A 288,358-nucleotide genomic window follows, 5' to 3' on the forward strand; every position below is an offset into this window, starting at 1 on the left:
AATTTATTTATTTTATTTATTTGTTACATTTGTATCCCACATTTTCCCACCTATTTGCAGGCTCAGTATTGGATTCCAGGAGGAAGACAGGAAAGACAATAGTTGCTGAACTCCCAGAGAGTGGGGGGGGAGGGAGGGAAGAGAGAAGAAGACATGCTGGTCCCAGGGTTGGGATTGGGAAGACAGGGGAGACCTAGAGAGGTGGTGAGAGAAAGAGGGGACATGGAAAAGAGCAGGTGAGAGCCAGAGAGAAGATGCTGGATGGAAGAGGGGTACAGAGAGAGAGAGAGAGAGAGAGAGATGAGTTTAAAGATGGGGAGAGAAAGAGGGGACATGGGCAGGAGAGAGAGAGAAGCTGCTGGGGAGAAACTGGGGAAGACCCTAGCACTCAAACTGAGAAATGCTGGATGAAAGGAGGGAGAAAGGAAAAATGCTGGAAGGAGGGGGCAGAATGAGGGAAAACTGCTGAATTAAGAGCTGGATCGGGACACTGAAGGATAGGGACAGGGCTACAGATGGTAGACAGTACGCATAAGGATACAGGAGGATGATGGACATGGTGAGAGAAAAAAATATCAAATGGAAAGAAGACACTGCAATAAAACAGAAGACACTGGGACCAAAGCAAATAGAAAAACTAAATGATCAGACAACAAAGGTAGAAAAAAGTATTTTATTCAGAATTTATTGGAATATGTCAGTTTTGGAAATGTGCATCTGTGATATTTTGCATGTAAGTTTCAATTTTTCTAGTATTGCTGCATGCTGAGCCTGACTTCTTGGGTAACTTTCCAGTTCAGTATTTTTGCCTTCATATTTTTGATTTCTAGTCCATTGTGTCATGACTGTTGTATCATGTGTTTTTCATGTGTGATCAAGGTGCAGTATTCTGCTAGCGTGTAGTATTTTCAGCCCTTTATGGTGTTTTTTTTTGTTTCACTAGGTAGTGTACTGGTGTTTCAGAGCCCGGTGTAATTACAGTGCTGCCTTTCCACGCATCAGGTTGTAGCTCATCCTGTCCTTGGAATTAGTGCTGTTATGGTTTGGTGAGGTTATGAGTGTGTTTTTCCACAGGTTTGTGTATAGTGTTTTGCAGTTGAGCAACTGTGGTTAGTATATGCTTTGAGCAACCACTTATTCTTTGACATCCACGCACCTTGGAGCCTCGCTAGCGGATGCAGAGCACATTGCCAGGCAGGTCCGGGGGGGGGGGGGGGCACCAACTGATAGTCTACAGGGGGCGCCAACTGATAGTCTGCAGGGGGGCGCCAGAGACCCTAGGCACGGCCCTGCCCCTACCTAAGGCCATCCCTGCATAGTAGAACAGAAATGGTATTTTCGGCTGTTGTTTTCAGAACTTTAAACACTGCTTTGCAATTGTGTGTCTGACCTCTCAGTTTGAACTGACTTACAGGATCAGTGGATCAGGACAGCTGCTGTCAGCTTATTTGGTGGCATACAAAGCACTCTGACAACTACATTCGAAACAGAACAGCAACGTTAGGAGTTTATTTTAATGGCATGCACAGAATATGTAATGCTTATCCTTAAGAGGTATTATGTACCTGTAGATTTTGCACCAGTTTAGTACATGTGTTACTTCCATTTTGCAACTTGCCTGAGGAAAATACTGGAACACACTTGCACCTCCTTTTTTGCGGGTTATGTTTCCAACCAAAACAGCACATTTCATTTTTGAATGTATGTTCTTGCTATCCCCTCTCCAACCCATCCCCCAGAAACTTGTCCACTCACTGCTGGTAAAAGTGCACCTGTTGTAAAATGATGTCCTGCTTTTCATTGCATATAGGAGGTGCAATTTTCACTCAAAGAAATGGCTTTGAAAATTGCTGTCTAAAATACAGCATGAAGGTGCAGGGTATTTACTCTGATTGAAGAGCAACATAGTAGATGATGGCAGATAAAGACTTGTACGGTCCATCTGCCCAAAAAGATAAACTCATAGCATAAGGTATGATTCGATACTACATAGGAATACTTGATCTTGATTGTCCTTGCCATTTCAGAGCACAGACTATAGAAACCTGCCTGGCACTAGCCTTATTCTCTAACTACTGAAGCTGCCATCGAACCCACTCAAGCCCATCGAAATCTAACATGTTTCTTTGTGTTTCAGGCCACATACACAGATTTGTATATGAACATATCCACCTAGGGAAGCAATGTCTGATAAAAGATATATCTTTCTTGAACTTGAAGGAAGGGCAATATTGTCTCTGCTAGTTAAAATTACCTCAGAAAGGAGCAGTAATTTCTTCCATATGATAAAAGTAGCAGTCTATACTTGGGTTATGAAAATATATGGAAAAAATGACTAGAAAGGAAGGTGTGATGAGCATATTCGAGGACTGCGTCTGCCTGTCAAACAATTACCTCATGTAGGAAACATTTTATCTGAGAGGAATAATAAAATCTATTCTCAGACATGTGACAAAGACATTACCAATCAGTTTTCATATTCCAAAAGTGCTCATAAATATTTATAGGTATATATGGGGGAAAGTGCATGTATCAGAGAGAATATTGCATTATTTATCGATGAGTTATTAATGGCCCACCAATGCAGGAACAGGAAGGTAAAGTTAAGCTGTGGGTGAATTATGGAAGATTATCAATAACGAGTGCATGTAGATAAGTTTTCTTCACTCGAGCAGTGACATTATTTTGTTGTTTTTCATGATACTGAAATTCAGCAGTTATTGTCTGGGTTGTTTTCTCACAGCAGGTTTTTTTTTTTTTTTTTAAATCAGAGCTTTATTCATTTATTATTCTAAAGATGAACACAAGCCAAAACATGCACTAAACTCCTCATTATTTAATGTGAGTACCAAAATATATGCACCAATTACACACTCGGATTATGGAATACGAGCACTTACACATGTGAATCTTAAAGGTTTGCACATAAGTGTTAGTTGGGCACAGTTGGGCACTTTAGTGGTATGCTATAATCTTAGAGCACAACTTTTACGGTGCACAAATGCAAGGGAGCAGTCACACGGGGAGGGCATGGGCGTCTCCCACAATTACATGCACTCGTCTGGACTACTACAATATCTCATATTTAGATTGTTCACGTTCAAATCTGAAAAAAACTCCACTTGGTTTAGAGCACAGCTATTAAACTGTTATAAAAAGAATGCGTGACCTAACAATCTTCCGAAAAACTACTGAAAACCAACCTGTTCAAAAAAGCATACCAAAATGATCCATCCTAAATACTAGAAAACGAAACTCCACCAAAACTAGACAAAACGGACTCTCTAAACCTGACCACTTCATTGAACGCTACGCATTACTCGCTGCCACTCTACTTCTCATGCAGTATATGAACTTTCTATATTTGATCGTCTAACTTACTCTATAACCTACTTTATCATTTATGATCTTTAATGCAAAACTACTTTGTAATTTACCTTATCATTTATGAACTCTAATGCAATATCACTTTGTATTTCTCAACCTGGAAACGGCGATCGCCACTCCGGCACAATATAAGCCACATTGAGCCTGCAAATAGGTGGGAAAACGTGGGATACAAATGCAACAAATAAATAAATAAACTCATTTGCCATGCACACAAGTCTGATCCTGTTTCTCTTTTACTACAAAATTTTCACTGGCTTCCAATTAGAGACCTGCATGGGAATGGGGTTCGCAGGAAGCAGTTCTGCGGAGTTCCCATGGGGATGGAAGCAGTTTCTGCGGGATTCCCATGGGGATGGAAACAATTCATGTGAGGTTCCCATGGAAGTGTAAGCTACACCTGCGTCAGCCTCTCATCTACCAAGTACCAAGTTCTTTGAATGCTGTCTCCTCCTCCTTCTCCTCCTTGCTTTAACAGCACAAATGTGGAAAATCTTCCATTAAGGAGGTGGTAGAGACACAAATGATGAAAGAATTCAAAAAAGCACGTGGTAACACAGAGGATCTCTAATTAGAAAATGGAAGTTATAAAAAACCTAAACTTAAATGGCTGCATGTTTGTGGATGCGTTGAGTGACGCTTAGATGGTGACTCTGGCTGTGATGAACTAGAGCCAATACCGACTTATATGGTCTGTGTCTCATATATGGCAATCTGGTTTAGGATGGGCTGGAAAGGGCTTAGATAGCAACTTCAGTGTCTGGAACATGAGGACAGTGCTGGACAGACTTTAACGGTCTATGTCCCACAAATAAGACGAATAGACTGGAGTGGGCTTCGATGGCAACTCAGCAGTTGGAATATAAAGGATAGGGCCAGATAGACTTCTATGGTCTATGTCCCAGAAACTCCAAAGAAAGAACATAATCAAGTATATAATATCACACTCATTGATTTAATCATGAATAGATAATGAGTGTGACTATTGGGCAGACCACTCAGGTCTTTATTTGCCATCACTTACTATGTTACTATTAATCCTCTTTGCTCCCAGGCTGATGCGAAGACCTCAGCTCTGACACAGGCATGAGCATCAGATGTCATCTGACCTACTGGCGCGTGCATGTGGTGACCTCTCAGCACACAGTGCCAGTGAATCAGAGACAAATCTTACATGTGAGAACCAGGGTGTTCCAAGTTCCTACTTGGAACACTCTGGTGCTCACATGTAATATTTGTTCCTACTTCCGTTTCTTCCTTGCCTGCAGTGCTGTGGCTCAAATCCAGAGAGAGACAGAGAAAGCTGACCAGAATGGGTCTTGCAGGGATGGGTGAGGATGCGGGGACCAGAATGGGTCTTGCGGGGACGGGTGAGGATGGGTTAAATTCTTGCGGGGATGGGTGGGGATGGATTGTGCCAGGTTAAATTCTTGCGGGGATGGGTAAGATTCCAGTGGGGATGGGTGGGGACAGGTAAGATTCCAGCAGGGACGGGCGGGGATGTGTAAGATTTCTGTCCCAGTGCAACTCTCTGCTTCCAATAGAACAGTGTATTATCTTTAAATTGCTCGCTCTCACTTTTAAAGCATATAGAGTAGGTCTTCTGGATTACCTCACCACACTGACTATTCTTTATTCTCCTACCTATCTGCTTTGCTCAATTAATGATAATAGATTAGTTATTCTTAATCCTAAATCAGCCCAGTTAGAATTTACCTGTCATCATGCTTTGTTTTTTACTGCCCCTTTCTTTTGGAACTCCCTCCCTCTCTCCCTTCAGGCTGAGTCATCTTTTAAGAATTTCAAGTCAGCACTAAACTCATGGCTTTTTAAACAGGCTTTTTCGTTAGTACCTTAATTTCCTAGGAATCTGTGTACATTGTCACTATTACCTGTGTATTCTCCTCCTTTTCTTGTTCCCTACTTCCTTTTTCCCCCATTCCCATTCCTCTCTAGTCCTTTGCTTTCCCTTTTGCCTACCCCTGTCTAGTTACGAGTGACCTGGTTTGATTGCCTCCCCTCTTTCCCATTGAATAGTGCAGTTCCTTTTCATTCAGTTATTTTATGTTTTTATCTCAATTGCAAACAGCCCAGTTCTGCGAGTCAGCTTGGCATAGCAATTTTTAGTAAACTATAAACTATACTACTACTACTACTACTATTTAACATTTCTATAGCGCTACAAGGCGTACGCAGCGCTGCACAAACATAGAAGAAAGACCGTCCCTGCTCAAAGAGCTTACAATCTAATAGAAAAAATAAAGTAAGCAAATCAAATCAATTAATGTGTATAGGAAGGAGGAGAGGAGGGTAGGTGGAGGCGAGTGGTTACAAGTGGTTACAAGTCAAAAGCAATGTTAAAGAGGTGGGCTTTCAGTCTAGATTTAAAGGTGGCCAAGGATGGGGCAAGACGTAGGGGCTCAGGAAATTTATTCCAGGCGTAGGGTGCAGCGAGACAGAAGGCGCGAAGTCTAGAGTTGGCAGTAGTGGAGAAGGGAACAGATAAGAAGGATTTATCCATGGAGCGGAGTGCACGGAATAGGGTGTAGGGAAGACGAGTGTGGAGAGATACTGGGGAGCAGCAGAGTGAGTACATTTATAGATTAGTAGAAGAAGCCCTTGACTACTTACGTGCTTTAAATCCCCTTTTCTAGCAATAAAAGCCACGAGTATTGGTGTCTACCAACTTTGCACAGTGAAATGGGGCAGTTGTTGACCATTTTGCTTGGCAGAATAGCTCAACCTCTTTTAGGTTGACTGTGGATTATCTGTGTATAATAGTGTCATATACACACCAAAGCACTCCACACTCTGGAATGCACTGCCTGAAAGGCTCCGCTTAACACAAGACAATCTCTACTTCAGAAAGCAGGTGAAAGTTTGGCTCTTCAACCAGGCATTTAATGGAAGAACTAAATAACTTGTTAGTCTCACTCACACACACAAGGAGTGGCATGGGCTGCACATACTGCTGCAGGACATGTTTATCCACTCCTACTCTAGCTCAGATAATATTTAACCATCTCTCTGATCTCATGTGCAACTTTCTTTAAATTAGTTGCCTTACTCTCTAACTCTTCTTACTCTCTTACCTATCTATATGTTCCATCTTTGCTTATACCTTCACTGTCAATTAAAACGTTCTATTACGTATTGTCTTGACATTGTAAGTAGTATACTATGCCATACTTTGTATTGCTATTTGAATATTTTTACTGCTGTAATTGCCTATTGCTCGTGTTTGATTTATTCTTACTGCACACCGCCTTGAGCGAATTCCTTCAAAAAGGCAGTAAATAAATCCTAATAAATACATAAATAAATAAATACATTTTTACACCTGCCATAGACATAGTAGAAGTGGGCATACCTAACCGTTGACCTGTCAGTGTCAACAGATCCCATTGTAGAACACATGCTCACCCCGGGATTCTATAATTGTCACTCAAAATTGTGCATGCGTCTAATCTGCATGCACAATTGAATTGAGTAGCGAGCCAATTAACACCAATAATTGGGTGCTAACAATCAATCATTGGCATTAATTGGAAACAAACTGGATTTATGCGCACATCTTGCTAATTGCTATTCTATAAAGATGAGCATGTAAATCTTTTAGCATGCAGCTGAACAGGAGATGTGGCCATGGAAGGAGCATGGGTGGGTCAGGGGCGTTCACTAAAGATATGCGCACTATTAGAGAATTTGGGGGATCCATGTGAGGATTTACACCATTTTTCAGTTGGTATAAATGCTTGTACCCAAAGATGGGTGCAGATCCCAGCACCATGTGCTATTCTATAAATGGTGCCCTGAGTGCTCATTTTTTCAGCGGCCAAATTTGGGCGCCATTTACAGAATCTAGGGGTCCTTTTACTAAGCAGCAGTAGGGATAACGCACAGGTAGTGCGCACCAATTCGGCACTACCGCAGGGGTAGCATGGGTGCCCTGTGGTAGTTTTGAAGTTGGCGCAAACTGTTTCCAGTGGTAGAAAATATTCTTCTATTTTCTACTGGGGGGGGGGGGGCATTCCTGGCAGTAATCTTCAGCGTGGCCACATTGGCGTGCACTGCATGATTTCCACGTGAGTAGCGTGTGAGCCCTTACTGCTAGGTCAATGCATGGTGGTAAAAGCTCAGGCAGTAAATAGCTGCATGCTACTTTTAGTTTTAGTGCAGATCAATTTACTGCCCAATTGAAAAATGCCTTTTTTTTCCCCAGCCAAGGTAAAAAATGGTCCAGTGTGCGTCAAAAAGAAATGCCCACACTACCACAGGCCATTTTTTTACCGTGGTTAGTCAAAGGACCCCCAGTCCTTAGTGTCCAGCATTTTGGTGCCTAAGGGGTCCTTTTACTAAGGTGCACTGAAAAATGGCCTGCGGCAGTGTAGGTGTGGGTTTTGGGCGTGCACAGAATCATTTTTCAGCGCATCTGTAAAAAAATGCCTTTTTTTTAAATTTTTGCCCAAAATGGATGTGTGGCAGAATGAAAATTGCCACGCATCCACTTTGGGTCTGAGACCTTACCGCCAGCCATTGACCTAGTCCTAGCGGTAAAGACTCGCGCAATAACCAGGTGGTAATGATCTACGAGCGCCAAATGACACTTGGCATGCTTCCATTATGTGCGTCCGAAAATAAAAGAATATTTTTCAGACGCGCGTATCGGATGCACGTCAAAAATGAAATTACTGCAAGAGCCCTGCGGTAGTCAGGCAGTAACTCCATTTTGGCACACATTGGGCGCATGTACACGCTTGCGCGGCTTAGTAAAAGGGCCCCTAAGTTTAGAATTACCCCTGTATTTCTTAATATCTCTCACTATATTTCATTTGCTCTTGGAAAACCAATGAGCAACGAATCATATGTTTTCTATTTGTGAAACCATTGTAATTAACTTTTTTGCCATCTGAATGGCTACACCAGAGCTTCCCAGACCTGATCAGAGGGCCCCCTACAGCCAATTGGATATTCAAGATATCCACAATAAATATGCATGAAGTTAATTTGAATACCCTAGCCTTTCAATATATGAAATTTTATCTCACATATATGTGTTGATTTACTTCACTGTAATCACTATAATTTTGTTCCAAATTTTATTAATATCACAATATCATTACAATTTAATTTTAATTGCTTGGTACAATATATTTTTTCCTTACTCCTAATCATATCCACACTCATTCACAAGCTATGTGCATTGATCGTACATTTTCTTGAACCTCTTTTCAAATATTAATACTATACAGTTTCTAAATCTCTACAATTTTTGAAATCCTGTTTCTGCTATTAATAAAAGCGGATGGAGAGTTAATAGCAGAAACAGGATTTCAAAAATTGTAGAGATTTAGGAACTGTATAGTATTAATATTTGAAAAGAGGTTCAAGAAAATGTACGGTCAATTCACATAGTTTGTGAATGAGTGTGGGTATGATTGGGAGTAAGGAAAAAATATATTGTACCAAGCAATTAAAATTAAATTGTAATGATGTTGTGATATTAATAAAATTTGGAACAAAAGTATAGTGATTACAGTGAAGTAAATTAATGTATAGTTGTAATCAGAGTGAAATTTAGATAACTCAGGGTAACATATATGTGTTGTGGATAATATAAAATCCTGCCCAGCTCTGGTGTCCCCAGGACAGGGATGAGAAGCCTTGGGCTATGCCATACGAAACAAGGAGATAGTTGTTCCAAAGACACTTGCTTTTTAAAACGAATTTCTGTATTGCATGCTTTCAGTTATTTCCTGCCTATGCTTGCACACAAATTATTAATTGAAATTCAATACTCATTGCACAAATGAATTTCTGGGGATTTGTTTTTGGTGAGGGGGATGGGAAGGATTAATTGGGTAGAGCTCAGCTCACCAAGGTGTGTCAGCAGGCAGAGCAGGTATATATGAGCTCTGGCTGATACTGTGCACTTTTCTTCACCCCAATTAAAGCAGCAATGAATGGATGAACAGTCTGGCATGCAGTCTGTGTCTTTCCCAGTAGTGCAATTGAAATATATTGCAATAGGACAATTTATATTTTGGCAAACCTGTTCCTTAATGTGTATGTATAGTTTGTCCATTTGCAATAACTTTATTATTATTATTATTATTATTTGAGTTATACTAGTTAGAACCTTTTGTGATTCAGATGGCTTCATTTTATCTTTACTAGGCCATGGCATTGCCTTCATAATAAAGGAGCCCTGTACAGTAGCTGCAAATTTAAACAGCACCTACTGGGGGCATTCCCAGTATTTTTCATTGTAGATCATGCATTAACCATCATGTTAGCACGTGGTACCTGCTCATGGTTAACACAGAAGCGCTTCCTATTAAGGAAATGCTAAGTGGTCCCATGTTACCTCCACATTAGTCAGTTAACATGCATTAAGGGGTCCTTTTATGAAGCTGTGAAAAAAGGGGTCCTGCGCTGGAATCGGCGAATGCTTTTGATGTGCGACGAGGCCCCTTTTTACCACAGCAGATAAAAGGCAGGTTCCCTGATTCTTAAAGAAATGGCTGTGTGGCAAGTGAACCACTTGCCATGTGGCCATTTCAGGGGGAGGGGGACCACTTACTGCCACCCATTGAGGTGGTAGTAAGGGCTCCTGCGCTAACCTGGTGGTAACTGGGCAGCTCGCAGCACTGCCTGATTGCCGCCGGGCACAAACCGACACTACAAAAATTGAAATATTTTTGCTGCACCAGAAATGGAAATCTTGCTTCACCAATCTATTACATTTCTTTGAAGGGGTGAACAAACATGTGGATAAAGGTGAGCTGGTTGATATAGTGTATCTGGATTTTCAGAAGGCGTTCGACAAAGTGCCTCATGAAAGACTCCAGAGGAAATTGGAGAGTCATGGGATAGAAGGTAGTGTTCTATTGTGGATTAAAAACTGGTTAAAAGATAGAAAACAGAGAGTAGGGTTAAATGGTCAGTATTCACAATGGAGAAGGGTAGTTAGTGGGGTTCCTCAGGGTTCTGTGCTGGGACCGCTGCTTTTTAACATATTTATAAATGACCTAGAGATGGGAGTAACTAGTGAGGCAATTAAATTTGCTGACGACACAAAGTTATTCAAAGTCGTTAAATCGCAGGAGGATTGTGAAAACTTACAAGAGGACCTTACAAGACTGGGAGACTGGGTATCTAAATGGCAGATAATGTTTAATATGAGAAAGTGCAAAGTGATGCATGTGGGAAAGAGGAACCCGAATTATAGCTACATCAAGCAAGGTTCCACGTTAGGAGTCATAGACCAAGAAAGGGATCTAGGTGTCATCGATGATACGTTGAAACCTTCTGCTCGGTGTGCTGCTGCAGCTAAGAAAGCAAATAGAATGTTAGGTATTATTAGGAAAGGAATGGAAAACAACAATGAGGATGTTATAATGCCTTTGTATCGCTCCATGGTGCGACCGCACCTTGAATATTGTGTTCAATTCTGGTCGCTGCATCTCAAAAAAGATATAGTGGAATTAGAAAAGGTACAGATAAGGGCGACGAAAATGATAAAGGGGATAGGACAACTTCCCTATGAGGAAAGGCTAAAGTGGCTAGGGCTCTTCAGCTTGGAGAAAAGGCGGTTGAGGGGAGATACGATAGAGGTCTATAAAATAATGAGTGGAGTTGAACAGGTAGATGTGAAGCATCTGTTTATGCTTTCCAAAAATACTAGGACTAAGGGACATAGAATAAATCTACAAAGTAGTAAATTTAAAATGAATTGGAGAAACTTTTCTTCACTCAACGTGTAATTAAACTCTGAAATTCATTGCCAGAGAATGTGGTAAAGGCGGTTAGCTTAGCAGAGTTTAAAAAAGGGTTGGACAGCTTCCTAAAGGAAAAGTCCATAGACCATTATTAAATTGGACTTGAGGGAAATCCACTATTTCTGGGATAAGCAGTATAAAATGTTTTATAGTTTTTTGGGATCTTGTCAGGTATTTGTGACCTGGATTGACCACTGTTGGAAACAGGATGCTGGGCTTGATGGACCTTTGGTCTGTCCCAGTATGGCAATACTTATGTACTTATGTAGGTGATGGTGCACTTGTATAAGTCTCTGATGAGGCCCCATTTAGAGTACTGTGTGCAATTTTGGAAACCGCATCTACAGAAAGATATACAGGAAAGATATACAGGATGGAGTCAATCCAGAGGGCAGCTACAAAATTGGTAAGCGGTCTTGGACATACGGTCTGTGCCAGAGCCGGTGGTGGGAAGCGGGACTGGTGGTTGGAAGGCGGGGATAGTGCTAGGCAGACTTATACGGTCTGTGCCAGAGCCGGTGGTTGGGAGGCGGGGCTGGTGGTTGGGAGGCGGGAATAGTGCTGGGCAGACTTATACGGTCTGTGCCAGAGCCGGTGGTTGGGAGGCGGGGCTGGTGGTTGGGAGGCGGGGATAGTGCTGGGCAGAATTATATGGTCTGTGCCCTGAAGAGCACAGGTACAAATCAAAGTAGGGTATACACAAAAAGTAGCAAATATGAGTTATCTTGTTGGGCAGACTGGATGGACTGTGCAGGTCTTTTTCTGCCGTCATCTACTATGTAAAAACAGGCTTATGAACCTCAACATGTATACAATGGAAGAGAGGAGGGAAAGAGAAGATTGTATAGAAATATTTAAATATCTCAAGGGCATTAATGTACAGGAAGAGAGCCTTTTTCAAATGAAGGAAAACTCTGGAATGAGGGGGCACGCAATGAAGTTAAGAGGAACCAGGCTTAGGAGGAATCTAAGAAAGTATTCATTTATGGAAAGGGTGGTGGAAGCATGGAATGGCCTCCTGGTGGAAGTTGTGGAGGATTGTGTCAGAATTTAAGAAAGCATGGGACAAGCATGTGGGATCCCTTAAGAATAGGAGGAGTAAAGGGTTACAGAGGATGGGCAAACTGGATGGGCCATTTGACCTTTATCTACTATCAAATTTCTATGTTTCTTCTATGTTACTATTTGAGAGGATACAACTATTCCCTGTTTACCTGTTCCACCCCAATCATGATTTTGTTGACCTCTGCCATATCTTCTCTGTCATTTCCTCTCCAAGTTGAAGAGCCGTAACAAGTTTAGCCTGCCTTCGTAGGGGAGCCAGTCCATCCCTTTTCTTAATTTGTGTGATCTTGCTGTACTTCTATCTTTTTTTTTTTTTTTTAGACTGGGTAACGAGAGCTGCATAAATATTCAAGGTGTGCTCACACCATGGTTTGATACTGAGTTACTATGATAATCTTCATTTTATTTGACTGCCACCACACACTGTTGAGGATTTCAACATCTTCACCAAAGTAACTCCAAGATCATTTTATAGGATGGTGACTCCTAACATGGAAGCCATCATTGTGTATCTATAATTTTTCCCTATATGAAACACTTCGCAGTTGTTCACATTAAATTTCATTGACCATATCTAGGAGGGGGGGAACGAGGGGTAGAAAGGGGGAAACAAGAGAAAACAACTCTAATGACAGAAAGGAGCAATAGAGGGAAAAGGAAAATGGAGAACTTCAGATTACAGAAAGCTTAGGGGTAGAGATTCAGCCTGAGGAGCAAGGTAGAGAGGAGGTGCTGAGAGTCTGATAAAAAAAACAGCTGGGATAAGAAGAGTCTCTTTCAGTCCACAGGGGTCTCAAGCAGTGGCGTTCCTAGGGGAGGGCGGTGGGGGCGGTCCGCCCCGGGTGCACGCCGCCGGGGGAGTGCCGTGCGCGCCTGCCCTCCGTTGTTCCATGCTTCTTCTCTGCCCCGGAACAGGTTACTTCCTGTTCCGGGGCAAAGAAGAAGCATGGAACAACGGAGGACAGGCGCGCGCGGCACCCCCCTGGCGGCGTGCACCCGACGGGGGGGGTTCCTTCGCGGGGGGGGTCCGCGCTGCATCAGGGGGGGCGCTGCACCTGGGGGGCAGGGCAAATCGGCGATCTGCCCCGGGTGCCAGCCCCCCTAGGAACGCCACTGGTCTCAAGAGAAGCTAAATTGAGGAGTTAGTGCCTTTATACATAAGACAATAAGGTAACAGGACTGCTGAAGAAACTGTGACCTCATTAAACTGGCTGCTTGTGAAGCACTGCTACAAAACCATTCAGATTGATATCCAAAATGATTTTAATTGAGCAGGAGAGGCTCCTGTCCTATTAAAATCGCTATGTGAGCTATCCGCTGATATTCAGCATCACTTAAGACGATAGTATAGCTTAATATCAGCGCTAACCACTAAACCCATAACCAGCAATTTTGTGGGCGGTTCAAGGGTGGAGTTGGCACTTACGCTGTTAAATGTTGATATGCAGCACTTAACTGGATAAATTAACTGGACAAAGGATCACATAAAACACAGCCCTATCTTGCGTTTAACTTATGCGGTTAAATGCTGAATATCATACTTAACTGGATAAGTGATAGCCAGCTGCACAGAGTCGTATATTCACTTCCGGTGCCTGAACATCCAGGCATAACACCATCAGTGGCCAAAAAATCTTGATCACGGCCAGCTGAATAGTTGCTCCTCTGACTTTAAAAGCCTGACTGTCAGTTAATTGATAAAGCCTAAGAGAAACAGGACTGTTAAGGAGACTGAGTGCATGAGACAGCTAGAGAATAGAAGTAACAGACCTGTGAGGTGGTACCTCAAGGGGTGGAAGACAACTGTCTGCAAATATATGTCCAGCCCCCCCCAGTCTCAAAAGGTTCTTCTGCAACTCCTCAAAGTCCATTTGTGATTTAACAGCTTGAAATATTTTTGTGTCATTTGAAAATGTGATCCTCTCACTCATTGATTCATTTAAGAACTGGTCCTAGGACTGATCTCTGGAACACTCTTCTGTTTACTTTACTCGTTTAGGAAAACTGACATTTAGTCCTGCTCTCTGCTTTTAACCAGTTACCAATCCACAATGCCTTTATGGTAGCTTGTTTTCAAATTCTCTTGGCCTGTGTTGTAATATTTTTATCTAATCTTTCTTTATTATGTAGTAACATAGTAAGTGGCGGCTCCCTTTTTATGTTTTGATTTAAATACTGTTTAGGAGCCATTCTCTGCAAAATATTTGTTTCTATATTAATACCTTTCAAGTATCTGTATCATATCTCCCCTGTCCCTCCTCTCCTCTAGGGTATACATATTCAGGTCTTCCAGTCTGTTCTCATACATCTTTTGGCACAATCTGTATATCATTTTTGTCACCTTCCTCTGGACCACTTCAAGTCTTCTTACATCTTTAGCAAGATACGGCCTCTAAAACTGGACACAATACTCCAGGTGGGGCCTCACCAACGACTTGTACAGGGGCATCAACACCTCCTTTCTTCTGCTGGTCACACCTCTCTTTATACAGCCTAGCATCCTTTTGGCTACTGCCACCGCCTTTTCACACTGATTTGTCACCTTCAGTTCCTCAGATGCTATCACCCCAAGGTCCCTTTCCCTGTCAGTTCATATCAGCCTCTCACCGCCTTACACATACATCTCCCTTGGATTTCTACTCCCTAAGTGCATCACTCTGCACTTCTTTGCATTGAATTTTAATTGACAAACATTAGACCATTCTTCTAACTTTTACAGATTTTTTTTTCATGTTTTCCACTCTGTTACAAATCTTGGTATCATCCGCAAAGAGGCAAACCTTACCTTCTAACCCTTTGGCAATGTTGCCCACAAATATATTGACCAGAATTGGCCCCAGCACCGATCCTGGCTTAAGGCATTCCTTTCCTTCCTTCCTTTCAGTTCCATTAACCACCACCCTCTGGTGTCTGTCTGTCAACCAGTTCCTAATCCAGTTCACAACTTTGGATCCTAAATTCATCCTGTCAAGTTTGTTCAAGAGCCTCCTATGAGGAACCGTGTCAAAAGCTTTGCTGAAATCTAAGTAGATTACTCTAGCGCACGTTCTTCATCCAGTTCTCTGGTCATCCAGTCAAAAAATTCAATCAGATTCATTTGGCATGATTTACCTTTTGTAAAACCATGTTGTCTCGGATCCTGTGGAGGTGTATTTTCAAAGCACTTAGACTTACAAAGTTCCATAGTAACCTATGGAACTTTGTAAGTCTAAATGCTTTGAAAATGAGCCCCATAGTCTATTGGATTCCAGGAAATTCACTATCCTTTCAGCAACGTTTCCATTACTTTTCCAATAACCGAAGTGAGGCTTACCGGCCTGTAGTTTCCAGCTTCTTCTCTGTCATCACTTTGGTAAAGATGGACCACATCCGCTCTTCTCTGATCCCACGGAACCTCCCCCATTGCCAAGGATTTATTAAACAAATCTTTAAGAGGACCCACCAGAATCTCCTGTAGCTCCCTCAGTATCCTAGGATGGAAACCGTACGGTCCTATTGCTTTGTCCACCTTTAAATTTCCAAGTTGTTCACAAACACTTTCTTCCATGAACGGTGCCATATCCACTCCATTCTCATATGTACCTTTGCCAGCCAATCGTGGTCCTTCTTCAGGATTTCCATCCGTGAACACAGGTCAAAAGTATTTGTTTAGCACATTTGCTTTTTCCTCATCATTTTCCACATAGCGAGTCTCACAATTCCATTTTAGTCTTCCTCCTTTCACTAATGAAACATTTTTTGTCGCCCCCCCCTCCCCCAGTGGGGTACCTAGGGTAGTTGACACCCGGGGCCGGTCATTTTTTAACACCCCCCCCCCCCCCAAATCCAGTACTAGGCATGCCGAGAATAACAAAACACTCAGGACCTATAGAGCAATTCTACCATACCATAAGCAGTCATTTCTACGAGTCAGACAAGGAAAAGGAAAGCATCTTAATCACTACAGTGAGCACTAGAACATCAATTCACCTATTGTAAAACGAAACCAGACAGAATAGTACAGATCGTAGATCCTGCACAGTCAATGCCAACTGAAAGCCATGTCTTTTTCACAAACACAGATACACCCTAATCCACTATAGGATAAGTAATCATAAACTTTCTATTTAGACAAAAATTAAACTGAACCCCCAATGCCAGACTCTGCATACAATGCAACACGACAGAAACAGAAACTGTCCCCTAGTACTGTGCAAAATATAAAGACAGCAGATGTAAATTTGAAAAAAAAACTAACAAGTACCAATCACCACTTTACAAATTAACAAATAGAAATAAAACAAATATAGAAAGTAAAATAATACCATTTTATTGGACTAATACATTTAGCTTTCAGAGGCCAAAACCTCCGTCCTCGGGTCAGTACAGTATAGTGCTGTTACAGTATCCTATCCTGACCTGAGGAAGGGGGTTTTGTTCTCCGAAAGTTAGTCAAAATGTATTAAAATTAGTCCAATAAAAAGATTACCTTATTTACATGTTCTATTATAAACATTTAACACATCTACAATACTTTATCCTAAAGCAAAAAAAAAATAAAAAAAATATATTTTATTTACAGTTTGTTGTCTCTGGTTTCTGCTTTCCTCATCTTCTTTTCACCGTCTTCCTTCCATCCAGCATCTGTCTTCACTCTCTCTCTCTCTCTGCCATCCAGTGTCTGCCCTCTCTGCCGTCCCTTCCATCCACTGCCTGCCCTTTCTCTCTGCCCCTTCAATCCACCATTTGCCCTCCCTCTCCCATCCATCCAGGGTCTGCCCTCCCTCTCGCTCCCCCTTCCATCTAGGATCTGTCCCCTCTCTCTCTCTCTCTCTGCCCCTTTTTTCAGCCCCCAGTTCCAGCCCCCTTCTCCCCTCTGAACACCCCCACCCCAGTCCCATTCTCCTCTCCCCTTCTCCTGTCTGAGATCCCCACCACAGTCCCCTTCTCCCCTCCCCTGTCTGAGACCCCCACCCCAGTCCCCTTCTCTCCTCTGAACACCCCCATCCCAGTCCCCTTCTTCCCTCCCCTTCCCTTCTCCCCTCTGAGATCCCCACCCCAGTCCTTCTCCCCTCCCCCTCCCCTGTCTGAGATTCCCACCCCAGTCCCCTTCTCCCCTCCCCTTTTCCCCTCTGAGACCCCCAACCCAGTCCCCTTCTCCCCTCCCCTTCCCTTCTCCCCTCTGAGATCCCCACCCCAGTCCCCTTCTCCCCTCCCCTTTTCCCCTCTGAGACCCCCACCCCAGTCCCCTTCTCCCCTCTGAACACCCCCACCCCAGTCCCCTTCTTCCCTCCCCTTCTCCCCTCTGAGATCCCCACCCCAGTCCCCTTCTCCCCTCCCCCTCCCCTGTCTGAGATCCCCACCCCAGTCCCCTTCTCCCCTCCCCTTTTCCCCTCTGAGACCCACACCCCAGTCCCCTTCTCCCCTCTGAACACCCCCACCCCAGTCCTGTTCTCCCCTCCCCTTCTCCCCTCTGAGATCCCCACCCCAGTCCTCTTCTCCCCTCCCCTTCTCCCCTCTGAAAACCCCCACCCCAGTCCCCTTCTCCCCTCTGAGATCCACACCCCAGTCCCCCCTCCCCTGTCTGAGATCCCCACCCCAGTCCCCTTCTCCCCTCCCCTTTCCCCTCTGAGACCCCCACCCCAGTCCCCTTCTCCCCTCTGAACACCCCCACCCCAGTCCCCTTCTCCCCTCCCCTTCTCCCCTCTGAGATCCCCACCCCAGTCCCCTTCTCCCCTCCCCTTTTCCCCTCTGAGACCCCACCCCAGTCCCCTTCTCCCCTCTGAACACCCCCACCCCAGTCCCCTTCTCCCCTCCCCTTCCCTTCTCCCCTCTGAGATCCCCACCCCAGTCCCCTTCTCCCCTCTGAGATCCCCTGTCTGAGACCCCCACCCCAGTCCCCTTCTCCCTTCTGAACACCCCCACCCGAGTCCCTTTCGCCCCTCTCCTTCTCCACCTCAGTCCCGTTAAAACCGGCGAAGCAGCGTCACAGGCAGCGCCTCGTGCCCTGCTTGTAAAAAAAAAATCAAATCTCCTTCCTTCTCCTCGTCTTGACGTCTTGACGTCTTGACGTCGACTCGGGCCTTCCAATCAAATTGATTGGAAGGCCCGAGTCGACATCAAGATGAGGAGGAGAAGGAAGGAGATTTGATTTTTTTTTACAAGCAGGGCACGAGGCGCTGCCTGCGACGCTGCTTCGCCGGTTTTTTAAATGTGCGGCGCCGCGGGTACGGCCACGGGAGGTGGCGGGAGCGGAGCACCCCCCACCCACTGGCACCCGGGGCGGACCGCCCCCACCGCCCCCCCCCCTTGGTACGCCACTGCCCCCCCCCCCCTGCATTTCTAGCCATTTGTTCTTCTGCTTACACTTTCGCCAGATGTATCTCTCTCTTGGCTTCTTTCAGTGTCATCCAGTATTCCTCTCTGCGTTCCTCTTCTTGAGTTTTTCTGTATTCCATGAACGCCAACTTTTTAGCCTTTATTTCCTCAGCCACTTGCTTGGAGAACCATATCGGTTTCCTTTTTCTCTTGCTTTTATTTACTCTCCTTACATAAAGGTAAATAGCCACATTTATAGCTCCTTTCAGCCTGGACCACTGCCTTTCCACTTCTCGTATATCCTTCCATTTTACTAAAGTCAGCATGTTTGAAATCCAGGACTTTGAGTTTTAGCTGTTATATCAAACCAAACTGTTTGATGATCTCTGCTGCCCAGGTGGGCACCCACTCAGACACACTTTCCCCATTTGTGAGCACTAGATCCAGCACTGCTCCCTCCCTTGTGGGTTCTGTCTCCATTTGTCTGAGCAGAGCATTTTGAAAGGTATCCACGATCTCTCTACTTCTTTTCGATTCTGCAGGTAAAACTTTCCAATCTGCATCCGACAGGTTGAAATCTCCCAGCAACAGCACCTCTCTTTTTTTTCCCCAATTTTTGGATATCAGTAACTAGATCTTTATCTAGTTCCTCATTGTGTCAGAGGTCTGTAGACAACACCCATGTGGACAGAGGTTCCATCATCTTTTTTCCTTGTTTTATTTTCCTTCATTTGAATCTGCTCTCATTTCTTGAAAGATGTCCACTTAGGTTTAATAGCCTGTTTTACCTCACAATGTAACCATGCTAGCATTTTTCACCTTTTTTAATGCTGGAATATATTCAGTCTAGGCTATTTTTAAACAGTGTCCATGCCCCATGCAAACTTTAGGAAAGGAACAGAGAATAAAGATCATAATGCCTCGCTATTGTTCCATGGTAAGACCATATCTAGAGTACTGTGTGCAATTCTGATCACTGCATCTCAAAAAGATGTAGTGGAACTGGAAAAGCTACAAAGAAGGGCAACCAAAATGATTAAAAGGATAGAAAGACAAAAAGGCTAATGAGGTTAGGGATCTTCAGCTTGGAGAAGTGATGGCTGAGGGGAGATATGATAGAGGTCTATAAAATCCTGAATGAAGTGAAATGGGTAGACATGAATCGATTATTTAAAGCCATTATTAAGTTAGACCTGGGGAAAGCCACTGCTTATCTCTGAGGTTAAGTAGAATGGAATCTTGCTACATTTGGGACCCTGTCAGGTACTTGTCACTATTAAAAACAGGATACTAGGCTTTTTATTTTTTAAGTTCTGAACTTTAGGGGTCCATTTATTAAGCTGTGGAAAAAGGGTATTTTTTTAATGGGCCGGGAAATGGGCGTGCACTAAAATTAAAACTAGTGTGTGCCCATTTATGGCCTGAGCCCTTACCGCCACCCATTGATCTAGCAGTAAGGGCTCATCTGCCACACGTGCAGTAACTGTTCAGCACACGCCAACTGCCGATTACCACCTGAAACGCCAAATGCGGTACAAAATAAAAAAATATATTTTCTACCACTGGAATGAGCACATGCCAAATCCAAAATTACCACCAGGGGGCATGCTAGCCTGGCAGTAGCCTCTTTTTGGTACTCGCTTCACGTGCATAGGTCCTACCCATGCTTACATAGTAACATAGTAGATGACGGCAGAAAAAGACCTGCACGGTCCATCCAGTCTGCCCAACAAGATAAACTCATATGTACTACTTTTTGTGTATACCTTACCTTGATTTGTATCTGTTATTTTCAGGGCACAGACCGTATAAGTCTGCCCAGCACTATCCCCGCCTTCCAACCACCAGCCCCGCTTCCCACCACCAGCTCTGGTACAGACTGTATAAGTCTGCCCAGCACTATCCCCGCCTCTCAACCACCAGCCCCGCCTCCCACCACCAGCTCTGCTTAGTAAAAGGGCCCCTTAGTATTTTAATCCATTTACATCCAACAATCATACAATGTTGAAGAACAATGCCAGACAGTGTGATCCCCACCCCAACACTTCGCTCCCCCCCCCCCCCCCCCCCCCACAAACACCTAAACAATGAACAAATGTAATCCCAGATAACGGGCTTGATATACCCTTGGTCTGACCTTGTATGACAGTTTATATATTCTTATGTTCTTATGTTCCTCAATTTGTTCATAATTTTTTTTCTGACTGCAGAGTGGCCCATACTACATTTTCTAGGAATAGCTAAATAGGCAAATCTTGCCACATATTCATGGCCAGTCAGTATCATACCAACTTAGATTAATGATGCCTATGTTTGGCAAAGGCCCTCGCACAGCGGCCAATGTAAAGTTATGAAAACAACATGGGTTGGTGCCAAATGATTTTTGCTATAGTAAGAAGAACTTGGTTAAATCACCAAACAGGTTGTTGATTTGTTACGGATCCAAATAATACCTTAAATACCATGAAATTAAATTCATTATTTTCACAGTTCTAACTGGGTGGATTTGTTTTTTTTTACTACAGTATACTCGGTGACATTAGCAATGCCTGCCTGCATTGATGTGAATTGTTCAGCTGCACACCCTCACGGCATGCCTCACCCATTCTCTTTACTTATTGCGTGATATGGCTGCATACCTGGAAACAAATAGCAGTGTTTGTCAGCAGAGAGGATGGATTCAATTACACAGGAGAAAAAAAAGAGATGATGGAGAACTCTTTGGAAGAAGGTTGAAATCCTTTTTAGAAAGAAGAAATGCTTCAGATCTGTAATCTGACACTCTGAGACTGTTCTTGTGTTCACAGAGCAAGAAACTTTAGTTTCTCTGCCTCCATAACAAATGTAAAGCCTCAGTAAACAGGAGTTTAAAGGGGCCAAACAAGTTAAGGGGATTGTGTATAAACAGGCATTAGAATGCATCCATGTCCTCAGGGTATCATGGGTATCATAGGAGCCGGCTCTGTGGGTGCTTGAGCACCCCCAATATTGAGAAAATTCTTTGTATATATCCAGGGAGAGGTTGTTTCCATTGGACTTAGCACCCCCAATAATTTTGAAAAAAGTTGACTCCTATGATGAGTATCGATTCCCTTAAAGTAGAAGCATCAGAAGTGTAGCCAGGTTGAGGGTGTGGGGGAAGCGGAGAGTGGACTGGCACCCGCACGTATTTTAAACGTGTTATTGAAGTTATTGAAGGCGCACCTGTTCAAAAAGACTTACAAAAAGAATCCTCCTTAATGACTTGATTCCTAATCTATACCAGAACCAACTAATACTGATCCCTTCTAATTTGATTATTTCAATCATATTATCATTTTTGAACATTATATCCTATCCTGCTCTCGCTTATACGTTATGTATTATCATTTTATTTACCCTATTTACCTGATATTCTTGCACATTAATTGTAACAATATGTTGAACCTCCAACTCTGTTAATGGTGATACCATTGCAACATAACGTAAGCCACATTGAGCCTGCAAATAGGTGGGAAAATGTGGGATACAAATGCAGCAAAATAAATAATAAATAAATAAACGCAACAGATTGCTTTAAAAATAGGCATCAGCGCCGTCGGAAGTCCATTTGGGAGAGCATCTGCTCCCATGGCGACCCACCTAGCTATGCCTCTCAGAAGCAAGTCTTCTTCTGCTGTAGAAAGAAGAGGACCTTGGCTGGCGGGGGTTGGGGTCCCCCACCAGCAAAGGACGGCGATGGCGGGTTGTGGTGGGAGGGGGGTCGAGGGGGTTGTTAGCAGGGGGTCCAGGGCCAAATCTATGGGGGCCCAGGCCCCCATGGCCCCATGTAGCTATGCCACTGACACTAGCCATAGAGCTGCCTAAATGGCAATTTGACTGCCCCTATCGGACTGACTGTTCACTTGTCCTTTAGATTGTAAGCTCTTTGAGCAGAGACTGTCCTTCTATGTTAAATTGTACAGCGCTGCGTAACCCTAGTAGCGCTTTAGAAATGTTAAGTAGTAGTAGTAGTAGTAAATACAGGCACCTATATGCAACAGGGATGGGTGTAACCTACTTATTCTGTAAGCTACCTATGTAAGTAGAAGCCCCGCCTATGTCCTGTGTAACTCATCCATGCAAATACACATCATAGGCCAGATTCTATAGATTGCTGTCAAAAATGAGCACTATAAAAGATCCGTGCTAAGTGCAGTTTTATAAAGGGTGCACTCCCTTTTTAGAATAGTGCTTAGTGCCAAATCCAGCAGTAACAGAAGACAAGTGGGAAAACGACCGTGGACTCCAGAAACAAAAGGGACAACCTTTATACTTTAAGGACAATTTAGTGATAAAAAGACTCAACACGGCACCGTGTTTCGGCCTATGGCCTGTCTCTGGAGTCTGTTGATAAAATCTCCAATTTAGTATCTTATTGGCAAAAAAATGTTAAAGAGGGATCTTAAAAAAGACCATGTGATAAGAAGCGACATCGGTGCTACCTCTGGTAGCTTTACCAAAAGTGCCAACTCTTGCACCCTACCCTTGGGCAGCAGACTTATGCTGCTGAAACCTGGTGTAAATGCTGATGCCCAAGTTAGGCGCATTGACCCACTTTTCTATAATACTGCAACCAACTATGAGGATTGCCCCTGATCCATCCATACCCCTCCCAAAGCCATGCCCCCTTTTGATTTACATGCTATGAGAGTTGGGTGCCCAGCGATATAGAATAACGTGCAGCCAGATGTGCATATACATTTTAATTGGTGCCAATTAACATTGATAATTGGTTGTTAGTGTCTAAGTATTGATGTTGATTGGCTTGTTATCCAGTTAAGTTGCATGTGAAATTTGGGATCACACCCTATGTTCGGTGCTAAAATCTGGGCACCATATATTGAATTCATAGGTATTTTCAGGATAGCGCTTAGCGCTCAACTAGCACTTATGCTGGTTTGTGCACACATATTCACATAAATGTTAGGATTCCAAACTTTTATGTCCATAATGTATGCATGAATGTGAGCACCTAGGTTATAAAGTTACTTTTTATCTGTATAGTACCAAAGTGGCACCAAAAAGGAAAAGGAACCTCTACATGTAAAACATTCAAACCAAGACGTTTGACTTTTGGTGATCTTGATGACGTTCATACACAGATTGTCCATACAAGTAGTTCCTGCATTGTAAAGTTTTATTTTTGCACCTGTGCATGTAAGACATTCTTTTTTGAGTGAGTGACCCCTGAGGCAGATGGGTGTTTCCCATCGAAACACAGTCCCATGTTGGGTCTGATGCATGAATAGTGCCTAATAAAGATCTGTATTCTACCCATTTGGCTACGAGTGCCTCCTTGTTTCACCTCTATTGCCAAAGTGGAACATACGTTCTCCCAGGAATTATCTGGAAAGAGGCGATATTCAGTCTACTATTTGGATAACTTATCCAGATAACTTAGGACAGCCTAAAGAGTGTACTAGGGGGTCCTTTTACTAAGGTGCACCGAAAAATGGGTTGCACTAGTGTAGGTGCATGTTTTGGATGCGCGCAGATCCATTTTTCAGCTGAAAATGGACGTGGTGCAAAATAAAAATTGGCGTGCATCCATTTTGGGTCTGAGACCTTACCGCCACCCATTGACATAGCGGTAAGGTCTCATGTGGCAACCGTGCGATAATCGTCTACACTCGTAGAATGACGATTACTGCCTGGTTTCCGCCGCGCACAGGAAAATAATAAATATTTTCCTGCACTCGTAGCAGACACACATAAAAAATGAAATTATCACCCAGGCCAAACGGCCAGGCTGTAACTCCAAATTGACATGAGTAGGACATGCATACACACCTACGTGGCTTAGTAAAAGGGCCCCTAAATTATCCAGATAAGTTTCCAGATAGCAGACTGAATACTGCCACTATTTGGATAACATGGTGATCAGTGATCCATCTGGATATTCAGTGCCAGTCACTCTCTGAATAGTAGTCCTGAATATCCAGATTTATAGCAGCTACAGCCAGTATTTTTAAAAAAGTCACTAACCATAGTGACTGAATATTGACCCATTTCTATACATTTGCACAACCTGAGCTACTGAAAGCTGCCTCTTAAAAGGTTAAGCAGTCAAATGTCTCATTTTGGCAGCCAGCATCAGGAAAGACTACCTAATATATACATTCCGTTCCTGATTTTGTTGTGTTTGGGAGTTGCATGCAATGTGTAGTTTCTTTTTTTAATCAGAAAACAATGTTGATATTAACAAAGTGATCCCTCCCCACCACAATACCATATTTTTGTTCTTCCTCCTCCACAGCAAATGCTTTTCCTATTCAGAAAAATCTGGTGCCACCCACAGTGGCAAATGGTAGAAGAAGCTAAACACAGTCAAAGAATTGTAATGTAGCAAAAGTAAACAGCAAGCAGGAACCAGGCAAATTATTTCAATAGATTATAAGTTTTAAAATGGGCATTTGTCTTTATGTTTTTTAACATTTCCTTCCTGCAAACTGGAATGACCTTTTTTGTTTACACCAAATAATTCTTAATCTAAAGATAGCTGGATTGTATTTTTTGTCTTGGCAGTAGTCAGTAATTTGACCAATCAGGCCAAATGTTGCTTGTAAGTAGGCAAGTTAGGAATGAGAGAATTGAAGCCCTGCTTGATAAAGAATTCCAGTAGGCTTGAATGGAATGTGTGGTGCAGACTGCAGACACATTCCACCAGCATAACAATAAAGAGGAAATTATGTGGATGATATTCTGAGGCTGAAGGAGTTGAAGCTCCCTACAGGCTTTATGCTGATAGGTGGTATACCTGTGTGGCAGGAAGTGATGTTGTGCATGTAAATTTGACAATATATTTCATCATAACTGTATTCGAGCTGAAAAAGCATTAGAAGCCAAGATACCTTACCCCATATATACAAACTCAAGCCTTAAGATCATCAGAAATCAGGAGCATTTTTACTAAGCCGTGTAGGCACCTACGCACGCTGAATGCGCACCAAATTGCAGTTACCGCCCGGTTACCGCGTGGCCCTTGCGGTAATTTCAATTTTGGCATGCGTCCCCTACGTGCGTCTGAAAAATATTTTTTATTTTCTGGCGCACATAATGGACACGCGCCAAGTGGCATTTGACATGCGTAGGTCATTACCACCCACATTCTTTACCACTAGGTCAATAGCTGGCGGTAAGGTCTCAGACCCAAAATGGATGCATAGCAATTTTGATTTTGCTACATGTTCATTTTCAACAAAAAAGGGCCTTTTTTACCAGCGTGCTAAAAAATGGATTGGTGCACACCTAAAACCCGCTCCTACACTACCGCAAGCCATTTTTCAGCGTGCCTTTGGAAAAGGACCCCTCAATCTTCTCTCCATTCCTTCTCACCAGTGGTGTTCCTAGGTCAGTAGCCACCCAGGGCGGATTGCCGCTGTGCACCCCCATCCCCGGCGCATCACCTCTACCCCCCCAGTACATAACCTCTAGGTGGCTGCATCCCCTGGCACATCACCTTCACCCCCCGGTGCATCACATCCTGGGGGTGCAGGGAGCAGCCATGCGGCTGTTGGCTCCACCAGTTCCCTGCACTGGAACAGGAGGTGATGTCAGAGGGAGCAGGGAACCGGCAGAGCCGAAAGCCACACGACTGCTCCCTGCACCCCTTTGCAGCATGCACCCGGGGAGGATCAGCCCCCACCGTCCCACCCTTGGTACGCCACTGCTTCTCACAGAGAAATTTTCCTTGAACTCAGCAGACATACAAGGTTTGCCTTCCAAGGACCAAAGCTATGGAACTCTCTGCCATCTCATTTTCATCAAATCACTTCATTAGCCTTCTTTAAAACTGAACTTAAAACTTTTTTATTTCATGACGCATACACCTAATTCTATTTCACATAAGGTCATGTTACCTGAACAACAGTCTCTTCCCCTCCTTATTGTTTTTTCCTCCCTCCCCTTCTCTTCTATTAATATTGTAGTTCTACCCAGCTTCCTTTTGTTTCATGTAAGTTATGTATGTCGTTTCTTTTTATTTTCTTCTCTCCTATTTTTTTAGACTGCACGCCTCCTAGATATTTTGATCTGTTAGGCGGGATAGAAAGTTTTTAATAAACTTGAAACTTGATATTTTGGGGCTATTTTCCAAAGCTATTTAGGGCTCCTTTTACCAAGCTGCGGCAAAAGGGGGCCTACGCTGGCGTTGGTGCGTGTTTTTGTTGCTCGCCGAGGCCCCCTTTTACTGCAGCCTGTAATAGAGTAGTTGTCTTTTCTGCAGGAATTGGCCGTGCGCGGCACTGCCTGATTACCGCAGGTTCACCCCGGTGCTACAAAAATAAATATATGACTGCATGCTGGGGGTGGGAAGTACTGCCGGGCTGCTGTGATAACCCAGCGGTACTTCCTGTTTAGCAATTGGTAAGCCCACGCTGAACTTACTGCCACTTTATAAAAGTGGCCCTTAGTGAGTTTCAATATACCTGTGTGAAATTGATTGGTCAGAAATGGCTGCTTTGTGCCCAGCTAAAAAAATTAGGGGTTTACATATTGCGTGCAGTTTGAGTCAAGTTAAATAGAGATGTTTCTGAGGGAATGTTTAGATTTGGGGAGGAAATAGTTCATGTACATGGCATTCACATAAGTATGGGATGCTATTCCCATCCCCCATCAGCAGCCCACACAAATAGGAAGTTCAATGTACATAGCCAGTTTTAGCTTTTTAAAGGGATAATCATGTGCTTGGATTTGCTTTGAAAAATTGTTGCAATGTCTGTAAGCTAAAAATGCTCTGCAAAGGACATTGCATTGTAATGAAATTTGCTGACTATGAATCATTTACATAAATAAATTGAAAACTATGCAGGCTTTCCAAAATTATCCCTTGTGCATTGAGTATTTAGATTTGGAAGCTATTGAAGATCATTGCAGTAATCAATGAAAACCCAAGTGGGATTTCAGTTGTAATACCATTGCCTTCTCCAATGGTTGCCTTTACTTGATGTATGGCTTGGAAGGCCAATAATCAATCAGGGTTTGTTTGTTTTTTAATGAAATTCCTCATTCCTTTTTCCCTCATTGTAATGTCATATTTTGATATCACTGACACAGTTTAGCTCTCACACTGAGGGTTATTTCAAGGATATAGAATATTTAGGTACTTATTTCAGAAGTTCTATTCCTGTTTTGGGTGTCTGAAAATGATATTTAGATGTCCATTTTGCATGGATGTCCAAATACTGATTTTATAAAGCCAGAATATGGATGTCTAACAGTGCAGTACATCCATATGACAAGAGGGAGTGGTTTGGGTGTGTTTTGGGTGGCAGTAGGGAAGGGCCAAAAGATGGGCGTTCAGCTCGGATTGCAGAAGGGGAAAGGATGTCCATGTTCAAAAAGATGGTTGTTTATATTTAGACCCAGTACTTGGCATGTCCAATTGCAGAAAGATGCTCTGATTTAGCAGTTCTCCACTAAATGGAGATAAAAGAAGCAGCACTAGGTATTTTTCTCTCCCTGAAGTTTTCACAATTAAAAAAAGAAAAGAAAAAGAAAGAATTGTTGAGAAATATCATTATTCCAAGAAACAAAACACCATATCTCTCTATATAAAATGCACCTCCAACGTTCTATTGAAGCCTCAAGTTTCCCAATGTTCTAAAAATGAATAGATCGATGCTCCTCCATGAGTGTATGCCCCGCCCTCACGTCACAACGTGATGACGTGGAGGGCGGAGCACTTACACTCAATGAATCACATCGCCAACCCAATCCGTGACGTCAAACACATCGCGAACGACCTGCAACAAAGGGAGGACTACCATCGCCCCACCCTCGCATCACAACGGAGCACTGACACTTGGGAGGAAGCGAGGGAGCGAGCCAGCCAGCCAGAACGTCGGAGGGAGGGAGGGAGCCAGCCAGCCAGCCAGCCTGCCTGCTTGAACTTGGGAGGGAGGGAGGGAGCCAGCTTGAATGTGACAGTGGGAGGGAGGGCCATGACTCTGAAAGGCAGAGGGAGGGGGGCCCACGACCCTGAAGCTGGGAGGGGGGGAGATGTGGGGGGCCCTGCCGCACACTCTCATTCTTTCTCACACACACACTCTCATTCTCACACACACACACACACTCTCACACAGACAGCCTCACTCTATGCCACACACACACTCGCACATTCACTCTGTCTCTCTCTCTCACACAGTCACTCTCACACACACTCTCTGAAACATACACACTACGATGAAAACCTTGCTAGCGCCCGTTTATTGGTCTCAGAAACGGGCCTTTTTTACTAGTATATTTATAATAATTAGAAAAGCACTGAAATTAATGTTGGATAATGAGTGTGGCAGACTTCAGTGAAAGAGTAAAGGGCATGATATCTAGGGGGGAAACTCTACCATGTAAAGGAATTGATAGCATCCAAACACCAACACATTTCAGGCTAGGAAGTGTTCCTCACCAAAAGGGAGGGAATTATGAACCTATAAATTGTCCAATTAAAATGCAGATTTCTTTCTTTGGCTGCCTAACCATTGTATCACAGAGCTTGTCTGTCTTTTGCCATTGAACTAATAAGTTACAGAGAAATGTGTTGGAGGCTAAAGGGAGCCTCTAGAGGAGAAGAAAAAGGGGTTCTGCTGGATCTAAGAGGACCAGGGTCCTTAAGAAAGAGATGCTTGAGTTTGAATCCCCAGTATCTCTCAAAGAAACGGAGATTTCTCGTATACAGGTTCAAAATGGCGGAACACCATCCCTAGTGAGATAAAAAGGATTACCAACTATCTAATATTTTGCAAATTTCTCAAGGCATTCCTTTTTAACCAAGTTTTGCATTGTTAGACATAAGTACATAAGTGTTGTTATACTGGGACAGACCGAAGGTCCATCAAGCCCAGCATCCTGTTTCCAACAGTGGCCAATCCAGGTCACAAGTACCTGGCAAGATCTCGAAACAGTACAATACATTTTATGCTGCTTATCCTAGAAATAAGCAGTCGATTTTTCTAAGTCCATTTTAATAATGGCTTATGGACTTTTCTTTTAGGAAGCTATCCAAACCTTTTTTAAAAGCTAACTGCTTTTACCACATTCTCTGGCAACGAATTCCAGAGTTTAATTACACATTGAGTGAAGAAATATTTTCTCCAATTTGTTTTAAATTTACTATTTTGTAGCTTCATTGCATGCCCCCTAGTCCTAGTATTTTTGGAAAGAGTAAACAAACGATTCACATCTACCCATTCCACTCCACTCATTATTTTATATACCTCTATCTTATCTCCCCTCAGCCGTCTTTTCTCCAATCTGAAGTGAGACCATGAACTAAACAGCAAATGTTATATCTTTATTTGTTTGCTCTTTTCAAAATCTCACTGTTTGTTTTCTTCATTCTTGTAAAAATATATTGTATGTATTTCTGGTCTTAATTATTATAAGCCACATAGAACTGAATAATTAACATTCAGATTATGTGGGATATAAGCACCAATAAATAAATAAACAAGGAGGCAGATGTGGGATAAATGAACTGAGATTTTACCATTGTATTACATAGAAACACAGAAACTGATGGCAGATAAAGACCACATGGCCTATTCAGTCTGCCCATCTATGCCATCTCCTATCCCTTCCTCTCCCTTGAACTCCCACTGCCCTCTTAACATTTACCTGATCTATTATTTAAAGAATCTTTGAACATGTCCTGTAGTTTGAGAACAAAAGCAGTAGAGGACTGCACATTTTTGTGAGTAGAAAGTGTGAGAAGCAAGCGAGCCCTGTGCTAAAGGCCTGCCAGTCCTAGCTGGTCCCATCCCAGGACCCTATATCTCAAGAGTTGTGGATCTAGTGGAGAGAGAGATCTATCTCACCTGAAGCAGAGGCAGCAGAGCATCGTTGTGGCGGAACAGACCAATCAAACCAATTTTTGTCCCATTCCCCCCAAGTTCCATAGTTGCTGGTGCTATGTTAGGAAAAATATTGGTTGGGCCACGACACCAATTGCCAACTCTATTCTTCTGCTTTTGCCCTGAAGTATGAGTGGGCTACCGGCTGAGGGGTGATAGACTGAGAGACTACACTAGATTTTCTCTTCAGAACTGCTTTAGATGACTTTAGTGCCGCAAAGGCAGTTTATAAATTTTATAAAGAAACTTCCAGTCATCTGTCTATATACCTGTCATAACAGTCATTTTGTGTTATATTGCCATTCTGTGTGCTCTTAGACTTTGTTTACACTGTGTAATATATCCCGCCATCTGCTGATTGTTTCAGAACACTGCATCAACATCTGAACATGTACAATATTTACTCAGGGGCTAAGACAATCATGGGAATGTTCTCCTATGAGTCTGATTCTCCATTTTGTGGGCTGTAATTGTGTTTCTCAAACTGGTCCTGGAGTGCACCTAGTCAGTCCGCTGTTCAGAATAACAACATAAGTACATAAGCACTGCCACGCTGGGAAAAGACCAAAGGTCCATCAAGCCTAGCACTCTGTCTCCGACAGTGGCCAGTCCAGGCCCCAAGAACCTGGCAAAAACCCAAAATTTAATAACGATCAATGGACTTTTCCTTCAGGAATCTGTCCAGACCCTCTTTAAACTCGGCAAGGCCAGCTGCCATCACTACCTTCTCCGGCAATGAGTTCCAGAGTCTAACCACACGCTGACTATGCAATTTGTATGCATTTGTTCCATTGTATGCAGATCAATCTCAGGTATATTCATGGTGTTTATCCTGAAATCCTGACTTTCCAGGGGGTACTGTAGGGCCAACTAGGGGAACACTGAGAGCCACATTCACTAAATGGCACCCAGAGTTAGGTGCTGTTAAGATCCACACTAAACACTAATTCTATAAAGGTCGCTTAGTGCTAAACCTTTATAGAATAGCACTTCAAGCAGATTCCCATGAACAACTTTGGACGTGAGGACTTACACCTTCTGAAACCTGATGCTTCCACCCTGCTGGTGGCGGTTGAGCATGTAAATTCAAGCATTCTATAAAATAGCGCCTATTTTCTGAGAACTCCCCTGACCTGCCCATGCCCCTCCCATGGTCACGCCCCTTTTTAAAGTTGCATGCTATAAAATTTAGGTGTCCATGTTATAAAATAGGGTGTAGGGCAGATGCATGCGTAACTCATAATTACTGCCCATTAACTCCAGTAATTGATTGTTGGCTCTTAATTGACTAGTTTTCTGTGCACATCTGGAATCCACTCCCAAATTTGGGTGACATTTATAGAATCAGGGAGTAAAGGCCATACAGTTTAGCCTCATCTGTCTACCTCACCTGAGCTTTAAAAAAGGCATTTTTTACAAAAAAAAAAAATTCAGCAGATGTGCTCTGAGGATTCATTGCAACTCCTGATGATTGAAAGACTCTAAGGCCATTATTCTTGATCCCATTTTATCACCCAGTAAGCTGGATATTTTTACAGTTTCTATTAAGTGTTCAAGAAAGTCTTGGAAGTTACAAAGTGAATGCATCTTATATACCAAAGGCTTAACTCTGTTTACATGCGTAGAGCACTGCTATATGCCATAAAAATGGGATATTTTTTAACCCAAAATGAAAGATAACCCCCCCCCCCCTTTTTCCCTATGCTATCAATAGTGTGTTAGAAAAATAAGGTCCTTAGTACCTAAAGATTGGAGGGTGGCTAATGTAACACTGATTTTTAAAAAGGGATCTGGGGTGATCCAGGAAATTACAGACCACTAAGTCTGAAGTCAGTGCTGGACAGTGGCATTCCTAGCCTGGATGACACCCGGGATGGATCGCCGATGCGCCCCCCCCCCCCCCGGCAAAATGACACCTCCTCCCCCCGGCGAAATGACACCCCCCCCCCGGGTGCATGCCGCTGGGGGGGTGCCGCGGCGCGCGCCTGTCAACTCCGAGTTCGCTAACTTTGCTCGTTCGCTGCAGCTCCCTCTGCCCCGGAACAGGAAGTAACCTGTTCCAGGGCAGAGGGAGCTGCAATGAGCGAAGTTAGCAAACTCGGAGCTGACAGGCGTGCGCCGCGGCACCCCCCCAGTGGCGTGTACCCAGGGCGGACTGCCCCCCCTTGGTACGCCACTGGTGCTGAACAAAATAGAGTCAGCATGGATTCAGCAAAGGGAAGTCTTGCCTCACCAATTTGCTTCATCTTTCTAAAGATATGAATATATGTGGATAAAGGTGAACTGATTGATGTAGTGTATCTAGATTTTCAGAAGGCTATTGATAATGTTCCTCATAGAGACTTCTGAGAAAATTAAAGAGTCATGGGAGAGGAGACAATGTTCAGTTGTGGATCAGGAATTGGTTATTGGGCAGAAAACAGAGGGTAGAGTTAAATGGCCATTAGAAAAGGTGGAATTAGAAAAGGTGCAGAGAAGAACATATTCTTATGTCTACTATTGTGCAAAAGTATACACTATTCACGATATTGCCCTCGGACAAGAAAAAAAATAGTTAAAAAACTTGAATAAAATTTAAAGTTCCATAAATGACATGGGAAAATAAATACTGAAAATTTTGGCCTGCACACCCCTACAATACAGGTATAGATCAATGGTACTCAACCCAAGGTATCCACAATAAATTTGCATGCACTATTTTATCATATATATTCATTGTGGATATCGTAAAAACCTGACTGGCTGAGTGTATCCTGAGGACTAACCCCTGCTATAGATTGTTAGATACATATACACTGTATAGATTATTACTAGCTATGAAATACAGAAAACGTACCACATTGATATTAACAGCTTTCTTCTTGCAATCTTGCATCTCTCTGGTGTTTTATTACAAGTTCATTCATATACCAAAATATGCTTCCTCTGGGATAACAGCATTTTTCACAGGTCTGTCCTTGTACCATCTCATATTACATTGTTGCACACAACTAATAATTCACAGAAATTAAATAAACAGGTTTCCAGACATGTACTTTCAACAAGTGTTTTCCATGGGTACAGCAATGCTTTACGCTGTTACAAAAACTGCCTGCCTATGCACAGAATTGTGACTCCTTTTTGAAGGGGTGTTGTTAAAGGTGGAGTTTGTGCAGATTTTAACTCAGCAACATTGTGCACCGCTTTAAAAATTGTCCTCAGGATAACTGTAAGCAGAAATTTATATCTACCATTTTGCACATACAAATTTTCAGGGCTAATATGTGTGTGTACTTTCAAATTTTCAAAAGTATATGTGTAAATACAAAGCCTCATTCCTTGGAACATCTCTGCTTAGTCAGGGTACTGGCAAAATACACATAAATTTACCTGCATATTAGACAGGAAGGTTTTTTCAAACCTATTTCCATGGAAAAAACACTGTTCTTACCCACAGAAACACCTTTGATAATTAGCCTCCCTGCGGATAATTTTATGAGTACCTAATAAGGAAGTCAACTGACCTAATTCTATAACTTGTGCATGCTAAGTGTAAAGTTAACTGTGCAAATTTACAGAATTAGGGTAATGATGCCTCTAAATATCATAGTCAGTAGCAGGTACTGCTCTCCGGATAAGTGCTTTTGAATTTTGATGCAAACATTTTGTTTTAATCTGCCTTTTTTTAACCAAAAACCCTCAGAGATATAACAAAGCTTTCTTTTACGCAATAAACCTTAAAAAGAAAATTCTGTGTTACAAAGATGAATCGTAATTAAGCAATTTCTTTTACCGTCTCATTTAAAGTACAGTTGATTGTAGCATATTTGCAAAAGCAACTCCCCACTTGTAATTTTGTTATTGAATAATAATAACTGCTGTTTCTTCAAACCTCTTTTCTTCCAAAGGTACCATGCAGTGTTTAAGCAATAGAATCACTTGGAGAAAGCTGAAGTGCTCTGAGTGTAAAGCATACTCGAGTACAGTTCTGGGTAATAAAGTTCTAGAAACCTCTTAACATTGTACAGCCCAATATTCAAAACAATTTCGCCAATTAAATTGCTCTGAGCAGGTCAGGAGGGGATATTCATTGGCACTTAACTGGGCAGTGATACTGAATATCACCTCTGACTGGCACAGTACTCTCTGGGCAGTGACAAGGTGGTCTAGTGAAGGAGTCTGGCTGGAACCAGGAGTTATGCGGGTATAAATGCCTCATTTGACCACAATACAACCTGTATTTGTTATCAACCGACTGGTGAACGCCTTTACGGTATTATGTAAGCCACATTGAGCCTGCAAATAGGTGGGAAAATGTGGGGTACAAATGTAACAAATAAATAAATAGTGGTCTGTTCTTTGCCTGGTTAGCTATGTGGATATGGCACTGAATATCAACCATACCCACATAAATTCTAGGTACTCCTTTACCCAGATATGGTCAAGCACTGAGGGGGTCTTCTACTAAGCCCTGGTAGTGTTTTTAGCTCATGGTAGAAATCAGCTGGTGGTAAACACTGAGACACCCATAGGAATATAATGGGTATCTTGGTGTTTGCCGCCAGCTGATTCCTACTGTGAGCTAAAAATGCTACCAGAGCATAGTAAAAGACCCCCTGAATGTCCAGGTCTAAGTTAATTGACCGTGGTCAGCATTTATAAAAAGGCTGACCATCAGTTGCTAATGCTAGGACTTGATGAGGAGTGGCCTAGTGATTAGGGTGGTGGACTTTGGTCCTGAGGAACTGAGCTCAATTCCCACTTCAGGCACAAGCAGCTCCTTGTGACTCTGGGCAAGTCACTTAACCCTCCATTGCCCCATGTAAGCTGCATTGAGCCTGCCAAGAGTGGGAAAGCACAGGGTACAAATGTAACAAAAAAAAAAAGACTAAATCCTTTTTTGGGCAAAGAAATGAGGTGTGAAGTTTTAAAATGCCCCTCTTCTGGGTTTTCTTTTTACTAGAATCCTGGTCCACAAAATCATCTATGGCCAAGTCCCAGGATATATGACAGGCCTTATAGACCTCCCATCCAGAAACACAACTAGATCATCTCGAACATACCTAAACCTCCACTATCCAAACTGCAAAGGACTTAAATACAAAGCAACCTATGCATTCAGCCTCTCCTATATAAGCACACGACTGTGGAACGCAGTGTCACAAGCTGTGAAAACAATCTACAATCACCTAAAATCATCTATTCGGAAAGGCATACCCGATTGACCCAACTTAAATGCCTCAACTCTGCAACACTTCACTACCAAAGATCGTATTGGACATTATCAAACCCTCCTTACCTTTAACCCTATGTGCCTGAATCTTATCTTCCCTATTCCACCATAACATCTTTTGTACTTGTCCCCTACTGGTCTTGGCGAACGCCTTCACGGTACTATGTAAGCCACATTGAGCCTGCAAATAGGTGGGAAAATGTGGGGTACAAATGTAACAAATAAATAAATAGTGGTCTGTTCTTTGCCTGGTTAGCTATGTGGATATGGCACTGAATATCAACCATACCCACATAAATTCTAGGTACTCCTTTACCCAGATATGGTCAAGCACTGAGGGGGTCTTCTACTAAGCCCTGGTAGTGTTTTTAGCTCATGGTAGAAATCAGCTGGTGGTAAACACTGAGACACCCATAGGAATATAATGGGTATCTTGGTGTTTGCCGCCAGCTGATTCCTACTGTGAGCTAAAAATGCTACCAGAGCATAGTAAAAGACCCCCTGAATGTCCAGGTCTAAGTTAATTGACCGTGGTCAGCATTTATAAAAAGGCTGACCATCAGTTGCTAATGCTAGGACTTGATGAGGAGTGGCCTAGTGATTAGGGTGGTGGACTTTGGTCCTGAGGAACTGAGCTCAATTCCCACTTCAGGCACAAGCAGCTCCTTGTGACTCTGGGCAAGTCACTTAACCCTCCATTGCCCCATGTAAGCTGCATTGAGCCTGCCAAGAGTGGGAAAGCACAGGGTACAAATGTAACAAAAAAAAAAAGACTAAATCCTTTTTTGGGCAAAGAAATGAGGTGTGAAGTTTTAAAATGCCCCTCTTCTGGGTTTTCTTTTTACTAGAATCCTGGTCCACAAAATCATCTATGGCCAAGCCCCCGGAATATATGACAGGCCTTATAGACCTCCCATCCAGAAACACAACTAGATCATCTCGAACATACCTAAACCTCCACTATCCAAACTGCAAAGGACTTAAATACAAAGCAACCTATGCATTCAGCCTCTCCTATATAAGCACACGACTGTGGAACGCAGTGTCACAAGCTGTGAAAACAATCTACAATCACCTAAAATCATCTATTCGGAAAGGCATACCCGATTGACCCAACTTAAATGCCTCAACTCTGCAACACTTCACTACCAAAGATCGTATTGGACATTATCAAACCCTCCTTACCTTTAACCCTATGTGCCTGAATCTTATCTTCCCTATTCCACCATAACATCTTTTGTACTTGTCCCCTACTGGTCTTGGCGAACGCCTTCACGGTACTATGTAAGCCACATTGAGCCTGCAAATAGGTGGAAAAATGTGGGATACAAATGTATCAAACAAATAAATAAATACATGCGCTACCCCCACGCTAAAAATAACATTTCTATTTTAGCGCTAGGGGTGGGTCTGGGGGTGGAGAGTGTATGTGTTCTGTGCTAATTGGTTAAATCAGCTGCATTGCCGTGTGCTAACCGATTAGCATCTATTTAACGCACGAGCCCTTACCTCCTACATAATGGGTGGCGGTAGGGGTTCAGGCACTGATGGCCACACTCTAATGGCAAAATTAGCGTGTGGCCATTAATAAGGAAAATAGAAAAATCAGCCCTTACCGCCACCCAGTGAGGTGGCATTAAGGGCTCCTGTACTAATCCGGTGGTAACTGGCCAGCACGCAACTCTGCACGATTACCGCCGATTTACCCCCCAGTAGAAATGTTTTTCAAATATTTCCGCTAGTGCCAGAAATGCTGGGCACTGGGGGTGGAACTATCACCAGCGCCTGCGTTGGGCCTGCAGTAGTTCTGGATTGCTGCACGGTAAACCTACGGTGGGATTACCGTTGCTTTGTAAAAGGACTTCTTTGGCACTTACCATGCAGTAAATACAAAACGTTGCCACGCTTTAATAAAAGGTCCCCTTAGTATACAGCATAGCTTGACACTGAAAGGGAACTGATATACCACCTTTCCATGGTTTTTTTTTGCAATCACATTCAAGGCGGTTTACGTGGCATAACAGGTATTTATTTGTACCTGGGGCAATGGAGGGTTAAGTGACTTTCCCAGAGTCACAAGAAGCTGCAGTGTGAATCGAGCCCAGTTCCAAAGGATCGAAGTCCGCTGCACTAACCACTAGGCTACTCCTCGACTCTAGGAGCCTGAATTGAAGAGCCGCAAGGGTCAATATACTAAGCAGTAACATATTTTGTAGATTAACAGCAATTTTTGCAGTATTTAGCTATGGGATACAAATACGCTTCTGGTTCATCTGTATTCAGAAGCTAAGTATCACAAAATATTCTATTTGTGTTTCCACATCTGAGAACTTTGTACTGTCCAGGCTGTGAAAACACACATACAATTTTAAAAAGTGTTCCTCTTTGTTCAGTGATAGTTTATATTTTAAAGGATCATTAGTTCCATGAAAGAAACCTGCTGTGATAGACCTCAAAACCAGGGGGGGAGAGGAAGGGGGCACTTGGGCATGAGAAAATGGGGATCACTTCTACCCCCTTCTGGATTTGCTTATGTGGGGTAACACTGGGCTTGGAAGGGGAGGGCAAGGAAGGGGTCCCATAACAGTACATGTTTTGAGGGGCAGGGCTTCTGTCAAAGAGCAAGAACCCCTAATTTTTTTAGAACTGCAGGATGGTGTCCCTCAAGGGAATAAAAACCTCCCAGAGGGCAGAGACCAGTGACATCAATAACATAAACCAGGGTATTTTGAACTAACAAAGAGGTTATGGGTAGACAGATTAATGCAAATAAAATCAATATGAAAAAAAAATGTTTTTGTGAAAAGGAAAAATTCTAAGAGTAAGAACTCACCCAGGTGGATAAGGTGGACCAATTTCTCTATCATTGAAAATCTTCCAAGTGCCAATGTACACAAATGTGAGCAAACTTAAGTGCTCCCAACCCGATCCAAAACAGTGACAAACAAATCAAAATCTGTTCAACTTATTATTTATAACTAACTTACTAAATCTGTCTATCCATATCCTCATATATGAAAAATACTTACACATGCCCATACACATATTCACACATTCTCAACTACACTTTGTTGACTCTATCTTTCATATATGTGGAGGAGTGGCCTAGTGGTTAGGGTGGTGGACTTTGGTTCTGAGGAACTGAGTTCAATTCCTGGCACAGGCAGCTCCTTGTGCCTCTGGGCAAGTCACTTAACCCTCCATTGCCCACCATGAGTGGGAAAGTGCAGGGTACAAATGTAACAATAAATATAGCAAATTTTTATCTTAGAGATTTGATGGCTAAATGCTGAAGTGGAAATATCTCCCCATAGTGTGAGCAAACATACATATGAAAAGACTTCACATAATTTTGCTCAAGTATAAAGCACTGCTTTAACCTTGAAATGACTTTTAAAATTGCCATCTCCAAGACTGAAGACTTTTACTTGCTGCTCTTATATTGTTAGTATGTTTATATCTACGTCACATTCCAAAAGATGCAAATAAGTCAAATACAACAATAATGTCAGATAGAACAGGCAATGAAGAAGTGTTGCATTATAAAAGTGAATGGATTTAAAATGACTCATCAATGAGTGAGCATTAAATTTCAATCCATCAGTAAGACAGAGTAATGGCATGACCTCATTGTAAGCTGAAAACCACAGTGTGTACCAAAGTTGGCATCATTATCGATGGCGGTGGCCTGATCCAAATTGGAGAATTCAGTTTAAGTTAATTTAATTTCAACATTTGTATTCTGTGCCTTCAATCCAAATGAAAGGACAAAGGGGAGGACATAGTAATGAGACATAACAACAAAATAATACTAATTAAAAAATAATAATACAAATAAAATAAATAAGAATAACCATACTGGGTCAGACCAATGGTCCATCTAGCCCAATATCCTGTTTCCAACAGTGGCCAATTCAGATCACAAGGACCTGACAGAATCCTAGGGACAAGCAGTGGCTATCTCAATGGAGGACTATGGACTTTTTGTCCAGGAACATATCCAAACCATTTTTAAACCCAGATACAGTAATCGTTGATATCATATCCTCTGGCAATGAGTTCCAGAGCCTAACTATTCATTGAGTGAAGATAAGATTTCCTCGTGTTCATTTTAAAAGTAGAACCATATATCTTCCTTGAGTGTCACCTAGTCTTTGTACTTTTTGAAAGAGTAAAAAATCGATTTACATTTTCTCATTCTACACCACTCAGTATTTTGTAGACCTCTATCATAACCCCCCACACCCAGCTATTTATTTTCCAAGCTGAAGAGCCCTAATCTCTTAAGCCTTTCCTCAGTTGTGAGGAGTTTCATCCCTTTAATCATTTTTGTCATCCTTCTCTGAACGTTTTCTAATTCTGCTATATCTTTTTTAAGATACGGTGATCATTACTGCACACAATACTCAAGGTGTACATCAGAAGCAGAAAACCTGCAAGGGAATCATTGGGACCTTTATATCACGAAGGAGCAAAAGGGACACTCAGGGAGGACAAGGCCATAGCGGAGAAACTGAATGAGTTCTATGCTTCAGTCTTTACGGAAGAAGATGTAAGAGATCTGCCTGTACCGGAAATAGTTTTCAAGGGTGATGATGTGGAGGGAGTGAAAGAAATCTCTGTGAACCTGGAAAATATACTGAGCCAAATTGACAAAATTAAAGTCACCTGGAATGGATGGCATACATCCAAGCATACTTTAAAGAACTCAAGCATGAAATTGCTGATCTGCTGTTAGTAATATGTAACCTGTCGTTAAAATCGTCCATATTACGCCAATTTAAAAAAAAAGGGTTATGGAATGATCCGGGAAGTTACAGACTGGTAAGCCTGATGTCAGTGCCAGGCAAAATAGTGGAAACTATTGTAAAGAATAAAATTATGGAACACCTAAACAAACATGGTTTAATGGGACAGAGTCATCATGGGTTCAGCCAATTTTGCCTCATCGATTTGCTTCATTTTTTTGAAGGTGTCAGTAAACATGTGGATAAAGGTTAGCTGGTTGATGTTGTGTATCTAGATTTTCAGAAAGCTTTTGATAAACTTCCTCAAGAAAGACTCCTGAGAAAATTAAAGAGTCATGGGATAGGAGGCAGTGTTCTGGTGTGGATTAGGAATTGGTTATTGGACAGAAAACAGAGGGCAGGGTTAAATAGTCATTTCTCTCAATAGAGGAGGGTGAACAGTGGAATGCCACAGGGATCAGTTTCCACTATTTTGCCTGGCACTGACATCAGGCTTACCCTAAAATCATAACTTCAAAATAAAAATCCCAACCTCCTTTTCCCACGTTCCCCAATACATTCATACACTTTCTCACCAAAACCCATTATGGGGCCCTTTTACTAAGCCGCGTAAGCATCTACGTGCTCTCAATGCACGCCAAAATGGAGTTACTGCATGGCTGTTGCGGTAATTTCATTTTTGGTGTGTGACCGATATGTGTGTCTGAAAAAACGTTTTATTTTCAGGCCCGCGTAACGGACGTGCGCCAAGTGGCATTTTGCATGCATAGGTTATTACTGCACAGTTACTGTGTGAGTCTTTACCGATAAGGTAAGGTCTCAGATCCAAAATGGATGCACAGGAAGTTTGATTTTGCCGCACATCCATTTTCAGTTTTTAAAAAAGGCCTTTTTTACAGGCACGCTGTAAAATGGATCGGCACGCGCCCAAAACCCACGCCTAGCTCATATAGAAAAGCCACTTAAGGACACGCTGAGGTCAACTTTTCCCGAAGCTTGGTAAAAGAATCCCATAGTAATTAGACTTCTTTGAAAAACTGCCCTTCTCAGTTCTCTAAATGTTGTGCTCATCGGTCTGCTGTGGAACAGGAAAAGTAGCCTTGAATCTCCATGGGGAAAATTTACTCTTTAAGATCTCTTCTATATTTTCCAGCAGCTTCTGGAACTGAAGTGAACCCAATGAAGCTAGTTCAGTAATTCTCAGAAGAGGATTGACAGCATCCTGTTTAATCCCATGCTCACACTAGGCTTCAAACAGTAGAAATGATGCGCCTAACGACAAAATGATGTTTCTAGCTACTAATGCAATTTCAAGACCAAGAGAGCTCTATGTAGCCCAATTTTTATAAACAGTAGAAATGAGTTCAGCAAGCTAACAAAATATAGAATAAATATTAACTTACCATATGTATTTTTTTTTTTAACAAATCATAAGGCTTTCTGTTACCATAAGGCCATATCATCTGCACATATTCCTGCTGCTCTGATGCACAGATAATTTTCCTGCCTCTGATTTGAAGAAATCACACATTTATGATGCATTTGGATTTCTGTTAACTTCGGCTGCCCTCTGATAAACAGACATCGCATAGCTGAGACACAGATACAGAAGGAAAAGAAAGGTGATTTAAGCAGTGATTTTAAAATAATGGATGTGCATTAGTACATGAATGATTAATTCAGCTTTATGAGCGTGGGCACCAAGGCTATGGCTGAGTAAAATATTGATAGTACAAAGGAAATGAGCTGTTCCTTAATTTAGTTTTGTTCTGATAATGTGTAACTAACCTTGTTTTCTTCTAGCAGTATGCATTTAGTAACCCTTTTGAAATTTTAATACCTGGTGATAGCAGAAGTAAGAGCAATGAAGGAATATATAAGGTGAATTGAAGATATTTTCCTCTTGGCTTAACCATTCTTTATGTATAAGATCATGCATTCAAATTGCATAGACAAAAAAAAACCCCAGGATAAACAAATAACTGCTGAATATTACACAACTTAGAATTCATTGGCCATGTTCTTTGAGTATAGATTTTCTGTCACACGCTCTCGTATATACAAACAATTTTACTCTCTCGCTCATTCTCTGCATCTAATGTAGAGGCCTCTCTACAAGTTAAATCATTAGCTGCTGTACATTGTCGCTTCACCGTGATTTTTTATCTTAGAATTTTAATTACAAAAAACAAAAACAACACTCCGAAAAACAAAATATCCTGATAGCTGTAACATATGGACCAGGTAACTCGAAGAAATAAACAGTAGCTGCATCACTTACTGTCAGTTGTACTGTACTTGTTTCCAATGCACAGAGGATACTGTACATATTATTTTCTAGAGCTGGGGCAGGACTGTGGGCAGAGAGTTTACGTGTTCTGTGCTAATCATTTAGCATGTGATCATTGCCATATGCGCTAACTGATTAGCACAGGCTTAGCATGTGAGTCCCTACCGCCTACAAAATAGGTGGCAGTAGGAGCTCATGCGCTAGTGACCGCTCACTAATGGGAAAATCCAATACGTGAACAAAAAAGCAACACTGGGCCTTCAAGACTGAGACAACAGGAGTGTTTTATTAGTGAATGACCTGACACGGGCCGTGTTTCGGCGTAAGCCTCAGGGGTTAGGGTTTGGGCATAAATTATGTGAAGTATATTTTATTTTTATTTATTGCATTTGTATCCCACATTATCCCACCATTTTGCAGGCTCAATGTGGCTTACATAGTTTTGTTAACATTGTCATTGCAAGGTGACAGTTACATTTAATATTGTGCAGAGGTTAAATAAGGGTAGAAAGAGGAAGGAAAGGATTGCTTAAGGTAGTTATATTAGGTGAGCTATCTTGACTGAGTGGGTTGTCAGGTGACTTGGTGTGGCTATTAGTTCTCATTGTATGCCTTGCTGAAGAGATATGTCTTCAGAGATTTGCGAAAGATCATTGTTTCGTCGATAGTTCTCAGGTCTGTAGGCAGTGCATTCCACAATTGCATGCCCAGGTACGAGAATGTGGTAGCATGCATCTGTTTGTACTTTAGTCCTTTACAGCTGGGGAAGTGCAGGTCGAGAAATTTGCGGGATAATCTTGTGGCGTTTCTTGGAGGTAGGTCTACGAGGTTTAGCATGTAGGTTGGGGCGTCTGCGTGAATGATTTTGTGAACAATCGTGCAGATCTTGAACGTAATGCGTTCCCTAAGTGGGAGCCAGTGGAGCCTCTCTCTTAAGGGTTTTGCACTTTCATATTTAGTTTTTCCAAATATGAGTCTGGCGGCAGTATTCTGGGCAGTTTGTAGTTTTTTGATATATGTATCCAATGCCTCCAAGATTAAACGGAGAGAATCTTTAAAGCCAAGAGAGTCTGTCACAATGGACAGCAGCAATTTAAAAGAAACCACCTGTTTTAGTCTCCTGTTTTGCAGGTGGTTTCTTTTAAATCGTTGCTGTCCGTTGTGACAGACTCTCTTGGCTTTAAAGATTCTCTCCGTTTAATCTCGGAGGCATTGGATACATATATACTTCACATAATTTATGCCCAAACCCTAACCCCTGAGGCAGGTGTTGCTTTACGCCGAAACACGGCCCGTGTCAGGTCATTCACTAATAAAACACTCCTGTTGTCTCAGTCTTGAAGGCCCAGTGTTGCTTTTTTGTTTGTGTACTTTTTATGTATGCTGGTTACCCTCTCTGTTTGGCTTGCTCTTAAAATCCAATACGTGGCTATTAATATAGAAAACTGGAAAGTTGACCATTTTATCCTAGAAGTAAAAATAGCCTTAGCATATGGGAATGACCCATTTAAGGGTCCACGAAGGCTAGTTTGTACTGCTGTTTGGTAAAAGGGCCCCATAGTGCTTATTTGACAGATAGGCGTACATGTAAGGCAGAATCTGGGTGGGACATTGGCGGGACTCACGTATATGTAACTTATAAGAACTAAGAGACGGGGGAAGGCGGTAGAACTAAAGGACATGAATTGAGGTTGAAGGGGGACAGACTTGGGAATAATGTCAGGAAGTATTTTTTTACGACAAGGGTGGTAGATACGTGGAATGCCCTCCCAAGGGAGGTGGTGGAGATGAAAACGGTAATGGAATTCAAACATGCGTGGGATAAACACAAAGGAATCCCGTTTAGAAGGAATGGATCCACAGAATCTTAGCAGAGATTGGGTGGCAATGCCGGTAACTGGGAAGCAAAACCAGTACTGGGCAGACTTCCACGATCTATGCCCTGATTGTGACTGAATAGATATGGATGGGCTGGAGTGTAAATTTTAAGGGGCTTCAACATTACCTTCAGAACTTTTAGTACAAGAACAGTGCTGGGCAGATTTCTACGGTCTGTGCCTTGAGAATGGCAAGGACAAATCAAACTTGGTATACATATAAAGTATTACATACCGTGTAAAATGAGTTTATCATGTTGGGCAGACTGGATGGACTGTACAGGTTGTTATCTGCCATCATTTACTATGTTGCTATGTAAGCGATCAATATTCAGTACGATTTAACTGACCAGAAACAGCTCTTAACTTCTTAAATCACCTGTTCAGGGCTAACCAGTCATTTTTAGCGGCTCTTAACCAGTAGGTGTGTCACGCTTTCTAAGCAGGAAACTGGGTTTGTGAGCCCTTGGACCATTGCCGAGCGGCAGTGGCAGGCAAAACCACCCCACACCGGAGGCAAGGCAGAACTCTGATAACAGTTAGGCTTCACCTGCACATGGCCACCATTCACCAGGAGTTGAGCCCCTGGCTGCAGGCAGCCGGCAGGACTTATAGGGCAGGGCAGGAACAGGATCCCAACAAGGCAGCACAGGGACTGGGGGTCAGAGGGGAAAGGAAAATACAGGGACAGCAAGGCAGGGAAAGGATAAGCTATAGGACAGGGCAGAAAGCTGCAAGCAGCCACTAAAACAGGAAGCAAAACACTGAATGACAAGACCCAGAACTGAAAGCTGCAGAGCAGCCACAAAGACACAAACAGATAAAGACTAAACACAAAACTATAACCCAGAGACAGGACTAGCAAACAAACAACAACCTAACCTAACTACCCACTGACTAACTAAAACAGACAAGAATCAAGGCACGGAACCAGACTGAGCAGAAGTGCAAACAGCACCCCAACAAACCTCAGGGCCTTAGGCGATGCAAAGGCAGAGGATTACCAACTGACTAATAAGCCCAGCAGCAGCTGAGCTTCAGCTGCAGCAATCACCAGGCAACTACGGGTACTGTGTAGGTTCAACCAAAGCAAGCAAGTCTGGCAGCCCGGAAGATCCGGACCGGACTAGGCTGAAATCTGGAACAGGTGACAATAACCAGACAGTCCATTGCAGCCACCAGGTCTGGCCACCAGGTGGCAAGAGGAAGGCAAGCACAAAACATGGGCACAACCGTGACAAGGTGCCACTGAAAATAGCTAGTTAGCACCAAACTCAAAACTATCTATATAGGGGGCATTCCAGGGGTGGAGTCAGCATGTGGCCAGTAGAGGTGGTAGAGAGAAAAACTGTCTGAATTCAAGAAAGTTTAGCACAAGTACATAGGATCTCTAGTGACAGGGAGAGTAGATGACATGTATGGGCAGGTTGGATGGGCTATGTGGTCTTTATCTGCCTTCATTTTTCTATGTTTTCTGTGGGTTTTTTCTTTTTTTTTTTAATTTATAGTTTTCAAAAAGTAATTCACAAGCCGAACACTTGAGATAGTAACACATATACATAAGAAGAAAAAAAACAAAACATTAATTAGATAACAAATCCTTGAAATATATAAACATCTTCCTTAGATCACAACTTGTTGGAGTAGTGGAGAAAGTAAGGACAAACAAAAAAAATAGGAAAATATAACTTAAAGTAGTAATACAGCTTCGCATGAACCATCCCCCTGCTACTTCAAATATCTCAATTCTTAATTAGGTTGTGTAGAACCTTTCACAATCATCTTCAAGTCTATGAAAGAACGCAGTTGCTCAGGCTCAAAATACTACTAATCTACTACTACTAATCATTTCTATAGCACTACTAGACATACGCAACACTGTACACATTATATGCAAGTACTTTTTCTGTTCGTAGAGAGCTCACAGTCTAAGGGATTTTTTTTTTTTTTTGTTATTTTGTACTGGGACAATGGAGGATTAAGGGCCTCTTTTACAGAGCCATGCCACTGATTCTCGGTGCAGCAAATGAGAGGAAGCCCATTCAATTCCTATGGGCTACCTCTCATTTGCCACACGAGAATCGCTAGCGCATCTTTGTAAAAGAAGCACTAAGTGACCTGCCCAAGGTCACAAGGAGCTGCAGTAGGAATTGAATGCAGGTTGCCAGGCTCGAAGCCTGCTGCACTAACCATTAGGCCACTCCTCCACGTACTTGATTCCTAAATACTTAATAATACATTTACAAGCATAGCCAGAAGAAACAAAGCACCTAATGACAATGTCTCTTTTCTTAAAGCCTGAAATTTCTTAAAGCCAAATTTAGGCTCTTACGTAGAAAGCTCAAATCCAGAACTTCTAGGGTAGCATTTTTCTAAGTGCTCCCCATTCCACACGCAAGGCCCAAGAGACAGGCAGAGGCTCGGGAGTCTCAATGCATGGATGAGGCGATGTTGCAGGGAAGAGGGTTTTAAATTTGTAAGGAACCAGGCAATATTCTAGGGAAGGAGGAGCCTATTCCGGAATGATGGGCTCCACTTTAATCAGAGTGGGACCAGGCTGCTGGTATGGACATTTAAAAAGGAGATAGAGCAGCTTTTAAACTAGAACCTGGGGGAAGGCTGATAGTCATTCAAAAGAGCATTGGTTCGGAATAAGGTATCTTTCAAGGATATCACCAAAACAGGGAAGATAGGGTATCCCTATAGCAAGGTTGCAATACGGACCATAGTAGACCAGGTGCCTTTAAATAAAAAGCAAACAAAAGATTGCAAATTAAACACTGTCAACAGCTGAGCAAGATGTAAATAGGAACAACAAACACAGTTTGAAATGTTGATATGCGAATGCCAGAAGTCTAAAAAGTAAGATGGGAGAGTTAGAATATATTGCATTAAATGAAAAATTAGATTTAATAGGCATCTCTGAGACCTGGTGGAAAGAGGATAACCAGTGGGACAATGTCATACCAGGATACAAATTATATTGTAGTGATAGCTAGATCGAATTGGTGGAGGGGAAGCATTGTATTTTAAGGAGGTCCTTGAATCAAATTGATTGAAAATTCTACAGGAAACAAACCATATCTTTGAATCCCTATGAATTGTAATTCTAAGTGCAAAGGGAAAAAGGATAGTGATAGGAGTGTGCTATCGGCCACCTGGCCAGGCTGAACAGACAGATGTAGAAATGTTATCAGAAATTAGGGAGGCTAACAAACCGGGGAACACAATAATAATGGGTGATTTCGATTACTCTGATATTGACTGGGTAAATATAACATCAGGGCATGCTAGAGAGGTAAAATTCCTTGACAAAATCAAGGAATGCTTTATGGAACAGCTGATACATGGGCCCTCTTCCATCTGCAAATAACACAAGGCAACAATGATTTTGCTACAGGTGATCTGAATTAGAGCAGTTTACATCTGTTTACTTGTGCATATGCAAATGAACAGATCTACGTGGATGGACAGACAGACAAATGGACAGACAAGCCACCCCAATAGGCACAATTGCCTAAACTAAAGTTGCCTAAAAAGAATGAGAATGCACAGGTTGGCCAATCGCTCATGTATTTATTTTGCTCACATTTGAAAACGAGCCCTCATTGCTCCACCAAGATTGATGTAGAACATAACCCAATAAGGATCTTTCTGTTCTCTTGGGCACATACGATTGTTGTAATACTTGATTAGAGTCAGAACAAATGTATAAGCCAGAGTCTTAGCTCAGTGTGGGTATTGATTAGAAGACAACAATAATCCAACATGACACAGATATATTTATCATCTAAAACATGCGGTCCATATCTTAGGAGTACCAGTGATTAACAGCAGGTTTGTTTTTATTCCTTATGTATGAATGCAACAATCAACTAGAAGAGCTGAGAACAGTAAGAAGAGAACCCTAGGAAGCAATAATTTTCTTTCTTCAACTCTATACAGTATTACTTAAATCCTCCTCATTCTTACCCTTTGATTTTATTATTATTATTATTATTTTTTTGTAACCTGCTTTGCTTTGCTATGGCTTTAAAAGAAGTATTTCAAATATGTGTAAATAAAGAAATCTATGGAAACAGAGCAAGCAAAGAACAGTGAAGTGTTATTTTACAGGGAAAAATACGTCAGCACGAATCGGCAGAATACACTCTACAATTGCTAATATGAGCTAGCCAGAATGCAGTGGCCATCTGTAACATAGTAACATAGTAAATGACGGTAGAAAAAGACCTGCACGGTCCATCCAGTCTGCCCAACAAGATAAACTCATATGTGCTACTTTTTGTGTATACCTTACCTTGATTTGTACCTGTCCTTTTCAGGGCACAGACCGTGTAAGTCTGCCCAGCACTATCCCCGCCTCCCAACCACCAGTCCCGCTTCCCACCACCGGCTCTGGCACAGACTGTATAAGCCTGCCCAGCACTATCCCCGCACATGAATGAAGAGAACTAGTGTTTAACATAAAAATGCATTAGTGGCCTAGTGGTTAGTGTGGTGGACTTTGATCCTGGGGAACTGGGTTTGATTCCCACTGCAGGCACAGGCAGCTCCTTGTGACACTGGGCAAGTCAATTAACCCTCCATTGCCCCAAGTACCTGTATATAATATGTAAGCCGCATTGAACCTGCTATGAGTGGGAAAGTGCGGGATACAAATGTAACAAAATAAAATTTCCACAAGCAGACTGCCTCCTTAGGAGCACATATTTAGTTCTTGATCCACCACTGATGGCAGCGTTGCACATGACCATCAAGAATGAAAGAAAATGCCCCAGTCATTGTTCTACATTGAAAACTTCTGACCAGTTTAAGGGCAAGCTTGTGTCAAGCTTCAAAGAGCCATAGTCCATCGCTCAGTGGTGTAGACACCACAGCAACAGCTGCACTGTTGAAGCTTGAGCCTCAATAAACAGAAAAAGCTTACCAAAACCCAAAATACCTTAGTAGAGTACTATTTATCATGGCTCTAGATTACCCTTGAGTGGTGATCCTTGCTGTGCATTATCTAGAAGAGAAAGGCTGCAATCATTTCAGCACAGTAAAATGCCTTCTTAAGGAACAAGATAAATTATATTGTATGTGCATGTGACAATCATGGAAAGGCACAAAGTATACCTAGACTTGTTAAAATTCTATCTTGTCTCCATCTGTGAGTTCTGGACTAATGAAGACAGAACATTCTGCCAAGAAGCAAAGCCTAAGGCCAAGTCTAAACAATGCAAGCCTAGATATATGTTCAACAAAATGTAACTACAGAAACTGTAGCTACAGACATACAAAAGGATTCACTATTTTTACTCTGCACGGTCTTTCATCAGAACCTATACTAGGAGCAACTCTTTCCTGCCACTGTTGTCAATTTGTGTTAATAAATAATCATTAAGATCTTGCAAGGAGGTGGGGGGTTGTGGAGGGGAAAAGCTCCAAGCTAACATGTTTTCCTTTTGAAGACATTTAAAAATTGACTTCAAAACTAGTTATTACCATCAAGCTGTTATTTTTTTAATCTGTCAATATTCACATGATTTTCCTATGCTCATTAATGGTGTCAGATTGGCAATGTAAGAAACTAGGTCCTCAGTTTAAGATCTGCTGCAAGTAATATACAGGCTGCAGAAGCACAAGCTTTGCACAACATATAAATTCAGATTCTGAAGGACAAAATTGGATGTAATTATATGTCTCATTGCTGTCAATGAACCTATGCATAGAAAGACACTTGAAGGTATCAGGGCTCATCCACTGAGAACTATGTAAAACTATCATACCCAGCAATAATAATAAAAAAAAAACAATCAAAATAAGAGAACTGGCATTGTAGTAAATGATAAAAATACAAGAATGACTTTAGAAGTAGAAATGTTGCATCAAGTGACTATTCTGTAGAACATACGGAAAAAGAGATAATCCTCAAGTACCACAAAAATGCAGAGACCAAGAAAATGTAGCAGAAAGATACAGAAATTGTTCCACTTGTATTAGATGCCTTTGGTTTGATTACAAGTGCACCTTGATACGTTGCCTGTATATATTACACCACGGTGCTCATTTTCAGAGCAGATAGACTTACAAAGTTACATAGGGGCTCATTTTTGAAAGAGAAAAATGTCCAAAAAGTGTCATAAAGCAGGATTTGGATGAATTTCTTCTCAAAACGTCCACATTGGTATTTTTGAAATCTATTTTGCAGACGTTTACGTATGCAATTTGTCTACACTGCATCCAGATCACAAAGGGATGTTTCGAAGGTGGGATTAGGGTGTGCATAACACTTGGATGTTTAACAGCCATAATGGAACAAAATCAAAATGTCTAGGGCGAAAATATCAACATTTTGGTCTAGACCTGTTTTCTTAATGAATAAGGCACAAAAAGGTGCCTTAAATGACCATATAACCACTAGAGGGAATCAGGGATGACCCCTCTAACTCCCCCAGTGGTTACTGACCCCCCCCCCCCCCCCCCCCAAACAATGTCAATAAAAATAGTACTCACCAACCTCTATGACAGCCTTAGATGTTATAACCAGGTCCATTAGAGCAGCATGCAGTGCACTGCAGACAGGTGAACCCAGGCCCATACCTCCCTGTACTTGTCACACTTGTGGTGGAAATTGTGAGCCTTCGAAAACTCACTAAAAACCCACTGTACCCACATATTGGTGCTCCCTTCACCTGTAAGGGCTATTGTAGTGGTGAACAGTTAGGAGTAGTGGGTTTTGGAGTGCTCAGCAGACAAGATAAGGGAGCCATGGTGAGATGTGTACCTGGGAGTATTTATATAAAGTCCACAGCAGTGCCCCCTAGGGTGCCGCATTGCTCTCCTGGGATGTCTGAGGGACCAGTCTGCTAAAAATGCTGCCTCTCCTAAATCCCAATGACTTAGTCTTGTGCATTTTTAACTTGTATGGGTTTTCTTTTTTAAAACATTTTTGAAAACGGTCTAAAAAGATAAATGCACAAAACACAAAACCTTGTTCGAAATGGTATTTTTGAAAAAAAAAAAAGATAGATGTTTTTCTTTTTTTGAAAACGGTGACATTTGCTATTTGGATTTGGAATGTTTAGCGCAAAACGTCCAAAGTCTGATTTAGACGTCATATCGAAAATGTCCCTCATAAGCTCACATAACTTTGTAAGTCTATCCAGCTTATAATCGAAAGAGAAAAATGCCTTTATTGCGACCCAAATCGGGAGATGGGCGTCTTTCTCTCGTGGGCGCCCAAATCGGTATAATCGAAAGCCGATTTTGGGCGTTTCCAACTGCAATCCGTCGCGGAAATGGGTAAAGTTGATGGGGGCATGTTGGAGGCGTGGTGAAGGCAGAACTGGTGCGTGGTTATCGACCGAGGAGAGATGGGCGACTTTAGCTGATAATCGAAAAAAAGGCGTTTTTACCGCGATTTTGGGTCACTTTTTTTGGACCTTTTTTTTCACAAACAGGTCCCAAAAAAGTGCCCCAACTGACCAGATGACCACTCGAAGGAATCGGGGATGACCTCCCCGGACTCCCCCAGTGGTCACTAACCCCTTCCCACCAAAAAAAAAAAAACACTTTAAAAACTTTTTTTCCAGCCTCTATGCCAGCCTCAAATGCCATACCCACCTCCATGACAGCAGAATGTGTTCTATCCTGTGACAGCCTTTCCCTGGTTCTGATGTGGCTCTCGGGTGAGTGTGACACCTTTTCTGTTAAGGGCACTGCAGAGTCACATCAGCAATGCATTGTGGTGGGTGTAGGGTATTGGGCTCCGTGATTCCACTAGCTTGTGTTAAATGCTCACGATGTTGGTAGTTGGTAGGCTCTGCACCCATGGTGCTTTTCCCCCTGCTTACTGGGTCAGAGTGTGCCCTGTTTTTTTTCCGGTAGTCCATGAGGTAGTGGCCATTTTTGTAAGCCAGTTTTAGATCCCTTTCACATGTTAGCCATGCTACAGAACTTAGTTCTTACCTTGAATGTGGCTGAAAGAGGGCATTGTACAGCATTCTGCCAGCTCTGACCTACTGCTCATCTCAGTACCAGGGAGACTCGTTGCCAGTGGGGCACAACCTCTGATCTGCGGTTAACTGTGAGTAAGCGTGCTTATTCCAATAAAGGAAGTTTTCGGAGAGATTAGTTTTCAGGTGTCAACTGGTGTGCCAATGTTATATAGCAGCAACAAGTCCTAGAGGCCTGCATGTATGCAGGTCCCTGGAGCACTTTTACTGGGTACTGCAGTGCACTTCAGCCAGGCGGACCCAGGCCCATCCCCCCCTACCTGTAACACTTGTGCTGGTAAATGGGAGGTCTACAAAACCCACTGTACCCACATGTAGGTGCCCCCTTCACCCCTAAGAGCTATGGTAGTGTTGTACATTTGTGGGTAGTGGGTTTTGGGGGAGGGGGTTGGGGGCTCAGCACCTGTGGTAAGGAAGCTATGCATGTGGGAGCGTTGTCTGAAGTCCACCACACTGACCTCTAGGGTGCCCAGTTGGTGTCCTGGCATGTCAGGGGGGCGAGTGTACTACGAATCGTGGCCCCTCCCACGACCAAATGGCTTGGATTAGGACGTTTTTGAGCTGGGCGTTTTTAGTTTCCATTATCGCTAAAAAAAAACAAACGCCCAGCTGAAAAACGTCCATTTTTTCGAAAATACGGTCTGTCCCGCCTCTTCACAAACCCGTTTTTGGACATAGACGCCCATGGAGATAGGCGTTCACATTCGATTATGCCCCTCCAAGTGCTTTGAAAATGAGCCTCCATATAAACTCCAGAAGACGCTTCTCTTTGGCACTGTGCATCAGGAGCTTCTGCACAAGCTGCCCCTGCAGTGAGGGGAGAGGGCCCCATACAAGAAGTTCCCATGCTGCTTCCCAATATCTTTCATGAATTAAGTTACCTGAGCCCTATTCCTGGCAACCAGAGACATGCTTAAGTGCGTCGTCTCCTGCTACTGGAGTCCCATAATAACTGTAGCAAAATCTCTTGGTTGTTACAATGAGACTTTGGCCTAGAACCAAAACAATAGCTTATCTGGCAGCCATGTGGTCTCGAGTATTTTAATTGAAGAAAGTGGGTAGGAGGCAGTGTGGCAACTTTGCTAAAAGTAAGTACTGTGTTTGCCACATTCTGCCTCTTAAAAATCTAAGGATGGGGGAGGGGGAGTCTTTCCCATCCTGTCCTCAACAAAATTTTGGTTGAGAGCCCATCATTTGAACTTACGCCAGTGACAAGTGATGAAAGATTGAGTTCACATCCAAGATATGAATTATGACTGAGGTTCTTTCCTGTAACATCATGCACAAACCTAATAAACTTAGACAACAGATCTGGCAGAACAATCATATATATTAGTCCAACCACTTCTGCCTCTTCTATGAATCACGTCACTGCCAGAAAGTGCACTTTATCACTAGCTGTATTAATATATATGCTCAAAAATAACCCAATTGGAGACATTACTCCCTCATCCCCAATCAGTGTCACCCAAGCCCTCTTTCGACAGCACTGGAAATGCTAAGTTTGCTTCTATAATAAATTATTCCTTTTCTTGTCAGTTGAAACCAGCAACTAGATCTCAACTAAAACTAGTTGTAATGATTGTTAACATCATCATAAATCATGGAAGAACTGGGCTAAGGCTAACAACAAAGAGAGGCGGTTACTAAGCTAACCTTCCCTACACCCCTTCCCGTGCACTCCGCTCCATGGATAAATCCTTCTTATCTGTTCCCTTCTCCACTACTGCCAACTCTAGACTTCGTGCCTTCTGTCTCGCTGCACCCTACGTCTGGAATAAACTTCCTGAGCCCCTACGTCTTGCCCCATCTTTGGCCACCTTTAAAACAAGACTGAAAGCCCACCTCTTTAACATAGCTTTTGACTCGTAACCACTTGTAACCACTCGCCTCCACCTACCCTCCTCTCCTCCTTCCTGTACACATTAATTGATTTGATTTGCTTACTTTATTTCTTGTGTATTAGATTGTAAGCTCTTTGAGCAGGGACTGTCTTTCTTCTATGTTTGTGCAGCGCTGCGTACGCCTTGTAGCGCTATAGAAATGCTAAATAGTAGTAGTAGTAGTAGTAGTAAAATCACAATTTGACTACAGCTAAAGGTACTACATGAGTCACAAACCTGCACTACCTGACTTGTGTGGTAAATTGAATTTTGTGTTGCTGCAGCTGGGAACATTGCACATTCCCAGCCAAAACAACACAAAGATAATGGGGTAGATTCTAAGTGCCAATTTTGTAATGGCAATTGCACGCAAAACTGCCATTATAGAATAGGGGAAGAACCAGAAAAGTGGAGAGACAGTAGTCCCTATGACCGTAGTAGATGAATCAAAAGAGTAGGGTGAAGGGATGGGCACTTCCAAAAAACCACTGGAAAGACGTGAAAGATCTTGTACATAAAATGTATTAAGAATACACTAAAAAGATGACACAGTGGCTGTATTCCAGTGTATGGTAATATGAGAATTCTCTGCACAGCACAAGTCGTGCCAGGCGGTTAAAACAGTGTATTGGGAACAGTGTTCCATCCAATGCAATGAATTTTGTGGTTCTAAACAATGTCCCCAACAGCTTGACCCCCTAATGGTAGTACCATGCGATTACCACTAGGAATCCAGGGTGTGGCAATGAAGAGGAGCAACTCCTGCTCCCACTAGAGTACCAGAGACCTTGGTAAGAGCTGAGTCTGGGATCGGAGGGAGGGAAGGGAGGGAAGGGAGATGCTAACACCTGATGAGGTGGGGGAAGTGGGTGAGGATGACATTTGGAGGGGGGGGGGGGGTCAGTGATGGGTTCAGGTTTGAGTGGTTTGCCAGCCCCATAGTGTTCACCTTTTATGAAACTGGAACAAAAATAGGACTTTTTTTCCAGTTTTAAGGTGAATGCACAACCTACAACCAATCCCTTAGGAGTGGATATTCAGCATAGGTTAACCAGCTAAGCATGGCTACTATCCAGCTCACACTGACCTGGTCTGGAGCAGAGATGCACATAAGAACATAAGAGTAGCCATACTGGGTCAGACCAATGGTCCATCTAGCCCAGTATCCTGTTTTCCAAACAGTGGCCAAAACACATCACAAGTACCTGGCAGAAACCCAAATCGTGGCAGTACTCCATACTACAAATCCCAGGGCAAGCAGTTGCTTTCCATATCTGTCTCAATAGCACACTATGGACTTTTCCTTCAGGAATTTGTCCAAACCTTTTTTAAACCCATATACACTAACCGCTGTTACCACATCCTCCGACAAAGAGTTCCAGAGCTTAACTATTCATCGAGTGAAAAAAATATTTTCTCCTATTTGTTTTAAAAGTATTTCCATGTAAGTTCTTCGAGTGTCCCCTAGCCTTTGTACTTTTGGAACGAGTAAAAAAATAGATTCAATTCTACTCGTTCTACACCACTCACGATTTTGTAGACCTCAATCATATCTCCTCTCATCCGTCTCTTAGGAGTCTTTTTACAAATGTGCGCTAGCGTTTTTAGTGCGTGCTAATGATTAGCATGTGCTAAATGCTGGAGACACTCATAGAAATATATGGGCGTCTCTAATGTTTAGCGTGTGCTTATTTTTAGTTCACACTAAAAATGCTAGTGCGCCGTTGTAAAAGGACCCCTTAATCTGAGAATGCCACTGAACTTCCACAGGCACGTACTGCTGTGGTACTATTCTGGGACTGCTGGGGTGGTCCAGGGATGGCATAAAGGTTGTGTCAGAAGTTATCTTAAGCTGGCACCACCAATATTCTGCACTGGTACTTGGATACCTATTCAGGCAAGCTGGACAATATAAATAGTGATAAACAGAGAGGTTCTGGTGGTTACATTGATCCAGGTATTCAGTGTTGGTAGCCAGATATGTACTGGCAGTAAACATCTGGGTTTAAATTAACCTGTGGCATCCAGCATTTAAAAAAATTGCTGACCATCAAGGACTGAATATTGACCCCTTAAGTTACAAAAATTAGAAAAGAGTTTGGATGAATTGCTACTAATACTGACCATACTTTTCCTAACAGCTTCTTCATCAGGGTTTTAAAATAACATTTTACGAGTAGGCAAGACTAATTTGACTAGAAATGGTCCATGTTTCATTTCATGGAGTATGCTGAGCTTTGGAAGGTCACAGACCAGGTATTTCCACATGGCTGCATTAAATAATACCAAGCTCATCCCAGATGATAAGGTGAAAATAATCATAATGGCATAGTATAAATTTGGCTTTATGTAGTACCTATCATTCAAACCGGACTGCAGAACACTTTCCAGCCATCGCTCCTCTGAAGCATACATAACTTCCCTAAGGCAGATGGCCATGCACTTTCTTTCCAGTACATGTTAATTATACAGATAGTTCTGAAGTGGAAATTGAAAGAGATAAATATTATGCATAATTATAATTATGATGCAATTATATTGCGGCACAGATTAGAAAGGGCTTATGTATCACAAAGAAACTAAATGGACAAGCTGGGAGATGAAGGCCTGTCCAACCAGTAAATCTTGTCCAAGCTGCAGATAGTCAGGAGGAGAGGAGAACAGTGCTATTCAGACTATAAAAAGCTGTGAGACCCATATACTAGAGAGAGACAGAGAGAGAGAGTGGAATGTCCACATTTATAAATCATTAGCAGCTATTAATGCAGGCAATACCTAACATTTATGTAAAACATGCTATTAGCATGTTCATTTAAGTCACCTTGAGATAACACAGTTCAAATGCAAATGATCCAGTTACAAACTAAATTTATGCTAATGGTCTCATTAGGTATTATTGGTGGATAGCATATCCAGGGAAATCTCCCTCCTGCTGGTTAAGATGGACACTTTCATGAAAATAAGTTGGGGGAGGGGGCTTAGTAGGGATTTTAGGGCCGTAGAGACCTTTGTGAATTCCAAAACAATGGTACAAAGGTTTCTGGAAGGCTGATGCCTTCTCTGTTCCTGAAGGCACAAGTTGGCCCAAGACTCTTCCTGGGGACCCCTGATTACTTCAACTTCTTCCATACAGTTGGAGAGTAGTGGGCTGATAGGGAATCAGAAAGCCCAATGACTCAAGGCTCTTCTGGGGTGGGGACAGTCCCTGTTTTAATAAGCCTCTTCATTTTCAACTGGTTGAGATGGTGGTATCGTGGATGCTAAAGTTTGATACACAACCAGCATTAGAACTAGCAACTAAATCATAGTACCACATTAGTTTAAGCAGAACTTCATATAATTTTAAGGAAAAAATAAAATAGTTGGTCAGAACTAATTCTCAATATCTGATTAAACAATCTTTCATCACCAAAAGCTTTTTAGTGCCCTTCTAGCTTTGATTGAGGGCAAAGTCCTTTGAGACTGCAGAAGTTTTGGCAGTCTATTAGAAGAGCTCCTGCCTCCATAACAATAATAGAGTTCTTCCAAAAGTACCTTGACATTGTAACTGTTGACTAGATGCTTTATTTGGCACCTGCGTAAGTCATGAGTGTGGAGGTGGAGATGGGCTGAAATGTTACAAAAAGATTAATTGAATAAGGAATACAGGGATGAAGAGGAAGACCAATGTAAAAGACAAAATGTATTTCAACCAAAATGTAAATCTAAACAGCAAAATCATAGAAAACTATGGAATATCTACAACAATATTTGTCACCCGAATCCTTGTTGCCTTAGCATGGTGAAGGCCTATTTTCAGGATACGAGAAGTGTTCCATTGTTCAGTATCTAGGGTGAGCAATTCCAGTCCTCAAAAGCCCCAAACCAATCAGATTTTTAGGATATCCTCAATGAATATGCATTTACCATTTAACTCCCACTGTTTAAAAATACAATCTTTATTTCACAATATAATCCCAGTCAAATATTTTAAAACTACACCCGCTCCCCACAGCAGTTATACCCAAACAGATTGTCCATATGTTGATGTGATTCTTCTTCACAATATTCTCCTCCATTACCAGAAAATTCTCAAAGATTATTCCAAGATTCAAATTTTCCAAACTTCCCAAACTTCAGTGAGCCATCAATACAGAACAGCCATTATTATTATTATTTATTGCACTTGTATCCCACATTTTCCCACCTCTTTGCAGGCGCAATGTGGCTTACAAAACATCATGGATAATGGAAATGAAAAGAGAATAGGCATTTGGTGTTACAGAAGGATGTTGGATTGCATGGTAATGGAATACATGATAGTAATATAATAGAAGGCATTCAAAAATTGAAAATTGCCATCCGGTATGCAGTATTGAAGAAACTCATACTGCGTAGAAGTCATCGAATGCCACACAAAATTTTCATCCACACCATAATTGACACAAAAACCTTTAAATCACTTTCAGGGGCATTTTCGAAAGAGAAGGGCACCCATCTTCTGACATAAATGGGGAGATGGGCCTCCTTCTCTCAGGGTCGCCCAAATCGGCATAATCGAAAGCCGATTTTGGGCGTCTTCAACTGCTTCCTGTCACGGGGACGACCAAAGTTCACAGGGGTGTGTTGGCACCGTAGCGAAAGCGGGACTGGGGTGTGATTAAGAGATGGGCGTCCTTGGCCGATAATCGAAAAAAGAAGGGCGTCCCTGACGAGCATTTGGTTGACTTTACTTGGTCCATTTTTTTTCACGATCAAGCCTCAAAAAGGTGCCCAAACTGACCAGATGACCACCGGAGGAAATTGGGGATGATTTCCCCTTACTCCCCCAGTGATCACCAACCCCCTCCCACCCTAAAACAATTTTTTAATAAAATTTCTTGCCAGCCTCTATGCCAGCCTCAAATGTCATACCCAACTCCATGACAGCAGTATGCAGGTCCCTGGAGCAGTTTTAGTGGGTGCAGTGCACTTCAGGCAGGCAGAGCCAGGCCCATCCCCCCCCCCACCTGTTACACTTGTGCTGGTAAATGTGAGCCCTTCAAAACCCACCCGAAACCCACTGCACCCACATGTAGGTGCCCTCCTTCACCCCTTAGGGCTATGGTAGTAGTGTACAGTTGTGGGGAGTGGGTTTTTTGGGGGGGTTGGGGGGCTCAGCACCGAAGGTAATGGAGCTATGCACCTGGGAGCAATTTGTGAAGTCCACTGCAGTGCCCCCTAGGGTGCCCGGTTGGTGTCCTGGCATGTGAGGGGGACCAGTGCACTACGAATGCTGGTTCCTCCCAAGACCAAATGAGTTGGATTTGGTCATTTTTGAGATGGGCGTCCTCGGTTTCCATTATCGCCGAAAACCAGTGATGACCATCTCAAAGGTAGACCATCTCAACAATTAGGTCGACCATCTCTAAGGTCGACCTAAATGTTGAGATTTGGGTGTCCCCAACCGTATTATCAAAACGAAAGATGGACGCCCATCTTGTTTCGATAATACGGGTTTTCCCACCCCTTCGCCGGGATGTCCTTAGAGATGGGCGTCCTTAAAGATGGTTGTCCCCATTCGATTATGCTCCTCTTTAGGTCTATTAGGGGTCCTTTACTATGGTGCACTGAAAAATGGCCTGCGGTAGTGTAGACCCATGTTTTGGGCATGCACAGAATTATTTTTCAGCGCACCTACAAAAAATGCCTTTTTCTGCCAAAAATGGATGTGCAGTAAAATGAAAATTGTCGTGCATCCATTTTGGGTCCGAGACCTTTCTGCCAGCCATTGGCCTAATGGTAAAGAATCTGGGCAGTAATGAACTTTGCACGCCAAATGCCACTTGGCATGCTTCCATTACGCGCGCTCAAAAATAAATATTTTTCAGTTGCGCATATCAGTTGTGCGCCAAAAATGAAATTACCATAAGAGCCACGTGGTAGTCAGGTGGTAACTCCATTTTGGCGCACATTGGGCGTGCGTAGACGCTTATGTGGCTTAGTAAAAGGGCCCCTTAGATCTCTTTAGGTCTCAACCCTGGCCGTGTTTCACTGGTACTTCTTCAGGAGACCGTACTTACTTAGGGGTGCTTTTACTAAGGTGCACTAAAAATGGCCTGCGGTAGTGTAGACGCGCAGTGGCGTACCAAGGGGGGGCGATGGGGCGGTCCGCCCCGGGTGCACGCCACTGGGGGGTGCCACGGCACGCGCCTGCTCCTCCGAGTTCTCTAAACTTCGTTCGTTCGCTGCAGCTCCCTATGCCCCGGAACAGGTTACTTCCTGTTCCGAGGCAGAGGGACCTGCAGCGAACAAACGAAGTTTAGCGAACTCAGAGGAGCAGGCGCGCGCCGCGGCACCCCCCCAGCGGCGTGTACACGGGGGGGGGATGTCATTTCGCCAGGGTGGGGAGGTGTCATCTAGTGGGGGTGTGTGCTGCACCCAGGGGGGGGCGCATCGGCGCTCTGCCCCGGGTGCCATCCAGGCCAGGAACGCCACTGTAGACGCGTGTTTTGAGTGCACAAATTATTTTTCAGCGCACCTACAAAAAATTCTGCTTTTTTTGCAGAAAATGGACGTGCGGCAAAATGAAAATTGCCACACATCCATTTTGAGTCTGTGACTTTACCACCAGCCATTAACCTAGCAGTAAAGAATCCGGACGGTAATGGCATTACCACAAGAGCCACGCGGTAGTCGGGTAGTAACTCCATTTTGGCACACGTTGGGCACGCATAAACGCTTACGCGGCTTACTTTGGTTAGACATATCCAATGGTGTTCTTCATCAGTGTTCATACCTGCGACGCTCTCATATATTGTTAGATAAATGAATTAGTCATAAGAATTATTATATTCAATGAATATACATGAGATAAATTTATCTGCATATTGTCTCAATAATATGCAAATCAATGTCATGCACATTCATTGATATCCCTAAGGACTAGAATTGCCCAGTTTTGTTCAATATTCTTTAGAATTATGTATCTCTTTATAAACAGTGAATAAAATAAAAGATAGAAATGTGTACTGATGTTATTTCATAATGATATCAGCAATGTATGTTAAAGATTGAATCACACTCTATAGTAAAATTAAACAGAATTGGTTAGACTTGTGATATGAAAGTGAATTCCCAGTGCTTTCCTTCTGTACCAGTAAACATCTGCCCAGCTGAACACTGGATCCAGTAAATGACTCAGGCCAAAGGGAAATGGAGCCATGGAGGGGCATTTTCAACATGATGTCCAAGTCCAGTTGTAGATGTTTTGCTGAAAAATGTCTAAAATTCTAATCCTGAACACAGAAATTTTCGAACCAGAAAAACATCGCTATTTTTGTTTTGAAAATCACTATTTTCCAGACGTGTTTGTGCTCAGTACATATTTCTTTAGGTACCATTTAAAAAAATGTCCTAGAGAAAAGCACACAAAAACAAGCCATAGGGATGGCTGTATGACACCATTCCTAGTAAACTGGCCACACAGACATCCCAGCAGAGCAGAGGGGTGGCCTAGTGGTCAATGCAGTGGATGTCACATAAAGGGACCCAGGTACAAATCCCACCATAACACCCTTAGTTTGTATTGTGAGTCCTCCAGGAACACCTAAAAACCTACTGTATCTAACTGTAAACCACTATAAAAGCCCTTAGGTCTGCAGGTGTCTCCTATCTATAGGTACAGTTGGTATTTTGTGGGTTTTGGAAGGCTCACAATTTCTACCATAAGTGTACTAGTTAGAGTGGAATATTGACCTGGGTCTCTTACTCTGCAGTCCACTGCACTGACCACTAGCCTACTCCTGGGATCAGCTTGCTACTCTAATAGAAATGGCAAAATAAATCAGGAGAAAAACCTCTGCAGTAGTGCACAAGCAGCACAGACAGCACAGGTGATCCAAGGAACGAAGAACAGACAAGAGTTTGTCAAACCCAATTTATTGAAGAGGGACCCAACTTGGCCAAGTTATGGTTTTTGCCTTCAACAGGGGTTACCAAATTCATCCATGCAAACCAAAAACGTTCAGTAGAAAATCTCATTATTAATCAATGTTGTAAACAATTTGCAAATACACAAAGTTCACAGCAAGCTACCGTCTTTGCTCATTATATCAATGAGATACTTAAACGACTCTTAAAAGTAGAGAGTAGTGAACATGCAGGACAATATGGGGTAATAAGGAGGACAGATAAGTGAGAACAGAGGTGATGAGAATGTGTAGGTCAGAATCAGAATCTATCTGGATCCTGAACTGAATAGGAAGCCAGTAATGTTGGATTAGGAGTGGGGTTACTCTGTCAGATTTCTTTGCCTGAGAAAAGACATGGATGGCGGTATTCTGAATAGACTGAAGACATTTAAGCATATTGCAGTAGTCTAGATGAAACAGAACTGAGGCATAAAGAATGGCTACAGAGGCAGAAGTGTCAAAATATTTCCGTATAGAGCAAAAACGGCATCAAGCCAGGAAACAGGACTTAAAGACAGCAGAAATCTGATGGTCAAAGTGAAGCTGTTGGCCCAGGTAAACACTCCATTGTCCCAGGCACCAAAACAAAACATATTTAGGGGTCTATTTACTAAGCCACACTAGCGGCTTCCATGTGACATTGCCGACACACCCCATTCAAAGTGATTGGGCTTTGTCGGCACTAGCGAACAGCCAGCCACACTAGCAGCTTAGTAAACCCCAGCATTAGATTGTGAGCCTACTAGGGACAGAAAAACTAAAGGTGGTATATCAAATCCCTTTTCCCTTTTATACATGTATGTGAACTATGTTTGTAAATGCTGGTATTTACATGTGAAAATTGTAAAATTCTCAATCCACCTTATAATTGAAAGAGAAAAACGCCTAGATTTCGACCCAAATCGGGAGATAGACGTTTATCTCACAAAAACGAATAAATCGGTATAATGGAAAGCCGATTTTGGACATTTTCAACTGCACTCCATCGCGGAAGCGTACAAAGTTGACGGGGGCGAGTCGGAGGCGTGGCGAAGGTGGAACTGGGGCGTGGTTATTGGCCGAGGAGAGATGGGTGCCTTTCGCCAATAATGGAAAAAAAGTATGCGTTTGTAGCTAGAATTTAGGGCACTTTTCCTGGACCCTGTTTTTTCACGAATAAATCCCCAAAAAGTGCCCTAAATGACCAGATTACCACCAGAGGGAATCGGGGATGACCTCCCCTGACTCCCCCAGTGGTCACTAACCCCCTCCCACCACAAAAAATGATGTTTCACAAATTTTTATTTTCACCCTCAAATGTCATACCCACCTCCCTGGCAGCAGTATGCAGGTCCCTGGAGCAGTTGTTAGGGGATGCAGTGGACTTCAGGCAGGTGGACCCAGGCCTATCCCCCCCTACCTGTTACAATTGTGCTGCTTAATGCTTAGTCGTCCAACCCCCCCAAACCCACTGTACCCACATGTAGGTGCCCCCCTTCACCCCTTAGGGCTATAGTAATGGTGTAGACTTGTGGGCAGTGGGTTTTGAGGGGGATTTGGGGGGCTCAACACACAAGGGAAGGGTGCTATGCACCTGGGAGCTCTTTTACCTTTTTTTTTGTTTTTGTAAAAGTGCCCCCTAGGGTGCCCGGTTGGTGTCCTGGCATGTGAGGGGGACCAGTGCACTACGAATCCTGGCCCCTCCCACGAACAAATGCCTTGGATTGATTCATTTTTGAGCTGGGCGCTTTCATTTTCCATTATCACTGAAAAACAAAAACACCCAGCTCACAAATTGTCGAATAAAACATGGACGTTTATTTTTTTCGAAAATACGGTTCGGTCCGTCCCTTCACGGACCCGTTCTCGGAGATAAACGCCCATGGAGATAGACGTTTTCGTTCAATTATGCCCCTCAATGTGTGCATACCATGGGGTAGTTTCACAAAGGCTATTTTCTGTTTAAAAAGCAACTTTTATACTCAGGAAGACTTTTATAAAATTATCTATATATGTCGTATTTGTTAGCCATGTTTATATTCATCAAGATAGTGGGTTTCATATTTTTAATAATGTACGACATTTTTTATGAATTACCTTTTAATTCTGTATATACAAATGAAAAATCACGGTACATCTAGTAGCACTATAGAAATAAATAGTAGGTAGTAGTAGTTAGGTAATAACATTCAGTATGGTATTCATAAAATTAAAAACAGTTATTTCTGGATTTCTTGTTTTTATTAGTGCTAATCAAATGGGTATTTCTCTGTCACAAAAATCAGTAATTTCTATATTTTCAGAGGTAATGCCAGAAAAAAGGTACATTTATTATACAGGTGTCAAAATGTGTGTTAGAATTTTTAAATCTCTCTGTATAATATGACCTAATACCTACTTTGAATTGAATTGGTCTTGAATAAAGAATGAAGCCCTTCGTTCATCACATGTGTATTTGTACAGCCCAACCTATTTCAGATTTATAAGCTTTGCCTCACAAAGTCTGTGATTAACCAAACTTAGGGGGCCTTTTACTAAAGTTTAGCTCCAGTTATCTGTAGCATTTTAATCCTATGGACCCTACTGCAGATAACTCAAGCTAAGCTTTAGTAAAAGACCCCCTTATTAAATTAAATTGAGAGATAAGTGAGGGTAGTGAGTAATGAGGCCTGTTTAGGAAAAATGAGAAATGAGATATTGTCACAGGAAAAGAATAGAAGGCTATTTGAATAACCATTTTCTGTACAACTGAGTTAGAGTGTATTATTGAGAGTTCATGTCCAAAAGGTATCTGAGTCACAATGAGCATGAATAAACTTGAGTCTATTTGTTTACACAGGTGAAATTCTGAAGTTCATTGTGAGGTTAGTTTGCTCTATAACTGCTGATTTAATATTTAGTAATGATTTCATATTAAAAGGTAATTTTGTTGTTTTGCCAGAAAATGGCTATTGTAAAATTCATTGGGGGTATATATCCCCATAAACATGTGCGCCAAAATACCTTGGGTGCAGTTGGAGTGGAGCTGGGACGTATATGTGCATTTTGGACTAGATTCTATATATATGGCACCGAAAAAATTGGCATGGAAAAAACGCACAGCACTATTCCATAATCCACACCTAACATTAGACGCGGTTTATAGACTATACGTAGCGCCCAGACCCATGGCTAAATTTAGGGGTCACCATTTACACCATCTATAACATGATATAAAATGCCTGCGCCTAATGTAGGTGCAGATCTGGCATATTCTATAACAGTGTGTATAGTTTCTAGCCCATGACCTGCCCATGCTCCTTTAATGGCCACATGTACCACTTTATAGAATACATTTAGCAACTTACGTGTGTAAATTCTAATTAGTGCCGATAATTGCTCATCATTGGCCATTAATCGGCATCGATTGGCTTGGTAAACAATTAAGTTATCTGCATGCAACTTTAGTTGCCAGGTATAGAATCTGGGGGTTTATGCACAGGTCTGCACATTTTCTGAAGCAGGTGTAATTTTGTGCAAGAGAATTTATTTGCCAATAGAAACAGTTCTCAGATCCTGTTTTATAAAAGCATAAATTAGGCACCTTTTGGACATTTCACATAGGCAACTTACTATAAAATTATCCCCAACACATTGAATAAAATGTTAACCTTGGTCTATAAAAATAAAAATATAGCTAGAATGGATTTCTAGCATTACAGATCAATACAAAAAATATATATACGAACTTATGAACAGCTTATTACACACCCAAAACCTACTAACATCAAATGAAAGCCCATCAACGGTGATTGAGCTCGCACAATATTTTGAGAAAAAAATAGCAAAAATAAGATCAACTCTCGATGAACTGCAAATGTCCCTCACAGAATTCTTATACGAACACGAAGTAGACAATGACCATATCAAAGCAGACAGAATATGGTCCTCCTTTAAAATAAGCACAGCCAAATCAGTCAAAACAATGCTAACAAAGTACACACATGCTGTCTACTAGATGATGAGAAATACACCAGACTTGTTCATCAAACAATATACGGAACATATAGAATATATGTTCTCGAAAGACCAAGTTCTCTCGGATAAGGACAACATTATACTCACCACAATCCCGAAAAATGCCACGATCAAGATCAATGACATAACAATCTACAGACCTGTGACTTCCATACCACTATTGACCAAAACAACGGAGGGTCTAGTAACACAACAACTCACGGAATACATGTCACAATTCTCAATTCTCCACAACTCCCAATCAGGCTTTGGACCACTATACAGCATAGAGACAGTTATAACCATGCTCATAACAAAATTCAGAAGACTGATAAACCAAGGTCAGAATATACTACTGCTACAATTCGATATATCGAGCACTTTCAATGTAGTAGACCACTCAACACTAATGACCCTGTTAGACAGCATGGGAATCAGTGGTACAGTGTTAGCCTAGATAAATGGCTTCTTAAGGACCAGATCTCATATACAGTAAAAATGTTCAACCAGTTTTCTACCCCATGGAACCCAGGATGTGGAGTACCACAAGGATCCTCCATATCACCAATAATATTTAACGTTATGATGACACCACTTGGAAAAAAAACTGGAGAAAATGGGATTCAACTCATATATATATATATATACTGATGACATCACAATCTATATCCCATTCAGTAAAAATATCATAGAGATATGGGATAAGGCAAAAAAAAAAAAAAAGGAATTGACCTCGTGGAAGAATGGGCCAAAGCTTTCAAACTTAAACTAAATAGAGATAAAACCAAATTACTGGTTCTATCTAGCTCGTGCAATACCAACCTCTAACAATTGACCAAACAAAATACCCTATTGAACCACAACTAAAAATATTAGGAATCATTCTTGACAAACACTTTTCTCTTGAAAATCAGGTCTCAGCAGTGACAGCAAAAAGCTTCAAAACCTTAAGGAAACTGAGAAGGATTAGAGACTATTTCCCCAAAAAAACATTCCGTCTCATACAATCGCTCATACTACCACAACTAGACTACTGCAACAAGCATATGTAGGATGCAAAGAAAACATGCTAAAATCACTGCAGATTGTCCAAAACGTGGCACGGCTCCTGACTACGTGCTAGACCTGATCAAACTATCTGCAAGAAATGTAAACTCAAGTACCAGGAACTATTTATTACTCTACCTACACAACTGCAGCAACACAATCTACAAATCCATCTACATAGCTGGATTCAGCTACCTAGGCTCTAAATGGTGGAACTCAATCCCCAAGGACATAAGAAGTATCAACAACTATCTCCAGTTTAGAAAAGGACTAAAAACGTATTTATGCAAGGAAGTTTATAGCTAACCTCATATGTCAAAAAGTTCCATAATTGCATGTAATAAAATACTAACACGGTAATCCCTCCTGATAATTGAAAGCCACATTGAACCGGAACTTGTTTTTGGATAATTGTGGGATATAAGAATGGATAAATAAATAAATAAAATAAAATAACCTTCAAGAAAATAATACATGAGAAAGACCTTACCAAACACCATGTCCATGCTGGTAAATTGACAAACCATTTGACAAACACTCCCCTGTGGGATGTGCCACAATGGCTCATTCCAGTAGTTTAATACAGTGACTCCCAAGAGTTTTTCAGAACCAGGACACAGAAGAGCTAAACAGAGGGTGTCATTTTCCCCTCTCCCTCTACAGCACTACTAGAAGTACATAAACATGTAAGAGAGCGCCACTATCTGACAGAATTTTGTGCAACAAATTAAAATCTGCATTGAAATTTTTGTTGTGTCTAGAATTCCCTCCTCTTAAAGCCTGGGTCCTCCTTGTCCCAGCTTTCCTCCTGCTCATGATGGAGCCACCAAGTGAGGTAGTCTCACTCTCCAACTTTGCTTGAAACTTGCCCCTAGACTTGAAAACTCTCCCCCACAGGTTCTACCCCTAGTTTTCTCTACCCCCTCTCCAGGGTGGAACCCGGCTTTCTTTCTTGCTCTACTCATTTCCCAGCAAGACCCTCAGTAATTTCTCGATCCCTCTCTTTCTCAGGCACTCCCTTAGCACACACATCTCCATAGCTCTTGCATCTCTCTCTCTCTCTCTCTCTCTCCATCATACAGATTAGGTTCGAAAGAGAGAGAGATTTTGCACAAATTCTCTAATGCACATTGGTGCAGAATTCCCCCAGCAGTAAGATGTTGTACAGAAAAGCTCAATTATCAAAAGACCATGTTCATATCATTTGATTTCCCCTCTAACTCCTCTAATCCTTTATCAATAAAGTCTAGCTGAAAGTTCTCCATAGCAGATATCAAAACCTCCTCAGGCTTGTAGGTGGTGCATTACAGAATTTGTGCAAAATCTCTCTCTCTCTCCTATACCACACAATTCTGGTGGTGATGGTAAGGGCTCAGGCTGTAAATAGGTGAGTGCTAGTTTTAATTTTTGTGCATACCCATTTCTCAGCCCATTAAAAAATGGCCTTTTTACCCTGCCGCAGTGTGGCCAAAAAAATGTGCCCACACAACCGCAGGCCACTTTTTACTGTGGCTTTGTAAAAGGACCCCTGCTTTTGTTATCTACTCTGGTGTGGATCCAGAAATCCTCTCTGTTGTGGGGTCCGGAAGTTATCCAGGCTGATTAAACAGGCGTAGCACTCTATTACATAGTGTGCTACGCCTGTTTAATTTACATCCCTGGTTAGCTATTGGGCACTGCCATTGAGTATCTGCAATGATTGGATAATTTCTGGATCCACTCTGTCCCAGACCACCCTGGAACTAACAAGATGGTGCTGCAGGGGGGGGGGGGGGCGGCAAAATTCCACAGGCTCGGTCTCAAACGAGGGGCCCGGGCCCAGCAAGCTTCTTCCTGCCTGCATGCCGCCCAGGACCCGGATGATTTCATTAGCATGATACTGCATTAATGCAATCATCCAGCTCCTGACTCCCGGCATGGACAGGAGCAACAGAGGACAGACCGTGGGAGCACACAGGCAGGAAGAGGCTTGCCGGTACTGAGCCCGCCCCACCCCCCTTTGGAGGCAGAGAGAGAAAGGTAAGGGGCAGGCAGAAGCAGTGGCGTGAGTGGGGGGGGGGGGGGCGAGCAGTGGTCCGGTTCTGCCCTCGGCCCAGCTGTTTGTCTTGGCGGTCTTGTGCAGCGGTCAGTGCTAATATTCAGTGGCACTATCAGGTTAAGCACCACTAAATATGAGAAGTTGGGCTGGCCAATGTGATGTAGCCTGGCCTACCTGGTTGAATTGTTTTGAGGCGATTAGGCAGTGACTTTAGTTACCACAGAATGTTCAGGAGACAATGTGTGTGCCAAAGATTATTGCAAATAGCATGCAAATGTGGTTAAACGGAAGTTAATGAGGTCATTTTCTATTCCTTCTCAGTGCTCAGAGAACAGCATTATACTGTTTTGGGATACTGCTGGGTACTTCTGACCTGGATTGGCCACTGTTGGAAACAAGATGCTGGGCTTGATGCAGGGGCATATCTGCGTGGGCCCTCAGGGGCCTGGGCCCCCGCAGATTTCGCCCTGGACCCCCCTACCGCTGCCAACCCTCCCCCTCCGTTGCTGTCGCCTACCTTCGCTGGCGGGGGACCCCAACCCCCGCCAGCCGAGGTCCGCGTCCTCCTGCCGCTGCCGGCTGCCTTTAAAAGAATTCCGTCAGCTGGCGGGGGACCCCCAACCCCCGCCAGCCAAGCCGAGGTCCTTTCATTTCTTCCACTAAAGCTGGCGCCGAAAGTTTCTTCTGAGTCTGACGTCGCTGCACGTTGTACGTGCAGGACGTCAGACTCAGAAACAGAATGAGCTTCATTCTGTTTCTGAGTCTGACGTCCTGCACGTACAACGTGCAGCGATGTCAGACTCAGAAGAAACTTTCGGCGCCAGCTTTAGTGGAAGAAGACATGAAAGGACCTCGGCTTGGCTGGCGGGGGTTGGGGGTCCCCCGCCAGCTGACGGAATTCTTTTAAAGGCAGCCGGCAGCGGCAGGAGGACGCGGACCTCGGCTGGCGGGGGTTGGGGTCCCCCGCCAGCGAAGGTAGGCGACAGCAACGGCGGGGGGGGAGATTGGCAATGGCAGCGGCTGGGGGGAGGGGGATCAGCAATGGCGGCGGCGGCGGGGGGGGGCTATAATGTGCCCTCTCACTCTGGCCCTGGCCCCCCCTACCGCCGCAGTTCAGATACGCCCCTGGCTTGATGGACCTTCGGTCTGTCCCAGTATGGCAATACTTATGTACTTATGTATTTATGTACTTATATATGAATATCGACCCAGTTATTTCTATAACTATACTACTACTACTACTACTTATCTTTTCTATAGCGCTACTAGATGTACGCAGTGCTGTACACTTGAACATGAAGAGACAGTCCCTGATTAGATTGTAACTATAACTTCAACAAAACTTGTCCCTTCCTTTTCTGAATACAAAACTGTGGTCACAAAAATATTAAAGGAAACCCTGCACAACGGTAACCACATTAAACAAAGGTTCCTTAAAACGATATTTTAAATAATTTTGTGGACCATCAGAAAGCAGGTGATTCAAACTTTCCAAGTGTAAAACAAAACATTTGCACACCAAACTCAAATTCCTCATAGGTCCATGTTTTTTTTATATAGAAATAAACTTCATTGTGAATCTAATTTGCCAGTCAATATAGGATTTCAAAGTCTCTTATATACATTTAAAACACACTTATATTAAATTAATGAATACATGGTGGTGCCTCTCATAGTTAGAGCTTAAAATAGATTATACTTCTGCCCGACATATTGGTATGTTTCGCTATCATAGCTGCATCAAGGTAATCTTCCTGCAGAAAAAAAAACAAAGAGGTCAGGTCAGTATCAATATATTCAGCCTTAAATCTTGTCCACAAAACTTACCAATGCTCAAATCAATGTGGCACACTTCATATCATGAACATCCATTAAAATGGCAGAGGTGTTCTCAGCCGTTTATACAAAAGTGGCGGGTCATTCACCAATCAGATCAAACTAAAATTCCTGGAGGAAAAGTCCATAGTCTGCTATTGAGATAGACATGGGAGATGTTACTGCTTGCCCCAGGATTTGTAACATGGAATGTTGCTACTATTTGGGTTTCTGCCAGGTACTTGTGACCTGGATTTGCCACTGTTCGGCTAGATGGACCATTGGTCTGACCCAGTATAACTATTCTTATGTTATCATCTGCCTACGCTGTTTGCCCAGAATAGACTTCTTGAGTCAGTATGTCATACTCCATCTCTACAACTTTTACAATCAATCTAAACCTTTTTGAGGCTGCTTTTAAATCCTAACCCCTCATTCACCTGCTTAATACTCATGTTTAATCATTATGGGTTTAACCATTCCCATAATAAATGAACTCCCTCATCTCTTATTTATCCTGTACAGGAACCATCCTCTGAGTGAAAAGCATGGGACTGAGGCACTTGCTGGCTACAGCAAAAGCACTGAAAGTTTGAGCTGGAGCATATGGAGTTGGGGGGGGAGGGGATGTAGAAAAAGACAGGACATCAGAGGATCACAGCTAGATGAGGGACTCCACTGCAGTAACAAAAGCAAAAACAGAAAGCAAAGTGAGAGAGAAAGATAGAAGAACAGCTGCCAAATGCCTCAAATTCACCCCTCACCCGACCTCCTATGTAAAATACAAGAGATCTTCATGCCCCATTATTCTCCCCAAATGAAAGACATGGGGCTTCAGTTCTCTGATGGATCCCAACCATTAACCTTTGTCTTCCTTCTTTCTTCTCGCCCCTCTCCTCCTCCCCCACCTCACCAAGGTAAAAGATAAGGAGCCAGTTTTAATGCTGTTAAGTACAACTCCTTAATGTTGTAATCATATGAAAAGAAGGGAATATGAATAGTTTTGTACATTCTGCATGGGGCAATAATAACTCCAAAAGGCTTTTCTTCAAGACGCTCCTCTGCTCCTTCTAAGATGATTTTTCATTTCTCTTTATCATTTTGCAAGCCATGCACGGTATACACGTAGGCATTTTTTCCTGTATCTGTCACACTTATACACAGAGTCATGCTCTGTTCAGGCAATTTTTTAAAGAGTGATTCCAAGATATTGGGTTCAATCTGAACTTTGCACAGCTGTGCCATCCTTCTAAATGAACAAATCTAGTACATGTTTTATATATTGGGATAGGCTGCACTTACTGATATTGACTCTTGATGCAAATTCCCTGAATTATCTTCATGGTGCAGAGCCAAACTGAAAGTAGCCAAGTCTCCAGGAAGTATTCAGCTGTAGGATACAGGAATTCTAGTCCTGCCCGTATCCTTTGGTAATTGGTTTTGGCAGTTTGTGTTTATTTTTGTTATATCTTCCTAATTTAAATCAGTTCTTCATCAATCTACTATTGGTTATTCTCAGATCTCTGCTCATGAACTACTAAGCCACTGTTTCGTCTCTGTACCATAGGAGCCGACTCTGTGGATGCTGTGGGTGCTTGAGCACCCCCAATATTGAGAAAATTCCTTGAATGTGTCCAAGGAGGGGTTATTTCCATCGGGCTTAGCACCCCCAATAATTTTGAAAAGTTGGCTCCTATGCTCTGTACTATCCCTTGTCTTTCCATATACATAGAGTTCAATCTGTTCAAAATTCTGCTGCATGACTTATAGTCCGCCAGTGTCGCTATGCTCATATTAGCCCTCTCCTCAAGTCACTTCACTGGCTCCCTATCCGTTTCCGCATATAGTTCAAACTCCTCTTATTGACTTATAAGTGCATTCACTCTGCAGTTCTTCAGTACCTCTCCACTCTCATATCTCCCTACACTCTCCCTCCCCCCCTACTACTACTACTTATCATTTCTATAGCGCTACCGGACATACGCAGCGCTCCCCCCAGGATCTCCGTTCACTGGGTAAATCTGTCTTATCTGCACCCTTCTCCTCCACTGCGAAATCCAGACTCCGTTCCTTTTATCTTGCTGCACCATATGCCTGGAATAGACTTCCTGATCTGGTACATCAAGCTCCATCTCTGGCTGTCTTCAAATCTAGGCTAAAATCCCACCTTTTTGATGCTGCTTTTAACTCCTAACCATTACTCACTTGTTCAGTTCTCTTATTTTATCATCCCCACCTTAGTACTTTCCTTATCTCTTATTTGTCCTATTTGTCTGTCCTAATTAGATTGTAAAGCTCTGTGGAGCAGGGACTGTCTCTTCATGTTCAAGTGTACAGCGCTGCGTACGTCTAGTAACGCTATAGGAATGATAAATAGTAGTGGTGGTAGTAGTAGGTTATCACCAGTCATAGTTTTTTTTTTTCTTAGATCTCTAACATTTAAAAATAAAAACTATGAGGGGACAGTGTAGCATCCAGATTTGATCCCTGCAATGCTGTTTACTCAGGCTTAAAAGTCTCTCTTATCAAAAGACTTCAAACAACTCAGAATACTGCGGCTCGGCTCGTGTGTACTACTACTACTACTACTACTTAACATTTCTAGAGCGCTACTAGGGTTACGCAGCGCTGTACAGTTTAACAAAGAAGAACAGTCCCTGCTCGAAGGAGCTTACAATCTAAAGGACGAAATGTCAAGTTGGGGCAGTCAAGATTTCCTGAGGTGTAGTGGTTAGGTTAGCTCCTCGATTCACCATGTCAGCTGCTCTTGTAATCAAACTGCATTGGCTTCCAATAAATGCAAGAGTTAGCTTTAAACTATGAGGAGGGGAGGACAGAATCGCAGGACATCAAGAGAAGGGGAGGGCAGGGCAGAGGAGAATCGATGGAAATGGATGGGATGAGAGGAGAGAATTGCGGGACATGGATGGGAGGGCAGGGCACAGGAGAATTGATGGACATGGAGGGGATGGGAGGCAAGGGGAGAATCGCGGGACATGGAGGGGAGGGCAGAATTGCGGGACACGGAGGGGAGGGCAGGGCAGAGGAGAATCATTGGACATGGAGGGGAGGCCAGAATCGTGGGACATGGAGGGGACGGCAGGGCAAAGGAGAATCGCTGGACATGGAGGGGAGGGCAGAATTGCAGGACACGGAGGGGAGGGCAGGGCAGAGGAGAATCATTGGACATGGAGGGGAGGCCAGAATCGTGGGACATGGAGGGGACAGCAGGGCAAAGGAGAATCGCTGCACATGGAGGGGAGGTCAGAATCGCGGGACATGGAGGGAATGGGAGGGGAGGGAAGAATCGCTGGACATGGAGGGGAGGGCAGGGGAGAGGAGAAATCACTTCGCCGAAAACATAATCACCATTACAAGATAGCCTTGCTAGCAGCACGTTTCATTTTTTTGAGAAATGGGCCTTTTTTACTAGTTTCAAAATAAGTCATCTTACTGCTTAGATTTTTTACCTATTATTGTTTTTTTATGTTTGTTATAGTTCTCTTATTGCAATTTGTATTAAAAGTTGGAATGTAGCCACATTGAACCCAAACTTGTTTGGGAAAATGCAGGGTACAAATGCCATAAATAAATGACAATACAATGTATACCCTAGAGTAAAGAAGGGACAGGGGAGATATGATACAGATGTTTAAATACTTGAAAGGTATTAATGCAGCAAAAAGTAGATACGGGCTGAGAATGACATTAATTCAGAAGATGGAAGTGGAAGCAGAATGGAGAATGTGCTAGGCTGGACAGTTCCGCTCACTCAGTTCTAGGCCAGACAATCACAATTCTTCTTCCATTGTAGAAAATACTAAGTTCCATGTCTGGACTCGCCCCTCAGGAAAAAAAAAATCTTGTATTGTTAACAATGCTTTGAAATCCTCAGCTCGGTATGCAGCAGTGGCCAAAACACAAAGAGGCATATTTTCAAAGCACTTAGCCTCCCAAAGTTCCATAGAAACCTATGGAACTTAGCCTCCCAAAGTGCTTTGAAAATAAGCCTGATAGAGTACAAAACGATTTATTCCGAAAGGAACAAAGAACATCATAAAGCATCACCTTTACGTACTCAGATCTATTCAATGACTAGTTAATACTGTGTGAAAACCCTGTAGCTGGTTTAGGTCTAGAAGCAACCGGAAGATCCCGAGTGACAGTGCGCTAAGCACAACCGCTAATAATGGCTTTAGCTGGTAGAGACCTGTCATCAAAACTCAGAAGACAGACTGTCTTCACAGCACAGCTGTTGTTTTCTCACTGCTTCTTAGTGTTCTAGATTCAGGCCTACGAGTGAGGAGCAGTAAGACCAGGAATGTTATGTCACCCAGACATCCTTTGAGTAGCTGAGAACGAAATGGCGAGTATTGCCGGATGAGTTTGGGAGGCAAATCCCATACAATAGTCTGAGGAAGGGAAAGCGGGGAATGAGCTGCAATTAAGCACCACACCTCTGGCATCCATCCTTTACACCTGGTGGAATATTTCACCGAGAATGATCAGTGACAGCCTGTGTTGTGTTCTAGATCCCCACCCCCCTTAAACAATACTAAGAGGTTTGCTAAACGTAAACATTGATTTTGTGGATCCCTGTAATTTTAACATTCCCAGTGCTTGGAAACAGCAATCCTCACCGTTCCCTAAGGTGAAAAGTGGCGCAACCCAGTCCAGGAGACACACTTAAGCCGGTCAGGTTGTCTGGATAATCACGATGACTGTGCATGAGAGACTTGTGCAGACACTGCATCTCAAAAGTCAACAGATATATCTCGTACATATTTCAATGCATAGTTTGAAACGCAGCTCAATTAGAAAACATTGCAATGCACATCAACACTCGTATTCATGAGCAGCGAACACGAAAGCCATACGTACACATTCATTTCATTCTAAGTAACTGTCAGCTCTGCCTGTGCTTTTTAACTCCATCACAGGGGTCATTTAATAACTGTGGAGCACTTTTACTTAAGGGTATCAAGCCCTAATGTACACTTAGCTCGTGAAAATCAGGTTACTGCGAAATGGGTCTTAAATATTTTGCAGTATTTTGCCTGTTAAGTTCACACTAACTCACTCATTAGCTATTTTCTAAAAATATTTTTTGGAGGGGGTGTGTCATGCGGATAGAAGCATTAACTAGCTGGCGCGTTGCGCATGCTAACTGGCTAATGATGGCTTAGCGTCCCCCTAAATCGGCACCTAACCACTACACCTCTATTCAGGAAATCTTGACTGCCCCAACTTGACATTTCGTCCTTTAGATTGTAAGCTCCTTCGAGCAGGGACTGTCCTTCTTTGTTAAACTGTACAGCGCTGCGTAACCCTAGTAGCGCTCTAGAAATGTTAAGTAGTAGTAGTAGAATGGGTGCAAGACAGAAAGGAATAAAATGATGGGGAAGGATTGAAACAGGAGGAATAGGAGGGCTAGGGAGAAGAAATGACTGTGAATATAGGCTGGGAAGCAGGGGCGTATCTGCGTGGGGCCACAGGGGCCTGGGCCCCCGCAAATTTCGCCCTGGACCCCCCTACTGCCGCCGTGGGTACCTTTGCTGGCGGGGGACCCCAACCCCCACCAGCCGAGGTCCGCTTCCTCCTGCCGCTGCAAGGTTTTTTAAGTTCATCGGGATTCGTCCTCCGTCACTCTGTGCTGCTGTTCAAAGAAGCTGCTAGCTGAATGCAGTTTCAGACTGAGTCTGACGTCGCTGCTGCACGTTGTACATGAGTCTGACGTCCTGCACGTACAACGTGCAGCAGCGACGTCAGACTCAGTCCGAAACTGCATTCAGCTAGCAGTTTCTTTGAACAGCAGCACAGAGTGACGGAGGACGAATCCCGATGAAGAACTTAAAAAACCTCGCAGCGGCAGGAGGAAGCGGACCTCGGCTGGTGGGGGTTGGGGTCCCCCACCAGCAAAGGTACCCACGGCGGCAGGGGGGGGGGTCAGAAATAGCGGCGGCTGGGGGGGCTATAATGTGCCCCCTCACTCTGGCTTCGGCCCCCGCTACCGCCGACTTTCAGATACACCCCTGCTGGGAAGATTTATTTATTTAAAACATTTATAACCCACACAATCTGTAGAGCTCTTGACGATTTACAATAAGTACATTCATAGTGATGAAATGACAAATCATAACAAAAACATAACCATCACATACATACTACACCAAGGACTCTGCACACAGTAAGAAAACTAACATCAACTACACATTACCCCTTAGTTTACCACAGCAGATATGACTCACACCTAAACAGATGCTCCCTCCTAAGACCACAACTCATTCCACAATTTTGGCCCCTCAACTTTAAAGAAGACCTGCAAAGTTCATCTTGCTTGATAACCTGAAAAGATGGCACTTCCAAAAGGTTAGCATTAGAAGATCTCAAAGCTCTTACAGGTTGGTACACTCATAAGGAAGAGGATAGAACAGGAGAAACCAGATTATTTCACACTTTGAAAGCTAATAATAGAAAGTGAAAATAGAAGTGAAAATGCGTATACTGGGAATAAGCATAAATGAACTCTGGCTGCAGCATTTTGAGAAACTTGCAAGGCTTTGAAAATATTCCTACACAAGACCAGAAGTAGACCATTACAGTAATCGAAGCATGGAACAATAATATTCTGAATAATTAATCAGAAGTTCGAGAAGGTAAGAAGATCCCGCAGATGCCTAGTCTACCTTAGCATGTAAATTACTTGCTTAATTACTTTCTGAATATGTATCTTCATTGTTAGATTAGAATCTAGCATGGCACCTAGATTTCTAATAGAATTAACAATTGGGATAGCCATATTGCCAATGACAACATCAGGAGGAATACTATCGAACAAAGAACCAGACAGAAGTATGATCTGTGTTTCTGCCTTATTCAGTTGAAGATTATTTAATTGATTTATTTATTTTTTAGGATATATTTATTGACTTTTTGAAGGAATTCACTCAAGGCGGTGTACAGCACGACTAATTACACCACAACCACTGATTAACAGCATTCAAATAAAGAGCAAGTAACTAAAAGTATCATCAATAGAGCTGCGGAGCTCCACCAAAAATTGAATGTCATTTGCATATAATTTATACGTAAGCTGAAAATAACTCACGAGCCTACAAAGATGTAAAAGAAAGATTTTAAACAGCATTGCAGAAAGTGCTGAACCTTGCTGTATACCTGAAAAACAATCTAGCTCATTTGAGCATTCAAAATTGACAGAAACAAGATATTTCCTGCCTACTAAAAAAGATTTAAACCAATTAAGGACTAAGCCATTCATTCAGCCCAATAAATCGAAACCAATTAAGTGTATTGAAGGCTGCAGATATGTCCAGGTTTTCCAGAAGATAACGCTTACCTTTATCAAAACTCTCTCTGACAATATCCAAAATAGAAATTAGCAATGTTTTAGTAACGTGCAAAGACCTGAAACCAAATTGATTCATATCCAAAACATTGAGTAAATGAGTTGGCCATAAACCAGCTTTTCAATATCTTCCCCAAGAAAGGGAGCAAAGAGAAAGGCTTATAACTAAGGATTACATCAGGATAAGTGATGGGCTCTTTAACAATAGTCTAATAACAGATCTCTTCAATGAATCAGGCAAAAATCATAAAAAAAAAACCAAATTAATAATATTTCTGATTACCTTGCTAATTTTGATGTTTCAAATGCAAGTATCGAAAGATGACATATGTCTAATGGGCAGTGAGACAACTTCATTCTCAAGAAAGCCTGTAACACTTGATCAGCGCTAATAGCAGGGGTGGACTGATAGTGATCTGGGCCCCCAGGCAACAAGGATTATTGCCCCCCCCCCCCCCGCTCAGATGGTTCTGCAGCATCTGTTCTTTTTGCTACTATGTGCTTACTCTATGAATGCGAATGCGTATGTACCACATAAGTAACTGAACATGTTAAACCAGCCAGGGGGGATGTGCAATTTCAGGGAAAGAGCAATGTGGGGTAGTGTAACAATGTTATGATTGATGGGTTGATGCTATTGGGGGGAGGAAGTAGGGAGAGATAAAGAGGTGCCATCCTAGGCACAGGGTCTCTCTGGTTGCCCAAACCCCCACCAAAACCTGTGAGGAGAGGGGGGTATCCTGTCTTGCATTACAACCAGGGGCTGAGATGGAAAGGGAGTCCCTGCCGAAAGAGCAGAGACTGAGAGGAGAGCTCTGGGAGTGGCACTCTCTGAACTCTGTATGCCTTGGTCCAGGTACCTGACCCAGGGAGCTTAGCCGGTGCCCGTGTACTGAGTGAACAGGACCTGGGCTACATCTGCGTATTTCCTAGTTAATTTATGGTCTGTGTTCTGTATTTGGTGAAGGCATGTATGTGTTTTGCATGTGTGACTGAGGTGTGGTATTCTAGTTGTACTTTACAGGAATCTGTAGCAGTCATGTTTGTTCTGTTTTCCCAATAGGAATATAATATTTGTAGTGCTGCCTTTTCATAGGTCAGGTTGGTGCTGTGTCAGTCATGGTATGATAGGTTTGCCATAGGCTCTGAATGAGCTTTTTTTTTAAGGATTTTGTGGTATTCATAATGTACCTGGCAGTAACCAATGGAAGGAAGTCGTGTATTAATCTAGTAACCTTTCTCTAACCAGATTGCATGTGCAAATGGTGTTCAGACACTCACAAAGTTATTGGAAAACTTAAATGTTGGGGGGTCTCCGGGGGTCTGAGGGACAGGAGAGGGGAGTCTTTGAAGAGTCTAGTGTGTTGCAAAATTGAATGTACTTAAATGATTTATGTAACTAATATTTATACTTATCTGAAAATGCTCTCAATGTTTCTAGAGACTAAACTAATTTGTGTTGCAAACCTGTAATTGAAATACATATGTTAAATTTGCAAGTTGGTAAGATTTCATTAGCATTTAAATATAATTCAACTAATAAAAAAATATTTTCTTTTTATTGTTAAACTCCCTGGTTGGTGCTCAGTCATTTTGGGGAAACACTATGACATATTGTTAGGACAAAAGAGAAGCTTGTGACTGGAACCCACTATGGGGTATAGGGCAACCAAAAAAGGTAACATTAGAAAGCAACATGGAACCTCAGTCACTGTTAGTTAGGGATGTGCATGGGAAGAAAAATTTGGTTCATTCTCAGGTCATTTTTGAAACTTTTTCCCTGATCTATATTTTTGGTTCTTTTCAGCAGATTCATTTTAATTAACAAAACAAAATTGTGTTTAAATATTTTAAAATACACGAGGTATGTTAATCTGTAAGGTAAAATGCATTGGGTTCAACAATCTCCTGAAGTAACGTGGGGAAACCTTAATATACATCTAAATACTCCCAACATACAAAATAATCATAAATCGTATTGGTTCTTATGCTGCCGTCTATGTTAATTTTTTGCACATTTTTAACAAACTTTAAAAAGACATTTTAAGGTCTTTTTAAAGGACCATCAGAGGTGATATATTTTGTGTGAGTGCATTAATTTAAGCACTCACTGCTCACCTTAATTCATTATCGGTCCCAATAGGTTTTTTTCATAAAACATGTAATCCAATCTCAAATTTCCATCTTCAAAAGTTGTGCAGACTGTAAAATCAAACTTCTGAATCATTTAGAGTAAATAACAATTGCCTATAGTCTTTTTTTATATTCTTGAGAAGAAAGATGTGTGATTAAATATATTTCATTTCAGTGGACCAACCCCCTTGATAAAGCTGGTGTAACATGGACCATGTCAGAAGCTGGTCCTGTTTCCTAAGCTAAGTGTTTTGCACAATTGTTATTTACTCTAAAGGGTCCTTTTACCAAAGAGTGGTAAAAAAAAGTGGCCTTAATAAGCCCTTACATAAATACATAAGTATTGCCATACTGGGAAAGACCAAAGGTCCATCAAGCCCAGCATCCTGTTTCCAACAGTGGCCAATCCATGTCACAAATACCTGGCAGGATCCCAAAAAAGTACAAAACATTTTATACTGCTTTTCCCAGAAATACTGGATTTTCCCCAAGTCCATTTAATAACGGTCTATGGACTTTTCCTTTAGGAAGCCATCCAAACATTTTTTAAACTCCGCTAAGCTAACCGCCTTTACCACATTCTCTGGCAACAAATTCCAGAGTTTAATTACATGTTGAGTGAAGAAAGATTTTCTCCAATTCGTTTTAAATTTACTACTTTGTAGCTTCATCGCATGCCCCCTAGTCGTAGTATTTTTGGAAAGCATAAGCAGACGCTTCACATCTACCCATTCTACTCCACTCATTATTTTATAGACCTCTAACATATCTCCCCTCAGCCGCTTTTTCTCCAAGCTGAAAAGCCCTAGCCTTAGCCTGGGGTCTTTCCCATTTCTGTCTCAATAGCAGACTATGGACTTTTCCTCCAGGAACTTGATCAAAGCATAAGGGGACCACCTTTGTTCCTAACGCATTCAGTGATTATGTGCATGCTGCACAATTAATCCATTACATGTTATAACACATTTGACCCCGTGTCGGGTCATTAATGGGAGACTGATTTTCAAGACATATAATTAAAGGAACCGTGTCCTGATTTTGAAAGCTCTTGGTGCTTCTTTTTGGTTTTTGGACTTTGTTCTGTACTTTGGACCAGGGGCGTAGCCAGCCTTCCGTGGGAGAGGGGTCCGAGCCCGGGGGGAGGGGGCACATTTTAGCCCTCCCCCCGGCGCCGCCCCCCCACCGCCGACATTGCCGCCCCCCCCTCCCGCCACGAACCCGCCGCCGCTGCTGCAGCCTACCTTTACTTTTGCTGGCGGGGGATCCCACTCCCCGCCAGCCGACGTCTTCTTCTTAGTCGCTTCCCGCTCTTCAATTTGTTTGCTGACGTCCTGCACGTTGTACGTGCAGGACGTCAGACTCAGAGAACAGGACGTCAGCAAACAAATTGAAGTGCAGGAAGGACTGAGAAGACGTCGGCTGGCGGGGAGTGGGATCCCCCGCCAGCAAAAGTAAAGGTAGGCGGGGGCGGGTTCGCCGGGAGGGGGGTCCTGGGGTGAATCTGCGGGGGCCCCGGCCCCCTCAGGCCCCACGTAGCTACGCCACTGCTTTGGACCCTCTCTGTGCTGCTCTGCAAACCTTTTCTAAATCCAGATACGCTAACCACTGTTACCACATCCTCAGGCAAAGAGTTCCAGAGCTCAACTATTCATTGAATGAAAATATATTTCCTCCTATTTGTTTTAAAAGTATGTCCATGTAACTTCCTTGAGTGCACTTTTGGAACGAGTAAAAAATCGATTTAATTTTACTCATTCTACATCACTCAGAATTTTGTAGGCCTCATCATATCTCTCCTCATCCATCTCTTTTCCAAGCTGAAGAGCCCTAACCTCTTTACCCTTTCTTCATACGAGAGGAGTTCCATCTCCTTTATTATTTTGGCTTTTCTTCTTTGAACCTTTTTTAATCCCGCTATATCTTTTTTGAGATACTGTGAAGAGAACTGAACACTACTCAAGGTGCAGTCGCACCATGGAGCGATACAGAGGCTTTATAGTGTTTTCGGTCTTATTCACAGTCCCTTGTCTAATAATTCCTAGCTTAGTAAAAGAGATCCTAAATGATTCTAAAGTTTGCCCAAGTTTTGAAGGTGGAAATTTGAGACTGCATGACATTTTTCATGAAAAATATATTGGGACTGATGATGAATTAAGGTGAGCAGTGAGTGCCTAAGTTAATGCACACAAAAATATATCAACTCTGACGGTCCTGTTAAAAAGTCTGCACATAGGTGGGATAATGTGGGGTACAAATGCAATAAATAAATAAACAAATAAATAAATAAATTCTTTAAAAAGTTTGTTAAAAATTTGCAAACGATTAGCATAAAGGCTGCATAAGCACTGATACGTTTTGTAATTATTTTGTATGCTGGGAGTAGTTAGATGTTAAATTGATTTTGCACACATTAATTAAATAAAAACACTAAACAACCAACTGCACTAGTGAATACACATCCCTGTTGTCAGTTAGTCATTCATTCAGTGGCACAGGCCTGTCTCACAATGCTGGTCCATTTGTTCCTGTTTTCTATGACTCTGAGCAGGTAAACTGCATTGCCAGGTCAAACAAGAGAGGGTCGTACCGTCATTTTAAAATGAGAGGGAAATATTGACATTTTGTTATTCCATGTTCTGTCATTTCTCATCCAAAATGGCACAATAAAAACAACTAAATGCCATTTAATTCTGTTTCTGTCATTCTAGAGAACAAAAAATATTGGAAGAAATAGAAAACGAAACAAAGTTGTATGAAACAAAAGCTGCAACTAAGGGAATGATCCTGTGAACTTCTGCTCATCAGCTACTGGTAAGCCCAGCACAGCTGTCATTTTTCTAGAAGGCTGCTGTTTTTGGTCTCACTTAGATCGTATCTGATCATGTTGTCTTAGTAAATTAACCTGAATTTACTGCTCAGGATTGTGCCCATGCATTATTAGATTGAACTGCAAGAGTTACACAAGTTGTATCCGAAGCAACTTGTAATTGTTGCATCTCTGCTGGGTGGCCCTGAGCAGAGGTCATCATCATTTCGTGTGTATCTTACCAGCCTATATTGATGATGACCATTTGTGAACATGGGCCCTCCAATGGTCGATAATGGAGTTATATCATCAGCTTTGTACATTCCTCTAACAAGCAGCGTGGGATCAAATCCTCATCAGTTCTTTGCCAAAAATGCTGTTTGTGCTTTGAGTTTGGACCCCACTACAAGAGATTCACCCTGCAGCAGCCGACACTTGTACATAGGCAGGTTAGACACCATCAGACCCCTTGGGGTGATTCTTGGTCTGATGGAAGAGTATCTGCTATTTGTAGTGTCACCTTATCTGCTGCTGATGTTGTTTGCAGTGGTGTCCAGATTTCGGCAGCAGGGGGGTCCAGAGCCCGAATTTCTAATAACTCTTGTTGAGCAGAGTTTAGATGTTTTGATGATACAGATGTTTTTAAATTTTCCTGCAAATAAAAAATCCCATCCAATCTAAGTGACACAAATACTAAACACAGCATCTTAAACTTCATTCATTTCCTCAACTGGAAGCCAATGTAGCTCTTTCAAGATAGGTGAAATATGATACTGAACCCTCTTATCCATCAATAATCGAGCTGCCTTGTTCTGGACTAATTGTAAGCACTTTAAGTGATATTTAGGCAAACCACAATATAATTTATTGCAATAATCTAATCTCAACATCAAAAAGGCATGGATCAAATTTGGCCAAGTCCTTCTTCTCTAACAAGTGTCGAAAACATCATATAAATCACACATTTGCAAAATTCATCTGCATGACCATTGGATTTTGGAGAACAAATTTCTATTATCTAACCATACACCCAATATTTAACTATCCTCTTCTTACTCAATGTAACATCATTGATGGTAGGGCTAAAAGAGAGCAGATTTCCCTGTCTTGAAATCACATGTTGGTGGTTATCTACCCTAACAGAACTTCATCTCTGCTCAAACATCAACCCACCCTTTCATTTCTCAATTTTCTTCAGAAAAAAGGCACACAGAATTATCAGTCCCCTGCTTCTTAATCACAATCGAATGTGTTACCTTACCTATTCCCAATAAGTCCTTCCCTACTCTAATCATCTCTCTTGGGGCTCTGTTTACTAAGCTGTGCTAAGGATGCACTAGCGTTTTTAGCACACGCTAATGATTAGCACGCCCTAACTGCTAATGGGCTCCTTTTCAAAAGAGAAAAACATCCAAAATGTGGCATAAGTCTCCATTTGGATGTTTTTCTCACAAAAACATCCAAATCACTATTATTGAAATCTACTTTTAGACGCTTTTCTCTGAGGTACGCCAGAAGTGCATCCAAATCTCAAGAGGGAGTGCCAGGGGCATGTTCAGAGTGGAACTTGAGCGTTCCTAAAACTTAGACATTTTTCAGCCATAATGAAACAAAACAAAACCATCCAGGACTAAAACTTAAGACGTTTTGAGCTAGACCTGTTATTATTATGAATAAGGCACAAAAAGGTGCCCTAAATAACCAGATGACCACTGGAGGGAATCAGGAATGACCTCCCCTTATTCCCCCAGTGGTCACTAACCCCCCTCCCACCCCCCAAAATGTGATGGAAAAACATTACTTACCAACCTCTATGCCAGCCTCAGATGTTATACTCAGGTCCATTAGAACAGCAAGATGGAAACAAACAAAGCAGATCAGTGGAGGAAAGTGTGACCGCTCCAAAACTCACCAGAAACTCACTGTACCCACATATAGGCGCCCCCTTCACCTGTAAGGGCTATGGTAGTGGTGTACAGTTGGGGGTAGTGGGTTTTGGGTGGGTTTTGTGGGGCTCAGCGCACAACGTAAGGGAGCAACAGTGAGATGTGTACCTGGGAGCATTCTATTAAGTCCACTGCAGTGCCCCCTAGGGTGCCCTATTGCTGTCCTGGGATATCAAGGGGACCAGTCTACTAAAAATGCTGGCTCCTCCTACATCCCAATGGCTTGATTTTGTGCGTTTTGCACTTGGACTTTTTTTTTTTTTCAAAAAAGGACCCAAAAAACAAAACGTCCAAATCTCAAAACATTGTTCAAAACAGTATTTTCAAAAACAAAAGATAGACGTTTTTCTTTTTTGAAAATGACCTTATTTTCTGTTCGGACTTAGACGTCATATTGAAAGTGCCCATCCACGTCACCCATAAGAGCATACGGGCAACTCTAGTGTTTAGGGCACGCTAAAAATGCTAGCACACCTTAGTAAGCAGGACCCATGGTTTATTACTGGCCTTTTCGATATCAATGGAATAGTTATTCCTTACTTTGAATATTAGCTAAATACAGTGGCGTTCCTAGGGGGGCTAACACCCGGGGCGGATCACTGATGCGCCCCGCCCCCCGGGTGCAGCGCCCCCCCCCCCCCCCGGTGAAAGAACATAGAGGGATAAAATAAGATGGAAGCTAATGATTATTTAGCCAGTGGTGTACCAAGGGGGGGGGGGGGTGCCGCGCGCCTGCCGGCTCTTCGTTTTCATGCTCCCTCTGCCCCGGAACAGGAAGTAACCTGTTCCGGGGCAAAGGGAGCATGAAAACGAAGAGCCGACAGGCGCGTGGCACCCCCCCAGTGGCGTGCACCCGGGGCGGACCGCCCCCCCTTGGTACGCCACTGGCTAAATAATCATTAGCTTCCATCTTATTTTATCCTCTATGTTTTGAGATTCTGCCCATCTTCTTACCAGTTTATGTAATTTTCTCTCTTGTATGTTTAATGCCTCAGTATAAACCAGCAAAAGTAGAGGCTGACAAATGTGCAACCCAATAGGGAGATGATATCAAAGAGCAGTTTATTCAGAATATTCGTATCAGTATACCATCTCTGACAAGATTTTTTCTCTCAGTGGTACTAAGTAATGCTAAACTTCCTCTGTTAATTTATACCATTCTTTTCCACTTCTAACTCTACTAATGTGAATTCCTCCTTTCTAGCATCATTACCTTCCATCTGTTCAAATCCACTCCCCCTCTTACCATTTTCACTTCTTTATGCAATCTCTTTCCTCTATTCTTAAACACAAATTCTCTGCCTAAAAGCGATTGGCTGCACCTTCTCAATCCATATCCGATCTTTCTGATATAACTCCTCTGATACATAAATTAAATCTAAAATATGCCCCTGCTGAGTAGGTATTAATCCTCCCGTCTTTAATAATGATATTACCAGGAGAGATTTACTATCCCCTTCATCATTCTACCATCACAAACTTAATTAAGTTTGACATAATCATGAATACATATTCAAATATTTACTCCTAATTTTCCAAAGGCATTTGTTTTCCGGGGAGATAATAAGATAATATTCTCAAGTGACTGCTATCATGGTATCTTAAAAGTAACCCCCCTGAATTCTTAGGCAAGTCAACAACCTTCCTCTTCTCCTTCCCCTCCTAGGGGTATGGAAATATTCAAAACCCAATGGACATTAACAAAAAAAAAGGTTAAGACCACCTGCCTCTATTAGCCATGTTTCCATTACAACAAACAGTCCAGCTGTTCATCCCTAAGCAGATCATGCACTAAATGCCACTTACTACTAACTGAATGTACATTAAGCAGGGCAAAGTTCCAAGTTTTAATATGTTTTTTTATCTCCTCCTGATCAGTTAACTGACTTTCAGCCTTGCATAACATTCTAACGAAAGCTGTTACTTGACAATATGCTCCTCTCTCCTTGTTTTCAGAACATTGTTACTCCACCTTCCATTCTCCCTACCCAACACAACCTGAATTGTCCTTATATTCCCCTCTCTTCCTTCATTAACCCAGCCAACCCAAGCCACCACCCCCCAAAACATTTCCTCCCCAACCACAATACCTTGAGAATGCCTAATTTCCCCACCCTCCAATCTCCACCACAGAAATACAAAATTACACTTATCGTACTAATATCCCATGTCCTACACAATCTCACTTCAGTCTCATGAAAGAACTCACAAAGGGGCAGGACTGCAATCTGATTGTATAGGCAAGAAGGGCTTGGCGGCATCTTATGACATCACACTAGGGGACAGAGTCACACTCCCACACGCAAAGCCCTTTCTGGTTTCAGCAGCAGTTCAGAGGCAGATGGTCTCAGTTTTCTCTCAAGTAAAGCCTTTCCTATTCGTTAGGGCATGCTACAATGCTCATTTTCAAAGCACATAGACTTACATAGTAACCTCTATAACCCTATGAGCTTTGAAAATAAATCTCCACATTATCATGCTCTAAACAAAATAGAGGGGATAAAAACAGAATGAAACCGCAGAAAATGGAAATGTACAATTTTGGTGATTAAGCAGATGCCTTGGGTCTGATAGCGATTTGCATTTCATTTTGCTCACAATTTTTCCCAATTTGGGATGTTCTTTTGAATAGCCTCATTCATTTTAATGGGCTAAATTGAATGTGTACACTAAACAACAACTAAGGCACACTACATTGAAAAGTGTGCATTAAAGATGGATTTTAGAAAAAAAACATAGGTATTGAAATTGAGACGTCCAGGTCGGGACATCTCAATTTTACTAGCATTTTATAAAAGGATTTGCTGTCCCAGGTACAAATAAGTACCTGTATATAATATGTAAACCGCTTTGAATGTAGTTGGAAAAAACCACGGAAAGGCGGTATATAAGTCCCATTCCCTTTCCCTGTTCTAAAATGCATGCAGGGATGGGCAAGTATGTGTCAGTTGCATGTGGCAGCAGAGTCCATTTTTCAAATGCTAATGTCTACAATATGAACAAAGACAACACAACAAGATACACATCTATGCACTGGCATAAACACACATAAGTCTGCCCTTTTAGAAAGCTACACTTCCTATGTTTCCCTAAGCTGTCACTGAACCCTATATCATTTGCCAGTTTTGCTTACAGGGGAGGAGGGACAAAAAAAACACTAGGGGATTAAGGGGGTAACTTCCCCTAATCCCTCCCAAAGAATGTTTTACAAAACAAGCACCTTTAAATAAATTAGACATCCATAGGAACAGCCACATAGTAAAGGGGTCGTGGTGCTGTCCCCCTATCCCTCCAAATAATATCCATAACCCCCAATCCCTACCACCACCACCAATGATCACCTCTATGATGTGATCCCAGTTAAAATTCCCCCCAGTACTCACCATCTTATGAATTCCCCCCCCCCATGATGATCTGCATCCCCAAATTTGCCCCCCCCCCCCAACACCAAATTCCATGGGCTTTTGGGCCCTTGCCTGGTGTCCTCAGCAGAAGCAATCCCAAATCAGAGGGACTGAGCACTGGCGGACGAGCATTGGGGGAGGCACATTATGGGAGTGATCATTGGCACATGGTGTGATCAGGTGGGGTGGTTGTGATCACGAGGTGTGTGGATGTTACTCAAAGGGTGGGGGGACAGCACTGTGACACCTTTACAGTCTGGCCTGGGAGCATCAGACTGCACTTTGAGGCCCAATACTCTTGGGTAGTGGCATAGTCACAGGCTAATTTTGAGTGGGCCTCAGTCCAAACTTGGTAGAAGCAAAATTTTGCCCTTGCCCCCCAGCACCGCCAACCTAAAAATAGAAATATCTGAGATGGTAGAGATCTATTACACCGCCAGCCGAAGATCTACTCCCAACCCAAACTCTTGCAACCTGGACAGCAAGGCAGCAGTGTCTTTGAGCCACTGCTACCGCGGGCCCCCTATTCATGTTCAGTTTTGCTCATGTGTAAAAACCGAGTATGCACGGGGGGGGGGGGGGGGGGGGGGGGGAGGAGAGGGGGCTGTCGCAACTCCACAATACTGTTGCCAGTTGCCCAGCTTGCGTTTCAGCTAGCAGATCTTTGGCTAGCAGGGTTGTGGATCTTCACCAACCACACCAAGAAAGCACCAATTTGGGTGTGCTCAGGTCACCCCGTGGCTCTGCCACTGCTCCCAGGATGTTAAAATAACCTTGGCTTTTGGCTAGGGTTATTTTACTGTCGTTTTAGGGCTATAATAATGCAACTTGCGCTGTTCACCACGAGTCGCATCATTTCATGTACATACTGAGTTGCTTTACATGTGTTTGCATGTTTTGCATCTCATTTACTATGTAATCCATTACCTTGGGGCAAGACGAGCTACATTAGTGCCCTTTAAGTCACGTTAAGGGGCAAATAGTGTGACTTAAAGCCCTAAAGCAGCTTAGGAACCTATGCTGCTTTTATAAAATAGACTTGAATTAGGTGCATCCGCATTTCTCACATAGGCTCCCTGTTATAAAATTTGCATCCACAAGGCTTAAGTCAGCCTGTAATACATTCTGCAGCATTTGTTAAACATTGGGTCAATGTTTTTCTGTGTCTACAGATTTCTCCCATGCAGGTAGAGCTGGTTGTGTTCATAAAAGGTGTGCAAAGGTGTCTTTTAGGCTTGCTGTGTCTGTGTGCATGTGTGTGTTCCTAATAAATTCTGGGTTTGGTGTCCCATCCACGCCAAATTATCAATGTTGGAGAGACGTAAGGATTCTGACTTTATGGATCTGTATAAACCAATGGTATGTGCAGGTCCAGTTGGAACCTCTTGTACAACTACATAAGGTGCTTCTTGAAAATAACAAAATATATGCAATGAGTATTTTTATATATTGAAAAACAGCACCTTTAATAAACGCACTTTGCCAGGAGGATAAATTTTGCTGCATCAGTAATTGTGGACAGTGATGTTCAGGCTGCCATCAACAGAATATTATTTCCCGGATGCAAGATAATTGTTAATAGTCCTTGGGAATATGGGAAACTACTTTTATTTGTTAGTTTTTTTTGATACACATCAATTAGGTAAAATCCTGAATCTGACAAAAAAAAAAATAGGTAGATTAGGCTAGAGCGTACATTTGTATTTTGAAAAACTTGCAGGTAGCTGCTTAGGGGCTTAATGTATTATTCATCACCATTTAAAGGGTGAAATTATTTACAACGTGACATTTTGTTTTCCCATCACACCACTAATCCACTCCTGCAGAGAATAATCCTCTTTAGGAAGTGATGAAACAGCAATCCCATCTTTCACGTGATATTTTAGCTGGCGTGAGATATTTTTCACACGAAAATGAACGTCAAAGCTGGTGGAATTTATTTCCAATATTGCATCTTGGTTTGGTAACATTTTTTTTTTCATAGACGACTAAAAAAAAAAAACACGTCACTGCTGAAGTAAAATCATTTTTGAGGTAATCATTTCATCCTTAAATTGCATTTAGTCCATGAGGTGAGTTACATTCAGGCACCGTAGGTAGGTATTTCCCCGTGGGAGCGCAGTCCCTAATTTTGTATTGGACGTGCAAACGATCACATCACAACAAGGAGACGACGAGGCTACCGTCCTTTCCACTCTGCCCTAACAGCTGACCTATTATGCCTGCAAAATAATAGTAGCCTAAGGTTTTTGTTTTGAAAAGAAAGACTTTTACCTAGTAATCCCTATTTCTTTACACATACAATCCCCCGCCCCCTCTTCCTGGAGCATTTGCTTGGAGCTAGAAATTCTTCCCGCTCTGCTAGTAAAGCCGGGGAGGGCTGAACTTGGATGAGCAATTTGAGCATGTGGCTGCCTAGCGTTTGGCAGCAATGATTCGTCCTCGGGATGTCTGAAAGCAGCTCCGAGCACAGCCAGAGCAGAGGCTCCTTCTCGCTCGCTCTCAGCCTCACTCGGCTCTTCGGCTACAGCAAAGGCGCTGAAGGATTGAGCTGCACCGTCTGGAGACAGGGGGCAGGGAAAGAGAGGCCATCGGAGGGTCACAGCGAGCAGCACCAGGGCCTCCGAATTAGAGAGGGGGGGGGGGGGGGGGACAACGAGAGGGTGGGAGGGAGAAACAGAGCAGCCCAAATCTACATCTCTGGTGCAGCAGGATCAAAGATGAGGGAGGGACCCGAGGCTGGTTTATTGGTAAGCAGCCTCCTGCTCTCTTGACGGATTGACTGGAGATGGATCGAATTACACCATTTACTGGGTTCCAGTTTGTTTTTCTCCTGCGCTGTCCCACTGCTGGAAGGGATTTTACGCGTTTCGGGATTATAGCGGAGAAGCTGGAAGACAGCAAAGGGATATTTTTGCCCGGGTTTCTTCCTTATGCGCATAAGGTAAGCGAATCATTCGAACCGTGCAGCGATCCGGTTTTTTGCCAGCCGCAGCCGAGTAACGCACGGCTTTGCGAGAGCAACTCGCCACTTTAAAAGCCCAAAGGAGTCTCGGCTCGACAGCCTGGCTTTTGCAAGGTGGAAAAAAAAAAAATAATAGTCTAGGCAGGGAGTTTTCTTTCTACTCGCTCCTCCGAGTGTAGCAGAGCAGGCAAAGTTCTGCACTGCTTTCCACGTCTCTTTGCTTCTCCAGTGGGCTCTGAAAAACTCTGGAGAGAGGAGAGCTCCGTGTTTGTTTACGGCGGAGCTTAGTTAGGCTCGGAGTCGGCGGAGGAGGAGGAGGATTAAGGTGGTGGGGGCGGGGGCAGCTGTTTGGTCAAGCTTGGGGCTTTGAAGATCAGAAAGCTTGCAGCTGGCTCTTGAAGAGGGGGGGGGGGGGGGGGTAGTTGGATAGCAAAAGCCTTCCCGTCCTTGCTTTGGGGTTTAGAGCTTTGCAGCTGGATTTGGATTCCGGGCAGCGTAAGAAATGGAGCAGAGAGAGAGCTGCTAAGTTAAGGATGAATCTAAGCAACTGTTTGGGATGAAAGACTGATTTCAGAATGATTGGGAGTGCCACATACAATACCAGTTATTTCTCCCTGCTTGCTTAATATTGGAGAGCTGAGCGCCCACTGCACCCACAGAGCTGGCTCCTATCTGGTCCCAGATAGGAGACAACCAAAACGAGGTTTGGGGAAGTCACTTTAAATGTGTGTAAATCGAAATGATAAGCTACAGGTTGATTTCCTTTAAAATGCATAACCTGAAAATCAGATGTGCGTGTAATTGTGTGCTATTAGTTCTCCAAAATCTTGGGGGGGGGGGGGGGGGGGGGGCATTTGTAGTCAGGAATCATATTGAAAAGCCCAGGAGAATCTTCCTATTTGTGCTGATATGAACCCATTTGGTTTTGGGAGTGCGCTAGACTCTGACAGGGCTTCTTCAACGAAAAAATACGCGTTTTATTTATTTTTTTTTTACTTCCATCTGCAGATCCCCGGTGCCCTGGAATAGCCAGGCTGTGAGATACAGAGGGTGCTATATTACAGTCTGCACATGCATTATGGATGAAAACAAATAAGCCACTTCTCATATTTCTTTTTGATGACTAGAATCTGTCGATCCTCACTGATCTTATGCAGAAAGCCAAGTCTACCTGAATAAACTTTTTTTTTTTCGTTTCGGCACAAAGCAGTTGATGCAGGAGCGTTTTACACGTTGATTGACCGTGGATTGAAAACTCTTTTATAATTCATAAACTCTGAATAGAGCAGAAAGGCCAAAGGGATATTTCTGGGTGTTTTTTTTTTTTTTTTTTTTAGAACAGTGGTCATTTTATATTTTCTGATGCTGTGCAATTTTGTGTGAAAAATATCTCAAATTATTCAACCATCTGATTGCAAATCAAGAGGCTGAGATGTTCCTGTGGTAACTGAGGTAAATGTAACTGAGGTTCAACTTCTTTGAAGTTTTTGCAATAGTTATTTGGCTATCTTATTTGCAAAATTATTTCAATTTTTATAGCTACCTATGGGTTTCTTTTGTGTTGTATTTTATGACCTACAAATGTTCCTGTGTGTTCTGTGGGCTCCATGAAGTGGTGGAGGACAGCAGTGTTTCAGAATTTAAACATACTTGAGATAGGTGCAGAAGACAATGGGACCCTTTTACTAAGATGCTGCAAACGGTGCTCCCTTTGGGTGGGTTTTCCCCACACACTAAGGACATTCTTGCTGCAGCTGTAAATGGCCAATTTTCCACCTTTTTGTATTCATGGCCATGCGGTAATATTTCCATTGGCATGTGGCTATTTTAAAAAAATTACCAAATGAGCACTTACCGCCACTCATTTTGTAGGTGGTAGGGTCTTACGCGATAATCCTGCACTAACTAGTTAGCATGCGGTAATGTAGATGCACTACTAACTGATTAGCAAAGAAACGCCCCGCTAAGACACCCCCTCCAATAAAACTGAAAAAATGTGAACTTCGAGGTTAGCTCCAGAACTTAGTACAAGAAGAGTGCTGGGCAGACTTCTGCGGTCTGTACCCTGAGAAAGGCAAGGACAAATCAAACTCGGGTATTACATACCATGTAAAATGAGTTTATCCAGTCTGCCCATCTTATTGGGCAGACTGGATGGACCATACAGGTCTTTATCTGCCGTCATTTACAATGTTACTCTTTGGGGTTCTACATGGAATATTGCTACTGATTGGGGTTCCAGAATCTTATAACTCTTTAGGATTCCAGAATCTTCAGAACTTTTAGTACAAGAACAGTGCTGGGCAGACTTCTACGGTCTGTGCTCTGAGAAAGGCAGGGACAAATCAAACTCAGGTATACATATAAAGTATCACATACCATGTAAAATGAGTTTATCTTGTTGGGCAGACTGGATGGACCGTACGGGCCTTTATCTGCCGTCATTTACTGTGTTAAAATGGCACTTGCCGCAAGACGCCTGAGTGCATCCACGGTATGCCATTTTAAACTGCGTTAGATGTACGTTAGCACCTAAAGCAGTTTAGTAAAAGGGCCCAATTATAGGAAAAGTGTTGTCAGTAGGGCTGCCCCTGGTGGGGTGGGAATAGGGCCAATTTCCCTGAAGGGTCCTGTGCTACCATGATAGACCTGCTCTTAGAACTCTTAAGTTCCAGTTATTAGGGGACAGAACTGCACATGTCTGAAGGCCCCACACCCCCTAAGATAAACCCTGTTGAGAAGCTGGGTCACAGACACAGAGGGCAGGAAGTCTATACCCAAAGTGATAGAGAAGAAGAGAGGAAGGCAACTGGATGGACTAATTCATGTATGCATTATATGTAGATTATAGAATGTATGTCTTGGCATTTAATTTTGGAGGTCTGGGATAGTGTGTTCTAAATTATTTTCAGAAACATGTGTCAGATGGTAGCACCTGGAATTTCCTCTAGCACATCACTCGCACTGCCATGCCAGCACTTTTCGAAATTCACAGGTTGGCTTTGCTAATCTGCTGTCTGCACATTTTGGAAATGTGGTAGTGGCATTACAGCAGATGTTCAGGTGGTATGCTGGGTATCTTAGAAAATGTAGGATTTCATTGGCATTCACTGTATTCTGCCGTCAGGACACAGGACCTGCCCACCCCACAGTGAAGATCCTGAGATGCAGGGGTTGACCCACCAACATCTCCTTGAGAGAAGTTACTGTTACTAGTTATCATTTCTCTAGTGCTGCTAGACACATACAGTGCTGTACAGTTACACATAAGACAATCCCACTCCATGAAGTATCCAGGCTAGTCAAGACACAAGACAATGAAGGTACAAAGTAGTAAATTTAAAATGAATCAGAGAAAATATTTCTTCACTTGTCGTGTAATTAAACATTGGAATTCGTTGCCAGAGAATGTAGTAAAAGCAGTTAGCTTAGCGGAGTTTAAAAAGGGTTTGGATAGCTTCCTAAAGGAAAAGTTCGTAAGTCATTATTAAAATGGACTTGGGGAAAATCCACTGCGTATTTCTAGGATAAGCAGCATAAAATGTATTGTACTGTTTTGGGATCTTGCCAGGTACTTGTAACCTGGATTGGCCACTGTTGGAAACAGGATGCTGGGCTTGATGGACCTTCGGTCTGTCCCAGTGTGGCAGTACTTACGTACTTATGACAAGTTTCAGGAAACGTGTTTATTATCATGTGATGTAGCATTTTGTTAAAAGATTTTGCTAACCCTGTTAAAGCATCACTAAAACAATCTTAGAGGTCCTTTTACTAAGCTGTGTTAGGCGCTAATGCACACCTAATGCAGCTTAAATCAATGTACCATGGGATGCGCTCAGGTGTCGTGCAGTAACTCCAAAATGTGTGCATGCTAACTGCATGCTAAAGATATTATTTTTTTCCTCAGAGGGAGCATGTCAAAGGGCAGACAGTGGCCTAGTGGCTAGAGCATCTGTCTTAACATCCAGAAGTGGCCAGTTCAAATCCCACTGCTGCTCCTTCTCATCTTGGGCAAGTCACTTAGAGGCAGATGCACTAAACGTTTTTCATCGTTAAATGAGCCCTCAGGGAAGAATTTCCTATCCTTTCCATGCACTTAAGCCTATTTTCCGACGACAGTAGCAGCTAACGAAAACGGAATGGAGATGAGCAATTAGTGTGAAAACCCCATTGAAACGACATGCACTAACCTTTTCCGATTGCCTTTACGCAGGAAAAAGGCAGGAAAACTAACGAGAGGTCTGGACCTCTCGTTAGGACAGCTCTGTGCCAGGAAAAAGTGTTAATTGAAAAAATAAACAAACTTTGAGCCAATCCCAGCGCATTAGCAGAGCTAAAAGCGCTGTGATTGGTCCAAAGGACCTCAGAAAACACATAAAAAAATAAAAATAAAAAAAGGATCGGGAGGGGGCAAGGGCGCTCATCAGGAGCGTCCTGTACGGACGGCCTTGCCCCCCCCCCCGCTGCTCCCCACTTTCCGCCGCTCCCCCCACCCCGAAAAAGCAAACTTCTAGAAGCCCCTGCCCCCCTCCCTTCCTCAGTACTCTCTGTCACCTGTGCTCCGCCTCCCGAAATCCTCCGTCCGTGCCCCGCCCCCTTTTGGGGTCGTCGCCGCCATTCCCCTCCTCCATCGGGCCCCCCTTCCTCTTACCGGGCCCGTGCAGCGCCTCTCTCCTCTGTCCGAAGGCGCTGCACGGGCAAGAAGAACGCTGAATCAGTTGATGCCTGCCTTCGCCTAGCTTCGATAGAGCGTCTTTCTCCTCCTGGGCCCGCCCCTGTCTGACGTCAGTAACCTACGTAGGTTACTGACGTCAGACAGGGGCGGGCCCAGGAGGAGAAAGATGCGCCATCGCGAAGGCAGGCATCAGCTGATTCAGCGTTCTTCTTGCCCGTGCAGCGCCTTCGGACAGAGGAGAGAGGCGCTGCACGGGCCCGGTAAGAGGAAGGGGGGCCCGATGGAGGAGGGGAATGGCGGCGACGACCCCAAAAGGGGGCGGGGCACGGACGGAGGATGTCGGGAGGCGGAGCACAGGTGACTGAGGAAGGGAGGGGGGCAGGGTCTTCTAGAAGTTTGCTTTTTCGGGGTGGGGGGAGCGGCGGAAAGTGGGGAGGGGGCAGGGGCTGCTAGAATTTTGCTTTTTCGGGGTGGGGGGAGCGGCGGAAAGTGGGGAGCAGCGGGGGGGGGGGCAAGGCCGTCTGTACAGGACGCTCCTGATGAGCGCCCTTGCCCCCTCCCGACGCTTTTTTTTTATTTTTGTTTTTATTTGGGAGCCATGTGCTTGCGATTTGACTGTGTTTTGACTGTTTGTGGCATGCGCAGAGCAGCTAACATAACGCTTGGCTGCTCTGCGCATGATTTGGGGGCCGATTAACGATGTGTATTGTGATTCTTTGATACATTGTACGTTTCACTACCGATCTCAGCATGTGTGACTTTTTTTTTTTGGTGCATTTTTCGTTATTTTAAAATCGTTAGGGACTTTAACGATTTAGATTTTTTTATGTTTGGTTGCTGCATCTGCCTCTTAACCTTCCATTGCTTTGGGTACAGACTTTGATTGTGAGCCCTCTAGGGACAGGGAAGTACCCAGAGTACCTGAATGTAACTCACCTTGAGCTACTACTGAAAAAGGTATGAGCAAAATCTAAATAAATAAAATAAGTACAGCTACATTACTGTGCACTAAGCCCATACCACCCACAAAAATAGATGTCACAAGTACTCATGTGCTAATTCATTTTAATGGCAACATTAGTGCATGGCTCAATTAATTATTACTGAATACTATATTTCTTCGGACCTTCAGAGGAAAACCCAGACACTCATTAGTCACCATCACACTGTTTTATGTGTGGTTTCAGGGTACATACCCTCCTTGTCTTAGGTCTTAGAATATATTTATTTTAATGTATTTAAATCCATAACAGTAGAGCAAAAGCTTCTATATCCGGATTGAAGTGGTATAAAGTTCTCTTTCTTAGCTTGTTAATAATTCATGTCAGCTGAAATATTATCAAGGGCACTATTTCGTACCACTATTAAAACATTAGTGCATGACCATTTTACTGCTGTGGTAAAAATGGCCTTAGCGCATGGGGAAAACCTGCACAAGGGTGTGCTAAAGCCAGTTTTTGCTACGGCTTAATAAAACAACGTCTTAGTTCATTAAGAGGTCCTTTTACAAAGGTGCAAGAAAAAGTAGTCTTAGTGCACACCAAGACCAATTAGCAGTAAAATGACTGATTTCCCATTTTTTAACAATTAACAGCCATATGCTAATTTATTTATTTGGATTTTGCTCACATGTTTTTCAGTAGTAGTTCAAGATGAGTTACAGATGTGTTAGTTTGTACCTGAGGCAGTGAAGGGTTAAGTGACTTGCCCAGGATCACAAGGAGCAGCAGTGGGATTTGAACTGGTCACCTCTGGATGTTAAGGCTGGTATTCTAACCGTTAGGCTACTCCACTCCCACAATGCTCTAGCTAGCATGCAGACGTTAAATTAGCTCATGAACACTTGCCCACACATATTTTGTAGGCAGTAAGAGCTCATGCACTAATTAGTTAGCACACCCACTCTCCGCCCCCCCCCCCACCAAGCCCCCTCTGCCGTATTTTTGTAGCACACGGTTTGCGTGCACTAATCTCAGACTTACCGCAGGACCTTCTCCGGTAAACCCTTTTAAGTTGCGGTAAGAGCACATTACCTCATCACAAAAGTGTTCACATCGCAGATCCAAAGACAGCTTTCCTTTGGGTTTTTTTTATTTTTATTTTTTTAATTTCTCATTCATCTCTCTTTTTAAATTTAATGTTGTCCGTCAGAATTTTTCCTTATTCCTGTAATGAATTTTTAATCCTTCTGTAGCACCCTAGTGAAAAGACTGTTAAAGGGGATTTTTCAAAGGTCCCTTGTTTATATTCTTGATGAGTCCAGCTCACAGGAAGCACAGTATGAGACCGTGCCGTCACTTTTGTGATGTAAGAGAATAGAGCTTTTATTCCGATGCATTCAGACTATAGCTCTATACACTGCTCCAGTAGTATGTATCTAATTAAGCTGTACATAATCATGTGTAGTGCTGTGAATGACATGGAGATTCTGCTATGTTGGCAGACATTATGCAAACATTTATACTGGCTTGGCTGAAGAGAATTCATAGGGTAGATTGCACAAGTCCACCCCTACAACCTTAAGAGTTAAAAGTTTAAAGTGGCTAATGATATACTGCTCAACTGAAAAGCAAAAGAATCATTGAAAATTATTAGCATTTTGGATGAAGTAGATGGAATTTGGTTTAAGGCTCAGAGCCAAAAGCATAATCCAAAGGCTGTGAAATGTGTTGCTTGACAACATCTTTGTCTGCATGGAGCTACCACCCTCCCCACTTCCTCCACCGTTGACACAGTTGTTCTGTAGTCTGTTCGTACTGTTGATTATTTCTCATCGAAATAGAGCAAAGATACAGGTTGTTTCCTAAACATGCATCATGCGTGATACAGATAAATGTTCTGGGAATGTTTAGCACAGTTTCACAGTCCATCTTGAGACATGTGCCCCTTACAACTGTCCTTTTATCTTGATCCTCTGGCCACTTCTATTTCTTGATGTAGGGGGCTCTAGGTGAGCTGCAGGAGGAGACAATTCAGCTCTTGAAAATGATACAGTTTTAACCAGGGCCAGTGCATTGGATGCTCCAGGTGAACCTCGATCTTGTGCCCCCCCTTCCCCAATTACTTTCCAGGTCTCTAGCCACTTGGCTACCTCTCCAAGGTCAGGATAAGTAAACTGTGCAATCATGATTATCCTAAAATGCTCAATTGGACATCATGCTTTTAAATATTACACTTTGTTTTACACATAAACCTAGGTGCTGATTGCTCTGTGGCTGTCAGGATTAAAGCTTTCCTTGCAGGTGCTTATTTTGCTGTCCCCCTGGAAGCTGCTGGTCTAGGCACATAAGCACATAAGCACTGCCACGCTGGGAAAAGACCAAAGGTCCATCAAGCCCAGCACTCTGTCTCCAACAGCAGCCAATCCAGGCCCCAAGAACCTGGCAAAAAACCCCAAATTTAATAACGATCAATGGACTTTTCCTTCATCTGGTCTTGCCTAATGGTTGGGCAAGCCCTGACTTTAACATGTTATTACTTCACTTAGCTATCGTCCTGTGTCAGATCATACTGCTTTGAAATGCATTATAATCATCTGCACACTGGGCAGAAGATTTCAACGTATTGTCCATAACAACGCTCTGTTTTCTATCCATCAACCAATTCCTAATCTACAACAGGAACATTGCCTCCTATACCATGGGTTTTTAATTTTTACTACTACTACTACTACTTAACATTTCTAGAGCGCTACTAGGGTTACGCAGCGCTGTACAAAATAAACAAAGAAGGATGGTCCCTGCTCAAAGGAGCTTACAATCTAAAGAACGAAATGTCAAGTTGGGCAGTCTAGATTTCCTGGGTAGAGGTGTAGAGGTTAGGTGCCGAAGGCGACGTTGAAGAGGTGGGCTTTAAGCAGAGAGTCTCTCATGAGGAACTTTGTCAAACACTTTTCTGGATTCACTACATCAACCGGTTCACCTTTATCTACATGTTTATTCATGCATTCAAAGAAAGGAAGCAAATTAGTAAGGCAAGACCTCCCTTACCTGACTCCATGTTGACTCTGTCCCATTAAACCATGATTACCTCTTCAACATACAGCGCAACCCCCCCCCCCCCCCACCAATTTGATCCACCCTATCTTTGTGATATAATATATAACCTGGTAATGCAGTGTCCCATTGATTTTATTTATTTATTTGTTACATTTGTATCCCACATTTTCCCACCTATTTGCAGGCTCAATGTGGCTTACATAGTACCGTAAAGGCGTTCGCCAAGTCCGGTAGAGAAACAAATACATGGTGATGTTGTGGTCTTCATTATACTCGAACTCTCCTATCTTATTTTTTAGGCTTCTAGCATTTGTATACAGACACTTCAATGTGTATTTTTATCTTGCTTCTACAAGATGCTTAGAAGCTGACAGGGATAATTTGCAACTTTTGCTCTGTTCTACACTTAAACACTCCTGGCTTTCTTTCACCTTTGTTGAAACCTCTGTAGGATTCCCTAAAAGTCGTATTCTTCAAGGATACCTCACTCCAAATCATGCATTCCTGAGCAACTGTTGGCTTCTCCCCATTCTAGCTGAAAAGCTGCTCTCCCTTCCTTATCCGATCAGTCAAGTACGGCTCTCGGTCACTCTGTGGATCAGTGTTCACCATGCCTTCCGATCTCTCACAGCTTCTTTCAGTTCTGCTATGTTCATTCCAGTGTTTTCCTAGATAGTATCTATCCAGTGAATTCTTGGGCAGCCTCTTTTTCTTTTGCCACTAACCATTCCAAGCATGATGTCATTTTTGAGGGATTTGCTTCGCATGATGTGACCAAAATAGGAGAGTTTTTGTTTTGCTACCTTGGCCTCCAGTAAGCATTTTGGTTTGATATGTTCCATAGCTGTTTGGTTTGTTATTTTGACTGTCCATGGGATGCGTAACAGTCATCTCCAGCACCATAATTCAAATGCATCAATTTTTTGCCTGTCTGCCTTTCTCAACGTCCAGGATTCGCAGCCGTATGTTGCTATTGGGAAGATGATTGCACTGACCAGTCTACTTTTGGTTGCCAGTCTGATGTCATTGCTCTTCCAGATGTCGTTCATGCTGATCATTCCACTTCTTCCAAGTGTCAGCTGTCTCTTGATCTCAAGGGTGCACTCACCATCGTGATTCATTTTGGTGCCAAGAAAGATGAAATCTTTGACAACTTCAATTTCTTCATTGTTGATCTTGATGTCAACATGCACATTTTATGCTGATGTCATGATCTTTGTATTTTTGATGTTCAGGTGCAGTCCAACATTCTCACTTTCTTCTTTGACTTTCCTGATCAGATGTTCAAGATCTTTCTTATCTTCAGCCAGCATGGTGGTATCATCAGCATATCAGAGGTAAGCTGCTCTAGCTCCTTTTTAAATGTTAGTGCCAGCAGCCTGGTTCCATCCTGGTTAAGGTAGAGTCCATTCTTTCCGAATAGGTTCCCCCTCCCCCAGTTCATAGCAAATCAAAGTCCCTCCTCCCTGCACCATCATCTCATCCACAGATTGACTATGCCTGCCTCTGGGTCCTGAGCATGGAACAGGAAGCATTTCTGAAAATGTTACTCTGGAGGTTCTGGAGTTTGGCTTTCTACCTAAATTTGGCTTCCAGAACCTCTCTCCCACATTTTACTATGTCATTGGTACCCACATGTACCAAGATAACTTCCCAGCACTGTCTAAAATCTTATCTACAACAGTCACACAAATGAACCTTTCTGTTCTGCTACGTCATTTGTTTAGTGGTGTCTGTGTCAATATGCCAAATGAAACTTTATTTCCATTCATCTAAAAAAAAAAAAAAAAGAAGATCTGCAGATGAGTCAAACAAAGAACACGAAAGCTAGTTCTCTGTTAGTTCAAGGAATTAATTTAACTGAGGTCAATAAGCTTTTCATAACTAAACTGAAAAATCAGCAAGCACTCATTGTCTTCTGGAAAGGCAGTTTATAGATCTAATACATAACTAAGTAGGGAATGGGTGTTGATTTAAATGACTGCTGTTTGCTGATAAGAGTGTGCACTAACCCCTGGATTCTATATAATGCGCCTAGAGATCTGCGCCAAAATCCAGGTGGATTCTATAACATTGCGCGTAACTTAATTGGCTTAACAAGCTAATTAGCTTTGATAACAGCACTTAAGCAATAATGAGCACTATTTGGCAATAATTAAAATGTATGCACGCAACTCACTAAGTGTATTCTATAATGCAGTACGTCTAACGTCTAACATACACAGGCAAAAAGGGGCATGATTATAGGTGGAGAAATGGGCATTTTGTGGGTGCTTCATAATTTATGCGTGTTATAGTTATAGAATATGGCCCTCTGAGCCTAAATCTATGTGCCTTGTTTTCATTGGTGTAAACGGAAGTTCATAATTTTAGACAGTGGGATATTGACTAAGCATATTCTATACACCACACTTAAATCTAGGCGCAGCTTATAGAATATGCTTAGACGGAAATGTTTTCTGTGTGGATTTTTTAGGCGCCATATATATAGAATCTCCCCTATGCGCACATATCCCACACCAGTGGCGTAGCCATGGGTGCCTGGGTGGGCCAGGGCCCACCCTATTTGGACTCTGACCCACCCAAAATTATGCACTCTTGCTATGGCTTGCAGAGGTCCTCAAACCCCGTCAGCTGAAGATTTCCTCATTCTCAGGCAGCCAGTGCTCTTTCAAACGGCAGCTGGCAGCACTTGCCTCGAGCTGAAACCAACACCAGCCCCTCTTTACATGCTTAGTTTTCATGCATTCACAGCCTGCTGGCCGTGGCATCAGCTCAAGGAAAGTGCTGCTGGCTTGTTTGGAAGAGTGCTGTCTGAGCAGGAGGAAATCTTCTACTGGCGGGGTTTGTAGATCCCCTCCTGCTCAGGTATTTAATATTGTGGGCTTGCAGTTGGAGGGAGGGATGAAGAGCAGAGCAGAGGGGGCTAGGGACAGGGGGACAAGGGGAGGGCATGAATTCCATGCCCACCCACCTTGGACTCAGGCCCACCCAAAATTGGCTGTCTGGCTACGCCCCTGTCCCATATCCTTTTTAAAGTGGACATGCTATTTGCACTTAATACATGCTCTTTCCCGAGAGAGCATGTGTACTGGTTCATGCATGAAAAATGGAAAGAAATAAAACAACACAAAATGAAAATTTTCTGGGTGCCCCTCCCTATAACTGACCATTTTATCTGTGTGCTATTTGTCTTTTTTTAAGTTGTTGCTTCAAGAAGATAATAGTATTGTTGATCCAGTAAAAAGGTACCACCTGCAAATTGTTTGATGGAGTAAATTCAAGAAAGGTTGCCTATAGTTAGGAACCAAATAGTTGAGTGCAAAGCGCCAATCCTTTAACGTCAATTATGCATGAAATTGCCATTATATAATGCTAGCATAAGTCGTCAAGTGCAGGCCTAACTTTAGGCGCCAGCAATTAAATGTCATATCAAAACTGGTGTAAATGTTTATGCCTAACTGCCGGGAAATGCGCGCATAAGTGATAGCATTCTATTACTTACACGTGCAACTACATGACACTCCTCGGTCTTGCCCACATGCATTCATGCTCCCTTTGCAGCTACATGCCATGGTAACAGTCTAAATTTCACCATATCCTGTGCTGAATATTGCAGTTAACCGGATATGTTTTTGCCAACCCCTTATACCCGGAAATTCAGTGCCAGAGCCTGACATGACCTGGCACTGAATTTGAAAAGAAAATGCCAATGGCGGTCAAAAAAACCTGCTTATCGGGTCTGTCACTGAATTTTGGGTATTTGGGTTTGGCAAAAACATAGGAGCCCTTTTACTAAGCCGCGGTAAAAAGTGGCCTGCAGCAGTGTAGCCGCGTGTATTGGGCATGCGCCGGGCCAGTTTTTACCACATCTACAAAAAATGGTGTTTTTTTAATGGGACGGGAAAAGGGCCTGTGGTAAAAATGAAATCAGTGCATGCCCGAAACCGGCCTGAGCCCTTAATTGCACCCATTGATCTAGAAGTAAAGGCTCACGCGATACACCTACAGTGACTGGTCGACATGCGCCAAGTGCCGATTACCGCCGGAACCGGCACGTGTAAGAGGAAATAAATAATTCATCCACGCGTTATGGGCGCGCCTCAAATCTGAAATTACCTCCAGGAGGGGCGCTGAGTTGGCGGTAGTCTCATTTGGACGCACGCTGCATGCGCGTAGAGCCTACCGCAGCTTAGTAAAAGGCTCCCATAGTTGGTTAAGTGCGGTATTCAGCACTTAACTGGCTATGGTGAAATTTACATGGTTACCATGGCCGGTTACGTGCTGGCTCTGCCCCGGAACGCCCCCAAAATAGCTGTTTTTCTGTTGGATCCTTAGTGACCTTTCCTGCCCATTGAAATCATTTTACAATCGGGCACTGTGTTTATAGAATAACAACTTAAGTGCAGTTATGCAGCTAACTGCAAATCACTGCCAGTTTCTTAATACTGAAAGATTGAGATAGTTTCACTGTTAATGCTGTTAATTATAAGATGAAGTTCTCTGCAGGGATTCTGGGAGTGCAAGTAGATACTGATATGTCCATGATTTTGCAACTAAATAAAGTAGTGACGTCTTCATTTATATTATTTTTAGGATTATTGTTCAGTCACTTTTGCTTTCGCAAATTGATTACTGTTATTATCAGGGGGAAATAAATATAATCTCCAAAGTCAAATGACGTTAAGTTTTCCTAGTTCATCAAAGATCAAATCTAAGAAACATGTTTCCGTGTCCATATCATATCAATGCGTCAGGATCTGGACTTCGCGGCCTCCTTCTATTCGTGGAATATGTGACTATAGTGTTTTTAGAAGACCAGTGAAAACTATTTTTATTTCGTAAGTTCTTGACTAGTAAAAAGTTAGTTCCTTGTTGTTATGGATTTTAGTGGGTATTTAAGATAAAGGCCATTGTATGTCATTGTATTTCCCTGGTATTGTCCAAGTTGTCTTGTGTGTGTAAATCGCACTGAACTTGATTAGGAAATACCGGGATATAAGAATTGTAATAATGTAATATAATACTTATTGGTATTTAAAGCCAGTTAGCACCTAATTTAACAATAAAGGGGCCCTTTTACTCAGCTGTGGTAAAATGGGCCCTGTGCTAGCGGCAGGGGCCTGGTTTCCTGCTCGCTGAGGCCCTTTATACCGCAATGGGCAAAAAGGCCAAAAAAGACATGGCTGTGCGGTAAGATTGCTCTTATGAGGTGGCGGTAAGGGCTCCCGCACTAACCTGACAGTAACCAGGTAGCACGAGGCATTGCCCGATTACTTCTGGGTAACCCTCTGTGGAAATATTTTTTGAATATTTCAGCTAGCTCCGGAAATGCCGCGTGCTGGGGGTAGATCTACCACCGGTGCCTGCGTTGGCCGGTGATAGTTCTGGATTGCCGAGCAGTAAGCCCACATTGGCACTAGTCTATAATTTGCATTTGCAGTTTTGCACACTAGTGGTGAAATAGTGCGTGCAAGTTTATAGAGTGAGGAGGTTAATTTCTATGTATCCCGGGTCACTAACACAGTGACCATACTGCTTTATCCAGGAAGATGAGAGCCAGCTAACCAAGCCATGTCTTTTTAGCTTCAGTGTTAAAGGTGTGAGAAATTGCTGCTTAAGGTTTTCTTGTAGTAAGTGAACAAGGGGAGAGATCATGTTTTTACATGCCAGGCCTAGTTATTCCTTCCCATAAGAAGTGTAAACACACGTCCTCTCGTTGGGTGAATTAATAACATGCTTCAGGTGTATTGAACAAAAGTATAGAAGGCAAACATTTATGTAGGCCAAAATATGTTATTGCAGCTTAAGCGTAACCACACTGCCAATAATTGCGATGTCAAACTGTTGAAAAGTTTCTTTCATCCAGACTTCTATTAAGGACAGTGGATCTGTTTTTATGTGCACTAGATAACCCGCCACAATTACAGTCTAAAATCCACCTAAGCCAGCCATAAAGTTGTTACTTGTCCTGTGAATAACAGCCAAGTTTAAGTTCAAAAGAAAGAGCTCTGATTTGTTCCCACATCACAAGACAGGGAAGTTTGGTGAAGATCACCTTACGAACTTTCTGATGCTTTTACAATAATTGCATGCAGTGCCAGTCTTGGCCCGTTTTTTTTTTTTCTGTCATATATTGCTAGCAGTTGCAACACAGTTGATGGTGTAACTTGATTCAGTTTAATCAAACTCTTAAAAGTGCCTCCCCTCTGTAAGGCAAGTGTTTGAATAACCCCAGAGATGAAACTGGCAGTGCACACATACATAACATGCGAGATCTGTTTATTTCTCAAACTTTTCAGTTCCATTAAGGCTTTTGTTAACTAACCTAGATTAGCATTTTAACAACCCTGCAGTGAACTTCTGTCTTTCTTTCCACTTGGATACTGTTTGTAGCTCATCCATCATTCTGTCCTTGGCCACAACAGGCTACTGGCTGCCCAGCTAACTGAAGCTACCCGGAGCTCATCGAACTGTGAACAGCACAGCTGGCTACAGTGATTTTTTTTTCTTCCACACCACTGGTGCATTGTCTGGCTATGGTAACTAAAGTTAACATCCAGAACATGAAGTTTCTTTTGTTTGGCAGGCTTAGACCTGCTCTGATCTCGCTCAGTGGGCGCACCTGCAGGCAAGTTAATGTGGTCACTAAACTGCAGCTCAGCCTGAAAGAGAGATTACCGGGTCAGGGTTCACTGTGGATAGAGGTCAGTTCACTCTGATTATTGATTGATGTAGAATCCGAGATTTGAAGCTGACAATTGTGTGCTTGAAAATGTGCAGCATGTTTGGAAAAGCAAAGCATGACAAAGGAATGGGGCCTAAAGCATGGAAGACGCATCGTGATTGGAGGAAATGACCTGCAATCCAAAGCACCAAAAAGTTGTGAAAGCAAGGAGCAGCTTATCTTCAATTTTTAGAAATGTGCAGTGGGTTAGCAGCATGTGAACTGGACCTGTACCCGGAGTCTAACAGTTAAGAACATAAGACTAGTCATACTGGGTCAGACCAATGGTCCATCTAGCCCAGTATCCTGTTTCCAACAGTGGTTAATCCAGGTCACAAGTATCTGGCAGAAACCCAGTTAGTAGCAATATTCCATGCTAGCAATCCTGGAGCAAGCAGTGGCTTCCTCCATGTCCTTCTCAATAATAGACTGTGGACCTTTCCTCCAGGAACTTGCCCAAACCTTTTTTTTTAAACCTAGATATGCTAAACATTGTTACCACATCCTTCAGCAGTGAATTCCAGAGCTTAACTATTCTTTGAGTGCAAACAAATATTTCCTCCTGTTTCAAAGGTATTTCATGTAATTTCATTGAGTGTCCCCTGGGCTTTGTTCTTTTTGAAAGAGTGAAAAATTGATTTACCTGTTGTACACCACTCAGTATTTTATAGACCTAAATCATATCCCCCCTCAGATGTCTCTTTTCCAAGCTACTACTACTACTACTACTACTTAACATTTCTAGAGCGCTACTAGGGTTACGCAGCGCTGTACAATTTAACAAAGAGAGACAGTCTCTTTTCCAAGCTGAAGAGCCTTAATCTCTTTAGCTTTTCCTCATATGGGAGGAGTTCCATCCCCTTTATCATTTTGATCGCTCTTCTTTGAACCTTTCCTAATTCCACTTTTTTGAGATACAGCGATCAGAATTGAACGCAGTACTCAAGGTGAGGTCGCACCATGGAGAGATACAGAGGCTTTTATAATATTCTTAGTCTTATTTTCTATCCCTTTCTTAATACTTCCTAGCATCCTTTTTGCTTTTTTGGCTGCTGCTGCTGCTTCTGCACACGGGGGTAAAGATTTCACATTATTGTTTATAATGACACCTAGATTTTTTTTTTTGAGCGCTGACCCCTAAGGTGGACCCTAGCATCAGGTAACTATGATTTGGATTATTCTTCCCAATGTGCATCACTTTACATTTGTCCACATTAAATTTTGTCTGCCATTTGGATGCCCAGTCTTCCAGTTTCCTAAGGTCTTCCTGCAATTCTTCACAATCCCCATGTGTTTTGACAACTTTGAATCGTTTCATGTCATCTGCAAATTAAATCAACTCACTCGTCATTCTGTTTTCGATGTCATTTATAAATATGTTAAATAGCACCGGTCCCAGTACAGATCCCTGTGGCACTCCACTATTCATGCTCCTCCATAGAGAAAAATGGCCATTTAAGCCTATGCTCTCTTTTCTGTCCACTAACCAATTCCTAATTCACAGAAGGACATTGCCTCCTATTCCATGACTGTTTAAGTTTTCTCATGAGGAACTTTGTCAAAAGCTTTCTGAAAATCTAGATTACTACTTCAACCCACTCACCTTTATCCACATGTTTATTTACGCCTTCAAAGAAATGAAGCAAATTAGTGAGGCGAGGTTTCCCAGTTCTCTGGGGTGTATGCCATCTGGTCCAGGTGATTTATCAGTCTTTATTTTGTAAATTTGGCTCAGTATATCTTCCAGGTTCACCGAGATGTTTTTCAGTTCCTCCGCATCGTCACCCCTGAAAATCATTTCCGGTACAGGTAGATCTCTTGCGTCTTCTTCTGTAAAGACCAAAGCAAATAATTCAATCTTTCCACTATGGCCTTGTCCTCCCTGAGTGCACCTTTTGCTCCTTCATGATCTAATGGTCCCATGGATTCCCTCATATGATTTCTGCTTCTGATGTACCTAAAAAGGTGTTACTATGAGTTTTTGTCTCCACGGCAAGTTTTTCTTCATATTGTCTTTTAACCTTCTTCATCAGTGCTTTGCATCTAGCTTGACACTGCTTATGTTTCTTCTTATTTTCTTCATTCGGATTCTTTTACATTCTTTGAAAGATATTTTGGCTCTAATAGCCTCTTTCACTTCATCTTTTAACCACGTTGGCTATCTTTTGCTCTTTTTTCCCCTTTGTTAATACGTCGAATACATCTGGTCTGGGCTTCCCCAATGGTATTTTTAAACAACGTCCACGCCTGATTTAAAGTCCTAACCTTTGCAGCCGACCCTTTCAGCTTCTTTTTAACCATTTTCCTCATTTTGTCATGGTCACCCTTTCAAAAATCAAAGGCTGCTACAGTAGATTTATTTAGTGACTTCACTCCAGATATCGGCTCAAATTTGATCATGTTGTGATCACTGCTTCCCAATGTATCCAAAACCATTACCTCTCATACCATGTCCTGCATGCCACTAAGGACTAGATCTAAAATAGCTCCCCTTCTTGTCGGTTCTTGGACCAATTGGTCCTAGAAGCAGTCATTTTTTACAATCTAAGAATTTTACCTCCCTAGTGTTCTCTGATGTAGCATTTATCTAGTCAATATTGGAGGTATTTGAAATCATCTTTAAAGTTGCCCGGTTTGCCAGGTTTCCTAATTTCTGTAAACATTTGTTCACCTGTCTGTTTGTTCTGTCCTGGCGGATGGTAGTACAGCCCTACCAGTATACTTTTTCTCTTCACATATGGAATTTCTATCCACAAGGATTCCATGCTGTTGTTTCATATAGAATATTTTGTTTGACCCGGTTCCCTCTTTAACATATAGTGCAACCCCCCCCCCCCCCCCCCCACACACACCTCCAATTTGATCCACTCTATCATTACGATATAATTTGTACCATGATAACACAGTGTCCCATTGATTGTCCTCCTTCCACCAGGTTTGAAATGCCTATTATATATATCTCTTCATTTAGTGCTATATACGCCAACTCTTTCATCTTATTGTTTTAAGCTTCTAGCATTTGTATATAGACACTTCAAATTTTCTTTTTCCTAGCATCTAAGCTGCTTTGAAGTTGATGAGGATAATTTGCATCCTTTACTCTGTTCTCCCATTAAACACGCCTGGCTTTCTTTCACCATTATTGAAACCTCTCTATTGGGATTCCCTAAATGTTCGATTTCAATGGTATCTTTCGAGGATACTCCACATCGAACCATTCCCTCCCCCCCCCTCCCTTTTTAGTTTGAAAGCCGCTCCATCTCCTTTTTAAAAGTTAGTAGCCTGGTTCCATCCCGGTTAGGGTGGAGTCCACCCTTTCGGAACAGACTCCCCCTTTCCCAGAATTTTGTCCAGTTCTTAACAAATCTAAATCCCTCATCCTTGCAAAATCATCTCAACCACACATTAGACTATGGAGCTCTGTCTGCCTCTTGAGTTCTGCGTGTGAAAATGCTAGCCTGGAGGATCTGGACTTCAACTTTCTACCTAAGAACAAATGCATGCTTTCACACTATTTTTTTTTTTTATTACATTAGTACCCCGCGCTTTTCCACTCATGGCAGGCTCAATGCGGTAGGCAATGGAGGGTTAAGTGACTTGCCCAGAGTCACAAGGAGCTGCCTGTGCCAGGAATTGAACTCAGTTCCTCAGGACCAAAGTCCACCACCCTAACCACTAGGCCACTCCTTATGTAGAAATGACACCTTATACAAAATAATGCTTCCATGTATTTTCCATTTGGAAAGAAAGTCAGTTAATCAGATCTGACTTGGTATGTGTTATACATTCTAAAGAAAATGAGAGGGCCAAAGGTCAGCTTTCTTCAGTGGCTCTTCTGTATGTTAAATGTTCCTACTGATACTCTGCCTGTGAATTTAAAATGTAATTAAAAGCCAGGAAGACAAATTTGGCAGTTTAGTGTCAGAATAAGATCGCGCAGTCAAGGAACTTAGGGCCTGAAGATGGTCCAGAAACTGAAATCTTTAAAAACAAAATGGTTACAGCTTAATAGGCTTAAATCTCCTCCTGGCTGAATAGGAGAGTTTAGTCAAGGGTGGGAGGAGAAGAGGGTGGGAGAGGGGAGGAGGTACAGCAATTGGTTAAAGGTAGGAATGACTGCCAAAAGCTCTGGCAGCTTCTGATATGGTTCTAGACTGGAATAAAAGGAAAGAACCTTAGTGAAAGGATAAGAGCTTAAAACAAGAAAGTTAAAAATTAACCATGAGAGGGATAAACTCTGCCTCCAGGAAGGAGGGAATAGGAAAGAAATCTGTGTGGTCAGAAACGCTGGCAGAATCAAAATTGTTATTGGATTTTTCTTCCCTTTTTGTTTTCATCGACAGCTATTGCCAGAACCGTGCACGTGTGTGTTGATGTTTGAGCTGAAGAGAAAAGAAACAGAATAGTGGCCGTGTTCTGCTGACTGAACCATGTCGGCTCATGAGCTCAGTGGGCTTTGCAGTTATTTATAGTTACTGCTTTATTTAATAAATCATTCATTTTATTTTTCTACTGGCAGCATCATTGTGCAGTCTGTCTGTGGCAAGCAAGGCAGACTACAAAAGAGTGGAAAATCTAAGCCAAATGCTCAGTCCTGGCCTGTAAAGAAATATTATTCTACCATTATGTGAAAACTTTGCGTGACTGGAACAGTGTCTGCATTTGATTAGGCAGTTGGTAAGCTCCAAGAGATTTTACACTTGAGCACAATGCTGCAAAAAGGAAAAACAAAAATGCAGTGGCTCAGAATATGCTGCAAATGGGGGGTTTGGCTTTGCCAGATTGTCTGGAATGGAGTGTTCCTGTTTTTTTTATGATATAGAGCTCAAGAAAAATTAAATCTGAAAGCTTTGTGCTATACAATTACTTTTCTGATGTACAAAATGCTATCTGTGGAATAGGGATATGGCCATGAAGTCATCCAGTTAGTCTGCCCGATTTTCAGTGCTCTTTAATCAGCCAGGAATGGCTTTTGGCCAGTTAAATAGCACTTCGCAGATAACCAGTTAATATTCAGTGGGGGATAGCCGGCTATCTTTCACTGAATATTCACAGTCACCGCAATATACAGTGGGGGAAATAAGTATTTGATCCCTTGCTGATTTTGTAAGTTTGCCCACTGACAAAGACATGAGCAGCCCATAATTGAAGGGTAGGTTATTGGTAACAGTGAGAGATAGCACATCACAAATTAAATCCGGAAAATCACATTGTGGAAAGTATATGATTTATTTGCATTCTGCAGAGGGAAATAAGTATTTGATCCCTCTGGCAAACAAGACCTAATACTTGGTGGCAAAACCCTTGTTGGCAAGCACAGCGGTCAGACGTCTTCTATAGTTGATGATGAGGTTTGCACACATGTCAGGAGGAATTTTGGTCCACTCCTCTTTGCAGATCATCTCTAAATCATTAAGAGTTCTGGGCTGTCGCTTGGCAACTCGCAGCTTCAGCTCCCTCCATAAGTTTTCAATGGGATTAAGGTCTGGTGACTGGCTAGGCCACTCCATGACCCTAATGTGCTTCTTCCTGAGCCACTCCTTTGTTGCCTTGGCTGTATGTTTTGGGTCATTGTCGTGCTGGAAGACCCAGCCACGACCCATTTTTAAGGCCCTGGCGGAGGGAAGGAGGTTGTCACTCAGAATTGTACGGTACATGGCCCCATCCATTCTCCCATTGATGCGGTGAAGTAGTCCTGTGCCCTTAGCAGAGAAATACCCCCAAAACATAACATTTCCACCTCCATGCTTGACAGTGGGGACGGTGTTCTTTGGGTCATAGGCAGCATTTCTCTTCCTCCAAACACGGCGAGTTGAGTTCATGCCAAAGAGCTCAATTTTTGTCTCATCTGACCACAGCACCTTCTCCCAATCACTCTCGGCATCATCCAGGTGTTCACTGGCAAACTTCAGACGGGCCGTCACATGTGCCTTCCGGAGCAGGGGGACCTTGCGGGCACTGCAGGATTGCAATCCGTTATGTCGTAATGTGTTACCAATGGTTTTCGTGGTGACAGTGGTCCCAGCTGCCTTGAGATCATTGACAAGTTCCCCCCTTGTAGTTGTAGGCTGATTTCTAACCTTCCTCATGATCAAGGATACCCCACGAGGTGAGATTTTGCGTGGAGCCCCAGATCTTTGTCGATTGACAGTCATTTTGTACTTCTTCCATTTTCTTACTATGGCACCAACAGTTGTCTCCTTCTCGCCCAGCGTCTTACTGATGGTTTTGTAGCCCATTCCAGCCTTGTGCAGGTGTATGATCTTGTCCCTGACATCCTTAGACAGCTCCTTGCTCTTGGCCATTTTGTAGAGGTTAGAGTCTGACTGATTCACTGAGTCTGTGGACAGGTGTCTTTCATACAGGTGACCATTGCCGACAGCTGTCTGTCATGCAGGTAACGAGTTGATTTGGAGCATCTACCTGGTCTGTAGGGGCCAGATCTCTTACTGGTTGGTGGGGGATCAAATACTTATTTCCCTCTGCAGAATGCAAATAAATTCATATACTTTCCACAATGTGATTTTCCGGATTTAATTTGTGATGTGCTATCTCTCACTGTTACCAATAACCTACCCTTCAATTATGGGCTGCTCATGTCTTTGTCAGTGGGCAAACTTACAAAATCAGCAAGGGATCAAATACTTATTTCCCCCACTGTAGCTGGGTAGCCATAAATATTCAGCACATCGCCAGCTAAGTTTGGTGGCTAAAGGCCTATCTTTGGCTTCTATGGAGGAGATTGTATATACAGTGCCTAAAAAAAATCGGCGCTGAGATCAGTGCCGACTAAGTGTATTCTATAATTGGCGCCTAAATTATAGAATACGCTTTAGTTGATATTTCAGCGCCTAAATCTACGCACATCCATTTACACCAATAAAATTGTGGTGCAAATCCTGGTGCAAAGATTTAGGCGCACTGGGTCATATTCTGTAAGTAGGTGCGTACATTTCAGAACACCCACAAAACGCCCATTTCTCTGCCCATAACCACACCCTGTTTGCCTGCGCACGTTAGAAGTTCAGTTTACATCATTACAGAATACGCTTGTGTGCATAAATTCTAATTAGTGCTCATTATTGCTTATTAAATGCTGTTTATCTGCGCTTATTAGCTTATTAAGTCAATTAAGTTGCACGCATTGTCCATGCCGATTTTGATATGGATCTCTAGGCATGCTATATAGAATCCAGGGGTATAAACTTAACTGGCCACCGCTGAATCTTACATAGCCAGTTAAGCTTAAGCCGGCCAAAAACCCACTAGATATTCAGTTGTGGTCACTGGAAATGGCCCAGCATTGAATATCTGGATTTAACGTTAGCGTCAGGTGGATAGCACACTGCCCAGCACCAGCTGAATATTGGCTGGTATGAGAATCCAGAGCCATGACATTCTCTAGATCAGTGGTTCCTAAACCTGTCCAGGGGAAACCCCAGCTAGACAAGTTTTCAGGATATCTGCAATCAGTATTAAATTTGCATGTACCACCTCCATTGCATGCAAATGTAACTCATGAATATTCACTATGTGTATTCTGAAAACTTGACTGGTTTGTCATTGGAGGAGAGTGGGTGTTCCTTTTTTATCCAGCTAGCGCCTTAGGATTAGCCCTTACTAACTGTGGCAGCCTGATGATCAGCGGTAAATGCAGACGCTAGGGACCACTAGCGCCAGGCTAGTGCTTGCATTTACCAGCACACATATCAGAGGGGTCTGCTGTGGTATATGGTATCGAAGCCCCAGGATGCACCAGGCAGGGCTCTGCCATTTTGGAGGCGGCGCTGGAAGGACAAGGGAGTGCTACTCCCTCTTCCCTTCTCAAGATATGAGGTGGGGTTTGGGGGGCACTAGGCCACCATGGTGGGTTGTGGGTAGGGATAAGGTTGCCCACTGCACTACCAGGAACAGCGCAGAGGATGTGCTCATCGGGGCCTAGATAACACAGAGTTAATGCAGGAACACTTAAAGGGGTGATGCTTAAAACTCTGGCACTGTACTAAACAGCGCCAGAAATATACTGCCACAACAGTGGAGGAAAGGAACTTCCTAATACTTAACGCTAATGACGTCCAAGTTTAGGCGTATTTTTAGCGTTGAGCATTAGGGATTTCTATGGGAGGATGTGCCTGAACATGTGCTCAAGAGCTGTGCATTAAGCAAAGCTCTTGAGCCCAATCCCAGAAGCCAGAGAGGGAGGAGGGAAGGAGGAGGAAGAGCTGCCAGTTGCCGGTAAGTGCAGCTAAACATAGTAATATAGTAGATGACGGCAGAAAAAGACCTGCACGGTCCATCTAGTCTGCCCAACAGTGAGAAACCTGAGTGCCCTCTACCACCAGCGACAAATCATCCAGCAAGCAAATCTGGGGAGTGGTACCCCAATTTCTTTATAAAACATGCTCAAGTGTTGCCCAGAGCACACTGATGCAGGAACCCCGTTCACCCCTCCTCACCCACCCCCCCTCCCGTATCACACACTCAATCACTGACACCCCATCCACAACAGCGACGCTGACCCCCCTTCAAGCCCCCCCCCACCCCTTCCCCGTAAAGAAGCATCAACCCTGTCACACTGTCTGTGTCACACACACACACACACTGATGCAGGACATGGATACATGGACACTCTCTGTGTATTATACACTCAATCACTGACACCCCACAACCTCAGCAATGGTGACCCCTCCTCCCCTCAGTTTATCACAGACACTCATTCCACCTCAACCTTCAAAAAACAAACCACATCAAAGAAACTGAAAACACCACTTTTACAAACAGCTGACCCCCCCCCCCCCCCAGAAACGCTGACCAACCTTCAAGCCCCCTGCCACCCCCTACCAGTAAAGCAGCATCAACCCTGTCACACTCTCTGTGTGACACACACACACTGATGCAGGAACCCCGTTCACCCCTCCTCTACCACCTGCTCAACCTTCTCACCAGCAAGGAACATCCACACACGTGAACAAAACAAATAGACTTTACAAGAACTAGACAAAACCGAACTTTTGCCGTTTAACTGTTTAACCTCACTGCTATTAAAGAAAGCTACATAATACGCATTACCAACCTACTTCCTAGATTGATAAGGATATCGTTATAGTCCATGACCTAACTTACGTTACAACTCATTTTATCACTAAGAAACCTCTATGCAATGCCGTAACGCATTCCTCTGTACCATGTATATATGCACCTTAATGCAAAATCATTTGTAAGTAATACCAAAATGTACTCTTTTACCATGTATGCATGCACCTAAATGTAATACCATCTGAAATTCTGTACCGCAAATGGCGAGTGCCATCACGGCATAATGTAAGCCACATTGAGCCTGCAAATAGGTGGGAAAATGTGGGATACAAATGCTACAAATAAATTAAATAAATAAATAAATGAACCTCTACATTTGGGTGAGCCGTGATTTGGAAAAGAAACTTACCTTTTGTTGGAGAACGTTTACCAACTTTTTTTTTTTTTTTGGGGGGGGGGGGGAAGGAGAGTCCTTAGCAGTGTATAGTGACAGGCAAACTCTACCTAGCTCTTGAAGGTCTCCCCTCATAAAAGGGTGCCGAATTGCACAAAACTGCACTGTATCCAACAGACATGGACGTTCACCTTCCTTCCTGCTGCTGAGGGCTTCCCTGCTTCTTTGGAAGCCCTAATGCCAGCTCTGAGCTGGCATAGGGATTGGGGAATAGGGAATGGCCTCATTTTAATGTGATTTGAATGCAACTTGTGCTGTCCCTCAGTGAGCTAGTTATTCCCTGCAGTGGGGGTCTTTGAGCATGCTTCATCAACAAACGCAGGCGCCAGTCCTGAAAGGCTGCGCTTAACACAAGACTATCTCTACTTCAGGAAGCAGGTGAAAGCTTGGCTCTTCCACTGGGCCTTTACTGGAAGAAGTAACTAACTGTTAGTCTCACTCATACACACAAGGAGTACTCAGGCTGGATATACTGCAGCAGGACACGTTTATCCACTCCTACTCTAGCAGAGATAACATTTAACCGTTTCTCTGACCTCATGTGCAACTTTCTTTAAATCAATCACCTTACTTTCTAACTCTTCCTACTTTCTTACCCTTCTATATGCTATAGCTTTGCTTTACCCTTCGCTATCATTTATAATGTTCTATTACGTATTATGTTGACATTGTAAATAGTATACCATGCCATACTTTATATTGTTTTTGAATATTTTTATGGCTGTAACTGTCTACTGCTCATGTTTGATCTATTCTTACTGTACACCGCCTTGAGTGAATTCCTTCAAAAAGGCGGTAAATAAATCCTAATAAATAAATAAATAAATAAATAATGGCCTTTTGTGCCCGCATTTGCTTCTAAGCATTGGGGCCTTAGTGCCTGATAACTAAGAGAGTAGGTGCTCCCTTGTGAATTTTTTGCAAATACCACATACTGTTGGAAACATTAGCATACGACCTTAAAAAAAACCAAAATAGAAATGCCCTAAAAAGTGTCCTGTTAAATCTGGGCTTAGCACCTAGGATAATTCCATGATAGCACATGTTAAGCCTAGTTCTAGTGCACTTTATTTATTTATTTTTTGTACATTTATACCCCACGTTTTTCCCACAGTTTTGCAGGCTCAAAGTGGCTTACAATGCACTGATAGGCTATTGCCAGATCAGAGGAGATACAGTTACAATTAAATTAGAATTAAATTAGATAGAATCAAAGAAACAGAGAAAATAAGTAATAAGGAAAGGTGAAAAGAGTCTAAATATGGTCCTTTAATAAAAAGGACCCCTTATTTATTTATTTACCTAGTTAGTTACTTATTTATGCTTTCTTGTATCCCACTGTTATCCAAAAACAGGTTTCGGTTCAAAGTGTCTTACAGATTACATTTAGGTGAAATTACATTAGCGTTTTACATTTATTGCGTAGGGAGATCTGTTTAATGAACTCTTCTTGTTCATGTTTGTAAACTATGGCACTTAGGCATGACTGTGGTGGTCAGAATTAGCCCAGATATTCAGTGCCGGCCTAGATCCGGGTACCAGCACTTAATATCTGGGGTTTAGTGGCACCCAGAAGGTATGCGGCTATGTCCAATAGGAAGACACATTTTCAAAGAATAGACAAGGAAAACATTAACGATGACCACCACCCTGGCATATAGACTTGTCTGGATCAGCACTGCAATGTCTGTGTGGCGATTTTAGACCACAGACATTGCAGAGCCGAGCACTGCATACCCACAGCAGTGGATCCCTAACACCCAATCACAGCACTCTGATCTCCCCACTCGCCTGATCACAGCACTCTGATCTCCCCCTTTGAGCAATTGGCCCTCCCTCAAGCTTTTCCCTCTATTGCAAAGGCCATTCCATGTAACCTAGCCCAGCTTTCCCCCACCCTCCCAGACCCTCAAGCCACTCCCAGGTTTCAAATTACCTATATTTGGGCAGTTGGCCCCAAGCAGAAGTGCCGCAAGGCCACTGCTAGGGGTCAGTACTGCCATTTTGACACCTGAAGCCAGACAGACTGGGAGTGGAGGGAACCACTCCTGGCCCACACCACTATAGGAGAAATAGAAAACTCCCAGGTAATTCCTTGGAGTGGCTGACAGTTGGGGTAGGGGGTGAGAAGATGTCAGGTTAGAGTACATGGGTTGGGCTTTGCTCTCTTGCTGAAAGATAGAGGGACTTGTAAGAGAATCCAGAGATGCTCAAAGAGGGATCAGAGTACTGTCATTGGGGTGAGTAGAGGGATCAGAGCACTATGATCCGGGGGGGGGGGGGGGGGGGGGAGGAGAAATCGGGGGATGTTGGTGGTCCTATGTGTTGGGACCATTCCTTCTGGAACTGCAGTGAACTTATTGACACACTGTGAGAACAGCTGCACTATCAGCAGTCATGACAGTTACTGCATGGTAATGACCCCATGTGCTGGCTGTCTCCGCCACCCCCAGTACTGTTTGATACCTTAGATGTCCCCGGAAACAGGTGTAACTCCTGACGTTGATCTTAGGGGGTCATAGAGGTGCCCTTCCCTTCTGAAATAGGAAATGCACATCTAGGTTTTTGTCCCACCCTAGTCCTGACAAACTCCACTTTCTTGCCAGATGAACATCTTGATGGTTTAAACATTTGAATCCTGCCTTCCCAAAAGTTATTTATTTATTTTGCTGCATTTGTATCCCACATTTTCCCACCTCTTTGCGGACTCAATGTGGCTTACATTATGCCGTAATGGCAGTCACCAATTACGGAATGAGAGAACAGAATAATATACAATTAAGGTACATAAGATATCAAAAAATTAGAAGTAAAGAAATAATCAATACATATTAGGTATGTAAAATGTAGGATCAAGAGTAACATTAGATGATAATAGTGAAATTAAAGTAGTCAGATTAAGGAGTTCAATGTTGATTAGTACTAATACAGTTCTGATGATGAATCTTTATGAAGGATTTTTTATACAAGTCTTGTTGAATAAGTTAATGTGATAGGATTCAAATATCTAAATCACAAGTGAGGCGTAAAAATAAGACCTTTAGTGTGAGAATGCTCTCATTTGTCATCTCACGTTTTAAAAAAATTCTGTAGCATATTTAGTTCTTTTGGAAATACAGTAAGTGTATAGACAAAACCACGCGAGGAAGCATGCCTCTCGTCTGTGGTATCAAAGAGTTCCTATCTGTAGCATTCCTTGATTACACTGGTACTGAGGACTGTCAGCAGGGCTGACTGCCTGTCACGTCAGTCTTGCTTTAGTGCTTCATTGAGGACAGAGGTCTCCTGTAGGTGAGGCTGAGACAATTTATTACACTGACTTGACTTTCCTGCTGACACCTATATTGTATTTTAGCTTGACTCTGGCTTCAGTTCTTTTCTTAGGAGCTGTGATATTTTCTATTTTCAGTACTTGGCACTTCTCTTTTCCTCCTCCTCACACCTGTTTTAAAGTTTATTTATAAACAGAAGTTGATGACACTCGTCCATAATTTAAATCACCGAGTTGTTGGTTGAGACTTTATATTGGATGCCTACTGCGTCTGGGATAGGCAGTTTGATCGGTCCGATTGCCCGATCCAGTCATTTCTAATGACTAAACTGTCCATGCATTGCTGCCTCATGGAAAGATTCAATGAGCCCTTTTGATGCTCATGTTTGTGAACATTCTAGAACAGCGAGGCATTGTCATGAAACACAAGTCTGTTCTCAAGTCAGTTTACCGGCACTTGGATTTTTTCTCCTACCGTGCTTCTCTCGTTGGACCTGTTTACAATAAACATTTGAACTACATATGTTTATCTTTTTACAAACATGGGAATTGATTCAAATATTTTTGGCCACCTTGTTTCTCCCACATGGAACGGATGTATATATTAGAAAAGATGTCTCATTTCATTGAATTTGCCTGTACAACATGTGAATCTCACCATGTGGAAGGATTCATACTTCCTGGTAAGGTCTGAATGGTTTCACGTTGTTTTCTGAGGTTGCTACCTTTTGAAATGATTGTGTTTAATATTTAAAAAAGTGTTTTTTTTATTTGTGATCTGTTTATAATACAGCTCAAGTATATCACTTGAAAAAAGAAAATGGCAATTATTCCAGGATAATAAGATAACAACAAAGAAAACAAGGAAATTTAAATTTGGACATAGGGAGCATATGCAAGCTCAGTAGAAGTTAAAGAAAAGGAAGAGGAGGGGCAAAGGAAAAAGAGGAGTACATAATTCAATATAGAAGTAATATAACAGGAAATTTCTTCCAAAGGCTAACAGTTACACAGTGCCACCAAGAGGGTGGGGGGCAGGGGGGGGGCAATATTCCTGAGGCCCGATCCTCCAAGGGAGGCCCGGCACCGGGGTCTCTCTCGCTCTCCTGCTCCTGACAGGACCCAAGTGAACGCATCCCGACAGGAGCAGGAGAGAGAAAACTCCGGCATAGGGTTCCCTGGAGGCTGGGGAGGACCTGGAGCTTCCTCCAGCGCTACTGCCCATTGCTGAGTGGCTGCTTTTCCTCTCATGCGCTCAGGCTCGGTTTTGAAACCGAGCATGCCATGAGAGGAAAAGCAGGGGCAGGCAGTCAGCGCTGGAGGAAGACAACGTCTTCTGCTGGTGGGGCCTGGGATCTCCACCAGCCAAGGTATTTCAGCAGTGGCAGCGATCGGGGGGGGGGGGGGGGGAGCAGCAGCGATGGGGGGGCAGCAGCAATTGGCGACTTGGGGGGGGGAGGCGGTAGTGGCCTTGTTCCGGTTCAGTCTCTCGGTGGCCCTGCAGTTACATATTTCTTAGAAGATTATCTAATCTGTGATAGCTGCATTCAGGGGTCCTTTTCTGAAGCTGCAGCAAGAGGGGGTGTGCTTGCATCAGAAAGGAAACTGCAAGAAATATGTTGTTTTTAATATTTTAAAATAATTGCAGTTCTGCATATAAAAAGCTATGTGACGACTCCACCAAATGAGGTCAATATGGGGCATATAAATATAAGCGCTATTAATATAAAACAGCACTACTGAGAGATTGGATAGTAGAACATGAATTGCAATTAATTAAGATAAAACATGTGGATGAGAGGGGACACAGTGACCCTTCACCTGTCATGTGAGAAGGGTTATGCTTTGGCACAGAAGAATAGAAAGGTGGGAAAGGAGGTCATCTAGCAATGAAACATTAGCAAGTACTTGCTTTCCAGTTGTTAGATGCTAGAGATATTAAGCCAATACAATCTCTCTTAGTTTTGGTTGATACCTGTGTGCCTGTTTATTTTGTAATGATTTGCAAATTCCTGTGAGTTGCTGGCAATGAATTTATGTAATTAGATGATTTGATAGAGTCTGATGCTGGAATATGTGAATTTGATTATTTGGGGTGATTTTAATATTCATGCAAATATATGTAAGCCAAGACTGCAATAACCTTTTTTTTTGGCTGTTTTGATGTTTAAGATATTCTCAAATCATTTGTTCCTCAACACATAAATTAGGAAATGTGCTAGATTTGATGTTTGTTTCCACATGGTTGCAGTCTAAATTGATATCCTGGTCAGGTCTGTTTTTTTTTTTTTCCATACAGTTTAAATGCGATGTTTTATTGAAATTCAGATAGGGTTTTAAAGACGAAAAAGATGATTCCTAAACATAGAGGTAGATCAGTGGCCAATATGTATAGGGGATCATCAGCCTGGCTTTAAAGGGTTAACTTTGGAAGACAGAATGAAAGCCTGGAATGGGCTTTTTAGAAAATCACCATGTCTGTGGATACAATTGGGTATAGAGGGAAATATATGGATGGTTTCACAAAGACCACATTTCTGTGACATCACTCACAACAATGGAACAGGTGGAAGAAGAATCAGGATGAATCTAAAGAGAAATACAAGAGGCTAAGAAACAATATATCAAGAGAAAGCCAGATGAAGCTGTTATGGTAATTAGTAAGTTGGAGTGGAGGATCTGAGGATTCAATCCATAGCAGTCTTGTTGGGAATGATTTTATTGATTTTTTTTAAAGGAAAATTCTAAAAATGCAATCTTCTTTGAGGATTCTAGCTCTCTGAAGGAGGTTTGATTTTTTTTTTTTTGATTTATTGCACTTCATATACTACTTTACAAAGAAAAAAAAAACTGCATCAAAGTGTAGAATCAGGAAGGGGGATGAGAGTATGGCAGTAATTGATTACTTCGGCCAGTCTGGTCCTTTGGTACTCGGCCTTAGAGGAAGAGAAGGGATGGGTTACAATTATGTTGAGGTGAAATGATGGCCAGAAAATGTTTGTTCTGTGTCATTTCCTGTTCATTTCCAGGAATTTTCATTTTATTCAGGTTTTTCTTAACCATCTTGTCATTCTGTTATTTTCTAATAACCGTGTGCACTCTTTGGAAATAGCACATACTACTTTCAGAAAGAGGGTGCATGCTATGCACAAATACATGCGCAGGGGTTCACGCATGCATGTTGCTTCCAGTATTGGGAAGACGTGTGCCCTCTTTCCATAGAGCGTGCACTCTGAACTATTATCAGCAAATGACAACACACAAAATATGTTTGTTTGTTTTTTCTGCTCGTTTTCCTTTGGTAAGGACATGCAGCATGAATGAATTATGTTGTTGCAAATGGCAGCCCATCGCTTAGTTGGGAATAATCACAATCAGAATCTGACCAAGTCTCTTTTTTCAGAGTGAATCAGGCAGAGGTATCTTCACTGAAACTATTGATATATCCAGTAATGTAAAGTAGTTAAAGATTTAGGGTTCGTTTTACAAAGCTACAGCAGAAACTTGCCTTAGTGTGCCCCTGTGCGGGTTTGTCTCATACACTAAGGGGTCCTTTTACTAAGGTGCGCCGATAAATAGCCTGTTCTGGTGTAGACACATGTATTGGGCGCATACAGGTCCATTTTTCAGTGTGCCTGCAAAAAAGGCCTTTTTTGGGGGGCTAAAAATGGACGTGTGACCAAGTGAAACTTGGCACGAGTCCATTTTGGGCCTGAGACCTTATCGCCACCCATTGACTTAGCAGTAAGGTTGCATGCATTAGCTGGGCGGTTATTGTCAGTGTGTGTACAATGCCGATTACTGCCCGGTTGGCGCTGCATGCTGGAAAATAAAAAACATTTTCTGGCGCACATAGCGGACTCGCGCCAAAAATGAAATTGCTACCTGGGCCATGCGGTAGCCAGGTGGTAGTTCAAAATTGGCGCACGTAGGACGCACATACGCGGCTTAGTAAAAGGGCCCCTAAGGCAGTGATTGCCACAGCCAGAAGATGTCCAATTTTCCAGTTTTCCCATTAATGACAATGTGCTAATATTGCCATTAGCACATGGGTCCTTAACACCACCTATTATCTAGGGAAAGGGGAAAGGGACTTGATATACCGCCTTTCTGAGGTTTTTGCAACTACATTCAAAGCAGTTTATATATATTCAGGTACTTATTTTGCACCAGGGGCAATGGAGGGTTAAGTGACTTGCCCAGAGTCACAAGGAGCTGCAGTGGGAATCAAACTCAGTTCCCCAGGATCAAAGTCCACTGCACTAACCACTAGGCTACTCATGCGCTAATCAGATAGTGGGTGCTACTGCTGACTGGCAAACTGATTAGCGCAGAAACGTCCATTCTCCACCCCCTTAGACACACCCCTTCCTTTAAAAAAATTTGAATACACAGTGTGGACGCACAGATGGCATAATTACTGCAGGACACCTCAGCGTTTCCCATGGTAAGCCCTATTAAGCTGCAGTAAGCCTGCGTTGGTTCTTACTGCAGCTTAGAAAAAGGACCCCTAAGTATTAACCAGTCATAACTCATTTAATTAATATTTTTTGGATACAGGTGATCTTACTTCAGAACTCAAGAAAGCAGTAATTTGGCTCAATATTAAAAAACAGGAGATTGATCGTTGGGAGATACATCCTGTTATTGGCTAGTTTAAAATTTGCCTTTTTGGCTAAAACTTTGGAGAAATTGGTTTTAGGCCAAGTTTCAGATTTTATGGAATTGAGGCTTTCATCTGAGGCGGACTTTCAGATAGTACAGAGCCTGATCTTTTGGCCATGGTGGATGGTATTAGAAAAAATGTTGATCGGGATTAAGATGCCATCTGTATTTATTTGGACCTATGTGGCATTCGGTGCCATTCACCATGGTCCTCTGCTTGGTCATCTGTATGATTTGGGAAATTGGGATATAACATATAAATGATCTGTTTCTCTGTGGCAGGGAAGGGTGTTTATTCCTCTGTTTGCCCTTTATACTGAGGTGTCCTTTAGAAGTCAGTTCCATCCCCAGAATTATTTAGTTTATATTTATCTCTCTTGACTACAGTGATTGAAGACTATAAAATTGAATTTTGTCTCTTGACAGATGATATCCAAGTAGTGGCTTAGGTACCTAAAGATATGATAGTGTTGGTTACTAATCTAAACCCGTGTTTGGAAGTTGTTTCTACCTGGTTGGCATCTAATGCTGATAAACAGCAACTATGCAGTTATCATCGAAAAACAATCTATTGATATTGTGTCCGACAAAGGCGGGAAATTGGGAATTCCTCTTAAATTAACGGATTTCCCATGTTGGGGGGGGGGGGGGGGGGGGGCAAGATTTGTTCACAATTAACTAAGCGGCTTCGAATCTCAACCACTATGGTGTAACCATTTGTGAGTAATTGATCAAATCTGACATTACACAGAGAAACAACAATATTCATAGATTAATAACCAGTAGGCTAGACTACTTAATTCCCTATATTAAAGCCTGGCTCAGACAGGGAGAAAAGCCCTCAACTAATTCAGAATACAATAGCAAGAATGGTGAGTGAGAAACAGAAGTATGATTATAATTCACTTGTCTTGTATAGTTTGCAATGGCTTTAAATACATACCAAGAAACTATTACTATCACTCCTTATTCATAATGATGCTAGTGTGGTGTTATGATCAAAAAATAATTAAAATGTAATTGAAAAAATTAGCCTTTCTTTATACATTTCTTTACTCTGGCAGTTGTTTATATATTGAGATTTCAATACATACCAAAATTAAGTTTAAAATTCTTTTGTTCACAAACCAGGCGATGTTCAGCCTGTGGAGGTCAGTGTTTTTATAAACGCTGACCGCCATGGACAGAATTAGCCCCAGATATCCAATGCAGCGCCATGTCCGGGCACAGGCATTGAATATCTGGGGGAGTAGCCTAGTGTTTAGTGCAGCGGACTTTGATCCTGGGGAACTGGGTTCGATTCTCACTGCAGCTCCTTCTGACTCTGGGCAAGTCACCTAACGCACCATTGCCCCAGGTATAAATAAGTACCTGTATATATATAATGTAAACCACTTTGAATGTAGTTGCAAAAAACACAGAAAGGTGGTATATCAAGTCCCGTTCTCTTTCCCCTTTCCCTAATTCCATAGGTGCCAGCTGCTGGGTCTTATTCAAGTCCCAGCTGAATATTGGCCAGGACCTGCATAAAATTATTAGCCCAGGTTCCGATCCTGTGCAACAAATTCCCCCAGATCTCCCTTCCCATCCTCTGAACCTTCACAATCCCTCTCCATCCCAATCTTCCCTTCCCCCAAAGAACATCTAAGCTATCCTGAGCTTCACCCGTCCCCTCCCCCCCACCCGGAGGACCCCAGGCCTACCGTGGTGGTCTAGGGGAAACGGGCAGGAGTGATGCCCACTCATTCCTGCCCAGCACGGCCTGCTATTCAAAATGGCTGCTGTGACCTCTAGCAGTACTGCACAGCCTTGCATCACAGTAGGCATTTTGAAAAGCAGGATGCCCCAGGCAAGAGCAAATGGGCATCGCTTCTGCTCATATCCTCCACATCACCATGGGCCAGCAAAGTAGACGCTGGGGGGGGGGGGGGGGAGCTCAGGACAGCTTAAATATTCTTTGGGGTGGGAGATCTGAAGTGGGGGAGCAGCAAAAACACATCTGCTGCTTCCAGAGGTTAACCAAGCATCAGTTAATATTCAGATCGGTGCCTGGTTAACCTCTCCACATAAAGTTAAGACAGTCTTTTGTTGTCCTAACTTTATGTGGTTTTCTAGCTGGTTGGCAAGCTGAATATCGCTGCTATCCAGCTAGGTTTCCGTTCTGCCCTAACTCCACCCTGTGTCATCTCTAACTTAGCCAGTTAAGAAAAGGCCGGTTAGTGGGGATATTTAGTGACACTATCCAGTTAAGTGCTGCTGAATATCCCCAGATAGCTCCACACAAACGATTTAAATTTCCAGGAGCCTCTCTTTGAATATCTACCACAAAGGGCCCTGTTTACTAAGGTGTGCTAGCGTTTTTCGCATGCTAAAAATTAGTATGCGCTAACCATGTAGACATCCATAGGAATATTAAGGGCATCTATACGGTTAGCGTGGTAAAAATGCTAGTGTGCCTCTATTGCGGCTTAGTAAACAGGGTCCAAAGTGTCTTTGTAGGCCAACCAAATTGTTTGGCCCACAAGCTTGTCAAATACAATTTATGCAGATCAATGTGTTGTTATCAACAGGGCTGTGAGGCTATCTCCAGTGTCAATAGTTCTTTTTACTATGACCGTGGAGAGCTCCTTTTTGCGTGTAAGGCCTTCGCTCTGGAACAAACTTCCAAAAGAATTATTGGAAAGACCCAAAAGGCCCTTTTACTAAAGAACAGTAAGTTTTGCACTTCCGACATGTTTAATGTGATAAACCCTGCGTTAGCTGCTTAACGTAGCTTAGTAAAAGGGGACCCCAAGTTGTGTACGGTATAGGGGGGGAAAAAAACTAAAGGCCTGCTTTTTTTTATGGAATGAGATTTAGGAATGCGAGATTTTTTGGAAAGCTTAGGAAAGTCTGCTTTTCATTGAGTTAACATTTTACGGATTTTATTGATAGTTTGTTTTATGTATGTGCCAGTTTTACTGCAGTCTGCTGGGATGCCGTTGACAAGTGGCAGAATATGAAATGAATAAAAAAGTAAATTTTACCAAGTTCAGTATTACATTAAAAATTACATATGGGCATATTCAGTAGTGATCTACGTAGAAAAAAAATTAGCATTCAGGTATTCAGGTAGTCCTATATAATAATTCTCACCTCCAACGTTCTGACTTGCCTGGGACCATGGCTCATTCCGAGTTGGTCTGCTAGGCTCCGTAGATCAGGCTGACATCACCGTAGCCATTATGATGTCAACTTCAGAACCCCGGGGGGGGGGGGGGAAACATGTCTCACAGCTGATCCATGTCCAGAGGAGGGTCGCTGGACATGGGTGGCTGCAGGGGAGCCGAGGAAAACCTTGCTAGCACCCGTTTCATTTGTGTCAGAAACGGGCCTTTTTTACTAGTAAGTATATAATGCCCGCTTAGGGGTCATTTTACTAAGCTGCGCTAAACCCAGATTGATGCAGCATTTCTCAGGGCTTTTTGTTTTGTTTTAATTGCAAGTCATGTGCTAATGTTCCCAATTAAAGTGTATTACCTGCAAAGAATTAACGCCTCTTATTTAGAGGCACTAAGTGCTCTCACGTTAACTCTGTGCTATCAGGTTAGCGTGCACTAACTAGATAACATGTGAATGCCCACTCTCTGCCCCCTCCTAATAATATATTTTTTTAAATAAGTAATGTGCAAACAGGCAAACTACCGCAAAATGTAGCCTATAAGCGTGCACTAACCATGAGTTAAGGGCTTAACACCTTTTACTAAAATGACCCCTTTTTTTTGGTGGTAGAAGCATGCATAAATTTCATGGTATATACTTTCACTGTGGGCATCCACAGGGATGAAATTTGGGCAGAGCGTGGGCGTGCGCAGAGTAATTTGCACGTGTACAGTACTTGTGGAAATCACACGCTAAGATTTACACCGTAGGTATGTACTTGGCTTTGTAAAATAGGTGTAAATGTCTATTATGGTGAGTTTACAGGAAATACAGGTATCTTAATTTGATTATCTAAAAGTAAGGAGGAAAAGACCTCATTAAGACTTTATCAACAATACTGAGGCTCAACGCCACATATCAATGTGATTGGTCAAATAAGTCATCCTTAGTGTTGGTATAGTAGGAAAAACTTTAATCTTTAATTCAAATCAAAAACTTCTACCAACCGCCAAACAAAGATCAATAAAATTAGTACTTAGCTTTAAGCTGCACAGCAAAATTAGCTTCACTGCTCTTCTCATGGGATTCTTGGAAATTCAATTGTTTCCATAGGTGTTGTCCATGCTGCATCTAAATAATTAATTTCTATAGGCAAAGGTCCCTAGGGAGACCCATTTCACAAAGGCCTGACAAATGTGCATTACCTTGGTGTGACTTTAAGTTATCCTCTCAGTGTTGGAGAAAATAGGTCTGGAGAGATGATGCAGAGTATCGCATGCTGCAGTTCACATGTCCTAAGGCAGGTCTTGTTTTGCAGTCTCTCTTTTCTTCTCATCTCTTTTATGGACATATATAATACACATGGCGGATATAGTGCACATCTGGAAAAGTAGAAAAGGCATTCTGTAAAGAGCCTAATTCAGTTTCTCATGTCACTGTGGTGAAAAAGCGTGAAGCTAAAAGTGATTGCTTGCACGTGACCTAAAAAAAGCATTCTTCTAATGGAAAAATGGTCCTTGAATCCACATTTCACCTCTGCAAGAGTTTCTGTAAGGATTAGTTAATAAAAATAAAACTACACAACTTTCTTACAGAACATGAGAACATAAGAAAAGCCCAGCTGACTTAGACCGAGGTTCATTGAGCTCAGCATCCTCTCTCTGACAGTAGCATCTGGGTTACAAGTATCAGGCAGATCCCAGAAAGTAGATATATTTCTCATAGATCGTTTCAGGGATAAACAAGTCTACCTGGCTATTAATTTTAAGTGGACTTTCCCCCCAGGATCTTGTCTAAACCACTTTTGATTCCTTCATGAAACTAGCATAGAGTAAAGGAAAGGGGGAGAGCCATGACTGGGATGAAAAGAATTAGAGAGGGGAGCTGTGAGAGAAGGAAAAGTGGGAGAGGAAAGTCAGGGATGCTCAGCTATCATTAGTTTAAGTGGAGTTACATGACTGTGCCTAACAACTGACTGTAGTTCTATGATCAGCAGTAATGTTTGGATGGCAAACGTAAATCTTGAGAATTTGTCGGCAAAACTCCAGAATTTGTAGTGCGAGGGAGGACATGAGAGTATTTCTGGAGGCTGCTCACTGCCAGTAAACAAGCTTCAAAAATACCAGTCTGAATATTCATTTATGAGCATGAGAAAAAATAGTAAACTTTAAATCTCTCAATATATTTATTTGTTACATTTGTATCCCACATTATCCCACCTCTTTGCAGGCTCAATGTGGCTTACATCATTCCGTGATGGCGATCGCCATTCCGGAGTGGGAAATACAAAGTAATGTTCTAATAAAGTTCATAAATGCTAGAAGTAAATTATAAAGTAGATTGGAAATGCAGTTCATTATATGCTGACTATGGGGTGATTTTACAATTACACATGCATAAATAATACATTCACACTGTACCCTGTGCAGGTACCAATGAATTTTCAACATGAAGTATGTGTATATTTCTGCTTTGAAAATTACACAAGAAATTTATACACATAGATATATTTACCCCTGCTCTTTGGCAAGCACAAATTTGTTATTTATTTTATTTATTAGGATTTATTTACCACCTTTTTGAAAGAATTCACTCAAGGTGGTGTACAGTAAGAATAAATCAAACATAAGCAATAGACAATTACAGCAGTAAAAATATTCAAATAACAATACAAAGTATGGCACAATTTACTACTTACAATGTCAACACAATTGGGCTCATTTTCGAAAGCGAAGGATGCCCATCTTTCAACATAAATCGGAAGATGGGCGTCCTTCTCACAGGGTTGTCCAAATCGGTATAATCGAAAGCCAGTTTTGGACGTCCCCAACTGCTTTCTGTCGCAGGAATGGCCAGAGTTCAAGAGGGTGTATTGGAGGCGTAACAAAGGTGGGACTTGGGCATGCCTAACACTAGGACGTCCTCGACCCATAATTGAAAGAAACAAGGACGTCCCTGACGAACACTTGGACAACTTTACCTGGTTGTGTTTTTCTTACAACCAAGGCACAAAAAGGTGCCTGAAATGACCAGATGACCACCGGAGAGAATCAGGGATGACTTCCCCTTACTCCCCCAGTAATCACTAACCCCCTCACTCCCTCAAAAAGCATCTTTAAAAATATTGATTGTCAGCCTCTATGCCAGCCTCAGACGTCATACTCAGGTCTATGACAGCAGTATGCAGGTCCCTGGAGCAGTTTTAGTGGGTGCAGTGCACTTCAGGCAGGCGGACCCAGGCCCCCCCCCCACCTGTTACATTTGTGGAGGAAACAGCGAGCCCTCCAAAACCCACCAGAAACCCACTGTACTCACATCTAGGTGCCCCCCTTCAACTGTAAGGGCTATGGTAGTGGTGTACAGTTGTGGGTAGTGGGTTTTAGGGGGGTTGGGGGGGCTCAGCACACAAGGTAAGGGAGCTATGTACCTGGGAGCAATTTATGAAGTCCACTGCAGTGCCCCCCTAGGGTGCCCAGTTGCTGTCCTGGCATGTCAGGGAGACTAGTGCACTACAAATTCTGGCTCCTCCCATGACCAAATGGCTTGCATTTGGTCGTTTCTGAGATGGACGTCCTTGGTTTCGATTATCGCCGAAAATCAGAAATGACCAAGTCTAGGGAAGACCAAATTTCAGGATTTGGGCGCCCCTGACCGTATTATCAAAACAAAAGATGGACATCCATCTTGTTTCGATAATACGGATTTCCCCTCCCCTGGATGGGGGCGTTTTGTGAGGACGTCCCTTTCGAAAATGCCCCTCAATGCATAATAGATCAGCTTAATAGATAGCGTAGGGTATAAGCAAAGATGGAACATTTAGATAGGTAAAAGAGTAAGAGGAGTTAGAAAATAAGGTGACTGATTTAAAGAAAGTTGCGCATGAGGTCAGAGAGATGATTAAATGTTAGCAAGGGTAGGAGTGGATAAACACTGTGCAGTATGTGCAGCCCGTGTCACTCGTGTGTGAGTGAGACTAACAATTTAATTACTTCTTCCATTAAAGGCTTGGTTGAAGAGCCAAGCTTTCACCTGCTTCCTGAAGTAGAGATAGTCTTGTGTTAAGCGGAGCCTTTCAGGCAGTGCATTCCAAAGTGTGGGGGGTACTCCTGAAAAGGCTTGCTGGTGGGTATTACACCGTACAATTTTTATTAACGAGGGTATAGATATTGATGATCCTTGAGAGAATCTTAGAGGTCTTAAAGGTGTGTAAAGGGCTAACTTATTCTTTACGTATTCTGGCCCATTTTATTTGAGGACCTTGAAAATCAGACAGAGTTTTAAATTTAGCCCTGTATGGGTACTGGTTGCCAGTGAAGCTTTTGCTGGAAGGGTGTGATGTGGTCACGCCACTTGCAGCCTTCTATCAGTCATGCTGCAACATTCTGAGTTAGTTGGAGCTGATACGAACTCTTTTTGGTTTGGCCAGTGTACAGAGCATTATAGTAGTCTAGTTGTGTTGATATCATGGCATGGACCACTGTGGTCAGACTCGTTTGGCTAGTGTACAGAGCATTACAGTAGTCTAGTTGCGATGTTATCATGGCATGGACCACTGTGGTCAGACTCTTCTTTTCTATAAATGGAAAGAGATTTCATAGCTGCCGTAGGTGATAGAGATAATTTTTGAAGGTTGTTTGAATTTGTGAGATCAGAGTGAGTGATGAGTCTAGCAGTATCCCAAGATTCCTGACCTGTGATTTTAGGGGAGTTCATATTTCACAAAACTCCTGGTTGAAAAACCAAGCTTTCACCTGCTTCCTGAAGTAGGGATAGTCTTGTGTTAAGCAGAGCCTTTCAGGGAGTGCATTCCAGAGTGTCGGGGCTAGTCCGGAGAAGGCTTGCTTGCGGGCATGTGCACATACAGAAGGTGTTTTATAGAGTATGATCATAAACACCAACCCCTGTTTAATATGAGCAAGAGTAAAGTGATGCATGTGAAAAAGAGGAGCCCGAACTATAGCTATGTAATGCAAGATTCCATGTTAGGAGGTGCCGACCAGGAAAAGGATCTAGGAGTAATCATTGAAACTACTTTGAAACCCTCTGCTCAGTGTGCTACAGCAGCAAAGAAAGCAAATAGAATGTTAGGTATTATTAGGAAAGGAATGGAAAATAAAAATGAGGATGTTATAATGCCTTTGTATCACTCCATGGTGCAACCACACCTTAAATACTGTGTGCAATTCTGGTCACTGTATCTTTAAAAAGATATAGTGGAATTAGAAAAGGTACAGAGAAGGTCAACAAAATTGGTAAAGGGGATGGGATGAATTCCCTATGAGGAAAGGCTAAAGTAGTTAGGGCTCTTCAGCTTGGAGAAAAGATGACTGAGGGGAGATATGATAGAGGTCTATAAAATACTGAGTGGAGTGGAATGGGTAGACATGAATTGCTTGTTTACTCTTTCCAACAATACTAGGACTAGGGGGCACGCAATGAAGCTACAAAGTAGTAAATTTAAAATGAATCCGAGAAAGTTTTTCTTCACTAAACGTGTAATTAAACTCTGGAATCCATTGCCACAGAATGTGGTAAAGGCGGTTAGCTTAGCAGGTTTTTAAAAAGGTCTGGACGCCTTCCTAAGGAAAAGTCCATAGACCATTATTAAATTGTCTTGGGGAAAATCCACTGCTATTTCTGGGATAAGCTGCATTAAATGTATTGAACTTTTTCAGGATCTTGCCAGGTATTTGTGACCTGGATTGGCCACTGTTGGAAACAGGATGCTGGGCTTGATGGACCTTTGGTCTGTCCCAGTGTGGCAATACGTATGTACTTATGTACTTGGAGACATATCCTCGGTGTGAGAGGATAGTACATCCCCTGTTGGGCAGGTCCTGGCTACAGGAGTACTTCCTACTCCACCAGGGTGATGCTATCCTTCTAGGAGACCTCCCTCCTCCAAGGTAACACAGAGGCTACCAGACTGGAAGTGTAACTTCTCTACAACATCCCAGTAAGTCTCTTCTATGTAGCTCTCTGTCTTTCACAGCTCCACCAATTCTGCTACTCAAGCCTCAAGAGAACGGACCCATTCTCTGAGAGCAAGGAGCTCTTTGCGTTGGGCACACACATATAACTGCTCACCAACTGGGAGATAATCATACATGTGACACTCAATGCAAAAGACTGGATAGCACCCCTCTCGCTGCTGGACTGCTGACTCCATCTTAGTATTTTTGAGTTTTTCAATAATTTAAAACTTGCTAAAGTGTTAAGGATATTAGCCTAATATGAGAATATATTTTAGTTTATATGATGATATATTGTGTAATTTATTTAGTGTTTCCTTCTTAGATGGTAATGAAATGTATTTAAAACTCTGTTAGGGCACTTCTTGCTTGTTATCCTAATTACAAAAACTGACTATAAATGAAGAGTTGTGCTAGGGATGGGCAGGTTTTGGGTAGGGTGGGCGGTTTGAAGACTAAATTAGGTCCTGCAGTACCTGCTAGAGGCTATCTGTTAATGCTGTGTGTAGACCATTATTAAAATGGACTTGGGGAAAATCCACTGCTTATTTCTGGGATAAGCAGCATAAAATATTTTGTACTTTTTTGGTATCTTGCCAGGCACTTGTGACCTGGATTGGCCACTGTTGGAAACAGGATGCTGGGCTTGATGGACCTTTGGTCTGTTCCAGTATGGCAATACTTATGTGCATCTAAATGGCAGATGATGTTTAATGTGAGCAACTGCAAAGTGCTGAATATGGGAAAGAGGAACCCGAATTCCAGTTATGTGATGCAAGATTCACATTAGGAGTCACCGACCAGGAAAGGGAGTTAGGGGTTACCGTTGATGATACGTTGAAACCCTCTGCTTAGTTTGTGGCGGTGGCTAAGAAAGCAAATAGAATGTTCGTTATTATTTGGAAAGGAATAGAAAACAAAAATGAGGACATTATAATGCCTTTCTGTCGCTCCATGGTGCGACCACACCTTGAATACTGTGAGCAATTCTTGTTACCACATCTAAAAAAAGATATAGTGGAATTAGAAAAAGTACAGAGAAGGGCGTCAAAAATGATAAAGGGGATGGGACGACTTCCCTATGAGGAACAGCTAAAGTGGCTAGGGCTCTTCAAATTGGAGAAAAGACAGTTGAGGAGGGATATAATAGAGGTCTATAAAATAATGAGTGGAGTGGAAAGGGTAGACGTGAATCACTTGTTTACTCTTTCCAAAATTACCAGGACTAGGGGGCATGCAATGAAGATATAAAGTAGCAAGTTTAAAACAAATCAGAGAAAATATTTCTTCACTCAATATGTAATCAAACTCTGGAATTTGTTGCCAGAGAATGTGGTAAAAGCAGTTTATTTATTCGTTTATGTATGTATGTATTTATTTATTTATTCATTCGTGACATTTATACCCCACATTAGCTCAAAATAGACTCAAGTTCAATGTGGCTTACAAACAATAAGCGAATAAAATAAAACAAGGCATACCCCAAAGATCTGACATAAATACTGAATAATGTAATATGCCAATTTAATCAGGAAATGGACAGTACTCAACCCCGACACATGATCACTCCCTAGCATTTCGATTGAGATGAACCACACCAACCTATTTACTGATATTTCTTTACTGTATTTGTTCACACCGGAGTCTGTAACCACCTCTCCGGAACTATGTAAGCCACTTTGAGCCTACTAATAAGTGGGAAAAGGTGAGATACAAATGTAACAAATAAATAATAATTTACAGAATATAACACTAATTACAATACCTTAACTTTGATTTAGCTTAGCAGGGTTTAAAATGGTTTAGATAGCTTCCTAAAAGAAAAGTCCATAAGCAGTTACTAAGATGGGGAAAATCCACTGCTTATTTCTAGGATAAGCAGCATACAATGTACTGTACTGTTTTGGGATCTTGCCAGGTACTTGTAACCTGGATTGGCCACTGTTGCAAATAGGATAGTGGGCTTGATGGACCTTCGGTCTGTCCCTATATGGCAATTTTTATGTTCTTATGTTACACATTACTAACAGCAGATCAGCAATTTCATGCTTGAGTTCTTTGAGTACCCTTGGATGTATGCCATTTGGTCCAGGTGATTTACTACTCTTTAATTTGTCGATTTGGCTCAGTACATCTTCCAGGTTCACCGATATTTCTTTTAGTTCCTCCACATCATCACCCTTTAAAACTATTTCTGATACAGACAGATCTCTTACATCTTCTTCCATAGACTGAAGCAAAGAATTTTTTTAATTTCTCCACTATGGTGTATCCTCCTTGAGCTCCTTCATGATCTAACTGTCCCATGGAGTCCCTCGCGGACGTTCTGCTTCTGATATACCTAAGCATCTACCAATAGATCCAGAGTTTTGTGCGATCAAAATCATATTATAGAACAGTCTGGAATTTATCAGATGCTAATCTTTCTTTCTTGAACAAGGTGTGGTCATTTTGTATTATAGTAGCAATGGCCCTCCCTATCCTAGTAGCCAATATTTTAGCATATATCTTCCAGTCAAAGTATTAAATAAATTGTTTTTTTGTTTTGCACTTGCTTCCTTTGCCATATAGCCCTGTTGTCATCTGCAGGTTCTGTAGCTGAAAGCAAGAGGTAAATTATTCCTCTCTCACCCTTCCCACACTACCAGACTAGTTGGGTGATAAGTGATTGGGCATCCACTCCTGGTCCTAGTACCTCTCCTTTCCCTTTCACCCAGACTTATGAGAGGGAGAAGTTCTAATGGGAGGAGGAACAGTGCGTTTAGAAGCCACCCTGACTGAGGAAGGAGATGGAGATGACAGAAAGCCAGACCAGTTTGGCAGGGAAAGAAGCTTTGAAGCAAAGTGTGTGTGTGTGTGTGGGGGGGGGGGGGGGTGGGAAAATTCAGTTGGGATTGAAATAGGGGAGACTCAGGAACTGGGTCGAGCAGAAGAGTAGCCTGATGACTCAAAAATTAGATTGGGAAGAGTGAAAGAGTGAGAACTTAGGTTTTGAGGCGATCAGGGTTCAGAGGACTGTAGGGTTTATAAGAGCAGAGACATAAAGATGGAGGGCACAGCAGGCACTCAGGGATTGAGAGAGTGGTCTGAGTGGAGGCTCAAAAGAGACAATGGAGACTCAGGGATTGAGATGGAGGTATGAGAGGGGAATTGAGTAAGGACTTGGGAGTGTAGGAATCCAGGAATTACAGATAGAACAGAGACTCAGGAATGGGGTCCAGTTGGGACTCAAGAATTGATGGGACGGAAAGAAATTGGTGGATGGTCTCAGGGATTGGTGGGAGTTATGAGCAGGGAGTGAGGGATGGGAAGGGATTAGCGAATGAGTAAGACAGAGTGAAGTGTGAGATGGGGAGTTAGTAATTAGGCTGGTAAGCTACTGAAAGGGCAGAAGATGAAAACAGGAGGATCAAGGACTGTGAAGGGCAACTGGAGCGTCTGGAGGAAATGCATTTTTGTTTCTATTTCTTTAGTGTTGCCTTGTATACTGAGCCTGACTTCTTAGAGTTTCCAGTTCAGGTTTTACCTGTACATTTCTGTTTCTAATTTGTGGTCTATTATTCTGTATTTGGTGAGAGTTTGTGTGTTCTACAAGTATGATCAGGGTAAGATATTCTGTTAGCATGTAGTTTTTTCTGTGAAGAGATCTGTAGCAGTCCAGGTTCTTTTATCTCAGTAGGAGATATATCAGTGATCTAGACCCAGGGTCAGTGTTAACTATGCTGTCACCCCAAAGTTCACCAGAGGCTGCATCTCCTTCCGTTTTAAGCAGGCTTAAGGGCTTCCTGTAGAATGGCGGCCCAGGGCGATTGTCCTAGTTGCACTGCCGTAATGCTGGTCCTGTCTAGACCCAGATGCAATATTTGCAATGCTCTTTGTTCCTAGTTGGGATTATTGCTGTCTAAGCCTGGACCTTAGTGTTGATTTATGGCAGATGTGTCATATAGGCTCCGAGAGTGTTTTTCCAGAGTTCTCAGTAATTGTTTTGGTTGGCACAACAGCAGTGTTATGTGAATATAATATACAGATTACAATACTGAGAGTTTTTACCTTAAACTACCGTACCTTGAATGCTCCTTGTATTTGTGTACTGTTTTTAAAATTAGATATTTCCATTTTTCAGGAAAAATAAATTAGTTAGCATTAATGCAGACAATGTATTCATATTAATGAAAGGAGAGGCAGATAATACATCTGTAAATTATATACAATACTAATTTCCAAATGTTATTATTATGTGCTTGGGTGGGGTTTTAAGGCTGAAGGTTTGCCTGGGGTGCCTAATACTCTTCCACCAGCCGGATATCCTGACTGTGGCAGAAGCAAAATATTAAAAGTAAATATGATCTGCTTGATGTTCAATGCACTTGTAATCACAATGTTATTGATAATATCTCTCCACTTTCATATCTTTTTCTTTATAAGGAGGAAAGACTTCAGTTTCACAGCACTAACTCTGTAGCATAGCTGTTTAAACATGCATCATAAGTCAAAACCTCTGCTTTACCTATAACAAAGTTTAATTTTGACTTTAACTTTTTGTCCATATCAAAATATTGCAATCTTTCTAAAACCTGTTAAGTACATAAGTACATAAGTATTGCCATACTGAGACAGACCAAAGGTCCATCAAGCCCAGCATCCTGTTTCCCACAATGGCCAATCCACAAATACCTTGCAAGATCCCCCAAAAAGTACAAAACATTTTATGCTGCTTATCCCAGAAATAGTGGATTTTCCCCATGTCAGTTTAACAATGGTCTATGGACTTTTCCTTTAGGAAGCCGTCCAAACATTTTTTAAACTCTGCTAAGCTAACCGCCTTTACCACATTTTGTGGCAACAAATTCCAGAGTTGAATTACGTGTTGAGTGAAGAACAAGTATCTCCGATTCGTTTTAAATTTACTGCTTTGTAGCTTCATCGCTACATGGTTTGGCCCAGCTATGCACTAGTCCTAGTATTTTTGGAAAGCGTAAACACACGTTTCATGTCTACCCATTCAACTCCATTCATTTTTTTAATAGACCTCTATCATATCTCCCCTCAGATGTCTTTTCTCCAAGCTGAAGAGCCCCAGCCACTTTAGCCTTTCGTCATAAGAATAATCATACTTCATCATTCAGTCCTGTATCCTGCTTCTAGCAGTGACCAATACAGGTCACAAGTACCTGGCAGAAACTCAAATAATAGCAGCATTCCATGTTACCAATCCCAGGGCAGGCAGAGGCATTCCCATGTTTATCTCAATAGTAGACTATGGACTTTTCCTCCAGGAACTTGTCCAAACCTTTTTTTTAAACCCATGCCGGGGCATGCCTGGTTAATGTATTTAAATACTAATTCAGAAGTTTTGGATCTTGTTCTTAAGTTTTGTTTCATGGTGCTGCTTTTAAACAGAGAGAGGGAGAAAGGGATGGTCCAGCTGTCTTGCTATTGTTCTTTGTACATTGACTTCTGAAGGAGTCCCTCCAATTCAGATTCACTGCTGTTTGCAGATTATTTATGGTGACTGTGTTGATATGAGTACTGTGCATAGCTGGGCCAAACCATGTAAAGATTATGGACCAAGAAGGGCTGATTTGTGTGACTGAAAAGTGCACGACATTTTGACAGCTTTGTATGAGAGAGCTTGGCTTTGAGGAGGCTCCAAATTCTCTAAAATATCACATCTTGAAAAGTTACTGGGCGCAAACAAAAGGCAGGAGTTCACCCCTATCTAACATACACTGGTTACCTGTGCAAGAACAGATCAAAAATCCTTCATATCCTTGTATAGTCTTCACATTTTGTTGTCTAAACAATGCAGTGAAAAATGCACTGATAGAAAATTTTCAGTGATCTGCAAAACATACCCTAGATTTTGAACATGAAAGAACAATTATACCAATATTAAAAAAAAAACACACTAAGAAGCCTCAATTGCATAAGTCTTCACACCCCTTGGCAGTGATAACAACCATGAGTCATTTAGGATAAATGCCTATAATTTTGCACAGAAGGATGATGTAGTTTTTGCCCATTCTTCTTGGCAGAATAACTCAAGCTCTTTCAAGTTGGCTGCGGATTGTTTGTGGACTGCGGTCTTCAAGTTATGCCATAAGATTTTCTGTTGGATTCCAGTCAGGTCTTTGAGTGGGTCACTCAAGGATATTTGTTGTCTTCTTGCTGAGCCACTTCATTTGTTGCTTTTGCACAGGATTATTGTCCTGAAAGGGAAATGGGACTTGATATACTGCCTTTCTGAGGTTTTTGCAACTACATTCAAAGCGGTTCACATAATTCAGGTACTTATTTTGTACCAGGGGCAATGGAGGGTTAAGTGACTTGCCCAGAGTCACAAGGAGCTGCAGTGGGAATTGAACTCAGTTCCCCAGGATCAAAGTCCACTGCACTAACCACTAGGCTACTCCTCCACTAGCAGCAGTCCATGTAGAAACCTGCCCTTGCAGATTAGCAACGTGGCCGCGCTGCTGATCTGCAAGGGCAGGCTTCTACATGGAATGTTGCTAGTGGAATAGCAACATTCCATGTAGAATCTCAAAGAGTAGCAACAGAATTTCAATAGTAGCAACATTCCATCTAGAATCTCCAATTGTAGCAACATTCCATGTAGAATCTCAAATAGGGAAAGGGAAATGGGACTTGATATACCACCTTTCTGAGGTTTTTGCAGCTACTTTCAAAGCGGTTTACATATATTCAGGTACTTATTTTGTACCAGGGGCAATGGAGGGTTAAGTGACCTGCCCAGAGTCACAAGGAGCTGCAGTGGGAATCGAACTCAGTTCCCCAGGATCAAAGTCCACTGCACTAACCACTAGGCTACTCCTCCACAAAGGTGAATCTTTTCCCCAGAACCAAGTCTATGGCAGAAAAGAACCAGTTTTCTTCTAAGATCTGTCTGTACTCTATACCATCCATCTTTTCTTCAGGCTTCCCGAGCTTCCCTGCCCTCCCCACTGCAAAGCAACCTAACAACATAATGTTACTACCAGTAGGCTTTACTGTAGGGATGGTGTTAGCGGGGCGATGTGCTGTGCTTATTTTATGCCATGTGTATCACTTAGCATTAAGGCCAAAATGTTCCACTTTGGTCTCTTTAGACTGTAAAACCTTCTTCCACATGTGTGCGGTGTCCCCTAAGTGTTTTGTTTGAACACAGTGGGCCAGATTCTATAAATGAAGCTCGAAATGGGTGTTGGAAAAGATTTGTGCTGAGTGTGAATCTTTAAAGGGCACATATCTTTTATAGAATTGCGCTTAGCGCCGATTCCCACACCCAAACTTGAAGGTTTGTTTTTTTTTTACTAAGCCTTGGTAGCGTTTTTAGCTTGCAGTAGAAATCAGCTGGCGGTAAACGCTGAGACACCCATTATATTCCTACGGGCGTCTCAGCGTTTACCGCCAACTGATTTTTACCATGAGCTAAAACACTACCACGGCTTACTAAAAGACCCCCTCGGTGCCAGGGCGTAGCCAGTCTTCGGCGGGAGGGGGGTCAAGACCCCGAGGTGAGGGGGCACATTTGAGCCCCCCCCCCCTGCGCCACCGACCCCCCCTCCGCCATTGCCGACTCCCCCACCACCAACTTTGACCCTCCCTGCAGACCCTCTCGAGTCTCGACCCCCCACCCGCCACCAACCCTCCCCCGCCATCGCCTACCTTTGCTGGCGCGGGACCCCAACCCCCGCCAGCCAAGGTCCTCTTCTTCCTTCATTCTGTTTCTGAGTCTGACGTCCTGCACGTACCGTGCAGATCATCCCCTTCCCCAAAAGAATTACCTTGGTTACTGCAATATTATCGCTGTGTCGCATTCTAGTATAACATATCAGATGGCTTTTCTTCAACGGTTCCATCTTTCTTACCACCTGCCCATAGTACAGGCCATGTTTGTGGAGTTGTCTTGAAATTGTTGAACAGTCAATGTTTTCCCCAGCCTTAGCCAAAATATTGCTAATTCTTTTAAACTAAAATTGGACCTCGGAGTGACTTTCTTCAACAGTTTCCTTGCCCCTTGGCTAATGAGTTTGAAGAGAAGGCCTGAACAAAGCAGTGTTTCTACTTTACAATGAAGGACCAGACAATACTCTGAGGAATGTTCACATTTACTAAAATAGTCTTATATTCTTTCCCTAATCTGTACCTTGGAATAACATTATCCTGGAATTCATCCAGCAGCTCTCTGTTTGGCATGTTTAGATCTTTGCTTCAGATTCATTTCATAAAGCAGAAACAGTAGTTAAATCAGTTCAGCTACTGTGATTGAATATAGGTGGGCTTTATTAAGTTATTGAAGGGCTCGCTAAGGCAATTTTTGGAAAGAAAGCTAATTTGTATTTACTGTTGCAAAGGGTATAAAGACTTAAGCATTTGAAATGTTTTAGTTTCTTAATATTAATTACTTTTTCAATGTTGCTATAATTATTTTTTCATGTTGAAAGTGTAAAGTATTTTCCCCCTGATTCTGTAAATGTGGCAAAAAATTGTGCGTGCAAATTTAGACGCATTCCTGATTTGTGCACGCAATTTAATTGAATAACAAACCAATTAGTGCCAATAACTAGCTTTTTAACAAGCAATTATTGGCACGAATTAGATTTAATTGGAACCAATGTGTGTAAAGTTTGGTGTGGAGTCTGCGCCTAAACTTTATGCACGGTACAAAAAAGGGGATGTAGAAATGGGAGGATCATGGGCGTTTCATGGCAGAATGGGGTGTGGCTTCGAGTTACACATGTAATTACAGAATAATGGTGCTCCGCGTGTAAATTTAGATGTGAGCATTTGCACCACATTTTCGTTGGTATAAATGGCTTTGCGACTCTCCGCTTAAGCATGTATTCTATAAACCACGCCAAACTTTAGACACGGATTATAGAATACCGTTTACTTAGATATGTTTTAGTGCCGAGTTTTTAGGCACGATATATCAGTGTTTCCCAAGTCCAGTCCTGGAGTACTCCTTGCCAGTCTGGTTTTCAGGATATCTACAATGAATATGCATGAACTTGATTATATGCAAATCTCTTTCATGCATATTCATTGTGGATATCCTGAACACCTGACTGGCAAGGGGTACTCCAGATCCGGACTTGGGAAACTGCTATACATAGAATCTAGCTCTTTAGGTAGGTCAGTGAAACACACCCTTAGTTTAATGCATTTTGAATTGTATATTTTAGGCTATAAAATGTGAAAAACATAGAAGTGTGTGAAGACATAAAAGGCACTGTATGTGGTTAGTGCTAGCATTTTGAATTCTGCTCTGTTAATTATGTGCTAATATATTTTAGTGCATAATTGTAAAGGGGGTATTCATTGGGGAGGAGCATGGTCGTGTTATAGGCAGGGCCAATATTTAACGTATAAATTATTGGGTTGATATTCAAATCCAAGTTTATTAAGAATTTACTATACCGCCCCATGGAAGCCTTCAGGACGGTTTACAATCTAGTACATGTGAACAATGAACGAGGCATACTATAGACGAACAGATTTAAAGGAGGGGGTAGAACTACAATGACGATAGGAAAGAAACATATTGACACACAAGGAAGGGGAGGCTCTGTGAGGTCAGCAAGGTCCCTGGCCAAAAGTTTGAAAAAAGAAGGGAAAAAAAGTTCTGCTGAAAGCATCATTAAGGTCTGCCTTAAACTTAGTTAGTGCTGACTGTAATCTTAAGTAGCCTAGAAGAGCATTCCAGAGTTGGGGTCCCTGAACCGAAAAAGAGGAGTGTCTAACATGTTCATGAATAATAACAGTGTATGCAGGGATGATTAACTGGTTTTGTTGGGCAGACCGGAGAGTTCTCAAAGGACTGTAGGGAATGAGATTGCTAGAGAGATATAATGTGGCCAGGATCTTATAGACTAAAATTAAGATTTTATAAGTTATACGGTGGTTAATCGGCAGCCAATGAGCATTTTTGAGGTGTGGTGTAACATGATCATATTTTCTTGTATTAGTTACCAGATGGATTGCGGTGTTTTGAATGCGTTGTAAATGTTTTTGTTCTTTAACATGGATACCACGGTATAACGAGTTACAATAATCAAGTTGAGAAATTACTAGTGAATGGACAAAATATTAAGAGCTGAGGGGATGCTCAAAACACGGATGGGTCGAATAAGCCGAAGCTTGTAAAAACAGCACTTGATAACTCTGGATATTTGAGAATTAAAGGAAAGATTAGAGTTGAGTAATACGCCTAGAATTTGCACTATTCTTCTGGGTTTTACTGGACAGGAGAGACTGCTGAGCTGGCTGGCTGCCAATTTTCAGTGGCACTTAACCAGGTAGTGCAACTGAATATCTCCACTAATCACACGTCAGGGGATGGAGCCTACACGTAGCCAGTTGGTGGCAATATTCAGGTTGCTAACCAGCTAAGTGCATAAAGTTAGGACAGAAGAAAGGCTGTTCTAACTTTGTGTGACAGATTAATCGGGCACCAGTCTGAATATCAGCCGGTGCCTGGTTAACTTCCGGGTCAGTGCACAAACCCGAATATTCATTACCAGGAGCTGTGCATACTCCAGCATTGAATATCCTGGGTTAAGTCAGTGTGTGGCTGGAAGTGACTTACAAGCTTGCAGGCTAAATATTGTCTCCTATGTGTGTAAATGTCACATTTTAGGTGCTAATAGTTATGCCAGGCGCATTGATGCTGATTTACACTAGTATTCTGTAATGGCAAAGTGCTTTACCTGTTTAATTTTAGTGCCTAAATTGTGGTGCTTGGTTATAGATTGCCCCCCCACATGACCTGGCCTTCTGCATTGATAGCTTCAAGGAGGAATTTTATTCTCTAGCAAGGTCTTTATATTGGAGTAGAGGAGTAGCCTAAGGATTAGTGCAATGGGCTGAGAAACTGGGGAGAAGGGTTCAATTCCCACTGGATCTCTAGTGCCCCAGATTCAAAACTTAGGTTGTGAACCTACTAGGGCAGAGAAAGTTTCTGTGTATAATATATGTCAACCACTTTGGATGTACCACAGAAAGGCAGTATATTAAATTCATGATCCTTCACCCTCCCTTTAGATTTTGTGCCATTCATATTTATGTGCTAGGGCCTTCTTTGGTATGGTCCATCAACTTTTAAATAGTTTGCCCCTAGAGAAGCGGCAGGGTTGGGTGTGTGTGGGGGAGAGGGGCGAGGACAGAGAGAAGGCAGATACTGGAATTAGGGGAGAAACAGAGAGGGAGTTTAGGCTGGATAGAAGGGGGAGAGAAGGAAGGCATGCATGGGGATGCAGTTGATGGTGGCTGAACATGCTACCAATTTGCTTGAGCAAACAGCATGGTGCTTGGAACTCGAACAGTGGACCTCTTCAGCTGGTGGGGCTTGGGCATCCCTGCCAGCAAAGGTAGGACTCAATGCTGTTGGGGGTGGGGAACGTGAGAGGAAATATGTAGCCTAGGGGTGCTGTGACCTGAGAAAGTTTGGGAACCACTGGATTAATCTCTTTTTTTAATCTATTTTGGAGTCCATCATCATCATCAAAGCTAGGTATTAGTTCTCTATGCTCAGTATTTCTCTTTCTTCCAACTGTTTCCAGATTGTGATCATTTTTACATTTTTTTAAATTATTTTGAAAATTTTATGCACTGTCTTCCTGGCACAGTCATCCCAAACAATTTACAAATTAACCAATAAAAATAGTCTTAACAAGCAAACATATTGCAAAAGACTCATGAAGACAACACAATACACTTAGAAGCAAGAAAATGAATACAGCATCCTTCTATCTTCAAAGCCAGTCTATCTTTCCTCCCTCTATCTCTTTTGTCATTCCCCAGGCTACTCTTTGCTTTCCTCTATCTCTTTTGCCCTGTCGTACCCTCCAGTACTAAATTAGTTAGTTTATCACTAGAACCTCTGAGCACATGACCAGCAAACCTTATTTTTCCTTTTGACCAGATCTCTGTCAAAGATTTTCCACCTCTTATCATCTATTGCATTCTTACATTTTAAATCACATCCCCCCAGCTAGTGGTAAGGATTCATCCGTAGAAGCGTATCTCAAATATGTCCATTTTCTTTATATTATCTTACTATAAGTCCATATTTCCCTTATGTATCCTACCCCTGAGATTTGGAGGTTACATGCCCTAAAATCTATTTGGAGTCAGGCTGACAGGCTTGCTGTTTGATGGGTCCCTGTGGGGTCAGATGCCATTAAACCACTGTGCCCAGAACAGACCCCCTAAAGATTTTTTGAAAACTATTTTACCCCCCACCTGCTAGGCAAGATTTTCAGTACAGCTCAAGCCAAGTATATTGAAGCGCTGCTCTTCAACCATAATTCTCGCCTGTCAGCGCTTATTTCTTAAAAGGTAATACCATACCAGTGCTAAAAATCCTACAGAAAATGTTTTTTTTTTTTGCATTGCACATGTCTCTAGAAGGTGTGCTTTTTCAACCAGTGTACATTTTATGGATTACTGTAGTGAAGGGCACGTAATCTGGGCTAAAATTAATCGTCACAAATCAGTTTGGATAAACAGAGGAAAGCAAAAATGATGATTAATTTCGGGACAGTAGTTTATCTTCTTTTGCCACCTGAAAACACATTGCACAGAGCCAGCTTCTGATCACAAGAACCGCTGAGTCCTCAAAGTGGCTTCAATCAAGCACTAAGTATTAACATCATTAAAAAGTCATCCTCTCCATTTTTCAAGTGTCCTGCCTGGGTGTCAGAGTGTAAGGGGGGAGGGGAGGGAGGCTCACTCTAATATTGAGAGCTGGCAAACAACTGAAGTGTAACTAGCAATACCAGAAGCCAATTAAGATCAAAGCCGAGATATGCCCTAGTAGGGATTCATTACCTTAATATTAATTTTTTTTTTTTTTTAGCTTTGACTTAGATCAAGAGGTGTTAATGCAGGTTCTTTGAAACAAACTGAGCTGCATTTTAAAGTGACAGAACTGCTATTTGTTCCTTCACAATCAATTAGTGTCACATCTCAGAGCACTCTGAATTTCTCAGTATCAGGGAGGGTAAAAAGCTTTCTCACTGTAAAAAAGGAGCCTGTTTTGTTTGCACAGTGCAAAGGAAGAAAGGCTGACAGGCACCATGCAGTAATAAGCTAAAATCCACACATAAAGCAGTAGAGAAATTAAAATATGTACCTGCACCAGTTGCCTTATTTTCTACTTCTTAGAAACAGAACAACACACAGAGAATTATATCATCTACAAAACAAAAATCGGTGAAGCACAGCGCTTGACACTGCTCACCGTTAGGGAAATCGCTTATGGTTGGTAAATTAGGATATGATTGTATCATAGCACTAATTTAATGTAATTTAATTTAGTGACTTACAGCCCACTGTATCCCATATAGGTCAAAGCAGATAACAATCGAATAGCAAAAATACAATAAAGCAAATACATTTTTACAGTACCTTTAAAATGAAACTGTAAAACCAGATATGGATGGGCTGAAGTATAAATTTTAAGGGGCTTCGACTTTAGCTTCAGAACAGTGCTGGGCAGACTTCTACGGCCTGTGCCCTGAGAATGGCAAGAACAAATCGAACTCGGGTATACATATAAAGTATCGCATACCATGAAAAATGAGTTTATCTTGTTGGGCAGACTGGATGGACCATACAGGTATTTACTGTTACTTTGTCTAAGCAGTATATAAATATGTAAATGAATTAATGAATGAAACAATTTACAATTAAAATTTAAAAAAATAATTAAAACTAACAGTACATACAGAGGGTACCAACATTTATGCGGCAGATACACATATAAATGACTAGCATACTGGCATATACACATGTCTGTATGCACATCAAACATATAAATGGCAAGTGACCAACTCACCTGCAAATGCGCAGTAGAGACTTCCCTCTCTGTCCCGCCCTCGCGTCAAGATGTGATGACAGAGGGTGGAACTGAGAGGGAAACGGAGTTGGACTGTTGGACATTGCCGCCTGGAAACGAACATCGCGTGCACCAGCCTCCCCCCTCCCCCCCATCCTCGCTGCCGATCCCGCCCCCCTCCGTATCGGGCCCCCTGCACTGACCTGACAGCGCCTCTCACCTCCGTGTGGAAGCGCTGCAGGCAGCAGCAGAGCTATCTGCTGCTGCCTGCAGCACTTTCACACGGAATTGAGAGGCGCGGTCAGGTCAGTGCAGGGGGCCCGGCAAGGAGGGGGAAGAGAGCGGCGGCGAGGAGGGTTGCTGGAAATCTCGCCCGTTTTTACAGGCTTAATGGCTAGTTTACATATAAATGCCAAAAATAAATATGCACATATCTTATGTGCAAACAACCATGAAGAAGGTAGCTTAACTTAAAAATTGGGAGAAAAAGACCTCAGAAGTCTGTGGCAACACTTTTGAATTTCTCATTGTGTTTTACCGCTATTGGACTCCACTCTCACTGATTAATCTAAAAAATCTCCCTTAATCAAATGCGTAGTGTTTAATGTGATACATTTTTTTCTCAATTTTTTATCAAAAAATAATTTTGGGAGGGAGAATATCGCACTGAAGTGAAGAAGCCTGATGAGTGGAACGAAGGCCCCGGGGGACTTTGTTGAATAATCTAATAAGATAAGTGCTCATTTTTGATTGATGTATTCATGGAGAATAGTATTGTTAAAAATTATTTTTGATAAGAAATAGTTCGATTAAAAATTGAGAAAAAATTGATCACACTGAACAGTATGCACTTGATTAAGGGAGTCTTAGACCAGTAAGTGAAAGCGAAGTCTAACTGTGTTACAACATGGTGAGAAATTCAAAAGTGTTGCCATAGATTTCTGAGGCCTTTTTCTCCTAATCTGTCAGTTAAGTTACCTTCTTTGTGTTTGTTTGTCAGAGTTCACATTTTAAGAAGGTTTTTTTCCTCCTGTTTTTGGGACTCATATTTACACGTGGAGGGGCATAATCGAACGGAGACGACTATCTCTAAGGGCGTCCATCTCTAAGGACGTTCCGGCGAAGGGGCGGGGAAACCCTTATGGATGAAGGGGGCACCTACATGTGGGTACAGTGGGTTTCGGGTGGGTTTTGGAGGGCTCACATTTACCACCACAAGTGTAGCAGGTGGGGGGGATGGGCCTGGGTCCGCCTGCCTGAAGTGCACTGCACCCACTAAAAACTGCTCCAAGGACCTGAATACTGCTGTGATGGAGCTGGGTATGACATTTGAGGCTGGCATAGAGGCTGGAAAAAATGTTTTTTAATTTTTTTTTTTGTTAGGGTGGGAGGGGGTTGGTGACCACTGGGGGAGTAAGGGGAGGTCATCCTCGATTCCTTCCGGTGGTCATCTGGTCAGTTCGGGCACCTTTTTGAGGCCTGGTTGTGAAAAAAAGGGACCAAGTAAAGTTGACCAAATGCTCGTGAGGGACGCCCTTCTTTTTTCCATCATTGGCCAAGGACGCCCATCTCTTAACCACGCCTCAGTCCGCCTTCGGTACACTACCGACACGCCCCCGTGAACTTTGGTCGTCCCCACGATGGAAAGCAGTTGAGGACGCAAAAAATCGGCTTTCGATTATGCCGATTTGGGCGACCTCAGGAGAAGGACGCCCATCTCCCTTTTTGTGTCGGAAGATGGGCGTCCTTCCCTTTCGAAAATAAGCTAGATAGTTACCTATAGGATACTGCAAGTTACACATGTATGTCCAACATCTAAGTGCAAACATTTGCACCAGCTCTATGGCTGGCTTAAGTGGTTGTGCGAATATACCTCGTTGTGCTAGATTTAGGCCCCTAAAGAGCAGTTGATTGCAGCTTATGCTATAAAGAAAAGAAGGCACCTAACCTTTCCTTTATAGAATACTAGCATAACCAGGTATTTATATGTGTGTTCATAGTAGGCGCAAGCAATTATGTCAACCATAGAGATGATGTAAATGTTCATGCCTAGATTACAAAGATATGTGCATAAATTATAGTATTCTGTAAAACAGAAGCATGGGTCTGCATACTGTCCATGCTCCTCCCAAACTCTACCCATATGCCTACCCACCTGCAGACTACTCTCCTTTATAGAATAGACTCCAATCAGGTGTCCTCAGTGGTGGTCCTACCATTAGGCTAACTGAGATGGGGGCCTCAGACAGCAGTCTTCACAGAGTGGCATCCCCCCACACTGGCCATGGTCTGGCATTTCCCCCCGCCCTTCATTCCTCCACCCCCTTCCCCAAATCTACCTTTTCTTGTTTTCCAAAAGTCGGCAGCAGTAATTCCTATAGGCAGCCCTGTCGCTGGCACCGGCCTCTTCTCTCTATAGTGGCCTGCCAGTCTGACATAGCTGCGGGCCATAGTAGAGAAAATAGGCAGGGCAGCCTATGAGAATTACTGCCACCGCTGACTTTTGTAAAACAAGAAAAGAAGGTAGATTAGGGGAAGGGGATTGAGAAAGGAAGGGGGGGAGATGCCAGACCGTAGCTGGGGGGGGGGGGGGGAGGAGGGAGTTGGGAGAGAAAGAGAGAGTGTGAACGGAGAGATGTTGGACTCAAGGGGCTGGGGACGGCGTCTCATCCCCCGCCTCAGGCGGCAGATTGCCTTGTGCCACCCCAGGTGTCCTCTAGCCCCTGGATTCTATTTAGTTCACCCAAAGTTGGGCACCCAATTTTGGGCATGGAGCTCAGGTGCACACATAAACTAATTAGTCAGTTGGCTGCTAACAACCAATTATTGACATTGGAGTTAATTGACACTAATTTGGATTTACACGCACATCTGCCTATGTGTAATTCTATAATGCTGTGCGCCCCGAGTGCCTTGTATGCATCCCAAATGGGGACGTGGCTACGGGAGGGGCATGAGTGGGTCAGGGTGTTTCAAATATTTAGGCGAAGTATTATTGAATTCAAGGGTTATGCAGCCATCTTGTGCATTAGGATTTACACCAAGTTTCAGCTGGTATAAGTCTTTACGCCCAAAGGCGTGGGAATCTGCTCGAAGCGCTATTCTGTAAAGGACACTCAGCCCGAAGCACCCTTTAAAGAATAGCTCTGAATCTGGCCTTACACACCTAAATCTAGGCACCCCTTTCAATAATCGCACTCATAATACCAATAAGCAAGTATAACTTGTCAGTAGTCAAAAAATAATTTGCGCCCTAAATATTTCTAATTTATAAACAATGTTTTAAAATAACATTTAATACAATGATGAAATAAAACTTTATCAATCCTCACTTCAGTAGGTAGACTGTTCCACTCTAATGCTGCCTTTGGAATTAATATTTTTTGCATTAGGAAATAATAATTGAAGTCAACTACTAGAGTGCAACATTCTTTATGCATCAGAAAAATCTTAAAAACATGACATGCAGAGAAACAATAAAATTGTTGGCAGAAATGAACTACTTTAGTCCACCCTTTTGTGCCTGCCCACTCTGAAGTCACAGCTCTTACTAGATCTGTGGTCTTTTCCCTCCCACCCTTCACCACTTTGCTCATAGGAAAGCCAATTTTGAAAGCAATCCAAGCGGGAATAAAACACGTTGCCCGCATTAGTCGGCTGTCTGAAGAATTGCCTTCCGACAGCACCTGTACTTCTATCTGCATTGAAAGGCAGGCGTTCATAGGTGCTTGTTCGGGTCGGAGGAGGAAAAGTACGCATGCAGACAGCATTTTTGAATCTTTGTGCAAAATTTTGCAGCAAAACTCTACCTGTAGAAACAGCAGGAGCAATTGATATGTATTTTGTAGCCATGGCAGGTTTCAAAATCAAAGCATGTGCATTTTTCCTTTGAAAACTGGCACAAAGCCCAGGAGTGAAATGTATGAATGCTCTTTGTACCAATATAGACAGTATGAAAATTGCTCCTGTAGGATAATTTTAGAAAGCTTTTTTTCCATGTGTAAAGCCTGTTTTCGATATAGAAGAGGGATTTCATATAATGCATGACCACATACATGTGTAAAAGATATTCACACAGAAAGTTTGTGCTAACTTTTATCAGTCTGGGTGTATGCATTCCCAGTTGTAGTCTGGGTAGAGGTGAAGTGAAGTTACAATGTGCCCATGTATGTGGTGAGTACACACATAGAACCAAATTCTATAAATGGCACCGAAAGATCAGCACTAAAAAAAGAAATAGTGCTTAGTTTTATTCTATAAACAGCACTCAAAGGGGTCCTTTTACCAAGCTGTGGTACAAAGGGCCCCTGCACTAACAGTGGGGACCGTTTTTGACTCAGGCTGTGGCACTTTTTACTGCTGCGGGTTAAAAAAGGCTGAAAATAGCCATGACCACAGGGTAAGATTGCTCGTAGAGCGTGGCCATGTGAGGGAGAGCACTTAATACCACCCATTGAGGTGGCAGTAAGGGCTCCGTGCTAACCCAGAGGTAACCGGGTAGTGCGCGGGAAATGTCGTGTGCTGGGGCTACAACTTTCGCCGGCGCCTGCATTGGGCCGCAGTAGCTCCAGATTAGCATACGGTAAGCCCATGTTGAGCTTACCGCTGCATTCTAAAAGAGCCCCAAAGTTAGGCACAATTTATAGAATAGCATTTATTGCTGGGATCTGCAACTACCTTTTAGGCGCGAGGATTTACAGCAACTGAAATCTTCGCAGATCCCCCTTATTCTATAACAGCTCACAACTTTCTGAACAGCGTCAGGGTATATCCCTTTCTGCAAACTTAAGAATCCTGTGTTGGATATTTATGAATGACTGAGGCGATGTAAGGCCTCAATATCCATCAGATTTATTGACTCCAGAAGCAGGCATTGTATTGCCGAAACACATCTCCTCGTCGAATCTTTCTAAACTAAATCAGTCTCTTGTGTATATCTCTCTATATAAAAGGCACCACCAAAGTTCTATGAAGCCTCCAGCCGGAAGTGTGAAGGGGCGAGATATACGGTTTCCCTATGAGTGTCTGCCCCGCCCTCTCTGTAACACAGTCAGTGAAGGAAAACAGCAGAGCACAAAATCAAATCGCTGGCTCTGTAACAGTGAAGGACTCAGAGGGGGGAGGGGAGAGAGGCCAGAGGGCAGGGACACACACACTCCCACATGCACACAGAAGAAAACATTGCTAGCCCCCATTTCATTTGTATCAGAAACGGGGCTTTTTTACTAGTCTTCAATAAATTTTGATTCTGGTTGAGACCTTGTGGATCTTCATTCTTCACTATTGGAGGTGTTTCTTCCCTACTTTTTGTTACTGTTGGAGTTTATTCCTGTAGGGAAATCATTTCTTTTTACCTTTCTATATATGGCTCCTGGATTTAGGTGCACTAACGATCAATAATTGCCTGCTAAGAACCAATTATTGATGTTAATTGGCACCAGTTAGGATTTGTGCATGCATCTGGCTGTATGCTATTCTATAATGCTTGGTGCCCAAATCCCGTAGCGCACAACTCACAAGGGGTCACGGGTGTCCAAAAAGTGGCGCTCATTGTTATAGAACAATGGGTCAGTGTGCCCATCTTAGGTGCCAGCACTTATACCAGGTTTCCGCAGGCATAAGTCTGGCACCCAAAATTGGTGCTAAGGTTGATTCTATTAAGGGTGCACACCTTTTATTGACCCACGCTTAGCGCTGATCTTTTCCAGCCCCCAATGTGTTTTGACACCACAGGACGTGTGAAAAGGTTTCTTCTGGCCCTCAGGTGTTGTTCCTGTTGGAATGTTCTGCTCTTTCAGTTGCCTTTTTATGGGGGAAGGGAATGGAATTGGACTTGACATACTGCCTTTCTGTGGTTTTTGCAACTACATTCAAAGTGGTTTATATAGTATATACAAGGAGCTGCAGTGGGAACCAAACCCAGTTCCCCAGGATCAAAATCCACTATCTAGATTGTAAGCTCTTTGAGCAAGGACTGTCTTTTGTGTATGGTGTACAGCGCTGCGTATGCCTTGTAGCGCTATAGAAATGATAAGTAGTAGTAGTAGTAGTAATGTAGAAGCCTGCCCTTGCAGATCAGCAACGCAGCTGCGCAGGCTTCTGTTTCTGTGAGTCTGACGTCCTGCATTCACAGAAACAGAAGCCTGCGCGGCCGCGTTGCTGATCTGCAAGGGCAGGCTTCTAGATGGAATGTTGCTAGTGGAGGAGTAGCCTAGTGGTTAGTGCAGTGGAACATGGAATGTTGCTACTATTTGAGATTCTGGAATGTTACTATTACTTGAGATTCTACATGGAATGTTGCTACTATTGGAGATTCTGTTGCTACTATTTGAGATTCTACATGGAATGTTGCTATTCCACTAGCAACATTCCATTTTTAGATTGTGAGCTCTTTGAGCAGGGACTGTCTTTTGTGTATGGTGTACAGCGCTGCGTATGCCTTGTAGCACTATAGAAATGATAAGTAGTAGTACCCTAGCCATTAGGCTACTCCTGCTAAGGGAACTGGAGCTCAGATTTTATCATGTCTGTTCAAAAAAAGTCCAAGTAAAGCTCCCCTAAAGCTTTGAAAAACTGAAGTGCAGAGATGATTAGTTGCAGCACTGCCAGTGGGTTGGGGTTTGCTTCCAAGTTGGCATGAACGTTTGACTGGGTTTAAACACAGGTTCTTTCCTTGTCTAACACCATTCTTGCTGCAAAAGTTGTAGCACGTAATGCTTTTCAATATACTGAAACTGCCATGAAAAAGACCAATTGTTTGAACTAGCTGTAAACTGCTATTTTATTATTGAATGCTGCCATTCTTTTTTTCCCTTTGGTTGTGTCTTTTTAGTTTAATATGTCTAGCACTTTTGTCCACTAAAGGAGATTTCAAGGTGAGGGACAAAATGCCAGGAATTCTGGACAAATGTTTAGATAGCTTAATGGATAAATGGCTGGCCTTTTACTTCGGAATCCAGCAGCTCAATACCAGGGTGATATTTGAAAGGAAATGAGCGCCATTTTGTCAGCTTAGCCCTTAATAGGCAGAAGTTCATGCTTCCTTCCCCCAGATAGAACTGCCACCTGAGGCTCCTGAAGCAACAATTTTAGTGTTCTATGGATATTTAAAAAGTACCTATTATCATTTTTTTTCTTTGTCAATGGGATCTAACTTTCAGAACTGTAAATTCCTGAGAGAAGAAAATATTTATGGAAAAGGATGTACCATAATAAATAAGCAAGCTCCTGGAAACAAAATGGCTGCCATGACCCCCTAGTGATAGTCTTGTAGTACTACTGCAGGGTGGCATCATTGCATATAAGGAGATTGGCCTAATGGGGGAGGATGCTGGCCCTGATTGGGGATATCAGGGGGAGTGCTACTGAACTACCGGACTGCCAGTAGCACAGTTGCACTTACTGCCTCCTTCTGAGGTGATGGTAATTTTGGCTGCTCTGTTGGCATTCCTGACAAGTAGAACACTGTAATGACCTATGTGCTTTATGTCATAGCCAACCACTCCTCCACCCACTAGGACTTCTCCCACATGCTCTGAGTAAACACAAGAAATCCCAGCGTTGGCAGCAGGCCAAAGGCTTGCCTCCAATATCTGCAGTAAGTAACAGCTGGGAAGAAGGGGAATGGAGGACTGTACTTATTTGGCTGGTTGGGCCTCAGCATCCCCACCAGCAAAGGTAAAGGGGTGCTGCAGTTCTGGAGGGGGCCTAAGCCCAAAGTGGGGGGCCCAGGTCCTGAAGACCACCCCCCCCCCCCCATGGCTATGCCACCGGGAGACAGTAGCAAGTGGCTGAAGTAGCTGTGCTATTGCCTACCTACAGCTTAGTAAAAGGGCCCTTAATGTTTATAAATAACACTTTAAGGAAACTGTAGGAGAGAGAATCTGAAGCATACCCAAAAGAGCGGAAAACCAAAAAAAGTGCAAGGAGCCTTCAAGAGTGGGGGATCAACTCGATATTTTATTGACCAGACCTGACACGGTCCATGTTTGACGAAACTACCTACATCAGGGGCCCAGTAATGTTCGTAAACTGCAAATTGTGTCAGTCAGTCAGTGGAAAAAAACGAATCTCTAACTGCAAAAAGACGCTGATAAATGTAACGGGTACACGATTTATAATCCAAACGTGCTACCGGCATGATTCTTTCTCTGCTGTAAACCTGCAGAGTGTCGGGTAGCATGTTTGGATTATTAATGGTGGACCCATGTCATTTATCGGCGTCTTTTTGTGGTTATAGATTCATTTTTTCCCACTGACTGACTAATACAATTTGCAGTTTGTGACCATTACTAGACCCCTGATGCAGGCGGTTTTGCTGTCGGGTCTGATCAATAAAATATCGAGTTGATATCCTCACCCTTGAAGGCTCCTTATAAATAACACTTTTTCAGTCCCATCAAAATTAAAAGGTCAAAAATGCCCACTTATCTGCCAGAAAAGGCCTGACGAAGGCCTTTGTTTTGCTTAAGCTGCTTCAGAGAAGAATCCTTTCTCTCTCACTGCTCCCTCTTGTTATCCCCATGAGTTTGATAGTACTGGTCTAGCGTCTAAGCAGTTAATTCTCAGCATCAGAACCCTTCATTTACAATACCATTGCCTTCAAGACTTTCACTCAGGATCGCATTTTGACCAGCAAGGGTTACTGCAGTGGCACAAACTATCATCCCTTCCTTGATGGGATCAGGCACATCACCTTTGTGGCATGTCTTGGCCTTGTTGGACTGCTCAAACTGCAGATCCAAACTCTAGTCTCTTGCAAGTGGATCTTAAAAGCAGGGCTGTAGGGTCAGTACACCAAACCTTTGACTCCTCTATTTTTTTTATTGTCAACTTTGATCCCGGCTCCAACTTTGACTCCTATTATTAGGCTTTACATTTATTTCAAGCACTCTATTTAAGATATAAACTGTTGTACAAGATCATTACTTGCAATCACAGTATTTTAAAAGATTAAAAATGGGAGTATCCCCTCTCACCCGACTACCTTACAATCCCTGCAGACTAGTGGTTTAGTCAGGTTTAGGAGTAATGCCCCAGTTATGTGAGAGCAGAGCCAAAATGGGCAGGAGTAACCGGGGATTGCTCTTTCTCCAGCTACACCCCTAGACTACTAGGGATTGTAGAATAAGCCCAAGGGGGCCTACAGGTTGGGGAGGAGGCACATGGAGGGGGATCTGGGAGGAGAGACAACTCCTGTTTGGTGGGGGGGCAAGGATGGTGACAAATGAGACAACACACAAATTTTCAGCTTCCACCAAAAATACATGGCCATTGTCGATTGAAACTGAAAACAAGCACAGTTTTTAGGTGCAAAGCTCCCACGTATAAACATCCTGATATCGACACTGTTTCAATTCTTTCACTGTCTTTTTTATGGAAGCCTTCAAGATAGGAATATTCCAATATTCCTAGGCTGTTGTTGTAGTTTGTTTTTTTGTACCTCCCCCCTCTTTTGTTAGAATATATTTTTTAAGAGTATATATATTTTTTTAGAATAGTTTTTTGGGGGGGAAATCCCATTGCCTTTACCCGAAACTTTTGATATTGCCGTTTTCAGTTTTTTTTAATTCAATCTGTTGGCCGGTGTAACAATCAGCGACGGAGTTCTAAACATTGCAGTTTTGACACCACCGCTTTGAGTTGATATATCTCAAGCTTTACATACATTGTCTGTTGATTGAGAGCACATTAGCCAGACAGTCCATCAACTCTAAGGATAAGGATGTGAGTTATAATTTTATGCGAAGATATTCTCATCTGGAATTTTCACTTATCTCCCTTAGTTTGCTACCAGTTCATTTTTTCAGAAGATTGTTACGTCTTCCAGAAATTATTTAAGCAACAACATACAGGTACTTTCCAAACTATTAACTTCTTATCATTAGTTTCTTTACTCATAGGTTCGAGTTTGGAAATTAAAACACACAGGAATCTCCAACACAATTAAGTTTTTCTATTATTGGTTCTTTATCTAAAGGTTTCAGTTTAAGAATTACACGCAGGTACTGTCCATACGATCAGGTTTACCATCATCAGTTTTTTATCCATAGTTTCTGGTTACCAGTAGCTAGGTGATTAGTCCGTCTAGATTGTAAATGCATCACTAGATGTTATATTCTTGTGGTTTATATTTGTAGTTGTGTTTGCATTTTCAAGTTAATTCTTTTAGTAAATATAATTTTTTTAGTCTGTTGTTTGAAGGTTGTTTACACTTTTCATTTGCCAATACATATATGTTCTCTCTTATGTAAGACTATACATGTACCAGTCTAACTAGTTGCATATAAATGTACTCTCTTATGTGACAATACATATACATTAATGTTTTCATTATTAATATTTTTATCATCTGCATATTACTGTTTGCATTCTATTATATTTTATTTTATGGTTTTATTTTTATTATTATAATTTTTATTGTTTAATTTTATTTTATATTATTTGCTTTCTGTATCATTTGCCTTTTACTAGATCTATATTTTAAGATTGAGTAAATTTGCAGTTACTTTATGGTCTTTTGCAATTAGTTCTATCATAAATCAAGTAGTAGTTTATATTTTTGTTTGTGTCATGCTTTGTCATTTTTACGTTATGTACTGTTTTTAGGGACTCCTGAGGCAGGCCTGAGCAGCCGAAACATGACTCATGTCAAGTCCACATTTTAAGAATTAAACTTAATGCTGTGAACTTTGTAGAGTCCAGTAAAAGTTTTTTGCCATCATCTTTTCTGTCTCCTTCGCTGTGACGTTTTCCTTTGAAAATTTAAATAACCATTCAGCCAAAGTCGAACCCAGGCAGAAGAAGATTTTTGGCTGCTTTTGGCGCCATAACGGAAATCAAAATTTGGTCAGCCTCTACTCCAGTTGCCTCTGGAATCTGGTTAATGTGGTCCCTAAGTATGGCCACTGAAAAGTCAGTGGAGCACTGACTAAAACCTCTACGTCATAGGGGCTGTGAGAACACTTCCTTCACAGCATCCCAATCCCTGGCTGGCCTAGGGAACAGAAACCTGGCCTGGGAATTAAACCCAAGTTCTCTGTATGGCAGTGTACAGCAGCATACAACAGAATCACCAATCTGAATAGGGGAGCACTCAGGCACAACCTGAAGCTGTGAGGACCTGCATTTCTTGACAATAAATCTCAGACTCTGTTGCTCCTTCTTATGAAACACAAAGTGGAGGTATTTGGCAGCACCAAAGGCCTTTACTTTGAGATTATTGTGCTCCAGACTTTATTTAATCTAAAATTTAAAGGGTAATTTTATTACAGGCCTCCTAAATTGTGCAGCAGCTGCTCACTTAAGTTCCAAAAGAAAAAGTGAGGTCCTTTCTTGCTGCTTTCTTTTTCTGCTTGCTGCTCAAGAGGATTTTAATCTCCTTTTCCTTCTGTGCACATAAGTTACATCAGTTTTCTAAGGAAGAGTGCACTCACACTTTTCCATTTGAAAATTACCTCAGGAACACTACATGTCTAGGGGGGAATACTATATATGGCGCCAAAAAAACACACACTTATTGCTATTAATATTTACATAAGTGTTGCCATACTGGGACAGACGAAAGGCCCATCAAGCCCAGTATCCTGTTTCCAACAGTGGCCAATCTAGGTCACAAGTACCTGGCAAGATCCCAAAATAATACATTTTATGCTATTTATCCCAGAAATAAGCAATGGATTTTCCCAAGTCCATTTTAATAACGGCTTATGGACTTTTCTTTTAGGAAGCTATCCAAAACTTTTTTAAACCCTAAGCTAACTGCTTTTACCATATTCTCTGGCAACAAATTCCAGAGTTTAATTACACGTTGACTGAAGAAATATTTTCTCCAATTCATTTTAAATTTACTGCTTTGTAGCTTCTTGGCGTGCCCCCTAGTCTTAGTGTTTTTGTAAAGAGTATTTTTGGAGTCTACCTGTTTCACTCCAGTCAGTATTTTGTATACCTCTTTCATATCTCCCCCTAGCCATCTTTTCTCTAAGCTGAAGAGCCCAAGTCATTTCAGCCTTTCCTCATAGGCAAGTCATCCCATCCCCTTTATCATTTTCTTTGTCCTTCTCTATACCTTTTCAAATTCCACGATATCTTTTTTAAGATATGGTGACCAGAATTGCACACAGTATTCAAGGTGTGGTCACACCATGGAGCGATACAAAGGCATTATAACATCATCGGTTTTTTTTTTCCATTCCTTTCCTAACAATACCTAACATTCTATTTGCTTTCTTTGCCGCTGCAGCACACTGAGCAGAGGATTTCAAAGTATTATCAACTATTACTCCTAGATCCTTTTCCTGGTCAGTGACTCCTAATGTGGAATCTTACATCATGTAGCTATATTTCAGGTTCCTCTTTCCCACATGCATCACTTTGCATTTGCTCACATTAAACATCATCTGCCATTTGGATGCCCAGTCTCCCAGTCTTGTAAGGTCGTCTTGCAATTTTTCACAATCCTCTTGTGATTTAACAACTTTGAATAACTTTGTGTTGTTGGCAAATGTAATTATCTCACTAGTTATTCCCTTATTCTAGGTGGTATACAAAGAGGGGCATAATCGAAAGGGGCGCCCAAGTTTTCCTGAGGACGTCCTCACATGACGTCCCGGTGAAGGGGCGGGGAAACCCATATTATCGAAACAACATGGGTGTCCATCTTTTGTTGTGATAATACGGTCAGGGACGCCCAAATCACAAAATTTAGGTCAACCTTAGAGATGGACGTCCTTAGAGATGGTTGTCCCCGATTTTCGGCGATAATGGAAACCGAGGACGCCTATCTCAGAAACGACCAAATTCAAGGCATTTGGTTGTCGGAGGAGCCAGCATTTGTAGTGCACAGGTCCCCCTGACATGCCAAGACACCAACCAGGCACCCTAGGGGGCACTGCAGTGGACTTCAGAAATTGCTCCCAGGTGCATAGCTCCCTTACCTTGTGTGCTGAGCCTCCCCAAACCCACTCCCCACAACTGTACATCACTACCATACCCCTTAGGGGTGAAGGGGGGCACCTACATGTGGGTACAGTGGGTTTCTGGTGGGTTTTGAAGGGGTCACATTTACCAGGTAACAGGTAGGGGGGTGGGCCTGGGTCTGCCTACCTGAATTGCACTGCACCCACTAAACCTGCTCCAGGAACCTGCATACTACTGTCATGGAGCTGGGTATGATATTTGAGGCTGGCATGGAGGCTGGAAAAAATATTTTGAAAACTTTTTTTGACGGTGGGAGGGGATTAGTGACCACTGGAGGAGTAAGGGGAGGTCATCCCCGATTCCCTACGGTGGTCATCTGGTCATTTAGGGCACATTTTTGTGGCTTGGTCGTAAGAAAAAAAGGACCAGGTAAAGTCGTCCAAGTGTTCGTCAGGGAAGCCCTTCTTTTTTCCATTATGGGTGGAGGACGCCTGTATGTTCGCTACGCCTCTGACACGCCCCCGTGAACTTTGGTCATCCCCACGATGGAAAGTGGTTGAGGACACCCAAAATCGGCTTTCAATTATGCTGATTTGGGTGACCCTGTGAGAAGGACGCCCATCTTGCGATTTGTGTTGAAAGATGGGTGTCCTTCTCTTTTGAAAATAAGCCTGAAAGTCACATACACGATAACACCTCTAATACAATCAGATAAACAATAAAAACACAAAAACATCATCCTCCATCATTATGAAATACTTGCTCTGATTATTCTACTTCCTCAAAGATATACCTTAAATTCTCTAAAAAGCCTCCCTAAATAAAAAATGTTTTAATATCTTTCATAAAATCAGTAAAGCTCTGGATGCTGCTTAGCTTTAATGGAATTGTGTTCCAAAGGACTGGTCCTTCGATACAGAAAATCATATTCCTATATTCCTCCAACCTAACAACTCGAAAAGAAGGGACGTCAAATAATGTGGGATAAACACAAAGGAATCCTGTTAGAAGGAATGGATCCAAAGAAGCTTAGCGGAGATTGGGTGGCAACACCGGTAATTGGGAAGCAAAGCTAGTGCTGGCCAGACTTCTAGAGTCTGTGCCATGAAAATGGCAAGGACAAATCAAGGTCAGGTTTACATGTAAAGTAGCTCCTACAATGAGTTTATCTTGTTGGGCCAACTGGATGGACCGTATAGGTGTTTATCTGCCGTCATCTACTATATTACATTGTTACTAAGTAAATATTTGTTTTCAGATCTCAGAGAGCGTCTGGGCTGGTAAATATGTAACTTAGATGCCAACAGAGGTGAAACTTGACCATTGTGAATTTTAAACATTAAACAAAGGATTGCTGGGGGTCGCATAACTAATAAACCCCACCTACAGTTAGGCGCGGTTTATAGGATACGTGTACGCCCATCCCTGCGACTAAAATTTAAGTGCAGCCATTTACACCAACTAAAACCAGGTGTAAATGTCCATACCTAACTTAGGCGCAGATCGGGCACATTCTATAATACTTCACATAATTTTTATGAATGCCCATAGCCTGCCCATGCCCCTCCCATGGCCACACACCCTTTTGAGCGCCACACTTTAGAATTTACATGCACCACTTTACACAATACTCTTAGAAAGTTGTGCACAAAAATTCTAATTAGTGCCAATTAGTGCTGATAATTGTTTGTTATTGTCCAATTATCAGCGTCAATTGGCATGTTAATTAAGTTGCATTTGCAGTTTGGCCGCACTTCCAAATTTGCACGCACAACTTTAATTGCCATATATAGAATTACTCCTCTGGAAGGTAATTCTACAATGAGACCTTGTGCTAAAATAGCACAACTTGTGGTAAAATAGCCTGCCTTAACGGTAGCCCATGTTGATAACTTCTCCCTTTAGACACATGTGTGTTCACATACTGTATGTGTATACCAGCATTTACACATGTTTTTGCTTCTTCAAACTATGTAGCTCCTTATTGAAGTATTCCCTTTCACACACACATATTCATATCCACCATTTAGGATGCACAAATTTTCCAGCTTTATATGTTCATTTTATGAAGTATATTCATAAACGCTAACTTTCTACAGCCCTCTCTAATTAGATTGGATAAACATATATGCGTGCTCACATATGCTGAGCCCTTTTCCTTCATGTGTATCACAGAACCAGCATTGTAAAAGTCTATGTCTGGTTCAAAAGTCAGAACAGTAAAAACAAAATTACTTTTACTCTAAATTCATTATAACCTAATGGTGAGGCATTCGAGGTCTGCTCGCTCTTAGGTAATTAAACCTAATTTTTGGCCATGTGCCTCGTATCACTCCCAAGACATGGAGATGACTACAGTACAATAAACATGTTTTTCTTAGAGACCCTAATGTTGATTACAACATATTTCTTCTACAGCGACAATCTGACATTTCAACTGCTCTCATGAGGGCTTGGGACAGGGTGGTACGCCACTGTTAAACAACTGAATAAATTGTTTCCATTAAAAAAAAAAAAAAAAAAGACTTAAGCAGTTCAAGTTGTTTCTTGAAGTTTCCTCGTCTGTTTATTCCTCACCATTCTACTTGGGGTGAATCCCAGAGCCTCGCTGGGGTAGTAGTAGTCAGGTAGAGGAGACTACATGGGAGGTGGCAAGGGGGCACTAACCCTCTGGAACTACTTACTGAGAGGAGAGAGAGGACTAAAAGCTGAACAGCTGAGGGTTTGAATGGTCTCAGTTTATTTGCATTGGATTTATATGGATGTACAATATCAGAAGCTCTGAGAACTGAAAGAAGTCTCTGGGAGCTTAAACTAAAAGAGGCTGGGAGCAGGGGAGAACTGTTGGGACCCTCTGGGCCTTGCCCCAACCTATGAACACAAGAAAACTTTGGAGGAGATAAAACTCACCCTGAGGAAACGGGACCTTTAGACATGACTTTCTAGCAGAGGGAAGTAAGAAGAGAGACTGATCTCTAGTTGTAAGTAGAGAGTTGCACAGAGACAGAAATCCAACCTGCCCCATTTGTCCCCGCAGGGACTCTAACTTGTCCTCACCCAGTCCCACAAGAATGTAATACATAAAAAAAATTCCTGTCAGCTCTCTCAGTCTCTGGGTTTGAGCCATAGCACTGCAGGCAAGGAAGGCACGGAAGCTGAAACTCTCTAGTGTGCACATGTAAAACTTCTCCGATTCACTGGCACTGTGTGCTAAGAGATCACCACATGCACGCGCCAGTAGGTCAGGTGACATCTGATGCTCGTGCCTATGTCAGAGCTGAGGTCTACGCATCAGCCCGGGAGCAGAGAGGATTAATAGTAACATAGTAAATGACTGCAGATAAAAACCGGATCGGTCCATCCAGGCTGCCCAATAGTCACAATCATTATCAATTCATGATTAAAAACAATATGATATTATATACTTGATTATGGTCTTTCTGTGGTGTTTCTGAGACATAGACCACAGAAATCCGCCTGGCCCTATCCTTATGTTCCAACTGCTGGAGTTGCCCTAAAAGCCCACTCCAGCCTATTCATCTTCTTATTTGTGGGACACAGACCATAAAAGTCTGTCCAGCATTGTCCTCATGTTCCAGCCACTAAAGTTTCTGTTTAAACCCTTTCCAGACCATCCTAAACCAGATTGCCTTATATGAGACACAGACCATACAGGTCTTCCGGTATCGGCCCTAGTTCACCACAGCCAGAGTCACCATCTAAGTGTCACATGACACATCCACACACATGCAGCCATTTAAGTTTAGGTTTTATGTATAGCTTCCATTTTCTAATTACAGATCCTCTATGTTTATCCCATGCCTTTTTGAATTTCATCACCATTTGTATCTCTACCACCTCCTTAATGGAGACTTTCCACATCTGTGTTGTTAAAGCAAGGAGGAGGAGGAGGAGACAGCACTCAAAGAACTTGGTACTCGGTAGGTGAGAGGCTGCCGCAAGGGCAGCATACACTTCAACGAGAACCCCACAGGAACTGCTTCCATCTCCATGGGAACCTCACAGGAACTGCTTCTGTCCCCATGGGATCCCCGTAGAATTGCTTCCGTCCCCGCGGGAATCCAGCAAACCCCGTTCCCGTGCAGGTCTCTAGTTGTGAGTGAAAAGGTCTGGTGGATACTTGGCTTGCAATTTTGGTAACCGGGGCTTTGGATATTTGGCTTGCACTTTCAGCAAGCGGGGCTTGGGATATTGGCTGGCCCCTTCAGGGAGCAGTGATTTTATGGCAGGACACTTAGCTTACACGCTCAAGTAGGCACCCACATTGTTTACAGGGTCCTGAAAGGATCCTTATACAAAGATTGTAAGGCGCTACAGTGGGATTTGAACTGAGCTTCCTTGCTTCTCATTCTGATGTTCTAACCAATAAGCACTAGAGACATTGTCAGTTAGTAAAGTGACAATTTGAAAGTTTAATACAAAAAGACAGTCATTTAATAAAATGAGGGTTTGAAAAAGAGAAATCTTTTGCCTGTTTCTACTTCTCACCAGTTGCAAAATTATTCCTTGAATTTTTTGTAGCCCTTTGACTTTTTTTAAATAGCCTTAATTTAAAATGTGAACAATTTGGGGCCATCATGAACCACAAGGCAATGACTGTCGCTTGTTTATAGCTGTGGTACAGCAGAAAAAAAAATATGCAAATTGAAGCGACAGAGGATCCACAACATCTGATGAAGTTCAGACTCAACAGCTTCAGGTCACGCCATTTATTCAGTTTCCTCACTTTTGCCATACAATGCTTGTAAATAACCATCAGAAATATTCAAATTCCTGTTCGACCAGCACTGAAAGTGTCCCTTTGAATATCACCATATGGGATCTGGAGAGATGTTTAAATATAGCTGAAACATTTCAAACCGACAGGACGCACCATGTCGTAACTCTGGAACTGAATTGTACATAGAGCTAGCAGCGTGGGTGTTTTATCGCACCATACTGTCTAGCACTTTGTATTTCTTGCTGTAACTATTTTCTGACTGCAGTTATAATTGCATATGCTGTGATAGGGGAAAACCCTTTACTTGGTATAGGAATACAAAGAAGAAACCCATTGATCAAACAGAGTCTGAAGTATTCCAAGACTCTTTCAAGTAACAAACAAGCCTTGGCATGGCCAGTGTTTTTACTTACTGGCTGCTTCTACCCTAAGAAAGTTGGTAACCAGCTGTTCTCTTGAGATATTGATGGGAATGTGCAGGGCTTCTCTCTTGAAATAAACAATCGTGGGCTCATTTACGGTCTCTCAATTCTTGCAGTAATTTTCACTGTATACCTGTAATATGTTGCCTCGTCATGTGATAAGGAGGCTTGCTGCATTTAGCACACAAGAGGAGCATCATGGCTACACATCTGAATGATTCTGCATGCTACTTTACAAACATGCACAGCTTGGTGCATAGTAACAAAGTAACATGGTAGAGGACAACAGATAAAGACCTGAAGAGTCCATCCAGTCTGCCCAACAGTCACATTCATTATCAATTCATGATTAAACCAACAATGAATGTGCATAAAAGTACTTGATACTGGTCTTTATTTACTACTTTTTTTTTTTTCAGCGTTACCAGAATCAAGAGAGTGGCCGACGTATTTTATGTCAGCACATTTTTCTGGTTTATTTGGTTGAGCTGTTTTTTTCAATATATATACTAGAAGATTCACGATTGCGGTCTTCAGTGTAGCCCCTGAAGCAGCCCTGCTGGGCGAAACACGGCCTGTGCCGGGCTGTTTTGTATATAATTTTTAATATTCATTAATAAATTATATTTTTCTCATTACGATCTGCTTTGTTGATTTTCCGCCTTTATTTACTATTTTCAGGACACAGACCATAGAAATCAGCCCAGCACTTCCCTTACATCCCAACTATTGGAGTTACCGTCGAAACCCTCTCCAGCCCATCCCAATCTGCCTTGTCATACACGGAACAAAGTAACACAGTAAATGATGGCAGATAAAGAACTGCATTGTCCATTCAGTCTGCCCACCATGGCCACCACTACGCGCTAGCCCCAACCACCCATTCTTAAACACTGGTTGTCAAGGCTCCACCATGCCAACCATATAGGCAGCCAAACAGGATAAGAGCCTTGGTTATACAAATTATCATCCCCAAGTATTGTTGACAGTATTCAACCTACGAGTCAAGATGTCTTCCCCTCCTCCCTGAGCTGCACAGCACCTTCACTTGCAGCATGTGACGTGACAGTGTTCTACAATACTGGGGTTGCCGAAGCTTCACCTGTCTTTTGCTATTCGAAGGACACAGACCGTAGACGTCTATCCAGTATCAACCTCAGTTTCCCCTGCGTTGGAGTTTCTGAATCTTCTTCAGTCTTTTGCCTTAGTTCCCATTACTCTTACCCAACATAACATCTCAGCAGCCATGTTGTACTTCTGTCCTCTTTCTATTTAGGCATCATCTGTATCTGTCCCATGCATTTTTGAATTTGCTCACCGTTTTTGACTCTACTATCTCTCCTGGAGGTAGAAATCCGTCCGGCACTGTCCTTATATTTCAACTACTGTAATTTCTGTTGAAGCCCTCTCCAGTCCATCCTAATCTGTCTTTTGTTGTAAACAGGACACAGACCGTACAAGACTGCCGAGCACTGGCCTTAGTTCCTCACAGCTGGAGTCGCTGTCTAAGCACCACTCAACACACATGCAGTTACATTTTCTTTTTATACCTGTTTGATTCCAGGATTTGAAAGATAGCTCTTTATTTCTAAATGAAATCTTGTAAACAATTTGTTGAGCCATGGGAATGAGGGGTGGGAGAGGTAAACTGTTCTACTGAGCTTATGCGGAACTAGAGATGGATAATATTTCTAATGGATTGCTTGTCAAAGACCCAGTGTGATGTGTGTGTGTACATTCTTGTATATGTGTGTTTCAAGCCTTCTAAGTTACCATTTTGCAATAAAATATTTTGTTAGCAGAGCAAAATACAGAATTGCGATGAGACAAATGTAGAAGTTCAACTTGATATGACTGCTTCCCTTTTCATATTCATGCATTTGAAAATTTACTCAACTGGCCAATTTCCACTATAGAGGGAAAAGATATCCCAAGATGAAGATTGTGATGTTGAGTGCTTATTCAATCAAAGGGTAATTTTATAAAGGTATTTTTATGTCCATATGACAGTATGGGAGTAATCCTATAACTGGGCATCCCCATTTAAAGTTCCATGAGGGCGGGCTTTAATAGATTACCTTATTTATTTTATTTATTTATTTATTGCATTTTTATCCCACATTTTCCCCCTGGAAATGGTGTGCACTCAGGGTAGGAATACTAACGGCAGCCGCATTTGGCCAGAGGCAGTCCAGAAAGAACAAGTGGTAAGCCGCCACTCTGTAAAAGGGCCCCCTTAACAAGTAGGTGCCCGCACTTATGCCAGCTATAAATGTGGTGTAAATGTGGGCGCCTAAATATGGCAAGGATGCCTGTAACTCACAGTATTCGGTAATTTCATCCATAGTGGAAGCCTTGCCCATGCACTGCCCCCGTGTGTGCCCTCCTTGCAAATATGCACTAAGAGGGCCTTTTACAATGGTGTGAGAGCATTTTTAGCATGCACCAATCATTAGCGCATGCTAAACACTAGAGATATCCAAGGAATATATGGGCGTCTCTAGCGTTTAGCGCATGTTTATTTTTAGCGCGAGCTAAAAATGCTAGTGTGCCTTTGTAAAAAGCAGACTTTTTCAGAACTGCACTTAGGTGCCCTACTAACACTTATTTGCATATTGGCTCACATACATATGTAAGAGCATGTATGCATGCAACATGCATATAACTATGGACACCTAGGTTAAAGAATTGCTCTTCCCAAGGACAATCATATAACACTGTGCCTATACCTAGGTGATTTGTGGGATAAATCGCTTTCCCTGCACTGGATAGCAAAGCAGTGAACAGTAATGAAAACAGAGGACAACTAACTGGCACATATACTATAGGTTCCTACTTTCCTTTATAGAAAAGTAGCATAACAGGGTACTTATGCACATATGAACGTGAACGCTTAGGGGGAAATTCTATTAATGGTGCCTAAAAAATCGGCAAAGAAAGAAAAGCATGTAGTGGTATTCTATAAACTGCACCTAAAGTTAGGCACAGTTTTTAAAATAACACTTAAGTTCAGAGATTGTGTCTGTATTTAGGCACGGCCATTTGCACCAACAAAAACTTGGTTCAGTTGCTGTCGTGGAGCCCCCTTATTTTGTAATTGTGCATATAACTATCTGCCCGTGGCCCTCCCATTACTGTGCCCCCTTTCCGACTCCTGCGCAAAACGGCATGCATATGTTGATTGAATCTAATTAGTGCCAATAATTGCTTGTTAAGCCAATTATTGGCCCTACTTAGCTCATTGTTCAATTAAAATGTGCACACAAATTGGATGTGCACCCAAGTTTACATGTATAGTTTTTAGCGCTTTTTATAGAAAGAGGGTTAATGCCAGCCACAGAACTGGTTTCACCTACGTTCTGGTGATACATGTGTATCATACAGTATACCCCCATACCGACTAGAAAAAAACAGTAAATCTAACCTATTCTAAACATTAGTACATGTAACTGGAATATATATAAATGTTACTGCCTACTTTATAGAATGCTCCCTTTGGGGTATAACTGTGCACCTACAATTGGACACTCGGAGAATGCCTGCTAGGAGCCTATCATATAAAGAAAATCAGGTGTCTAATTTCCTTTATGAAACACTTGCATAATCGGCTGTAAATGCGTGTATATATTTAGGCATGAGCTGCTTTAAGTGCCTGTGCCAAATTGTGGGAGACATAAGCCTAACTTACAGTATCCTACAAGCTCCTTGTGTAACTGTTTACCCTGCCCACAGATTTACCCCATCCCCCTTTACTATAATCTTATGTGCACATTAATGCACTTAACACACAAACTTTCACACACAGGTTGTAGAATAGTTCCAGTTAAGCACGTGACTTAATTGATAAATTAGGCACTACTTGACACTAACTACCAATAATTGGAGTTAATTGGTGCTAATTTGCACTGATTTGCATCTGGCAAGTAACTGCACTTAGGGGCAGATGCACTAAAGCTAAATGAGCCTTTAATGACTCTCCAACGAGGAAAATTTGATCCGTTGCATGCATCAAAGGGCTTTTACCGAGGAAGCCAGCAGCTAACGAAAACGGAATGGAGATGAGCAATTAGTGTGAAAACCCCATTGAAACGACATGCACTAACCTTTTCCGATTGCCTTTACGCAGGAAAAAGGCAGGAAAACTAACGAGAGGTCTGGACCACTCGTTAGGTCAGCTCTGTGACAGGAAAAATCATTAAGAGAAAAAATAAACAAACTTTGAGCCAATCCCAGCGCATTAGCAGAGCTAAAAGCGCTGTGATTGGTCCAAAGGACGTCAGAAAAACAAAAATAAATAAAAATAAAAAAAGGATCGGGAGGGGGCAAGGGCGCTCATCAGGAGCGTCCTGTACGGACGGCCTTGCCCCCCCCCCCGCTGCTCGCCACTTTCCGCCGCTCCCCCCACCCCGAAAAAGCAAAATTCGAGCAGCCCCTGCCCCCTCCCTTCCTCACTACTCTGTCACCTCAGCTCCGCCTCCCGACATCCTCCGTCCTGTGCCCCGCCCCCTTTTGGGGTCGTCGCCGCCATTCCCCTCTTCCATCGGGCCCCCCTCCCTCTTACCGGGCCCGTGCAGCGCCTCTCTCCTCTGTCCGAAGGCGCTGCACGGGCAAGAAGAAAGCTGATGGCTGCCTTCGCCCAGCTTCGATGGCGCGTCTTTCTCCTGCTGGGCCCGCCCCTGTCTGACGTCAGTAACCTACGGTAAGAGTGAGGGGGGCCCGATGGAAGAGGGGAATGGCGGCGACGACCCCAAAAGGGGGCGGGGCACAGGACGGAGGATGTCGGGAGGCGGAGCTGAGGTGACAGAGTAGTGAGGAAGGGAGGGGGACCGGGGCAGCTAGCATTTTGCTTTTTCGGGGTGGGGGGAGCGGCGGAAAGTGGCGAGCAGCGGGGGGGGGGGGGGGGGGGGGCAAGGCCGTCCGTACAGGACGCTCCTGATGAGCGCCCTTGCCCCCTCCCGACCCTTTTTTTTTATTTTTGTTTTGATTTGATTTGGGAGCCATGTGCTTGTGATTTGACTGTGTTTTGACTGTTTGTGGCATGCGCAGAGCAGCTAACATAACGCTTGGCTGCTCTGCGCATGATTTGGGGGCCGATTAACGATGTGTATTGTGATTCTTTGGTACATTGTACGTTTCAATACCGATCTCAGCATGTGTGACTTTTTTTTTTGGTGCATTTTTCGTTATTTTAAAATCGTTAGGGACTTTAACGATTTAGATTTTTTTACGTTTGGTTGCTGCATCTGCCTCTTAGTCGTAATTTCTGTAACCTTTTTGCAGAAATCCTTTAGAGTGTAACTGCAAGGAGGGGGTGGATGTGGGAGGGGCATAGGCAGATCAGGGGTGTGCCCAGCACTTACTCACTAACCCCCAAATTTTATATATGGTGCCTTAAGTTGTAGGCACGGATTTGGCCACATGGCCAAATTGCTCGTACAACTTAATTGATTAACAAGCGAATCAGTGCCAATAATTGGTGCTTCACAACCAATTAGCAGCACTAATTGGCTTTAATTAGAATTTACACATACAGCTAGTGATGTTCTATAATGCAGGGAACATTAATTCTAACGCGCACAGTCGAAAAGGGGACATAGCTATGGGCATGGAATGTGTGGTTGATGGGCATTTAAAAAAACTTATCAGCCTTATTTTCGAAAGCGATGGGCGCCCATATTTCGACCCAAATCAGGAGATGGGCGCCCATCTCGCAAAGGTGTCCAAATCGGTATAATCGAAAGCTGATTTTGGGCGTCTTCAACTGCAATCTGTCGCGGACACGGACAAAGTTGATGGGGGCGTGTCGGAGGCATGGTGAAGGCGGGACTGGGGCATGTTTATCGGCCGAGGAGAGATGGGCGCCTTCGGCTGATAATCGAAAAAAGAAAGGCATTTTAGCGCGAATTTGGGTCACTTTTTGTGGACCATTTTTTTTCATGAACAATCCCAAAAAAGTGCCCTAAATGTCCAGATGACCACCGGAGGGAATCGTGGATAACCCCCCTTACTCCCCCAGTGGTCACCAACCCCCTCCCACCCTAAAAAAAAAAATTAAAAAACATTTTTTCCAGCCTCTATGCCAGCCTCAAATGTCATACCCAGCTCCATCACAGCAGTATGCAGGTCCCTGGAACAGTTGTTAGTGGGTGCAGTGGACTTCACCCAGGTGGACCCAGGCCCATCCCCCCTACCTGTTACACTTGTGCTGCTAAACGGGAGCGCGCCAAACCGCCCCCAAAACCCACTGTACCCACATATAGGTGCCCCCCTTCAGCCATAAGGGCTATGGTAATGGTGTAGAGTTGTGGGCAATGGGTTTTGGGGGGGGATTTGAGGGGCTCAGCACCCACGGGATGGGAGCTATGGACTTGGGAGGTATTTGACTTTTTTTTTAATTGTTACAAGTGCCCCCTAGGGTGCCCGGTTGGTGTCCTGGCATGTCAGGGGGACCAGTGCACTACGAATCCTGGCCCCTCCCACGACCATATGCCTTGGATTTGTTCGTTTTTGAGTTGGGCGCCTTCAGTTTCCATTATCGCTGAAAAACGAAACCCCCCAGCTCAAATCCACACAAATCCGATGCATTTGCCGGGCACAAACCGTATTATCGAAAACAAAAAGATGGGTGCCCATTGTTTTCGAAAATACGGTCTGTCCCGCCCCTTCACGTACCTGTTCTCGGACATAGACGCCCATGGAGATGGGCGTTCGCGTTCGATTATGCCCCTCTATGCGTACTATTATGCGCCTAATACACCCAGTGTGCACCAAAATGATAGATCTGGCTACACCACTAGTATTATTATTATTATTATTATTATTAAAATATGTAAGGGGATAGTGGGGGAGAGGCTTAGGTGCTGAAGGTTTAATTTCTGTTTTCTTATGGAAGTTAACAAATCATTTGCTTGTAACCGTTGTATACTTTAGAGATATACTGTACATATGAGTACTAATGGGTGGTTTCTGTATGCAACTGGTTTCAATAAAATATTATTGAAGTTAATGTATAGCATTATGCTTAGCAGATAGTGATGATATTCACAAAACATCAACTAGCAGCTTTCTGCCTAAGAGACTGTCACATGAAATCCAATGTACCTCTCTAGTGAAGAGACTCTATAGGATTATTAGAATAGTCATGCAGTTTAATTGCCCTATCGTAACATAGCAACATAGTAGATGATGGCAGACCAAGACCCATTCAGTCCATCCAGTCTGCCCAATAATATAAACTCATAGCGTAAGGTATGATGTGATACTAGATATGCATACTTGAATTTGATTTGTCCTTGCCATTTTCAGGGCACAGACCTTAGAAGTCTACCTAGCACCAGCCTTGTTCTCCAACTACTGAATCTATCATCGAAGCCCCACACCAGCCCATCCAAATCTGTCGCCACGATCAGGGCACAGACTGCAGAAGTCTGACTAGGACTGACTTTGCTTCTCAATTACTGGTGTTGCCATCTAACAGGGGCAGGCTGAGAGTGGTCTGGGCCCCTGGTCACTGAGGGTGGTCTGGACCTCCGCCCGACCGCTGCAGGGAGTCTCGGCTGCCATTTCAAAAATATGGCAGTGCTGGGCAGGGGGAATAATGGCAAAAACAATGGGCAGGAAAGAACATGTTCCTCCCCACAGAGGCCACTAGATCACCAGTGCTGCGCCTTTAAAGGTAGGACCGGGGAGGGCTGTAGTATGCAGTAGGCATCTGGGCAGAGCCTCTGGGCCCTCGGGCACTGCCCGGTTGCCCGAAAGGTCAGTTCACCCCTGCCATCTTATCACCGCTAAGCTTGTTTGGTTCCATGCTTTCCATACAGGATTCCTTTGGGTTTATCCCATGCATTTTTCAATACGGTCTGTGCCAGAGCCAGTGGTGGGAGGCAGGGCAGGTGGTTGGCAGGTGGGGATAGTGCTGGGCAGACTTATACGATCTGTGCCCTGGAAAAGACAGGTACAAATCAAGGTAAGGTATACACAAAAAATGACACGTGAGTTTATCTTGTTGGGCAGACTGGGTGGACCATGCAGGTCTTTTTCTGCCGTCATCTACTGTGTTACTATGTTACTTTTCATCTGCACCATCTCCCACGGTAGGGCATTCCAGGCATCTACCAGCCTCTCTCTGTGAAAAAGTGCTTCCTGATATTATTCCTCAGTTGGTCCTCCTGCAATATATATTCATGACCTCTAGTTCTACCACCTTCTCATCTCTGGAAAAGGTTTGTTTATTAAAAAAAACAACTGGAGTTTGAAGGTGTTGGGATCGATGTTCCCCAGAAGCTACAGATATCCAAGTTTCCAAGTTGAATCAGTATTTGATATCCACCACGAATGCCCTAAATTCTGCCTGTTCAGCAGCTGTCATGAAGCTTGAATTATACCAGATAAGCAAATCCCACAGTTAAGACACATGTGGCAGACTCCCTTGCCGTGCCAAGGGAACAATAGTTGGGAGACTTTTGAAAAGGACCAACAGATGTAGGTGTACATAAGCTTTCTGGTCCTTTTAGTTGGTCCTTTATGAGATATCACACATGACTCGGACAAATTCAAATAGAAATTGCTTTTGATTTTATTTCTGCACAGCTGAAATATCACAAACACATTTGTTTTCTAGGTAGAATCACTGTGTTTCCGAGAAGAAAGTATTAAACTTTTTTGCCAACCATGAGGCTGCTTCTGCTTTGGGTCTGTCTGATGCTATTAATTGGATCTCGTTCGCTGGCAGTCAGTTTTCCTGAGGACGATGAACCCATCAATATTGTTGACTATCACTGTAAGTAATCCGCACGTTGTGTTTTACATGGAAAGACACAGGATTTGTTAAGCGTCGTCTTATTGATACACATAAATATGGGTTGCTTAAAATGTTCTATTACTTATGGCTTAGGTTTTTAAGTATATTTGTAGACAGCCTAAGTCATTTGAAAACTAGTTATCTGAAGTGCTTGAACGTAAGTTCAGCAAGTAAGAAAAAAAATCATTTGCTGACATTGAACATCTTTTATTCATTTAAATTCAAGACATTACTAGAGGAATTTAGTTTAAACCCTTCTACACCTAGTATATACAGCTAATCAATGGCCTTTATTGATTTTTTTGCGCTCCATAATACTGAGTGATGGTGTAGCCCATTTTTACTTGCAGATTCAAGGCAATATCCAGTATTTAGAGGACGCCCTTCAGGCAACGATTCGCAGCACAGTTTGGATTTCCAACTGATGTTGAAAATTCGAGACACTCTTTATATTGCTGGCAGGTAATTTTCCTTTAATCTGATTATTAGATTCCAAGTCTTTTCTTTCCTGAGTTGTGATAATGCATGCAAGTCATTACCAAAAAGTATGGCTATATTTAGGAAATTAAGAACACATCTTCAGGAGAACTGCATGAAATTTAACCTGCGTACAAGTGAGAGAGAACCTGTAGGGACGTGTTTCTGCTTTGTTTGCAGACATGATGGGGTTTTTGAGGAGCTGATAATGAGAATGGGGGGAGGAGCAACCATAATCTGAATAAGATCTGATCCAGGTCACCTTTGCCTCGGAGTGACATATTGAGGAGGTTATAGAAAAACACCTGAAGTATTTGCATACTGATAGATGTGTCTGTATGTATCACAAAGTTATAATAACATGTGCTATACCAGTCTCTGAAAACATGTAATGGAAAAAGCGAGAAAGCAAATGCACTATCCGAAAACATCACCCTGATTGAAAAGGCTGCCCTCGTCCTCCTTTGACTAGACCAAAAAAAAAAAAATCTCTATATATCTATATCTCTTCATGACATGTTCTTTCTCTGTGGCAAGTGTTTTAAAAAATAGATCTGTTACAAGTCTATATGAAAGAAATGTGAACCTCATATTTTTTGTCTACATGCATGTTCCAGTGATGAACATTTTTTCTTGTTTCCAACAGGGATCAGGTCTACAGCGTGAGCTTAAACGATGTTCCAAAAGCAGAAGTTACTCCAAGCAAGGCAAGCAGAAATACCCATGTTGATTTAATTTCACAGTCAAGAGTTTTTCCAGCATGAGAAATAAATGTTGTTTTGCTTTGATTTAAACAGAAACTGACATGGCGGTCAGGGCCTGCAGACAGAAAAAACTGTGCTATGAAAGGAAAGCACAAAGTAAGTATTCCATAGAAAGGACCTGAATTTACAGCAGGGAAAAGGCTAAACGTAACAAAGAAAAGACAAATCCATCCCTTGACCCCATGAGTGAAGCCTGTGGTTAATGCCACTTTTCTTTTTCTTTTCGGTTGAAGGAGGAATGCCACAATTTTATTAAAGTCTTTGTTCCAAGAAATGATGAGATGGTTTTTGTCTGTGGTACAAACGCCTTTAATCCCACGTGCAGATACTACAGGGTAAGTGTATTTTATGTTGATATATTGGAAGGGCAGTGATTTCAACCTAATATGACACTGGAATATTCTGTTTACTCATAAATGTGATTGGCTCAACTAATTTTATCTCTGTCTATATCTCTCTATCCAGTTCAAGGATTTGAGATATATCCCAAATCCCTGAACTCTGCGTATTAACTGCTTGAGTTTCAGACTCTGTTTTGCTATTCAGTATGTGGGGTACAATTGTTTCACAGAAATGCACATACACAGTACAGATCATTGCACCTTAATTCATTACTAAATTTAATATTTGTAATCTATAACTGATCAAGAAACATCTCTTCAGCTGCACTTCAGAAAGAAAAATATTTCATCTGTACTATATATGGGCTCTTTTACTAAGTCCTATTAAGCACTTACCTCTGGATTATATAAATGGCATTCAAGTTAGGCACACAAATTTGTGTGTGATCCTGAAATCCGCACACAAATAAAAAAAATGAGTCATTAACGATCAATAATTGGCTGTTAATAAGCAATTATTGACTTTATTTGAACCCAATTTTGATTTGCATGTGGATCTAGTTGCCAAAATCCTCTCACGAGCAATTCAAAAGGGGGACGTGGCCATGGAAGGGAAAGGGGCAGGTCAAGGGCGTTCACAGAAAATGCGCGCAGTGCAACAGAGTTCTGGGGATGCATGCCCAACTTGCGCACCAGGATTTACACCAGATTTCAGTTGTTATACGTCTTGACACCCAATGTTGGGCATATGAATCCCTGTGAATCCCTGCTAGGTGCTCCTCTATAAAGGGTGGTCATCCTGGAGTGACCTGCGCTGAGTGCAGATTTATCCCGGCGCCTGTTTTTCAATGCCACTTACTGAATCCGGGAGATAATGCACAGTTTAAAAGGCTTTGCTTTAGTTTTGCAATTAAGTGCTTTCTGTGTTAAACACATGTCATGAAAGGAGAATGGATGTGGTAGGCATTTTGGAGGATTCTAGAAAGGATGCTAAAAATATGGCCACTAAGTGCGAATTCTATAATGGCATTTGTATGCGAAATTGCCATAATAGAATAGAATGCAAGTCTACATGCTTGCACCTACGTTTAGGCACAAGTACTTCGCCATGTGAAAGGCTGGTGTAAATGCTGGCATCTAAAGTAGACACGCATGTAAGTGATAGTGTTCTATAACCTATGTGCGCAACTGCAAGACACGCCCCAGACTGCTCATTGGAACGCTTCTTATGTAGTTGCGTGCTAGAGCATTTAAGTACTATGGGCCTGATATTCAGCCAGCAGCGGGCAGCACATTTAATGTCCGCCGCCAGTGTTAAATCCAGATATTCATTGCTGGGCCGTTTCTGGTGATCGGCATTGAATATCTGGGTTTATTTTGGCACTAAATATCGGCTATGCCAATATTCGGCACTAACCGGTAAACCTTTTAGCAGTAAAAGATAGGCCTGCTATTTAAGTGGCCTATTTTGACTGCTCAACATAGTCATTTTGGCACTGCATATCCCTGCCTAACTGGCTAGCCGCTTACTGGGATATTCAGTGCGAGATAACTAGTTATCTCCTGCCGAATATCCGCAGTTAGGCGCTTAAATGCTGTTTAACCGGACAGGAGTCGTTCCTGGCCGGTTAAATAGTTTTGAATATCAGGAGGTACGTGTATAGAATAGCGCCTGAGAGCAGTTTCACGTATACCTACAAATTAGTATCAATTAGCACCAATTAATACTACCTAAGGTCTATTGTTGGTACTTAATACTAATTGCCAGTTATTTTTAAGTTAAGCAGGCAAATGTCACTATTCTATAACTCGCGCACAAAAATTTGCTTGCTAGTCAGCAGCTTGTCCATTCAACTTTTTAGAATCCAAGGGTTTGCAATTAGCACACTTAAATAGAGGGGTCCTTTTACCAAGCTGCGGGAAAAAGAACCCTGCACTAGTGGCGGGGGCAGTTTTTCCCACGTGCCAGGGCCCTTTTTGCTGCAGTGGGTAAAAAGACCCCAGGCACACATGGCCATACAGTAAGAGAACTCTTATTCATGGCCATGCAACGGGGAGTCCTTCCCATTGAGGTGGCGATAAGGGCTCCCACACTAACCTGGCAGTAACCGGGCAGCAATTGCATTCCAGGGGTTTTCTTTTTACCCCAGAAATGGCATTTGCTCGGGGTGGAACTATCACTGGCAGACGCATTGGGCTGGCTGTAGTCCTGGAAGATCCAGCTGTAAGCCCATGTTAGACTTACCACTGCTCTGTTAAATGGCCCCAGTGTGCGCTAATCAACGCTTTTGCAGATAGCAAGGGACCATTTACTGACTCCTAAATAGGAGACACTAAATACTTACATAAGAGCATAAGAATAGCCATAATGGGTCAGACCAGTGGTCCATCTAGCACAGTATCCTGTTTCCAAAAGTGGTCAATCGAGGTCACAAGTACCTGGCAGAAACCCAAATAGTAGCAGCATTCCATGCTACCAGTCCCAGGGCAAGCAGTGGCTTTCCCATGATTGTCTCAATAGAAGACTATGGACATTTCTTCCAGGAACTTGTCCAAACCTTTTTTAAACCCAGATATGCTAATCTCTTTTACTACAAAAGAACATAAGCATTGCTGTACTGGGTCAGACCAAAGATCCATCAAGCCCAACATCCTGTTTACAACAATGGCCAACCCAGATTACAAGTACCTGGCAAGATCCCAAAACAGTACAGTACATTTTATGCTGCTTATCCTAGAAATAAGCAGTGTAATTAAATAATGGCTTATAGACTTTTCTATTAGGAAGCTAGCCAAACCTTTTTTTAAATGCCGCTAAGCTAACTGCTCTTATCACATTCTCTGGCAACAAATTCCAGAGTTTAATTACACATTAAGTGAAGAAATATTTTCTCCGATTTGTTTTAAATTTACTACTTTGTAGCTTCATTGTGGGCCCCCCCTAGTTCTAGTATTTTTGGAAAGAGTAAACAAGCGATTCATGTCTACCCTTTCCACTCCACTCATTATTTTATGACCTCTATTATATCTCCCCTCAGCCTTCTTTTCTCCAAGCTGAAGAGCCCTAGCTGCTTTAGCCATTCCTCACAGGGAAGTCGTCCCTTCCCCTTTATCATTTTCATCACCCTTCTCTGTACCTTTTCTAATTCCACTATATCTTTTTTGAGATGCAGTGACCAGAATTGCTCACAGTATTCGAGGTGCAGTCTCACCATGGAGCAATAACAAAGGCATTATAACATCCTCATTTTTGTTTTTTGTTGTTGTTACATTTGTACCCCACGCTTTCCCACTCATGGCAGGCTCAATGCGGCTAAACATATAAACACAGGGGTACTGGTTCCAAATCTTCACAATAAATCCTATATATATATAGAACTCAGCTCTCCAAAAAGTCAAAGTATATCTAATATGAGGAGGAAATCGCCTCAAGAAAAAGCCCCTCCCAACATTACTTAATATATGGGACAAAGGCTATGCTTCATCATCATGGGCGTTTCAATCAAACCAACTCCTCTTATTATTATGGATAATCCTTTAAAGTAGTTTTGCTAAATGTTCAGACAAAGCCACTGTGCCAAATATGCTGTATATAACAGTTCAACTTAACTTTGGCGAATTTCAGGCTTTCTCCTTTCTGACCGTGGTTTAACTGTGGTCAACGGTCCCGTTTCACATTTCGCTGCTTCAGGACCCCAGCCATATGTTCACCCGGTTTTTTATAGCATATCCTATGCAAAAGGAGAAAACATTATTAATCCTTAAATCCTATCTGGTAAAATAATCTTTTTACTTCTACCTTGGCTTACTCTCCGTTCAATCTTGCCGACGGTAGCATGAAGGGCAAAGACTTTCTAAACATGGCGGTCTTATGAATGTTCATTCTGACGTCACACGCTCCCATCGCTATCCAATCCTAAGCGTTTCAGTTGCAGAGAACCAGCCCACTTTCTTAAAGGAAACCATCCATTTATATTCAATACTTTATCATAGAAAATGCATCCATTCTATCTTTCCATTTAAACCCCCTGGACTCATTGAATTCAATCGAAAGATCCATTGCTGTTCTTTTCGTAAAAGCCATCGACTGGCTTCTTCCCCCTGCTTGTGCCAGTCTACTTGTTGTAAAACTACACATCTAAGTGTGGTAAACTCATGTGACATCTCATTACAATGTATTGCCAGCGGCGAAGTAGTCTTCTTAGTGGAGATGACACTTTTATGTTCTATAAGGCGGACATACAATTTTCTGCTGGTTTGACCCACATAAATCTTCTTACATGGGCACTGAATACAATAGACAACGCCTTTAGATTTGCAAGTAGTATTTACATATAAAGTGTACTTTCTTCCTGACATAGGGTTTACAAATTCTTTTTCCTCTAACATGATCGAACACATCAGACATTCTCCACATTTCCTGTGTCCATTAAAGCTGATGTCTCTCTGCGGCTCAGGTCTTGGCATATATAAAAGCTCTTTTAAGTTATTCCCTCTGCTATATGCCATTCTCACTGTTGATTCCTCAAACTGAGGCAAAGTTTGTACAATATTCCAATGTCTTCTAATAATATTTGAAACCGTATATGCTTGTGAAGTATATTTTAAGACATATGTGTATATATTCTCATCTTGATCATTTTCTCTTTCTGCTGTCTGTAGTAGCAGCTGTCTATCAATATATTTTGCTCTTTTATATGCTTGTCTAACAACTTTTAAAGGATACCCTCCTCAATGCGGCTTACATGGGGCAATGGAGGGTTAAGTGACTTGCCCAGAGTCACAAGGAGCTGCCTGTGCCTGAAGTGGGAATCGAACGCAGTTCCTCAGTTCCCCAGGACCAAAGTCCACCACCCTAACCACTAGGCCACTCCTCCACTTTTCCATTCCTTTCCTAATAATACCTAACATTCTGTTTGCTTTCTTAGCCACCGCCGCACACTGAGCAGAGGGTTTCAACGTATCATCAATGATGACGCCTAGATCCCTTTCCTGGTCAGTGACTCCTAATGTGGAACCTTGCATTATGTAGCTATATTTCAGGTTCCTCTTTCCCACTTCCATCATTTTGCACTTGCTCACATTTGAACATTCAATCTCCCAGTCCCATAAGGTCCTTTTGTAATCTTTCACAATCCTCTTGTGATTTAACAACTTTGAATAACTTTGTATCATCAGCAAATTTAATTACCTCACTAGTTACTGCTATCTCTAGATCATTTATAAATATGTGAAAAAGCAAGGGTCCCAGCACAGACCCCTGGGATGTGGCGACCAGAATTGAACACAATATTTGAGGTGCGGTCGCACCGTGGAGCAAAACAAAGGCATTATAACATCCTCTTTCCATTATAACATCCTTTTCCTCTTTATTAGGAACATCCTCATTTTTGTTTTCCATTTCTTTCCTAATAATTCGAAAGTGCCCCTCCACATCCTATCTTATGACTCTCCAATTTCTTCTGGAATCTTTCATGAGGTAATTTGTCAAATGCCATCTGCAAATGTAATCACCTCACTTGTCATTCTGATTTCCAGATTATTTATAAATATGTTTACTAGCACCATGCGGCACTCCACTGTTCACCCTCCTCCATTGACAGAAATAGCCATTTATCTCAATACCGTCTGTTTTCTGTCCAATAACCAATTCCTAATCCAGAAAAGAACATTGCCTCCTATTCCATGTCTCTAATTTTCTCAGGAATCTCTCATGAGGAACTTTGTCAAAAGCTTTCTAAAAATCTAGATACACTACAACCGGCTCACCTTTATCCACATGTTTATGCACCCCTTCAAAGAAGTGAAACAAATTGGTGAGGCAAGACTTCCCTGGCTGAATCCATGCTGATTCTGTCCCATTAAACCATGCTCATTTATGTGTTCTGTAATTTTATTCCTTTTAATAGTTTCCAGTATTTCACCCAGCATTGACGTCAGGCTTACCAGCCTATAATTTCCCGGATCACCCCAGAACCCTTTCTAAAAATCAGTGTCACATTGGCCACCCTTCAATTTTCAGGTACTATGGATGATTTTAACGACAGGTTACAGACTACTAACAACAGATCAGGAATTTCATGTTTGAATTCTTTCAGTACCCTTGGATGCATGCCAGGCAGTCCAGGTGATTTACTACTCTTTGTTGATTTGGCTCAGTACATCTTCCAGGTACACCGAGATTTCTTTTAGTTCCTCTGCATCATCACCCTTATAGGTAGATATCTTACATCTTCATCTGTAAAGACCACAGCAAAGAATTCATTCAGTTTTTCCACTATGGCCTTGCCTTTTTGAGTGCCCTTTTTGCTCCTTCATGATCTAACAGTCCCATAGATTCCCTCGTAGACTTTCTGCTTCTGATGTACCTGAAAAAGTTGTTTCTCTGAGTTTTGCATCTTGGGCAAGTTTTTCTTCATATTCTTCTTTAGCCTTCTTTTCAATGCTTTGCATCTAATTTGCCAGTGTTTATGTTGCTTCTTATTTTCTTCATTTGGGTCCTTTTTCCATTCTTTGATGGACATGCTTTTGACTGTAATAGCCTCTTTCACTTCACCTTTTAACCATGCTGGCTGTTGTTCTCTCTTCTTTACACCTTTGTAAATTGTCTGTCTGTATTTTTAGATTGTAAGCTCTATTGAGCCGGGACTGTCTCTCTGTGTCAGGTGTTCAGCGCTGCGTGCGTCTGGTAGCGCTATACAAATGTTAATAATAATAATAAATATGTGGCATGCATCTGGTCTGGGCTTCCAAGATGGTATTTTGAAACAACATCCATGCGCTCAGCAAATTTAACATGGCTCCTATAAGGGGAAATACTAGGGATGCTCCCCAGTGGTTGCTGTGCTAAATTTGCAGCTACCACATGGTGAAGTCCTGTGTTAAGCTATGGCAATTTCAAATTGGTTCATGTGAAAGTTTAAGAGCCAAAGTATCCTCTATAGACCTATTATATTTATTACAAATTGGACCCATTGCCATCATATGGTTTGGGAATTGCTTGTCCATAAAGTCAGTTTGACAGGGCTGTTTTTAAGCCATTTTACCTGTGTAATAGGCAGGTAAAAATTCTGGCAACCAAAATATTAACAAGAATTCAGATGACAGAATAAAGGTTTTTCCATCCTGTAATGTTCTTTTCTGTGTTACCCTGTACCATAATCTGAGTCATTCAGTCTGTGTCTTCATGGCTTATCAGATCTTACAAGTATGTCACACAGGCTACAAAAGGCACTCCCTGGTATGTGTGTAGTTGTGAGTTTGCTTTGTGAAATGTCTTTGGACAATTCATTTGGAAAGCTGATTTCCAGTTAGCTCTCTGTAGCTTATTTCATATTTGTGTTTTATTCTACCTTCCCCAATAGTTAAATTACAAGTTGTAGATTGTAATGTTGGTTATGTTTCCACTTAAATTCTAATGGCATAATGACATGGCAGGGACAAACATGTCAAATTGTGGTTTACATTTCTAATAGAGTTAAACCTAGCTCTATTTTTGTTCTCCAGCTGAACACTTTAGAGTCTGATGGGGAAGAAATAAGTGGTTTGGCAAGATGTCCATTTGATGCCAGACAAACCAATGTTGCACTATTTGCAGGTATGAACTTTTGCAATGATGACTCGCATGATTAATAACATTCAAACTGCTAGAAGGTTGTAAAAGAAAACACTGGAGTATTGTATGTATGCCAAGCTACAGCACTTATACAAATAGTTTCTAATGTCCTGGACTAGGTGTTGAGACTCAGCTGCCCTGTTAAAGAAAAACATTGAACAGGTCAGAGTCCTTACCCCCACCCCGGTTAAGCTGTGATACTAGCTAAATAACACCAGTTCCAAAGATCAGTAACTGTCTTCTCATTGAGAAGACAGTTGCTGATCTTTGGAACGCGTGTTATTTAGCTAGTATCACAGCTTAACAGGGGTGGGGTTAAGGACTCTGACCTGCTGACATCAGTGTTTTCAACTTAGAAACTGCTGTGCACCAACAGCTAGCAGCACCTACAGGAATCCAGGACTGCCAGCAGCTCAGAGCACTGAGCCCAACCGTTATCAGCCTTTGAGCCCCCTCAGAATAAAGGCCTAAGCAGAATCACTCTTTGCCATTTCACTAGTTCTACTCCACTAGCCTTCTGTCATTGTATTGGTAAAGGTAGTCCCCTGTACACGAGTACCCAGTTGTGAACAACTTATGAGATCTACCACTTGTGTGACAGTTTCTTGGCAGACTCATAGTGGTGTGGTTTGCCATTGCCTTCCCCAGTCATCTCCTCCCTCCCCCGCCCCACCACACACACACACACTTTTTCCGAGTAAGCCAGGCACTCCTTTACTGATCAAAAGTAGATGGATGGTTGAACTGGCCAGATGCCAGCTACCTGACAGATATTCCCATGCTAGTACAGGATTTGAACTCAGGTAATAGGCAGAGTAGGCAAACGACTTACCGACTGTACCACAAAGCTTCTTTGGCTGGTGTAAGTGCTTATGCCTAAAATATAGGCATGTATATAACTGTTAACGCTAGTATTCTGTAAAAAAAAAAAAAAGTAGGCATCTATTTTCACAGAGGAGGCTCCAAATAGGCCAGTCCTTGCGTCTAATAATAGGCAGCCCTTTATAGAATGACCCTCCAAAAGTAACTGGACTTTCAGTTTGAGAAATATTGTCAAAAACATAAATAAGTGATTGATGTGCAAGACGTGTATGGTACCTCATTGAGGAGCCTGTTTACTCAGCTGCCTGAGCTGTTATCACGCATGTTAGCAGTTAGCCTGTAGAGAATTGGTGACGACTACACCTTACCGCTAATGTGCCAGAAGTTACCTTGTGTTAGCTGTAATATCGGCCCTCACACTACTTCCTCACTTCATCAAAACATTAAACAACAGAAACCCAATAATACGATGGCAAAATAAATGGCAGCTGCATCACATTAACAAGTTACAACTCACAGGAAAATCTCAAATAACAGTGAAACCCTTCATGTCACACTTCCAATAACCCCCCCCCCCCCCCAACCCATTCACAGACAGCATTTTCTTAATGCCCAATCCCAACTACAATAATTCCTTGCTGGTTGCTCATATCCTCTCAGCTGGCCAGTATCAATCTAGCCAAATACAGCTCCATCAAAAATTTACAGTTCCAATCCTGAAGGCTCACAGTGCTGCTGGGCCCCCTTACATACACTTGAGGCAGTGATGCTCTCGAGCTTCTAACCTCCCCCTCCCCTCTTTTTCCATCAAAACTATTCACACACTCACAACAAGGCCCCTCTGTGATCATAATTCACCACAGCTCCCCCCAGTGCAGTCCCTTCCAAAACTACCATAGAATTAAACACAGGAAGGACAGGTGGGAATCCTACATACCCAGCTACCCATCCCTCACCAGCCACCCTCCCAAAAATGCCTGCTCACTCAAAAACAGTGCCCTTTTCACCACACCGCTCACCCCTCTTCCCTCTCTACAGCACACTCGCTCTCATAATTATGACCTCCCCCCCCCCCCCTCTACTACCACCACCAATTCATCTTCCTCTGTCTTCTCCCCTAGCAAATATATGTAATTGATCTACAGCTGCGTCTTGGGCTCAGCCATGTTTTAACACCCAAATATCATCATTCAGGCATCTTTTAATACAGCAGATAACAGAAGGCAGTTAAGGCTCCTGAACAGGTGTAGCTCACTGTATCACATTCTCTACCATTCAGTTCACAGACAATAAAGAAATTTTGTGTGCATTAATTGAATACCAAATGTTAGGAATGCCCCCAGCAGCTAATGTGGAGGTTTTACAGTTATTGCACATTCATTTTGGCTGTTATCTTGTGATAACTGCAAAATATTGCCACACTTTAGTAAATTGACCCTTGTATGTGCTTTCTGATTAACAAAAAATTATTTTTATTAGGGCTGCATTTTAATCACAGTTAACTCTGTGATTAATTCATTAATCGTTAATTGCAGTTAAAAAAAAATTAAGCACACTGCAGCTTCTTCTTTCTCCACCAAACATTTCTTCTGCTCTTTTCCACTCCCATCCCCTGTCCTCAACACAATCTGACATCTGTTCCCCTGTTCGCAATTCAACATCAGCTCCCCACACTAGTGTATAGTCTTTTGTTGATCCTCACCAATAGCAGAGTTGTACATATGGGACTAGGTTCTATATATGATACCTAAAAAATTGGCACCGAAACAAAACATGCCTAGGTATATTCTATAAAGTGTACCTAATTTAGGCACTCTTTATAGATTAAGCCTAAATCTTTGCACGGTTTATAGAATACACCAAGTACCCATCCACGCGCAAAATTTGGAGTAAATGCTGACGCCTAAATTACACGCAGATCGGGTGTATTCTACAACCATGCACATGACCCGCCCATTCCACGCCCATGGCCACAGCCCCTTTTCAACTTTGTGACTTAGAATTTACGTGCATCATGTTATAGAATACGCTTAGACAGTTCTGCGCGTAAATTCTAATTTATGCCAATTAGTGTCAATAATTGTCAATCAATGGCACTGATTAGCTTGTTAACTAATTAAATTGCATGCGCAAATCCAACATATGACTGGATTTACATGCACAACTTAAGTCGCACTATATAGAATTCAGGGGATGATGCCTGCAGCCTGGTCCAAGCTTTCACTCTGTCCCATCCTGCCCAGGCAGGAACAGGAAGTGATGTCAGAAGAGGCAGGATGGGCCAGAGGGAAAACTTTGGAGCAGGCCACAGGTAGCATTTGTGCAACGCTGCCACTGTTGGGGACCAACAGAAGAACACCTTTAAGGTACAGCAATGCAAGGGGGGGGGATTGAGAGGAAGGACAGATGCTGAACCCCCGGGTAGGGGTGGGGAGTGAACTACAGACCACCAATGGAAGCTATGGCCAAGGCAATGAGTTGCAGCAACGATGAGATGAGCTTGGTGCTGCTTACCACCAAAGTTGTGTTCTTAGTTATGGGGGTGGGTGGAGGGGAAGGAAAGAGAGGTGCTGGACTATGGGAGGGAAGAAGGGAAGAGAGAGATAATGGGCCTTACAAAAGAAAGAGACATAATGGACCTGGGGAAGAGAAGAGGGGGAGGGAAGGAATAGAAAGAGAGAGATGTTGGATCTGGGCATGGGAAAGAGGGAGGGAAATCAGTCCTGTAAAGAAGGGATATTATCAATTCTGTAGGGAAGGGGAATAGAATTGATATACTTCCTTTCCATTACGTTCATTCCCACTATTCCAGGACAAGTGGGTAGTTATGTCCATCAACCAGCAGGTGGAGATAGAGAATACAGAACTGAGCACCACTACATAGCTCCCTGCTAGCAGCTCAGCTCCGCAGTATCTTCTGTCTCCAGCAGGTGGATGGACAGACTTACTCTGTCTCTGGTTCTGAGGCCTTGCTCCTGGTCCAGTTGGTCAACTGGTTCCCGGTTGAGCATAGTGGGCAGACATACCTGGTTGTGCTGGGTCCCTCTCGTGCTTTCCCCTCCTGGAGTGTTCTGCATTCTTATGGGAGCATGCTGAGCAACCAGTCTGCTTTAGAAGATAAGGAACAGTGCAGGCAGCGCAGTGAGTTTGGCGGGCCGGTGGTGCTGTGCCCTGCCGTGACAGGGGGGGTGGCTGTGTCCCCTGGGAGCATGGACCCCAGGTAGTGTGTTCTCTGCTGTGCTTTGGGCCGCAAGACGTTCTTGGGAGCGATTTGTGTCTGTGCTCAAAAAAAAAACATTTTATGCTTGAGTTGTGCTGCGCTCCAGTTTAATAAAAAAAAAGCGCACGAAAGACAAGGGAGTGTGTAGTGCAGTGCGCCACATGCCTTCCCGCGCTGCCCCACTGGGAGTGTGAGGAGCTGCACGTCTCGCAGCGGCAGGGTTCCTCCTCGGGCTGCTGCACGGTGTGCAGTCCGGTTCCCGAGTGGAGGGGTTGAGTCGGGGCTCACACACAGAGCGCCTTCAGTCGCAGCAATGTGTTTCTTGCAGCTCTGGTCCCCAGTGCAGTGTCTCGGTGCTTCACTACTACTACTTGACATTTCTATAGCGCTACTAGGGTTATGCAGCGCTGTACAATTTAACAAAAAGGGGCTTCACCTCAGAGGGAGGCGGGAATAGTAGCCATTTTGTTCTCTGCTGGCGCGAGGGCCTGTGCAGACAGCATTAGCAGTGGGGATCTCTTCAGGGGCAGGGGGCTTGTTCACTTGCCTTCTGGGCTTGTTCACTTGCTCTGCCAGACTTTGGGTTGGTGCAAGTAGTCCCTTTTCCAGCGGCCCTAGCATCTCCTGGGGGTCAGGGGACGGGGTTTTTCCCGCTGGCTCCCAGGGGTTTGCAGCGGTTAACACGTGGAGTTTTCGTTTTGTTTTGCTGCAGTTGAGCTGCTCTATGGGGTCTCCTCTGTCAGAGCCCTTGGTGGAGGGTAAGCTCCCTCTGGCTTTTTTTGCCTCGCAGGGGGGGGGGATTCCTAGCAGTCTGCTGGTGGGGGAGTCCAGCTTGTTAATGGACGGAGTAGTGACACTTCGGTTGTGTCTTCAGCTGGTTTGCAGAGTCCCTCAATATAGAGACAGACTTGCTCAGTCGATACGCTCTGGTTTCCAGCAGAGGGAGCGGTTGGTCGAGCCATTTTCAGCTTGTGGCCTAGTCCTATGTCTAGGTCCTCGGTGCTTCAGCCACCACCGAGCATTGAACTCTAAGGATCTATTCGCCCTGCGATGGTTGTGTCTGAGTGAGAGACCTCTGTATGCCTTCCCCTATGCCGATTTTAGGCCGGCTGTGGGGGAGAGTGGCAGACCTTTGGGAATGGGAAATGGGACTTGATATACCGCCTTTCTGTGGTATTTTGCAACTACCTTCAAAGCGGTTTACATATATACAGGTACTTATTTTGTACCTGGGGCAGTGGAGGGTTAAGTGACTTGCCCACAGTCACAAGGAGCTGCAGCGAGAATCGAACCCAGTTCCCCAGGATCAAAGTCCGCTGCACTAACCACTAGGCTACTCCTCTACTGGGACAGGGTGATCTTGGTCTCCAGCTTGGCCATGGCTTCCATGGTATGCAGATCTCATGAGGCTCCTGATTAAGGAGCCATTGTGATTTCCTCAATGTCGAGGTCTTTCTGTCGGGGCCTAGTGGCCATTGAGGTTCTCGCCCCCCTTTCCTTTGGTCCTGTGGCCTGGCCCTGGAGAGGACTCGGCTGCGGAAGAAAGGTTATTCGCTTTCAATGGTGGTTTCCCTGCTTCGGGCCGGGAAGCGCTCTTTCTCATCGGCGTCTGCCAGAGTATGTTTCTAAGTCTGGCATGCTGTGAGGTTTTGGGTCACCATTGCGTCCTCTCTGGGCTACTTTCTGGCTTTTTGGCAGGAGGGAAATTCATGGGGGCTAGTGCTGTAGGTCCAGTGGGGGTTCTGGCTTGCTTTCAGGGCTGCTTGCAGGAGTCATCTTTAGCTGCTCCTTCTGGACTAAGTTCTTTTTCTGGTCCTTCAGGTGCTTCAGCACTCCCCGTTTGAGCCTGTTGATAGGTGGCCCTCGTTCTATGGCACCATGGTTTAGTTGGCTAAAGCACCTGTCTAGTTCTCTCTTTGTCCACGGTGTTCTTTGAGGTGTTTCTGTCAACCTGTTGCTTCTCACAACTTCAGTCTCTTTCTGTCTTGGAAGGTCCCTTTATCTGTTTTTCAGAGGCAGGAGTCTCACTTGGGGCAGTACCATGCTTCTTGCCTTAGTGTTTATTGGTCTTTCTTTTTCCATAGTCAGCGGTCTGTTTTTTGGAAGCTTCTGGTTTTAGCAGGGCGTTCTTGCATTTCACAGTTCCCAATGTTTTTTGCCATTTGTTTGGTCCTATTGGGCTGTTTTGTAAACAGCAGGGGAGTCTCACATTGCCCAAGGCTTTCTTTGCCTGGTGGGTGAAGGTGGCTGTGGTCTCAGCCTGTATCCTGGGAGGCACGACTCAGGTTGAACGCTCTCCTGGACGTGAGGCTACGTCTTGGGCGGAGGCTTCGTTGTCTTCTCTGATGGCTATCTGTAGGTCAGCGGCGTACGCTTCGCTTCAGTAAGTATGGTAGAATGGCTCATGCCGCTCAGGCAGCAGCTACATTTGGGGCGTTAGTTCTGCATATGGGAGATTCGGCTTCCCACCTTCGTAGGGATAGCTTTTGAACATCCCACTTGTCCAGGAATAGTGGGAATGAACGTAATGGAAGGAGAAATTAGGTCTTACCTGATAATTTTCTTTCCATTAGTTCTTCACACTATTCCAGGAGCCCTCCAGTGGTGCAACACCTGTGTTGGTGGCTCTATGTACAGCCTTTGTATCCTGTTTTCCAGGGGCCTTATCTTTGAATGGTTCTTGGGGCTGGATATGTTGATTGCTGACCATGCTCCTGGTTGGGTGTGTTTTCTTCCTTGCTTGAGGACAGATACTGAGAAGCTGAGCTGCTAGCAGGGAGCTAAGTAGTGGTGTTCAGTTCTGTATTCTCTATCTCCACCTGCTGGCTGATGGACATAACTACCCACTTGTCCTGGAATAGTGTGAAGAACTAATGGAAAGAAAATTATCAGGTAAGACCTAATTTCTCCTTATGTGGTTACAATCAAAGTGGTTTACATATTATATACAGGTACTTATTTTATACCTGGGGCAATGGAGGGTTAAGCGACTTGCCCAGAATCACAAGGAGCTACAGTGGGAAATAAAAAAAATTAAATACAATACCTTTAATTGTGTGATCAATCAAGATTTAAACATTTTTTAGTTGTGTGATTAACTGCGATTAACAATCTTTTTTATTGAAATGCAGCCCTAATTCTTATGTTATATAATCCGCTATGAGTAGGGTTCTTCCCTTGTAATAGATGGGTGACGTACAAGTTTTCATAAACAAAATGTAAATTTAGTTTAACGTCAGCATTTATAATCTGCTTAACATTTAAGTTCAAAGCAGAGGACAGATCGGTTTAAAATAACATTGTACAATATAACATTTTAGCATATCCTTACATAGATCTACATCCCACGTTCTCAAGTGATAAGTGAAGAAAGACGTTTTGTTGAGAGTGGGGAACACAAAATAAACCATGAAACTAAAGACAACATCTATTTTGGTATTTTTATTTTGTCCATAGGCACTTAATTTCCCTCATTTTAAGTTCTGTAAGGAAAAACAAAAGACAATGAGTTCTTTTGCTAGTCAGACATTAATATGTGAAATAGTCACTGTTATGGTTCCTAATATTCCCATTGCATAATAGTAATGAAAAATAATTTATAGTGTATATTATCTCACTTATTGGAGTGTGCACCCAAGAGATTAACAAAGTGTAGCTCACATAAAAATGTATTAAGGAAAATGTGTAAGTGTGGTTGTTGTGCTCTCAGTTTATGGTCAAAACTAATGTTTGATGACTGTCTTCAGTTTATTCCATAATCAAACTATAATTACAACTATGCCAAGTAGAGGAGCGGCCTAGTGGTTAGAGCAGCAGACGGTGAACCAGAGAAAGCGGGGTTTGAATCTTAGTGATGTTCTTAGGTATAAAATGAAGGCTAGATTTATTAACCCATGTTGTTATATTAAAATTTGCCCCCAGCTATGCCAACAATATGCATTACCACTGTGTGGGCCTGAGGTGAAACTGGGTGAGCCCCTGCCCACCTGGGCCCACTGGTGCCTACGCCACTGCTGCGAAGATGTGATATTCACCCTACAGAAAGTTAAATAAGTCAATCACATTAGGCCGTTTAGTTTTTCCCCCACATAAATCCTCTCTGCAGGTAAACACATGCCAGTTCCAAAGATTACATCTGTTGTTAGAGTCTGGATGCGAAATATTTGGACCAGGAAAGTAAAGGGATTTTTTAGGGAAAGAATATAGAGCAAGTGGTAATACTATGGCACCTATGAAAAAAAAGTGATTATTATTTTTTTTTTGTTACATTTGTACCCCGCACTTTCCCACTCATGGCAGGTTCAATGTGGCTTACATGGGGCAATGGAGGGTTAAGTGACTTGCCCAGAGTCACAAGGAGCTGCCTGTGCCTGAAGTGGGAATCGAACTCAGTTCCTCAGGACCAAAGTCCACCACCCTAACCACTAGGCCACTCCTCCACTGTTGCTACTAGTTGAGATTCCACTAGCAACATTCCATGTAGAAGTCGGCCCTTGCAGATCACCAATGTGGCCACGCAGGCTTCTGCTTCTGTGAGTCTGACGTGCAGGACGTCAGACTCACAGAAGCAGAAGTCTGCACAGCCTTCTACATGGAATGTTGCTAGTGGAATAGCAACATTCCATGTAGAATCTCCAATAGTAGCAACATTCCATGTAGAATGTCCAATAGTATCTATTTTATTTTTGTTACATTTGTACCCTTCGCTTTCCCACTCATGGCAGGCTCAATGCGGCTTACATGGGGCAATGGAGGGTTAAGTGACTTGCCCACAGTCACAAGGAGCTGCCTGTGCCTGAAGTGGGAATCGAACTCAGTTCCTCAGGACCAAAGTCCACCACCCTAACCACTAATCTAGTAACAGGGCTTTTTGGTTTTTCAAGGAGTTAAGGGGAATGAAGAAGGTACATAGGAGTTTGGAGAGAAAATGGAAGTGTTCTCTTACTCAGAACATATGGACTATAACCAAAAAGTGAAAGAAGTGAATCCGCAGTTTTTACTACCAAATTAAAGAATCCTTGTATAAACTACATGATCTCTTTGACGTGGTGAATAGACTGCGAAAGAAGCCAAAGGTCTTGATAGAGACCAGAATAGATCATAGAAATGATATATTAAAAGCTACCCAGTTAGCAACTTATTTTGAGAATAAAGTGCAGGCTATTACTGTGTGAGACTTTACCGCTAGGTCAATGGCTGGTAGTAAGGTCGCAGACCCAAAATGGACGTGCAGCAATTTTTATTTTGCCGCACATCCATTTTCATCAAAAGTTTTAAAATGGCCTTTTTTATAGGCGCGCTGAGAAATGGATTGGCGTGCGCTTACACTACCGCAAAGCATTTTTCAGTGCACCTTAGTGAAAGGACCCCCGTAGAGAATTGAGGCCAATCCTGGTGGAGCAGTAGCTGGCAATATCAGCACAGCGTCCAGAAGTGGGTAGGGTGTAGAGGAGATTATCTGCTAACCCTTAGCCCTAGAGGTAGTTCTGCTGAAATATGATGTGCATTGGTGTGGGATTGTGAGTGCTAGCTTGCACAGATTCCACAGGGCATATTTCCTATTTGTCACCAAGTACAACAACTTCTGTTCATGGCGTAATTACTGTGAGACTTTTTATCACATCATGCTAGAAGAGAGACGGAGCGATAAAAATCAATTGAAGTAGAAACACTGCTTTTAGGGTGGCGAAGTAATGCAATCTTTTGGTTTCTCTGTAGATGGGAAATTATATTCGGCAACTATGGCAGATTTCCAAGCTAGCGATGCCGTTATCTATCGCAGTATGGGAGATGGATTTGCTCTAAGAACTATTAAATATGATTCTAAGTGGCTAAAAGGTAATGGTGAAAAATGCTCCTTTCCTGTTGTACTGCGGGCAATGACCCTGAAATGTTAATTCATTGACTAAAAAGGTAAAATGTATTCTAAGCTTATTTATACATAAGGTTGTTATTCTGCATGTTTTTTTAAATGTTGAGATTTCTTTTAGTTTAACAATATGTCATATGGTGGGCTGATCAATCAAGGTTCTTATTTAAAGTGGAACTTTTTCCTGTTAAATAGGTTAATGATTAAATCTGTGTTAGCAAAGAACTTAGCCTTCATTTGAAACCGTTGAGACTTTTTTTTTTTACCGTCCATTAACTGACATTAAAGACTACAAGCTCATTTCAGTTTGAATATACTCAGATGTAGATGTTGTAAAATCTCCTGAAAACTGCCCTACTCAATGGTTTACATGCAGCAAAAAGACTGACCTGGGCTGATATAGTGCCGTGCTTTGCGATTTGGGTCTGATTTTTAAAAGGGGAAGAATGAAAGAAAATACATTTTAGATGTCAGTCTGCTTTTTCTAGTATTTTTAAGCTAACAGACTTAAAAAGTCTCCTGTTTTTCTTACAGAACCACACTTCCTCCATGCCATAGAATATGGAAACTATGTTTATTTCTTCTTCCGAGAAATTGCTGTAGAGCATAATAATTTAGGCAAGGTGAGTACAATTGCACAGAAAACCTACCCACTTCAATCAGTGTTTACTCTGTAGGCATGTCATTTAAATGCTGACTGAAGCTTTTTTTTTTATTATTCAACAAAGTCTTTCATTGGAAAGTACTACTTGATGCATTGCAGCAAAAGTACAAGTCATAAGTAAACAACACCATAGAATTATGAAAGCAATTGTATATATCAAGAGTGCAATACAAAGTATCTTCCTCTCATAATAGTCACTCTCATTAAACAGCAAGGAGTAGAAGATGAGATTCAGCTCCGTATTTTAGCATTTAAATAACATAGAGGGGCATAATTGAATGAAAACGTCTATCTCCATGGATGTTTATCTCCGAGAACGGGTCCGTGAAGGGGCGGACCGAACCGTATTTTCGAAAAAAATAGACGTCCATGTTTTATTCAACAATTTGTGAGCTGGGCGTTTTTGTTTTTCAGTGATAATGGAAAATGAAAGCGCCCAGCTCAAAAACGAATAAATCCAAGGCATTTGTTTGTGGGAGGGGCCAGGAGTCGTAGTGCACTGGTCCCCCTCACATGCCAGGACACCAACCGGGCACCCTAGGGGGCACTTTTACAAAAACAAAAAAAAAGGTAAAAGAGCTCCCAGGTGCATAGCACCCTTCCCTTGTGTGTTGAGCCCCCCAAATCCCCCTCAAAACCCACTGCCCACAAGTCTACACCATTACTATAGCCCTAAGGGATGAAGGGGGGCACCTACATGTGGGTACAGTGGGTTTGGGGGGGTTGGACGACTAAGCATTAAGCAGCACAATTGTAACAGGTAGGGTGGGGGATGGGCCTGGGTCCACCTGCCTGAAGTCCACTGCACCCCCTAACAACTCCTCCAGTGACCTGCATACTGCTGTCAGGGAGGTGGGTATGACATTTGAGGGTGAAAATAAAAAGTTGTGAAACATCATTTTTTGTGGTGGGAGGGGGTTAGTGACCACTGGGGGAGTCAGGGGAGGTCATCCCCGATTCCCTCTGGTGGTAATCTGGTCATTTAGGGCACTTTTTGGGGCCTTATTCGTGAAAAAACAGGGTCCAGGAAAAGTGCCCTAAATTCTAGATACAAACGCATACTTTTTTTCCATTATTGGCGAAAGGCACCCATCTCTCCTCGGCCGATAACCACGCCCCAGTTCCACCTTCGTCACACCTCCGACACGCCCCCATCAACTTTGTACGCTTCCGCGATTGAGTGCAGTTGAAAACGTCCAAAATCGGCTTTCCATTATACCGATTTATTCGTTTTTATGAGATAAACGTCTATCTCCCGATTTGGGTCGCAATCTAGGCGTTTTTCTCTTTCAATTATACGGTGGAAAGTAACATAGTAGATGACGGCAGAAAAAGACCTGCACGGTCCATCTAGTCTGCCCAACAAGATAACTCATATGTGCTACTTTTTGTGTATACCCTACTTTGATTTGTACCTGTGTTCTTCAGGGCACAGACCGTATAAGTCTGCCCAGCACTATCCCCGCCTCCCAACCACTAGCCCCACCTCCCAACCACTGGCTCTGGCACAGACCGTATAAGTCTGCCCAGCTCTATCCTCGCCTCCCAACCACCAGCCCCGCCTCCCAACCACCGGCTCTGGCACAGACTGTACAAGTCTACCCAGTACTATCCCCGCCTCCCTACCACCAGTCCCGCTTCCCACCACCGGCTCTGGTACAGACCGTATAAGTCTTCCCATCACTATCCCCGCCTCCCTACCACCAGTCCCGCTTCCCACCACCGGCTCTGGCACAGACCGTATAAGTCTTCCCATCACTATCCCTGCCTCCCTACCACCAGCCCCGCCTCCTGATCTTGACTGAGGATCCATTCCTTCGGCACAGGATTCCTTTATGCTTATCCCACACATGTTTGAATTCCGTTACCGTTTTCATTTCCACCACCTCCCGCAGGAGGGCATTCCAAGCATCCACTACTCTCTCCGTGAAAAAATACCTCCTGACATTTTTCTTGAGTCTGCCCCCCTTCAATCTCATTTCATGTCCTCTCGTTCTACCATCTTCCCATCTCCGGAAAAGGTTCATTTGCGGATTAATACCTGGGCTTGATGGACCTTTTGTCTGTCCCAGTGTGGCAATACTTATGTACTTATGTACAGTGATCAAGTCTAACAGTGTGCACCAGTGTGATGTGTTGGCTGGTAATATTCACGACTATGTGGGTTCATCGAAAAAGAAACAAATATCCAAACTAACACCTGCCACTCCCATGTCTAATACATTACCCCATCAAAAAAAGGTAATTAAAGAAACCTCGACCCCATCCCTGAGCCTAACAGTCACCCAAAGGGGAGCTACCAGCTTCTCCCCAAGAAAATCTCCCCCATGCCCTTGTGGCGGGGAGCGAGGGGGGACTCACTAGAAAAACATTTTTAAGCCTTCAAGAATGGAAAAGTTATAGAGCTTATATTCTCACATATTCAGTGTAGAAATTTTGATATCTAAATAACAGTGATATTCAGTATCTCAATAACTAAACAGATAACATAGAACAGCCTTTTTGCTGACCTGTTTCTGGTTGCTGATCTAGATGCTGGCACTAAGTACTGCCAGTCCTTGGATGAATTCTGGCTCTGCCCAGATATTGGTGCTGAAAATTTTACTCACACCTTTTTTAGTGGTAGCTCAAGGTGAGTTACATTCAATTAGACTGAGTATTTCCTTGTCCTGGGAGGGCTCATAATCTTAATTTTGTAGTTGAGGCAATGGAGGGTTAAGTGACTTACCCAAGATCAGAAGCAGCAGCAGTGGGATTTGAACCAGGCACTCCTGGATATCAAGGCTGGTGCTCTAACCACTAGGCTACTCCTCCACTCTGCGCCAATTTACAATGTCCAATCAAATCACTGCTTAGCATTAGCTTCAAAGGACTCCATCCAAGCTTCTGTTATGCACACAGTTGTCATAAGAGAGAAGGACCTGCATAAAAAGGACACAAGGCTCATACTCTGCCTTATAGCTGCTAATTAAATGACTGATTTAAAAGCATGTGTGCATTTACATGTGTATTTCATGCATAAATGCAGAAGTATGCGCCACTTATGCACACACTTGCCCTGTGCACTTTACTTTGTAATCTCGCATGTAAGTGGCAGTTGAGAAGGGGTGTACATGTGGGAGGAGCATGGGTGGGACATGGGCGTGTCAAGCATCAATGTACATGTTTAGCCACGCCCATATACACCTGTCATTGGTCTGGCGTAAGCAGACATGCCTTCTTTTTGGAGTGCCAATCAGTATTTACACTAGTATTCTACAACAGCATCAGGACACCTTGATGCTGGTATAGAATTGGCACTCTCCTCGCTGCATCAGGGCACCAAATAGAAGACGCAACTTCAAAATTGCCCTGTTTATCTATACATTTGATTTGTAAATGTACATAATATTAATATGGAAGTTGTCAGATTTATCTTCTGTAACTCAACACACGCCTGGTATTTTCCAAAACACAACTCCCCTGGGGTATTCCAGTTCTGTGAGGTAATATGAATGACTATTTTGCTGTCCTTACTTGTCTGGACAGAGAGTCAAACACCAACACTAAATATAGGCAGTACCCAAATATTTTCTGGCCCTGGCCCTGCCCCTGGACCGTCCTGGCACCGTCCAGATAGTGCAAGAGTGGTCAGCACTGGTGAGTGGCACTTATCCAGGTAGCAGCCACTCCGACCTGTATAGTTGCCACTGAATATTGATCTATATATAACGTTCAAAGTTTGCACTCTGGTGCATAAAATAATTCACGGAGATGCCCCGGCCTACATGTCAGACCTTGTTGATTTACCACCCAGGAATGCTAAAAGATCAGCACGCACATTCCTAAATCTTCACTTCCCCAGCTGTAAAGGTCTAAAATACAGATTAATACATGCGTCCAGTTTTTCATACATGAGTTCGCAGATGTGGAATGCTTTACCACCTGACCTGAAATATAGTTCACAACCTAAATAACTTCCGTAAAGCACTGAAGACTCACCTCTTTAATAAGACATACCATAATGATTCATAGTAGGAACTGTAATACGCCATCACTTATTTCATATTTAGAATATTTTCTCCTTATACCGGATTGTTTACTATTACTATCGTGTTCCTTGTCCTATATGTAATACCAACTGAATGTTTTCTCTTTTACCTGATTGTTTATTATGTCATCCAAGCTTTCTTTATAATACCAATTGTATCTGTATTCTGGAATGGCGTATGCTATGACGGAAAATTGTAAGCCACATTGAGCCTGCAACTAGGTGGGAAAATGTGGGATAGAAATGCAACAAATAAATAAAATAAATATATTCTGATGCCTATATAGCTAGATGAGCAACTGTATGAATGGATTGTCAAAGCATATAACTGTAATGTAGTTCTAGATCTAGAAGTTATTATCTAAGGTATTATAGATATGCAGAACTATGTAGATAATTTCACACTGCCAGAAGGTTTCCTAGACCTCCGTGAAATTATATTGGTGATATAGCACAAAGAGCGGACTAATATTAGCAGTTTATGCTTTCATTCTGGGAATTATTAATGAAAGCGTACAAATGGGGGAACTCGATTCCTTTTCTCTGTTTCATTGCTAACATAGCTATTTTTTTTTTACTATCCAGGAGCATAGCTACAGGTGGGTCTAGGCAGGCATGGGCTCATCAACTTGCACCTTGGGCCCACCCAGCAGCAACACCACTCACCATTGCTATGGCTGGAGGAGATCCCCAAGCCCCACCAGCTGAAGACATCTCCACCCAAACACCTGGGTTGTCAGATCATGGTGGCCGTCAGCATCCGCACTCCTAACCACCGATACCAGTATTCCACGTATGCTCAGTTCCCCGGCGTTGACAGTGGGGAGCATAGCCGCTGACCGCCACCATGTTTTGACAGCTCAGGGGTTTGGGTGAAGATGTCTTCAGCTGGCTGGACTTGGGGATCTCCACCAGCTAAGATATTAATTTTGGCAGAGAGTGTAGGGAGCAGAGAGGAATAACCTCGTGCCCACCCATTCCATCTGCTGACCCACCCCCAAATCACCTTCTTGCTACACCACTGCTGTGATACCACTACTTATCCTTTCTAAAGCATTATAGGCAATCATAACGCTCTACAGACATCTATGAGAGGCAGTTCTTGCTCCACAGAGCTTAGTCTAGTCATATACATGACAAACAACATATTCTAGAAGAATGTATTATAGAGAAGTGGTCAAGATATAAAATCAACCTCAAAAAAGAGAGTTTTTAGTCTGGATTTGAAAATGGCTAGAGAGGGAGCATTATGCACCGACTCAAGAAGTTTGTTCCAGGTAAAAGGCACAGCAAGATTGAAAGAGCAGGAGTTTAATGGGACTTAACAGTGGAGGAAAAAGGCACTTGCCAGATGAACGAAGTCTGGAAGGAGGAGTGTAAGGACAGAGAAGTTTCCTTGAGAGATTTGAAAATAATCTATTTTTTGACCACTGTCACATAAAAAGGTATTAACAGAGAGGATCTGTAATGCTCAGTTTAATGAATATTTTAGTCACACTAAAGCAATTTATGAGACTTCTGGTACTAGGTTGGTTATTCCAGAGTAAATTATTAAACCATTTATACATGCTTAATTAACGACTTTAGATCTCACTAACAATGGGATTTTGAAAAAGGTAGGAAACAGGCTATGCATAATGTACTTGCTCAACCAAAGAAGCAGATAAACCAAGGCAGCCTTGTTTCTCAAAGAGAATTATGCTCAGCGTTTTATTACCACCTGCGTAAAAAAATACATTTTCTTACTCTCTGGCTTACCATGATTTTTCCTCTCTGCTGTTGTGCGTGTTGTAGGCTGTGCATTCCCGTGTGGCACGCATATGTAAAAATGACATGGGCGGCTCCCAGAGAGTGCTGGAGAAACACTGGACTTCATTCGTCAAAGCACGGCTTAACTGCTCTGTTCCGGGGGATTCATTTTTCTACTTTGATGTTCTGCAGTCCATCACAGACATAATAGAAATCAATGGAATCCCTACGGTTGTTGGTGTGTTCACTACACAGCTTAACAGGTAAAAAAAAAGGAGCAGCCCAGCATCAAAAGCAGCTCTCCACCTATTGCAAAGAAAATCGGTGCCACGGTCATCTGCATTCTCATCCCGGCGGTTTTTGTCCCCTTTGCAGCATCCCTGGTTCGGCAGTCTGTGCTTTTAGCATGGACGACATTGAAAAAGTATTTGAAGGACGATTCAAAGAACAAAAGACTCCAGACTCTGTGTGGACTGCTGTACCTGAAGATAAGGTACCAAAGCCAAGGTAAAATGTGAAGATTTTACTAAAGGTTCAGTAATATGAACAGTCTAATAAAAAAATGTCATGTATGAATTTATCATTAAATTACATAAAGCAATGTTTGTATAATAATAACCATTTATTTTCCAAGCTTCTGAGCACTTGTCTTCTGATATGATGTTTGTATTTTCCTCTTTAAATGACCTTTTTATTGAATTAGATTTATTGATTTGTGCATATTTTAATGTATTAGCTCACTGTCCAGCTTATAATCGAACGAGAAAAACGCCCAAGTTCCGACCTAAATCGGGAGATGGGCGTTTATCTCACAAAAACGAATAAAGCGGTATAATCGAAAGCCGATTTTGGACGTTTTCAACTGCACTCCGTCGCGGATGCGGACAAAGTTGATGGGGGCGTGTCAGAGGTGTGGCGAAGGCGGAACTGGGGCGTGGTTATCTGCCGAACAGAGATGGGCGCATTTCACAGATAATGGGACAAAAGTATGCGTTTTTAGCTAGAATTTAGGGCACTTTTCCTGGACCCTGTTTTTTCACGAATAAGGCCCCAAAAAGTGCCCTAAATGACCAGATGACCACTGGAGGGAATCGGGGATGACCTCCCCTGACTCCCCCAGTGGTCATAAACCCCCTCCCACCACAAAACATGATGTTTCACAACTTTTTATTTTGACCCTCAAATGTCATACCCACCTCCCTGGCAGCAGTATGCAGGTCCCTGGAGCAGTTGTTAGGGGGTGCAGTGGACTTCAGGCAGGTGGACCCAGGCCCATCCCCCCCTACCTGTTACAATTGTGCTGCTTAATGCTTAGTCGTCCAACCCCCCCCGAACCCACTGTACCCACATGTAGGTGCCCCCCTTCACTCCTTAGGGCTATAGTAATGGTGTAGACTTGTGGGCAGTGGGTTTTGAGGGGGATTTGGGGGGCTCTACACACAAGGGAAGGGTGCTATGCACCTGGGAGCTCTTTTACCTTTTGTTCTGTTTTTGTAAAAGTGCCCCCTAGGGTGCCTGGTTGGTGTCCTGGCATGTTAGGGGGACCAGTGCACTACGACTCCTGGCCCCTCCCACGAACAAATGCCTTGGATTTATTCGTTTTTTGAGCTGGGCGATTTCATTGTCCATTATCGCTGAAAAGCAAAAACGCCCAGCTCACAACTTGGCGAATAAAACATGGACGTCTAATTTTTTCGAAAATACGCTTGGGTCCGCCCCTTCACGGACCCGTTCTCGGAGATAAACGCCCATGGAGATAGGCGTTTCTGTTCGATTATGCCCCTCTATGTAATGTTCTCGCTGTGGCCTTTTGTCACCAGCATGCATTGTATTCCAGCTTCAACATAACAGTACTGAATACGTTTCTGCCGATGAACAGTACAGCAGCATATATTTAGGAGAGGTTCATTTAGTGGCGCTTGAAAAAATCATGGCAACATTTAATTTCACCATGATGATGAAATAAAACCATGATCAACCTGTAATGTATTTGAAAGTTTTTGATTAGAAGTGAATTATTTTCAAGCTACATATTCTTTTGAAACACATGTGTCTGACTCTTGAGTTAAAATACTGAAAACAAGAAAGTTGTGTTGCTTTGTTTCAGACCTGGATGCTGTGCAAGACATGGTTTGGCAGAAGCATACAAAACATCAACTGAGTTTCCCGATGAAACCCTTGCCTTCATCAAATCCCATCCTTTAATGGATTTTGCTGTTCCATCAGTTGCTGAGGAACCCTGGTTCACAAAGACACGGGTCAGGTAAGACATACCAAAGAGGCTCAATACTTCTGTATACTTTTGATTGTCATTCTGATTTCTCAACACTTTTTACAAATACAAATTTGAGAAGATAATGCTAGCAAGCAGTAACATAACAGTAATGAGAATAGCCACATGATCATAAAACAGAACCTTAGAAATGAGACTATAGATATATAGTAATAATGTTAAATATTCATAAGACAGACGAACCCCCTGTACCCCTCCAATAAATAAATACATAAAGTTATAAATCAGAATTGTTATTGATTTAAACTAAAACCACTTCCTTCTTTAACCCCCCCCCTCCCCCTCAGCCCCCCCAGGACTTACTCGGGAGTCAGCATTGGTGCCTCAGTGATGCTGGGTGGGCTGAGAACCTGGGGAACTGGGTTCAGTTCCCACCATGGCTCCTTGTGATCTTGGGCAAGTCACTTAACCTTTCATTGCCCGAGGTATAAAAACTTAGATTGTGAGCCCACTAGGGGCAGAGAAAATACCTTCATATCATAAAATATAAACTGCTTTGATTGTACCACAGAAAGACAACATATCAAATCCATGACCTAACATTTAAATATTTTAGACCATAGAAGGATCCGGTATGATTCTCGATCATTTTCTCTCTTCTGTGAACACATTCACAGTGGACTTTATACACATGTGCAACGTTCTCTATAATCTAGCAATCCAACCTCTCATTGTTTATCAAAAAAGACTTTCTCAAGAGGCAATGCTATCTTGTAAAACTAATACACTTCTCTGGGTTTTCAACAAACTGGCATATTTGAAATTGAAAAAAAATTGAATTGGTTCCCTAGTTTCTCAAAAGTTCCTTGGGAGTCTGAAGTCTTTTGCCAGAAAGAATTGTGCCAAAATCAGAGAATGACTCCAATTAGAAAGATAATCTCAAAACTTCTTCTCCATCTCTCTAGGTTATCAATAGAAATCAAACAAAATAAAACATGGAAAAGAAAATAAGATGATACCTTTTTTATTGGACATAACTTAATACATTTCTTGATTAGCTTTCGAAGGTTGCCCTTCTTCATCAGATCGGAAATAAGCAAATGTGTTAGCAGATAGTATATATAAGAGAAACATCAAAGCATTACTTTGACAGTCTGACAGAGTGGGAGGGTGGGGGTATGCATGGGGACATCAAAGCATTTCATTGATATTCTAACAGGATGGGTGTTGGTAGGTGAGAGGAGGGTAATAAACAGAGAAATAAACAGAGAAATACAGCTTTATGTTTTATAATGAGTTAGAAAACCCAGATCCTTATTAAGTCCTGTTTGTTGGGTGTCAAAATGCTTTGATGTCCCCTTGCATACCCCCACCCTCCCACTCTGTCAGACTGTCAAAGTAATGCTTTGATGTTTCTCTTATATATACTATCTGCTACCACATTTGCTTATTTCCGATCTGACGAAGAAGGGCAACCTTCGAAAGCTAATCAAGAAATGTATTAAGTTATGTCCAATAAAAAAGGTATCATCTTATTTTCTTTTCCATGTTTTATTTTGTTTGATTTCTATTGATAACCTTTAAGAGTGGACTAACACGGCTACCACACCATCTCTCTAGTAAACTGCAATGTGGGTAAAGGTGTATAAGAGTAATAGGGAAAACGTTGCTTAGCTTACAGATATATTTTTGCCTTCTGATGGAAAACTAACAATGACCTTTGCTTTTGGTTTGTTTTGGCAGGTACAGATTGACTGCAATTGCCGTGGACCATTCAGCTGGACCCTACCTAAACTACACGGTCATATTTGTTGGCTCAGAAGCTGGAATAGTACTTAAAATCTTGGCAAAGACCCATCCTTTTTCTCTGAATGACAGTGTATTATTGGAAGAAATTGAGACATATAATCATGCAAAGTATGTATTCATTATTCAAGAACAAATTTTCAAAATAGCCAAGACAAAGAACATTGGTTTATATATATTTTGTACGCCCTCACAAATACGTTCATCATGTTAATCATTTCCCAATATAGACTGCAAAACCAGTGCTGAATTACATGTGGTTTGATCTTACCGCAGCATATCTTAGCTAATCTCTTTTATGAGTAGCCGTCTCTATGCTATCGTGTAATGATATATAATAATAATCATTTATTAGATAAGGAAGGGTTGGTGAGAGATACTGGCCTTTAGGGATTCCTGCCAGATGCATGGTTTGAAAAGGGTATACTCCCATTAGGTGTACAGACAAGGCAGTAACGTTCCAGTACAATAAATCCCAGAGTGCAATGCTCCTCACATTTCCCTCCAGCAGCAGGTCACTCTCTCTGCTGCTTTTTTCTCTGGCAGCAGATCTCTCTCCAGTGCTTCTGTCTTCATCTCTGTCTGCTCTTTTTCATGAAGCTGACTGAGCAGCCAATGAAGAGAGCAGCTATCCTTTGATACTCATGATATTTCATCTGGGACAGGAAACAGCCCATCTAGCCAGAACAGCCCACAGGGCACAGTTGTGTAGGGACACAGTTACACTGGATCTGCTTGTGCCCTTGCTGGCTTGCAAATTGCTCTGCTCTCCTCTCTACTAGTCCCGCCTCCCTCCTGCTGCCACCGCCGCTACTCCTGCTTCTTCCAACCTGCAGAAGCAGCGGCAAAATGAGAAGAAATGCATGGGGCTGCAGTGCTCAGGTGTGCGCTGGCGGTCCTCTGCTTCCTCTGACATCAATTCCTGTTCCAGGGCGGAGGACGGCAGAGCTGACAGCGCATGCCTGAGCACTGCGGTCCCACATGTGCTTCTTCTCATTTTGCTGCTGGTGCTGTAGGTTGGAAAAAGCAGCAGGAGGGAACAGATTGAAGCCAAAGGTAAGGGAGGGGGAAACGCACTGGATGAAAGGGTAGGGAGAGAGGGGAGACATTGGATGGAAGGATGGGGGTAAAGAGAGGGAGACACACTAAATGGAAGATTGAGGAGAGAAAAAGGGGACACTGGATGGAAAATGGGGAGGCACTGGATAGAAGGATGGAGGGAGAGAGAGGGGTGACACTAAATGGAAGGATGGGGGAAAGAGGAAGGACAAGCTAAATGGAAGGATAAGGAGAGAAAAAGGGGTCACGATGGAAAAGGGTTAGAGGGGGGAGACACTGGATGAAATGATAGGGGAGAGAGAGAGGAGACACGATGGAAGGATGAAGGAGAGAAAAGGGGACATTGGATGGAAAAGGGGTAGAGGGGAGATGCTAGATAGAAGGCTAGGGGGAGAGGGGACACACTAGAAGTAAGGATGGGGTAAAGAGGGAAGATGCTGGATAGGGAGAGGGGGTACACTCTAAGTGGAAGGATAAGGAGAGAAAAGGGGGGACACTGGATGGAAAAGGGGTGGGGAGAAAAGGGGGTACGCTGGATGGAAAAGGGGTAAAAAGAAGATGCTGGATGGAAGGATGAGGAAAGAAAGAGGGGAGACATACGATGGAAAGATAGAGGATGGAGGTGACATGCTCTATGGAAGGATAAGGAGGGAAAAATAGGACATGCTGGATAGAAAAGAGGTATAGAGAATATCCTGAATTGAAGGATGGGGGAGCAAGAGGGGAGACTCATGGAAAAGTGGAGAGAGAGGAGACATTGGATGGAAGTGTGGACAGAGAGAGGGGTGACACACTGGATGGAAGTTAGGGGAGAGAGGGGCGTACTGGATGGAAATGGGGAAGATGGGGGCACTGCATGGGAGAGAGAAGGGGAGCACAGTGGATGGAAGTGGGAAGAGAGAAAGAAGGACATGCTGTTTGGAAGGGGGGAGAGGATAGAGTTAGTGAAAGACTGGGTAATAAGAGGAAGGGGAAGGAATGGAATATCTGGAGTGAGAGAAAAGGTATAGAAAGCTGTAGGTAGACACAGTAAAAAGAGGGAAATGTATAGTAAGAATGAATAAATAGAGTGCAAAATATAAATTGAAGAACATTGAGAGAAGGTGAAGACAGGAGAAGAGAGAGAAATGACAAATGGATACAAAACCCTGGCATGAGAGTTAAGAGAAGATAAAAGAAATCAGAGATTAGGACCAACCTGATTATAAAAATTAAACAGCTAGACAAGAAAAGTAGAAAAAGAATTTTATTTTTAATTTTGGATAATGTGGTGTAGTAGCCATGTTATTCTACTCTAATTAAAACAAAAAAAATGGAAAATAAGGCAATCCCTTTTTATTAAACTAACGTGATACTTTATTTTTTGTTTGTTTGTTTCACTAGCTTTCAGAGGCCAAAACCTCCTTCCACAGGTTAGGACAGTATACCATAACAGCAGCATACTAATCAGAGGAAAGAGGTTTTGGCCAATAAAGGGGTATTGCCTAATTTTCCTTTTCTTTTTTTTTTTTAAGTCAAGTAGGGAGGGGACGGACATCTCACACAAATTCAGTTGGAAATACTATTTGAATAAAGTATAAAATTCACAACTAAAAGTCCTGATATATCATGGTTGGGGAGGGTGGGGCAGCACAAGAAAGGATTGGGGGGGGGAGCGCCAAGGTTGGCAAGTCGCACAGGGCCCAGTTATAGCTTGTTACGGCCCTGCATAATGTAAAAGAGAAAAACGTCAGAACAGCATCGGTCAGAGGTGTCAGTCCCAAGTGATTATTCTGTGAATGGTGTAGAGAGAGAAGATCCCTGAGTACCAAGAAATGCAGTCCAAAACCGAGAGAATGTGACAGAAGAATACAGAAATATTTGGGGTACCACGTGCCTCATTAAAGGGAAGTTTCTAACACATCCGGATAAATTGCCTATGCATATTGCATTTTATGAACTCCAGTAGGAAGCTGTCTGTGGCACAATACAAGTATTGTGACGAGCATCAGCAGTAAATTTGACAGGCTGAGATCATACCTCATATACCCTTAGGTGTGAGGTTCATTACTATAGTAACATGGTAACATAGTAGATGACGGCAGAAAAAGGCCTGCACAGTCCATCCAGTCTGTCCAACAAGATAAACTCACATGTGCTACTTTTTGTGTATACCTTACCTTGATTTGTATCTGCCATTTTCAGGGCACAGGCCGTAGAAGTCTGCCCAGCACTAGCCATGTCTCCCAACCACCAGCCCCGCCTCCCACCACCGGCTCTGCCACCAAATTTCGGCTAAGCTTCAGAGGATCCATTTCTTCTGAACAGGATTCCTTTATGTTTATCCCCGCCTCCCAACCACCAGCCCCGCCTCCCACCACCAGCTCTGTCATGGTAGACACAACAACAACCCATTTGGAAGCATTGCCCCTTCCCCCATAAACAGCATCATCAATCAAAATACACAAAAGGTGTTGAAATGTGAAGGTAAACGTCCAGAAACGGTCTCCGTCATTAAACTAGGACAAGTGTTCTGATGAGTAGAAGGCATGCGTGAGAATCCATTGGTATATGTAGGGAAGGAGGCTTCAGAAGTTACAAAAGAAGAGAATAAGCTGTTCAAAGAATTAGCTCAGAAAATGACAAGAAAATGGCAAAACTCATAAGTACAGTGGCAAATACAAAGTGCTACTCCAGGAGCCATTCATTGATCAAAATCGGATGCAGGAATGGTTAAGGAGAGGTGAACTGAAACCTAAGGATGAGCAATTAATGGCTGCAGCCTAAGACAGCTGATTACAGATGAAGTGATTCACAACAAGCATGGAAAAAACTGGTACAATAGACCTGTAGATTCTGTAAGAAAGAACTGGAAACGGTCACTCATCTCGTAGCTGGCTGCAAAGTTCTGATGGCAGAAAAAGCACAGTAAGATGGCACATCTCATCCATTGGAAACTTTGTAAACGTTACAACATTGATGTACTGGAAAAGCAATGGGATCATGACCCTAAAAGAATTATGGAGAACGAAGAAGTTATGATTGCCTGGGAAAATCCTTATCCTGACCAATAAAAAGTTAGATGCAATGAACTGAATATAGTGGTAAAACAGAAATAAACACAAGAACAGCATTGATTATAGAGATGTCAGTCCCAATCGATTATTCTGTGAAGAGGGAAGATCCTCAGAGTACTGAAAAATACAGTCAGAGACCAAAACATGTTGTAGAGAGACACAGAAATATTTCCCATCATTAGGTTTAATTGAAAGGAATTTTCTAGTACACCTGGATTGGTTGCCTCTACATGTTACATCTTGTGAACTCCAGAAGGAAGCTCTCTTTGGCACGATGAAAGTACAACAGTGAATGTTAACAGTAAATTTGAGAAAGTGAAATCATGCTTCAGGTTCATTACTGTCATGGTATATGCAAAATTTAGAGACACTGCTCCCAGAACGCTATATAGAACCTTGAGAGATTGCCTACACATATTCCACTCTGTAAGCTCTAGAAGGAAGCTCTGTGGCATGATGCAAGTACTAGGGCAAGCTTTAGCAATGTATGTGAGGGATGAAGATTGTGCTCCACATACCCTGGCTTAGGAGTGAGGTTCATCGCTCTCATGGTATGCACCAAACTAATCCTTTTGGAGGCATTACCCTGTCTGAAACCTCCACACAGATAGGCACCGATAGCAGGACACAGATAGACGGATGAATATGATGTACCCATGAGGCATTCTTTACACTTTGTACTAAAATTCCTAAAAGCACGTGGGAATTACATAAGTATTGCCATACTAGGAAAGACCAAAGGTCCATCAAGCCCAGCATCCTGTTTCAAACAGTGGCCAATCCAGGTCACAAATACCTGGCAAGATCCCAAAAAAGTACAAAACATTTTATACTGCTTACCCCAGAAATAGTGGATTTTCCCCAAGTCCATTTAATAATGGTCTATGTTCTTTTCCTTTAGGAAGCCGGCCAAACCTTTTTTAAACTCCGCTAAGCTAACCGCCTTTACCACATTCTCTGGCAACGAATTCCAGAGTTTAATTACACATTGAGTGAAGAAAAGAAAATTAGAACCAGATGATTTTGGATCTAGACCCCAAGCAACCAAAATACCTTAAAGCAAATTGGGTGACATCTATCAAACAGAAACTGATTCTTCCTAGATAGTATTGCTTCAGCATTCATAAATTCACTTTATAGACTTAAATTTCCTATTGTCACATTAGAACTATTTTATGGCAAGTTTTGCAATAGACACTAATGCCTATTGTGGATGGCTGGTCTGAACAGACGGATGTGTAGAGTCTTAGAGGAACTGGAGGAGTGAGCAGAAAATAGGTGGCAGAGAAGCCAGGCCTTGCTACCTGAAGATCAAGTTGATGCTGAGGGGGCTTTAACTTCCATGGAACAAAGATACAAAACCCACTGTGATGCAAGCAGTTTGTCAATAGGGACTCAATCACCATTGGCACCAGAAGAGGAGGCAACCCACAGCTTTGCAGTCATCAGTGTGTTATCAAGAACCCAGTCCCCACCAGCACCAGAAGAGGAGGCAACCCATACCGTTGCAGTTATCATGTGTTCTATGACATCAGTATATTAAGTTGGAGCCAACAGAAGTCTTAAAACCTTACTGCAAGAAGAGATATCAGACACAGACTAAGGACACAAGTGAAGTAGAGTCAAGGTTGCACTATCCAAAGAAGAGCAGGTGGGAGCTGAACTGAGGAAGAAGGGGAAAGGAGGTAAGGTGGTCTTGGAGGAGAGAAAATGATTTGAAGGAGAAGGAGGGGTGTAGGAGGAGAGTAGGGCGCAAGATGAATGGAGTGGGGAGTGAAAGGAAAAAGAGTGTGCAGTACAGATCTCCATCACAGAGAGAAACACACATATTTGCAACACCTCTCCCCCACATGCCTCCCACCAAATATGCATATACCCCTGTGCATTTGTTGAAGCTAAATAACATAATACTATAAAGAATTTGTGAGTATATGAAGTAAAAAGGGAAGGTTTTTTTAAAGTCAGTGATTGAAAAATTTATATGTGTACATATCAGAGTCTTTTTCCTTCCTAATATTAAAATAATAAGTATCTCCGGTCTATGAAAATACTGGACATGAGTTTAGTGAAGTGTGTTTTGATGGTGACTTGATGTACTTCACTCCTCTTTGGGTGATTTGTGGTTAACACTGTAGTGTGTCCATATGACAAGGGAGCGGGGTCTGAGCGTGGTTTGGGTGAGACTAGACGTCCCTATTTAAACCTATTTAAAGACATTTTTTACAAGGGTATAGCCTTATAGTTAGTGCAGTAGGCTGAGAACCAGGGGAACAGAGTTTGATTCCCACTGCAGCTCCTTGAGATCCTAGGCAAGTCACTTAGGTGTCCTTTTACTAAGGTGCACTGAAAATGTGCTGCAGCAGTGTAGGTGCGTATTTTGGGTACATATTTTTAAAATTTTTGCCGAAAAAGGATGTGCTGCAAAATAAAAATTGGTGCACATCCATTTTGGGTCTGAGACCTTACTGCCACCCATTGACTTAGTGGTAAGGTCTCACGCAGTAACCGTGCGGTAATTATCTATGTGCATAGAATAAAGATTACCACCCAGTTTCCGCCGCACGCCAGAAAATAAAAATTATTTTCGACAACACGTAGCAGACGCGCGTAAAAAATGAAATTACCGCCTGAGCCACACGGTAGCCAGGCAGTAACTCCATATTGATGCTCGTTGGGCACGCGTAGGCACCTGTACGGCTTAGTAAAAGGGCACCTTAACCCTCCATTGGCCCAGGTACAAAACTTAGATTGTGAGCCCACTAGGGACAGAAAAAATAGCTGCATGTAATATATGTAGACTGACTTGGTTGTACCTGCAGAAAGGTGGTATCAAATCCATGACCCTTTACCTTTACCCTTTAGATGGGGCACCTCATTTTGAAATCAGATAATGGATGTCATTTCAGATCTCCTTTCCCCTTTCTATTACTATTTTGATTACTTGCCAAAACCTACTTCTCCTTGCCAAGTTCCTCTTACTCATTTGGCTCGAAGGTGTGCATTCAGTCTCTAATGGTTGTTTTGTGGACCATTTACTTCATGATATCCGTCTTGCTAACTCAGGACAGAACCAGAAATCTTACAAGATTGTTCTTTGGCAGTGCTTTCACTCCTTTTAAAATGGTTTTATTTGTACTTTGCTGGCACTGCCAGTTTCTCCAGGTTCTTAGATCACGCTGCAGAAAGATCTTCAAATCCATTTTGTTTTTCTTTTTTGCTAACCTAGCAGGGCAGATTTTTCATGGTTTGTGGGCAGTTATTGGACAAGTCATATATTTGTTGTGCAATATAGATTGTACATGTTCTGCTTCGTTACAAAGCTAAAACTTCAATTGTTTCTACAAAACAGGTGTATTGGAGATAGTGAAGAGGACAGAAAGGTGCTTGCCCTTCAGCTGGATCGAGATCACCATGCTTTGTTTGTGGCCTTCTCCAGCTGTGTTATTAGGATTCCTCTCAGCCGCTGTGAGCGTTATGGATCATGTAAAAAGTATGTTTTATTTTGCACTCACATATGTTCCTGTGACCTGATAGCATAGCAGCCTGTGTTCATGAGGATAATGAGTTTTGAAGGGATATCTGTGTTAGTCTGGTATAACAAAAATGACAGAGTTAGACTAACCAATTTATTGTGGCAGGAGCTTTCGAGGACCAGAATCCACATGGTCAGACACATGATGCATGCATCTAATGAATTAGACTCTGATCCACTAAAGCTCCTGCCTCAATAAATTGGTTAGTCTATAAGGCGTCACCTGCTTCTATCATCTTTGTTCTTGAGGCCATTCATCGGAAGGCTGGGAACACAAATGTTGGGTCCTCCGAGGTGAAAAACCAAACATTTGGAATCCCAAAGCAGTTCCAAATGTTGCATGCTGACTAATTGCTGTCTATGGTAGACAATTGGCTGCATATTTTGTCTTAGCTGGCTGTCTCAACTTCTTATAATGTCTAGATTTTTGAAGAATGGATCGTAGTGTAAACCACAACTAAGATCAACTACATGACGGTGACTGTATCACAGAATCCAGTCTGCACTGCACCCCAAGAACTTTTACAGTTCTGAAGGAATAAAGGAGTCAAGTGTAAAAAGTCTTTGAAATAAATAGAGAATTCTTGCTGAATGTTTTCTGCTTTTTTTTTTAATCAACAGGTCTTGTATTGCTTCACGAGACCCGTATTGTGGCTGGATGAACCATGGATCGTGCAGCAGAGTGACGCCCGGAATGTTGTAAGTACAAAATCTGGCTAAGCGGCCAAATTCATGTACTCCAATAATAGTTCCCCTTTGTAACACCAACCATACATCAGAATGAGTTGTTATATGTTGCTAGAGGGTTTCCCAAGAAAACTGAAGCATTCTTACATCGTGCAGGAAGTACCTTTGTGTCTGCAGTTTCTACAACTCTCGCTTGTACTATGAATAAACAAAGGATCGCTCTTCTTTTTACCCTTGCATTATTATTCTGTTTCACATCTCACTAAACAAATACTGTAATTCCCATTTCACACCGGATGCAAATGCATCATTTTCTTGCTCCACTAAGCTTTCTAATCAGGGTTTTTGTTTCCTTTCAATGCAGTGCAGGATATGAGCAAGATGTAGAAATTGGGAGCACAGCACATCTTGGAGACTGCCATGGTAAGACAGTCAGTTATTACTGCTATGTCAAAAGCATTGCAGCACTAGGCTCGGGCTACTTTTTGGGGGTTTTTTTTTGTATCTACACTCAGTGCACATGCAACCTATAGTTAAAACCTGAACCTCAGGAAGCAGAGCTCCTTGGGCTTTTGTAACAGAATTCTGTATTGTTTCTCTGACAACTTAGAACTGCTTTGGGGTCCACAGCAAAGTAATCTACCATCTCTTTTTATAATCTATAATATTTTTTTAGTTATTACTTTGAACTATTCAGAATTTCTAATCTTTTGCTTTCTTTCAGTTTACTTTTCACTGATTACTTGTTCCTTTAATTCTTTTAGACATTTTGCGTACTACAACTACACCAGATTACAAAATATTTGGCGATCCGACATCTGGTTAGTTTTTTTAATTTTTTGAATTAATTCTCTTTTCTTTCCTTCAGTTCAGCATTTTCAGATTTATTTTTTTTCTTTTCTTATTTTGCACAGTTGGCAGTGTTTCATTTTTTGCGCTTTGACTCATGTGCCCACTGGTAGAAGAGGCAACTAGCCCTTCCCTTGCTCAGCACTTCACCTCTGTCTGGCCGCATGTTAACAGTTCATCTTTTATTGAAACACATCTTTTCTTCAAGAGCCTAATTAACATGTGACATCTTCACAGCACGATAGCCCTCAAAGCTTCACTGTTTCCATTGCAAATGCCCCCCCTCCCCCCCCCCCACCCCGTTTGTCATCTTCTATAGATGGCTGGCACAGTCGCCCTTTCCTTCTTTTGTGTAATGAAATTAATGTCTTGGGCAGATTCAAAAATGTTTTGTCATTTGTTTTCTGTTTCTGAAAGTATTCCTTTTAACACCACAGTTCAATATGTACAGTAAATGAATGTGAGCTAAATTGATTTTGTCCTAGGAAAAAAAAAGTATTTAGGCTAATTTTAATGCACCCAACACATCTCTGTGCTGGGCAGCAAATGTTCTATAGCTGAGAAATGCTCTGAATGAATGCGCATTAATAATCATGTGTTTGCCATCATAGACATGAAGTTTTCCTCATCTTCTGTTACTGCAATGACAAGTGTCTCAGTAGTATCACCCAAAGTGATTGGTTCCTGGAACCCTAAAGTGACTGGCTCTCGGAAATTTGTAGTTCAAGATGACCCAAACACTTCTGATTATAGTGACCCATTAGCAGGTGTCCCAAAGGGTAAGGCCTTAAAAGGGAGCAAATTAGAGCTGAATGGAAACCTGAACAGCAGCTGATGCAGTCAACATTTTCCGTCAGTAACTACCATTATTATTTCAGTAGCGCCTACTCTCTGTTCTCAGGTAGCTGGTAGCTTGCAGTTTGGTATTCAATGTATTATAGGCTTCATACATTTTCCTGTTTCATATGGAAATGGAAACATTATTTGCACTATTCACATTTGACTATATTTCTGCATCAAATCAGTAAACTACTTTTAGCTCATTTTGTCTACTGTATTGTAATAACACATCATTTTGCATGTAATGTGGCATCTTTAGTTTGCTAAATGCTGTAATTCAAGGTATTAGGAGTTTAGGAAAAGACTTCCAAATTATTATCCACCTGCTGTAAGTCAAATCAGGTTTCCATTCAGCCATTATGGCAGTGCATATTTATTTTTTGTTGATTTCATTTTCGTTACATGTGTTTTTGATTTGAATATTTACCTTAACATATTCTGACTTGAGTTCTCTTCCTTCACCCTGTTGCCTCTCTTTTCTGTTTTCTGCACAATGCCATTGGAGCCTATAACCCTGAACATTTAACAAATACAATGTTCAAAGGCCTTGCCTCTAACAAAAGACAATGCTTGTAAAATCTAACTTTCACAGTTCTTCACTTTAACAGATTCTGGGATTTGCTGAAAAGGTTGCATGTGTTATAACAAAGTCCGTAGGTCTGTGCTGGACGAAATCTCGCTTTAGCTATAAAATGTGCTGGACTAAATCTCTTTAGCTATAATATGACTCAGTAATCTTCAATAATAAAGACCAAAGCTAGATACTAACCCAATATTCTTCCTTTAGCTTCAGCATACAATGTTGGGGATGTCTACATGTGATGCATTGACTTTACATTTCAAAGGGGCATCTTTAGTAACCTGTTGTAAATTATGCTGTTAACGCCTATTAATAAAACTTGTTAAAGTGCGTTTGCAGTAAAACCTCAGTGGTAAAGTGTTTAGAGGGTATGCCCAGCATGTGGGGAGAAACAGACATGACATTAATGCATGTTAGCACAGTGGCAGATAACATGGAAGCAGTTTCCTATTCTTTTGGAAGTATAATCTCTTCCACAACAGTTGTCTGCCTCGCTGTTAATGGACATTATCAGGACACACATTAATGTCAATGCCACACTTCCCACCTTTTTACTGTGCCTTTCTCATTCTCTTGCCTGCTTGAACATAAAACTCACATAAAGGGGTTAATTTTTTAAAGTAATTTTCATACATATTTGGCCTGATATAAAATTCTGATCGGTGTAAAAGTATGCAATATGACGTGGTGGTGTGCATTTGGCCAGTAGGCATGTACAGGGGCAGAGTTTGAGTAGAGAATTCATGGAGTCCACAAGAACGCGTGTGGATTATAAAATAGGACACTTTCAGGCTCATTTTCAAAAGAGAAGGACGCCCATCTTTCGACGCAAATTGGAAGATGGTCGTCCTTCTCCCAGGGTCGTCCAAATCGGTATAATCGAAAGCCGATTTTGGACGTCCCCAACTGCTTTCCGTTGCAGGGATGGCCAAAGTTCAAGGGGGCGTATCGGAGGCGTAGCGAAGGCGAGACTTGGGCGTGCCTAACACATGGACGTCCTCGACCCATAATGGAAAAAAAAAGGGCGTCCCCGACGAGTACTTGGACGACTTTACCTGGTCCTGTTTTTCTTACGACCAAGACACAAAAAGGTGGCTGAAATGACCAGATGACCACCGGACAGAATTGGGGATCACCTCCCCTTACTCCCCTAGTGGTCACTAACCCCCTCCCACCCTCAAAAAACATCTTTCAAAATAATTTTTGCCAGCCTCAGGTGTCAAACTCAGCTCCATCACAGCAGTATGCAGGTCCCTGGAGCAGTTCTAGTGGGTGCAGTGCACTTCAGGCAGGCGGATCCAGGCCCATCCCCCTCCCATCCTGTTACATTTGTGGAGTAAACAGCGAGCCCTCTAAAACCCATCACAAACCCACTGTACCCACATCTAGGCGCCCCTATAAAATAGGCTTGAAATAGGCACATTTCAACTAGGCATCCCTCGAAGAGAGTTATTCTCTAAAGAGACGCCTATGTACCTGTGTAAATGTATACACCACTCATGAGGCTCCACCCAAACTCTACCCATATGAATGAGTACTCACCTGCAAAGTATACACCTTCAGTTATAGAATAGCTATAATTTAAGGGTCATTTTATGAAACTGTGGCAAAAAGCAGCCTTAGCGCCCTCTAATGTGAGTCTTTCCCACACACTAAGATCATTTTTGCTTTAGCCTTAAAATGGCCGATTTTCTATTTTATGTGCTAATGTTATAAGCAGTCAAAAGACCAATAATATTCAAAACTAAATATAGCAGATACAACTCAATATAGCACACCATATACAAACACTGCTGTTATTATGATTCATACACTTCATACAAGATGGTGACTTTGGACCATCAGAGGTGGCACTGATTCACTGATAATATCCACCTTTTATCATCATCAGTCCAATTTTTTATAAATTAACTTGAAAACACTTCATAACTTCTTGAAATAACAAGATACGTGTACTTGTCTGAACTGATGATTTCAGGGGACTTAAAAGCCCACACAGTAAGTCTTCAGGGGCAGTATGCCGACACATATTTCGCCTACTGCTTTCTCGAGGTAAGCCCCTTTTAATTTCAAATAGATTGCTCAGTTCTTCACCCCTTACACCAGCATGGCCATTAGCGCGTGGTCACTTAAAAAAACGTACATGTGAGCACTTACCGTCACCCGTTTTGAAGGCAATAAGGACCTTTGCAGTATCCCTGCACTAACCAGTTAGCGCTTGGTAATGTCGATGCACTAACTGGTTAGCTCAGGATCACCCACTCTGTGCCCATGACTAGCCCCCTCGAAAAAAAATGAAATATTTTTTAGTGCACAGTTAACACGTGTACATTTCAGAGTTATTGCAGGATGCCTGAGCGCAGTGGCATAGCCATGTGGGGCCACGAAGTCCTGGGCCCCCATAGATTTGGCCCTGGACCCCTCTGCCGACGACCCTCCCGACCCCCCCTCCCACCGCCAACCCTCCCCTGCCGCCGCCGTCGTCGTCGCCGTGGGCTACCTTTGCTGTTTCTGTTCTGTGAGTCTGACGTCCTGCACATACAATGTGCAGGACATCAGAAACAGAACAAAGCCTTTGCGAGAAGAAGAGGACCTCGGCTGGCGGGGATTGGGATCCCCCGCCAGCAAAGGCAGCCCAAGGCGACGACGGTGGGGGAGGGTTAGCGGCGGGAGGGGTAGGTCGGGAGGGTCGGCGGCAGGGGGGGTCATCAAAGTTGGTGGTGGTGACGGCAGCAGTGGCAGCGGGAGGGTCGGCGGCGCCGGAGGGGGCTAAAATGTGCCCTCTCACCTCGGGCTCTGGACCCCCCTCCCGCAGAAGTATGGCTAAGCTCCTGCCTGAGCGCAACCTGCAGTACTCCATTTTCAGCTGCGTGAGGCAAACATTAGTACCTAAGACAGGTTAGTAAACGGGCCCCGTAGTTATTTAGACACGTATGTGTTAACATATGCAACACAGATGTATCTCGTAAATACCAGCATTTCCGAGCATTCTTGCTACCTAAATCTGGACAGTTTCTTATGGAATTACTCCCTAAGCATTTAACATTTTAAAACCTCCAGTAAACATCTAGTCATCTTAGTAGATAGGTCCCTAAATGTACATTTTCATTTAAGTACATAGCCTTCACTTGATATGCAGTTGGGTATAAGTTCAAAAGTAGTTAATGTTATAGGATAAGGAACAAACTGCATGAGCAAAATATAAACCATCCTCGAATGCTAAAGACTTTTTAATCACATTCATGCTGCTTGAATAAGGTTGCAAATATTAATAATTATTCAAAAGTATGAAGAGGGCTGTGTAATACGAAGCACACATTATACAGCTTTCCGCAATATTTGCATAATCCTGTCCTTTCTTTTGACACTGAATTATAAGTTAAGAAAACGGAGAGACAAATCCTTTCCAAAGTTATTAATTGCTAGTGGAACTTGTGTGTGCCCTCTGACCCCAGTTTTCAAAAGCAGTCCTTAATGGCAATAACAAATGATCAGATATTTTTGCCTGGGAAAGGGGAAAGCATTTGAAAAGAGTTTTAAAAGTTTGAGCAAACAAGAGCATGCATAACTATAGCCAGTGCTTTCGGTAGTAAGATGTTGTTATTTGCCGTGTTTATTTGAGTATCGAATGCATTGATAGGTAACTAAGGGGGAAAGTTACCATCATGAGCTACCATTAAGTGGGGGGGGGGGGAGTTATTAGCGGGGGTTACTGTTAAGGGGGATGTTATCAGTGCAGGCTACCATTAAGGGGCAGGTTATCAACTTGGGCTGCTGTTAAGATGGGTTATTTTACCACAAGTTGTGCTAGTTTAGCAGGGTCTCATTTTCTGCAGTGAACCCCTGTGCTAAAATAGACGATTTGGATAAAATAACCCGTCTTAATGGTAGCCCACAGTGATAACTTCCCCCCTAAGATGGGCTATTTTACTGTTTTTATTAACTAGCCCCCCGTGTTTACTAAGCTGTGTGGCAATGCTGACACAGCCCATTCAAAGTGGATGAGCTGTGTTGGCATTAGCGTTAGCATGGCTTAGTAAACAGGGGTAGGTCTCGTTGCATAAGATGACCCATGGCGATAACTTCCTCCCTAAATTTAGAGTCTCCTCTCTTGTTGATAAACTTGGGAGAACCTGTCATCTTTTTTGTTTTTTTATACTTACTTCATATGTATTGAGTAGTGGTAGAATTCATGTTCGAGATTAATTAAGTTCTTGCAAGATTCACTTTTGTTTAAACGACTGTTTATACACATTTATTTTGTATTCAGTGAAAGGTTTCTGTGATCTAATATATAGCAATGTGTGTTTGTTCCAGGTGTGAGGTGGGAAGTACAGTCAGGGGATTCCAACCAAATGGTGCACATGAATGTCTTAATCACCTGTGTCCTGGCTGCTTTTGTCCTGGGAGCTTTTATTGCAGGAGTGGCGGTTTATTGCTATAGAGATATTTTCATACGGAAATCTAGGAAGATACATAAGGATGCAGAGTCTGCTCAGTCCTGTACGGATTCAAGTGGAAGTTTTGCCAAACTGAATGGATTATTTGATAGCCCGGTAAAAGAGTACCAACAGAACATTGATTCGCCCAAACTGTATACAAATTTATTGACAAACAGAAAAGACTTACCCAGTGGTGATACTAAGTCTATGATGGTGGATTGCCAGGGGCAACCACCAGAACTAGCTGCTCTCCCAACTCCTGAATCAACCCCAATACTTCACCAAAAGAGCCTGCATCCAATCAAAAACCAATGGGAGAAGGCACATAACAACATAAATGTTTCCAGAAAGGAACCTCACCTGAAAAGTCCGCAGTTTTATCCTTCCAGCCCTCCGCCTCATTCTCCTTTAAGTCATGGACATATCCCTAGTGCTGTGGTTCATCCCAATGCTACCCATGACTACAATACTTCTTTCTCCAATTCAAATGCACATAAAAGAGACACAAAAACTCCAAACATTGATCAGCCACTTACAAAACCATCAAGCAAAAGAGACCACAGACGATCTGTTGATTCTAGAAATACTTTAAATGACATTCTAAAACATTTGAGCGAAACAAGTAGCCCGAAAGCCATTCTGGGTGACATTCAAGTAAGTCAGCAGAACACTCACCAGACTTTAATGCTTGATACAATGGGAAACATATCTGAAATCCCACCTAAAGTTCCTAACAGGGAGGCATCACTCTATTCCCCTTCCTCTACTCTTCCAAGAAACAGTCCAACAAAAAGAGTGGATGTCCCTACAACACCGAGCATACCAATGACGTCTTTAGAAAGACAAAGGGGCTACCACAGAAATTCATCACAAAGGCATTCAATATCTGCCCTTCCTAAAAACGTAACTTCACCAAATGGTATTTTGTTATCAAGACAGCCTAGTATTAACAGAGGGGGATACTTCCCTCCAACTTCAGGCACAAGGATGGACTATATGCAAGGAACACCTGTCACTGTCCATCCACAACCTTCCTTATCTAGACAGAGCAGTTGTGCAGGCCATGGAACTCTTCCTCGTACAGGAATTAAGAGGACACCATCTCTAAAACCTGATGTGCCACCAAAGCCCTCATTTGTTCCTCAGAATACTTCAGTCAGACAACCAAGCAAATACAGTTACTGACTGGGCTGGTGACTTGTACAGGTTGAAATGATGTTGTAGGGGAAACATAAAAACAGACTTCCTCGTGTAATTAAAGAGAACAAAACAAAGTGGCCAAAGAAACTGTCTTTACTTCAGCGACGTCTTGTCTTGCAAGGCATACAGTAAAGTTCACAATATAAACAAAGGAAAATGCTGGTCATTACGTTTCTTTTGTTTGAAACTAAGGAGACATGTAGCAAATGGGCTACTTTACCACTATAAATAGCTAATACAGGATGCCGATTTAATCTGTAAGCAAATACTTGAAAATGGGTTTCATTTTAGACTGCCATTGTGTGTAGTCTTCCCATTAAATGTGAACGTTTTAATATGTATGCATTCACCTTGCCTCTTGCACAAATGTCAGAAAAAGGAAATGTCTCATTGTATTTCTGGGTTAACAGGCAATTTGCTGAAATTCAGTTTCTGGCCCAATTGTAGCATTTTCACATGTGGCATTTTCTGTATGCCGCAAATAAATTATATGTGTGTGTGTCTGTGTGTGCGTGTGTGTGTTGTGTGTATGCGCGCGTGGGCGTGCTACGCACCAAGATGCACTTAGATTCTCCTTCTGTATCTTTGCTGTTTGGGATTGTTTATAATGAGCATGACTGAACAAACGATGATCTTAAATTCCTGCAGTGGTTTTACCGAGTTCAGATCTGAGATAGAAATGGAGATGTCTCTTCAAAGTCTTCCAGATTATGACACTGACTTAACTAATAGCCCAGTTAGAGCATGCAGTGTTTCTAAAGCAACATTGCCCTAGTATTTATCCAACTTGCAATTCTCCTAGAAAACATTTTGAGGATTATACTGTTCTTTCACAGTCCCTCAGACCCACATCATAGCTATACTACCACTGTGAATTCAAACTAAGGGCAGAAAGGAATCGTCAAATGAGATAGGCAATGTCTTTGGTTAACTGTAGTCACATATACTGGTCCCTACCTGTATGTTCAAATTTCTTCCAGGAGCAAGGACAAGTACAAACTGGCCTGGCAGAAATATGTACATGTATGTGTGCAGACTCAAAAGTAGTGCAATCAACGTGTCTGTGTTCTGTCATCTAAAAATGTTTTCTGAAGTCATGCGGGCAATGACGTCACTCTCTAAATAATCCATGCGAGTTTACCCGAATCTGCGCATTTTGTGCCTTATCCATGAGAATGAGAAAACGTCTGATGATTTGTCAGTTGCCCTCAGCATAGCACATCATATTCCCCGAGTGCCAGATGTAAACTTTTTCAACAAGCATCCCTAAAGCCGAAGCTCAAGAACAAATCACGGTAAAGAAAGGCAGCCTATGATCAAAGGAACACTGCAGCGTTTAACCACCTCCAATGATAAACATTCCATGCCAGCTTTCCGAAGGCTCAGCACAAATATAATGTGAAATCAAATGTGTTTCCTCGGGTGATGCAGCACCTGCTAAAGTTAAATAAGCCACTTGTAAGGTTTTACAGTATCTTCTCGTAACTGATGCTCAACACAGATGGCCATCGTTACTCTGACACAACATGGTAACCACATTGTTTATTGAGCATAATGTAGAACATAACAAAGGCAAAGGAACGTTAATGCTTTAATAAGGCAAATTTCCCTCTCTAAATTTTCAGCTGATGTTCTCTAACAATGAAGATTTCCAGTACAAGGTGAACATATTATCCTCTGAAGACCCAGAGCACCTTTGCAGAATGTGGAACAGTGCTCAAATTATTCTTTTGTAAGGATGGTTTTCTTTAAGGAGCACTGTTTCCTCTGTCAACTAGACCCAAAGCTATGAACTAGATTTGTTTTGCAAATATTCCTGTCTAGCAACTAAAACCACTACTGATTAATTCAATTACATATTTTCAGTCCTCAACTTTAGAGCGGGAGACTGATTTGAATTCATGTTACAAATATTAATAAACCTAAGACCTGCTCAGTACAGACTTGTGGAACACTGAACAATAAAATGATGTGACTCCCTGATAACTTTTTGTAACATTGTGCTGCCTTGTAGATTGTAATGTGAGTTCTATCAGTATTTATGTTGAGATTTCTAACATTCAATCTAGTCTCTACACTCTAGATTTAATAAAATGCTTTATCCATTTGTGCAAAGGTAAATGCAGATTGTATCTTTTTTAATGGTAAAGCGTAAAAGTAACCCTGGAATAAAGTCACTCTATGCTGTTCTCTTAGAGTACTTTAACTTGTATTGTGAATGTGTAAATAATCATGTACTTTGGGGTTTTAACACTGCATGTAAAGACATAATAAAATATTCAAGTGACTTGTGCGCATTTCTGAATGAATTAATGTAAAAAAAAATGCATTGCCTATAAAAACAGACTTTCATTGGAAGGATGTTACAAACCTGTGTTTTAAAATTAATTTTTTTTCCTTTAATAAAAAAGATGTGTTCAGAGTAGGGCTTAATCTAATTTATAAACTTTTTTGGTTAAGATAAGCCATGTTGAGTCAGACCAAAGTCCATGAGGATATGCATCCTGTCTCTGACAGTGGCCATTCTTGGGGCCCTGTTTACTAAGCCGTGTTGTAGGCGCATTAGCTCATTAACCATATACGTGCCTACAATATCCCTATAGGTGCCTATTAGCGCGTGCTAATTGTAGGCACGTTAAAAATGCTAACGCACCTTAGTAAACAGGGCCCTTGCAGGCACAGGCAGCTTCTTGTGACTCTGGGCAAGTCACTTAACCCTCCATTGCCCCAGGTACAAATAAGTACCTGTATATAATATGTAAGCCGCATTGAGCCTGCCATGAGTGGGAAAGCGCGGGGTACAAATGTAACAAATATAAGTACCTAGCAGATCCCAAAAAAGTTGATCTGTTTCTTATAGCTTATTTCCAGACTTCATTTGAATCCTGAACATATCTTCCAACAAGTCCCGCCTTCACCACCATGCCTCTGATATGCCCCCTCGAGATTTGGATGTCCTTGTGACGGACTTTCGCTAGAGACTTCCAAAATTGGGTTTCGATTATACCAATTTGGACATCTCTGAGAGATGGTCGTCCAAGTACCGATTTATGTCGGAAGATGGACATCTATCTCTTTCTAAAAATGAGCCTGATAAGCCACACAGACATCTCAGCAGAGTAGTGGGGCACCCTAGGTGGCACTGCAGTGAACTTCACATAAATGGTCCCAGGTACACAACTCACTGTTACCCCCTTATATTGTACAGGGAGCCCTCCACCAAAAACCTACTATACCCAACTGTACACCAGTACAATAGCCCTTATGCCTGCAGGTACCACCTATATGTAGGTACAGTAGGTTTTTGCTGGGTTTGGGAGGGATCACACTTTCTACCACAAGTGTAAAAGATATGGGCCTGGGTTCCCTTATCTACAGTCCACTACACTGACCACTAGGCTACTCCAGGGACCTGCTTGCTGCGCTATTAGGACTGGCAATAAGGTCTGAAGCTGGCATAGAGGCTGGTATGTACTTTTTCACATCTTTGGGGGTAAGAGGAGGTCAGTGACCACTAGAGGAGTAAGGGGGAGCTCATGCCTTAATCCCTCCAGTGGTCATTTAGGACAACATTTTGTGACTTAGTCATGATTGAAACATATCTAGACCAAAATGTCTAAATTTTAGCCTTGGACATTTTTGCTATGTTACATTATGGCAGAAAAAAGTCCAAGTTTTGGGAATGCCCAAATTCCACCCCCAATACACCCCCTTGTGATTTGGATGCAATGCATATGAACTACATAGAAAGCCATCTTAAAAATGGGTTTCAAAAAATAGCGATTTGGCGTTTTAGCACTTTGTGCCACTTTTTGGACATTTTTCTGTTTTGAAAATGAGCCCCTATATTAACCAACTCACCTTTATCCTTAAAGTAACTAGTGAAACATCTTAGAATGTATTATCTTTTTGTAGCAACTGATTACATATTGACCCACAACCCAATTTTCACAGGACTACAGAACAAACATTGCTAAAGCAAGAACCAGGTACCCTGCCTGGACAGTCTGAACTGTTTAAGCTGTCAGAGAATGTAGTAGAAGCAGTTAGCTTAGCAGGGTTTAAAAAAAGGTTTGGATAGCTTCCTAAAAGAAAAGTCAATAAACCATTATTAAAATGGACTTGGTGAAGATCCACTGCTTATTTCTAGGATAAGCAGCATAAAAAGTGTTGTACTGTATTGGGATCTTGCCAGGTACTTGTGACCTGGATTGGCCACTGTTGGAAACAGGATGCTGGGCTTGATGGACTTTCGGTCTGTCCCAGTATGAAAATACTTGTGTACTTATAAGGTTTTCAATGTCTATTGATTAGTGGATCCCAAATTTGTCCTGGGGAAACCACTAGCCAGTCAGTTTTTCAAAACAGGCGTAATCAATATTCATGAAAGAGATTTGTAAGCAGGGGAAGCAGTTGGGAGTGGAGGAGTAGCCTAGTGGTTAATGCAGTAGACATTGATCCTGGGGAACTGGGTTCAAATCCCACCTCAGCTGCTCATGACTCTGGGCAAGTCACTTAACCCACCACTGCCCTGCATATAAAATAAGTACCTGCATATAACATGTAAACTACTTTGTAATCACAGAAAGGTATATCAAGTCCCCCCTTACCCAATTGTAGACCACTGATATAATGAGGATTCTGCGCTCCAGTCTCCCCAGAAGCAGCAAGAAAGATTGCAAAACAGGGAGCCCCTGTCAAGAGTGTGACAATGAAGCAGAGGCGTAGCCAGACAGCAGATTTTGGGTGGGCCTAGGCAAGAAGTGGGTGAGCACCAAGTGTTCTCCCCCTCCTCCCCCAAAAAAGAAATATCTAAGCTGGTGGGAAAATGTTTCTCTCCACCTTAGCAGTCTGCAGCAGGCATGCGCTGAAAACTGAGCATTCACATGTGCCAGTAATGTAGAGCACAACATTTTCATTACCATCAGGTGGAAGTCTTCAGCTGGTAGAGCTTGGAATCCCCATCAGCTACTGCTAAACATGTGCTACTGGTGAGTGGGCCTGAGCCCTAAGTGGGTGGGCCCTGGCCCACCTGTGGCTATGCCACTGTAATGAAGTTGCCAGTGTTCAAGCAAACCTTCAACACAGTTCTTCAAGCAGATAAATAATTTTGTTTACATGACTATCAGATATATACAGTGTACCAGTGCTTGAATTATTTGCACCTGGACTGGATATGCTGAACAATTTGTGTGGTTCTTTTTTCATTGAGGTTGCACTGATAAGCTGGGAATTGATGTCATTGGACATATTCATTAAAGATTAGCCCACCTTTTCCTACACTTTTTTGTTTTCTGTATTCCTCCCCTATCCTCGGAGTGAATGCAGATTTCTATGGGGCTGGAACTGGGGTAGTTAAAGAATATAAGAAATCACAGACGGGCTGTCTATTTTTAACTGCGGCAAAAATCAGCAATATTTGTATTTTGTAATTAACTCCACAGAATTTGCTTTCTTAACAATAAAACTATAATTGCACAACAAGGAGAGCACTATAAATTGTATTGCATCATGTAGTCAAGAAGATAAGTGGATGAGGGCAATTGTTGACAGTCATTAAGAGCCTTGTTGAAAACCTTTTTGCATGAAAGCTATTACATATGGGAATAGCCATTAGGACAATAGATCTAAATTGAACTATAAGTGTTTGGGGGAGGGGTTGGTTAGTTCTGAAACTGGTAAAGAAGTACATGATTTTCTTTTTAGATTTTTCCGCTTATATGGCCTGATATTACAAAAGGAGAGGGGTGACCAGCAGGAAAAAAAAAGAGGTGATAGCACCCTTGTATAAGTCTCTGGTGAAGGCCCCATTTGGAGAACTGCATGCAATTCTGGAGATCGAACCTATGGAAAGATATAAACAGGATGGAGTTGACTCAGAGGGTGGCTACCAAATTAGTAAATGGTCTCTGTCATAAAACATATAGGGACAGGCTTGTGGACCTCAACATGTATACACCGGGAGAGAGGCGGGAGAAAGGGGATATGATAGAGATGTTTAAATACCTCAGGGGCGTTAATGCACAGGAGGTGAGTCTTTTCCAAATGAAGGAAAACTCTGGAATGAGAAGGCATAGGATGAAGTTAAGAGGAAATAGGCTTAGGAGGAATCTAAGAAAATACTATTTCACGGAAATGGTGGTGGATGCGTGGAATGGCCTCCCAGTGGAGATCGTGGAGACGAGGACAGGCACGTGGGATCTCTTAGGAAAAGGAGGAGTTTGTGGTTACTGAGGAAGGGCAGACTGGATGGACCATTTGGCCCTTATCTGCCATCATGATTCTATATTCAAGAGCACAATTAATCAATTTTCAGCAGCATTATCCACAAAGAGCCACAGTGATCCACGAAGATATCTGGTTAGTGGTAATTTTCAGCTCGTTAACCAGATAAAACTATCCAGATAAAGGGGCCCTTTTACTAAGCAGCACTAAAAGGTGGTCTGCACTATCCCCAGCGTGGGTCTTTTCCACACGCTAAGACCACTTAATCGCATGGCCATTATTGCTGAAATAGACAAATTGCCCATTTCCCAGCAGTGCCAAATTTTCCCATTAACACAGGGCCATTAGTGCAGGAACACTTACCAACCCCTATTTTATAGGTGTTAAGGGCTCACGTGCTAACCATGCACTAATCTGTTAACACAGAACACACCTACATTCCACCCCAGACCCACCCCAGCACTAAAAAGAACTTTTTAGCATGTGGGTGGCACGTACATGCAAAAGCTACCACTGGAAACCTGAGCGTGCCCCGTAGTAGTGCATTGTAACCTACAGTAAGCATGCATTGGTGCTTACTGCAGCTTAGTAAAAGGGCCCCAAAGCAGCAAGAAGGCTGAACTAACTTTATCTAGTCAGCTATCTAAATAGCAGACTGAATATCAGCGCTGCCTGGTTAGCATAAACACTCATTGCCACTATCTGAATACCGGTGCTCAATATTCAGGGTATTTTAATCATGGTGGCCAGCATTTAAAAAAACAATGACCGACCTGACCAAATATGACATCATAGGCCCTGTACTCACATCTATGAATTTGGTTGCACCAAATCATAATTTGCAGTCTGACCTGAATTTAGAAATTGGCAACATAGGCAACTGGCTAGATATCCATTTTTTTTAAGGTACCAAATACCCCAGCTAAATTGGAGCTTGAATTCACTTTCTTTAGGACCATGCATAATTTTTGTGAAGAAACCTCTCCTTTCCATCTCTCTCTCCACTCCTGCCTATGGGTACCAGCATCTTAAATCCAGCACTGATTACACTCCACATTTCATATGATTAGGTCATAACAATATGGTAATTAAAGCGCCATTTCAGCCTGGAATACTGTGAAGACTGGATGCCACATAGATACACACATGGCTCAATAAACTTTCAGGTACAAACACTTGAGCTCCAGACTACAAGATGTGGAGGCTCGTTTTCAAAGCATATAAATATAGACTTACAAAGTTATGTAGGTTACGTGAAGGGACATTTTCAATAGTGCATCTTTGTCGGACTTTGGAATTTTGCAGTACACATACCAACCCCAAATAGGAAATGTACCCAATTTTGAAAGAAATATAAACATTCTATCTTTTTTTTTCAAAAATACCGTTTTGAACAAGGTTTTTTGCTCTGTGCACTCGGTTACCGCGGGTGCCTTTACTGCCACAACAATGGGTGGCAGTAAGTGCTCCCCCTCCCCCCACATTGCAATGCGGTAAGAATAATCACTGCATGGCTGTGTCTTTTTAGGGGCTTTTTACTCGCTGCAGTAAAAGGACCTTAGAGTGTGGAAAAAATCAGCCCCTGCTGCAACTTGGTAAAAGGACCCCTATCCTGCTTATTTTCGAAAGAGAAAAACGCCTATATTTCGACCCAAATCGGGAGATGGGCGTTTTTCTCGCAAAGGCGCCCAAATCGGTATAATCGAAAGCTGATTTTGGGCGTTTCCAACTGCACTCTGTCGCGGAAACGAATAAAGTTGACGGAGGTGTGTTGGAGGCATGGTGAAGGTGAGACTGGGGTGTGGTTATCAGCCGAGGAGAGATGGGCGTCTTTAGCTGATAATCGAAAAAAAGGTGTTTTTGCCACGATTTTGGGTCACTTTTTTTGGACCCTTGTTTTTCACGAACAAGTCCCAAAAAAGTGCCCCAACTGCCCAGATGACCACTGGAGGGAATCAGGGATGACCTCCCCGGACTCCCCCAGTGGTCAGTAAACCCCTCCCACCAAATAAACCCACTTTAAAAACTTTTTTTCCAGCCTCTATACCAGCCTCAAATGCCGTACCCACCTCCATGACAGCAGAATGTGTTCTATCCTGTGACAGTCTTTCCCTGGGTCAGATGTGGCTCTCGGGTGCACTACAGGGTCACATCAGCATTGCATTGTGGTGGGTGTAGGGTATTGGGCTCCGTGATTTCATTAGATTGTGTTACAGTCTCACGATGTTGGTAGTTGGTAGGCTCTTCTCCCATGGTGCTTTTCCCCCTGCCTACTGGGTCAGAGTGTGTCCAGTTTTGTTTCCGGTAGTCCATGAGGTAGTGGCCATTTTTGTAAGCCAGTTTTAGATCTCTTCCATGTGTTAGCCACGTTAGAGAACTTAGTTCTTACCTTGAATGTGACTGAAAGAGGGCATTGTACAGCATTCTGCCAGCTCGGACGTACTGCTAATCTCAGTACCAGGGAGACTCGTTGCCAGTGGGGCACAACCTCTGATCTGCAGTTAACTGTGAGTAAGCGTGCTTATTCCAATAAAGGAAGTTTTCGGAGAGATTAGTCTTCAGGTGTAAACTGGTGTGCCAAAGTTATACAGCAGCATCAAGTCCTAGAGGCCTGCGTGTATGCAGGTCCCTGGAGCACTTTTAGTGGGTACCGCAGTGCACTTCAGCCAGGTGGACCCAGGCCCATCCCCCCTACCTGTAACCCTTGTGCTGGTAAATGGGAGGCCTCCAAAACCCACTGTACCCCCATGTAGGTGCCCCCTTCACCCCTAAGAGCTATGGTAGTGTTGTACATTTGTGGGTAGTGGGTTTTGGGGGAGGGGGGTTGGGAGCTCAGCACCCGTGGTAAGGGAGCTATGCATGTGGGAACTTTTTCTGAAGTCCACCGCACTGACCTAGGGTGCCCAGTTGGTGTCCTGGCATATCAGGGGGGCCAGTGTACTATGAATCGTGGCCCCTCCCACGACCAAATGGCTTGGATTAGGACATTTTTGAGCTGGGCGTTTTTAGTTTCCATTATCGCTAAAAAAAACAAACGTCCAGCTCAAAAACTTCATTTTTTTGAAAATACGCTTTGGCCCTCTCCTTCACGGACCCGTTCTCGGAGATTAACGCCCATGGAGATAGGCATTTCCGTTCGATTATGCCCCCTCCACGTGTTTCTAAAGTAGGACATTTGAAATGGAAATGGTGAGAGTCTCAATCAGAGCCCTTTTGGATTCTGTAGCAAAGCAGTCCATGATGGCCAGGAGGTTATGGGATAGGCCTAGAGCCCATTTAAAGGAAAGAGAGAATCGCTATCCGGGCACCATCAAAATTAAGTGTATACATGGAGCATCCACAACTTCCCCTCTTCAGCTGGTTGAAGGTATCATTCTCCCAAAGACTCCCTATGAGTTAGTATTACATAGGGAGTGGGCCCATTCTTCCCTGTGTTTAAGGGAGGCAGAAAGGATGGTGACAACTAGAGCTTAAACTAAAAGAACAGGTGAGAAGGGAGAAATGAAAGTCCAGAGGCCAGATTTCTTCATCTGAAGATGACACTATAGGACCACTAGGAAGACCACAGAACACTTTTTAAAAGTGATTAAACAGAAAACTAAGATCTTATGGTTTGGAGATATAGATAGGGTTCCAACTAAAGAGCTGGTGTCACCAACAGGAGATATTTTAAAGATAAATGATCATTCTAAAATGGTGGGGATTATTCTGGATTCTGAATTAGTATTTGACAAACAAATCAGCGCCTTGAGTAAGAAGTTCTTTTTTAGTCTTAGAAAATTGTGGGCGTTTAGATCCTCATTACAACAAATTAACTTTAGGACTTTAGTTCAGGCAATCCTTCTTCCACAACTGGACTATTGGAATTAAGTTACAAAACAGGTTACAACTATTGCAGAATACTGCTGCCAGGTTGAATTTTGGAAGAGGATGTTTACCTCGTATGAGTAGAGAGGTGTGGTAGACGTGTTAGTCCACTTTTAAAGGTAATCAATAGAAATAAAACAAAATAAAACATGGAAAAGAAAATAAGATGATACCTTTTTTATTGGACATAATACATTTCTTATGTCCAATAAAAAAGGTATCTTATTTTCTTTTCCATGTTTTATTTTGTTTTATTTCTATTGATTACCTCGTATGCGAGACCTCCATTGACTGTTGGTCCAGCAGCATGTTAGATTTAAAATAGTTTGTCTAATTTTTAAATCAATTTATGGGTTGAATTCAGAAGACTTTGGAAAATTAATTGTGATACCTTCTTCTAGATGTAGCCTTTGTTATTATCATACCCTACAAATAGGTTATCCCACTCTTTAAAACATACGCTTAAAATCTGCTTTTGAACATTCCTCCCCATTCCAAGGGTTAGGCTCTGGAATGAGTTACCTATGGAAATGAAATATTTACCACCATACTTGTCTAAAAACTTACTTATTTGAATAGTAATATGGATGCCTAATTATTGATTGCATTTTTATTAACTGTATAACCCTTGATTGTAAAGGCCATCTTGTCTGTTAACCATTCTGAATCCCTTACTGGAGAAATCATGGTATACAGAACGCAGATAGAATAAAATAGAAAAGTAGGATGATCAGAAGACAGATGAAAGGGAAGGTTACAGGCCATGGAGAAATTGAATAAGATAGGCAAATGCCTGGGCTAGCAGAAGAGTTCATAAGAAAATTTTCCTCCTCTCCACAGGAAGAGAGAGCAGATGCAGCTCTTATGTAAGCTTTCAAACACGCTAGTTCCCTGAGAAAGGATGGGTAACCTCAGTTTTATCTTGAGGGAGGTTTGTTGCATCTTTTTTTTTGTTACAGTTGTACCCCGTGCTTTCCCACTCATGGCAGGCTCAATGTGGCTTACATGGGGCAATGGAGGGTTAAGAGACTTGCCCAGAGTCAAAAGGAGCTGCCTGTGCCTGAAGTGGGAATTGACCTCAGTTCCTCAGGACCAAAGTCCACCACCCTAACCACTAGGCCACTCCTCCACTCCACTTGAAGTCCTGGATCAGTTAGGGACAGGAGCAGAGCAATTGTTAGTTCCCCAAGCATTCTGGGAAACCATGTTGTGACTGGCCCATCCTTTTAGCAGGACATAAGGATATACAGAATACCTTGGATTTTTAAGGAGCTTTACAACTGCTGGAAATACTATTCAGATGAAACCAATAATCCAAGACAAACTTTTGGAGAACTATGAAACAGAAGGAAGGTTCAACAAGGCATAAACATGCTCTGGCACAGTGTTGGAGTCTTCTCTATCCCTGGCACCAATGCCTGAAACCGATTCCACTAAAATCAAGATAAAGAATCAGAAATGGTAATGGAATATTCATAATTAAACATTGCAACACTAGAGCATGTAACAGTTCTACAACCAACCTTTATGTTGCAGGCTGCTTATTAATGTTATTTATTTATTGGATTTAGTAGCTCAAGGTGAGTTGTGAGTTGCATTCATGGATTTCCCTTGAAGACTTACAATCAAATTTTGTACCTGAGGCAGTGGAGGGTTAAGTGACTTCCTGAAGATCACATAGAATAGCTGTAGAATTTGAACCAGTCTTCCCTGGTTGTCAGCCTTATGTTCTAGCTATGAGGCTATACCTCCATTCCCCCCCCCCCCCCCCCCCCCAAGCCATAACAGCAACCAACACTGGGAATAACTGTAAAAATGCAAAGTTTTTACACCAGAACAATATTGTCTACTTCTCTGGTGATGGTTCAACACAGGATGCACTCTTAAATATATACCAAATCCATATCCACCAGATGCATCAATGAATAATTCCAAATCCTGATTCAATAACATTGATTTCTACCACATTGATATTCAATTAAACTACTGCAAAAATGTTTTCAAACTATTAAATTGTCCTTAATCTGATGAGGAAACCACACATAATTATGCTTATGCCATACACCCCCACCTTGTAAATGCTTTTCCCATTTGTATTACTTGACAGGTAAAATGAAAATGTCCAAACAACATCTGCAACTTCCTCAATATAACTTTTGATTGTTTATCGAACAACTCAATCCTATCTGCCAATTTTTATATTTTGTATCACAAGAAGTGAGATTCCATTTGCACAGAATTTAATTCAATATATATATAAATATCAGCATTATGGAAGGACCCTCAGACTTCTCCGTTGTTAATGGAATCTCAAATTTGTTTGCCGAATCCTCTGGTGTGTTCTTGGCATGCGTTTAAGAGTTGTGCTTGACACACAACTCTTGAGCACATGCACCATGAACAGTCCTCCCCCTGGACTCCCTAATGCTGAATGTTAAAGTTCCTAAATTTGCATATCATTAGCATTCAGCATTAGGGAGTTCCTTCACCGTGTTGTTGTGGCAGTATTTTTCTGGCACTGTTTAGTACAACGCCGGAGTAGCTATGCCCTTGGCTTTTGCCATCAAAGCATCAAGCCTCACCCTACATAATAAATGAACTGCTGACTCAAAAGAGGCATATTACACCATTCAAAGAACAGGATCAATAAAGGTGTTAATACCCTACCCAAGTAAGGTAAATTGTGAATTAACCTTTATTTTCCAGGGTCCTTTTGGAGATAACACCTAGTGGGGATACTGCTATGTTCTTTAAAGGTTGAACATCAACTGACTCAGCTGTCTTACCTAAGTGCACCTCATTCTCTAACTTCTCAATCAAAATATTCCTCCTCACTCTGACTGATGGTGAATTCTGAGCCCTATGATGTTAATTTGGCCCATCAAACAGTATAACAAAACAAAATCATCCAACAACATTTTTGCCACTCCTTTAATGCTTCTGTATTAATTGGAGAAAGATCCTGGGGTACCTAAGCATCAAAGGGACTGCCCTCTGATTGATTCCCCCTCTCCCTCCCCCCCCCCACACACACCTTCTTCCCCCACCCCACCCCACCCCACACACACACCTTCTGGCAAGAACTGCATTTATATCTAAAATAACAATGAATTCTCTTGCATTGCCTCACATAATACTGAAAACGAGCATTGTTCTGTGCACTTAGCAGTGAGCCAAATTTATTTATTTATTTTATTGCATTGCATTTGTATCCCACATTTTCCCACCTCTTTGCGGGCTCAGTGTGGCTTACAATATAAGATGAATGGTGGAAATACAATTCGTTACAACTTGGTTATGGATTACATTGTGAAGAGTTATGCGAGACAATCAAAGTGTCGTTAAGGAATATAGCAATGGAACAAAACTTTGAAACATAGGAAGGAGACAAAGGGAAGCTAACAGGGCAGTATTAAGATACGAAGACATATGATAGAAATAGTTCTGTGAGTCAAGGAATGAGTGAGGTGAGGTTATGGGGGATGAGAGTTCGGGAGTGGATGTATTGATGCGTTAATGGACATTGGGTGTGGATTTTATGTGTTTTGGTTCTTTCCGTAAGTATTTTCAAAAAGATGGGTCTTCAATAATTTGCGGAAGGGGCACAGCTAGCTGACTGAATACCTCCCCATCCCTCTGACAAAACTCCATCTATATGGATAGCAAATTACTATTCCTTACCGATGCCATCTGTAAGGCAATCACAGGCTGCCTTCAACTCAGTGTTGCTGAGGTCATTTCCACCAACCAGATATCCTACATGTCGAAAGCCCCAGTTATTTGCTTTATCTTTTGCTAAACTCTTATGAAACAGATAATCATAATTCAGCTAGGTCCAACTCCCATACATAAGGTGCGCCCTCAGTATCATATCTGAATAGTGCAATAAACTGGATACAAAGTGGGTTTGTCTTATCCCAAAATACTAGAAGACATATGAAATGCCAATACCCAATTATAAATGGAGTGAGGCACCCTGTAAAAGGAGATGGCTAATTTTGGATGGGCCTGAGCCCAAAGTGAGTATGCCCCGGCCCACCTGTGGCTAGGCCACTGCTTCATCTGATTCAGAAACAGAAGAGATAGTAGAAGGAAAGGGGTATGAATTTCAGTCAGTTGGATGTTAACAAGCAATTAGCACTAATTGGCATTAATTAAGATTTATGTTCACAGCATGGTGTGCATAAATTCCAAGTTGCATAGTTGAAAAGGGGGCATGGTTATGAACGTGGAATGGGCGGGCCATGGGCATTTGTACAGTCTGTATCTAATTTAGGTGTGAGTGGAGGAGTAGCCTAATGGTTAGTGCAGTAAGCTTTGGTCCTGGCAACCTGGGTTCAAGTCCCACTGCAGCTCCTCGTGACCTTGGGCAAGTCACTTAACCCTCCATTGCCCCAGGTACAAAAAACTTAGATTGTGAGTCCCCTAGGGACAGAGGAAGTACTTGTATATAATGTGTACAGCGCTGCATACATCTAGTAGCGCTAAAGAAATGATTAGTAGTAGTAGTAGAATGTACTAGGAGTGCAGCAAGGGAGGAACAGACAGAGATATACTCAAGAAGTACACACATTTAATTTGATTACTCCTTTAGATAGTCAAGGGTCACAGAAATCACATAGAAAGGGTTGACGTATGACAATGGGCTTGCCGCACGCCAATCCAGAACTACCGCTGACAGCAGCATAGCCAGACCTCAACAGAAGGAGGGGCCAGAGCCCAAGGTGGGGAGCACATTTTGGCTCACCTCCTGCTGTCGCCCTCCCACCGCCACCTCTGCCCCCCCCCCCCCCCCGCCACTTCTGCCTGCCCGTCACTCACCACCAGTGCCACCGCCACCAGAAACCTTGGCTGGTGGGGGTCCCCAACCCCTGCCAGCTAAACCATTTGTCCTGCGCTGGTCTTACATTGCTGACACCCTGTCCTGCTTTCAGTGCCATGCACACTCATTTTAATGATACTGAGCATGCGCACTAAGTTTCATTAAAACGAGCGTGCACGGCGCTGAAAAACAGGACAGACCACCACCAATGTAAGACCAATGTGGGACAGATGCCTTAGTTGGCAGGGGTTGGGTACCCCTGCCAGCCAAACCGAGGGCCCCGGAGCCAGTTCGAGGGAGCCCAGGCCCCCATGGCCCCCATAGCTACGCCACTGACTGCTGGGCTACATCAGGAGCCCAGCGGTAGTTCCCACCCTCAGAGCATGTCATTTCCAGCGCTACAAAAATATTTTCTATTTTTGTAGCACTGGTGTTTACCCGGCAGTAATCAGGCAGCACAGGTTTAGCGTGGGAGCCCTTACCACCACAATGGGTGGCGGTAAATGCTTCCCCCCCCCCCCCACCCAAGAAAATGGCCGTGCGGTAAGTGGTTCACTTACCACACAGCCATTTCTTGTCGAGAAAAAACGACGGCCTTTTACCCGCTGTGGTAAAAGAGAGCCTCAGCACGCATCAAAAACACGCGCTGACTCTAGCGCAGGTTCTCTTTACCACAGCTTAGTAACAAGACCCTTAAAGAGAAAATATGACAATATTTCTTCACTGTTCGAAAAAGCTAGTACTGACAAAAGTGTGAGCTAACACTAAATAAATGTGAAAACACAGTAAAAAAAAAAAAAAGGTCAACAAATAAGTTGCAGACAACAGCTCTTCACTTTAAATCAATTAAATTCCATTACCCCTCCCCCCCATACAAAGAAGGATCCAGAAGAGGTGAGGGAAAATTTGAAATTCTGATTTTTGCTCATAAGCATCATCAACAGAAAAGGTGTGAAGAAAAGAGTTGCATTTGTTGGCTTCTGTAGAATGAATTCTTTGTTCCCCTTAGCTCTCCAGGTTGCCTTGCAGCAAGCAGCAGAGCTGTGAACATCTGGCTTTTTCAGCAGGGGTCTAGTTCTGCATTGGGTGCTGGCTTATATTGTTCTTCTTAATCAAGCACACAAGGCATACAGCCTTGGTTTTGTGGCAGCTGGTGAACTGCTTTGGCATTGCTTTCCTACACGTTCTGCTAGTTGCTGCTTTGTTCCAGTGAACAGGATGGATGGATGTCCTGCCATGGATGACGGAATGACTGAAAACACCGCGCTTGTGAATTATGTCATATAAATCAGTTAACTTTTCATTTTAATTACTTTAGGAAAATAAATATTTTTTAGGCAGGGTGAGGAGTTCAACTTTTCTTTCTTTTATACTGGAGACTATTTCTCAGAAAGCAAGCTTGTCCTTTAAAAAACTAATTCTCTATAAAAAAAAAAAGGGGGGGGGGTATGCAATTTTGTGCAAGAAGCTTATGCCATAATCACAAATACAGTAGGATAAATATAAATCAATACCTAGAATGATGAATACCTAGAAAGATGGTATATTGGAAAGGCAATGTTGACTTAACGTTAGACTGAATAGAAGAAGATTCATGGGTCAAGTGATCATAATGCTTTCAAGAGCTGGAATGAAAGCAGATATTCTGAATGTGTCTGAATCGGTGAAGTTGTGATTTGGGACAATAAAGAAAGGAAAGAATGCTGTGAACCAAGGAACTGGGTAAGCTACATTGTTGCCAGACATTTTGGAATTCTTAATAGAAAAGAATGCTACAGATCTTCTTAATGCAATTAAGAAAGAATTCAGAATATAACTGTCCTTTGTGTAAAGTCCAAGCTAGGAAACTGATGCATTTAGGAGAAATGTTTACTCTTATACCATATAATTAATAAATGGCACAGAAATATAGGGCCATTTTTTCTAAACAATCAGTACACAATGTGATTTTGCTCATGGGGGATCCTACATTAATAAGCATAGGTTCCTTTCTATCCTATAAAAGCATGCCAGAGAATAGTGGTAATCAGCAGACCTAAAGGGGGGGGGGGGCTAAAAGATCACAATCTTCTCCTGAGTGCATCTGCACCCCAATACTGCCGTCATCTGGCACGGTGTACTGCATGGAAGCCAACTTTTCAAAATTAAGCCCAATGGAAATAACCCCTCCATGGACATATACAAAGAATTTTCTCAACATTGGGGGTGCTCAAGCACCCACAGCACCCACAGAGCCGGCTCCTATGGTGTACTGTGACACTCACTTTGACAACACTGAAACCTTTCCTGACCTGATGTCAGATGATTAAAGCTACATGTCAACACACCAAGCTTCAAGTGTCTATCCATTGGGTAATGTGGGATGTTTCACATTGCCATCGATTCCCATGGCCCACATTGTGTGCTGTCATCCCTTGTTCACATCTGTACCAACATATGGTGGATGTAGAAAGGGGAACGACCAATGAGCAACATGCCATGCACACTTCAGCAATTAAATGTGCTTGAAACAAATTGTAGTCAAAAGACATCTTCCCTGATTGTGAATGTGTAACAGCCGCCAAACCAGACCTATACATATTGACATAGACCAATGTTAACGCAGACACATGAGGGAGACACTCTCCTTCTCCCCCTCACAAGTACTCTTCCTCCTGATCTATAGCATGGCTGTGGTGTGCTAAATCATAAGCGGGCAAACACAGCGGGGGTGACACGAAGGATGATGCAGAAAAAAACACGTCCAATGGACTAAAAAGTTCACATCAGGTGCTTTATTAAAATCAAGTGGACTCGACACGAATCGTGTTGCGGCCTCACGGGCCTGCCTCAGGAGTCCCTGTAGGTTGTAGTGGTGTGAATATATAATGTTCTGCAAAACGCAAAAGCAACACTCCTCAGGAAAGCATAAAAACAGTTCTGGAGCGATGTTACATCAAGTCACAGCTGAATAGTAGCAACCATATCACATGAGGAGGGTGGGATGTTCAATACACTATAGCAAGTGACCCTTCATGTGACAGGGAAATCAGAGGTGGCACCAATAAGGGTTGGGTGCCTACCCTCACACTCAGACTATCAGGCTCATTTTTGAAAGAAATGGACATCCAAAAAGAGACATAAATTGGCACTTGGACGTCCATCTCACAGAGACATCCAAATCGGTATAATCAAAATACGATTTTGGCTGTCTTTCTCAGAAGTCCGTCACAAGGACGTCCAAATCTCAAGGGGGCTTATCGGAGGCATGGTTGAGGCAGGACTTGGGCATTCCTAACATTTGGACATCTTTGAGCCATAATGGAACAAAGCAAAGACGTCCAGGACTAAAACTTGGATGTTTTCACCCAGACCTGTTTTTATTATGAATAAGGCACAAAAAGGTGCCCAAAATGACCAGATGACCACTGGAGGGAATCGGGGATGGCCTCCCATTACTCCCCTAGTGGTCACTAACCCCTCCCACCCTCAAAAAACATGATTAAAAATATTACTTGCCAGCCTGTATGCCAGCCTCAGATGTTATACTCAGGTCCATGACAGCCCATGCAGGTCCCTGGAGTAGTTTAGTAGTTGGTGCAGTTCATTTCAGACAAGTGGAGGAAACAGCAAGGCCTCCAAAACCCACCAGAAACCCTCTGTACCCACATATAGGTGCCCTCCTTCACCCATAAGGGCTATAGTAGTGGTGTACAGTTGGAGGTAGTGGGTTTGGGGGGGTTGTGGGGGGCTCAATACACAAGGTAAGGGAGCTGTGTACCTGGAAGCAGTTTATGAAGTCCACTGCAGTGCACCCTAGGGTGCCCGATTGCTGTCCTGGCATGTCAGGGGGACCAGTGTACTAAAAATGCTGGCTCCTCCCAAATCCAAATGGCTTGAATTTGGACGTTTTAGACTTGGACGTCTTTGGTTTCAAAAATGGCCGAAAATCAAAGACGTCCAATTCCAAGGATGCCCAAATCCAAGGACGTCCAAGGTATTTTTGAACACAAAGATGGACAGCCAAATCTGGGGGTATAGGGGAGTGTAATTTATGAATATCAGAGGGTAGAGTTAATTTATTCCACCACTGGTCCCTTTAAAAAATAGTGGGCCTAGCTTAGGGACCACTATCTTGCTGTTGCTGTGGCCAGGAACATGCATATGTCCCTGCTACAACAACACAACTATACACTTACTGCATTAGTTACTAATCTGCTATGCTGAGGTACCACTAGTTTGTGACATCTGTGGTAAATTTTGCTGAAATAAAATGCTAGGATTCTTGCCTTTGAGGTTTCCTTGAAAATAAATTATTTCTTTGAAGAGATACAAATCATATATTTGTGGACGCTACTTATTTAGAAGATTTCACTTTGGCTAAATACCAAGTAGGGTAGAGTATTAGTCTTGGGGTGTTGGGATGAGAGACTACTAATTGTTGCTTAAGGCTTGGCTGGGCTTGTAACTGTACTGTAGGCCAGTTTCCCAAGTCGGTCCTAGAGTACCCCCTTGCCAGTCAGGTTTTCAGGATATCCATTAAGAATATGCATGAGATTGATTTGCATACACTGATTCCATTGCATACAAATCTCTTTCATGCATATTTATTGTGAATATCTTGAAAATCTGACTGGTAAGGGGGTACCTCCAGGACCAACTTGGGAAACACTCCTGTTGGAAATGTTTTTTTGCTTTATTTTATTTTGCATTTTTAAAAAATATTCTTGATAATTATTTCTGCAGTAAATAAGATCAATTCTTTCTTGTGAATGCTTTTTGATTGTTTTGCAGTGTTTTATTTTTTATAGTCTCAAATCTTTCTTTTGCTTGCTATTGTAACTCTAAAGACATTTTTTTTTCTAAAATTAAAAAAAAATATGATACCATGGCTTAGTAAATACCTCTGAAAGTCACATACAGTAATATGAACAAGATCAATATGCAGTCAGGATATGAACTTATAATGTGAAGCATTTAACTTAGGGGTCCTTTTACTAAAGGGTTTTAAAACCTAAATGCACATTTACTGCCAGATTCTATATATTGCGCCTTAATTTCTGTGTGGAAATCAAAGCGTATTCTCTAATAATGCATATAATTTAATTGTTTAGCTATTCAGCACTGCCAGTTGGATGTTAACAAGCAATTATCAGCACTAATTGGAAGTAAGATTTACATGCACAACTCACTAACTGTATTCTGTAATGCGGTGTGCGTAAATTCTAAGTTGTGTAGTTGAAAAGGGGGCGTGGCCAGGAGCAGGGTGTAGGCATTTGTAAAATCTATGCTCGTTGTTATAGAATACACCTGCTCTGCATCTAATTTAGGCGTCGGGATTTACGCCAAGTAAAACATGGCGTAAATGGCCATGACTAAATTTGGTTGTGTGGAGAGGTGCTCGGTGTATTCTATATACCGAGTGGAAATTTAAGCCTATTCTATAAAATGTAGGCATACTTTAGAAAATACACCTTGGTGTATTTTCTTTCCACATGGAATTTTCAGGCACCATATACAGAATCTAGTCCTTAGCATGCCAGAAAAGGCTTACTGCAAAACACATTAAAGCATTTTACGATTTATTTTTACATATTAGCTTGCGCTAAACTGTGTGTTAGGTATTTTTTTTAAACTATTTTTTGCAGGAGCGTGTATAAAAGCATTATCCAGCTAGTGCATTGTGATTAACATGTTCTAACTGGATAATGCAGGGTTAACACGGGGCCCTTAGTATTATTCCAAGAAGCATATGGTAGTGTTATCTAATAATAAACAGTATATGTGCTTTGTGATCAGTATGTTTTTTTTTAGTCCTGATCATGATTTTTTGTATGTCTGTATGTAGGCAGGAGAATGAAATGATTTATGTTTTTATTTATTTTTGTATTGTTTAATTACTACTACTACTACTACTATTTAGCATTTCTATAGCGCTACAAGGCGTACGCAGCTCTGCACAAAAATAGAAGAAAGACAGTCCCTGCTCAAAGAGCTTACAATCTAATCAACAAAAATAAAGTAAGCAAATCAAATCAATTAATGTGTACAGGAAGGAGGAGAGGAGGGTAGGTGGAGGCGAGTGGTTACAAGTGGTTATGAGTCAAAAGCAATGTTAAAGAGGTGGGCTTTCAGTCTAGATTTAAAGGTGGCCAAGGATGGGGCAAGACTTAGGGACTCAGGAAGTTTATTCCAGGCGTAGGGTGCAGCGAGACAGAAGGCACGAAGTCTGGAGTTGGCAGTAGTGGAGAAGGGAACAGATAAGAAGGATTTATCCATGGAGCAGAGTGCACGGGAAGGGGTGTAGGGAAGGACGAGTGTGGCGAGATACTGGGGAGCAGCAGAATGAGTACATTTATAGGTTAGTAGAAGAAGTTTGAACAGGATGCGAAAACGGATAGGGAGCCAGTGAAGCGACTTGAGGAGAGGGGTAGTATGAGTAAAGCGACCCTGGCGGAAGACGAGACGGGCAGCAGAGATTTGAACCGATTGGAAAAGGGAGAGGTGAGCTAGAGATGGTAGAAAAAGCCATGGGATGAGATTAATGAACCAAGGGAAGAAGTGTAGATAGAAAAGAGGAGGGGACCAAGAACAGAACCCTGAGGTACGCCGACAGGCAGAGGGATAGAAGTAGATGAGGATCCACCAGAGTGAACACTAAAGGTGCGGAGGGAGAGGTAGGAAGAGAACCAGGAAAGGACAGAGCCCTGGAATCCAAGTGAGGACAGGGTATCGAGAAGTATGCTGTGATCGACAGTGTCAAAAGAAGCGGAAAGATCAAGAAGAATGAGGATGGAATATTGACCTCTGGATTTAGCCAGTAATAGGTCATTGGAGACTTTAGTAAGCGCAGTTTCGGTTGAGTGGAGAGGGCGAAAACCAGATTGTAGTGGGTCAAGAATAGCATGTGAGGAGAGAAAATCAAGGCAGCGGCGGTGAACAGCACGCTCAAGTAATTTGGAGAGAAATGGAAGGAGGGAGATGGGTCGGTAATTAGAGGGACAAGTAGGGTCAAGTGAAGGCTTCTTAAGGAGAGGTGTGACCACAGCATGTTTAAAGGCAGCAGGGACAGTCGCAGTGGAAAGTGAGAGGTTGAGAATGTGACAGATAAAAGGAATAAGAGCAGGAGAGATGGCATTGAGAAGGTGGGTGGGAATGGGATCAGAGGAACAGGTGGTACATTTTGAGGAAGAAAGGAGAAGTGTAGTTTCCTCAATAGTAACTTCAGGAAAGGAGGAAAGGGAATGAGGGGAAGGAGAGAGAGGGGAATGGACTAGTGGAGGGAGAGGTGGCGAGGTAGAGAATGCAAGGTTTATTACTACTACTACTACTACTACTATTTAGCATTTCTATAGCGCTACAAGGCATACGCAGCGCTGCACAAACATAGAAGAAAGACAGTCCCTGCTCAAAGAGCTTACAATCTAATAGACAAAAAATAAATAAAGTAAGCAAATCAAATCAATTAATGTGAACGGGAAGGAAGAGAGGAGGGTAGGTGGAGGCGAGTGGTTACAAGTGGTTACGAGTCAAAAGCAATGTTAAAGAGGTGGGCTTTCAGTCTAGATTTAAAGGTGGCCAAGGATGGGGCAAGACGTAGGGGCTCAGGAAGTTTATTCCAGGCGTAGGGTGCAGCGAGACAGAAGGCGCGAAGTCTGGAGTTGGCAGTAGTGGAGAAGGGAACAGATAAGAAGGATTTATCCATGGAGCGGAGTGCACGGGAAGGGGTGTAGGGAAGGACGAGTGTGGAGAGATACTGGGGAGCAGCAGAGTGAATACATTTATAGGTTAGTAGAAGAAGTTTGAACAGGATGCGAAAACGGATAGGGAGCCAGTGAAGGGTCTTGAGGAGAGGGGTAGTATGAGTAAAGCGACCCTGGCGGAAGATGAGACGGGCAGCAGAGTTTTGAACCGACTGGAGAGGGGAGAGGTGACTAAGTGGGAGGCCAGCAAGAAGCAGATTGCAGTAGTCTAAACGAGAGGTGACAAGGGTGTGGATGAGGGTTTTGGTAGAGTGCTCGGAAAGAAAGGGGCGGATTTTACGGATGTTGTAAAGAAAGAAACGACAGGTCTTGGCGGTCAGCTGGATATGAGCAGAGAAGGAGAGAGAAGAGTCAAAGATGACCCCAAGGTTTCGAGCTGAGGAGACAGGGAGAATGAGAGAGCCATCAACAGAAATAGAAAACAGGGGGAGCGGGGAGGTGGGTTTGGGGGGGAAAATGGGAAGCTCGGTTTTGGTTTATCTTTTGAATCTTGTCGTGAAATTACTGTGTATGTTGTTTTTTTTTTGTAACCTGCCCAGAACTTTGGATGAAGCAGGATATAAATTTGACAACTAACTAAATAAATAATCCCCTAAATAGGAGGTGGTAAGTGCTATCATGTTAATTTTTTGCAGATATCATGTGCTAATGTGAACGTTAGCACATGACCTGCAAAGAACAAAAAATTCCTGCAAAACATGCTGCAGTAAATCTGAGCTTAGCATGTTCTAATGTGGGACTTTCCAGTGCACCTTAGTAAAAGGACCCCTTAAACATTTTTAAAATTATATCTATATTCTGCAGCACTACCCATAAATACCCAGATTGAAAAGCAATAATTGTTAGACCAAGTTCCAATTTGCTATACTAGGATCAACTATATCATTTTACAAGTAAATGAAAGCAAAGGAGGAAGATGTTGCTCTTTATCAACATGTGTACTGCAGAAATAATGAGAAGATATTACATATTGTGATCTCAGTAGAGATATCTAGTTAATAGGGAAGTTCTGCTAGAAGGACATTACAGTAAGCACCTGTATAGCATGGCCAAAGTCATTGAGAATGCTGAAATGATATAAATAAATATATGTTTCCAAATCTGGCTATAATATTCTTTACTAGACTATACAGATTGCTGGAAAAATTCTAGTAAAGTATAAAGTCTTCAGCAGAATGTAGCAGCTGGCAAACCCTATTATAAAGCAATTTTCAGGAGGTTTAGAATGGGATAGAAAGCAGCAAATGGCAGGGAGAAAATAGGGAATTCAAGCAGGTTGTACATTGTCAGTTATTCTGTACTCAGTAGCAGTGAACCCGCTAATGGAACAAGCAGAGAGCATAGAGTCTTAAAACTGTCAGCAGGGAGGCAGCCCTGAGGAGAATCTGTACAGACAACTCAGTACAACAATAAGCGCAGATACTGCAAAGGAGATACCTTAGCAATAAGTTACATCAAAAAAAATTGCCAACTGGGAAAAGATGAAGTTTAGCATGTCAGAATCTGGTCTCGCATTTGGTGTTAGTCGAAAAAAATCATGGAAACATACTCCTTACCCCTATTCCCAAAGATAATAAAAAAAAAATCAAGTGACATTACTAACTATCGCCCAATTGCCTCCATACCATTGTTAACAAAGTTAATGGAGAGCATGGTAGCCAAACAACTTGTGGGATACTTGGATAAATTCTCCATCTTACATGTTTCTCAAACCGGTTTTCGCTCCCTATACAGTACTGAAACGGTATTGGTTACCCTTATATCCAAGTTTAAACAACAAATTGATGCTGGAAAGAATATACTCCTTTTGCAATTCGATATGTCCAGCACATTTGATATGATTGACCGTAACATCTTGGTGCATCTTTTGGACTATTTCAGAATAGGTGGACCTGTCCTTGAATGGTTCAAGGGCTTTCTCTCACTTAGATCCTATCGTGTGAAAGTAAACTCAACCTTATCATCCTCATGGAATGCAGCCTGCGGAGTCCCTCAAGGATCGCCACTGTCCCATATACTATTTAATATAATGATGACCCCATAGCTAATGCCCTATCCAGACTAGGTTTAAATCCTTTTATTTATGCAGACGACGTAACAATATATATACCTTTCAGCAAGAACTTGAAAGAAATTACTAATCAAATTACTCTTGGACTGACCACAATGGAAAAATTGGCAAATTCCTTCCCTCTGAAACTAAACGCCAAAAATACCCACTGTCTCATTTTATCGTCTCAATATAACAATTATAATCCCACCACTTTAAATACCCCCAACCTTTCACTGCTAATCTCAGATAATATGAAACTTCTAGGGATCACAATAGATCGATACTTAACACTAGAGTCTCAAGTGGCCAACACCACAAAGAAAATGTTCTATTCAATGTGGAGACTCAAGCGAATAATACCTTTCTTTCCCCGTGAAGTCTTCTGCAATTTGATACAATCCATGGTCTTGAGCCAGATGGATTACTGCAACGCTATATATGCGGGTTGCAAAGAACAACTGCTCAAGAAATTACAAACAGCCCAAAATACTGCGGCAAGACTGATATTTGGAAAATCTAAATTTGAAACTGCAAAACCACTTAGAGAAATTCTGCATTGGCTCCCTATAAAAGAACGAATAGCCTTTAAAATTTGTACATTAATCCACAGAATAATCTACGGTGAGACACCAGAATACATGCTTGAATTGGTTGATTTACCACCTAGAAACAGAGCCGGTTCATCGCGATCTTACCTGAACTTACATTACCCAGACTGCAATGGCTTAAAGTATAAATCAATCTACGCCTCAAACTTCACTTACATTGGCACTCAACTGTGGAACGCCTTACCCAAATTAACAAAAACTACCCAGAACTACCTAAACTTTAGGAAATCATTGAAAACAGTATTATTCAAGAAGGCTTACTCCCCAGGTTCAACATAATCAGAATTATCCCTTACTATTATAAGATCCAATAGACTCTAATTACATCTTATCTTTCATATTTACTACTGATTAATTGTTATTCATATCCTACTTCAATACCCATCGCTGTTTAACTGTTATTTTTATTCTGCTAAATTTGAAAAATTGTACTTCTTGCATTGTAACTTACTACAATATTTTTGAAAGCCACTTTGAGCCTGCTATCAGTGGGAAAAGGTGGGATACAAGTGTGATAAATAAATAAAAACGAAGGGGCTGATATTCTAAGGCATTTATCTGTTCGACAGATCAATGCCTCAGGTTTAAAAAAAACTGCCCCAATACCAGCATACAGACAAACAATTTTTTTCATTTATGTGTAGGTATGTCAGCAATAATGCTGATATTCAACATAGCCAAAAAAACATGCAATTCAGATGGCCCACAGGCCTGAAATATCTGAATAAAGATAGTCAGCTACCATGATCCTGCTATATTCAGCAGCACAGACTAAACTGCAGTTAAAATTAACTGAACAAGTTATCTGCTTAACAAGATTCGATGCTGTCAAATATTACTACTGCTTTCTTCCCTCTTTCCCAATGACAAAGGAATGCAACCTTAATGTTTAGGTAAAAAGTCTATGTATCCAAAATATAACTGAGTAATGTTAAGATCCTGCTACCAATGAAAGGACTCTAAGAGGGTCTTTTACTAATATACTAGAAAACAAAGGCCCGTTTCTGAGAGCAATGAAACGGGCGCTAGCAAGGGTTTCATGGTAGTGTGTATGTTTGGGAGAGTGTGTGTGTGAGTGACTGTGTGAGAGAGAGAGAGAGACAGAGTGAATGCGGTAGTGTGTGTGGTTGTTTGACATAGCGTGAGTCTGTGTGTGTGTGAGAATGAGAGTGTGTGGCAGGGTTCCCCCTCCTTCCTTTCCCCCCCTGTGTTCCCTCCCCACCGCCGTCATTTCCCCCCTTTTCTCCCCTCCCCCCTTCCCTGCCTGAGGGTGGTGAGTTCCATTCCCTCAGCCTTTCAGGGTCATCCGTCGCATTGTGTTGTTCAATCTGGCTCCCTCCCTGCTGCCACTGCGAGCATGATGCATCTGGCTCCCTCCCTTCTCCCCTTGCACCACGTTGAGGCTGGCTGGCTCCCTCAGAAGTTAAGGCTGGCTACCTGCTCGCCTGCCTCCCTCTGACCTTTTGGATGTCTCCGTTTCAGGGGGAAGATGTGTTTGTTTTTTGCAGGAGCGGGGTCATGTTGTTTGTGAGTGTCGTGTGTGGCGGGGGGAGGGGGCAGGACTGTCACCCGTGCCACTATTATTCCTTGGGGGGGGGCCGACGTGGTTCTGGCGGCGGGTGGCTCATTTCTGGTGAGGGGCAGGAGCGACACGGTTTGTTAGCCCTGCATGGCTCGTCACGGTTTTACCTGGTTCGTGCGCCGCTGTTGTTTCCGTTGTCGTAGCTCTGTGTGGGTGGCGGTTTTTGTGCCTCGCCCTCGACGTCATCGCGTTTTGACGCGAGGGCGGAGCACAGTTACAGTGTGGAAATCCGGAGTTTGTGGCCTGAGTAGAACGTTGGAGGTGAGAATCTGCTCCGCCCTCAACATCATAACGTTTGACGCGAGGGTGGGGCCCAGAGACTGTGATTTTTGTGGCTTCAGAGCTTCAAACTTACGAACCTTGGCTTCAGTGACATCAGACAATAGAACGTTGAGGGTGAGTTTTATATATATAGATGTTGGATTTTGAGCTTGACACCCTAGAATGGGAGATTTTAACAAACAATAAACCCAAAACTAATGCTGCAGAAGAAGGGGCATCCCACTAAGTTTTACTGTGGGTCATGTGTTAATGTCCCCATTAGTGTGTGGCACATACAGGATGATAACAGGGGACTGCTTACCGCCTCCTGCATAGACCCCAAGTGCCTTTGCATTAAATCTGCATTAGTCAGTTACCCCCAGATTATATATAGGTCATCCAAAGTTAGGTGCTCAATTTTGGATGCAGATCACAGATCTGCACTCACACACCAGAACGGGAGATTTTAACAAACAATAAGCCCACCAAAACTAAAGTTGCATTAAAAGGGGTATCCCACTAATTTTTACTGCAGGTCATGGGTTAACATCCCCATTAGTGTGTGGTACGTATAGGATGTTAATGCATCACTTTAAAGAATATGCTTAGACATTTGTGTGTGTAAATTCTAATTAATGCCAATAAGTGTCAATAATTGCTTGTTAGGTTCAATAATCAGTGCTGATTTGCTTGTTGAACATGCAAATCCAGAATACGACTGAATTTGCACATGCAACTCAAGTCACACTATATAGAATCCGGGGGGAAAATGTATGCTAAGCTAGTATTCTACAAAGCTGTTCTGTGCAGAGCACCCTTTACATATTACTAGTTTAGGGTGGATCATACTGGCGCCAAACTTTGGGTGCCATGATTGAGTCTACCCCTTAATATGCACTATTGACCGGCACCTAACACTCGAGACCCACGCGAACAACACAACCAAAAAGATGTTCTACTCAATGTGGAAATTGAAAAGAATAAGACCATTCTTCCCAAGGTCCGTCTTCCGCAGCCTGGTGCAATCACTCGTGCTCAGCCATTTAGACTATTGCAACTCACTCTACGCAGGCTGCAAAGAACAAATACTGAAAAAACTCCAAACAGCCCAGAACACAGCAGCCAGACTTATATTCGGAAAACCAAAATACGAAAGTGCAAAACCCCTACGAGAAAAACTGCACTGGCTCCCACTCAAAGAACGTATCACTTTCAAAGTATGCACCTTGGTTCACAAGATCATTCATGGTGAAGCTTCCAAAAATGGCCAATCCAGGTCACAAGTACCTGGCAGAAAACCAATTAGTAGCAACTTTCCATGCTACCAATCCCGGGTAAGCAGTGGCTTCCCCCATTTCCATCTCAATAACAGACTATGGACTTTTGCTTCAGGAACTTGTGCAAACCTTTTTTTAAAACCCAGAGCTTAACTATGTTTTTGCACTTCTTTCTCTCCACCCTTTCCCTCAACATTCACTTTCTTATCTCTCTTCCTTATAATGGGCTCCACCAGCAGCACAAACCGCCTGCCATCTTTAGCCATTGTCAGAATGAGGTTCCTTTCATTTTCCTTGACTAATCATCACCCAGTCCCAGCATTGTGAGTATTTTTTAAACTCACAGGCTGGCATTTCCTCCTGCCTGTTTATCTCATCTCAGAAAATCAACAAGCAGGAAGTACCAGCTCATGAATTTCGAGCCTGCTTATGATGTTGGGAGGGAATGGAGAGTATTCAGCAGCCTTAGGAGCTGCTTCTCCAGAATGAACATCAGCTATACTTTCATTTGATTTTATGTTGTTTCAGATGCAAAATGGCACAAAATAAAACAAGATAAACGCTAGGTATTTTCCATGTTGTTTTAAATGATTGCACATCGCTAGAGAAAAGGAGATGATAATACTGCCTTAGAGGTTCATTGTAACATTTTCTTTGTAGTATTTTATTTAGTTCTGGAGGCCAAATATTAAGTAGAAAAAGTCCCTGTAGAAAAGGGATGTGCAAGTGTCTATGAATACATCTTCCTTTGGCAGTTTTCAAAGTGAAAATACATACATATGCTCACTTTGAAAATTTGTGTTAAAAAGCGCCTGTAAACTTTGCAGCAGTGCAGGCAGTCTGAAAATGTATCTCTTACTAGGGATGTGAATTCAATTGAAACAACATGGGATATGTAAACCTGAAATGACAGAAAAAACTCTGAAACTTCAGTTTTCTTTCCAGTGTTGTTAAAGTTCTGGGTCCCCCCCCCCCGTCCCCCCCTTAGTATTGTTAATAGCTGCCAGGCATAAACCAGCTTCAAACTATTGATCCTTGGGTTGGAAAGCACCTGTCTTCCAGGAATAGCTATTCTGACTCCTGAGACTCTAGCTGTAACCAGCCCATGCCTAGCTGTGTTTTGTATTTCTAGTAATCTTAGATCCTGTTTCCTGATTGGCCCTGCAGGGACCAGCCCAGGACAAGCTTGGGTATTTCTGTCCAGGTACAAGTAAAACACAGATCCTACAGACCCCGCAGATCTTACGGATCTTTTCTTTACCACCTTAACACCAGTGTTTTGACGGCTCGGAAGTCATTCTCATCGCACATGGAAGCACCAAAGTCTGGAAGTTTACTGGTTTATGCCCTGTGATTCCTAAATAAAGGTCATGATGTCATGGGGCCATCACTCTCCCTATCTAATACCAGTAGCAAGGAGGTTGGATGAAAAAAGGAGACGTGGAGGTGCATAATCGAACGGGGCGCCCAAGTTTTCCTGAGGGCGTCCTTGCAGGATGTCACCTTGAAGGGGCGGGGAAACCTGTATTAGCGAAACAAGATGGGCAGCCATCTTTTGTTTCGATAATACGGTCGGGGACGCCCAAATCTTAACATTTAGGTCACCCTTAGAGATGGTCGTCCCTAATGGAAACCAAGGACGCCCAGCTCAGAAACGACCAAATGCAAGCCCTTTGGTCGTGGGAGGAGCCAGCATTCGTAGTGCACTGGTATCCCTGACATGCCAGGACACCAACTGGGCACCCTAGGGGGCACTGCAGTGGACTTCAGAAAAAGCTCCCAGGTGCATAGCTCCCTTACCTTGTGTGCTGAGCCCCCAACCCCCCCCCCCCCAAAAAAAAAACAACCCACTCCCCACAACTGTACACCACTACCATAGCCCTTAGGGATGAAGGGGGCACCTAGATGTGGGTACAGTGGGTTTGTGGTGGGTTTTGGAGGGCTCACATTTACCACCACAAGTTTAACAGGTAGGGGGATGGGCCTGGGTCCACTCGCCTGAAGTGCACTGCAGTACCCACTAAAACTGCTCCAGGGACCTGCATACTGTTGTCATGGAGCTGGGTATGATATTTGAGGCTGGCATAGAGGCTGGAAAAAATATTATTATTATTTTTTTTAATTGTGGGAGGGAGTTAGTGACCACTGGGGGAGTAGGGGGAAGTCATCCCCGATTCCCTCCGGTGGTCATCTGGTCATTTAGGGCACATTTTTGTGGCTTGGTCGTAAAAAAAAAAGGACCAAGTAAAGTCAGCCAAGTGTTCGTCAGGGGTGCCCTTCTTTTTTCCATTGTCAGCCGAGGACGCCCATGTGTTAAGCACGGCCCAGTCCCGCCTTCGCTATGCTTCCGACACGCCCGCATGAACTTTGGTTGTCCCCACGACGAAAAGCAGTTGAGGGTGCCCAAAATCGGCTTTCGATTATGCCGATTTGGGGCGACCCTGGGAGAAGGACGCCCATCTCCCGATTTGTGTTGAAAGATGGGCGTCCTTCTCTTTCGATAATGAGCCCATAAGTGAACCTATGTAATCTATTATATCATTTTACTATACCCAACACAGTAGCAAATGCCATTGAAAATGCCATCAGATGGGGCAGGAGGACACGGCAGATTCTGAACTTGGACTTTGGCATGACAGTGTACATCGGTAAAGACTAGTAACAGCAAAACATTGGCTTTAAGGTGGTAAGGAAAAGATGCATAGGATCTGTGTTTTACTTGGACTCTTTCTGCCCCATCTCTGGGGTTGTTTCCTGCTGCTTCAGTCTTGTTTTCTTGCCCAGCCAAGCATTTGGTTCTTGTTGGAAAAAAAAACTTACTGTACCTTGAGCAATCCTAGTTTTCATCTTGTTCTTGTCTAGCTGCCCAGAATGAACCAGCCAAAGTAAAGGGACTGATAAACTAGTGTAACTCCCTTGTCTGCATATCTAGGCAGCTGCCTGGTATATGTCTGGGAAGGGGCACACATCAAATTTGTTGGTTTAGGACTAGGGGCGGGACCTGGGTTTAACCGGGGAAACTGCAGCAAGCTGCACCTGACTTTTACTCTATAATTCACTTCAAACAGTCTTTCTGTCTGAGCCAAGTGACTGCCAAGTGCCTTTTTGGCCAGTCCTGGTTTTAAACTTACATCTGAAAGTAGTGTGGGATTTATACTTCTTGATTCTACCCATTAAAATCACTGCTGCAGATCCCATATTGCAACAGAATGAAGTTGTCAGAAATCCAGAACTGCCCTACAATCTCTCTTCTGAAACTGCTCTAGAGAGAGACTTCAAAAAACACTTTCTTTGTCAGATTCCTAGCACTGTAAGTTCTGGCGAAAGTATTCTAGAGACCTTGGTAAATTTTTTCCCTTGTTGAATCCTTGGATTTACAATCCTAAATGCTTGTGTGAAATTATCCATTACTATTGTAGTATCAGGGACTTTTACAAAACTTATTCCACATCTTTGTTGTCGAATTAGTGATCCCGTTCAGAAATTCTGTGAAAGTAAAGGCTATTATTAACCCATTTCCCTGGAAATTTATAGCAACCTTTCAAGAACCTTATTTCTTGACTTTGTTTAATATTTTCTAGCTCTTATTCCAAGAAGATTGTTGCTGGACTCTTGTGATTATGTTACCTGCTTTAAACTGTGAGGTATTAGCGTGATATTAGACCAGTTTATCATTATCATTTATCATTTATTTATAATTTCAAGTAACAGTTCACAAGTAAACACTTGAATTAGCAAAATGAATTGAAATACATAATTACAAAGGTATAAATATAAAAAGACAAACTGTCAATCCTCATCAGAACACAAACTTGTGAGGGGCATACAATCCAAAGGGCTTTGAAGAACCAATTAAGGAAACAAGAACAATTTAAGAAAAGAGCCTAACAAGTTACATCTCCAGAAATCCATTTTGTCCCAGCACTTCTAAAAGTTGTATGTTCCCAGTGACTATTTTCTTCATATCAATGAAGGCTGTCAGTTGTTCTGGAGAGAAAAACATATTTCACTCCTAAATATTTAACTATACATTTACACAGATATGCTAGTCAGAAAGTTGCACCCCAGTGCCACAGTTTCAGATCTCACAGCCAGAAAAGATTTTCTTCTCTCCTGGGGTTGCCTTGTGACATCCGGGTACATCCAAATCCTTCTCCCACAGAACAAAACTTATGAATTTTGAAAGCAAAGCCACATCACAGCATTCCGATCTTGTTCAAAAATGAATGATATTAATGATGGGGTTCATTTTCAAAGCACTTAAACTTACAGAGTTCCATGGGGCACATTTTCAAAAGAGAAAAACATCTACAAAGTGGCATAAAGCAGCATTTGGAAGTTTTTCCAAACAAAAACGTCCAAATCAGTATTTTCAAAACCTATTTTGTAGACGTTTATCTATGCAATTCGTCTGCAGTTCATCCAGATCACAAGGGGGCATTTGAGGGGTGGGATTAGGGTGATCCTAACACTTGGATGTTTTACAGCCATAATGGAACAAAACTGAAACGTCTAGGACTGAAACATCAACATTATGGTCTAGACCTGTTTTTAGAACAAATAAGGCACATAAAGGTGCCCTAAATGACCAGATGACCACTGGAGGGAATCAAGGATTAGGGATTACCCCCATTATTCCCCCAGTGGTCACTGCCCCCCCCCCCAAAAAAAAAAATGTGAATAAAAATATGACTTACCAGCCTCTATGACAGCTTCAGATGTTATGGCCAGGTCTATTAGAGTAGCATGCAGGTCCCTGGAGTAGTCTAGTACAGTGGCGTAGTTAGGTGGGGCGCCAGGGGAGCGGCCGCTTCTCCAAACGGAGTTCTGCTGGCACCTATTTTTTTCATCCTGTTGCAGTGAAAATGTGCGCCGGTGGAAGTCCGCTCTCGCTCCCCCCTGGCCATCCACTTGCCTCGTCCTGGCTCCGCTTCTGGTCTAGTGTTCAGTGCAGTGTTCTGTAGACAGGTGGATCCAGGCACATACTGCCCCCTACCTGTTACACTTGTGGTAAAAACTGAGAGCCCTCTCAAACTCACCAGAAACCCACTGTACCTACATATATGAGCCCCCTTCACCCAGAAGGGATTTTGTAGTGGTATACAGTTGGGGGTAATAGGTTTTGGAGGGCTCAGCAGGCAAGATAAGGGAGCAATAGTGAGATATGTACCTGGGAGCATTTAAATGAAATCCACCGCAGTGCCCTCTAGGGTGCCCCATTGCTCTCCCAGAATATCTGGGGTACCAGTCTACTAAAAATGGCCCCTTCTACATTCCAATGGTTTGATTTTTTTTTTTTTTTACATTTTTTTTTTCACTTGGATCAAAATGATCAAAAAGATAAATGTTTTCAGCAGAAAACATCTAGAAAATAACCATTTTTGAAAAAAAAGAGACCTTTTCTGTTTCAAAAATGACTATATTCCCTGTTTGAATTTTCGACATTTTGAGCAAAACATCCAAAGTTGAACTTAGACATCATATTGAAAATGCCCCTCTATGTAACTTTGTATGTCTAAGGGCCCTATTTACTAAGCCATGCTAGAGGCGCATTACGAGTTTTTAGCACACGCTGTGTAGGCACCCACAATATTCCTATGGGTGCCTACACAGTTAGCGTGTGCTAATTTTGTACACGAGCTAAAAACGCTAGCACACCTTAGTAAACAAGGCCCTAAGTGCTTTGAAAATATGCCTCAAAGTTGATTTCTCAGTACTATCTGAGAAAGAAGATTCCAACAACTCAGATACATTCCATAGGTCCTTCTTTCTTAGTTCTTGAGCTGAAGCCCCCGGGGTCTCTTCTGTGGTAATCTTAACAGGAATACAGTAAATCCGATTTACAGGAGGAATAGAACTTTATCACCACTTTCTGATCCTATCTCTGAATACTTTGATGGCATCCAAGAAACATTAGCAGAGCTGCCAAGTTATCCAGTTTCAAAGGGGAGATCAGACCTGGCTTTCTGACAACCTATCCTGATGCATTATGGGACTTCCTGATTCTACCTATTGAAATCTATGCTGCAACTATGAATCCAACACTGCTTTGGCGTGCAAGTTCAAAACTAGGATTGACCAAACAACTTCCTCCTTGAACTGGATAACTTATTTATTTATGTAATAAATTTGCAGTGCATTAAAGAACTTCCTTATGAAGTATTTCTACTGGTTCCTGGCACACCTGCAGGAGGTTCTTACAGAAGAGGCTCAAATAGGCTTCATCTGTCTGCTCATCAAAAAAAATCCTTAAGCTGGGTTACTTCTCTGTAACTGCTTCTGTATAGTGTGAAAGACTTTGTAACTACCATGATCCTCGGATTTGTGGTGCCTTTACCTGCTCCAAACATTCTTAAGTATGTAGCTTTAAGCTATAAGAACATAAGCATTACCAAGCCAGTATCCTGTTTCCAACAGTGGCCAATCCAAATCACAAGCATCTGGCAAGGTCCCAAAAGAGCAAAACAGGATTTATGCTGCTCATCCTAGAAATAAGCTGTGGATTTTCCCAACTCCATCTTAATAATGGCTTATGGACTTTTCTTTCAGAAAATTATCCAAACCTTTTTTTTAAGCCCAGCTAACTGCTTTTACCATATTCTCTGGCAATGAATTCCAGAGTTTAATTACACATTGAGAGAAGAAATATTTTCTTTGGTTTGTTTTAAATTTACTACTTAGTAGCTTCATTGTGTGCCCCATAGTCCTAGTATTTTTGGAAACAGTAAACAAGTTATTCACATCTACCTGTTCCACATCTACTCCTCTATCATATCTCCCCTCAGCCATCTCTTCTCCAAGCTGAAGAGCCCTAGTCGCTTTAGCCTTTCCTTATAGGGAAGTCGTCCCATCCCCTTTATTATTTTCGTTGCCCTTCTCTGTACTTTTCTAATTCTTCTATATCTTTTTTGAGGAGCGGTGACCAGAATTGCATACAGTATTCGAGGTGCGCTTACACCATGGAACAATACAGTGGCATTTAGCATTCTCATTTTTATTTTCCATTCCTTTCCTAATTCCTAAAATTCTATTTGCTTTCTTAGCAATTGCTGCTTCCAAGACTCCAGCTCCTGGTATTCCTACTCAGGGACTACAGTTGCCTTTGCTTCAGTGCAATGGGGATGGATGAGAAGGGGGATTGCTCCAACACTTTACTACAGATATCTTTGATAAGTGTTGGGAGGATCATTTGCCTCATCAATGGGGGTTGGGGAAGTGATACATAGCCTATTATTGGTGTCAGGTGGGTCGATGGGGTTGAGCTGGGTTGGGTGATGCTCTTGGAGGATGTAGGTTATCATTGGGGTTCAGATTATGATCAAGGGGGTTGGGGTGGTTTGCCACAAGCTTTGTTTGTTTTCGTGATTGCTTATTTGGGACAGCAACCAAAACCACCTCTTAATTAACAGAGAGGCCCTTTTACTAAAGCTTAGAGAGCACTAATGGACATTACTGTGCTCTAAGTGCCATGTAGCCCATAGGTATAAAATAGGACACACAGCATTTAGCACACACATGCCTGTTAGTACATGCTAAGTTTTAGTAAAAGGGTCCCAAAATTCCTTGAAATAAAAGCAAAACAAAATGGAAAAAAAAAAAAAACCCTGCAACTAAACAAACTGGGTATTTTTTGCCTGCACCCCCCCCCCCCCCCATTCCTACTCCTCGATCACTCAAGTTCATAGCCTTTCCCCTTAGCATTATAATTTTATATTTTAATCTTTCTGTTTTATAAATTCAAACCTAAAACTACAGAGAGACTGGCATTTCTTTTTATCAAGATATATCATATGTGTAAAAGGTAACATAAACTGAGTGCAGTTGTAAAAAATGCCCTATCAACTGTGTGAAACTGACAGCCATTACTGCAGTTATCTGCAGTTCGAGGTGTTGGAACTGTTTCTGTGGAACAATACAGCACAGCGGAATGGGTTATTGTTTCATGCTGAGAGCTTCTAATTCCCAAGGCTGTAGAAGAGTATTAATATAATATAGTACAATATGTGAAAGTCCCTGGAAGATCAGGCTGTAAAGAAAATGCTGATCTTCAAAGTTAAGTGTATTTCTAAAAGAACTGACATCCACTATAACCAGATCTAGCATGCACTACCGGTGCATAGTAACATAGTGGATGACGGCAGAGAAAAACCAATGTGGTCCATTCAGCCTACCTACAATTTGTTGTTAGGGTTGTTTATTGCCTCACAGTGCACGTTACCTCTCCTGTTGCTTTGTTTTTAGGGTTGCTCACTGTATATTATTATTTGTTCTAACAACATGTGGTCAACTCTATTAGGAATTGTTCATTTTGAGGCAGGGACTAAAGAACCTGACTCACACTTTGACCTTTGTGTCAAACTGCTGAATCTAGTCTAGTGAGTTTTGGGTCTATGAGTCACAGAAAACTTGCAAGGGAGTCATGAGACAAAGTCCCATTAGGGGAAGAAATCCTAAAAACCAGAGAATGGTCTGGATTGTTAGTGATCTCTGCACAAAGCAAATTATGAGTGTTTGGAGGCATTAGAACACGGTTTCTAGATATGAATCTGCTACTCCGCTTCTTAGGAATCTTCACTGGCTTCCGATTGAAGCCAGGGCTCAGTTTAAACTTTGCTCTATTGTTTACAAAGTGTTAACTGGACAAATTTGCTTTGTTCTAATTCCTCTTAATCTATGTGTAAATCGATGTTGCTTCAGTTTCCTTCAATCAGACAGTATCAGGCGAGTTCCCACCCGGACAGTTCCTACCCACCTAGGACAATTCCCCCCCCCCCCCCCCGGGACAATTCCCACTTAAGGGGGACAATTCCCACCAAGGATTTCCCCGCCATAATGTCTTTCTTGTATTGAGTCCCCCTAAGTCCTGGTGAAGCTTTTTTTTTTTTTAATGGCACCTGGATCAAGGAGGTTAGAGCAGCATACGGATGTACACCAAAGATGTATAACAACAAAATAACGTTTCATATGTAGAGTAGTAATTTGTTATAAATCGTAATCAGTACGTCATTTTGAGGGACTGAATTAGGTTCAAACCTAGTTTGAAGGTATGGGGGGCATTGCCCCCCCCCCCCCCTCCACATGAAATGCAGTTTGTATTTATTTATTTATTTACTTATTTATGACATTTAGATCCTGGATTAAACATGAATTAGGTTGAAACCTAGTTTAGGGGGTGTGGGGAGGCATTGCCGCCCCCCATACACACACATGAACTGCATGTCTGGAAGTGGCAAGGGATGTGTAAAAGATAATGTTGTGGAGGGTGAGGGGGTACTGCCCCCCCCTAAATGATCTGGAAGAGGGAGATTACTTGCCTTATGTGTTTTGTATTTTTTGGATTATGGGTGGGAATTGTCCTCCCTGGTGTGGTGGGAATTGGTTCAGTGGGAATTGTTCAGATGGGAACTGACCTAGAACCAATCGGACAGTTTAGATATAAATCTATATTCAATTCTTCTTTATATTATCAGTATTATGTAGTATTTTGAAATCTTCTGCCTCTGGAAATTTGCACTATCTCGAACTACTTAGCCTTTCATAAATTGTTAAAAACATGGCTATATGAGAAGTTTTTTTGATTTTAATTTTGTTTTATTTTTGAAATTTATTGTAGTTCCTGCAAAGTTTTGATCCAGTCTTCTTTATATAATCCGCAACAAACTGGTCAGGTGTTTTGCAGAATAAAAGTACTGTATAGTATAGAACATCTGTTGAGTTTTGCAATACCCCAAACTGTGGAAGAGCAGTTTATGATGTGTTTCAGAGTGATTCAGTTATGTGTTGGCACCTTGATTGTACCACAGTGTTTATAGTAGCAGAATCCCTGGATTTCTTTGATCTGAAATAGCTCCTAAGCAGAGGAAAGTTGGGGGCTCCTATTCCTGGTATTCCAGGAGTGATTTCTGAAGAACTATAGAATCTTCAATGCCTGGCTCAATCTGATATTTTAGACCACAGTAAAGGAGACATTCTTCCCTGTGACTGCTGTTATGATGTTCTCAATAACTGCAGACTACTTACTGTATTTCCAAAAGTTCTGAACAAAAATTGTACTTCACCAGATCAATCTGTTGATATAATTCCTAATTTTCAGGGTAACATTTGAACTATGATATAAGAATTGGGTAGGGGATGTCTTTTATAGTTTTTTTCCTTCCAAACCAGAACCTAGGACAAACTTACTGTGGGAATTTGGAGAGAAGGGCCGTCTTGCTTGATCCTCGCCCTTTAACCATCATAAGTAATAATGTTAGGGGTTCTTATAGTGGTGGGCTGAATACCTTTATCCCTAAAAGGATGGATCCTCAGTTGCTTAATAAGACCTGGATGGTGTCACCATCCTATGTCTCGGGCATCTTCGGATCTAGAGGCCCATTTGCAAAGTATACCTTGTGACAGCAGCACAAGCAACACAAACATGTGATGCTGACCAGCTGTGGCTTCTCAGCGACCCTATACACTTCATCATTCACCTACAAGAGAATATGGACAGTCGATTAAAGGCAGATCATGAAAAACGTCCACAAAGGTATACCCCAGAATATATTTTGTCAAAAAAAGAAAACAAAATTACACTCATACCTGTTTAATGGAGGAAGACAACTCCTCCGTCTGGTTTAGAAGATCCATGAGTTCCGTATCCTCAGCCATTTGATATATTTCTATGCCATCAATGGTATCTCTGAACGTGTCTTATGCCAAATCTGCAGCATTTTCAGTCATAGTTATATTCTGTTCACAATCTAGGTCTTTTAGTGAGACATTGACTTCTTGAGAGTCAAACAGCTTTTGCCTCCATGGCAGGTCATCCAGCAAGGTCATTGGAGTGGAGGAGTGGCCTAGTGGTTAGTGTGGTGGACTTTGGTCCCGGGGAACTGGGTTCAACTCCCACTGCAGGCACAGGCAGCTCCTTGTGACTCTGATCAAGTCACTTAACTCTCCATTGCCCCAGGTACAAATAAGTACCTGTATATAATACATAAGCCACATTGAACTTGCTATGAGTGGGAAAGTGCAGGGTACAAATGTAAGAAAAAAAAATTCCTGGCCCAGCAACAGGTCCTCCTGTTCCATTTCAACTATACACTGCATGGTCTGGTTACTAACAATATTTTGTGATTCTGTCAGGTCAATTACCTATGGGTTATCCTTGATCTCAGCCTCAAGAACTTTAAGATAAAGACTGAGGTGCTGCCCTTTCCATAACAACAAGGGCTGTTTACCCCTTCTGGTCCTCTGTATATTAGGGTTGTCGTAGAACTCAATGTTTACCTGTTGCATCTTTCTCTCCCCCCCCCCCCCCCCTATAGGTGGAAAGTAACTGAGGTGGTGTATTTAGAATAGTGGTAATACCTTTTTTATATCTATCGGTCACATATTGTTCTTTTTAGGCTCCTTACGGTCTGCCTGCAGACTTGTCCAGACATACGTAGCTTTGCCACGTATTATTACATTTTCATTCACATGAAGAAAAAATTACCCAACCCCTGTAAGACTACAGATTAGTTCATACATTGTACACTTCCTAAAATTAATACTGTTATAGGCAAAGCAATCCCTATATGAAAGCATTTATTCTGTAACTTTTTATTTTTTTAAACTTGTATGCTGAAAGAAGCTTCTAGTTGTGTGAAGTCTGGAAGCCTGATTTGATTTCACACAGAGGTCTCGAAAACAGGAGGGGGAGTATGGGGCAGGGGGATGGTTTGTCATACAAAGCAGTGGCCTTCTGCCTTGAGAGATGAGTTGGAAAGGGAATTTCCTATTGGAGGGGCTGCAGAAACAATTGACTTAGCTACAGGCTGTTTTGATCTTACACAGGCAACTCCAGTAGAAAAAAGCACTTTTTCTGCTCATATTATCCCTGTGTTTTAGAATTCACAGACCAGGATACGGCTGTGTGCACAGCCCACGGGCTTCTGCCCCTGTATGAACAGATCTCAAAGCATAACAAATCAGACTCCTATGGTTTCTTATATAAGCTGAAAGCAAAGAGGAGGAGGAAGGTTAGTCTATTATTTTGCTTTGAAACCTAAAACGGCTGTCATTCAGTAAAAACAGCTTTTAAAGTAAGCACAAGGTATCCTTTTGAAAAAAAATTATAAGAAAAAGAAAACAAAATGTCTATTTTCTTTCCTGTGAGAAAAAAAAAAGTTATGCTGAGCATACGCAATTAAATTCCACTGAGGCTGTAGGGGGTGGTGTTTGGGTTTTTTAAAACATCATTTCCCATCACATGAACCCTCCAAGATGGCGGCTAGTAATGGAAACAAGAAGTGAACTGAAGTAATGTATGCCATCTTTTAAAAAAGGGCATGGCTCTGATGGCACATTCTGTGATATTGCCAATAGAGGCGTGGGTAAGGGTTTGGTACAGGGCTATGCAAATAAGGCAGGGCAAGGGCATGACTATGCAAAAGGGGTGGACTTTGGCAGGGTCAAGATGTCATGTAACATCATCCAGGGGGTGATGAGTGGGCATGGCTGGGGTGTGGCTTGGGAGGTGATACTGGGTAGGAAAGAATGGAGTTCTTTTTTGTCCTGGGAGAGGCCACTAGACCACCAGGGCCCTTCAAGATAGTTCTAAGGAGGGCCCACTTTGACTCAGGGGTCTGTAGTGTGTGGGAGTAGGTGGCAACTGTGGCAGTGGGGGGCTGTAGTGTGTAGGAGGAGGGAGCGGTGGTGCAGAAGTAGGGCAACGGTGTAGTGGCTGGGATGCTCCAATGACCTTTACTGCCCAGGGGGCCAAGACCACTGTCAGTTCACCCCTGACTGAGTATATGCACATGTATACACTGAGGCAGTATTCTGTAACTGCACATGTAACTATTTGGAATGCTCCGACATGCCCCTGGCCACGGCCCCTTTTCAGATACACACCATGGTATTTAGGTTTTGTGCCTTATAGAATAGTGTGCAGCCAGATGAGCACACAATCCTGATTAATGCCAATTAACTGCAATAATTGGTTGTTAGCACTAGAGAATGACATGGGGACGGGTAACCACAGTAACCCCGGGGTTGGGGACAGAGGCAGAGCTCACTGGGACAGACTCACAGGGACGGGGACAGAACCCATGGGGACGGGGTGGGGATGGAGACAAACTTTGTCCTCATGTCATTCTCTAGTTAGCACCCAACTATTGCCAATTAAGAGCTTGTTAATCATAAGTAGATAAGTATTGCCATACTGGGAAAGACCATCAAGCCCAGCATCCTGTTTCCAACAGTGGCCAATCCAAGTCACAATTTACCTGGCAAGATCCCAGTCAATTAACTTGCATGCACATCTTGGGCATGTGCTCAAATTTAGGTGTGAAAATTAGGGTACCATATATAGAATCCAGAGGAAAATATGCACATTAAAAATGAAGGTTTGAAATGAACCCCATAAAACACCTGAAAACTGGGAAGAATTTTGGAAAAATCTGAAAATGAACTGACAACCGTATGTTAGCATTTAAACTAATATTGCCCTTTTGATTTCCCTTCTCGCTATATGAATTGCCATGATTAATGTCTGAATGTTGACTACTGAATGCCTACTGCGTGTCTTTAATGGAGGAGTAGCCTAGTGGTTAGTGCAATGGACTTTGATCCTGGGGAACTGAGTTCAATTCCCACTGTAGCTCTTTGTGACTGGGCAAGTCACTTAACCCTCCATTGCCCCTGGTACAAAATAAGTACCTGAATATATATAAACCCCTTTGAATGTAGTTGCAAAAACCTCAGAAAGGTGGCATATCAAGTCCCATTTCCCTTTCCCTTTATCATCTTGCAGTAAAGTGCCGTAGGAACTAGCTATTGGAACCTACCAGTTAAAATTGTTGCCATGTCTATTTTTTTTCTTTTTTTTAGGATACAACTTAAAAACTTTGCCCGGCTTAATAACGCTGGAGTCATGTCCCTCTATATAAATAGTATGCAGCATTTGATGCAGAGTAAAATTGTGATACAGCAAAGCTTTGCCGCAAATAAGTTTCTCTCCTATATTATCATAAGGAATAGAAAGCCATTGTGGAGATAAAAAGATATCTCTTTAGAAAATGAACTTTTGTTTCTGCATCACAGTTCCCCAAGCTTTTGAATGTGGTATTTTCAGAGCATCACAGCTGTGATGACTATGTTCTATTATTTAAAAGAGCACAATGGAGTTTCAGTGAAAGTGGAATCCGCAGTTCACAAAGTGAAAGTCAGTTGTCTTGCTTTGATGTAATTAAATGCAATGTAATCTGAACATAAAAATGCTACATCAAAGCATTTTGCTGTCTTTTTTTTTTCATGCATTAAGCATTTTGCCTTTCATTTAGCTTCTTCAAGTCTTATTTAAAGCCTGAGCTCTCTTATATATTTTTCATAAACAAAATATTGATTTTTTTTTCATAAGGCTCCAGCAAATAAAATGTCACTGGATAGCTTTAGATCAAATCCCTTGTTAGATATAAATATTGCATTCGAAGACTTAACAATGACTTTACATGCTATTGGAAAACATTAGCACCTCTGACATATTGTTCAGATGTACTATATCATCTTATTAATCCAAACCACATTCAGTCTAGAGGCACCGGGCACTGAAATGCTGCCCTCCTGCACTCAGTGCTTTTGATAATCTGTTGTGCATCCAGTATGAACACATAGTGGGCGTGAGGAGTTATCTTCTAGGGCGTACGTGCCAAATGCTTCATGCTGATTTGGAAAATGGCAATGGTTTTTCAGAGGAACAGTAAAAGAATTACAGTTTCTGCACTGCCAACCCACTCCAGAAGAAATCTCAGTAGGAAATAATGTAGTATCAATTTCACAGTGAGAAGAAGATTGAAAGATGTTATTTATTGACAGGGAACAAAGCAAAAAAAAAAAAAACAACAACCCAGGGTTACTTTGAATACCATGCAATTTCATTTTTGCCATGCAAAGATTTTAAAAATAAATTGAAGTTTGCTCAGAAAGTCTTTTGAATATATGAGTCTCGGAGAATGGCAAGAATATTCAGTGGGAGCTGTGAGCCCCTGTATTCACCCCAAAGTATACACTGGTCAATATCATCCCTCAGGAAACCATGCAAATCTGTGTCGTATCATTATAGAAAGCATGGCACACACGCTAGTGTAATGCATGTGCTTTCTGCTTATATTTGAATCCAATATGAAGAGGTCCTTTTACTAAGCAGCGCTAAAAAGTGGCCAGTCCTATTCCCAATGTGAATCTTTTCCACGCAGTGTTAAAATGCCCCCATTTTCTATTTTTTCTATTAATGGCCATGCGCTGTTTTCCCCATTAGCGTGTGAGTCCTTACTGCCACCTATTTTATAGGTAGTAATGACACACGCTATAATCAGCACACGGCGAGGAAGCTACACTAACAGATTAGTGCAGAACACGCCTACTCTCCGCCCTATACGTGTCCCCAATGCTAAAAAATAAATTCTATTTTTTAATGCATGGGAAGTGTGCGCTGATTCCAAAACTACAGCTGAACACCTGAATGCACACTGCAGTAGTACTTTTTAACCTGCAGTAAACATACATTCGTGCTTACCATAGCTTAGTAAAAGGTTTTTTTTAGGATTTAATTGGCTGTTTAATGAAGTCTATACCAGACTGTACATTTTTTTTACACGAAGGATGCAGTAAGTAGTAACTGATGTCTTTTCATCATCTTGTCATGGATTCAACTGTGGGGTCCCTCAGGGGTCCTCACCATCCTTGGTTTTATTTAATGTGCACCCAAAGCCATTAACAGATCTGGGGGCTCATTTTAAAAACAAAAACATCTCAAAGATAACATAAAGTAGAATTTGGACGTTTTTCTCTGAAAAATGTCCATAATTTTAAAAACTCAGATTTGAGATGGTTTTCTCTGCAGTACATACAAACCACAAGAGGGTGTGTTGGGGACAGGAGTTGGGCATTCCCAAAACTTGGACATTTTTCTGCCATAATGGAACAAAGCAAAAATATCTGGGGCTAAAAGTTAGATGCTTTGGTCTAGACCTGTTTCAAATTTAAATTAATTTAATTCTGGCATTTATAATCCTCCCTAAGGGGTCCTTTTACTAAGGTGCACCAAAAAGTGGCTTGTGCTGGTGTATACGTGTGTATTGGATGCACACAGGTCTATTTTTCAGCGCACCTGCAAAAAAAGGCCTTTTTTGGCCAAAAATGGACATGCGGCAAAATAAAAATTGGTGCGCGTCCATTATGGGCCTGAGACCTTACCGCCACCCATTGTCTTAGTGGTAAGATCTCAAGTGTTAACCAGGCAGTAATTGTCAGTGCACATACACTGCTGATTACCACCCAGTTAGTGCCATGTGCTAGAAAATTAAAAATATTTTCTGCCGCACGAATCCAACGTGTGTAAAAATGGAATTACCACCCAGGGCTCATGGTACCTGGCCAGTAGTTCCAAACTGACATGTGTTGGACATGCATAGGTGCCTATGTGCCTTAGTAAAAGGTCCCATAAATGACCAGATGACCACTGGACAGCTTAAGGCATGACCTCTCCTTCCCTAGTAGTCACTGACACCTTCCACCCCCAAAGATGATAGCGGGGATGGGACGACTTCCCTATGAAGAAAGACTAAGGAGGCTAGGGCTATTCAGCTTGGAGAAGAGACGGCTGAGGGGAGACATGATAGAGGTATATAAAATAATGAGTGGAGTGGAACAGATGGATGTGAAGCGTCTGTTCATGCTTTCCAAAAATACTAGGACTAGGGGGCATGCGATTAAACTACAGTGCAGTAAATTTAAAACAAATCTGAGAAAATTTTTCTTCACCCAACGTGTAATTAAACTCTGGAATTCATTGCCGGAAAATGTGGTGAAGGCGGTTAGCTTAGCAGAGTTTAAAAAGGGGTTGGACGGTTTCCTAAAGGACAAGTCCATAAACCGTTACTAAACGGACTTGGAAAAATCCAAAATCCCAGGAATAACATGTATAGAATGTTTGTACGTTTGGGAAGCTTGCCAGGTGCCCTTGGCCTGGATTGGCCGCTGTCGTGGACAAGATGCTGGGCTCGATGGACCCTTGGTCTTTTCCCAGTATGGCATTACTTATGTACTTATGTACTTATGTACCAGCATCTATGACAGCTTCAGATGTTATGGCCAGTCCTATTACAGCAGTAAGCAGGTCCCTGGAGAAGCCTAGTGGTCGGTGCAGTGCACTGTAGAGAAGGAGAACAAGGCCCATATCCCTCTCTAACTGGTACACTTGTGATGGAACATGTGAGCCCTCCAAGCCCCACCGAAAACCTACTGTACCTACATGGGTGATACCTGCAGGCAGCTATTGTAGTGGTGTACATTTGGGTACAATGGTTTTTTTAATGATTTTTGGAAGGCTGGCCATATAAGGGAGTAACAGTGAGATGTGTACCTGGGACCTTTTATGTGAAGTCCACTGCAGTGCCCCCTAGCATGCCCCACTGCTCTGCTGGGATGTCTATGTGGCTAGTCTAATAAGAATGCTACCCCCCCCCCCCCCCCATACATCCCAATAGTTTGTTTTTGTGTGCTTTTCCCTTGGACCTTTTTTTTTTTATGGTCCTAAAGGATAGATGCACTGAGCACAAAAACATCTAGCAAATGGCCATTTTTGAAACAAAAACTTGAACGTTCTTCTGGTTTGAAAATTGCCATGTTTGCTACTGGATTTTTAGACATTCTTCATAAAACGTCCAAAATCAGACTTAGACATCATATCAAAAATACACCTCCTGATTAAACAATTAAATATACAGTGCTCTATCATTAGTTCCTGAGGATATACCACAGCTTTTGCCAACACCCTCTGCCAGTAAGTTCATCAGCTGAGACATGCTATTCCAACTCACATCGAGAGAGGAACCTATGCTCCAGCATGTTTGGTGCTCTGGTGGTGATGTCATCTCCTGCTATAAACTTTGCCCAGTTCTGAGGCGTGCGCAGAAGGGACATGCCAAAGGAGCATGTTCTGCCCCTTTGTATGAGCCTTTGTGAAAATTATTCTGTTGAATATTGTTAATATCTATATTAATAGGTGGGCTTATATTTCATCATGTGTTTTCTACCTCAGTCTATCCCTGTACTATTAGGCCAAACAGAGGCTATCAATATATTGGCAAACCTGGACTTTTAAAAGAGGTGGGGGTTTGGCTTTTATTTCAAAATGTGATTTTCAGTCTTATCAGAAAACTCTTTTAGATCTTTTGCTAATTGAGAGACCCTTTTACAAAGACACGGGAGGGCTAACGTGTGGGTAGTGTGCGCCCAATCAGCACTACTGCCGGAGTAGTGAGTGCACCTATTTGGCATGTGCCGAATCCTGTGGTAGAAAATAATTTTCTAAAATACCACAGGGGTGTTCCTGGCGGTAACCAGCAGCACACTCACATTGGCACGTGCTGCATGGTTACCATGTGGGTAGTGCGTGAGTCCTTACCGCTAGGTCAATAGGTGTCAATAAGGTCTCAGACTGTAAATATTAGCAAAGGCCCATTTCCTGGCCCATTAAAAAATAGCCTTTTCCCAGCCACCATAAAAAATGACCCAGCGTGCACCTAAAAGATGCGCCCACACTACTGCAGGCCAATTTTTACCATGGCTTTGCAAAACGACCCCTGGATACCTTTTTGTAATGTCAGATAAATTGTCTATCTCTTTTGTTGGTATATATTCCACTGGGTATCAATGGTCCTCTTGTTTATTCTTTACTTGAGGAAATTTTCCAGCTGGCTGTTAAATTTAGGAGATTTTAACTTGACTGGTAGACTTAGTAGTGCCAGTTTACCGAGATCTTTCCTTGAATCTGTTTGATTTGGATATTATGCAATTGATTAAGACTCTAACACACAAACCTTTGGAAATATTTTGGATTGCGTCTTTGCTTCATCAGCCCTTGTCAATTGTTGGTCATTTGATGGCACTTTCCCTGTAGGTTGGTCAGATCATAGTTTTATTCACTGGGGGGGGGGGGGTGTTGTTGTTGTTGTCTGAAAAAATGACTAAACCTTCAATGGTAAAGATATTGAATTTAAAAAGAGGTTTAAATAGTTCAGATATATCTACTACATTATCCTCCTTGATTCAATCGTTAGATGGTTTGGATTTGGAAAAAGGATCATATAAATAGTCTGCAGTTTTAAAGTCTACTGCTGATGAAATTTTTGAAAATAGATTGGTTGTTTCAGCAGCTGTTTTTAAAAATAAATAATTTCACTCAGGGTTATTATTGTTGACATGACAAGTGCGCCAACTCCTACTGAAGAGATGCATCAGAAATGTAGACTTCAAAGTAAATTTTATTATTCAGAGGTTATGAAGAGTAAAAAGGATTTTATTAATTAAAAAAACTTTCAGAAGTAGGTAACAATCTTCATCTTTTTAAGATTGTTTCTACCTTTAACTAGAGAGGTGTGGTAGCCGTGTTAGTCCACATTTAAAGGTAATCAATAGAAATAAAACAAAACAAAATAAAACATGGAAAAGAAAATAAGATGATACATTTTTTATTGGACATAACTTAATATATTTCTTGATTAGCTTTCGAAGTTTACCCTTCTTCGTCAGATCGAAAATAAGCAAATGTTGGTAGATGACAGTATATATAAGTGAAACATCAAAGCATTCCAGTGACAGTCTAACAGGATGGGGGTGGATAGGTGAGAGACAGGAAGAGGGACAGGAGGATATGCATGGAGACAGGAGGGTGTCAAAGGAGTACAATTTTATGGTTTATAATGGGCTAGAAAACCCAGATCTTTGTTAAGTCCTGTCTGGTGGGTGTCAAAATATTTAATCATTCTGACTTCAAAGGTCTTACGTTCCTGTATTGTTTTAAAGTTCCCTTTTAAGATTCTTACCATGAAGTCATTGGTACAGTGTTCTGGTTCTGTAAAGTTCTGCCCCACAGATGTGACATCTTTATTAGTACTGGCATTTTTCATATGGTGTCTATGTAAATTAAATCTCTTCTTTAGCATCTGACTGGTTTCTCCAATGTAGCAGCCTTTGTTGCATTTTTTACACTGAATGATATATACCACATTGGAAGATGAGCACGTGAAAGATTCCTTAATGTTGAATATTTTTCCTTTGTGAATGACCGTGGGGTCCTGCAAAATGTTTTCGCATTGTTTGCAGCTGGATATATTGCAAGGATGTGTGCCATTCTTTTCTTTTTGAGTCTGTGTTGGGAGCTTATTTCTAATTAGCTTATGTTTTAAGTTGGGTGGCTGTCGGAAGGCCAGCACTGGTGGGGATGGGAATATTTCTTTCAGTAATTCATCCTCCTGGAGTAGAGGCTGCAGATCTTTTATGATTTTTCTTAAATTTTCCAGCTCTGGGTTGTATGTCACTATAAGGGGGATTCTGTCTGTGGCTTTTTTTTTTCTTTGCACTGTAGCAGATTTTCCCTAGGTGTTTTGAGGGATGAGGCAATATTCTTGGAGATTATTTTGGGGTTGTAGCCTTTCTGTTTGAAGGATGCAGTCAGGGTTTCAAGGTGTGTGTCTTTGTTCCCTGGGTCAGAACAGGTGCTTGGCTGTAAATAATGATCTTTTTGTATGTGAAGGGTGGAAGCTGGAATTGTGGAGGTAGCTGCATTTGTCGGTGGGTTTCTTGTATATGGATGTTTGTATATATCCATCGCTGATTGAGACTGTGATGTCCAAAAAATTGACTTTTTCTGGGGAGTAGTCAATTTTGAATCTGATTGTAGGATGGTATGTATTGAAGGAATTATAAAATTGTTTCAGAGTTTCTTTCCCCTCAGTCCAAATCATAAAAATGTCATCGATGTACCGGTAGTATTTTAGGAGTTTGGTCTGGTATGTATTCAGAAATGTCTCTTCCAGCTCAGTCATAAAGAGGTTGGCATATTGGGGTGCCCATCACAGTGCCCATTATTTGTAGATAGATATCATTGTTAAAGTGGAAATAGTTGTGAGTTAAAATAAATTTGATTAATTTTGTAATGGTTTCTTTTGAGTATTGATGGTCCAGTGTGGATGTTTTTAGGAGTTTCTCACATGCAGCTATGCCATCCTCATGTGAGAAACTCCTAAAAACATCCATACTGGACCATCAATACTCACGCGGCAAGTGGCATTTGGCGTGTGTATGTCATTGCCGTCAACAGTTACCACGTGAGACTTTACTGCTAGGTCAATGGCTTGTGGTAAGGTTTCAGACCCAAAATGGACGCGTGGCAATTTTCATTTTTGTCAAAAATTTAAAAATACATTTTTTGTAGGTGTGCTGAAAAATAATTCTGCGCATGCCCAAAACACACATCTACACTACCACAGGCCATTTTTCAGCGCACCTTAGTAAAAGAACCCCATAAACATTTGTGCACGCAAATTCTAATTAATGCCAATTAATGTCAATAATTACTTGTTAATTTCAATTATTGGTGCAGATTGGCTTGTTAAGCTAATTAATTTGTGTGCCCAAATCCAGTCATATCCTGGATTTATGCACGCAAATCAAGTCGCACTATATAGAATCCAGGGGATATTGGCATATATATGTGAAAAAGACTTTTTTTAAATGACCTCTGTATTGCATAAAAATAGGTGCTTAGTTTTCTGCATGCCCACTTATGTGCATATATAGGCCCCGATAATTTAATAGGCACCTACATGAGTATGAAAAATTTTATTCTACTCGTTCAAGTCACTTCAAAAAATCACCCTGGAAGTTATTCACAGCGAGATAGTTTCAAGGTGAGATTCAATTAGCATGCTTCAGCACAGTCAGGATTTCCGTCCAGTTGTGAATTTGACACTATTGACAATCTCCTTCAGTCTGGAAAGAGATTACCAAGGAGAGGGAATGATTATGTTTCTCAACATATAAAGATACTTTTTCTAAGCGCAGGAAAAAAAAATGTAGGCAGAGGGAGAAGCAGAGAGAAGATTCAGCCCAACTTCTTTCAGCAATAACAGAACTGTAGGCGTAAGAAAAATGATTCTCCAACTGTCAGAGTCATTAGGTACTGAAAAGATCATCTAATGTGATTGTTTTTGTTTTCTAAGGAAAGCAGCGGAAAAGAGTGAGAGAGACTGAAGGATGTCATCCTAGATGAAAACGGTAACGGAATTCAAACATGCGTGGGATAAGCATAAAGGAATCCTGTGCCAAAGGAATGGATCCTCAGGAGCTTAGTCAAGATTGGGAGGCGGGGATAGGGCTGGGCAGACTTATACGGTCTGTGCCAGAGCCGGTGGTGGGAAGCGGGACTGGTGGTTGGGAGGCGGGGATAGTGCTGGACAGACTTGTACGGTCTGTGCCAGAGCCGGGGTTGGAAGGCAGGGCTGGGGAGGTGAGGATAGTGCTGGGCAGACTTATACGGTCTGTGCCTGTGCCAGAGCCAGTGGTTGGGAGGTGGGGCTGGTGGTTGGGAGGCGGGGATAGTGCGGGGCAGACTTATACGGTCTGTGCCCTGAAGAGCACAGGTACAAATCAAAGTAGGGTATACACAAAAAGCAGCAAATATGAGTTATCTTGTTGGGCAGACTGGATGGACCGTGCAGGTCTTTTTCTGCCGTCATCTACTATGTTACTATGTTAGATAAAAAAAAAGTGGCTCCCCTGAAGCTCTGTACTGAGGTAGAGGTGCCCTTACATCTGACCAGTGCTGTTTCAGGGCTCCTTTTACTAAGCGGCGGTAAGCCCAACGTGGGCTTACCGTTTGCTATTTAGAAAGTACTGCCGGGCTTCCGCAGCAGCCTGGCGGTACTTCCCACCCCTAACACGTCATCATTTCCGGTGCTACACAAATTTGTAGCGCCGGATACTACCCGTTGGTAATCGAACAGTATCATATACTGTCCGGTTACCACCGGGTTAGCGCAGGAGCCCTTACCATCACCTCAATGGGTAGCAGTAAGGACTCCCCCCCCCCCAAAAAAAAATGGCTGCACTGCAAGTGCTTTACTTGCCACCCGGCCATTTTCTGAAGGAAAGCGAGACCAGCCCTTTTACCAACTGCGGTAAAAGGGGGCCTCGGCGTGCATGTAAAACACGTGCTGATCCCAACGCAGACCCCCTTTTGCTGCATCTTGGTAAAAGGGGGTCTCAGTGACTGAGAGAAATCCCTGATGCAGAGAACTGAAATCACTAACCTTACAAAGCTATGGAGAGCACTAATGCATGCTTATTGGAGCAAGAACTGGTGTACAGTGGGGTGCACTGAGGCATCGCGCAGTGATTTGGGGATGTGCACGCACTACCCATGTGCTAAAAAATAAATTTTATTTTTTGGCACAGAAGCGTGTCTGGGAGCATGGGCATGTTCTGAGCTAATCAGCGCAGCTACGTTGCAGCGTGCTAACCAATGAGCATATACTTAGCATGTGAGCCGTTACCACCTACATAATGCGTGATGGTAGGGGCTTACGTGCTAACAGCCACACACTAATGACAAAATTAGTATGAGTCAACAAACAAAACAAAAAGCACCAAAGGCCTCCAAAGAAAAGGGATCAAGTCTTTAATGATATACGTTGATGAAACAGTACTGAAATGGACCCGACACGTTCCGTGTTTCGGCGCCCAGTGCCTGCATCAGGTGTCGCAAGAAATAACTGACCACATGCGGCAGTATTATGAAGAACAAAATGAAGTGAAAAAGCGATATACTGCAACCTCATATGATCCCCTTAATGCAAAATAGATAGATATTTAGATTGAGCAAATGCAATCCTTCAGTCCAAAGCTCAATCAAGTAGTGATACAAAGGCATTAAAACGTCCTCATTTTTGTTTTCCATTCCTTTCCTAATAATACCTAACATTCTATTTACTTTCTTTGTTGCCGCCACACACTGAGCAAAGGGTTTCAACGTATTATCAGCGATGATACCTAGATCCCTTTCCTGGTCAGTGATTCCTAATGTGAAACCTTGCATCACGCAACTATAGTTCGGGTTCCTCAAATTAAACGTCATCTGCCATTTGAATGCCCAGTCTCCCAGTCTCATAAGGTTCTCTTGTAATTTCTCACAATCCTCTTGCGATTTAACAACTTTGAATAACTTTGTGTTGTCAGCAAATTTAATTACCTCGCTAGCTGCTCCCATATCTAGATCATTTACAAATATGTTTAAAAGCAGTGGTCCCAGCACAGACCCCTGTGGAACTCCACTATCTACCCTTCTCCATTGAAAATACTGACCACTTAACCCTACTCTCTGTTTTCTATCTTTTAACCAGTTTTTAATCAATAATAGAATACTACCTCCTACCCCATAACTCTCAATTTTCTCTGGAGTCTTTCATTAAGTACTTTGTCAAATGCCTTTTGAAAATCCAGAATATTAACCAGCATACCTTTATCCACATGTTTGTTCATCCCTTCAAAGAAATGTAGTAGATTGGTGAGGCAAGATTTCCCTTCACTAAATCCATGTTGGCTTTGTTTCATTAATCTATGCTTTTGAATATGCGCTGTAATTTTGTCCTTTATAATAGTCTGTACCATTTTACCCGGCACCGACGTCAGGCTCAACGGTCTATAATTTCCCGGATCACCTCTGGCGTCCTTTTTAAAAAACATGCGTTACATTGGCCACCCTCTAATCTTCTGGTGCCATGCTTGATTTTAAAGATAAATTACAAACTATTATTATTATTATTAGCATTTGAATAGCACTACCAGATGCACGCAGCGCTGAACACCCGATACAAAGAGACATACTACTAACAATAGTTCTGCAAGTTCATTTTTCAATTCATTCAGAACTCTGAGATGAATACCATCCAGTCCAGGCGATTTGCTACTTTTCTGTTTGACTAATAGCCCCATTACATATTCCAGGTTTATAGAGATTTCATTCAGCTTCTCTGACTCATCAGCTTTGAATACCATTTCTGGCACTGGTATCTCTCCCAAATTTTCCTCGGTGAAGACCGAAGCAAAGAATTCATTTAATTTCTCCGCTATAGCCTTGTGTTCCCTGAGTGCCCCTTTTACCCTTTGGTCATCTAGCAGTCCAACTGATTCTTTTGCCAGTTTTTTGATTTTAATATACCTAAAAAAGTTTTTACTATCAGGCTTATTTTCAAAAGAGAAGGGCACCCATCTTTTGACACAAATCGCAAGATGGGCGTCCTTCTCATAGGGTCGCCCAAATCGGCATAATCGAAAGCCGATTTTGGGCGTCCTCAACTGCTTTCCGTCATGGGGACGACCAAAGTTCACGGGGGCATGTCGGAAGTGTAGCGAAGGCGGGACTGGGGCGTGCCTAACACATGGGCGTTCTCGACTCATAATGGAAAAAAGAAGGGCATCCCTGACGAACACTTGGACGACTTTACCTGGTCCTTTTTTTCTTACGACCAAGCCACAAAAATGTGCTCTAAATGACCAGATGACCACCGGAGGGAATCGGGGATGACCTCCCCTTACTCCCCCAGTGGTTAGTAACCCCCTCCCACCCTCAAAAAAAATTTAAAAATATTTTTTCCAGCCTCTATGCCAGCCTCAAATATCATACCCAGCTCCATGACAGCAGTATGCAGGTCCCTGGATCAGTTTTAGTGGGTGCAGTGCACTTCAGCCAGGCGGACCCAGGCCCATCCCCCCTTCTATCTGTTGCACTTGTGGTGGTAAATGTGAGCCCTTCAAAACCCACCAGAAACCCACTGTACCCACATGTAGGTGCCCCCTTTCACCCATAAGGGCTATGGTAGTGGTGTACAGTTGTGGGGAGTGGGTTTTGGGGGGCTCAGCACACAAGTGAGCTATGCACCTGGGAGCAATTTCTGAAGTCCACTGCAGTGCCCCCTAGGGTGCCTGGTTGGTGTCTTGGCATGTGGGGGGGGGGGGGAGGACCAGTGCACTACGAATGCTGGCTCCTCCCACGACCAAATGGCTTGCATTTGGTCATTTCTGAGATGGGCATCCTCGGTTTCCATTATCGTCGAAAATCGGGGACGGCCATCTCTAATGTCGACCATCTCTAAGGTCGACCTAAACTTTGCAATTTGGCCGTCCCCAACCGTATTATCGAAATGAAAGATGGACGCCCATCTTGTTTCAAAAATACGGGTTTCCCTGCCCCTTTTCCGGGACGTCCTGTGAGGACATCCTCAGGAAAACTTGGGCGCCCCTTTCGTTTATGCCCCTCTATGTGTTTTTGCCTCCAGAGCAATGTTTTTTTCAAAGTCTCTCTTTGACTTCCTTTTCAGCGCTTTGCATTTGACTTGCCATTCCTTATGCTGTTTCTTATCATTTTCATTCAGATCCTTCTTCCTTTCGCTGAAGGATTTTCTTTTAGCTCTAATAGCTTCCTTCACCTCCCATTTTAACCATGCAGGTTATCGCTTGGCCTTCCTTCCTCCCTTTTAAAAACACATGCTGATGCTAACACAGGCCCCCTTTTACCGCAGCTTAGTAAAAAGACCCCTGGATCTGCCAAGGGAGTGTAAGGATGGGAGGGACATAGGTGGGTCAGGGTGTTCTCTTAAGATACGTGCAGTGTTATAGAATAATGCAGATCCACACCTAACTCGCACAACAGGATTTACTACTGTTTCAGTTGGTGTATCTCCTCACACCCAAATTTGAGCGTGGATCCCAGCGCTATGCACCTTTCTATAAAGGGCGCCCATTCCAAAACATCTGTATAGAATACCTTTCAGTGCCAATTTTTTTTGCTGTGAAATTTGAGGTCCACTTACTGAATGCAGCCTATAATTCTACCTTTGGTGAGAAGAAGCATGGACACAGGTCAGCTTGGAGAGGAACATGCATCTGTGCAGTTATTTTGTTAATTTTCAAAAGTATGCACATAATATTTCTCAGAAAAACATATGTAGGGACACTATCCACCTTATAATTGAAAGAGAAAAACGCCTAGATTTCGACGCAAATCGGGAGATAGACGTTTATCTCACAAAAACGAATAAATCGGTATAATGGAAAGCCGATTTTGGACGTTTTCAACTGCACTCCATCGTGGAAGCGTACAAAGTTGATGGAGGAGTGTCGGAGGCGTGGCGAAGGTGGAACTGGGGTGTGGTTATCGGCTGAGGAGAGATGGGCGCCTTTCGCCGATAATGGAAAAAAGTATGCGTTTGTAGCTAGAATTTAGGGCACTTTTCCTGGACCCTGTTTTTTCACGAATAAGGCCCCAAAAAGTGCCCTAAATGACCAGATTACCCCCAGAGGGAATCGGGGATGACCTCCCCTGCCTCCCCCAGTGGTCACTAACCCCCTCCCACCACAAAAAATGATGTTTCACAACTTTTTATTTTCCCCCTCAAATGTCATACCCACCTGCCTGGCAGCAGTATGCAGGTCCCTGGAGCAGTTGTTAGGGGGTGCAGTGGACTTCAGGCAGGTGGACCCAGGCCCATCCCCCCCCCACCTGTTACAATTGTGCTGCTTAATGCTTAGTCGTCCAACCCCCCCCCAAACCCACTGTACCCACATGTAGGTGCCCCTCTTCACCCCTTAGGGCTATAGTAATGGTGTAGACTTGTGGGCAGTGGGTTTTGAGGGGGATTTGGGGGGCTCAACACACAAGGAAAGGCTGCTATGCACCTGGGAGCTCTTTTACCTTTTTTTTGTTTTTGTAAAAGTGCCCCCTAGGGTGCCCGGTTGGTGTCCTGGCATGTGAGGGGGACCAGTGCACTACGACTCCTGGCCCCTCCCACGAACAAATGCCTTGGATTTATTCGTTTTTGAGCTGGGCGCTTTCATTTTCCATTATCACTGAAAAACAAAAACGCCCAGCTCACAAATTGTCGAATAAAACATGGACGTCTATTTTTTTCGAAAATACGGTTCAGTCCGCCCCTTCACGGACCCGTTCTCGGAGATAAACGCCCATGGAGATAGACGTTTTCATTCAATTATGCCCCTCCACGTACATAGGTTTACCTGCACTCAATGAGGGAAATTCTCTAGAAACTAATTTGCTCAGTTAAAACATAGTGGCCCTTTTACTGAGGTGCATCTAAAAGTGGCCTGCGCTGGTGTAGGCGTGTGTTTTGGACACATGCGGGTCATTTTTTTAAAGCGCACTTGGAAAAAAAGGTATTTTTTGTGGCTGAAAATGGACATCTCACATGCTAACTGGGCAGTAAGCGGCCAGCGCCGGGTAAGCGCCATGCAGTAGAAAATGGAAAATATTTTCTACCGCATGTTTTGGATGCGCGTCAAAAATGGAATTACTGCCTGGGGTACATGGTAGCCGAGCGGTAGTTCCAATTTGGTGCACATTGGGTGTGCGTAGGTGCCTACATGCCTTAGTAAAAGGACTCCATAGTTTTTTCTGTGGAAATGGATTCGAAGATCAATGCTCGCCCTATGGGCAGTTTAAGATGACAGAAATTTGTGGTGAGTATCTGAGGTAACAAACAGATTAAAATATAAATTGTGTGGTCAAGTCACAGATCACTCATTTTCCTCTAGCAGACATCTGTAATTGTCTCAGTGTAATGAAAAAAGGGCAGTGTGTCATATGTCATCTTTCTATTTTAAACTAAACTACTTATTTAGTTAGACCAAAGGGGAACAATAGACGTCACAGTCTGCATGGTTTGTCCTTCAGGGAATTTCCAGAAGAAAAAAGGAACACACCACAGGGCTAGTAATCAAGTTTTAATATATAGACGTTAATATGAAAAAAAGACAGGCTTGAAATGTGAATATTTGAAACGTGAGGTGGTACTGTCTGTCTGTCTGTCTGTCTGTCTGGATTATGAATCTTTATCTTGTATCAATTGCTTTCTTTATATTGAACTAACAGGCCACCCTCTCTACCCTGTTTTATAGGCCTACAGTTTAGATGAGGAAGCAACATTATGAACTGAAGGAAGACTGGATTGTGTGCTTCCGGAAGGCCTTAATGGGTTGTTCTAGGTTTAACCCACCTTAGTAATTGGCAAGGTCATTTTAAAGGCATTCCTAAATAAAACAGTTTTTATGCATAGAAATGTCTTTCTAGAAACTTGCCAGGGGCTATCTGGACATTTTCAGCTGTACTAACCAGATAAGTGCCACTGAAAATGACTGGTGAGTCCCAAATAAGTGATATAGAGGGGTATTTTTGAAAGAAACGTCTATGTTTGGATTTGGACGTCTTTGCAAAATGTCCAAATCTGGGGGGCGGGGAAAACTGTATTTTCGAAACAAGATAGACGTCCATCTTTTGTTTTGAAAATACCGTCAAAGATGTCCAAATCCAAGGACGTCCTTAAATTTGAACGTCCCTAGATTTGGACATCTTTGACTTTCGGCGAGTCAAAAACGTCCAAATGTAAACCATTTGGACATGGGAGGAGCCAGCATTTCTAGTGCACTGGTCCCCCTGACATGCCAGGATACCACCCGGACACCCTAGGAGCTCATAAAATGCTCCCAGTAACATGACTCTCTTACCTTGTGTTCTGACCCCCCCCCCCCAAAACCCACTACCCCCAACTGTACACCACTACCATAGCCATTACGGGTGAAGGTGGGCACCTTTATATGGGTACAGTGGGTTTGTGGTGGGTCTTGGAGAGCTCGCTGTTTCTACAAATGTAACAGGTAGGGGGGGTATGGGCCTGGGTCTGCCTGTCTGAAGTGCACTGCAGTACCCACTAAAACTGCTCCTGGGACCTTCATGCGCTGTCATGGACCTGAGTATGACATCTGAGGCTGGCACATAATATTTTTAAAGATGTTTTTGAGGGTGAGAGGGGGTTAGTGACCACTGGGGGAGTAATAGGATGTCATCCCCGATTGCCTCTGGTGGTCATCTGGTCATTTTGGGCACCTTTTTGTGCCTTATTCGTTAAAAAAAAACACATCCGGGTGAAAACGTCAAAGTGTTCATCGTGGACGTCCTTGGTTTTTTCAATTACGGGTCAAAGACGTCCAAGTGTTAGGAACGCCCAAGTCCCACCTTCACTACGCCTCCGACATGCCGCCTTGAAATTTGGACATCCTTGCGATGGACTGCAGATGGAGACGTCCAAAATCGGGTTTCGATTATACTGATTTGGACGTCTCTGGGAGATGGACGTCCATCTTCCGATTTATGTTGAAAGATGGACTTCCGTCTCTTTCGAAAATGAGCCTGTTAACCAGCCAGGGGCCATTTCTGCTTGGTTTAAATTGCTTTAAATATTGACCCCTTAGTGTTTTGGATGTAGTTTGGATAGATCTCAAAGGTATGCATGGATTTCCTACTTTGCAATGGAAATTGATGTATATTTCTAGAGATTTCTCTTGTAGCATTTACACCTGCTCCAGGACGTGCATAATTGTTAGCTATTTGTTTGAGCCTGGAATTTGGAAGAGTGATTGGGGGGGGGGGGGGGTGGGAACAGTCATACTCACCTCTATGGCCTTTAAAAATCACTTCAAAAATTTGAGGTTTGGCGCTTGACTTCTTAAATGGCTCGCTATGGATGTACCATTTTCTAAAATCTATCACATAGATGTGCAGGTTGCAAAATCCACCATTTACACCTGTAAATGCAGCAACTTGTATATGCAGACCTTCAGTTTATGTCACACTTTCTTTGTATAATGGCTTTTCCCTCTCTACATCTCCCAAATACACAGACTTCTTTTTTTCTACCTAAGGGGGTCTTTTACTAAGGTGCACTAGTGTTTTTAGCTGACACTACAAATCAGCTAGTGCTAAACACTGAGATGCCCATTATATTCCTATGGGCGGGGTTTTTAAAAGGTTTGGATAGCTTCCTAAAAGAAAAGTCCATAAGCCATTATTAAAATGGACTTGGGAAAATCCACTGCTTATTTCTGGGATAAGCAGCATAAAATGTATTATACTACTACTTAACATTTCTAGAGCGCTACTAGGGTTACGCAGCGCTGTACAAATTAATAACTAAGGACGGTCCCTGCTCAGAAGAGCTTACAATCTAAAGGATGAAATGTCAAGTTGGGTAGTCTAGATTTCCTGAGTAGAGGTGTTGTGATTAGGTGCCGAAAGCGACATTGAAGAGGTGGGTTTTGAGCAATGATTTGAAGATGGGTAGGGAGGGGGCCTGGCGTATGGGCTCAGGGAGTTTGTTCCAAGCATGGGGTGAGGCGAGGCAGAAAGGGCAGAGCCTAGAGTTGGCGGTGGTGGAGAAGGGTACTGAAAGGAGGGATTTGTCTTGAGAGCGGAGGTTACGGGCAGGGACGTAAGGGGAGATGAGGGTAGAGTGGTAAGAAGGGGCTGCAGATCGAGTGCATTTGTAGGTTAGTAGGAGAAGCTTGAACTGTATGCGGTATCTGATCGGAAGCCAGTGAAGTGACTGTTTTGAGATCTTGCCAGGTACTTGTGACCTGGATTGGCCACTGTTGGAAACAGGATGATGGGCTTGATGGGCCTTTGGTCTGTCCCAGTATGACAACATTTATGTACTTATGTCTCAGCGTGTAGTGCCAGCTGATTTTTAGCACAAGCTAAACACGCTAGTGCACCTCAGTAAAAGACCCCTAAATCATCTGTGCAAAATCATGCTTTCTGTATTTTGTTATGATCTCTTTATAACTTGTATTTCATGAATTGTATCTAACGCCTATGTTTACTAAGGTGCACTATGGGCACGTTAGCATTTTTAATGCTCGTAAATGGTTTACACATGTTAAACGCTAATGTGGCCCTTGAAATTTATAGACGCGTTAGTGTTTAACGTGTCTTAACTTTAAGGGTGCATTAGAAACGCTAACATACCATAGTAAACATACCTCTAAATGTGCTGTAACTTTGGACAATCCTTCAGGATTGAAAAGATGGGATATAAATACAAAACAAAGAGACCATGACTATATCTTAAGTAAGTGTAATCAAAACAGTATTTTACAAACTACAGGCCCGATATTTAAAAGGACATATCTAGGTAGCAGTACCTTCTGCCTGGAAAAGTCCCACTGCAAAGATTTTCAGTGGCATTTGCCTTATAATACCACCGAAGTCATCACAGACAATAGCATCAAACAAGAATTTGAACCTGGCGAGGGCTTACTATACATGTAAACTCAATTCCAGTGCTCAAAACCTTCAACATATGTCACAGGTACACTGTCCCATCACTCTGAATCATCATTGTCCGTTGTTTCACATATTCATTTTACACTCAGGACCTGCGTCAACGTGGCACATTTCACCATAGCTGCGTCAGGACAACAGCCCTGTTCCAAAATGCTGCTAGAGCTTTGAAAATACGCCTCAAAGTTACACATTTCAAGAATATACATTAAATAATCGGATATAATCAAATTGTATGCAAGGGCAGACAACATTTAAAAAGTTGTGATTTTGTACTCAGTTTGAGAAAAAGTAGCCCACAGCAGCACACTTGAATACTAAAATGTGTTTTTTGATAGAGAGCATTTCAGGGAGAATTTTCTCCCTTTCTGCCCTGGGAGACACTGAATTCTTTTCTGTTCTCCCAACTCAAATGAGCCCCTTTGAGCAGATTCATTAATGTCTGGAGTGGGTTTCTACCAATTATCCAGTGAAAGGCTACATTTCTGCCTCTGTGAATCCAGCTGGACTGCAGCTTTGTAATATCAACACTGAAAATGAGGTTAGTGCGTATTGTAGCCTATCATAACTGAGAAGTATGCAAGCACTTGTCGGGCTTTCTTTGCATTCACTTAACTATTGTGAGTAGGTCTTGCAGGGTCCTGGCAGATGACTTTCTCTCATGCTGAAGAGCTAATCCAGTGACTAGCATCTCAGAGTAAATGAATTAAGTTGAGACCTTTTCCCAATTCCTGTAAGAAGGGTTTTGGTGAATCATTGCACAACATGAATTCATTCTTCTCACAAAAGTGTTAGCTTGTATTTAAAAAAAAAAAAAAAAAAGCTAAATTAATCAGTCTTTTGTGGTACAAATGAATCATTCTCTTTCCATTTGAATATATTCCCAAAAGCTAATCCAGTGGAACAAGAATCTGCTCCATGTAAAGGCAAATGGTATAAAACAGAGACAAAAAAAAAAAAGAGAGAGAGAGAGATCTGAGATGGGCAAAGCTGGTCTTTTACCACTGCTTTGCTTTATCGGTCTTCAGGAATACCACATACAAGCTTGCTGTACACCAGCGGCATTCTTGAATTATAATGGCAGTGGCAGCTGTCATTCCCTATCTCATCATGTCTCCACTCACCAGCTGATCGATGGCCAACAGAAGAGTACAGGGAACTGTACACCCCCTTTATCTCCGGACTATTACTGCCACATTGTTCTCAGTGTGACTCATTGCCCCTGTGGCAGCCTGGTCCTCTTCTTTGGGAGTGGAGGAGTGGCCTAGTGGTTAGGGTGGTGGACTTTGGTCCTGAGGAACTGAGTTCAATTCCCGGCACAGGCAGCTCCTTGTGACCCTGGGCAAGTCATTTAACCCTCCATTGCCCCATGTAAGCCGCATTGAGCCTGCCATGAGTGGGAAAGTGTGGGGTACAAATGTAACAAAAATAAAATAGATACTATTGGAGATTCTAAATGGAATGTTGCTACTACTGGAGATTCTACATGGAATGTTGCTATTCCACTAGCAACATTCCATGTAGAAGGCTGTGCAGGCTTCTGTTTCTGTGAGTCTGACGTCGTGCAGGACGTCAGACTCACAGAAGCAGAAGCCTGCGCGGCCACATTGGTGATCTGCAAGGGCCGACTTCTACATGGAATGTTGCTAGTGGAATAGCAACATTCCATTTAGAATCTCAAATAGTAGCAGGAGCGGCCTAGTGGCTAGGGTGGTGGACTTTGGTCCTGAGGAACTGAGTTCGATTCCTGGCACAGGCAGCTCCTTGTGACTCTGGGCAAGTCACTTAACCCTCCATTGCCCCATGTAAGCCGCATTGAGCCTGCCATGAGTGGGAAAGCGTGGGGTACAAATATAATAAAAATAAAATAGGGAAACCTTAGGAAAAAGGGGAAGGGGCTGTTAAGGGAATATGAGCACATGCCGGTTCGCCATCTGACTGATGGCAGTAACACTCTAGAGAGAAAAGCCCTGCATGCACATGCTGGCTGCAAAATATGAGGGAGGATGGTATGGATTGGACATTCTTGTAGTTGTCAAGAATCGATTAAATAGTTGAAGGCTAATTTTCTCAACGCTCACATTCTGGCAGCTGGAAATGAAAATGATCTAAGCTATTAAAATGGCTTCTAACTTTTGTGTTTACACGACCTGTGTACATTTGTTATCTCTGAATGCTCTTATGCAGAAGAAAATTCCCATCAAGAGATATCCTACTAGAAACAGGAAGGTAAGTGCAAGATAATGAAAGATCTTTATACTGCTGGGTAACTGGCATATATAAGACATCAGGAACTATTAGGTAGAAATGACAAAACGCATATCTCAATGGTTCTAGTTAGCACCAAAAGGTATCTGTCCAAAAGCCTTTATTATTCAGCATTTTAAAGCATACCCATCATTATATTCTCCAGGCCATGCCAAGGAACAAATCTAGCAAAAAGTATCTAATGAGTTTCCCCAAGCATAATGATACCATCATCACACAAAGTAAACATGCCATCGCTTATAATAAAAGTTGTTCAATTTGAACAGAGCAATAAACAGGGTTATCAATCTACCAAACCCATCAGGGAACAAAATTGTCATTCCGGCATTACATACTGGCATATTAAATATGTGTTATAGGGACCTAGGGGAAAAATTGTTCTTTGCACTACTTTCATTTTTCTGTCATTTTATTTGCATAAAATCAACTAATTAAATTAGACTATCACCGTTATAGTGATTAAGCAGTTACTGCTGGGGTCAGCCAGTAGTGGCTCACTGGTGAGGTCCTCCATTCTCCAGCTCAGCTGGGACCAGGCAGGGGCAGACTGATCATTGAGGGGTCCTTTTACAAAGGCGCGTTGAAAAATGACTTGCGGTAGTGTAGGCACGGGTTTGGGGCGCGTGCCAATCCATTTTTTAGTGCGCCTGTAAAAAAAGGCCCTTTTTAAAATTTTTGCAGAAAATGGATGTGCGGCAAAATGAAAATTGCCGTGTATCCATTTTGGGTCTCAGACCTTACCGCCAGCCATTGACCTAGCGGTAAAGACTCACGCGGTAACCGGGTGGTAATGACCTACGCTCAAAGGTGCAGGAGGAAACTGCTGGGCCAGCATAAGGTTAATAACAGAGGTAACTTTGGTCAGTCTGTCTAGTTGCAAGCTACGCATGTAATTTTGTATGCATGCATTTTGCAAGTGATTTTCAAACTGAAACTATGTAGTTGGTTTCTTGTTGAAAATTAGGTGCAAGTAAAAATGCCATCCTTGCTTTGAGCCTTCTATTTCAGTAGGCAGCTGATTAAGGCTAACACAGTGTATATGCATCTGAAAATGGCAAGGTAAACAGGCTGTTTATTTCCCAACCAAAAATATCCCACTATCTTTCACCTGGATAAGATCATGCATGCTGTACAAGGCCATGCATGCTTTCAGATATTCTGGGGATGACATCATTTAACCAAGCTAGTCCACCTGGGTTTATACTTATCTACCTTGGTAAATGCCTTAGAAAATTGTCTTTAACATGCATGTTGAGAAGGCCTGATCAAAGCTCTTGCAATAGGAATAGGGCTGGAAAGTGTCCCTGGAAGACAAGCAGATTTATAGACAACTGGTTTCAAAAGCTCTGTTAGAATCCTGTTTGAGACGCAAAGCATTCAGGGGCTTTTTACTAAGGCACACCAAAAAGTGGCCTGCGCTGGTGTAGGCACGTAATTTGGACGCTATCAGGGCAATTTTTCAGCAAACCTGGAAAAAAAGCATTTTTTTGGTAGTCAAAAATGCACATGCGGCAAAATTAAAACCAGCGTGCATCCATTTTCGGACACAGACCTTACCGCCACCCATTGACTTAGCAGTAAGGTCTCACATGCTAGCCCAGTGGTAAGCGGCAAGCGCATGCAAACTGCCAATTACTACCAGGTAAGCGCCACATGGTAGAAAATAGAAAATATTTTCTACCACATTTTGGCTGCATGTTGAAAGTGGAATTACCGCCCGGGACACGTGGTAGCTGGGAAGTAGTTTTAATTTGGCGCAAGCTGGACATGTGTAGACATCTATGCACCCTAGTAAAAGTGCCCCTCAATAAGGTTTGAAAATAGAAACAATGAATACGCCTATTGGTTTCACGCAAAACCAATGGATATATTTAATAATACCAAGCAAAATTAGTAATCTCAATTACATTCAGCAGTGTAGTTTTGAAACATGGAAAAGAATTGGATTATAATAGCAGCCAAAGGGGGTAATTTTATAACAGGGCACATATGTCAAAGTTGGAAAAATGTCTACTTTAATACTTAATGTAGAGTGGAGGAGTGGCCTAGTGGTTAGCACAACAGTCTTGAACTCCAGAGGTGGCTGGTTCAAATCCCACTGCTGCTCCTTGTGATCTTGGGCAAATCACTTAATCCTCCATTGCCTCAGGTGCAAACTTAAACTGTGAGCCTTCCTGGGACAGAGAAATATCTGTACCTGAATGAAACTTGCTTTGAGCTACTGCTGAAAAAGATGTGAGCAAAATCCAGGTGCCTTTACAGAACAGGTTCACTTGCCCAAATTTATACCTACTCCAAGAAAGTAAAGACATGTCTGTCTATGCTATCCATGTACTTGCGTATTTTATGTTTAAGTCATCTTAAAATAAAACAGACAAAAACCATAATATGCACATAAGGCTAAGATGTCACATTTAAACAACCTGTAACTACAATTACCCACCTCCCACCCCAGCCCCTGCCTCTCCCCAGTGTACTGTGTATGGATTTACATTGCAGCTCATTCCCTGCTCTATCTAAACTACACCCCTGTGAATGCTTGCATCCATTTAGCATTAAAATAAGCACTATTTTTCAGTACATCTACTTTTTATGAGCGTATAAATACTTGCAATTTTCTAAGAGCCTTTTTCATCATATAAAACATTCTTTATACTCAGAAAATGTTTTACAAAATTAACCCACAAATATGGTAAGCCTAGCAATTCATTCCAGGCAACTTAGGGGCCCCTTTACTATTCATAGTCATTTCTACAGCACTACTGGATGTATGCAGTACTGTACACATTATATGCTGGTAATATCTTTGTCCCTAGCAGACTCACAATCTAAGGTATTTTTTGAACCTGGGGCAAGGGAGGGTTAAATAACTTGGTCAGGGTAACAAGGAGCTGCAGTGGGAACTCAACCCAGGGGTCCTTTCACTAAAGCTTGCTGAAAATGGCTTGCGGTAGTGTAGGTGTGGGTTTTGGGCGCATGCCGATCCATTTTTTAGCGCGCCTGTAAAACAGGCCATTTTTATGGCCAAAAATGGACGTGCTGCGTGTCCATTTTGGGTCTGAGACCTTACCGCCAGCCATTGACCTAGCGGTAAAGACTCACTCGGTAACTGGGCGGTAATGACCTACGAGCACCAATTGCCATTTGGCACGCATCCATTACGCATGCATGAAAATAAAAAATATTTTTCAGATGCGTGTATCAGACGCGCGCCAAAAATGAAATTACCACAAGAGCCACGCGGTAGTCGGGCAGTAACTCTATTTTGGTGCACGTTGGGAGTGCATAGAGGCTTACATGGCTTAGTAAAAGGGCCCTCCAGTTTCCCAGAATCTCAGCTCACTCCTCCATGCCACCTGTTTGCTAAATTGTGTTAAGTGCTATGTCACGCTTAACATGGGAAACATAGCTTACCGCAAAACTTATTATAGCATTTGACGGCAATTTGCCTGTCAGCACACGATAATTGCACACTATTTTTTGCATTAACGTCCCTGTTTACAAAGCCATGTGAATGGGCTGTGTCGGCAGTACTGTGGCTTTGTAAACAGGGGGCCTAATATTTTTGTGCGTCTCTCACGCTAATGAAAAAATTAGCACGAGACCTGCAAAAAGCAAAAAGCCCTATTTTTGGGCCATGTTAGAAATGGGCTAGGGGGAATTCTATATATGGCACCATAAAACCATGCAGTTAACGTGAATCTATAAACTACGCCTAAAGTTATGTGTAGTTTATAGAATACGCTCACACGCCGCTCTTGCAACTGAATACTATTTCTGGCACTGGTATCTCTCCCAAATTTTCCTTGGTGAAGACCGAAGCAAAGAATTCATTTAATTTCTCTGCTATAGCCTTGTATTCCCTGAGTGCCCCTTTTACCCTTTGGTCATCTAGTGGTCCAACTGATTCTTTTGCCAGCTTTTTGATTTTAATATACCTAAAAAAGTTTTTACTATCAGGCTTATTTTCGAAAGAGAAGGGCGCCCATCTTTCGACACAAATCGCAAGATGGGCATCCTTCTCACAGGGTTGCCCAAATCGGATAATTGAAATCCGATTTTGGACATCCCCAACTGCTTTCCGTCGCGGGGATGACCAAAGTTCATGGGGGCATGTCGGAAGCGTAGCGAAGGTGGGACTGGGGCGTGCCTAACACATGGGCGTCCTCAACCCATAATGGAAAAAAGAAGGGCATCCTTGACGAACACTTGCTACTACTACTACTACTACTACTTAGCATTTCTATAGCGCTACTAGGGTTACGCAGCGCTGTACAAGTTAAAACATGGGGAAGGACAGTCCCTGCTCAAGAGAGCTTACAATCTAAAGGTAACAAACTATGTAGTCAGTGTAGTCAGTGTATCATGAATGGGGAAGGTGGTTAGGCACCAAAAGCAAGGGAGAAGAGATGGGTTTTAAGTAAGGACGAACACTTGGACGACTTTACCCATTTTGGCCACCTAAAACCAGGCCTAAATATCTGTGCATAAGTTAGGCGCAGATCGAGTGTATTCTATAATGGTGCGCATAGTTTTTTTGAAATGCCCACAACCCACCCATTCCACGCCTATGGCCATACCCCCTTTTCATATGTTCACATTAGAATTTATGCGCACCATGTTATAGAATACACCTAGAAAGTTGTGCACATTAATTCTAATTAAAGCCAAATAATGCTGTTAAGTACCAATTATTGGCACTTGTGCACACAATTTGGCCATGCGGCCAAATTAGCGCGCACAACTTAAGGTACCATATATATAATTTGGGGGTTAGTGTGTTTTAATGTGGCACTTTCTTGGGTGATAAGCCCATTTCATATAATGCATTTTAGTAAAAGGGCCCCTTATTTTGCTATGAAAGCATAGTTGGCTCTTCAACCAGGACTTTAATGGAAGAAGTAACTAACTTGTTACTCTCACGTACACACACAAGGAGTGACAAGGGCTGCACATACTGCAGCAGGACATATTTATCCGCTTCTACCCTAGCTAGGATAATATTTAACCATCTCTCTGACCTCATGTGCACCGTTCTTTACATTAGTCACCTTATTTTCTAACTCTTCTTACTCTCTTACCTATCTATATGTTCCATCTTTGCTTTACCCTTCACTATCAATTAAAATGTTCTATTACGTATTGTCTTGACATTGGAAGTAGTATACCATCCAGCTTAAAATCGAAAGAGAAAAACGCCTATATTGCGACCCAAATCGGGAGATGGGTGTCTTTCTCCCATGGGCGCCCAAATCGGTATAATCAAAAGCCGATTTTGGGCGTTTCCAACTGCAATCCGTCGCGTAAACGGGTAAAGTTGACG

General features: G+C 42.5%; 1 protein-coding gene across 7 annotated transcripts; it reads left to right on the top strand.

Annotated features, from left to right (window-relative positions):
- Positions 1-91,542: 91,542 nt before the first annotated feature.
- Positions 91,543-222,705, top strand: SEMA6D (semaphorin 6D). Of its 7 annotated transcripts, none has more exons than XM_030189468.1 (19): positions 91,543-91,818; positions 174,320-174,478; positions 174,850-174,961; positions 175,623-175,683; positions 175,774-175,836; positions 175,974-176,075; positions 183,588-183,678; positions 193,457-193,576; positions 194,142-194,230; positions 200,096-200,313; positions 200,426-200,557; positions 202,158-202,313; positions 204,027-204,200; positions 211,554-211,694; positions 212,358-212,435; positions 212,788-212,846; positions 213,188-213,244; positions 213,884-214,051; positions 219,010-222,705. In XM_030189468.1, exons 2-19 carry the CDS (start codon positions 174,370-174,372, stop codon positions 220,317-220,319), a joined length of 3,240 nt encoding a protein of 1,079 aa, XP_030045328.1. In that variant the 5' UTR covers positions 91,543-91,818; positions 174,320-174,369; the 3' UTR covers positions 220,320-222,705. The 7 variants fall into 7 exon arrangements, with proteins under 7 accessions (XP_030045328.1, XP_030045356.1, XP_030045349.1 ...); XM_030189477.1 differs by lacking the exon at positions 91,543-91,818 and adding an exon at positions 92,687-93,291; XM_030189482.1 differs by lacking the exon at positions 91,543-91,818 and adding an exon at positions 101,802-101,849.
- Positions 222,706-288,358: the final 65,653 nt, after the last annotated feature.

Source organism: Microcaecilia unicolor, chromosome 1, assembly GCF_901765095.1.
Source record: "Microcaecilia unicolor chromosome 1, aMicUni1.1, whole genome shotgun sequence".
NCBI classification, from domain to species: domain Eukaryota; kingdom Metazoa; phylum Chordata; class Amphibia; order Gymnophiona; family Siphonopidae; genus Microcaecilia; species Microcaecilia unicolor.

What these genes read in the sequence shown, in the direction of transcription:
- SEMA6D (XM_030189468.1), top strand. Translation starts at nt 174,370, where the DNA reads ATGAGGCTGCTTCTGCTTTGGGTCTGTCTGATGCTATTAATTGGATCT. An exon ending in CCACGTGCAGATACTACAGG is followed by an intron (nt 176,076 to 183,587) that starts GTAAGTGTATTT and finishes TTTGTTCTCCAG; the next exon opens with CTGAACACTTTAGAGTCTGA. An exon ending in GAGACATATAATCATGCAAA is followed by an intron (nt 204,201 to 211,553) that starts GTATGTATTCAT and finishes TCTACAAAACAG; the next exon opens with GTGTATTGGAGATAGTGAAG.